The sequence below is a fragment of the Triturus cristatus genome, chromosome 10 (genome assembly GCF_964204655.1).
Source record: "Triturus cristatus chromosome 10, aTriCri1.1, whole genome shotgun sequence".
In the NCBI taxonomy this organism is placed as follows: Eukaryota; Metazoa; Chordata; class Amphibia; order Caudata; family Salamandridae; genus Triturus; species Triturus cristatus.
In genome coordinates this window covers 802,333,796-802,622,153 of record NC_140593.1, presented here as the reverse complement: position 1 = coordinate 802,622,153, position 288,358 = coordinate 802,333,796, and the positions used below count along the sequence as shown (strand labels likewise).

At 44.5% G+C, this 288,358-nt stretch overlaps 1 protein-coding gene across 3 annotated transcripts; it reads right to left on the bottom strand.

Moving 5' to 3' along the window:
- Window positions 1–70,365: 70,365 nt before the first annotated feature.
- LOC146790029 (uncharacterized) lies at window positions 70,366–275,893 on the bottom strand. Of its 3 annotated transcripts, XM_085630161.1 has the most exons (9): window positions 275,583–275,893; window positions 267,623–267,742; window positions 167,179–167,305; window positions 156,992–157,109; window positions 128,408–128,464; window positions 120,916–121,008; window positions 119,383–119,466; window positions 100,480–100,599; window positions 70,372–72,019 (listed from the first exon to the last, which is right to left on the bottom strand). In XM_085630161.1, exons 3-9 carry the CDS (start codon window positions 167,200–167,202, stop codon window positions 71,949–71,951), a joined length of 567 nt encoding a protein of 188 aa, XP_085486287.1. In that variant the 5' UTR covers window positions 167,203–167,305; window positions 267,623–267,742; window positions 275,583–275,893; the 3' UTR covers window positions 70,372–71,948. The 3 variants fall into 3 exon arrangements, with proteins under 3 accessions (XP_085486286.1, XP_085486287.1, XP_085486285.1); XM_085630159.1 differs by lacking the exons at window positions 267,623–267,742; window positions 275,583–275,893 and adding an exon at window positions 215,653–215,758; XM_085630160.1 differs by lacking the exons at window positions 128,408–128,464; window positions 267,623–267,742; window positions 275,583–275,893 and adding an exon at window positions 215,653–215,758 and having other exon boundaries at window positions 70,366–72,019.
- Window positions 275,894–288,358: the final 12,465 nt, after the last annotated feature.

The window sequence follows — 288,358 nt, the reverse complement described above, 5'->3', positions numbered from 1 at the left end:
TTAATTAGGTTAGTCCCCCCACTTCTTTTTTTAGGACTTGTGCCCTGATATCTAGTGCGTTAAAAACTCTTCCCTCGAAAATGTCGGGACCGTGTTCAAATGATGGCGGAGGTTTCAATCCTCCTGAAGGTCTGTAAATTGAGTTTCATGAAATTGGGAAATGGTAACAGTGGTTATTTACAAGGCTTAAAGCCCCCATTCTGCGTGGGTGTTAAACTGTAAGTAAGTCAAGCCAAACTGCAACATAAAAAACTTGCATGGAAATTAATGTTTCTCTGGGGCCCTCTTTAAAGGTAGTTTAGTCCTTTGCAGCGCCCCTTTTCCCACGGTTTAATTTGTTTAATAAGAAAAAACTAAGTGCAGGAGCCCAACATTTTTCCGCCACCGAGGACGCAGAATGCTGCAGTGAATTGTGCTCCTTGCAGAGTCACGCCAACGTCCAGGATACCTTGACTGTGCCATGTCACTGGGGCTACCTTTAGTGACATGGCTTGTACTGTAACAGTCTAGGGGGCATATCAGCAACAACCGGCGATAATTATCGTTAAGCGTTCTTAGCGCTAGGATAATTATCGCCAGCTATTGCCGAATTGTATCGCTGAGATAGCGTGCTATTAGCAACGCTTATCTCAAAAGCGATAAAATTCCAGGCGCAAGCTGCCAATTGTGCGATTATCGCTGGAAATACAGCGATAATCGCACAACGTTTGGCAATAGCTTGCTGATAGGGCAGGGCAGACTCAGCCATGATATCCACCTTCCATTGGATATCATGGCTAAGTCAAACTAAAAGCAGATGTAAGGAAAGTAGCGATAACCAAGGTTAGCACTACTTTTCTTATCGCTATGCTTGTTAGCTTGCCCATTGATAATTGGAGAAATGTCGGTTAGCGACATTTCTCCAGTTATTTTCAGCTGGAACGCCCACTTTGCATCTCATCAGAGATGCAAAGTTAGGCGTTAAGGGAAAGGGCGCTAAGGCAAGGATTCGCGCGATAGCGTGACCTTGCTGATGTAGCGATAAAATTATCGCTGCTTTTCGCCGCAAAAGCGGCGATAATGTTTTATCGCGCCTTGTTTAAATGCCCCTACGTTTGGCTGCACATGGGCCGTTATAAGGACTAGCCCACTAATTTCAAATGCCTGAAAACATGAATTATGAGTTTAGCAGGGACACCGCTGACAGCTGGGAGTCCACCTGGGCATCTCACCCTTCATGCAAGGAGTGTCTCCGGGTGGAATAGGACCCCCGATAATGATGAATTTGTGGCGGGAAATAAAAGTCATGATTACGGTACAGTTGTAGTGAGGGGCAAACATTAGGGACATAACACAGGCTCCTACAGCACCCGCGGTGGTGGGGGAGGAGGGGGAGGAGCTTCAGGGGGCCCGTTAGCACAGTACATTACAGCTCCTAACTCAGTCCCGAGGGGAAGGGGGCTCCATGTAGTTTGCAGAGGGGCCCTCACATTTGCTGCGAAGTGTCAGCATCATTGTGCTGATTGCTACAGGAGCGGTGCCTATTTTTAGTCCGGCTCCAGAACAATAATTATTAAAGAGAACCAGCTAGAGTTGCTGCATCGCTGGTGTCTTACACGTTATCAATCATAGAACGTTTGTTATCCAACAGGTGCGACCTGAAGTTTGAATATCTGCGATCATATTCTATCTTATGTTGGTGGCAGGCAAGATTTAATACCAAATCAGTCACGAGGGTCTTCTGTATAGCCTGAAACGTGCATTTCTTGATGAATAAACCAGTGGTCTGCTGTAGATCAGTGGACTTTACGAACAATAAAAAACAGAAGGTGATGCGTGGAATGTTTGACAAAGTCTCAGCCACTGACAGTCGCTCAGGCACCATTCAGACTTGTTACTATGGGCCTAATGTACATATAGGCAGATTGCAAATATGGGGTGCAAACTGTGCACCGACATTTTGTAGACTGCCTGTCATTTTGTGATGTGACCTATGTATTACTACGTCACGTCGTAAAATACCGATTAACCCGATTTACAAATCGATGTGCCTCATACATTTTTTTAAATACGTTTATTTGCTTAGAATTACACACAACAAAATAGGGTGCAACCCCTCACCAACATTTGAGAAAAGCAGGACATCACAGCACAAGTGCCTACGAAATATTAATTAGGTATGTTGCTATTTATAACCCCTACTATTGGCTACAAACACCGTGCTATGAGCCAGCAAGAAGTGGCAGCAGACTCTGACTTCTGTGTTTACCTAGGTATATTTTTTCCTACGTGCACACTCACTTGACTTCAGTTCACTGCCCTCTTGGTGTCCTAGGTTGAGGAGGTTCTTCACTTTTCCCAGAAAAAAAATCAATATTAACCATTATCTACACTTCTGTTGAGGCCAGCCAAAGGCCAGGCCTGTTACATCAGGATAACTGAACGCGTTCCTCCCTCAGAAATCCACAGCTGCTTTCCTAAAGTCGGATCTGGTGGTTCAGTGGCCTATTGCTCCACAACAGGGGCCTGTGTTCGTCCTCATGGTCACAGGTTGAAATCTTACCGTCTCCACTCAGACTTTCATCCATCTGAGGTTGATGACATGAGTACTGTTGGGTAACAATAAACATCTGTTATTCAGCATCAAGATGCCTACAAGGGGAACAAGCTTTACAAAGTCTCCGGTAGCTCATTGGCTCTCACAAGAGGCAAACTAGACTGCAGAAGAATTTAACAATTTTCCAAGTTTGCTATTAAAAATCCAGTAGAGAAAAGTCAACTGTGAGACATTTCTCTTCAAATTTAATGGTACTCAGGTTATTAACTTCTTAAGAATGAAAGACAAGACATTTTCTCCCAATACTTAATGGAGGCAACTATCACAGTGCTACTAAAACCAAATAAATTGCCCACCAACTCTGCCATCTACAGGCCACTATCCTTAATATATCTGTTTACTAAAATACTATCGGAAGTAAAAGTTTACAGGTTGCACTACATGAAGGGTAGGGTCCCACTGGACCAATCTGGATTCATTCCAGGCCGCTCAATGTCTGATAATCTCTGAGCATTTTTCGTTTCACCGAACAGATAGTCCCTGACCTTCCGGTGGTGTTTAAGTTACTGGATGCCCAGAAAGCATTTGACACTCATAATTGGACATATATGTTCTCTGTTTTAGAAAGGATGGAATTGGGGCAAGCATAATTGGCTGGATTCCTTTAATTTACATGGATCCGGTAGCCCTCGTCCAAATAAACAGACAATTATCGACTATGATAAACATTGAGTGAGGAACTAAGCAGGGATGGCCACTATCTCCACTAATTTTTGCAATAGCAACTGAACCCTTGATTAGTATCATCAAAAGAAACATGCTTAAAGGTGCATGTGGATAACTAGGCAAAATATATAGTGTCGCTATATGCAGATGATAATATTTTCATCATTAAATAGACATATCAAAATGTGTCCCCTATAATAAAAGAATGGCTAAGATTGTGACAATTCTCAGGACTGACCTCTATGGGGATGAATTGCAGGTTAGGGCCATCACAGTAAACATTCCAAAACTATATTAGGCTTCCTCCTATATGGTATGAAGGTAGTGAGGGAGAACTATAATCCCGGGATGCAGAAGATTTAAAATAAAGTGACGGTATGGCAGTCTCTCCCTCTTTTAATGGTTGGACAAGTTGCTGTCATAAACGTGGAACCTGATTCACTTTTGAGTAAGTTTGCACTTTTGGGTATTCACAACTGCACTTTTGTAGTAACTGAGGGCCCCATTAAACTGAGATGGAAGTCTAACTTTACAAATTTCTGTATTCACAAAGAGCATTTATGAGTCGTAAAGTTCGACTTTTGTCTCAGTTAAACAAGTTTTGGTCTTAAGTTGAACTGAGGTAGATTATCGTGATTTTGTTCTGCGATTGGGGTCATACTTCAGCCATTTGTGGGTACACCGGTGGTGTGGGCTGGGGATTCTAACTGTGTTTTGGATCATTCCCTAGATAGACAGACAAGCTCCGGTTGGACCGATTAGAATACACAGATGAATGCCGCAAGAAGCACCCAGGAGGTGGGGGATACACTTGTTATACTCCTACACATACTGTTTTTAGCAGACTGGATCGATTCTTAGTTTCAGGTGAAGCCACAGCGATGGCACTGCACACACAATGGTGGTGGGACGATACCTTTCGGACCATGCTCCTGTACTCCTGGAGTGGGTGCCGCCTTCCCAAAGTTCCGCTGTGGAGACTACAGGCAAACACACTAAAAGATGATGTATTTAAAGGGGAAATAGGAGGAGTAACGAGCTCCTATTTTGATAATAATTGGGGCTCCACTAGAAGAAAGGGGACAGAATGGAAAATCCTAAAGGTTGTGACACGTGGGGAATACTGCAAAAGGGTGGGTAACTTGAGGCAATAGTTGGAGAAAGAACTAACACTCTCCTACATACCCACCAATCCTTTATGTACAAAGATGAGTCAGGGGTGACCCCAGACATCCAGGATCACTTTTTGAGTGATCTTATACTCCCTAGCCTCACCGATGACCAGTGCAAGGGACTCAACACGGAGGTCAGACTGGAAGACTTGTAGGATGCGCTGGTGGACATGGCCGGCTCTAAATCCCCAGGCCCTGATGGTCTACCCTTAGAATATTTCCAAACATATGTGGACATCCTACTCCCTCGACTCCTAGCTGCAGGAGACCAGAAGAGAAGGACTCTTACCACCATCAATGAGAGATGCCCAGATAGTTATGCTCCCTGAACTGGGTGGGGATTCAATGATGCCAGGATCATATCGACCACTATTAATTCTGGGAGTGGACATGAGTAAACTGGCGAAGGCACTTGCAATGCGATTGAGTAGGGTTATCACACATCTAGTCCACACAGACAAGAGCGGTTTCATGCCAGGCTGCGGCACACACATACATTTACGTAGATTGTTCTGTAGTGAGGATACGATATTGCCTGCAGACATTGCTATGTTAGCAAGAGTGAACTATATGCTTAAACACCATCTTGCCGCTTTTGCACACAACACTTCATGCTTCTGTTCTCATAAATAAAACTGCTTGCTTTTCTTCACATGGGAACGGTCTGTTTTTCACAAGTATAGGCTTACACTGCGACCTCGGTCTGCACAGAGTGTTCAAGGTCGAATAACAATGTATGCTGCTAATTTATGTTGATCAGTCCCACTCACTTAGACATAACACGAACACAGCTGCAAATAACTGGAACTCTGGTGCTTTTAATATTGCATTGCATGCATGTAGGGAGCACTTGGAGAACACCTTTCCATCTACAGAGAGCTGTGTTTGTCCTGGGATGTGATTCCCTTCATCTGATCTTGGAGGTATGGGGTTCCCCGTTTAAACCTAGAGATCTTTTATTATTATATAAACTAGCTCCTAGCCTGGGGAGGTTGGTACACGGCGCTATAGTCCTGGTTCCACTATCATTATAATATGATTTCTCCTTTTGTGTTTTATGGAATTGTAATAATGCTGATTGTATTATTTTTATGCATCTTTTTACTAGTATTGGCGAAAATACTGCATCTTAGAGCACGTAGTTAAAATAAACATTTTAAACTATATTTTGTCTCTGATTACTCATGTTGTGGAATGGTATAAATGTTAAACCGAAAGAGTGTTCTTGATTCCCTCTATTCCTGAGAGTTCACTAAGTCGCTTGTTCTGGGTTGTCTAATCATTGGTAGCTTCGCTGTAGCACGGAGAACGAATGAGACACTGATGCTAGTCGGATTGGGGTTCTGGGCACTGATGTGGGTTTTTGGTACACCACAATACACCGAGGTCCTGGTTTCCTGCGCATAGTTCTGTCCACGAGCAGAATCCCTGCAACATGGCGCCCAACGTCCACAATACCTCACTCCTGTTTCCGGATAACAGTTGTGACGGCATAACCTACCTATATACTTCTATTATAGGTTCATTCAAGCTTGAGAATGTAGAAAGGTTTATATGTTGAATTACTAACCCTTTTTGTACTACAATTTATATAAATTGTTTTTCCTCTTCTGTGTCCTTATGGCTGCGATCGACATTGCTCCGCATAGTCGTGCAGCGCTTCGGCGTCATTTAACGCAATACGGAGTGCCTAACGCAGGTATGGTGCTTATCTTTGTGGTTGGAGCTAACGCGGAGTTTCCCTTTGAGATGTTCTACTCTTGGGTTACTTTTGGGGCAGTAGATGGGGATGACGACTTGTTCCACTCATATACTCCCACTGCAACACCTGCGAATTATAGGCCATATACGACACAAGAAGTTCCAATTTGAGAATGGCAACACCGTATTTGGTTTAATGGCGCCCTCCCCCAAACCGTGACTACAGTCCGGTTAGGCCCTTTGTTTATACCTGGGGCCACTTGGCCAGTTTTGGCCGGGATTACACCACATCCATGTTATCTACAGGCCCGGTATACGATCTACGTTTACTACATACCTCCTTAATTGGGGTACATCGGGCTCTAGTACAATACGTTTCTCGCAATCTCCAGTGGGGGCAGCCGGGGATGCGCCGCAACCAGTTGGACCGGCCGGGATGTTGATTAGCCCTGTCATGGTTAATTCGGTTATGGGCAAGCGCCCCCAAAGTAAGGATGATTTGCCTTATTGGCTTGCTGAGAAATTTTACCAACTTGAGGCAGTATTTCCTAATACGACGCCCGTGGAAAAACACAGGATCTTGACAATTAGTTTGCAGAAAGACTTAGTATCGGAGGTGACCGATTGTGAAAATTGGGGTAAAGTATTCCCAGCAGTATACGCGAAGTGCTCCAGCACACCATCTATGACCGTCCTGCCCTCCGTGATCAAGGGTGTTCAGGATGAGCACGGTCCGGAGGCGGCAGTTGAGTTAGGAATGAGGCTTGTCGGACTGGTTGACGTAGTTGCTGATCTCATCCTTGCGAATGTAAAGGGAGAGCAGTTAACTTTCAGGTGTCTAATGCTTTGCGCCTTGTCCCAAATGCCGAGAAACCCCGCGAGTTACCGAAAATTATTGCGGAGGCTTATAAGACCATTGGCCGCAATAGCTTGGGTGTGAAACCTTTTGCTAAATCAGCAGCGCGACCACAAACACAGACGGCGCAGTCTAATAAGGACGACCATCCAGTTTTTTCTAAAAAGAATTGGAAAAATAAAAAACAGGGGAAGCAACAACAGAAACAGGGGTCACGTCCTGCGTCACCGACATCCGAGACACCTGAGCGCACTAATGATTTGCGCGACCTTGCCAGAATTAGGCCTCCCGATAGATTTCACGTTCTCCTCGTTCTTCACAGGAAACATCGGGCTCACCAGCCTGTGGCGGAGAACGCGGCAGAGGTCGAGGTGTCCCGCAAGGACGTGAGCAGCCTAGTCCAACTGACGGTAAAGGCAAACAGGACGATTTTCCACGTCAACACCCTCTGTTTCAGAAAAAGAAAGTTGCTGCATTAACAGCAAGGTATGCCACAGACGGTGAGAACCCAAGTTCGGAACCTAACATGGGCAGTAATGCTGCTAGACAGTGCAGCGGAGGTTACAATAGTGCGGCAAGCACTGCGTCCATTTCTTAAGGCGACAGCAACTGACACTTTAATCACAGTTGAAACTGCTGACACCTGTGTGGCTCCCCCAACAGACTATATGACATAGTATTTTTAATTAAAGGTGACATAAAACACGTAATTAAAGGGATTTTTGGGGAAAATCTGACTTCTTCTTATGACATTTTGTTAGCTGAGGCAGATTGGCCCCCACCCTTTGTTTTGGCCGCTCCAAGGGGGGAGGATGTAATCCTCCCTAGTTTTTCACACACCGTGCCCAAGGAGCAGGCGCAGAATTTTGCAGAAGAGTGGGCTCTGGTGCTTGCACCGGCTTTGTACAGAACTCAGGTTGGGTGGGATAAACTTTCGCCCCCACATGAGATACCATTGCGGTCTGTGCCACAGCCACAACCCCAATATCCCCTCCGGCGGGAGGCGAAAGCTCCCGTTGCTGAAATCCTTGACCAATTGGAATATCAAGGAGTGATTGAGACATGTGTGTCACCCATGAATAACCCTCTTGTTACTGTCACTAAACCAGATGGGTCGTACCGCCTAGTTTTGGATTATTGGCATTTGAACTCTCATTGTCCGACATATGCGGTACAGAATACCCATAGTTCTGCCCTTGTAGACAGTCTAGTGAGAAAAAGATTTTAAACCACACTTGACATATCTAATGGCTTTTTTAGTCATAATCTGTCCTCTATTAGTAGTCAGTGGACAACCTTTACTTCTGGTGGCAAACAAAAACAGTTCAAAAGATTGGCCATGGGCTACAAAAACAGCCCGGGCGTTTTTGCCGCATGTGTTGTCTGTTTGTTGGACAGCATAGACCCTGATGCATACTCGTACATTGATGATATTCATCTCACGAATGACGAATTATGGCTGCATCTCTGTCGCGTGGACCGCATCATTGTTTTGTTTGCGGACTACGGTTACAAATGTAACTTTGCAAAGTCACACATGGTAGAGTACACAGTGTTGTTTCTGGGCTATGTGCTCAACAATGAAGGTCGAGGTCTAGCACCTCACTTCCTGGAGAAATGCGCAACTCTGAGTTCTCCTACGACTCTGAAAAAATTACAATCTTTGATGGGTTTTTAAAACTTTGGTCGAACTTACATTCCCGATTATGCACAGCGTATCAAGCCACTTTATGCCTTGATACAACCTACTTTTACCAAAGCCTTCTGGTTTCCGGAACATTCTGCTATACTGCAATCTTTGCAGACTGATCTTCTTGAATCTAAATACCTATTGACACGTGACAACCACACATACCTGGTAATAAGAATTGTGCCAGGTGTGGTGGGTCTCTCTTACTTGACGTTTAATGAAGCGGACACAGTACCCATTGCTTACAAGTCACACTTGTACACATCGGCTGACATGCGATTTTTGACTGTTGAAAAAGTTTTGACGGCATTGCAGATGGCGATTCTAAAAGAACGGGCGCTATCACAGGGAAAACGCATGCTGGTTGTTACACCGTATCCTGCCCTTGAGGTAGCGACGAAAGCCAATGTACCAAATTCTAAAGCTTTACATCCTCGTTGGATACAATGGGCTACTTCGCTGACATCTCCTGATGTCACATTTATCTTTGACTCCTCATTACAAACACAGGAGTTTTTACAGTATGAATTTGTTCATCCTGCTCCTCTGTCCATGTGACCGCTTGAGGATTACCATAGTATCATTTACACAGACGGTTGGGCACAACCGGCAACGGAATCTAAACATTCTTGTTCCGTGGCTGCGCAATAGTGGCTGGTACCATGGTGAATGGAGAATTAAAGTCCAATGTCGTGCACACGCAGGCATTAGGGGACTGTACCGCCCCGTTGGTAGAGCTACGTGCTCTGGTGCTTGCATTGGAGTTTTCTGATCCACATGTGACAACTTTGATCGTAAGTGACTCTTACTACTGTGTTCAGTCTTTCAACTACAATTTATTCTTTTGGAGTCAGAATGACTACCGTGATTCCAAAGGTAGCACAAGTAAGCATAAAATGCTTTGGGTTTGGGTCGCAGAACTTAAAGAATGTCTGCCTCTCGTAAATGTACTTCACACTCTTGGTCATCAGCATGTAGGAGTACACGGGGTTGGCAACAGTTTCGCTAACGAAGCAGCACATACTTTGTAGCAGCAGTTACAAGGTCCAAGAGTAAGATTGATGATGACATCTTGGCAGCTATCGCTGCTACAGAGAAGGGTGGTATTTACCCTAAAGGTTTTCCTTCTAAATACTCTTATCAGTTAAGTCCCGATAAAGTTCCCTATGTGAGAATTAATGACGTTGGTGACAGGTTGATTCCCAACGCGGATCGCAGACTTTCTTTGATAACAGCCGCACACGAAGGCATGGCCTCGGCACATGCAGGCGTTTCTGCGACTGTTTCTATCTTCCAGCAACGTTACTGATGGCGTGGGTTGTTTAAACAAACTTGTGATTGTGTCCTTTCTTGTGACATTTGTCAGCAAATTAAACCTTCTACTGCTGCACGACCGCCCCAAACACAGCTGTGCATATCTAATAAACCATTAGGTTGTGTTTATTTTGATCACTGCGGTACTTTTTGTCATCTGATACTGCGTATAAATTTATCTTAGTTGCAGTGGATTTGTGCACATGCTTTCTATGGGTTTGGCCACAAAGCAGTGCTGATGCACAAACTGTCCTTAGAGATTTACATGTCTTTGTGGGAATTTTTGCATGTGGCACCTTCCGTTCTGACCAGGGTCCAGCGTTCGCCTCTAAGGCGTACAAGGAAGCCATGAGATCTTTGGGGGTGCAAGTCAAATTTTTGTTTCCATACCGGCCCAAGGGCAATTCAGTTGTGGAGCGAATGAACCGTGACTTAAAGCAATCCTTGACAGCTGGAGTTTTAGGTACTGGCAGGAACTGGTTCGCCCATTTATATAGCGTACAACGTGCACTTAATAATCTCCTGAGAAGATCTCTGGGTGGGCGGACCCCATACAAAATGCTCTTTCGCATCAAAATGTTTGTCCCGGACCTTGATGGTCTAGACATGGCGGCGACAGCCGTAGCCTTTGACGTAGATAATCATTCTGCTGTATTACAGAACCTACAAGAGACTCGTGATAGTCTTGCAAAGGAACATTTGCCCTCCACAACTGATGCTGCACTACAGAGTCCGGTAGTGGGCTGGCTACCTCGAGTCGGTGACCTGGTCCGTGAGATGGTGGAGAACCAAAAGGAGTTTGGCCCCTCTTATTGTGCACCAGTTCCAGTGCTTGGCGTGCAGGGTACTCGAACAGTCATTTTACCACCACTTCCTGGTCACAAAGATAACAGGTACATCTCAATTGACAATGTCAAACTACAACGAATGGCCGATTCTTCACAGTATGACTCCAGCAGTTTCCTGCCCAACAATAATAAGGAATTCTGTCATGGCCTCGTTAAACACCATCAGGCCTGATGGGGCCATGGAGATGCACACTGTTACTAATCCATTACTGAACCCTCCGGCTTGCAGTCCTAATGAAGATACTGAGTATGCGTACCCCTCAGACATGTCATTACCTGGTGTCCAAACAAATTCAAACAACCAGTCTCATTTTTCATTTGACACTAACTCCACAACATCAAGTATCCCATCGAAATTGTCTATTTTTGTTACTTGGTTTAAAAAACATTTTTTGATTCCACCTTGGACTTACATGTGGTTGGTCCTCATCGCCATATTTCTATTCATGTCAATTGGATTTGTCACAGTTTTTTTTGACTAATTAATGGACATTACCTTACCGAACGCTCTGCTGTGAAGGTAATTGATGGAACTTTGGCACCACACTCTTCTTCACACATCATGAAGCGAGACCAGACTTTTGTCAACATCACTGCCTGGCCAGTGTTGGATGGAATTGTGTGGGATGCTGTTAAGTTTCAAATTCATGGTCCCACCAAGGTGGTTAATGTCCCAAATGTACTTCGTGTTTCAGTGGGGGATGTTGTGAAACAAAACATACACTCTGACGATTGGGACGTCCAAGCCGTCGAATCTCTATTTTCTGATTTGAAATATTATGCTGCATTTGATGCTAAAGACTTGTAATTAAATTCTGCCAATTATGCAGATTTGTTTTGTTATCAGCATTATGGCCATCATTTCCAGCATAAAGCTAATACATTTAGAAATGCGGTTAATTATACACAATGGGACCATTGCTCAACTCCCATTGAAGGCAGCTCAAAAACCATTTTGAAGAAATTTACATACTTCACTGATTTTAATCGATCCAATCCTGACTCCTTTTATTTTAAATTGACTTCTAAGTCTAATTCTAAAGTAAGACTCACCCACACTAAGTTGCTCTATTCAAAATCCTTTATTGACCAGTTAGCTATAGGTAGCTATGAGCTATGGAAGGATACTGTCGTTCTTAAATCTGTTTGGGGTTCTAAACCCTGGCAGGTACAAGGCACGGAAGCTTTACATCATGCGTGCCTTACCCCAAGCCACATGTTGTTTCTGAATAACTCTATTTATCAAACAACCTGTTTTGGATTGGCTACTTTGAAACAGTTGAATGCCCCGAAAAGTCCAAATCTGTACGCTTATCATACATGGAATAATCACACAGATATGTCCATTGATGAATTGCAGTCATTGCTAATTTGTCATTTAATGTCTCTAGTCTGGACCCCATGGGTTGGTTAGTTTGGCAAACCAGTACTGATTCATGCCAACATCGTTTTCTTGGTAAGGCCACTGGCTACACACAAAATAGACCAGACCCCCGTTTTGAAAACTCCCATTCAGTTACTACTTATTCAGTAGGAAAATTATGTAAAAATTGGCTGAAACACTCCACCTTACCGTCAGTTAAACATCATTTGTCCTTATTAACTGACGATGTTGATTTGACTGATTTTGTTGAAGGCCCTGTAGGGGGCAGGTCTAAAAGATATGTCTATACTATTTACAATGACATTTGGAAACTGTCACAGATCGAAGCAGCTTCACATTTAAGGGCAATAGACCAAGCAAATTTAGAGAAAGTACTTGCTGTCGTTGATAATAGTATTAACACTCTATCCTCTCGAATTTACACATTAGTTAATATTGTTTCATCCGTTGTGGACATTGTACATGATGAGGTATCTGTTTTGTACCATGGTCAAAATCAATTGCGTTCTATCATGCAGTTTGCTTGGACTTTACAAAGATTGAAGGATGGTAAAGTCCCATGGGACTACATGAACACTTCGTCTTTGTTTATACCTTTTCATTTAAAAGAAAGACAACAGTTCATGTCCATGAAGGATGCAACATACTCTTTTTTACATATTGAGAAATTAGAACCATTACCATTTTCGGTAGCCAAATCTAATTCTGCTGTATGGCTCATCATGGGGTTATAACTCTACCCTTTTCCTTGTTTAAATTTAGTGTATGAAACATTATGCACTAGGAAGATATGAACACCCTAGGGAGTGCTTTTCTTCATGAAGTGTGGTCTTTGCCATTCACATACAGATGTCTGAGGGATGACAAAGAGGTTTACTTGACTGGGGAAGATTGTAATTCCACGCCTGATCACTCGCTTGTGTGTAAGAATATACAATTGCACCGCGCCTGTAATCTACAGGCACCGAATTTGGCTTGCATTTTAAAGGGTAATCCAGTGCCAGCTATCACACCAACTTTCAAATTGCTTGCTAACGGTAGTTATTTACTTTTAAATAATGAAGCTTGCTGTGGTATGCTGGCTAGGATCCCTTACATTGTGACTGTCTCACAACGGGTAGTTTGCTGCAAAAATGTGCTTTTTCTGCCCCCCCATGGGAGGCGCGACATCTCGATTTGGCCTTCCATTCCGACCTTGATGGCAGAGTTCAATACGTTGAGCAGAATAAGAGCACTATTGTCCCAAAAAGAAGTAGCTCTTACTTCTTCCCGAGAAACATTTGTCCTTCACGTGGCCAACACCCGTACTGAGGTGCAGGCGCTTTCAAATACTGATCTCCCACTTCATTTCGGTGCCTTGATTCACACTATTTTCAATGCCTCTACTACAACAGGCTTGGCCCATTTTTTTAAACTTGTGGGCTCTGGCCTTATTACCTCATTCCAAACTATATTTGGTGTGATACCAGCATTTTTTCATTCTATTTTTTCCAGCATCTTCAGCGGTTTCCCACTGTGTCACAAGACAGCCGACCGCGGCTGATACAGCTTTATAGACATATGCTTGAATACTATGGAACTCTACCGCTGGCCACTCTAAGCGTGGCTTATGGATTGTCTTTCCGATTCGCATATTCCACTTGCGTGCAACCTGTGTTCCATTGCCTTGATTGCTCCTTTGAATGGGCACTAGATCTCTGCCTCTCCAATACGGTGTCTCCTGCCCCGGATTATGATTGGATAATGAGTCCCTTTGTGGCACATGAGCTGGACTGTTCTGGTGTTGGGATTATGGCCTGCGCGGCTGCGCACAGAATTTTGGCTCAGTGGGATGTCTGTGCGGCTGCACATGACTTCTTGGAACAAAGTTATCTTGAAGAACACGTAAATTGTCCTCTGATGGTGCTAGAGGCTCCGGTTATTGAAGAACATGTATGTTCATTTACTTTACTCGATTGGATGGCGAATCTCTTTTCTGACAATAACAATGACTTCCTCTTGGAGGCTGTTGCAACATATTGTGCATATACACTGATGGATTAAATTGGCAGCCTTCCATCCTCAGTTGCGTATTTTTAATGTTTTTTTTATCTTTGGCTGGTTGAACCCCCCGGTTTTATATTTTTGCCTTCTGTTTTTTCTTTTTTTTCCCCACTTTCAAATTGACCCTTTTGATATGGATGAACTTATTTCTTGCTCATTCGAACTTGAACTCTGCGTTCCTATTGAGTCCTTTGTTCATTGACCCGATCAGGGGAGTGTAGTGAGGATACGATATTGCCTGCAGACATTGCTATGTATATTATATTCAAAGTTACAAGAGCAACCCTTATGTCCCTGCGAACCGGGTAAGTACACTGTACTACAAAACAATGTTCACAAGGAACTGATTTGAAAATAATCATCTATCACATACAACATCAATAGTTGTGTTTGAATTAATCTCTCACAGAACAAACATGAAGTCAATAATAAACACAGTAAGCCTACACACGACCTTTCATAATTTACCAAGCCTCAGCCGAGGTCTTTTATTTAACACAAATTTTTCATTAAATCACATATAAAAACATATTGTATATACACAACTCCTCTCTTTCTTACATTCGCAGTGCAAAGTGAACCCCAGTGAAGAAAACCATAACCTCACAAAAATAAATAAACAAAAAATAATGAAGGTGTAAAAGGTTATTGGAAAAATTAACAAGGACAGTTTGTAAACAATATATAATAATTCAGTCAAAGCTGTCTCTTATTTCGTTTGTCGACGGCGTTTCGACCCACTTCTAAATACCGGGTCTCATCAGGACTGTAAATATGGGGACAGTTTTAAGCATACAGTAGTCCTTGTCGGATCCAGTATGCAAAGAATGAGCAAAATAGAGGTTTACGTCCAAACTTGGACTTTTTTTTACAAAATTTTTATTTCTCATCCACGGATAAGGGTCAAATGGTAGACCGAATATATGGCGATACACGCTTCCTTGGGCTTTATATTATTATTCCTCCATGAATATGATTCAGAGGTGCCCCAAATATTCAGGGAGATACGACCTGTTCTTATCTCGGCTTTTATATCGAATTATCTGGAGAGAAAGAAACGTTGTCCGTAGTCAGGAAGGGCACTGACTATTTGGCCCTAAACCCAGTGCGTGGTTACTCCGTATCGTGTCCGTAGCGGAATGAGCCAGATTCTCCCTGAATATTTGGGGCACCTCTGAATCATATTCATGGAGGAATAATAATATAAAGCCCAAGGAAGCGTGTATCGCCATATATTCGGTCTACCATTTGACCCTTATCCGTGGATGAGAAATAAAAATTTTGTAAAAAAAAGTCCAAGTTTGGACGTAAACCTCTATTTTGCTCATTCTTTGCATGCTGGATCCGACAAGGACTACTGTATGCTTAAAACTGTCCCCATATTTACAGTCCTGATGAGACCCGGTATTTAGAAGTGGGTCGAAACGCCGTCGACAAACGAAATAAGAGACAGCTTTGACTGAATTATTATATATTGTTTACAAACTGTCCTTGTTAATTTTTCCAATAACCTTTTACACCTTCATTATTTTTTGTTTATTTATTTTTGTGAGGTTATGGTTTTCTTCACTGGGGTTCACTTTGCACTGCGAATGTAAGAAAGAGAGGAGTTGTGTATATACAATATGTTTTTATATGTGATTTAATGAAAAATTTGTGTTAAATAAAAGACCTCGGCTGAGGCTTGGTAAATTATGAAAGGTCGTGTGTAGGCTTACTGTTTTTAATATAGACATTGCTATGTAAGCATGAGTGTACTATATGCTTAAACACCATCTTGCCGCTTTTGCACACAACACTTCATGCTTCTGTTCTCATAAATAAAACTGCTTGCTTTTCTTCATATGGGAGCGGTCTGTTTTTCACAAGTACAGGTTTACACTGTGACCTCGGTCTGCACAGAGTGTTCAAGGTCGAATAACAATATATGCTGTTAATTCATGTTGATCAGTCCCACTCACTTAGACATAACACGATCACAGCTGCAAATAACTGGAACTTGGGTGCTTTTAATATTGCATTGCATGCATGTAGGGAGCACTTGGAGAAAACCTTTCCATCTACAGAGAGCTGTGTTTGTCCTGGGATGTGATTCCCTTCATCTGATCTTGGAGGTATGGGGTTCCCCGTTTAAACCTAGAGATCTTTTATTATTATATAAACTAGCTCCTAGCCTGGGGAGGGTGGTACACAGCACTATAGTCCTGGTTCCACTATCATTATATTATGATTTCTCCTTTTGTGTTTTATGGAATTGTAATAATGCTGATTGTATTATTTTTATGCATCATTTTACTAGTATTGGTGAAAATACTGCATCTTAGAGCACGTAGTTAAAATAATCATTTTAACTATATTGTGTCTCTGATTCCTCATGTTGTGTTAAACCGAAAGAGTGTTCTTGATTCCCACTATTCCTGAGAGTTCACTAAGTTGCTTGTTCTGGGTTGTCTAATCATTAGTAGCTTCGCTGTAGCACGGAGAGCGAATGAGACACTGATGCTAGTCGGATTGTGGTTCTGGGCACTGAGGTGGGTTTTTGGTACACCACAATACACCGAGGTCCTGGTTTCCTGCGCATAGTTATGTGCATGAGCAGATTCCCTGCAACAATTCCATGTCCTGCATGCTATGTCTAATATGGTTATTAGTGCCGCAGTGCTAGCTTTTGACATTGAAAAGGCCTTCGTCATCTTACAAAGGGGCTACCTCGGGGAAGTGCTGAGGAGAATGGGTCTCAGCCAGGAATACATCTCCTGGGTAGACCTTCTTTACAATTTACCGACTGCAGAGGTACGCAATGGTGGGGTGATTTCTGAAAATTCTCACAATCTAATGGGGCACAAGACAAGCATGCCCATTGTTCCCGCTCTTGTTTGCCCTGGCAATAGAACCTTTCGCGATTAGACTATGAAGGGACATGAATTGTTAGGGCATTCAGGTGGGAACACCGGGTACACGTTGTATCCTTATATGCGGATGATGCCTTGTTATATTTAAACTGTTCAGAAGAGGCAATGCCCATTCTTCTAGCTAGCCTATTTCATTTTGGTGCAGTGTCTGGATTGAAAGTCAATAAACAGAAATCAGCCCTATTCCCACTTGCCACGTTAACAGATACAGAGGCGGCTGACCACACCCCGACGGAGTTCAAATGGAAGTGTGACAATTTCAGCTGTCTGGGGATCCAGGTAGCACACACCGCAGCAGAGGTGCAATATGCATTAAACATGAAGCCAGTGATTACGGGTTTACGGTCCTCCATTAACTTCTGGAATTGTCTCCCTCTTTCCATCATGGGTTGAGTGGCCCTGGCCTGGATGGTGCTCCTACCACACTGCCTGAATACCCTGCATAATTATTTCTGCTTTATCCCTAGATCTCCCTTTGAGACCCTTAATAGCCTCCAGCTATCTCTGGTTTAGGCTGGAAAGCGAAGCAGGGTAAAATTGGAGATCCTGAAATTAGACACTGACCGGGGGAGGGGCTGGGCCTCCCGGGCCTTCTGCTTTACTACATTGCCGCCCTTCTCCAATACTTAACGCTCTGGTGTGCTGAAGGCCCTAATGTGGAGGAGGACCTCCTGGCGGATTGGGGACAGGACAATAACTTACCAAAATACCTCATGATGGGATCTCGGATGCCCTCGGAATGTCCATTTGTGGTATATCAGGTTGCGGGGGCATGGGAATGGGCGGTCACACTAGTGCTGCATAGGGCACCATATGCACAAATGCCACCGTTACAATGGCTGCTAAATTTTTGCCATATGCAAACTGTAATGAATTTGACAAGGTGGTTCGATGGGGGGGGGGGGCCTTAAAGCAGGTGACCTATATTGTAATGGGTCCTTACTCACATTCGCTGAAGCGCAGGAGTGCTTCAGGACCCCAGGAGGGCATTTTTTACAATATGATAAACTCTCACACACTAAACGAGAGATATGGACTTCCTTCCCCGAGGAACCAACGGAGTCCCACACATTGATGGCTTTTTTAGAACCAGGTACCCACAGTGGATTGTGTTTCCTTCTATACTGAGCACTCAAGGACGACTGAAGTCTCGTTGTCTCTCACATTCTAGATAGATGGTTGACAGATCTACCGATAACCCTCACAGACTGTGAATAGAGGTGAGCATTTGCGCAGGTACGAGAAGTGGCCAGCAACGCTCGCTTCAAGCTTATACAATTTCCTTATTTGCATCACACATATATGGCCCCTCTCAGATTAGCATATATCAATGCGGCGTGCTCCTCAGATTGTCCCCACTGTGGAGCCAAGCCAGCCACGTTTGCTCATATGACGTGGATTGCCCTTGGCTCCGGCCTTATTGGTCAGGGGTATTGGAGACGCTCCGAGAGGCCACTGGCCTTTGGATTGAGGAAACTATTAAGCATTGCCTTTTAGGGGTTTTGCCGACCCCAAAGACACGGAACTTGGGACTGGTACTCGCTAGGCACCGCTTAGCAATACACTGGGCACAACCCTTACCCCCTAAATTGTCCAGATGTATAGCAGATATATGTGAATGGGGGGTGGCTGAAGAGCGACGTCTGCACATAGTCCGTACAGATGCGAAGGCCAAACAGGATTTAGAGACATGGGGATTATTGCTGAGCAAACTACGGTCCATGGGACAGGTGGCTGTGGGACTGGATATTCATTTACAGACTGGAATCCCAGGCACACAGACGGGGAGTGGTGGAGGTACCACTAACAGTCCAGATAATACCAATTAACACAGAAATCTCTGGGCTTCCCGGACAATGAGGGATACAGGTCGATTACTTCTGAGGGCAGAAACCCGAAATCTTAATTTAGGAGGGTGCAGATGTCCCCCTACAGCCCAAAATGCCACTGCACTATATTTTATGGGGGGGCACACAGGGGAGAGGGGCTGGCACTTCGTTAGCTAGTACATCATAGGCATATTTAAGGAGGAGGAGAGATGGTTTGAACTGTAAATATTACATTGGTCCTTGGCACCTGGAGATATGTAGAAATGCTGCTCTGCCAACTGCTGCCAGGTTTTTGATTCTTCTTTTTAACAGTTCCGTGTTTATTGATATCTGTATTACTGTTATATAGAAGAAAGAAAATAGGGAGGTGCAGCCTTTTTTATATTGTGCCTGTGATACATGTTTTTGGCATTACACTGTCACATGTACAGATAAAACTGAGAAAAACAATTATATACTGTATTTACAAGATATATATGCTTATATTGTATATTGCTGTTATGAGATTCCAAATTAAAAATGAATTAAAAAAAAGTGAGACCAGGACTTTTCGTCTCAGTTAAACGTAAGACCAAGACTTAAGTTTAACTGAGACAAAAGTCTAACTTTATGACTCGTAAATGCTCTTTGAGAATACCAAAAGTCGTAAAGTTAGGCTTTCATCTCAGTTTACCTTTGTGAATCGGGCCCTTAGACTTGTGTAGTAAGTCCAGCATTAAACATGGCCTACCACTGGTACGGCAATACCCACTCATAGAAAATTATGGAGGTTGGAACTTAGTACAATGTTTTAAGTTACTACAAAAGTGCAGTTATTAAAAAACTCCGAAAGTGAGAGTGGAAGTAGGCATGGGGTCCTAGGGCATCGCAGATGCTCAAAAGGGCATATAGATTGGATTACTATGACCTAAAAGCGTCGGATTGGGAGTGTCCATCACAAAATAGTGTTTAGAGTAATAGAATGCACTTCTACTGCTTTGATACCAAAAGGCACCAAATCAGTGACAATGCAACAGAATCTGGTCTTTTTGTGTTTTTTCAATGAAAGACAAACATTCCTTTTGGTGGTGTTTTATCAGTCAAAATTGGTTCCAACTAAAAGCCAGACACTTTAAATGTGAGATTATTCCCTTACCATTACCATAGGCTTGATGGAATTTGTTAAGAATATACCAAATGAGTGAGAAACATTACAGCCTTATCTTGTTTGTTAGCCAAGGGAAGAATTGTTCTCTGATATAGGAAGGGTTCAGTAGCCAGACTCAAAGATGGGCCACAGGATCTGATCTACTGTAATGAGAAAGCAGAAATATATGCTTAGATAATGCCCTAAAAATTGTGACCAAGGGACATTTAGGATTCCCTCACGGCTACCTGAAGTGTGAAGCCAGGATGGATAGAAATGAGTAAATATCTAGGGATGAAATGTAGATAGAGGAGTGAAATGTGGGCTACAAATTACAAGATGGATACCTCACCAATGGAAATAATCCAAGAGACAGAGTAAAGCCTGAGAAAGTATTGTGCTAAATTGTGTAGATTATGGACAAGTGGTATTCAGCTTCACTATTTATGAAAGTGCCCTTAAATAAGAATTCATGCACTCTTTTTGGGGAATATTAGTATTTCTTTTCCATGTCACTGCGTTTTCTTCTTGTTTAATTCACATAATGTTCTTTGCATCATCTTTGGGCCCTCGAACACAAGGGTAACAGACTTGTTTGAATTTTCACGTGACCATCTTTCTATGCAACGGAATCTCTCACACATATGCTTTTAGGTTCACAGGGGTGTTTTCTGTATTCTTTCTGGTGACGGTATGTTGCAGTCATCAATGAGATCCCTTTGTCATTGTTATCATTACATAAGTGTAAGATCATGTATGTATCCTTTTGCAGCTTTGAGAAAGTCTCTGTGATAAAACACGTGTTGGCTGCCTGTCTGTATTTGTATATCAAAAATTGATACATAGGATGTGCAACATTGTGGAAGAAATAAATCACACACAGTTCAATCACAACCTCGTCTCATAACTTTATTGAACAGATTCACATTACTGTTGACTTTAATGAGTGCTTCGGTATTGTCCTTGAAGAAGTCCAGGCACATATCTCAGCCATGCCACTGAGTGAGTGAAGTCGCTGTCAGCATCATCATTAGTTAGAGACTGAGCCAAAGCGGTCTAAGCTTTCCCTCTCAAGCATTTGTCCTTACAGATGATGAAGAGCTGTCTTAATCGATTCTAAGTATCAGTCTCAATGTGGTGCATATTCCCTTCCTCTTGAACACAAGCACCACCATTAATGTAATGATGGACACTAACCATATTTGACATACCTTTATTAATGCATATAGCTCGAAGAAGCCCCTCAAATGTGTAGGACTATTTCACTAAAGACTCACTTTTAAGCCTAATTTCATTGACTACGTTGTGAAACTACAGCTAACATGGGATGCCTCCTACGTTTCAAGTCTGTAGTAAAAATGTTCCTTCCCCAGGTTCTTTGCTAACTAATTGCCAGACTGACAGAAGAAAGAACATGTACATGTTGTAAAGATGCTCCCTGAACTTTTCTAGGGTATTGGCAAACTCAAAGACACCTCACGGACGCGAGAAGACGTACGCAGGATTCCGCCTCTCTACATCAAATTTTAAGCCGGTGAATACAAGAGAACAAGGAGGCAATTATCGTTCGGCCCCTTGTAATAAGGTGGAAAGTCCTCCAGGGAGAGGAACATTATCACCACAGCCAAATTATCAAGGCATACCAGAGTGAACCAAATACGCAATTGGAAGGACATTTTAACATACTTACAGCTAAGTGACTCCCGTATAAACGATTTGAGATCCAGGATTATGTCGAAAGGTTAGCCGTAGTGATCTATCAAGGGTGAATAACAGAGAGACTTGAAATGCTAGTCTTGAAAAAGATGGAACAATAAGAAATAACCATCGAAACGCGTCAACGTCTTTTTCTGTGGCAGAATCTGTGGAAACACTTTGTCCTGTAGATGATATAATAGAATCCATCCAGGCCTAGTGTAGAATTTGTTCCGTGTGATCTGTCGAATTGATGACAAATTGTAGTGTCTTACGATATAGGTTTTTTTCTCTCTTTGTTAAAATTGTGTTACATTATAATGTTGTTTTTATATATTGTCTATGTATTGTTTTTATGAAATAATTTTAAAAAAAAGAAGACTGTCACACATTGGATGTGACTTGTCTATATATAAGAAAGTGCAATAAAATAAATATGATCTAATTGTTGGCTGTGAGAAAAAGATTTTCTTTTAATAATCAAGTAGAGTGTGTATAGGATATAATATGTGTTGATAAGATTGATTGTAACATGGTTTTTGTATAATTATACAGGGGATAATTAGTTTTAAATTAAAAAACTCAAAGACTGACAAATAAATTAACCTCCTGCTCAACATTTTTGGAATACCTTTCAACATTCAAAGACAAGTTGAAGATGGAATCAACAATCTACTCAAGCAAGACATCATTGTACCAGTTGATGATGCCAAATCATTGGTGTTCCCCACTGTCCCTCTTCCCAAATATCACACTAGGTGCAAGAGTTGCATATGAGTGGATATGTGCTATCAAAATTTAGCCATTCAGATAGAAGGGTACACTGTGCCTCAAAACCAATTTATTACACACAAACTAACTGGGGTAAAACCAACATATGCACAAATGCTATCTCCAACTTCAACTCAAAGAGCATTTCACTATATCACTCCATTTGGTACTCATTGTGGTTTTTTCAGATGTAATGACTTCAGTTTTGGTGTTTCCTCTGCAAGCAATGTTTTTCAGGAAGAAATTTGCAATATTATGCAGAACAATCCAGAACTATCTAAATCACTGCTACCATATTATAGTTTTGGGGAAATTGGAGGAAGAGCCTCATAAAATGCTCATTTAGGTCTATCGAGCAGTAAGTGAAGCAAATTTGATCCTGAACAGGGAGAAGTGTGGCTTTGGAAATACTTCTCTGGAGTTCTATGGCCACATTTTCATGTGTGTTGGCATGCATTTGTATCTGAACAAGGTCTCAGAGTTTACATCTGCTCTGGTGTCCAACAATAGATCTGCCATCCATACCTTCCCTGGCCTTTGCAACTAATGTGCCCAATATATCTCTGACTTCACTAAAGTCAGTTCTCTGTAGAGAAGTCTGTCAAGGAAAGGTGCTCTTTTCAAGTGGCCAAAAGTCTGTCAACTAACATTTTAAATGACTTGTACCTAAATCACAACAGCGGAAAACCTACCTACTTTGCTCTTCTCTGCACAAGGAGCACAATGTGGACTCAAGCTGGACTGGTATGGGTGCCCTGAGAGACGCAGAGCCAAATCCCACTTTGTGGCATAGCAAATGCCAGACTTAGCCTTATGAGTCTTGAACATGCCTACCTTTCTGAAAAAAGGCCTAGAAGGTTGTTTGGCATATAAAGATTGACACGTTTTTGCCTATGGCGAGCCATTAACTGTTATTATGGACCTTCAGACTCTACTTACCATTTTTGGAAAGTCAAAGGCTAAGATGCCCTGGGAATTGAGTGATGTGGCCTCCATTTGCAAGATTGTAAATTTAAAATAATTCATTGACCTGGGAAAGGCAAAAGCCCTGCTGACTTTGTCTCCAGGATTGCAGTTACTTTGAGTAAAACATAACCATCCATTGCAGTAGAATATATTTAATTAATCATTAAACAGACACCCTTGTGCACTGAGCAAAATGTTTATTATGCAAGCATCAAGATATGACCATACTCTACAGGTAGTGTGAGCCCACTGTCAACCGGAGATGGAGAAATATGTAACACAGGCATAAAGTACTCAAACAAAGGCAGTCACAAGACCTCAAGACATTTAGACATGTACAAAGTAAATGGACAAAGCATCATTATGGGCTTGTTCCCTGAGTGACCCATTTAGTCATACCTCATTCTCTACGGACCCAGCTCACAAAGGCCACAGAAGTCTAGTGGCCACCAAATGCTTGTTGTATCAAAAAGTTTAGCTCTTTTTCTTGTTATCCTTGTGAAAAAGACAGTGGCGGAATGTAACATCTGTCAGACTTCGAGAAGAGGTAAAGCTCTCAACCACTGCAGATGTCCATTATACCATCAAATTTCTGGGATGAAGTTGCAATCAACTTATTTAGACCAACTGCCACAGGACAACATCAGGTTAGTCATGATGGATGTTTCCCTGAGGTGACGGCTGTCCCCAGTATTGCAACCATTGCAGTCATACTGGCCCTAAACAAAATCTTCTCTACTTTTGGCAAACCTCTCTATTTGAAACTTGACAATGGCCCACCAGTCAATTGAAAAGAGTTCTGAGATTTTGCAATGACCTTTGGTTATGAAACCGTTATGGCCTCAAGCCAATTGTATTGTGGTGAGGTTCATGGCTACCCTCAAGAAAGCGCTCCCTGCTGCTACGATGACTTTATTTTCCATATCAAAAGTTCTCAGTCAAATCCTGCATGATTACAGAATCAAACTTCACATCACAACTGGAGCCTCACCTGCTACACTGACATTCAGGAGAAATATAAGAACAAAAATCCCACATGTTCACAATTAATCTCATCCTTGCATATAGCTTAAATTGGGGGCATGTCATGCTGCAAGGAAAGAAGAAATAGACTTGTATAAAAAAGATGACACACTCAAAAAGAAAGTTTGTATCAAGGAGACCTGGTGTGAATTAAACACAAAGAACTTGCAAATATGATCACCAATATCAAGGGTACAATGATTACTGCCTGACTAGATGACCAAGTCATCACTAACCCTGGGCATAGTACTACGCTACGCTTGCGGAGCATGCGTAGTTTGCGCTACTACGCACTACGCGAATTGCACGTAGCACAGTGCAAAAATGCGTAGCGGGCATTTTTTTGCTTGCTCGCGGTCCTCAACGTCAAGTTGGCGACCGCGAGCGAGCAAAATCAACATCCTGGCGAGACTTTTTCCTCGTTTGCAATCAGCAACATCAAGTTGCCGATCGCGAGCGTGGAAAATAAACCTCCCGGAGAGATTCTCAACGCTGGGAGGTCAGGTTTCCCATTGTGAGTGGTCACGTATGCTCGCGATGAGAAACTACCAGTCTGCGTTGAGAAAGCTGCCGCTCGAGTACAAATCTACTCGAGCTGCAGAAAATGACCACTTGCACTGTGCAAGATGCCGTTTGCAATGATAGCACAGTGCGGACAAGCATTCGGCACTGTGCAATCAATGCGAACAGCATTTCCCTACCGCACTACACAGATCGTGTGGCTACGCGTAGCGAGAAGTGCTCTTCGCGTAGCGCTACTACGCAAACTACGCCTAGGGTTATCATCACCCTGAATTCGGTATACTTCCAAACATCAAGACTCCAGAGCAATTATCCCTTATTGTCATGGACTGAAGTGAATTCATATTTATGTTGAGGGGAGGTGAGGTGTCCCAACTCCTATCTGACTCGGGTGTTGTTTACCAGTGGTGTCTCCTCCGCTAAGGCAGTGGGGCGTCACCCCACTGAGCAGGTCACAGAGGAAAAATAATATTATAATAACTCATTGTTATTATCATTGTATTTTTCCTATTACTCAGCTGTGTTGGGGCGGGGCTGCTCTGCTCACGGAGCAGAGCAGGGGAGGAGTGGTATGCCCACTCCAAGTGCGCTGGATGCTTTGGTTGGCCGTCTCAGGCCAGTCAAACCGTCATGCGCATTTTGCATGTTCTCCATGCAGGCTGCATTACAGCCTGCATGGAGAACATGACCAGCCCCTCATTCTGTGGCTGACCAATTTACAAAAGTAGTGTAGATTTTTATCTAATTTTTAAGACCAAAAATTTTGATTCACAGTAAATACTTTAGAAGTTATCATTTTTAACATTTTGGAAAATATATCACTTTTGTGTGCAATTAGGCATCATTGATCATTGAAAAAGTGTTAACATGCATTGAAAATCAGGCAATGCTTCCACGAAGTTCACCTTCTCATTGCAGGTCGATTATGGGGCCAGGTCCAATATTCTGGCAGCAGAAGTTTGGGAGCGTCCCCGATCGCTGGGAGCAGAGTGCTGAAGGTGATGGTTGCTGGGGGCTACGACAAAGGGGGCCACTTGGAAACCCACTGCACAGGGGACTTAAAGGCATATCCAAGGAGTCTCCTTCAAGGGGAGAGGCTGCAAGGGCCTGGGGACCATGGGGGCACAGCTGGTTCATCGCAACCTGGGCCAGTGGGCCATGTGCAGAGCAAATAGCTCAGCTGGACGTCGTGCGTCGTAAGGTCCTCGCGGTCAGAAGACGGCAACTTGGAGAGGCGATCTCGGGACAGCTGGGCCACTGAGGAAGTGGGTTTTGGGTGTCTTTATGTCTATCAACGGTGCTTGCTTCTGGTATTGTTGGAGTCCAGAGTAGACTCTTTATCTTGAGTTTTGCAGGTGGGGGTCTGTACCCTGGGTATTGGTACAGGGCAGCTCCTGTAGGTCCTGGTGTCTCCAAACTTGGTGGAGAGGCAGATCTGACTCTCAGAGCTGGAGTACTGGCAATGGTGAAGATGCTGCTTTGGGGTCGCCAGAGAGCAGCAAGACGACAAACCTGACGTTTTGGGCTCGGTGCCTGCTGTGTGCAGGGGACTGATACCTTCAGTCTGAGGGAGATTCCTGGTGCTTTTTCGAATTCTGGAGGAGGTCTGGGGTTCATGGAGTCCTCACAGGTTCAGGCAGACACAGCAAACGATGATAGTCGAAATCCAAGGAGCAGCAGGCAAGGTTTGGCGTTAATTGTCTTCTGCAGCAGGGCTCCAGCGGGTCTTGTTTATCCATCTCTTCTTGTTGACCATCAAATCTATGTCTTAGGTCTAGAGATGCCACCTAAATACTGAATTTAGGGGTGTTACAGGTAGTAGCCAATGGGCTACCTACCATTAGGGTGCCTACACCCACTATGTTGTGGTAAATAATTTAATTACCGGGACTTAATTTGATACAGAAACATAATAAAAATAGCTCAGTAAATAAGAGGCAAAATCCGTGGTATTAGAGGTTCGGAATGGGCTTTATTCCAATGGACGATTCGAATCGGTGACTCCAAGTTCCATCACCACGGAGGTTCAGGAAGTGAAGTACATACTTTATTGATAAGTAATCACTTCTATACAATAGGCTTTACAGTGAAGCAAATGCAAGAGGCGTAACAATTGATAGTGTAGATAAAACATACATGCGTAGCAAAAGTGGGCGTAACTGGGTGTAACTAAAGAACGTCATCAGGTGTGATGTCATAATAGGGTGGTTCCATGAAAGAATTTCGCAATGTCAGCAGAAATACTTGGCAGAAATGCGCGCGCAGCAGCATGACGTGTGATTGACGTGCAACTAGGGGGTGAAGGGGACTTGACATTTAGCTCTACATGTGGCGACAGAAGTCTGGAGGGTCAGGTCAACCTAATCCCAAATCATATCTAACATCCTATGTTTAAAGAACTATGTTATCCAAAAGAGAGGTCTCTTAGAGTAGAATCTTATTCTATACTGACTATACTGACTGTTAGTGCGTGTACAAGCGTCTAAGTGTCTACACTAGATGCGAGGGCAGAAGTCTTCCATAATAATAGGGCTATGAATTACTTGCATAAAGACAGAGAAACCGGGCCTTTGCTCGGTAGCTGGAAGAATGTTTACTTAAACTACTAGACAGGAATGCATTGGGCAGGGAGCGGAGCAGATAATTTCGAAGGTGAAATACAGTTTTTGGCAGGCAACAGGCTGATGTCAGGCATCGTGAGCCGCGCAGGGAATGAGACAAAGTTCATGGTCACAGATGCAGGCTCAGACTGGAGCTTTCAGAGACAGAAGGCAAGAAAAAGCTTGATGACAGAATCAGGGCCTACTTGCCTGGACTGTAAAATGGCATAAGTGAACCATATAAAGCCGGTGGCCTTTCATACTTAGGAATGGAATATCCGGCCTATTCATGGCGGATCTGAATGAGGACATGTTGACGGTGGACGCACATGTGTTTGCGTCTTCATAACTGGAACTGGAGGGAACATACATGTACTTGTGATTCATACATGAAACCGTTGGGGTCCAAGATAGGGGACATAACTGATCGGAAAAATCCATATTTCCACATTCCCTCCTTGTCCCCTACTTGCCCGTTAAGAGATATCAATCTTCATCAATCCGTTGATCTGTTCATATAGCATCATTTGTTCTTTTTTCTTCTGGGATGAATGAAATCTTGGTGGTGGAATACACGATGTGGCACACAGACCACAGATCGCTGGTCCACATTGTAGACATAGACAGCAACTGAATAGCATGAGAAGGCCAATACCTAGGAAGGATAGGACCTTCCATCCAAAGGTAGATAATACACTCCAAAACCAACCGGACCAAGTCCAGGTGCCTGGATTCTGGTGTATCTGACTTACAATCTTATGAAGGTGAGTTATGGCTTTATATACAGATGGCGAATTTTCTGGTATGAAAATGCAACAACTTGATCCGATGACCCTACAAGCTCCGCCCCTATCGGCCAGGATGACGTCAAGGACAAGACGATTTTGAAGCACAACAATCCGCATAGCAGACTGCTCTTCTGTTAAATTGCCTAAGGCGGAAATAGTTTCGTTCACTACTGCTTCAAGGGTTCTAGTTAATCTACGTATCAGCTTACTATTAGTAACGGTACCTATATAGGGAAAGAGACCTTTATTGAAATCTGTGTATTTTTCCCATGCTGTTTCAGTGTAATCGACTATTGGGAGATCTCTCCTTTCTCTATTGTGTACTAAATGAGTATTTCTGTGATAGTCAGGAGGAGCTAGGAAAACAGGTGGCAAAAGGAATCCAATGTAGCAGGTACCATCCCAATCTAGAGGCAAACGTACATATGCCGTCTGACCACATATGAAATAGGAATGGCGGGAAGCTCTAAATGTAGACTTGCCCTGATCACTAAATTCTATTACAGTGGTGCATCTACTATGGCCCATATGTATGGAACCATTCTTTCTTACACATAATTCACCTTTTACTGGAAATATTGACATAGCGGGCAAAATTGGAGTAGCTTCAGATTCGACATTTAGGATCATAAGATTAAGCGTAAAATTACCTAATCCATACACTTCATTTTCTAGATCAGTTCCTGTTCTTTTGGGAAGTCCCTCCTTGTTAGGGTAGCAGACTTTAAGTAAAACTAAGTTCAAATTTCCCCATACCCAGTTGTCTTGATAAACTGCAGAATTCGAATCTAGGGAATTGATTAAACTAAACCATGCTCCACAGGAGCCGTTGTGTGTGAACGGGTATGGAAAGAGAGGTAGAATTCCTTTATAATTCTGATAGGGAGGGAGTCGGCCACATATCCAACAATTAGTAGCATTGCTAACCTGATGGGAATGATGTAACATACTAATAAACGTGTTATTGCGCAGCGCAAATCTATAAGACAACTCATGCGGAGGTAATTCACTAAAAGAATGTTCAGCAGTAACATTATAAACATGTCTAGAAATAGGATAATATATGTGCAATAATATACTTGCAGTAATTATTAAAAGACTTAAGAAAAACAAAATTAATAACGTCACTATACAATGACTACGCAGTGATTTACAGTACGCATGTCGTTTCAACATTTTTCGGGTTTTTTCTCTATTCAGGTCTAAGGGATACATGTCAGAGACAAATTCAACCGCTTCACCTTGGAGAGGACTTAAACAATCAAATTGCCTGACTGGTTAGACCTGAGTTTTAGTTTGTATAGTTCGTGATTACTCAGTTCAACCAAAGGAAGTTTTGAGTCAATGGGTGAAGACACACGAGGTGTGGTATTTACATCCGATGGTAGTCCATGAAATTTCTTGATATGACTTGAATGTACCCAGCCTTTTCTGCCTTCGATCTTCACGGCTGTCCTTGTGGTAAGCAAGACCAATCGCGGCGACTTCCACCTAGGATCCAGCTGAGTCTTCCGATCAAAGTTCCTCACTAAGACCAGGTCCCCCGGAACTACGTCATGGGGTTTCACCTCAGTGTTGTCAGGAAAGGCTGCAGCTACCTGTGAACGACAAGATTGTAGTGCAGACATCAAGGAAGCCAAGTAATCTGTCAGCATATTACAGTCAATATCAGTTATTTTGCGTGGTATAGGCGTCCCCCACATATTCGGTGGTCTGCCAAAGATCACCTCATACGGGGATAGCCCTGTTCGAGAGTGTGCTACCATTCTCATGTAAAAGAGTGCAACTGGTAACGCTACTACCCAGTCGACACCTTTCTCTCTGCATATTTTGGACAATCTAATTTTCAGGGTCTGATTATGTCTTTCCACGAGACCTGCTGCCTCGGGGTGTCGGACACAGTGGAATTTCCACTGATAGCCTAACAAAAGTGAAACGTGTTTCATTAATTCGGATGAAAACGGCTGGCCGTTATCTGAGTAGACAACACGTGGTAAACCGTATCGTGGGAAGAATTCTCGAACCAACTGTTTGGCAGTAGTCGGGGCAGTGTAATCTGAAACCGGGTATGCCTCTGTCCAACGGGAAAGAGCACAGACAACTACGAGAACATATTTGAATCCTCGACATCGTTCCATCTGGATATAATCCATCTGGAGGACTTCAAAAGGGTGATCAGGAGGCTGAAACCCACCCTGTTCTACGGGAATGCTTTTTCCTGGGTTGAACTGACAACAGATCATACAGGTACGAACTTTTTGTTTGGCTGCTGCTCGTAAATGTTTGTTGAACCAAATGTGTTGAATGCTGTCTAGCATAGCTTTTTCTCCTAGATGCGCTGGACTATGTATAGTGTTAATAATGACTTGGACCATTGAATCAGGAAGGAACCACACAGATTTTTCCTTCGTCATCCATCCTTGATCCGTTTGAATCCCTCCTAACTCAGTCCATTTCCTTATTTCGTCTGGTGTAGCATGTGTCTGTATGTCAATTACGTCAAGAGTGGGATCTTTAACAGTCATACAATGTGTTGGCGTCGGGACTATTGTCTTTGTCATGTCGGATGTTTGAGTTTGAGCAGTCTGTTTAGCTGTTCTGTCAGCTAGATCATTGCCTTGAGAAATGATATCAGTAACTTTCGTATGAGCTTTACATTTCATAATTGATATTGCAGTGGGTAGATGTATTGCATCTAATAAGGCATGAATGAGGGGTCCGTGCTGAATGTGGGCACCGTGAGAAGTTAAATAACCTCTCTCTCGCCACAGCACACCGAAGTCATGTACAACTCCGAATGCATAACGTGAATCAGTATATATGTTGACTTTTTTATTTGTGGCTTGAATACAGGCTTGTGTCAGAGCGATGAGCTCTGCGGCTTGAGCTGACAAGGTATTTATGCAATTTGTTTCGATGACTTCAGTGTCTGTTGTGACTGCGTAAGCGGCCACTAACTCTCCTGTACTTGTTCTCATACATGAACCATCTACATACAACGTCAGGTCTGGGTCTGACAATGGGACATCTGTCAAGTCTTGTCTGGGTTTCGTCGTGATTGTAATAACTTCAATACAATCATGAGCTAGTGGGTCTATTCCGATTACAGGTAAAAGTGTGGCAGGATTCAATGTGTTACAACGTCTGATTTCTATATGTGGTTGAAACAATGTTAATTCATACCCTGTAAGTCGCGCTATAGTCAAGTGTTGTGTTTGCGTTCGATTCACAAGAACCTCTACTGCATGTGGTACTTGAACTGTCAATGGATGTCCTAACACTATGGCATCGCTTTGTCTGATTGCTAAAGCTGTTGCTGCCACTGATTTTAGGCATGCAGGCAAAGCCTGAGCTACGGGATCTAATGTACTAGAAAAATAAGCACATGGTTTGTGTGATCCTGCTTGTTCCTGTGTGAGTACTGACAAGGCAGTACCTTCGCGTTCTGTAACGAAGAGTGTAAACTGTTTATTGTAACATGGTGTTGCTAAAACAGGTGCTTGGCATAAGGCTTTCTTTAGGCTTTCAAAAGCTTGTGCATGTTCCTGAGTCCAAGGGAGAACAGTCGATGTGGCTGCCTCCTGTGTTGTCAATTGAATGAGTGGTTTTGCTAGAAATGCATACTGAGGGATCCACTGCCTACAATATGAAGTGAGGCCTATGAAAGCCCGCACCTCCTTTTGTGTCTTGGGTATTGGCATGTTAGCTATTAACTGAATCCGGTCGGGTGTAAGCTGCCTTCCCTCCTTGGACAGCGAGTGTCCAAGATAAACAACTCGCTGGACACAGAATTGCAGCTTAGAAGGGGACACCTTGTGCCCCTTTTCGGCTAGAAATTGTAAAACTGTCAGTGATGCTTTCTCACATTCAGGTTCGCTTCTAGCGGTGATCAGCAGATCATCGACATATTGAAGCAGGGCAGTGTTGACTGGCATGTGGATACTGTCGAGTTCTCTTTTCAGTGCTTGACTATAGATGCTGGGGCTTTCTGTAAATCCTTGAGGTGCGCGTGTGAATTTAAAGCTACGTCCATTTAAACTAAATCCGAACAAGTATTGGCTTTCCGGATCTATTGGGACGCTGAAAAAGGCATTCTTGAGATCAATTACAGTAAAGAATGTTGCTTCGGAATCAATAGCTGTCAGTAATGACGAGATATCTGGGACCACAGGGAATTGTGGCACAATGCACTTGTTCAATTCGCGCAGATCAATAACCAATCGATATACTGGCGGGGCCTTTGGATCTGTTCGTTTAAGAATCGGAATTATCGGTGAATTACATACATTGGAGTCTGTTTCCACAACCACTCCTTGGGCAATGAGCTCGTCAATGATTTGCAGTAAAGCCACTACAGCATCTGGTGGTAACTTGTATTGTCGCATTCGTGGTAGTACCACTCCTGCCTTTAGTGTAACTCGATATAGTGTAATATTCATGCAACCAACATCAGTAGGGCCTTGTGCCCATAAATGTGTAGGTAAAGTCTGCAATCGGGGATCCATGTCTCGAGACACATAGTGACCTTTGAAATCACGTAAAAACAATCTTACTCCTTCCGGAGAACAACATATTATAGCTCCTAGAGCTTTCAGTGTTTTTATACCTAACAAGTTTTCTGGACATGATTTAGTAAGCAATAAATCTGTAGTTCGGGTCAAAGGTCCTATCGTAAGTGGAAGAGGCTGTGATACTTCATTAACAATAGGTTTTCCTGAAAAACCAAGGGAAATATTCTGTAAGCCTGAGAGGGGTGCCCCTGGAACTTCACTACGTTTTATAGTTGTTCGACTTGCCCCTGTATCAAGTAAAAATTTTCTATCTTGGCCTAATAATTCACTATGTACATAAGGTCCTTCTTGGTCTACAGGGACCTCGATAAGGGGTAAGTCAACTTCCCTCTCTAGGCTGGTTCATGCGTATCGTTGATAATCAGGATAGTCGTACTGTGCGGTCTGGTACAGCTGTCGTGTCGTGGTTTGTGTGGCAGCAACAGGCAGCGCTGGTGCAGCTGGCACAAACTGTATAGACTGTTGTGGAGCTGGCATGGACTGTGCATGCTGCGGGGCTCCTTGTTCATTCTGATCCTGTCTAGGTGGCCGTGGTCTTTCCTGTGTTTTACCTGTGGCGATATTACGCTTCAGGACCGGGCAATCGTGTATGTAATGTCCTGGCTGTTTACAATAGTTGCATGTCCCTTTTACAGGTCCTGCTGAATCACCGGAATGTGTCGTACCCTTTTTATGTCCTTCAGCTGGAACTGTCTGAGAGACTAGCATTTTCATTTTTGTGTCTTTCATGCGTCTTTGTTCATGTTCTTGTTCCTCTCTAATTCTATTGTGATGATACTGTAACATTTGTAACATTTGTGATGGGGTGTTACCTTGCCAGGTACTCTCGAATTTTAATACTCTATTCTTCACTTGGGGTAAGGAGTTTTCAACTAATTTTGTCACAAACAGATGTGGGTATGATTCGCTACTTGCTTTTATGCCACTATTTATACCAAAACATTTTTCAAATCGGGCATAGAAATCACTAGTGTCTTCATCTTGCTTTTGTTTACAGGCTGAGATTGCACCCCAGTCTTCTTTTTTCGTAGTTAATAAACGTGGCAGTACCTGTACTAGTAAACCTGGTAGTGCTTTAGTTTTATCCCCAAGCCCTGCTCCTGCAATTCGGGCCTTTTCTTCTGCTTCTAATGCTGTCCAGTCTATCTTTTGGTCTCCCACCTCCCACTCTTTTTCCTTGAGTTTTTCATAAATGCCAGCAGGCATTAATACCTTTAATATAGTCATAATGTCGGGATAGGTATACTCTCCCATGAGTAACATGTCTTTAATTTCTCGGTGGAAACCCGCTGGGTCTTTGTCATGACTGGGTACCACTTTCTTCATTTGTAACAATTCTATTTTCGATATGGGCGTATATACAAATACACGTTTAAACTCATTGTCCTCGCCTTTTATTGGGTGTACTTCTCGTAAGGGATTCTGTCTGTCCATGTAATACGTCGTTCTTTCCTTGATGGGCAGTGAGACACGTTCTGGGCATACAAAAAGAATGTACTGCTTTCTTGATTCTAGTATTTCTCCAATTAACTTAGTACCTGAACCTCTCCATCTATTCGTGAGTAGTTCAGTCAATATATCAGGTAAGGGACCAGGATCTGAATGTTGACTTTTATATAGTATAAGGAGTTGTTGAATCATATAAATCCCAGCTAAACGCTGTTCATCTGGGGTGAGGTTCAAAAATGTGTGTGCTACTGTATCATCACCATATTTTCCGGGACTGTCAACCCAATGAACGGCTGACCTGGCTAATTCTTGTTCATCCATAGAATCGAGTAGATGATAACCCCTTCGTTCTCGAAGTAATTTGTCAGCGGCTTGGAACGAATGCTCGGGGGACCTTATATTTATTATAGGTGTTTGGAAATTCCTGTTATTATCTGGACATATCGGACGTATCGGGTCAGAAAAACATCTAGTACTATTACAAGATCTTCCTCTACCTACATAGGCTATGGTTTCTGACTGTCCTGTGGGCAGTCCTGATCCTTCCTCCTCGCTTTGTTCGAACTGGTCTACCGCTAATCTCTCTTCGTGTAGGCGTTCTATTTCTCTACGGATCTTTCGGCACATGGCTATTATACATTTTTGCTTATCATGTCTCCCTTCTGATATATTCTGGCTCCATCTGGTAAGAGTTTGCATTGCTTCCGGATCTACCCCCGGTCGGTCTTGATTTCTGATCACACAATTTATGAGGAAACGTAACAGCTCCCCCTGTATCTCCACTTTCTGGTATTCCATAGCTCTGTTAATACATTCAGAATCTCGCCCTGTTTGGACAAAATGGTATATATTATCTAGATGCATATTCATTCCTGGTAAGTTCCCTAAATACACCGCGGCTCGTCTGATACGTAATGATGCCATGATCATTTCGTCCTCTTTGCCGGGCACAGGGTCATATCTACAATCTACTAGAAGTTCCTTAAGCGTGCGGGCATTTATGAGTTTGGGGGTACGTGGATGTGCTGATTCTTGAAAGGTAAGTTTATTTATTCTGGGTGGCGTAGAAAAAATGTTGGTAGCACCTCCGGTAGCCCCATCTGGGGTATCGGGCGTGAAAGGATTCGTTGAACGCGATACAGCAACTATGGGTGTGGACACAACTGTAGAAGTAGTTGTAGGAACAGATGTGGAAACAGATGTGCTTGCCGGAACTTGTGTCAGGATTTGTTGCTGTAGAGATACAGATACAGGATCTTGGCGTTGAACCTCCCCGGCAGGCGGTCTATGTGGGGCGGGGTTAGCATACTCGGGAGCTGCGTCATCTAAGTATGAGGAAAGAAAAACATCTTCTGCTGTTCTAAGATGCCCCTTAGGATGCATTTTTATTGGGAACAATGGGGGTGGCAAGTCTTTTGGTATCTCCGGAGTAGCCTTAGGTAATCCCTCGGCCAGGAGGGGATACATACCATTCATAAGGGCATTTCTTTGTCTGTCTACTTGTTCTGATTTCACTCGTGTACCTTCTTCAATTAATAGACTTTCTCGGACTTTATTTGAACTCTCCTTATTTTTCTCCTCCTGTCGGAGTGCTTTTTCTATACATCTATGAGATTCTTTACGCCATAACTCAACGGCGTCTTTCTGTGACTGTCTGGCTTTCCTTTTCCATAACTCTTCCTCTACTTTCATGATGCACTCTGCATCCCAGGTCCCAGCTGCGGGCCACCTCTGACTTTCTGGTAATTCCTTGGTGTAGTCTACCCACAAATCAAGAAATAATATAGCGTCTAAGCCGTGTTTATGATACATGAAGTACCCTGGAGTGTCCCTAGGAGGAATAGGAACAGCTTCTTCGAGTACTCCTTTTCTAGTTGTGATCTGTCTTAATTTCGAAAAGAGCGGCATATTGAGAACTGATCTGATACTTGATCTTGAACAAACTTAATACAATAAACACGATAATGAACAGTCATTCACACCACAATATGCAGGACGTATTAACACATTTAACATTTAACATTTAAATGAGCAACAATGATGATGACGATCTAAGGAAACTTAATCACTTAAACATAATACTCGGCATTAACTGAATTATTCTGAATTTATATACTTGATATACTAGATATACTGCTAAACAGTACAGATACACTGCTAAAACAGTGCAGACCGGATTTGTGTACCCAAACCCGTCTTGACCGGCACAACCTATGTGCACGTCAGAACGCCTCCCCAGTAATGGTACTCACCGGGTAGCTCGGAACGGAAGGCCTCGGAACGGAACTGAACTGGACCGGACTGGACTCGACTCGAAAACTTCGGACACTTCGGAACATCGGAAACCTCGGAACTTCGGAACTTGGTGGGCCTCTGTATACCTCGGATCTTGCTCTCTCAGCTAGGCTCTGGTCGGGATACTTCGCACTTCCCACCGCCTCGTCTGGGTGTTGATCGCAGCCTCAGTCGCCCCCGCTTGACCGGAGGGAGATACAGGAAATCCTGCTGGTACGCGTTGTTGTCCGTCCAGCTGTGGCAGGAGACCGGGCCTGCAACGCACCGCCGGCGCGTGAGATGAGAAAGTGTCCCTGTTCGGGCGCCATTCATGTGGTAAATAATTTAATTACCGGGACTTAATTTGATACAGAAACATAATAAAAATAGCTCAGTAAATAAGAGGCAAAATCCGTGGTATTAGAGGTTCGGAATGGGCTTTATTCCAATGGACGATTCGAATCGGTGACTCCAAGTTCCATCACCACGGAGGTTCAGGAAGTGAAGTACATACTTTATTGATAAGTAATCACTTTTATACAATAGGCTTTACAGTGAAGCAAATGCAAGAGGCGTAACAATTGATAGTGTAGATAAAACATACATGCGTAGCAAAAGTGGGCGTAACTGGGTGTAACTAAAGAACGTCATCAGGTGTGATGTCATAATAGGGTGGTTCCATGAAAGAATTTCGCAATGTCAGCAGAAATACTTGGCAGAAATGCGCGCGCAGCAGCATGACGTGTGATTGACGTGCAACTAGGGGGTGAAGGGGACTTGACATTTAGCTCTACATGTGGCGACAGAAGTCTGGAGGGTCAGGTCAACCTAATCCCAAATCATATCTAACATCCTATGTTTAAAGAACTATGTTATCCAAAAGAGAGGTCTCTTAGAGTAGAATCTTATTCTATACTGACTATACTGACTGTTAGTGCGTGTACAAGCGTCTAAGTGTCTACACTAGATGCGAGGGCAGAAGTCTTCCATAATAATAGGGCTATGAATTACTTGCATAAAGACAGAGAAACCGGGCCTTTGCTCGGTAGCTGGAAGAATGTTTACTTAAACTACTAGACAGGAATGCATTGGGCAGGGAGCGGAGCAGATAATTTCGAAGGTGAAATACAGTTTTTGGCAGGCAACAGGCTGATGTCAGGCATCGTGAGCCGCGCAGGGAATGAGACAAAGTTCATGGTCACAGATGCAGGCTCAGACTGGAGCTTTCAGAGACAGAAGGCAAGAAAAAGCTTGATGACAGAATCAGGGCCTACTTGCCTGGACTGTAAAATGGCATAAGTGAACCATATAAAGCCGGTGGCCTTTCATACTTAGGAATGGAATATCCGGCCTATTCATGGCGGATCTGAAAGAGGACATGTTGACGGTGGACGCACATGTGTTTGCGTCTTCATAACTGGAACTGGAGGGAACATACATGTACTTGTGATTCATACATGAAACCGTTGGGGTCCAAGATAGGGGACATAACTGATCGGAAAAATCCATATTTCCACAATGTGTCCACTTCCTGTGGGAAGGGTCACTACCCTAGCCCTAATGGGTTGTTTCTCTACTATCCCAAGATGGTGGATTTTCAGTAGAGGGGTTCACATTGCCTGCCTCACCCTAGGGATGATGCTGGATGAGTGGGGCCCTTCCTTCTCATCTAACTAATTTTCCCACCTGCCCTCCCTCCAATTGTGAAGCAGGACAAGGGGGTTGGTATCCCCCACTATCTGGGGAAGCCTGGGCTGCACTTCAAAGGCGGCAACACCTTTAAAGCTTCCCACTCTGGAAGGCCAATTCGGCCTGGAGGAGGTGTGAAGCACCTCCACCCAGAGCAGGCTTTGTTTCTGTCCTCTGAAAGTGCAGGCTCTCACTCAATGAAGTCAGAAACGTGTCCGGTAGTGGCAGGCTGGCTAGGACTAGTCAGAGACCACACCAGTGCTTTGAAGGTGTTCAGGGGACCCTCAAAAGGCTATCCTGTGTGTATTTATTAATACATCTCTCACTGGCATCAGTGATTTATTAAGACAAGATGTTTGGTACCAAACATCTCAGGGTACAGTGAAGCCTTCATAGAACTAGGAAACTTGTGATGACAAGTATCCAGCCCATATACTCTTTATGGCTTCCCTGTGCGCTTACAATATCCAAAAATGGCACAGATATTGTAGGGTCATATCTGCTCATGCAGATATATCCACACATGGGATATAGTGCACCCTGCCTTAGGGCTGTAAGGCCTGCTGTAGGGGTGACTTACCTAAATCTCACGCAGTGTGGGAGAGCATGGCACACAGGGCTCTGTGCCATGTTGACTCTTCGGTTTTCTCTGCCCCAAGACACGCAGCCTGCAGCGGCAGTTTGCATGGTCTTGGTGAAAGGTTTCTGGGGTGGCACAATTTGCCCCGCAGCCCCAATGGACCCTCTTCAGTATCAATGCCCTACGTACCAGGGGTACCTTTTACTAGGGACTGACAAGGGTGGTTGAAGGTGAGTCAATCGTGGTACAGTTTTTGGGAAAGAGATCTGTCACTGGGAACCTGGTTAGCAGGGACCCAGTGGACTTACATTTCAAAGTCACACCAGGCATCAGGGAAAAAGGGGGGTCTAACCATGTTAAAAGAGGCACTTTCCTGCACGCTACCTTTAAACTAATTGTATTTTACTAATTGTCTGTAGATGGTCCAATCCAAATCTTGTTCATGAGTGCACATGCAGGAATTTACCTTTGCCTGCATCTTTTGTTTTTAAAAAGCCACTTTACGAAGGGGATGTCGAAGTAATAGTCAGGGGCGTAGCTTAGTCAGTTCGATTGTGGGGGGTTGGATCACAAATTTCCCTACTAAAAACAGTATGCCAAAGGGTGGAGGGATGACCAAGATTTGGGATGCACTGCACTGTTCCCATGAGAAACAGGTTCAATACTTTTTTGCTATGGGTGAATCTGTCTAACTTCCAATAACAAAAAATAAATAACAGGTTTAAACCTTTTAGCCAAACGAGGACAACAAGAAAAACCAACAAAGCATAGTAGACCCGACTCAGGGCCCCCAGACACACTCTCAATCCAAGAATGCATTTATTGGCGGGGGGGGTCATACTCCAAACACTCCCCCCCCCGACACTGCGCCCCTGGTTATGTTTCAAAGCTGTAATATCACCACCAAAGAAGTCCCAGAGTCCTGCGAGAGGCAGTTATAATCCTCTTACCCAAGGCTGGGAAAGATCCCCTCATGTGTAAAAAAAAAAAAAAAAAAAAAAAAAAGGAGTCCCAGAGTCCAGCCTGCTTGAGAATCAAAAAACAATTGTTAATGTATGAAGTCCAGATGAGGGTTGCTCAGACATTTGGCTGTCCCAGCTCAGTTGTTTTATTCCTGGCTGCACTGTACTACAAGGGACTAGTGATCGCCAAAGGACAGACTTGGAGAGAGAAAGAAGGTACTATCAGGGTAGCGTACAGTACAAATGGTAGCTCAGCCTCCATCTTTGAAAGAGAAACATGATCGGAGAAGACGGGAGAACAGATGATGAAAGAAAATGAAGAGAGAGAAAAGATGAGAGCAGGGAGTGGATGGTGTCAGTCTAGAGTTGAGGAAAAAAGGATCTAACAGAACTGAGGCTAGGAAATGAAGAGATGAACAGAGGTGAGAAAACCAGGAAGAGAAGAAAAGAAGGAATTGTAATGAGGATAACTGGCAGTGTTCAAGTAAGATAAGTATCTGCACACATCAACCTCCATCTTTACCTGATAGAGATTCCTCAAGCACAACTCCAACTGCCGCTCTTGAAACCTTCATACCCCAACAGTTTAGACACAAAAAGCAGAAGCAAGAGGAAGTAGGGAAAGGCAGGGAGGAGTGGTACAGTTGAAGGTGGTAAAATGATAAAGAAGGAGCCTATAAACCTGTACAACAACCAAATACACAATTCTACATCCTAAAGATATAACACGTCCATCGCCTTAACAATTGACAATGAAATAAAGAAAATAATATAAAGATAAACATAACATCTACAACAAAGTATCATGCTTAAAGAGAATAATGAATATGATAGCCTGCAGCTGAATATGCTAGAGCTGAAAATGTTAATCCTGTAAAGGTCTCCATGAAGTTTCCTCACTCTGCTGAATGTCTTCACCCTATTTGTGATGGTTTTGCCTTGGTGTGTTTGGTAAGAAATATTGTTAGGATCTGTCCTATCCACTTCAGAGTTGCCACGTGAGGCAACATTAGGCTCCCCATCTGTATATGAATCTTCATTTGGCTTAGTACACATCATCAGAAGTATATAGTCATTCTGATCCCTGTTTTTGTCAGCATCAACAGAGGAGTCTGAATTGTGGTCAGGGTTACACTTGCTGAATTTGGCAACCTACTCATGCTCCAGCATTTGCTATCCTGGGTTACCACACTCCCTTTGTTCGTTTTACTACTACAAAATGATACACGTACAGTTACTTGGGTTTAATGTTGTGGTGAAGGGATTTGATCTTAATCACATCACCAAGTCTGATACTACTCTTCAAGACTTTGAGACACTTATCATACTTCCCATTTGCATCTAGATATTTGAGTTTAATTCAGCTATAGCTCTGAAAAAACCTCTTGGAGGGAATCTTAATTTCTGGAAATTGCTTCTTCAACCACCAAGGGCAGCAATAATCCACTAAGGATTTTCAACACACGATGTCTACCTCTTAGAAGAAACAAATCACTCATCTCAGTAGTGGAATGAGGGCTGACTTTGTGTGCCCATCATGGCCTTTCTCTTAATGTCTTCATGTATGGAGTATTGGTTTGCATAGAAAACTTACCATTGTTTTCAGATTTCGGTTAAAACATTCAACTTGACCATACACTAAGCAGGTCGTAGAGGGCAGATGTAATGTTTTTAATGTTATTGGCATTGAGAAATTCTTTCATGTCCTCTGACACCACCTGCACCGTTTTGCCTGAACCCCACCATTTTCCTTACCGAACACTTACATGAAGCTCAAAGCAGATTTGGTAGTTACATTTCCCATAAATGTGTTCTCTGTCATTTATACCACATTAATACCACTGCAAATTTCATGTGACCAGGCACCATTTAGGCCACTGCACAGGGTGCATGGGTACAGAATTGGTGGATGCATTCTTGTTATTTATTGCACATACAACACCTTGTCTGATCCATTTTTTTTGTTTAAATATCTTTATTGGTATTTTCTGATTTTATCATAATTGGCATCACATTTTTGTACAGTATTTGCATATGTCCACCACAAGAAACACAAAACACATGCGATCAACAGCAGGATATGTGACAACAGCATGAAAGTGATATTAACACAGTGTACCTGCTGATACATTTACATTACATGGAGCACATGTGGAGATGTCCCAGTGTGCCATTGCTCGCATATGTTGCTACATCATGGTATATAAATCTTTAACCAGGTTATATACATCATGGTCAGGACATTTCCTTTCTGGGCCAGTCTTACAACACCAAATATATATGCAATCCAAACACATAAAAAAAATAAAAAAGAATTTGCTTGCCGTTTGGAGTTGAACGGAGTGGAACAACATTGAAAATAAAGTAACATGTTTGAGCAACGTGTAATAGGATGTCACTGTAAATACCAATAAGACCTATTTGTTAAACATATAATCAAAACTTAAAACATACAATACTACAAACTGCCATCCAAGAGATATAAATCGGGTCGTTGTTTCATATCTGAGCATGGTGATTTATCATCAGTACATCATTATCTTATGGTTTGCCTGGACGGGAGTTGGATGAGGGCGTGCCCCCATGTATAGCTATATGAACAACAGCAGTCACCTTCATATCCGGAAGTGTTTAGGGTTGTAGTAATCTCTAGAAACGTACCGGGGATCCCATGGATCAGGTCAGCGGGCTACTCACCCCCATCATCCTCTGCTGCACCGTCTTGAAAGTCAGTTAACAATGCATCCCAACCCTGCGCTATAGGATATTTAGGAAGCCCTGCCGTCTCTTCCCTATGCAGCGCCGTGCTCGCCGCCTGGGCCCATATTACCAGTGAGCGTTTCCAGCCAGCCGCCTCTGGTGGATCCGCATGCTTTCATTTTTTGATAATTAGCCTTTTCGCAGTAATTAAACCCAGATCCCGTAATCTCGAGGTGACCTTATAGTGTTTTGATCTGGCATAGAGGCCCAGAAGACAGATCTCCCATGACAGCAGTAAGAGCGTGTCCGTGCATGAGGCTAGTGTTGTGATTACCTCCTGCCAATAACGTTGCACAGATGCGCAAGTCCAAAGCATGTGAAGCAGATCCGCATTTAGCTGCTGGCAGTGCGAGCATGTAGAGGTGGTGATATGGAAATATCTATTCATCTTGTCAGGTGAAAGATATGCCCTCTGTATGACAAACGTCTGTATAAGTTTGAATCTGGAGTTCCTCGGTATGTGTCTGGAGCTCACCAGCACAGTGCCCCACTCCTTATCCGTCCAGGGTCGGCCCCTGTCCGTTTCCCAGCTAACTCGGAGTTTTAGCATCGGCTTGAGAGAACACCTTGTCTGATCCATGATTTGGCTTTCACTACCATGCCTGGCCACCAAAAGTAAGTTCTTAACACATTTTAAGGGCAGATCTACCCATGTGACCCTGATGCCCAATCTTTAGGATGGTAGGCCAGATTCCTCCTTGTGATATGCACTTACCATCTCTCACGATGAGATTTATAAGCATGCTTAGTTCATGTGTTGTAAGATACCTGTCCCTCTAAGGAACAGATTGAGGGCCAACTATTAGCTATATACTTCTCAACCTTTTTGAAGTTATTTTTTTTTACTGCTGCAACTCATTCCTGCTCTGAAATGACCCACATATATGTTATTACTATACCACTAAGACTGGAGAATACATCAATCTTGTCTTCTCTTCCATGCATCTTCTTCTTGTTGGGTATCACAGACAAGTGAAATAAGCAATCAGCCATTGAACTATTTTTCCCCGTAACATATTTTGCTTCAAATTGATGCTCTTGAAGCATATCCATACATGGGCTAATCATTGCTTTTTAATTTTGGTGTAGGTGTGTTTGGTAGATGACTATGTTCTGGAAACAAATACAACATTCCATTCATGGCTGCACATTGTGATAAAACATCTCCTAACCCATATGAGCTGGCATCCACTGTAAGTATACACATTTTATGACCAGGATAAGTTTCAGTATAGGGGCTGTAGCAATAGAATAATTGATGGATTCAAAAGCTGCTTGCTGGCAATCGCCTCACTTGAACTCATAACTCTCATGCATACATTTTTCAAGGGGTGCCATCTTGCTAGCAAATCCCTCTACACACTTACTATAGTATTCACATAACCCAGCAAATGACAATAGTTTGTCTCTTGTATCTAGCATAGGAGCCATTTTAATGGCATCCTCCAAAGTTTTATTCAGAACTATGCCATCGGAAAAAATGGAATGGCCTAATCGACTTTTGCAAGGAAAGAGGAGCATTTGTCCATAGATAAAACCAAACCATATTTTGACAATTGTGAGCACTCTTTTTGTAGCACACGTTCAGGAGAGTCAACATTTAATGTATAGGCCAAAACGTCATCTTGGAAGCATCCAATCCAAAGCTATACCAAATTGCCTCCTCTTAAAGGGAAACAACGCAAATGGCATTATAAAAGCTGTTAATGATCTGATGTTATGCATCAGAACATTAACAGCTTTACGTGATGTTATGCATTTTTTAGATCAAGCTTGGAAAATAAAGCAGCCCTTTCCAACCCTGAAATCATCTCATTGATGTTGGGAATGGGCAATTATCTATTAAGATGCAACTTTTCAAAGAACTCAAATCCACACATAAGTAGTGTTCAGTGTACTGAATCATTGTATTGTTGAGGTGTGCATCCCCCTTTGGAATGAAAGCATGGTATGGTGCGTTCCATGAGAATATACGTCAACATGGAAAATCTATGGTATCTGTGGACTGATAGTTTAGGATTAGGATAATAGAACTCCTTTTCCAAAAAGTATAGAACTCTTTGTCCAGAAAGACTCCAGGAGTTATTTTTAGGGATACGACTGCTGGAGTTTGGTCTCTGCTATTCTCCCTGAAATTATTGTTCTTCAGATAGGCTCTTACTGTTGACCGGAAGGGTAACAGGATCAGCGGCGGCTCTCTGTTGAGGCAGAGGATAGTCGACCCACTGCTCTCTGAGCAGTGCAAAAAGGAAAAATAAAATGATAATAACACAATGTTATTATCATTTTATTTTTCAGTACTGAGCCAGGGCAGGGCAGGCTGTGCTATACTGAAGGACAGCAGCAGCCAGCAGGGAGGAAGAATGGTGGGCATTATAAGTGCGCATGGCGGTTTGGCCGGCCGTCCTTGGACGACCAAACCATCATGTGCACTTAGCCGGTTGGAGATCAGTCCCAGGCACTGTCTGAGGGGCAAAACAGGCCATTCAGACAAATCACAATGCTTAATAGTATTACCAGCATGACAGCAGCGTTGTGATTGGCTCAGGGGAGTCTGGGAGCCTGTGTGCCGCTGGGAGTCAGGAACAGAAGAGGACGGGGTAGAGGCGGAGGCCATACACAGGTAAGTGATCTTTTCTTTTGTTTTCACCTCCCCCCGAACTGCTGCATCACCACATCTGGTCCCTAGCAGCCACCACTGAACAGGATCACTCCGACTCAGTAAAGAAGCCTCATATTGTTCAGTGTTTGTTGATGTTATTGCAGCTGTCATGAAGAGCGAAGGGCCTATTAACAGGGGAAGACTTTTAGGAAGTAGAATATGGCTATTCTTCACCTTTCTTCAAGCAAGGGGAGATTGCTTTTGAAGAATGTGTCAGTAATCCGACAAACGTTTGGAAAAAATGATGCAGAAGAACCAGATACCTTTTTAAGCTACTTTGGATAACCTAACCATGGCCTACTGGGGTGAACTTTGGTGGATTGGGCAGCATGCCTTTTAACCATTACATGAATCAGAACCATGAAGACAACAGTCCCCATGATGTGATGGGGCCTAATCCAGGTATCCTCAAAATTTGGCAGGCAGCTGGTTAACAGCGGAATATACAATACCCCACCACAGAACTGAAAAACCTTACAGGGTCACTAGCGGGAATAAATCATTTGGTACCAGAGGAATTATGTAAAGTTAGTGCATTTTCCTCTCAAGAACTGCTATTCTAAAAGGACACAGGAGGAACCATTCTCTGCTTGGTAGAGGTTAGACGCAATTTGTGGGGCACCTCCTTATTCCATTTTGGGTCCTTAATACTGCTCTAGTATTGGGTCCCTCACACATTGGGACTGTCTATGATGCATGTGTGTGACTACAATGTGCACTAGGGAACTGGAATTTTATTGTGATTTCTGTTTAAACTGCAAGGGAGTAAACAGTCAGCTATCCCTACTCACAGAGCGCAAGCTGACCATCGGTATAGCATAGAGACTAAGGGCCTCATTTACAAAAAAATTACCCAGTGCGACGCGCCACAACCATTTTGCTGCGCTGAGCTGCATCATTTTAAAAGCACAGGAATGCGCCGCATTAACAACAATATGACGCATGATTTCCCCCGTGCTGGCGCACAATTTGCTGCCATGTGGCAACGCAGGCACCCTTGCATCATGTTGCAAGGGTGCCTGTGTAGAGGGAATGATTTTGCTCTTTCTATGTGTGAAGAAAAATGCAGCACACATAGGAGGAAAAAATGAGGAGAAATAAAAGTATTTCTCCTCGTTGCGCCACTCCTATGCCACCTGTGGGGAGATGTAGTAGTCTGCCGCATTCCCAGCTTTACAAAAATGTGCAAAGCTGGGAATGTGTCAAGTTTCATGGATGTTGTGTGGGAACACCTACAGCAACACTCATGGAACGCCCCTTTCATGCACAAAAAAAGGGTGTAAGGGGCCTGTACGAACAAGGCCATGAAAAGTCACGCAGGGTGAATTATTGCCTGGTCTTGTAAAAATGTGCAGGCACACTGCACTGCCGGTGCATCAAAAAAAGTGACGCACCGGCGGCGCAATGGTCTTGTAAATGAGGCCCTGTGTAAGCAGTAAATGAGGCCCTGTGTAAGCAGAGCTGTGCATTTGGGCCGCAACAACTTGGAGAAATGAGCAGATATGAAGAGCACTACTGCTGAAATAATGGTGCGGCAACAAGGGCTCTAACGCAGACACAGCTGAAATGCGGGACAAGGACATGTTACAATGCTCCTCAGAGCAAAAAGAACAAGCATTGGCATAGCCAATAGGTCTCGCCTTTGGGACCTTATAAGTGTTTAGCCATGCAACAATACTTATAAGGTCCCAAAAGCGAGACCTATTGGCTATGCCAAGCGGCCGCAAAAGTGAAAGTGATCGCTTTCGCGATCACGATCAAACATCAAAGCGGCCGTGCTGCCGTGAAAGTGAAAGTTATCGCGGTAAACCACGGCGCTCGCGCCCGCGCACATGCACTGCAGCTCTAGGCTGGCCTGGTAGCACTTTTTGGAGCCCTCTCAATAAGTCTCGCCAGACCAGCGCATGCGCTGGGTCAGGCGAGACCTAAAAAACAACGTTGCAGCAAAGGCAGTGTTGCTATGGCTGTGGGTCTGTGTGATGCTTGCAGGGCCACATCTCAGTGGGTCTCAAACATCTACACAGTAATCTCAATGCTTTCTTTGATAACTTGAAGAACACAAAGCTAGGACATGAGCAATGCAGCACGCCATGCAGAAAATATCATTATACATTTGCTCAAGAGGGGTGGTTAGTAACACAGTACACACAGCTCCTACAATACCTACCCACACGCCTGTTTACCTTGCTTTAACATCATTCAGTGTTCATAACCTCTGCTGATTAAGGACACAACTAACTTCTAATTTGCAAACATACATTTCTCTTCCATCTGATTCTGACTCCGAGCAAGAGAGAGAAAGGGAGAAAAGGGAGAAAGGAAGAGGAAGCCAAAGAAAGATAAAAGGTGACATGGGGGAATTCAGGAATGACAAAGAATGTGAACGAGTGAGATGAAGAGATGGTTAAGTGTGGGATGGTGGAAGAAAGTGGCAGGATGAGGAATCAAGAAAGACACTGGTATTCGTCAAGGCCGGCGCGGCCTTCAAATAGAATCTTTGGGCATCTATTTATTTATTAGAAGTTAAACACTGCTCTGCATCTACCCTTATATGATTTGATTTATCAAACAGCAAGCAACTAGTACCACGTTCTTGCTCAAACTAGAACACTTTGCACTACAGAGCCCTAAATAGTTTAACTCTTAGTTAGACACAGTGCCATGAATCTTGAAACAACCATATTGACCATGGATATGGCCAGTATATGTTTGGAAATGCAGATCTGTGACACTACACGTTTGAGTACATTTTTACATAAAACGCCTCTGTTGAATCAGGGTTGAAATGCATATCTTAGAATCAGTAGTTTATGATTTAAAAATTCCCTCCATTCTTCTTACTTATTGTATCCTTCTGGTCGTACCCGAAGCTCAAACGCTGACCACCTTCAAATGAAAAAATGGTTGAACTTTAAAAAAAATTAAACAAAAAAGCACACTGGGGCTGAGTCTATATTTACTCAGGCCGCTGTCAGCTGGAAGACGAAAAGAGCAGAGTCAGCAGTGGATGAGCAGCAGCCAAGCTACACACAAGCCCTGTAACCCAAGCGAATGGAAATAAACAAACATGGCGCCTCCGTCTCGGCTACAAAGGGCGTAAACGCGTGAAAATAAACTGTCCACAAAGAACAAGCTGTTTCAAAATTAGCACGTAGGTGAATGCCCCCTTGTATGCAAGAGGGCGGTGTTTGGGCTTTTTACCGTTAATCCTTGCTGCCAAGAGGATACTCCTGGAAATTATGGGAAAGATACATAAAAAGTAGGGTAGGTATTTTCTATTATATGTTTCATTTGTTCAATTAAAAAAGTTTGAAAATAAAAACAAAAATAAATTGACTGTTTTTGGTCCAAAATAAATTCGTTCCAACCCACAAGAAAACTTGCGTCCTGATATAGTGTCACCAGTGTGAGGGATGTCCTGTTGCAGTGGTCCAAGTGGGCAGGATTGAAGGGTGCACGACATGCCCTTACTTTTTTAATTTTAGAAAAACAGTTCCCCTACTTTCTGGGAAAAGATACCTGTCCCTGGAGGTGAAATGCTTAAGTGTAAGGCAGGGAGTCTTTTGCGCTGTGATACTGAGAGAGTGGCAGACAGCTAAACAAGCCTTCTTGCCAGGGTGCCTGCTTACCTGAAAAAAATGTAAATGTGCACAACGGGTCAATCTAAAAATGTAAAGTGAACTCAGAAGCTAGTATTGGCTTTGATTAATGGGAATAACTTGACACTTCCGGATGACACAGATTTATTCTTTTCGAGTGGTATTGGAAAGTAGTTACCAGCTGACTGGTGAAGTGTGTGCTTTCTAATGGGGCGTAACACAGGCCTCTGAACCGCAGGGGTCTGTGTTACGCCCCTAACTATTCTCCACTCCTTCAACCAAGATTCATTTCCGTGGCTGTCTGGTTACAGACACAGACCTCTGCCGTGCATTAAATAATCAAATTTCATGAAGTATGATTGTGCATTTCCCACTGCTTAACTTAACTTGCATTTATTTTATATTTAAGGTGTGTGTTATTTTATATGTAGTTACCTGAAGGTGAAAGACAGAAAAAAGTTACAGCATATTTTGTTTTTTTAGCCCCGCCTCTGCCCCATGTTTACTCGGCCCACCCCCACTGTGCACAGCATCACAGCTCCCTTCCTTTTTTTATGCACTAGGACCGCTGTACAAGTGCCTTAAGATGTTATGGACTTGTAATACGGTAAGCGAAACATCAGATACAGTTTGTGAATGAGTAATCCATCCGCCAAATTCTAAAGTAAGGCCCAAAAGGAGAATTGTCAATACTTAAAATGACTAAAAATCATTGAGTCTTAGGCAGATTTATGCCAGTGCTGGGGTGATGATATAACATGACAAAACAGGCACAGTAGTGGGGACGGGAGAAAAGTGAAGGAGGCGAAGTAATAGGGAAGAAGACCTCCTCACATACCATGATTTCTTTGACCATTTGTTCCCCAAAAGCTCTTTAGGCAGTGCCTAAATTGTCAAAAGAAATTAATAAATGCAGGGTCCTAATGTTTTTCTTAGGAACCCACCAAAAGCACTGATGAATGCCAGCTCCATTCCTCTTATTTACACCACACTACACTTCCTGTATTGTTATCTCTCTTTTCCAGGAACTTTTCATTCCGCTTCTTCTTTTTGTTACTGTGCTCCTCTCTCTCTTCTCTCTCTTCTCAGTCTTTTCCCTTTTCTGCTTTTCTCTCTCTTGCTCTGGATCAAAGTATGATGATGAAACACAAGTCCACTAACAAAAATTACTTGCACGAATAAACTACTGTCCTGTAGGCAGATTGCTTCTCTTCCTCCATATCCAACCTGTGCTTCTCTAGGTCAAGTCTCCTCATCTGATTCTCCATTCTTATGCTTCTTCAACAAAATGCCACACTACTAATGTTGAATTAGGAAGGTGTCAGAGGATGTATGATCACTTCACTGTCTCATCTTTTCCGTTGTTATTCTGGGATTCATCGTATAGGGTGCTTTTTGCATATCTGCGTGATCATTCACATCCCTCCCAATCTACCATTTGAGCTTGAAGCTATAAGCGCATAGACACCCTAGGGTAGTAGTGTGCTTTACAGATTTAATTTCATCCAATCCTGAATGGTTCTAAGATAGCTTGGAATTCAGGATAAATCACCATTTTCAAAAAAATAATGGGGGCCTTGGTCTGGGCCTTTGCTGCTACAGCAAAAGTAAAATTGAATTTCTATAAAAAAGACACTGTCAGAATGCAACTGTCAGAGGTCGGGGTGGGAGGAAACATGCAACCTTCAGCTGGGCTCCCAAGATTTTCCTATTGAGCCATTACCTGGACCAACTGCATCTTTGAAGTACATTTGGCTCTCCAGGGGAGGGGAGCAAAACACAAACATTAACATGCTAGAGGTGCTTTGAAGTGCAGAAATCAATGATCCCAACTCTGACACAGTTATTAGATAACACATTTAAGCTTTAAACAAAGATACTTATAAAAATATTTTAATTTATAGCCACTGAAAGATATGTGGTGGAAATTGGAGGCAGCCTGTACAATAGATCCAAATTAAACCCAACATGGACTTTTTTGTTCAGTTTACGTAGCCAATTAAATTCAGCATGTTGAAAAGCAGCCCTGTGGACTTTTCTAATCGTACGCTGGCAAAAGGGCACCTTGCCATAAACTGATCAGTCTAGCCTGAAGGTGATGGAGAGACCAGTAATAAAAGCCACATTTACACCCTGACATAGCATGGGAATCCATGGGCCAGATGTACGTAAGTAATGGTTTGCGATTGGCAAATTAAATTTTTTTGCAATTTGCTATTTGGTAATCGCAAACACCCATGTACAAATGTATGTATTGCATATTTTGAGATTCCCAGCAGGTCGCAAATAGATCTACCTCATGAATATTAAAGAGGTACGTCTCGGTTTGTGACCCACTGGAAATCACAAAAATCATAGGGATGGTGGCATGCAGGGGTCAGCAGACCACCATGTTTGTGACTGCTTTTCAATAAAGCATTTTTTTTTAATGCAGCCCGTTTTCCTTTAAGGAAAAAGGAAACATTCAATGATTTTTTTCCTTCTTATAAGAGTAGACAGTGGTCTTTGGGACTACTGCCTACTCTCCAAAAATGTTTTTACAAACCTTCACAAAGGATAAGTAGTCCCTTAGGGGCCCCCTCACCATTTGCAGATGGGTTACTGCCAACTTGAAGTTGTTGGTAAATAGCAAATGTTTTGCGATTGCATTTCAGTCGCAAAACATTCATACATGCCACAGCAATTCGTTATTAAGAAGGGATGCCCTAAACACGCCCCTTCCAAATGCCGAATTGCAAACTCAAACTGCCATTCAGTAACAGATTATCGAACCGCAATTGGGCCTTTGTACATTTAAAATGCCTTTTTGCATTATTCTGTCACCACATTGCAATTTGAGTTTTGCGAATCAGGCTCATTGTGACCATAACAAAGCTTTATACAACTGGCCCCATGAATCTACCATACTATCAAGGAGGATTTGAGATCCCCAATATGGAGCTGCGCAACTTATGCGCCAAGGCACACTTTGCATATCAGTGTTTTCATCCACAAAAATACTTGGCCCACTTGGTGGTGAAAAGAGATGTCAGGGCCACTGTTTTGCAAGAATCTGCCTTAAGGATTAAAAACCCCTCTTAACGATATGAAATTAACATGGACAGGAACATATATATATAGCATGGAATAAGCTTAGACAGAAGGCACAACTAAAACTACTTTACCCTCCTTGCATCTCCTTGACATCACACCCAGACTTCCTGGTGACTGCTGAGCAAAATGCACAATCTCAGTTTCTAAAACTCAAATCACAAAGTGGATAGATCTATATGTAAATGGCACTTTCATCACTACTGAGGATCTTGAGCAAAATCCATCTGCACTTCTCAAGAATTCTTTCTGCACCATAGGCTAAAAGTAATATGCAAAAATAACCCACTGGAGCATGGATCATCTTACACTACTTCAGGAGCTGTTCGCAGCTAACACACCTAAAGAACTGACCACAACCCTTTACAGTGAAATGCAGAGAGTGATCCCTCCATGTCCATGCATGATAAGAGCGGGATGGGATGCCGATCTGGATTCCCCTCTCTCTGATGAGGTGTGGGAATACTGCTACTCAAAAACAGGGGAAGTTTTACCAAATGGTAGATTACACTTAATACATTTCAGATATATTTGCAAAATATATTACGCACCCCTGACACTACACAAATGGGGTGTATGAGATACCTCACAATGCAATTGATGCAAAATGGAGCAACCTGGGAAACCTAAATGGGAATTGTAATTTATAATGGCTAAATCAATGGTCTCAGAACTGGGCGTTAGTTTTGCTACATTGTGATAGGTCAATCCTCCTCTTTGGACCCGTACGATTCTTTGGGCCTTTAAATATCTTTTAGAGAGCTGCCTTGTTACTTGGTCTCTGAGGTCTTGATCTATCAATCAAACAAACAAATCTTTATTCTGCAAAAGCCATAAAAGTCAATATACCACATGCAATATATAAATGCAACAGTCCAGTTAAAATTTTAAAATGCACGGTTCATAACACAGCAATGCGACATAGTAATAAAAACTGTAACAGAATCATACAAGAAATAACTCATGTGATCAATAAGTAATACTATCCAGATGAAATTGAAAATGCACAGTTCATAACACCGCGTAGCAGCATGATAATGACAATAACAGAATCATAAAAAGAGAAGCTCATACTTTTTCTAAAAATGAATGCCCTTCTAATAAAATTCAACACTACGAGGAAAATATCTAGAGTGGCTAGGTCCTGTAACAACAACAGGCCTTCCTGGTGTGCTTTCAATTTTGATTTACATAAAACAGGTATCAAAAATGCGCACCTAGGTTCTGCATATAGAGGGTAAAACAATATAAAGTGACAAGTGCTTTGCTTACCAGCAGAATGACAGCGACATAAAATGTAATCATGCGATCATACACGTTGTAGGGGAAAGACGACTTTAAAATGTATTTGACTAAATCTAAAAAATGGTAGATAGCAACGGTGGGTGGGGTCCGAACTCCAGGATATTAAAGGTTCTAAGTTATTAGTGGTTGATACCGTCATTTATCCAGTATCGGGGTATCTTTCATAGATTCACAAGCTTAAATTATTCCCCGTCTTCGAAGTGGGAGTCCTACGGTAATATAAATAATCATGGTGGCAACCACGTATTTAATAGCCTATCTACCTCCTTTTCTGAAAAAGGACCAAACTTTAAGAGAATCAATCAGTAGCCAGCACCCTCTGGAACCTTCCCAAGAGAGGCTGAATCCGTCAGATTTTCTAACAGAGTTGGACAGCAATTCATGAAAGGCCTGTTTCGTACTTATTCACCTATACAAGCTCCACCCCCTGAGTTGCACTTAAATGTAGTCCTGTCACAATTGATGAAGCAACCCTTTGAGCCCATCCATAGGGCGGATTTCAAGTACCTGAAGTGGAAAGTAGCTCTCCTGCTCGCCCTAACATCAACTAGAAGGGTTAGCAAAATACAGGTTCTCACTATAAAACATCCCTTTCTTCGTTTTACAAATGAAATGGTTATCCTCAGGACAAATCCCAAATTCATCCCCAAGGTTCCTTTGCAGTTGCATTTAAACAAACCTACCATTCTCAGGACTTTCTTCCCTGATCCTTCTACACCTGCTGAAAGAAGCCTACACACTCAAGACATCAAGAGGTGTCTTAAATTTTACCTGCTGAAGACTAAGTCTATCCGCAAAACAGATCATCTTTTCGTAGCATATGGACAAGGTCGTCAGGGCACTGCGGTTTCTAAAGCTACCATTTCAAGTTGGATAGCAGCCACAATTCAGTGTTGTCATGACAAGGTGGCAGGCATTTTACAAAGACAGTGAAAGTGCACTCCACAAGAGCAGTCTCTACATTGGCTGCCATGTTCGCAGGGGTGCCACTAGAAAAAATCTGCGACGTGGAAGACGACGCACACATTTACGTAGCACTACTGCCTAGAGTCGACGCAACGTGCTGATGCAGCCGTGGGACAGGCAGTGCTACGTCATTTGTTTCAGTAAGGTGAGCCTCTTTGATTAGAGGATTTCCTATTTTCTTTCGATATTAATCTGCATTTTGAAATGTATCTTTATTAGTTTTAGAAGGCTATATACTTGTTTAAGTTGATGTTCGAAATATTTATTCTGCATGTCTATGCCTTTATATATATGAAGTTTACCAAAATGTGATCACCGTGAGTGGTATACAGCAATATTTACTCTTAGAACCATCACCGTTTACCCGCATGCTCCTGACCCGCTTTCGTACCAATACCTTTTTTAGACTTCTAACTTTTCCCAATCCAAACTGTTGGTCCAGTGACTTACCGAAATGTCCATGTGACGGCCTTTCGACTCAATCTAACATTCATTGCATCCTATTTTGTAGATTTTATCAACTGCCAAGGTCTATTTTTTTGAAACCGTTGCTTAAATCATGGGGATTACGTTCATGTAAAACGGCCTATCAAAAATTAAAAACCCTGGAAATGCCTTTAGCCTTGGCAGCCATTTCATCCTATCTGAAAATGGCCATGAGGCTGAGGACATCAATGCAGACCTAAGCCGACCAATATCTTGATGCTTTGAACGTGTATCTGTACTTTTTATTTGATCTTAACTATGTTACAAAATAACTTACATTTTAATTGTTTTTAATGATTTTTTATATGTATGCACTTTTATGATATTGTTTTTATACATATCGAATAAAGTTCATTATCTATCTATCTATCTATATGAAGTTTTTACACCAGTACTTTCACAAGACACTTCTTTTGTGAATACAATTTAAAACGTTATTGGCACTACCCACCATCCACTAAGGGTGCTTATCTGTTTTACATTACTGCTTGCTACTCTGATTCAAGCATGTGAATCTATGAAAGATACCCCAATACTGGATAAGAAATAAGTTACTTCCCTGTAACTGCAGTAATCCAGTATTAGTATCTTTCACAGATTCATATGGAACCCACCCTGCTCCCCGGAGCGGCTCCCCTTGAATTCTGGTATTATCATCCACACTTGTGCTGGAAAATCTGAGGGATTCAGACACTCTTGGGAAGGTTCTAGAGGGTGCTGGCTACTGATTGTTTCTCTTAAAGTTTGGTCCTTTTTTAGAAAAGGAAGTAGATAGGCTATTAGATGCATGGTTGCCACCATGCTAGCCTATGGAAATGTTTTAATTATTGCTTTATTTATATTACTGTGGGACTCCCACTTCGACGACGGGGAATGATTTGAGCATGTGAATCGATGAAAGATACCAATACTGGATAACTGTAGTTACAGGTAAGTAACTTACTTCATATCCAACAACTGACACCAGTGTTTGTGCCCTCCCCAGCCTCTGATCCAGACAATACTTGAGGAAAATCTGTTAAACTTCCTCTTTACTTTGTACAGATATCACCTGAGAATTTTCAAACAGTTCCTTTAATCCTTTTACCTCAAATGATTTCTTTAGGTATACAATCTGTGGAATCTGAGCAACCCCTCTAATGATAAACAATCCAAGACACAGGATCTGACCAAGGCTGCCTCCAGAATTCCCCAGATCTTGACCCACAGCTGAAGTGGTGCAAGACCCATCTGATCCTTCCGGTACGAGAGACACTCATGACAAATCAGAATGGCGGTCCCCGGGGGTACTGCAATTAACCTCTGTATAAAACAGTTTTCTACATGCTGCAGAAATGATGCATTTGTATACCTCACAAGCCCGTCCCTTAAGCCCCACAGAAATATATTTACTTTTATACAAATTGATCATCTCTCTAATAGGTTTCTATCTGAAGTTAAAAGCGAATTCCATTTAAAAGAGGAACTAAAAAGGATCCCTAAATAATTTTTAAAATTTACCTTTTCCAGAGGAGTATTCCCCATCATAAATGATTTTGATCTTGTGCTAATGGGTACACATGTCATTATAAATGATTTAAGAGTGGTTAACTTTTAGGTCCAGTTCTTCCATATATAAGGAGAAAGAGTCCAATAAAATCTCAGTCCATTTGCTGTGCGGGCGATCAACTCGGTGTCATCTGCATATAGAAGAATTGGGGTGGGTTGCCTACCAATTTGTGGGGTGTCCTTTCCTACCTCAGATAAATGTTGAGAGATTCCAATATATAGGAGAAAAAGTAACGGGTGCAAGATACACCGTTGTCGCACTCCCTGTGCAGATCTGTTTTGGGGGGTAGTTTCACCCTGCAAGTCATACCGAACTCTGACAATAAGATTCTGATTGATATGTTTAATCAAGGTAAGGAGTTATGACTCCATCCCCATACTTTCCATCCCTCACCAAAGTTTAGAGCGATTCACCAGATCGAAAGTACTTGACAAGTCAATGAATGCAAAATGCAGGGTTCCTTTTTTGGCCATTACGTAGTTCCCTTGTATCATATAGAGAATTACACACTGGTCTTTATTCCCAATACCTGGTCTAAAGCCAAATTGTACGTTGGACAAGATATTATTTTCCACTGCCTATGATTCCAGGCACGACAAAGGCACCCTACCTAACATCATCTTGCTAGAATCTGAGTGAAATTTGTCTGTAGCATGAACGTTGGTGCCTATCCCCTTAATTATAAACCAGAATAATTGTAGCCGTCCTCCATCCAGAAGTTGGGTATTGGGTCCCTCACCGCGCCCCTAAATACATTAGTTAGCAGTGGTTCCGAGAGATCAATATTAGTTTTAAAGATATCCACCAGGATACCGCATTGGCCCATTTAAATGTACAGCCCTTTTTCTTTGAGTACTATGTTACGACATTCATTCTTTGAGGGTTTTATTGTCAAATGATTCAACACTAAAATAAGGGGGCTATGATCACTCTTACACTTTGCTATAATGTTTAAATCAGAGGGGAAAAAGACCAACTCACATGACATGAAGATAAAATCTTTAGTACCCCTCTAGCACTACCCATAAAAATTGGGAGTTTACTTTTCTCTTTAGCAACCATATCAGGCGCTAAAATAAGATTGTGCTTCAAAATCAGGAAGTTTAGTGTCTCTCCATAAGGTGTATGCTTAAAATGAGTGAGGTTCTCCTTGTTTTGGTTGATGAGACCACATACCCTTTTCCCACTGTGACAACATAATAAAAAAATGTAAATCGCCCACCCAAATTACAACTGTCTTATGTTTGGCTACCAAATAAAAGAAATCCAGGAACTAATCAAATTCCTCTATGGCAAATGTGGACTGCTGATTACATTTATCATACAAAAAATTCATTAACAAGATGTGATACTCAGTTAGGAAGGTTAACAAGGTTACCAGTTAAAAACAGAAGAGGACCAAACCTTTGTTACCTTAGATGCTGGAATTTGAACTGATATGACGGTTGCAAGCCCACCCTTTGCCCTTCCTGCTGATCATGTAAGGGCTGGTTCAAAAAAGGCATAATATCGATCTAGGGGAAAATCCACAGTCACCAATGTTTCCTGACAACAGAAAATATCTGATCTAATAAAACATCGGGCTGTACACAAAATACTTGATGGCCTATAGAAGAAACCCAACTGGACTTCTTCAACTGATTTTGGCGGAAGCTCCGAAATGTTAAGTCTGGACATAATGTCTTTAGTCGCCTCCTTGTCTTTGAAATTGACCTCAATACAATCATTATTGTCCATTTCTGGAGAGTTACCCAGCAGATTTACTCTACGAAGATGGATGACATGGCTATGCAGCAGGCCTGGTACCCCCAGCCTGCCGTTCACCCAATGCGCCACTTTAATCTTCAGTTTATGGTAGTTCTCCCTCATATCCTGCTCCTGGGGTGGGACACCTTTCAGCACCATCACAATGGAGTTGTTTGGGGAGGTAACAGCAGTATGAGAGGCTTTAAATGTTCTTGGGGCCAATCGAAAACGGTCCACTAGCATCTTTAGCTTGGTTCAAGGCCCGCCTCTTCCATTAAAAGTCCTTTGTGATCTGAGGACTTTCTCCCTCGATTCCCTCCTACCCATCTTAAAAGGCGGTCAGCCGCTCCAGAAAAAGAATTGTTGACTCCCCTGGGCTTGTGGCCCGCATAATGGCATAGGGTTCGAGGCTGGGCCAATCAATCCAGAGAGCGAGGGACCAGCTGGCCGTCCCTCAGCAGGGGTGAGGTTCAGTTTAGACAGTTTTCCCTCAATTGCCACTAGACATTCCAAAATAGGGCTCAGATCAACCACAAAGGATGTATGGATGCGCTTAGCAATCTCACCCACTAGTGAGGCTACTTTGTCCCCTCCTATCAGTAGGTTATCGATAACCTGTCCTGGGCTATGGGGGGACTTTGAGGAACCGGGGCACTGTCTTTTAGATTTTGTCACAGCCTCTTCCTCCTCCCACCTTGATTCTTCATTTTTCACCCCTTGCCTGGAGATTGGTTGGGGGTTGCAGTCCTCCCGAAAGGTGAGCGATGTGCTCTATACCCAAAGTAGAGTCATGGTGAAATGAGCAATTTGCCGCATCTTGGTTCATATTCGACATAGACTGGCTTGGGCCATGATTAATCAAAGAGCATCTTCAGCTCCTGCAAGCGGCATGGGACAGATGAGGATGACAGGGATAAACGCCTCTCAGCCAAATCGATCTCTTTACTTATCATCCCCACTGCCTGCTGCAGGAAACTGTCCAATGTGGTGCAGGGGTAGGGCCCACAGGGGGGTTATGTTACGTTTCCCCAAGGCAAGTCTATGAGGCACTACCATGGTTCAGAATATAATAGAGAGAAAGCCACAAATCAAATACCTTAAAATAAGGATGAAATAGAGGGTTCCGAGCCTCTTCCAGTTGATGTCGGGTGAAGTCCGGTAGCACGCCCAGGCACCTTTCAGTGCTTACAGGTGCTTCTGGCCCCTCCTCTTCTGCAGGGAAGGATGGGGTATGTAGTCCCACCCGAATCAGGGCCTCTGATTAAGTGCGGGCAGGCGAATCCGCAAAGAAAAGTGTCCCAATCAATCAATCATAGCATTTATAAAGCGCACTACATACCCGTGAGAGTCTCAGGGCGCTGGGGGGGGGGAAGCTGCTACTGTTCGAAGAGCCAGGTCTTGAAGGTTAGGAGGTCCTCGGTCTGCCGCAGGCGGATGGGGAGGGTGTTCCATGTCTTGGCGGCGAGGTGGGAGAATGATCTGCCGCAGGCGGTCACTCTTCGGATGCGGGGGACGGTGGTGAGGGTGCGGTCTGCGGAGCGGAGCTGGCGGGTGGGGGTGTAGAGGCTGAGTCGGCTGTTGAGGTACGCTGGTCCTGTGTTGTGGAGTGCCTTGTGTGCGTGGGTGAGGCGTTTGAAGGTTATCCTCTTGTTAATAGGGAGGCAGTGCGGGTCTCTCAAGTGGGGTGTGATGTGGCTGCGGCGGGGGATGTCGAGGATCAGGCATGCGGAGGCGTTCTGGATGCGTTGGAGCCGTTTCAGCAGTTTGGCCGGTGCTCCTGCGTAGAGTGCGTTTCCGTAGTCCAGTCTACTGCCGATGAGGGCCTGGGTGACCGTCCTTCTAGTCTCAGTGGGGATCCACTTGAAGATCCTGCAAAGCATACGGAGGGTGTTGAAGCAGGAGGAGGAGACGGCGTTGACCTGCTTCGTCATGGACAGGGTGGAGTCGAGGATGACCCCTAGGTTGCGTGTGTGGTCGGTGGGTGTAGGGGGTGCTCTTAGTGCAGTCGGCCACAAGGAGTCGTCCAGGCCGAGGGGGTGGATCCGAGGATGAGGACCTCCGTCTTGTCTGAGTTCAGCTTCAGTCGGCTGTTTCTCATCCAGTCGGCGACGCCCTTCATTCCTTCGTGGAGGTTGGTTTTGGCGGTGTGGGGGTCTTTGGTGAGGGAGAGGATCAGCTGTGTGTCGTCGGCGTAGGAGATGATGTTGAGGTCGTGCCGACGTGCGACGTGGGCGAGCGGTGCCATGTAGACATTGAACAACGTTGGGCTGAGGGATGAGCCTTGGGGTACGCCGCAGATGATCTTGGTGGCTTTGGAGCGGAAGGGGGGGAGGCGGACTCTCTGTGTTCTGCTGGAGAGGAAGGAGGTGGTCTAGTCCACACCGCGGGAAATGTCCAGCACTTTTCAGCGCTTACAAGTGCTTTTGGCCCCTCCTACAATGCAGGAAAGGCTGGGGGACGAAAACACACTCCAGCCAGGGACTCTGATTAAATGCGGGCCGGCGAAACCCCAAAGGAAAGCATCTGTATCATGAAATGTATCTGTTGTGGTTTTGTTGGTGTCTGGAGATGTCATATTAAAAATATGCCTCACTTCATTCAGCCTCCTGGCTGGGAACTGTTTATGCGGAAAAGAAATACAAAACCAGAACTGTGAAGCCCCACTTGTCAGGGATCTTTTCCTTGTCTAAGTATGAAGTTATTTCATCAAATTCCTTGTGTTTGTCCCGTAAGATGGGTGAGACAATTTGAAATAAAACAATGTTGTCGCCTTTGAACTCTATTGAGTCTCTCTTTGTAGCTGCAACAGCATTTTCTCTTTCTTCTGGAAAAAGTGAATTCTTGTTAGTACATCCTCTCCCAGCTTTTTACGTTGACAGAAACTGAAGAGACTTGGTGGGTATGATTCAAGCGTATCTCACAGTCATCAGGGATACTCAACATGTGGCGAAACATGACCTGAATGTGCCTCTAATTATGATGTTATTATGACCTGAGCGATTTTCGCAGTCATATAATCAGACAATTCAAATTGATGGGCTTTGAGAGGATCAATTCTGCATGTCAGCTTCTTATATTGAGCGATCAGGGTCAGACAAAGCTTTTGAGAAATCTATTCTCAATGCCAAAAGGTGTTTTTTTTAAATTCTTGCAATAATAACATCACCTTTTGTGGACGCTGATTGTAGGTCTATGAATTCAACTGTGGGGTCACTAGCAGGATATGCCTTTTCAGAGTTTCACAAGTATTCATGCATATTTTGTGATAGCATGTCCTTAATTGAAGGTGTCTTAGGAGTCGTCATGTAATTTGCATCCATTACCTAGTTGACACTGCCTTAGACCCTTTAGGCAGCGAGAGCTGATTAAAGGTATATAATGTCAAGAGAGAACGAATAAGGGTTCTTATCTCCATACACGATCATGGACTCGCTAGTCCCACTGGGGTTCTCAATCATCAGGAAAGACAGGCAGGATGGTCGCGGTGGAGGAATCGCCAATATTCACAAGAACAACATCAACGTGGGTGAAGCAGACTCCTTCACCTACAACACATTTGAATATCTCAGCACCATCATAAGGATAAAAGACAACATAACAATGAACTGTCAACTCCTCTACCACCCACCAGGAAATGTTCTCTCCTTTGGTGAACATCTAGCAGATCTGATAACACACTGCTCACTCTCACAACCTACACTGGAATGATAATAGTTATACTCTAATCCAATCCTTAAATGACCTCTAACTCAGTAATAACCTCTCCCAGACTGCAAAGTCAAACCCACACCAAAGGCTCAACTCTGGACGCTATCATAGCTCACGAAGAAACACTAATTATTGACAACATCCTCCCTGTTGACTGGTCGGATCACCACTGCATTGTGTTTCGCATCAACAAAGTGCTTCTCCGCCCAAAGCGTATGCAAAAAACACTTCAATAGGTGAGAAACATAAGGCATATTCCACTTGCAGACCTTGAAGAAAAAATGCTTTCACCACTACCCCACCTCTTCAGAGAACCTTTCAACAACTGAACTTACCGCACACTACAACTCATCGATGTCCTCCATCCTGGATCAAGCTGCCCCTCTAAAACTGAAAAGGATGAAAAACACATCCTCGAGTTCTTGTTTCAATAAAGACCTCTACATAAAAAGAAGACAGCTTAGAGCAGCAGAAAGACCCTGACAAACAAACCCACCCGCAGCCCATTTGTACAAGCTCAGGAGGGAATGCAGAAAATACAAAAAATGTAATTGAAGAAAAAGCCACCCTCTTCCACAACTCTCTAGAAAAGGTAAACAACCACCCAAAGAGCTTTTCAACATCATCAAACAGTAAACCTCCACGCCAGCATTAAATAACCCTCAGATCTCTAAAGAATGGTGCTACAAATTTGCCAATTTCTTTAATGAAAAAAATCATTAACATCGAGCTCTCTGTTGATGATCGCAACCAGTCTTCCAACTGGAACCCTCCTCCCAGAATGGAAGATAACAACCTCCCCTCTCACTTCACAGCCAGCCTAGCAATGATCACTCTACAGGACAACGGGTGCAATCAAATACAAGGACCACACAACCCCTGGAAGCTGGAAGGTATTCAACCCAATCTCAGAGGTGAACATATCTGCTTTGTTAGCTGCGTCCAAACCATCCTCCCACCTTGCGGACCCCTCCCTGGCAAAAAAACTCAACAACGCCCTACCCCTCTCTGGACCAAGATCATAAATAGCTCAATGATGGCTGGAGTGATGCCAGACTGTCTCAAACTAGGTCATGTCACACTACTGCTCAAAAAAACGGGAACAGACCTGAACGTCCTCAATAACTTCAGACCCATTTCCACTCTCCCCTTCCGATCCAAAACTCTGGAGAGACGTGTTCTCTCACAACTAAACCAACACATTGACAACAACAACTTCCTGGAATAATCAGGTTTAAGAAAAGGGTGCAGCATGGAAACAGCTATTCTGAACATAGTTGATGACCTACACAAGTACCTGGATACAGACCGATGCTGCCTTCTAATTCTCCTAGACCTATCGGCGGCCTACGACACAGTTGACAACAAGCTTCTCTTGGACTCGCTCCAAAAAAGGATTGGTGCAAACGGGATGGTTCTTCGCTGGTTCACATCCTTTCTACAAAACTGCTCTCAACAACAGCAAAAAACAATCTGACCTCTGACACAATTGCAATTAACCGGTATGTCCCCTAAGGTCTTGTACTCTCACTAACTCTGTTCAATATCTACATAGAGCCATTGACCATCATTCTCAACCAAGAAAATATCTCCTTTTATCTATACACAGATGACACCCAGCTCTACATTGAAATCTTGTCACTAGACTACACTATGGCTTGCAACCACCTAAAACTCAACCAAGATAAGACAGAAGTTCTTCTCATATCAAAAGCAGAGCAGTCACACCAGAACTCCATAGTCACTCTTAACAGTAATCTAACCCTATCTGACGCCATCAAGTCACTTGGAATCACACTGGACTCTAAACTGACCATGGAAATCATATAAAAATAATGTGGAGTGCCTTCTACAACCTGAAACTTCTCAACAAAATCAAACCCTACCTACCACTGAATGATCTTAAATCTGCCACGCAAGTGCTGGTGCTGTCCAGATTAGACTACGGGAATGCCACCCTCACAAGCAATGAGAAATTCCATCAAAAAACCACTCTCAATGCAGCAGCCAAAATGGTCACAGGAATCAAACAATATGACCACATCTCCCCTGCCTTGAAAGAACTCAACTGGCTTCCTATTGAAGCTCATTGCAGCTTCAGAACTGTTTGTCTTACTCACAAAGCTGGGAAACCAGCCTACCTCGCCTCAAAACTCAAAAAGGCAGGTCAGTCGAGAAACCTAAGAAGCTCAAACACCTCACTCCTCATCTCACCCAAAGTGCACAAACAAAAAACTATGGCACATTCCTTCACAAGCAACAATCTCAAAATGTGGAACTCCATACCGACAAAGATCAGGACAAACCCTTCCTTCTTGAGCTTCAAGAAACAGCTAAAGGATCTCCTCCTCAACCAGCATCTAAACTAGTGGACGTCAACGGACCAATGAGACAGCACCTTTACCCCCCAGTTACCCCTGCACCCTCTCTCCCTTGTGCTCAACATTGGTTTAATCTGATTCATCTCAACTGTATTGATTTCTCTTGTTATCTTGGTATGAGCATGTACTGAGGTAAAGCGCTCTTATACCCTCTGGTCTAGCCAGTCCTATATAAAACTCTTAAATAAAGAACTAAGGATTGCTCCTCTGAGCTAACTGATGTTTATGTTTAATGTTCTCTATCACATAGCGATGTCAGTGCACCATGTGCGACAAACGTGTTGCTACTTGACGTTGGGTATTACCCTATGTACACTGATCGTTCATAAACTGTATTTTTTGTGAAGTTTGTACTATTTCTCCCCGTGGCTCTGATCTCGAAGTAAACAGTTTCTCGATAATTTGTTTTGGTATTGACATAAATAAACACTCAATAAAGCATGCTTTAATAAAAAAAAAAGAATAGGTATTTTCAACAGTTCACCATCTCATTCAATAGTAATATGGTGATTGTGAGGCGCCCCTTCCCCCCAAAAGACCTTATTTCATTGAATAATTCAGTACTCCCCAGGTGTAGCAGCCCAAGCCTAATGGTATCTATGGCTGCAACCTTAAAAATAAAATGCATCAAATGGTTTAGCTTATTCAATGACTTGCTCAAAGCATCAGGATTAGCACTGGAGGGCCATAACCCACGAGGGATGATTTCAACAATAACAACAGGGTGCCAGGGAGCAAGTGGTGCAGTTTGGCAAACATAGATGTGAACCCTTCATGGAGTTCCCACATCTCCAGTGGGATCATGTTATTTTCCCTGACATGAACAAATGCAATGTACCACTTAGGAAACAATCAGCCTCAAGACCTTACCTAAACGTACTGGTAGGTGATGTTACTCGATGCCCCTCAAACACAACCAATGATGCTCAGTTACTGGCCTCGCTTTTTAGTGGCTGCCATGGAGAGGACTGAATACCTTTGCAAAGACACTTCATGGCTTTCCCTATAAATAAATTAACAAAAGGAGGCTATTGCTCACTGTCCTCCAATGAACTGGCTTATCCACCTCAACCCTATTCCAAACAAGATCGCACATAGCGCTCAAAGCAACTGGATTTCCATCTCCTAATGGCCTTTATCCCCTCCAGTGCCACTCCCATGCCTTCCACAGTTGTAGTTATGCCGTTCCTATATGAGTGTGAAGTAAATTCTTCAGTGAGCACCCCCAATAACTATAGGGCCTTCTTGCAGACCCGTGGGAATTGTGCCTGAGCCACCAGGGCCCCACTTCATTCACCAGGTAATTGGAGGGTCCCTATGACAATCTGACTTGCAGATAATCTCGGGTGAGAGAAACCTCACAACCATGTGTGAGTGGTGCCTCCGCATGAAACACCTATATGCCCTTACCCCCTGCATTAATTTGGGATTGGTGGATTACAAACACAATTACCACCCCCTTTATGGACCACGGATGAATAGAAACACAAAAGTAGCATTATGAGGCAGAAAATCATGACCGCTGAAATGCCTTCTTAGCGTGCTACGATCAGCCGATCAAACCACTATGTTGCTACACCTCAGGGGATAAGTGGAAGGCAACCAGTTGCCTACCTCCTTTCAAACTATCTGGCGCATTCATCCTCCTTGCATCACCTATGAACACTTCTTGTCATTACCTACTTCCATTGGCCTCAAACCCTCCCAAGTGAATTAACTAATGATGCCCACCAGCAAATGGCGATGGACTCTGCCACAGTAGCTTATTTTTTGCTTCTTAAAGCCAATTCAATGCTTGTGCACCCCTCTCCAGGTGTAGAATTTAATTTCCCATAATACAACAAAGCGTAAGCAAATCACTGGTATTGATACTTCCATTCAAAATGTCCCCCCCCATAGTGTATTTTCAATGGTCTTTCTCACCTTCCAATCATGCTGGTTGTGTGGCTTGGAATCAACAGTGTTGTGTGGGGGCTTTTGTTTCAGGACCATGGTGTAGCCAGTAAGCTCTAATCACTGGTGGACTCCAGCCAGAGATAAGGTGGTCTGGATACACTGGAACAGACAGCCAAAAGCCCCAGTCGCCTCCCAGCTCCGACTCCCACAGGGAGCGTTTAGGACTCTGCCACCAGTCCAGGCCATGCAGATCATGATGTACATTGTCACAAACCTTCTCAGATTCTTGTGATGGTAGTTCGCCTAGCAATGCAGTCAGTTGGCGGCCAGCTTGAATCAGCTCATACAGGAGGGAGGGGGTGCTCCCCTCCTGAGAACTCAAAACTTGCACCAGACTTCAAAACCTTCCCCTATCAGTTCCCTTGGAACCTGGGCTTCAGGCTGTCATACTGTTTATCTAGTCTGCATTCATAACAGCGGTGGGCAAGAGAGGCCCAGGAACCTGGATCTTAAAAGGGGCCCATCATGTCAGGTTTCTCCTGAGGCCTGCCCCTTCTCAGCAGCTTTCAACATTGACCACATATGGGGCCTCATGTAGGTAGCCAAATACCGGTCGGTAACGGCCGATTTTCGGTAATTATACCGTTACCGACCGGTATTTAGGCTTTTGGTATGTAGGGGGACAATTTCTGTATTCGGAATTTACCGAATCGGTAAAATTACCGAATCGGTAATTTTACCGAATCGGTAATTTTACCGATTCGGTAAATTCCGAATACAGAAATGAGATGTAGGGGGAGTGTGTGGGTGATGTTTTGAGTCGGTATTTACCACCAACTAATAGTTGGTGGTAAATGAAGAATGGATGTGGAAATGCATTTCAAAGCGCCTACAAGTGTGCAATGTGGCAGACATACATGCCCTTAGGGCATGTATGTGTGCCACATGTGCACACATGGCCGTTTCAGGGGTGCAACAGGGTGTCATTGTGATACCCTGCCACCCTTGCATGTGTTCCCCCCATTACCGAATCGGTATTTACCGATTCGGTAATGAGGCATACCTTCCCATCAATGGGAAGGTATGCCTCATTACCGAATCGGTAAATACCGATTCGGTAATTACCGAATTTTAACGAATCGGTAATAATTACCGACTCATTACCTACATAGCATTTACTACTTCATAAATACCGATTCGGTATGATTCGGTATTTATGAAGTGGTAAATGCAAGCCCACCTACATAAGGCCCATGATGCTTGATCATCTGATTACACTGTTGGGCATTGGAGCAACAGTATTACTCTCTGTCACGTTTAATTGAATAATTTTAGAGGTATTTTCATAGTGTAAACCTAGCCCTGACAGTAGCAGGTTTGGGGAGGAGGGAAAGTGGTGCAGCAGGGAGAGGACACCGCAGGGGGGCAGGGTGGTGTTCTTTACGTGCACTGTTGGTTATCTTTATGCTGGACCTTCCCTGTAATCTATTAGTGAGGATAGGTGTGAAGTAGCTTTGATAAGAGCAATTGCGCTGGTCGATCCCAAGCCTTGTTATTTTATGTACTGATTTTGTTTTCTTCATTATTGGGGGATATCCGGGCAGAATCCTTTACCTGTGATGGTCCGCCCTGTGCTGTTGATTATATGTGATTGTAAACACCATTGTGGTTCTATTGTAGGACAATACAAATCTGGTTTTCTGGCGCATAACACTTTGTAGACAATGTATTAGGATTTGAATTTGATGCAGGCTCATGGACGGAACCAGAGGAGGTCTTAGGGGTATGGCTTAATATCACACTGGCATTGCTGTGTTGTCTGGCATGAAACACTGTGGAATGCACCCTTGAGGGGTATGAAGGTGGCATCAAGGACACCTCTGAGCAAAGCGCTGTGTACACCTGATGTGAGCAAGGGCTTGTGCAGTGTACAAGATGAAGATTACACCTCACCTGGGTGGGTGCTCTGACAGGACACCATAATTTACTGTGTACATGTTCTTGAAGGAGAATCAGGAATGAACACTGAAAACTTAAGTTGTCATACAAACTGAAAGAATTTAGTGAAGTCAGCAGATATATGAAAGAATAGGACATGCATTAAAAGGTACTTTTTGCCAGACATACGTACATTACAATTTTTAATCTCAACAGAATAGGTACTGGTACAGGTTACACAGATGTATTGTGGTGGCTCGGTTACACAAACATGGCTGTTTTTTTTATGAAACTTCCTTTGAAATAAAGGACTAAAGGAAATATATAAAAGACTGAATAAGTTCTTTTTGTTCAAGTGCACTGCTCTATATGTAAAATATATTAGAAACTGTTCAATACAAGTTAGTTTAAAAAAAAAGGTACAATAGCTTGGGATTTGTACAAACATGCAGAAAGATTCTAGCTTTTCTCTACCCAAGGAGTGCAAAAAACTAAACATATTTTCTCTGTTTGTCATTGTAAGCTATTAAAATAAAACACAAGAAAGAAAAGAAAGGGTCCGTTTTCGTTGCTTTAAACAGCTGCTTCAATTATGCTCCATGACCTGACCTGCCTTTCACCTCGGCTGTTGACTCAGGCTGCAGGCACTGTGATGTCAGAACTCGATTGTAATAGCTTATAATAGTCGAGTTATAAGTATTTTCGTCATCATCAGCAACTGTGTCACAAGTCACGGATTAGAAGAAATCAGACTGCCATTTAAAATCCCATACGCATTGTCATTGTTTGCACCCAGCACACCTTTCAAAAGGTGGGCAGGGCGCAAACAATGACAATGCATCCCATTATTGGGAATTTGGTGCCCCCAGGGCAGCCGGAAGCTCGCGCTTCCCTGGGGGCAGAGCATTTATGAGAAAACACAGAGCAGCTGCCTGCAGCTGCTCTGTGTTTTCACAATGCAGGCGGCAACCCGCCTCCACTTTTAAAGGGGATTAGAGATTCCCTTGCAGACGGGTGCAGTCAGTGACTGCACCCGCCTGCAAGGGAAAGTCTGGGGGGTCCCTCCCTTCCAGAGGGCTGCTCTCAGGGGGCGCACTCACAGTGTGCCACCAAGAAGGTGGTGCACAGTGAGTGCACCCCCTGAGAGCTTCTTTGCCTCTGCGCACTCGTCTGCAATATGGCGCGGGCGCAGAGGCAAAGGAAATCCCTCATTTGAATAGGGCACGCCCCTTTGCAAATGAGGGAATGCCCCCTGATGGTAGCGCTGGTGCTTTCAGTGCACCAGGTCTATCGGTATTACTGAAGGGGACGAACAAGTGTCTGCGCCCCCTTCTGTAATACCAAAGTATCCCGGGGGCAAGCAAAGCGGGCGCAAACGCCTGCAGCACTTATTGTAATACGGCCCCAGGTATTATATGCCCTTTCCTTCCACATGAGCCTATCTTATTCTTCCCCCAATAAGCATACCTGACAATTTCCTTACCTGGTTCACTGCTTCCATTGTGAACTAACCAAAATAAATCCATAGGGGGTGACTTTTCTCTGTCATTTCAGCGTAAGGCAGTAAGGCATGATTCGAAGGCAGGCGCTCAGGCTGATGTTGCTTGAATCCTCCTCTTTTGGCCTTCAGTCCTTCTAGTTAGCAGTGACATGCAAGGAGGTTAATTTAAGAGTGTGCTGTGTGCTTTGGACAAGTTGTCCCTAACATTGTTTATTTGTTTAATTGTTCGATTAATTAAAATCATTACAAGCAGACCATGACCAATGCATTGGATAACACATTCACATAGAAAAAGTCAAAATGTATGACCTTGATCAAAGAAACGATAAAATGCACATACAATGTAATTACAATTAAAATAGGACTTTGGGTCTAAACAAAAATGGATATCCAACGGATTAGACATCAAAAGGGTCACTAAGTGTGTTTAACTATCCACAGCCTTAACCTAAGGCCTTCACCACCTCTAGGAGTTAATCTTGTCTGAACTCTTCCAAGATTACTGCTTACATCGAATAGTAACCACATTTCTCAAACTCGGTTCTTATTTATTGAAAGGTCATAATTCCTAGCATGGGTACAATAGCAAAACCATACTGTGTTCAAGTGATGGCTTGCCTTAGCTCGTGGGATGGAGTATGGATTTGTGTAGTGCGATATTTAATATGTACAGTGTTCACCTCTTTACACCACCTGTGTTTAGGATGTCAGCATTCCTAGCTCTCCATAAAGAAGCACAGACTTGACAGTTGTGAACAAACACTTCTTTATTGGGAATGTACAAAGCTGTAAATTTGGACAGCACTCCCATAAAAGAAATGCGCATAGGAGATCCCTCCCATTTCGACAGCCATGGTTCTCACAACAGACCAAGACAAGCCAACACATTTGTAGGGACAATTACCCAAATACATCTTAAGCATGTCACCTGGAACTGTCACATAGGCAGGATACAGGAATTCTGGGCCATGAAGTGGGAACGCTCCCTCATGTCCTTTCTCTAGTAGACTGACTCAGGAATGGTCTTCCTACAAAGCATATCACTAGAGTTTCCAGGATGGTGGCTTTCCTGACAGCTGAACTGGGACATCACCCATGCCAGACAAAGGGTAGCGCGCTGATAAGCCAATAGTGCTGGTTTCCCTACTAATGCCCTACATGCCTCTCCCACTTATATTTCCACTGTCAGAGTCTGCAGGTGCAAGATCATTTTGATCTCCAGAACGGTGAATAAGACTAGGCTACCTCAGGGGATCACGGTGGGCCTGGTGTCCATCTATTGGGATTATTCTAATGTCCTGTTTCACCCTAGCACGACTTTTCCTAGAGCGGGGCTTCCCAAGGGATATATCCTGTAAGGAAGAGCTCCCGCATTGCTAAAGGCATCCACCCCATCCTACTCAAATTCTCAGAACTCATACTCACCTTTCTGACTCAATCACATTAAAGAAACTCCTAGCAATCTGCCATAACCAATCATTCACTTCCATCAGTCACAGTTGCTGCCTGGGCTGCCCATGTAGATAATCCAACCACCTGCCCGCTACCTGGGTATTTCTGTCAGTAAACTAATCACCATTAGATGGTGGCAAGCCCTGCCCCCTAAAATGGTCAACAGGAAGAGCATGCAACCAGTTCCCACTGACCCTTGTGATATTGACATGCAAACCAGTGACCTAGTCACTGCACTAATCCACCCACTCTCTCTCTAGAGATTGACCCCTACATTGAGGAAATGTCACTGCTGAACTGCAATGTTCTTTGAGAAGTTTAGCTTCTAACAGAATACATCTTTTTGTAATCGGACTTCGCTGTTTGGCTCGTTTGCAGCCTCTCCATGCACATCTTGGACAGCACACACTTACAGCAGAAAGATGAAAAGGTGACGCAGAATCAGGGTGGAAGGCATTTATTCCAGACTAATTCTCTATAAGCACTGAAAGTCTTTTACTCCTCATTTTTTCACCCAAATGCCTCGCCCTTTGTATGATAGTTTCTGACCCAAATTCTGGTCAGAGAGGAGTACAGCTAACAGAAAGTTCCTTTGAAGCCTATGTTGTGAACATTGGTTGCAAGCCCAGACATTGCACACTTCCAAGGACACACACCCCTGATAAGAAACCAGCCTATCCTGAAAGTTAGGAGAATCACAGATTTTACTAGAGTGGCAGAGGGCAGTGTACAAGAGAACAGCAGCTCCTGAAAGGTAGACTTGCGTAGCACCCGGAGATCCTGGCATTCGATGTCAGAGGGCCAGTACCAGAGGGCAGAAGTTACGCTGAGGTCACACGCAGAGCCTCTTGCTCTAAATGCCACTCACTCCTTTAGCTTTCGTCACTTCTGTGGGCGAGACTGGTCCCTGCCTTCTCTGGCCACTCCACAGGCAGGGCAGCCATCTCTAATCTCTGTGAGGCACAAGAACAAAAAACAATGTATCACAAGCAGAAGCTGGTTGGTATGCACCGACTAACTTTCATCTTCAGCTACAGCTACAGCTTCCACCATATCTTAAACGAAGGACTAGCAAGTAAGTGGCCATGGCCTTATTCCTTGCTATGGGTCGATGATATAGACTGAGCACACAATCACCTTGCACTCATCAAATGTGGAGTTGTAGAACAGTCAAAGGAAAGTCTCTAGTGTTCATAATTTACATTGAAACCCTTCATGGCACACTCCTTTACAGCTCAGAACTGGATTCCAAACAAGCCGAGAACACACTGCCAATTCTGACAATCTCAGAATTCAGCCAAAGTGAAAAAGTGTTTAATACACCTTCCATGTAATAAAAAAAATGGATGCCTAGCCTTAGAGTGATGCAAAAAAAATCTGCTCTTGGTTTTCATTTCATGTGATTGTAGGCATTTCATTCCACCATATCCTTCTCAGTCATTATCATGCCTAGTGTTAGACCTAGAGGTCTCTAGTTGGCAGAGGTAAGTACCTTAGACCAAATAGGGACCCTTGCTTCTAGTCAGGGTACAGGGACACACACTGTAGATAACCCCTGCTCACCCTCTAGGTAGCTTGGCTCGAGCAGACAGGCTTATCCCCAAGGCAATGTGTTAAGTATTTGCAAGTAACGACCACAATGACCCCCCAGTACACCACAAATGCAGACCACACAGGTGAGTATATTCAAAATATATCTTTATCTAGTTTCAGTAATGAAAATCAACTACCATAGCATTGCACATTAGTTTCCGGTTCTCTTCAGCTTTCTCCGGTTGCTAGGAAGATAAAAAGGATAGTCTCTAGTCTCTCGTGTGAATTATGATTCAAAAAGAATACTTTTGTAGGCTCTCAGTACTTAAACAAACCTGTTTCTCCAGCGGTGCCCCTGCGCGTATAACCGAAGCGCTCCTCTCAGGTTTCTGCAGCTCTCGAGCGATGGACCAATCAGGTCGCGGCTCCCTCGACGAGCCCCCAGTGACGATGTCAGATGTCACCGGAGTCAGCCACTCGCAGCGCGGCTCCTCCGGCCAAGCCTCCACCAGCAACCACTCAGGTCGCGGCCTCCTCGCTTCTTTCTCCGCGGCTTTGCGGAGCGGGGAAACACAGTTACTGATCAATTTCGGGCCCCGGGCCACGGCGGTGTATTGCGGGCAGGGTATTTTAAGGCGCCCAGTGTCAGCGGGTCGATCGAGACGCCACCAAGCCTCACAGCAGCTCAGTTAGCACTGGGGACGCCCACGATCTTTTGGCCACAGCAATACACGTGCCGATGAGCACATCGGTCTTCTCAACGCGGCAGCCGGTTTCAGGCAAAGATCAGCGCGGCGCTCTCAAGCAAAGCAGAGAGCAGCCAGTGCACTTCACGGGGCAGATGTTTCAGGCACTTGACACACAGCCCACGATCTCTGCAGTACACAGCAGCCCAGGGGGGGCACAGCAGAGTCTTGAAGTCTTGGCAACCTTTCTGTCCCTGGGTTGCAAAACAGGAGGCCAGCTCTTCTCAGGCCCTTGGAGATTCAGAGTTGAAGACACAGCACACAGCAAAGTCTTGTTTAGGTCAAGTAGGTAGGGTCACAGCACACAGCAAGACCCCTTCTCCTCCTCAGCTTCAGTTGCACAGCAGAACAGGTCAGCCCTTAGAGCACACAGCAAGGCAATCTTCCTTCAGTCCTTCAGTGGTCCGTCTTTCAGCAGAGGTTCCTCTTGATTGTAGAATCTAAAAATCTGTTGTCAGGGGTCCTGTACTTATACCCCTAAAAGTCTTTGAAGTCTTTGTGCAAGTGGGTCCTGAGCCCGGTCTGATCCAGTTCTGGGTGTTGCTGGAGCACTTTGATTTCCTGGCTTCTGCTTTCTTTTCAGAGTGAGGGGCAGAGTTGTCAGCCGCCCAGCAGGAGGTGGAGCCAGCAGTGTGGCAGGCAGGCACAGCCCTATTCACTCCCAGGTGCTATCTCCTCCCTCCACTCTACTTGCAAATGCAGTCATTCAGCAAAGGGCTGACTCATCCAACCTCCTGGGGGCTCCCCAGACCCTGTCACTCTCAAACCAGACAGTCAATCCACAAGCATGCCCAGGCACACAGAAGGGTCAGACAAGAGAACAGCTACTCTCTACAAAGTACTGTTCTCCAACTCAGGATTTAAAAACAACCTCTCCTAAAAGATGTGTTAGTAAATGCTGAGCTCAGGGATATCAAAGACTCATGTCTTATCTTGTTCCTATGAGAAGATAGGCTGATGGCCATTGGCACCAGCCTCCCCATGTTAGCCTATGGAGCAAGATAACCTTGCAGCAGTGAACACACAAAATGGCCGCTATTCACTACCAGAGCATGATACCTGCACTAGTACATGCTCTACCTTTTACATACACTGCACCCTGCCCAGGGGGGTACCTTGGGCCTTCCATAGGGATGACTGATGTGCATAAAAAGGGAAGGGTTAGGCCCGGCCAGTGTGGACACTAGCCAGGAGGACATGGCAGTCTAGGGACTGCAGGCAGGCCTGCGGTGGCAGGCCTGAGACACCATTTTAGGGCTACTCGTGTGGGTGGCGCAATCAGCGCTGCAGGCCCACTAGTAGCATCTGTCATCACCAGCCCTGGCACACACAGTGCACTTTACTAGGGACTTCATGGTGATACAAATATGCCAATCGGGTATATCCAATCAATATGATATTTTACACAGGGAGCACTTACACTCTGGCACTGATTAGCAGTGGCAGAGTGTCCAAAGCATCTAAACCAGCAAAAACGAAATTCAGCACAGCATCAAAAATCCAGGTAGCAGAGGAAAAAGATAGGGGAAAAACCCATGCCAAGGATGTCAGGTCTAACACCTATTTGGGAAAAAGGGGGTGGTGATGGACAGAGTTTCTGAATGATGCAGAATACTCTTACCAAGTCAAGAGATCATGGTTTTAATCCATCACCGTTTTTTAGCTCACCTCACCATCCCAGCTCAGAACCTGGCTACATGCAAATTAGTCTGTACCTGTCCCAGTGCATGATGGGAACAGGGCAAACCAAACTACCAAGCCAATTCTTATACTGGGAAGGAAACAAGCTTCCGGGGACCGGTTTCTGGCATCACAGCCTTCGTCGGCCCGGCTTGCCTGAATCCTGATGGTGCAATGAGCAAGGGACTCACGTCTGAGCATACCCTCCCACACTGAGTGTGGATAAAATCGATTTGGGAAAAAGGGGGTGGTGATGGACAGAGTTTCTGAATGATGCAGAATACTCTTACCAAGTCAAGAGATCATGGTTTTAATCCATCACCGTTTTTTAGCTCACCTCACCATCCCAGCTCAGAACCTGGCTACATGCAAATTAGTCTGTACCTGTCCCAGTGCATGATGGGAACAGGGCAAACCAAACTACCAAGCCAATTCTTATACTGGGAAGGAAACAAGCTTCCGGGGACCGGTTTCTGGCATCACAGCCTTCGTCGGCCCGGCTTGCCTGAATCCTGATGGTGCAATGAGCAAGGGACACTAGCCAGGAGGACATGGCAGTCTAGGGACTGCAGGCAGGCCTGCGGTGGCAGGCCTGAGACACCATTTTAGGGCTACTCGTGTGGGTGGCGCAATCAGCGCTGCAGGCCCACTAGTAGCATCTGTCATCACCAGCCCTGGCACACACAGTGCACTTTACTAGGGACTTCATGGTGATACAAATATGCCAATCGGGTATATCCAATCAATATGATATTTTACACAGGGAGCACTTACACTCTGGCACTGATTAGCAGTGGCAGAGTGTCCAAAGCATCTAAACCAGCAAAAACGAAATTCAGCACAGCATCAAAAATCCAGGTAGCAGAGGAAAAAGATAGGGGAAAAACCCATGCCAAGGATGTCAGGTCTAACACCTAGTCAGTGCAAAGAATACATTCTATTATACTACTTCGACCCATATAGAATGGAAGGCCAGTCCCAAGAGGTAGTGCAATTCAGCAACTATAATTTGATAACTGTGAGAATTCAAAGCTTTCCAGCAAGAAACTCACCTAGCATAGTAAGTAAGATTTTTTTTTTTACAAATTGCACTAATAACCCCAAATGATCTATTTGCACAAATAAACACCTAACACCATACAACTCGGTGGCATGATTAACAGTGAGAGAAGTGCCCATTTAAACAAGTTTCCTAAACCTGTTACGATACAACACCAGACTTATCTGTAAAGGCAGTTTTCTTTCAAGAAAACATTGCCACCACTGAATCACATAGAGAAATCTACAGGGGTGATGGTATCTACAGAAAATCAATATAGCCAAACCACTCTTACTTCAAAATAGACAAACGCTAATTAGTATTTTTTGCTATTCAAGTATTACAGAAATATATAAATACAGCACTCAAAACTGCCATTAAACTATTGCGCAAAAAATCTTTAGAGACAGACCCAATCAATTTATGCTGATCAGGTAATATCACTTATGTTGGTAGGACCATCATTCTCAAAGCGCAGCTCGGAGACATGATAGAAGTCTCAGTTGGTTCATGAGTACAAAACAGATCAATAACAGCCTAACATAGACCAAAACATTTGGAAACCTCAGAGTTTTATTGCTTTATAAATACAACACTAAAAATTGGTCTGCCTTTAAGATATTCAAAGATTATCTGTGGCAAGCTTCATCCGCAATGTTTTTAGCGGCAAATTTTCAAAACTGTCACAGAGATTGAGAAAGAAAATTGTTATATGGTCTTGACATGAATGAAGGGTTTTAAACTTGTGATGGTTGAAGTAAACTCACATCTCTAAGAAGCAAGGCCTGTCAGCAATCATATCATATGATGGAATATCCTAGACCATCCTGTTATTCTGAACTATCCATGGATGAAGTTTATATTTCCAGTAGAGTACATGAGTCAAGAATCCATCTCTGAAACAAAGAGTTACACTTACATAAAAGAGGGAACATCTGAAATCTGCCAGCTTGCTGTTTCATAACATCTTAAATCTTTCCATTTGAATAAAAGGCGGCGTTAGTAACTACAAGGTTTGTATCTGTACCAAAAATTAAAATATTCGAGATGGCAGGCTTGGCCCACACACGTAGCTGCTAGCGCCAGCAGGCTCACCCAATGCTCCACCCCCAGTTCCAGGCGCCGGCTTCTGGTCTGTCTTTGAGTCTCTGATGTCGTCGGACGCTCAGAGCTTAGCTGTTTGTTACCGGCATTGATGGCGCTTTTGGAGGAGTTGCGTTTGCCTGCGGCATCCCGCAGTGCCCCGCTGTGTAGCCGTGCATCTGTGCCGCAGCGCCATGGTTTCAGAAAACGGCTGAGTACTGGCTCCATTTTCCTTGCGGCTGCGGTTTCTACTCTACCACTACCTCTGCGGGGCACACAGCTTTACGCAGCCTTGCCATGTGATGGACGTATCCAGCCGATTTCTCCAGCTCGCGGCAGAGGACCTTTGACCTACCGTCTCTGTTCTGCAAGGTGCGTCCAGTCTCTGCCACCGCCCCTACATCGCTTTTTGGTTTGGTGACAAACTCCGTTGAAGACATTCCCCTCCCCTTACAGGTCAGTGAGCTCAGGAGGTACGAAGGGGGGAGGAGTGGAGTGAAGTGGAGACGGCACACTTAATTGCAGTCGGCCAGTAGGAAACAAACAGTATGAGAGAAGCTTTGGAGGAGTAGTATTATTGCAAGGGAGCTGTAATTGCCGGTCCAATGGAAATATCTAATGGCAAACTGTAGAGACAGTGGGTCCAGTACCAAGAACGTTCTATAGCATTCTATTGTGACTTTGTCATCTTATCCTATTGGTCCACTATACTCTTGGACTACGGAGTTACTTTACATTATTACTATTACTGTCACGTGCTAATTCACTTTATTCTTTCCCATAATCCTTCTACCACTGCGAGATTTATAAATATATGAACAATTACAAGCTGGATGGTCTTCAAGGTGTATTGCAAGCACCCAATATCGTCTAGCCCCCTATAGTCGGCTTAAGGTGTATACCCCCAACAGGGCTCAATAGCAGCTGTGCCCTTTCCTTGTATAGAAAGTAAAATGCGCACAAAACAACCTAAACCAGGAGAGAAAAAGGAGATAATAGAGATGCCAGGTCAGGCAACTACACCTTCTCCGGCCCCAAGGGGAGTAAGAAGAGGCCAGAGAACTACGCAACAGAAGATGGAACTGATGGCCAAGGCGCGAGCTGAGAGAGCCGAAAGAGGGAAACAACATGGGCAGAACAACCCCACCGATCCATTGGAGGATGAGGAGTGCATGTCGGATCTGGAGGCACAAAACAGTTCGCATAAATATGGAAAACTGCCAGTTAGTCAGATGGGGGCGTGCAGAAGTTTAGATCTAAGCATAAGTGAATAGACTCAGAATGCAAATATGGAAGCAAATATGAAAGCTCTACTTAGCCCAAAGGAATACTTTCTCTTTTTTTTTTACTTCCAAAGCCTCAGGTTGTGAGTAAGCCTAAAGATATATTGCAACTCCACAACAGAGATGAAGGCGAAGCCGGCCTGGTACCGCAAGGTGCATTAAACTCTCTACAAAATGCCTGTACAGTCACTCCTCCCCTTCAAAGTACCTTAGGTATAGAGATCCTTTCACTGACCACACTGATCGCACCAAGTGGGGAGCAAGTGAGTATTGAAAGCATTGAAAGTACAGTGGAATCAAGGTCTGAGATGGTAAAAGAAGAGCAGGAAGGGGAAGAAGCATATATATATATATACGATCATATCCCAAACGCATTCTCAGACCATGCTTTAATTAAGATGGGAATGGGGGGGGCAGGTTCACAGGCGAAAACGCCCATGAGATGGTATCTTAATAAATTGAACTTGGAAAATGAGAGGTGGTGTAGGGAAATAGCAAATGAGATTAATATTTTTTTTTCCAATAATACAGACTCAACACCAATAAACATAGTGTGGGATGCATTTAAGGCTACTTTACGTGGGATAATTACTTCAAAAGAAATCCCGCAACAAAAGGCTAAAAAGGAAGAAAGATTAAAAACTGAGGCGCGCTATGCACATGCAAATAATGATCAAGTGAAACATAGAAATTTTAAAACAAAATAGGAGTTGCTACAAGCAAAATCGCGGATGCAGGATTACTACTATCAACTAGGGGATCTAGTTAGTAGGACATATCTTCAGAAGACATATGAGGATAGTGAGTACACTGGGAAGCTACTTACATGGCAGGCAAAGGAGAAGCAGGTAAAAAATAGAATTGAAAGTATTCAAGATGAGATATTTAAAACACAATTATTAGACACTAAAGATACCGGAGATACTTTTCTGACACATTACAGGGGAATTTATCAGTCAGATCGACAAACGTCACCAGAACTTATTACAGGTTTTCTTAATAAACTTAATAAACTCCCGATCCCTTCACTGCATGATGATATTAGAAAATCATTCTTAAGGAATACTCTATTGAGGAAGTACAATTAGTGACTGGTTTGTTAAGCAACTGTAAAGCGACCGGGGAGGGCGGTCTACCAGCAGAATTATATAACAGACTAGCCCCGACTCTTCATATACAAATCCTAAAACTAGCCAACCATCTATTGAACGGGGGAGAACCTCCAACCTCTTTTCACATAGTGGTAGTAGTCCGCGTTTTGAAAAAAGCTAAAGATAGAGAAAACGTCAACTCTTATATACCTATTAGCCTTCTTAACGTTGACTACAAGATTTTTACAAAACTTCTCACAAATATACTTAATAAGATTGTAGGTTCTCTTATTCATGCAGATCAATGTGGATTTGTGGCAGGGAGACAGCTTTTGACAAATACAAACATTTTAATAGAAGCCCTGGATTACTTTCAAAAGAACAATATTAAAGCTCAGGTGTGCTTTTTAGATGCTGAGAAAGCCTTCGATTTAGTGTCCTGGGACTGTCTTTTTATAATTCTTGAAAAGTTGGTTCCCAGAAGGTTTTATACAATTGATAATAAAACTCTATGAAGGCTCTCAGGCGCAAATTTTGATTAATTCAAAAAATATAGGTTCTCGTCGAATAAATCAGGGTACGAGACAAGGTTGCCCCCTCTCCCCTCTTTTATTCGCCCTTTTTATTGAACCCCTTGCAATAGCTATTAGACAAAAAATGCCTCATACCACACCTCTGCAAGGCATGACGATATTGTTCGTTTTTTAAACTCTAGGGATCATACCCAAGAGGAGATCCTAGGGATCTTTACGGAATTTCAGGCAATAGGTGGATACAAAATAAATAAGGCCAAGACAGAAATTATTCTATGTAATTGTTCCGGTATTTAGGGATACATGTGACAGAGAAAATAGAGGAGTTGTTCCAGCTGAATTATATTCCCCTGATACAAAAGGTTAAGTATCTTTTAGCAGGGTGGAATCAATTACCATTATCAATTTTAGGTCGAGTGGCACTTATTCGAATGTTTATTTTACCACTGTTTAACTTTTTATTCGCAGCAGCTCCGTGTGCACTACAAATGTCTTTTTTTAAGGAGATAGTCTGTTTTCATCCTTTTTTTGGGCTAATAAGACGCCAAGATTAGCACTAGGCACTTTAAATGTTCCGAAGGAAGAGGGAGGATTGTCCCTCCCAAACATAAGAGAACACTATTTTGCAAATTTTGCGCACAACAAACACAAGATAATTTACCCAATCGGACACTTTCGAAATAGATAATTTTTTCATGAATAAAATTTTAATAGAATATAAAATTAAGGACCCAGCAAGAATAGTTAAAGATCCCAAAAAAGTATGGTACAAAGTCCTCCAATGGATTCTCAAACAAAGAGCTTAACTGTTAGCTTTCTATAGGATTCCAAGAATAAATGGTAAAGTCTGTCTGTTCTCTATTCGGGGGAGGTTAAATTACTGCAGCCTGGTGAATTGAAAAAGTGGGAGGAAAATGGATACAGGCAAGTATTTCCTTAACCTAGACTCCTGGAAAAAATGGCCTGAAATAGAGACCGGGCTCCTACATTCCAAAGATATGCTCAATAGTCATACATTAAAATAAAACACATTCTAGTAAATATAGATATAGGAACTTTAACAGCAACCTCTGAAATAATTGAAGCTGTAGAAAACCCTGAAAAGTGGCCAGTAAGTGCTAGGATAAAAATCTTTGTGGAGAGTACATCGATTGCTATCTATGAGAAAATGCAAGATAAATGGCGTAAAAAAGAAAATATACAGATCCCAAGAACAACCTGGAGGAGAATTAACAGACTCAATGCCATAGCAATTAGAGGAGCTAATTTTAAACGCATGCAATTTTATTTAAAATGGCTACTCTATAGAACCCCTTCATTCCTACATAGCATATTTCCCAGGTAGAAGACAGATGTTTCCGATGTGCAAAAATAGGAGGAGACACATGGTCACATATCATTTGGGATTGTCCCAAAATCGAGAATCTATGGGGTGAAATTGAAAAATACCTTAGAAGACCATAGGCCGATCTATAGCTATTGACAATTATATTGCAATTTTGGGATGTTCCCCAAGTTTAACGCTGAATGATATGCAAGAAGAGTACTTATATATATCTGCCCAAGTGGAAAGATCTCTAATTTTACAAAATTGGTGAGGTAAAAATGTACCTTCATTCTATGCATGGAAAGCAAAATTGGGTAAAGCTAAAGAATTAGAAAGACGCTATGCATTAGGAACAGGATCTCTTAGGAAATTTGAGAAACTTTGGGGACCTATAGGAAATAATTAATAAAAAAGATTTGGGTATTCGTATTGTTTGTCTTAGTAACTGTATTACATTTGGTCCGAAAAAGCGGTCTGATACAGATCTATGGGTCTAGGTGTTCGAATATCACTCTATATTTAATGTATGCACATGTCACTTTATATTTGTTTATTGTATAACGGTGAACTGTGCAATAACCGTCAACGTATATATAAAAATCTGTCATTTTTTAAAGTATAATAAGTCTATTGCCAATAGAAGGACATACTTAAGTATTCTCAGTGTGTTGTTCAATGTAAGTTATATTGAGCATGTATACACATTGTACTTTATCTTGTTTATATGCACAAGTGTCTATATTGTATCATGATTTGAACTTTCTCCCAAAAAATTTAAAAAATACAAATCGATGTCCTAAAATTCAACAATGGTTATATAAGAACCAATTTAGCCTACAAACACCCGCAGGCAGTAACAACGAAAAGCAAAGAAAAGGGTAGACTTAAGGTTGTGTCTATAAAATATGCATTGTGTCACCAAAGGCAACGGGAGGTGATCGGGATGAACGAACTCTGGACCATTTTGTTACCTGAAAAAGACACACATTCCAACACTTCTAGTGCTGAAGCAAAAACTGAAGGGATTCGCTGCAAAATCTTGTGAGGGGTCCGAACGATAGTGATTCAATTCAATTATCTAGAATGCTGCCGCTCAAATACTGTTGGGTATTCCTAAAAAGCAATCAGCAGGTACTGTGTTTAAAACTCTTCACTGACTGGCTATAAACTGCAGAATACAATTCAAGATACTATGCATTACACATCGGACAAAACAAAGCAGGCCCACATGTCCTCCATCAGTTGGTTACCCCCCACCAGACCAAGAGGGATCTCAGGTCAAACAATCTGGGCCGTCTTGTTGTCTCCAGAGTTAAGAGAGCTAGAAGTGGAGGCCGTTCTTTTATATATTTTGCACCTAAACTCTGGAATTCACTGCCTACCAGTTTGAGATTGGTTGACAACCTAATGAGCTTTAGAAAACAATTGAAAACGTACCTTATTCCCTAAGTCCCCTTATCTATTCTCACTCCAGCTAGGATTAACAACGCTGGGAAGCCCATTTTGGGTAGCAATGTGCTATACAAGACAGAGGAATAGACTACAGTAAAATAAGGGTACTTGAGATATATGCCATTTATAGGGCATCTGTTAATGGAAAACCCTCAATGCAAAAACCCTCCTCAAGTATGTGTAGGATGGTCTGACAAAGTATGTATGTAGAGGGCTCCCTGGTTTACCAGGGTAAGAGAGCCAAAGTTACTTACATGGGTATTTCTATTTACAAAATGTAGCTCAGAGTACTCCAAGGTGTTGGCTTTGATTGGCTTCACTTACCCTAAGAGAGAAGACTCTTGGGGTGCAGCAAGGCTAGATGAAGTAGCAAACATCACTGTTTCCCACGGACCATACTAGCTACTGTTGTTTGCCCATCTTAAGCATTTTTCCTGCCCCCTCACCTTTCCAGTATTTATCTTGATTCCACCACACTCTCCCTGTCTCACATAGGCATTCCAAAATCCAAAAGGGGAGAGCAGAGTGAGTCACTTTTCAACAGAGGAACTGAGATTAGTTTGAGGCAGACAACTGAACTGAGCACAAAAATTGTAGTGCTGAAAACACAATACCACTAAAGTATTCTATGTCCCACAATGCATAATATTGGAATTCCTTTCTTGTGAAACAGCTGAGATGAGTGTCTTACGTAAACAACAGAAGTGCAATTTCTTCCTCCAGTTAGCAGGGTATGCTAAGAAATGGGCCCCTTGCTCACTTTGCCACTGGATTCATGCTAACCTGGCTGATAAGGTGTGTTACCCCAAAACTGGTCCCAGGATGCTTGTTTCCATTCCAGGGAAGATCTGGCTTGGCAGTTCGGTCTGGACTGTTCCCATGAGGCACAGGGTCAAGACTGATTTGCATAAGGCTAGGTCTGAACTGGGGTGGTAAAGGGAGCTAAAGAACGATGATGGATTCAACCTAGATTTGTGATGGGGGTGAGTGTCTGAAAAGCTTCAGCGATCAGTCCATTGTCTCCTTGTGTTTGTCCTAAGTTGCCATGGTATGCCCAAACGTGGGTCCCTTGCTCACTTTGCCACTGGAGTCAAGCTAACCTAGCTGATGAGGGGTGTTACCCCAAAACCGGTCCCAGGAAAGACCTGGCTTGGCAGTTTGGGCTGCAATGTTCCCATGAGGAACTTGGTCAAGACTGATTTGCATATGGCTGGGTCTGAACTGGGGTGGCAAAGTGAGCTAAAGAATGATGATGGTTTCAACCCAGATCTGTGACTGGGGTGAATGTCTGAAAAGTTTCAGCACTTTGTCCATCATCTCCTTGTGTTTGCTTTGTTCGCTCTAAGTTGGCAGGGTTTGCCCAGACGAGGGTCCCTTGCTCACTTTGCCACTGGATTCAAGCCAGCCTGGCTGATGAGGGGTGTTACCCCGAAACCGGTCCTAGGATGCTTGTTTACGGTTCAGGGAAGTCCTGGCTTGGCAGTTCGGGCTGGACTGTTTCCATATAGCTAGGTCTGAATTGAGGTGGCGAAGTGAGCTAAAAAATGATGATGGATTCAACCCAGGGGGTGAGTGTCTGAAAAGTTTCAGCGCTCTGTCCATCATCTCCTTGTGTTTGCTTTGTTCGCTCTAAGTTGGCAGGGTATGCCCGTATGTAGGTCCCTTTCTCACTTTGCCACTGGATTCACGTTAGCCTGACTGATGGTGGGTGGTACCCAGAAACCAGTCCCAGGATGCTTGTTTCCAGTCCAGGGAAGACCTGGTATGCCCGGACGTAGGTCCCTTGCTCACTTTGCCACTGGATTCACGCTAGCCTGGATGATGGGGGGGTGTCACCCAGAAACCGGTCCCGGGATGCTTGTTTCCAGTCCAGGGAAGACCTGGCTTGGCAATTCAGGCTGTACTAGACTCTTCCTACAAGGATCAGGGTCAAGGCTGATTTGCAAATGGCTAGGTCAGACCTGGGGGGACGAAGTGAGCTAAAGAACGATGATGGATTCAATACAAATCTGTGACTGGGGTGAGTGTCTGAAAAGTTTTAGCGCTCCATCCATCATCTCCTTGTGGTTAATTTCTTCCTCCTTGCCATTCTAAAGTACTGCTGGTTAACACCATACTGAATCTATACTACAGCAGTACCACCAAGGACGATGGTTGCTGATGGTGTGAGGAAAACTCTAGTAACACCTCCACCACGCTCCAGGACAATTACATAAAGGGAGTCCATACCAGCAGCCTCTCCCTTCACAAGACAATGCGGATTTTGGTACAATTGAAAAGATGGAGAGGATGAGCTGCTGATTGAACCGTTTGACCAATGTTGAATAAATAGTATATACAAGGACAGAAATATAACTTTAGAGCTTGGCAAAGGTAGTTCCAGATATGTCAGACTACAGTGACTGTACGGAGATACTGTAGAGAATATCTGTGGCCTGGATTAACTTCCACTATGACATCGATATAAATGTTGGAAAATGGCCACTCTGAAGGGTCACCTAAAACTTTTTGCCTTCCTCCACCTCTTTTTCTGTACTTGTTTTTGCTGGTTGTAGGGCTCTGTGCACTTTAGCACTGCTAACCAGTACTAAAGTGTTTGTGCTCTCACACCTAAACATGGTAACATTGGCTCAAACCCAACCGGCATATTATTTTTACTTATAAGCTCCTAGTAGAGTACACTACATGTGCCCAGGGCCTGTAAATTAAATGCTACCTGTGAGCTGCATCACTAATTGTGCCACCCACATACGTAGCCCCTTAACCATGTATCAGGTCTGCCATTACAGGGCCTGTATGTGCAGTTTACTGCCACTTCGACCTGGCATTTAAAACTACTTGCCAAACCTTAAACATTCCTTTTATTACATATAAGTCAACCCTAAAGAAGACCCTTGGTAATCCAGGGTGCTATATAAGTAAAAGGTAGGACATGTACTATTATGTTATACATGTTCTGGTAGTGAAAAACAGCTACATATATTTTTCACTGCTGTGAGGCCTACTCCTCTCATAGGCTAGCATTCGGAATTCCTTAAAATACCTTTAATCTGTAATTCCTGATCAGAAAGGAGTAGCTTTTTCATGGTACATATCTTTGGAATGGTAATGATAAATCATCTTTACTGGTAAAGTCGAATTTAACATTACTATTTTAGAAATGGCACTTTTAGAAAGTGGACGTTTCTCAGCTCTTACTGCTCTGTATGCCTTACAACCTGTCTCTAATGAACGTCTGGGCTAGGTGACAGTTCCCCTTTGTGCACTCCTTCTAGACAGCCACAAACAGAGGAAGGGCTGGGTGCGATTGAGCACCATCTGCATCCATCCACATCTTGTCGGGTCTACCTCGGCAAGTGGGAGGAAGGGGCTCACAGACACAGCCTGTTTAGCCCTAGTCTAAACCCAATCCTCAGAGACACCAGATACTGTCTTACCGGTGCCTCACTAGCTCCCTGGCCAAACACCTCCTAGACATGAGTGGTCAGCGCCAAGATGCTCCGTGGAGTGTAAGTCGCGCTTTACAAAAATAAAATTACATTACATTACATTACTTACATTTCAAAGGGTGGTGGCTGACCCCACACACAGGTCTGATTACCCCCCACTGGCAGTCTGGAGCCAGGGCTGGGTTGAAAGGGATACTGGTGCACTTCAAAACCACACTTTGACGATTCCATTACCTCAAAGGCACATTTGGGTATACGTTCAGGGTTTCTGAACCCATCAAATCACTTCTGGACCTGCACCAAATATCTGTCAGAAGAATTGCTGTGCTGCCCAAAGGACTCAACTAGAATGCTTTTCTGGAAGGACTTTTTTTCTGCTTGTTGTCTGCTGAAGGAGAGCTGGACTCTGCCTTCCCTCCAAGTGATCTCCAAGGGCTTGTTAGTAACCGTGGGCGTACTGCTCCGCTCCGCCCGTGGAGTGTGCGTAGTGTTGCCTACTTTGCGGTCTGTGAAGTAGGTGTAGCAGGCAGGCTACGCACACGCCAAGGCGGAGCGGAGTTGCCTGCCACCCGCCTCCCTCCAGCCCTCTTTTAATTGCCCTTACAATGTTTAGCTGCATGGAAAAGTAATTAAAATGACTTACCTGAGCTGCGGCGTCTCGAGGCTCCCTCTTCCTGCTCTTTCGCCGACTTCTTCCTCACAAATGCGCATGCGCGGGCTGAGTTCTGAGCCTCAGAATTGGCTTCTGTAGCTGATTGCTACAAAAACCGACAGGAAACCTTGACAGTTCCTTGAAACCGATGCTGGACAACTCAAAGGCTCACCGCACAGCCTCTCGAAAACAACGTCGGACGATGCAAAGCCTCGACACACAGCCTCTCGGAACCGACGCCAGATGACGTGAAGCCTCGCAAAGCCTTGCCACACTGACTGCACCCCAGGATCAAAGGTACTGTGTTCAGCTGGCCCAAGTGGGTCCCCGTAGCTGGCCCGCACTCCATTGCTGTCTGCCTCAACTTTGGATTTGCACCGGTCCTTTGCAACCTCAAGTAAACGTTTTAGCACTACCTGCTTCTAAGAGCTTTATTGCATTTATTTCTTCTAAATTCAATATCTCGACTTCTACTTGATGGATTGTGATTGCTTTGGTCTTGTTTTACTCAGATAAGTATTCTCTGTTTTTCTAAACTGTTCTGGAGTCTTTTTGTGGTGGATTTACTGTGATGTTGTTTGTGTTATTGCACAAATTCTTTAAGTTAAGCCTTCCTGGTCCGTGCAAAGCTACCAGAGGATGAGCACAGGATAATTTAGGACTGTGTTGTGACTTACCCTGATTAGGATCTTCGTACCTTGATGATATTCTGGAGTTACAGTCACACAAGAGATATATATTGCTTTCCGGCAATAGAAGGAGTTAAGGCAAGGATCATTGAGATATATATATATATATATATATATATATATATATATATATATATATATATATATATATATATATATATATATATATATATATATATATATATATATATATATATATATATATATATATATATATATATATATATATATATATATATATATATATATATATATATATATATATATATATATATATATATATATATATATATATATATATATATATATATATATATATATATATATATATATATATATATATTCTACTGGCGGTCGCCAGTAGATAGTTATAGTTAGGACCGTGTTTCCATAGGAAATCCGCAACATTCTATTTGGAATAACTTTGGCGCCGGTTGACGAATCCTCGCAACATTTTCAAAATAGGTGGGGCGCTCCGCTCCGCTCCTACCCTGAAAGTCTCGGGGTGATTCGTCAAGCGGGGGCCGAGAAAAAAGGGGGGTTCCAAAACGCGTTTTCCCCATGCATTTTTCCATAGGGACCTTTAGTCCAAGGTACAGCCCGAACGGCTGAACAGAATTACTTGAAATTTGGCAGAGAGGTAGTCCTCAGGTCAGGGAAGTGCCTTTTGCAGGTCTGGTGTCAATCTGTTCAGTAGTTCCTGAGAAAATCAAAAGTAAAATCATATATATATGTGGGCGGAGCCTAACCACACATCTCATCCTGAGATCTGATTGGCTGTCAGCACTTCATCCAAGAAGTGTTGGCAGCCATCTTGGGACCAATATACATGATAGCACCTCATTAAAAAGCATTGCAGTTAATAGAAGGTTTTAAGACTTTAGTTACATTATGAATCATTTGTTGATGGTACCATACTCATTTTAGGAATTGTGGTATGTTCTAAGGTGATTTCACCATGTGAAAAAGCCTTCTGCTGGGATATCATGATTGAGAGAAAAATATTTTCTCATGCTTTTCCCACAGAGGTTTGGAAGGTGATCTATAAGCTAAACTGAGAGCATATTTTCTGTAAATTCACATTATCTTTCTCAGTCATGTGAGAATGAAGTCTGACATTCTCAGTAAAACATATACATCCAACAAGGGCAGAGACTGTCAGTTGATTCCTTTGTGTTCTACTACAGCTTCCCAGAGTGTTCCAAAGAACAACTAGAGCGCTAACAGTCCTACTTATGATAAACGTATGGCACACCTAAAGCCATCTTGCTTGGATTAAAGTGGTAACTCTTAAAACATTTAATTAAAAAAGGAACAAAATGAGGGGGTTCATTTTTCCATAAAAATTATGATTAGTGCTGCAGAAAGAAAAATTAGGGCACATTTTGAGTGACTTCTCAAATCCTCTTCTATTTCATTAAAAAATTCTGACATGCAGACTGAAACATGCACTTTCAATACGAGCAGCAGTTTCCCCTGGTGAGCAGTAGCTTTACTACAGTGGTCTAATGAGCAAAAAGAGTGCTAACATTCTGAATTTGTGGCAAATGTGTGACACATCTGAATCCCTTCTTGATGGAATCAAAGTAAAAAACTGAAAGCATTTCCTAAAGTCTCCCAAGATGGTCACCAGAGACAAAAGAGCCGAAATGTAGCCCAAATATCACCCAGATGTAGCCCAAGTATAGCCCAATGACAGAATGTCCCAGAGTGTTCTTAAAAACAACTAGAGCGCTTACTGTCTTCATTATGACAAAAGTATGGCACACCTGAAGCCATCTTGATTGGAATAAACTGGTAACACTTAAAACATTTAATTTAAAAAGGAACACGATGAGGGGGTTCATCTTGCCATAGAAATTATGATTAATGCTGAAGAAAGAAAATGAGGACACATTTTGAGTGACTTCTCAAATCCTCTTCTATTTCATTAATTCTGACATGCAGACTGAAACATGCACTTTTAATACCAGGAACAGACTTCCATGGTGAACAGTAGTTTTACTACAGTGATCTAATGAGCAACTAGAGTGCTAACATTCAGAATTTATGGCAAATGTGTGACATATCTGAATACCTTCATGATGGAATCAAAGTAAAAAACTGAAAGCATTTCCTACTGAGGAGACTGCAGTACATGAGGAAATTAGGAAACTTCATAACAAATAAATCTCCCAAAATGGCCACCGGAGACAAAAGAGCCCAAATGTAGCCCAAAATCACCCAGATGTAGCCCAAATATAGCCCAATGACAGAAGTGTGCAAAACACTTATTATTTTGTGTTTTTGCAGTGTTATTTAGTGCAGACTTGTCAGGTATTGGAGTGCTTTACATGAGCATTGGTTACATCACACAAGAACAAATTCATTTTGGTTGTAGACATGGGGAGACTAAGTGATTTGACCAGAATCACAGAATGTCGAGCTGAAGCAGAAACTCCAACCTGGTCCCCAGTTGCAAAGTCTGCAGTTCTGGAAGTAACACCACATCCTCTCCCCAAAGTGCAACATTTAATCAAGTGGTCAACTGGATAAAAAAACATAAAGATAACAAATAATTTAAAAGTGCTTTGTCGCTATTTGAAAATTCTGAAAATATGTCCTTATTTTAGTCTTTTAGAGCACTAACCATAATTTTGATGCCAATAAGACCCTCTCATATATGTAGTTTCTAAAGGAAATGCTCTAGGTATTACAGTTTTGATAACATCAAGATGACGTCAGGCGATCCACACTTTTGTAATAAATATAGAATGTTAGCAATCTAGTTGTTCATTAGGATACTGTTGAGAGGCAGAGGCCAGGGGCACGGACTCTGAAAATTGAAGGCAGGTAGGAGGGTGCAAAGGCAACAATTTAACCACACTGAGTAGGCAGGAAGGGCCATGGCAGCACAACAGACTATGGAGGGCAGTGGAAAGGGGGGCAGGGGCAACAAACCAACAATACAGGACTTGCAAGAGAGGCTGTGGCAATGTAATAGACCATTGTGGGCAGAAGGAAGAGGCAATGGTAGTACAACCATACATGCCAACAGACCCGATTCAGCCAGGAAACGTCCAATGTTTTTAAGCTCAAATGGGCTTTATTTGATCTGTCTCCTGTCTACAATCTCCTCTTTTTCAATGTAACTCAAAGGGGAAAATCAATACCCCAGTTTTTTTTCAAAATCTCCCTCTTACCAAGTTCAAAATGTTCGCAAGTATGGTACATTGGATCATGGAAGGAAATGGGGTAGGGACATGGACTTGGATAACAGAGGACAGGAGGGACATGGAGAGGTGCACCAAACTGACCCTGCAGGGCAGGCATCAGGGTTTGCAGCAGCACAATACACCACACAGGGCATGCGGGACGGGAGTGCAGCACAACAATCCATAGAAAGCAAGAGGGAGGGGACAGGACCATGCACATGGACAACAGAGAACAGAGGGGCAAGAGGCAATGGTAGCTAGCTGACCATAATGGACAGACAGGAGAGAAAGCTGCAGCATAACAGACCATAAAGGGCAGGAGGGACGGATCAGGGGCATTACAATGGAACAGACAAGCCAGGAGGGAGTAGGGGTCTGCACATGTAAACAGAGGGCTGGGGGCAAGGGGGCAGGGCAGGAGCAGCAAGATAGCCATGGAGGTCAGGCAGGATGGGCACTAGAAGCAAGACACACCATGAAGAGCAACAGTGAGACTGTGATGGCATACACACAGACCATGGAGGGAAGGTGGGAGGGGGTCAGGGGCAGCTAACTGACCACACAGGGAAGGTGAGAGGGGCCATGGCAGGACAGAAGACCATGCATGGCAAGTGGGAGGGTTAGTGGCAGCACAATGGCTATGATGGGCAAGAAGGAGGGTGCAGGGGCATGCACAAAGGACGATGGAGGATAGAAGGGAGGGTCAGGACCTGTGCACAGACAAGAAAGTTCAGGGGAAGGGGCCTCACAACAGACCGCACGGGGCAGGCAGGAGGAGCAGTTGCAGCACAACAGACCAGGGAGGGCAGAAGGGTGTGGCAGTACAATGGACCATGTGGACAGGAGGAAGAGGATAGGGGCATGGCATGTGGACAGGCAGGGTGGAGGTGGCAGGGACAGGTTACAGTCATCTGACAATGCTAGGCAGGTGGGAGAGGAGTGGCAGCTCAACAGAACACTCAGAGTAGATAGGAGTGGCAGGTCCATGGAACATGATGGGCAAAAAGGATGGAGCAGGGGCATGCACAAAGACATCGGAGGGCAGGGGGAAGGAGAATAGGGGCAGCAAGCTAAGCACAGAGTTTAAGCAGGAGGTCAATGATGGGGCATAGAATTGGGCAATGGAGGGCAGGAGGAGTGGACTGGTACATCATACTAAATTGAGGGCAGTGGCAGCACATCAGACCATGCATGACAGGAGGGAGGAGGCTAGTCCATTGATTCACACAACAGAACATAGGGAGGAGGGGGATGGGGCAGCAAGCTAACTGTTCAGAGAAGGCGGGTATTAGGAACTTTATTGTTTTTAAAACGTGTGTCTGTGCGAACTACTTAAAATATGAACAAGTATGCAGCATAATCTCACTTTTATTCAGGAAGAAGAGGACGTTTGTGACTGTGACTCCGGGCTCACTTGGCAGAAACACCCCCTGACCCTCCAGCCCCTATCGCAAAATGTAATGCCCGTGAAAAGGGTAGGTGAACACAGTGTTATATAGAACATAGTCCTGAGAGCACGATTGAAAATGAAAACTAGATATAGTGTATGGTATAAACTATGCACCAAAAAGTGTGATATAAGATGAACCGGGCGTGAAATATAATATGCAATACATTGTGCGCAATGACAGATTCATTGGAGAGCGCGAGATAGCACAGGCACTAGCGCGTGCTATGCGATATGCACCTTGGGGTGTAATATGCACAGGGCAGTGTTGTGTAACCTAACTAGTCTCTAAAGTTGTAATATAAAATATGTGCTGGGGAGTGTAACGTTGCATATGCACTGTGACAAAGATATGGATCCCAGATTGTAATATGTATGGCATAGCACTGTGCGTTATAACATAGGCATCGAGGAAGGCACGTTAGATGGGGCAATATAACCCGTGCGAAGACAAGTGTGGCATGACATATTCACGGGGTGGTGTTACAGTGCACATGGGCTAGAGAGTGTCATAGCATATGCACTAGCTAGTGGAATACAACACAGAGGTGTGTGGCACTCAGCAGGCAATGGTGGGTGTAACACAGCATTGGGCTCTGCCAGGAGCGCGCTGTGACTCTCAAGTGATGTTCGTCCCCTTTCCAGAGAGTAAAATAAAAAGTATTACACATCCGGCAGTGGATGTGTGTTTTATTAATCGTGAGGGGGGTTTCTTGCATAGTTTTGATCGAATTTTTGTCGAATCCCCTTTGAATGGCTTGGTGTGCATGTGTATTAAATGTGCCCGTCAATAGCTACCCATGTTTGTATAAATAAACGACAAGGGTGTCTACCGGGATTAGGCACAGTAGGGCATCAGACATGTCAGAGCTTCACTAGTGGTGTAAATACATTCCACGTGGATTCATTGTATGCATGGTCGCCTTTTAATGAATATCACGCAAATCGTCATGGTGATAGGTACGTACGGTTTGTCCAGCATGTCCTAGGTGTGTCTATAAATATATATTTTTTTAAAATAATAAAAAACAGTGGCCGGCCCTGGGGATTGGGGTCAAAAAAATATAATTAGGAGACAGGCCCTGGGGGATGGGGTCATCAGGGCCAATAAATTAGAATAAGAAGGGGAACCACACAGCCCCCCTTCTTAAAAAATTAAAATAAATAAAAGACTGGCATCGTGCCGGAGGCGACCCCCCTCCTTGCAGCACTCTGCAAACGCGCCCCCTGGCGAGTTGTAAGTTGAGGAATTAATTCTTCTTCAATACTGAGGGTCCTTGAGGGCCAACTAGCCCAACAGGCATCTCCAGTATGCGCCAGGGAGCTGCGCTGCAGACAGGTGTTCTGAGGCCAAGCACCTTTTTACACCTCTCTGCAACGCAGCTCTGTGGCGCTTACTGGAGGTACCTAGTGGTCTAGTGACCCTAGGGACCCTTAGGATTCAAGGGGACTTAATCTCTCAACTTAGAACAGCCACAGGGCGCGTTTACACAGTGGTGAAGGGAGGGGACGGGGCCTGAGGTGACGTGTGCAAACACGCACTATGGCACGTTTTAAATTGGGGATATAATTTCCCTTCAATACTGAGGGCCCCTGGGGGCTAACTAGCCCACCAAGTGCTTCCAGTAAGCGCCACTGAGCTGCATTGCAGAGAGGTGGTCCAGGCCGTGCCACTTTTTACACCTCTCTGCAACGCAGCTCTGTGGCACTTACTGGAGGTACCTAGTGGGCTAGTTGGACCCTAGGGACCCTCAGGATTCAAATGAACTTAATCTCCCAACTAAAAACGGACACAGGGCGTGTTTACACAGTGGTGAAGGGAGGGGACGGGTCCTGAGTTAACGTGTGCAAAAACGCCCTGTGGCCTGTTTTAAGAGGTAGTTTTAATCCCCCTGCCCTATTATAGACTAGGGGCTTACAGAGGAGGTCATGCTAATCACAGGGGGACCCCAACGCATAATGTTCCCTAGTGTATGTAGGTGTTTTCACTGTATTCTAAGTGTCTTTTAACATAGCACTGGCTCTCGGACTGGTTAGTCAGACTCAGTTACCACCAGTATCCGTCTGAAAAAGTTGAGGGTACAGGATGATTTTGCAACAAGGCTTCTTTCTGCTCTTCTTTTTGTTCTTTCTGCACGTTATCCTTCTTCCTGCACTTTTCTTCGTCTTTGAGAACTTCTGTTGCTTCTTTCTGCACTTCTTTTTTTTCTTTCTGTGCATCTTTTCTTCTTTCTTCACATGTCCTATCTCTGTAGGCATAGTTAAAAATTAGCATTTAAAAAACCTTTGAAATTCACAGAAAAAACCATAGGTTTCAGGCACGTTATAGTTAGGAATTAGCATTTAAAAAATCTCAGAAATTCACTGAAAAAACCATAGGTTTCAGGGGTGTTATAGTTAGCTGGACTTTTCACTTGTACAAAACCATTGAAATTCCCCCGTTATAGTTAGTTCAGCTAACTATAACTCGCGCGCCCGCAATGCACTGCTGATGACGTCACATATTACATCACTCATGACATGGTCAGTGACATCACTCATGAGATCTCTAAATGACATCACTGATGACATCATCCTTGTGATAGAGTGGCAGACCTCCTCTCACCCTAATATAACCTTTGATACACACATTCAAAAATAGAGACTACAATTTTCAAAACAATGGACATACCAATACCAGTTACAACAACCTCTTCAGTAATTCTAAGATCCACATACACATCCACTCATTCACCAACAGTCCTATACAGTCACTCATACATGTACTCACTCATCATATGTACTCATACACCTATACATCCTGTTACACAATGCCACTCATCCATAGAGTTACTCACACACATAGTCACTCATGCTAATAAAGAATCAAACAAACATTTACTTGCATATACAGTTATACACACACCACCACACTTACTTCTACGGAAACTTACACATACTTAATCTTTTAAACAATCACTTATAGAAACACATACTTATTCATACAGGAACTCTTTCACTTATATACACCAATAGTCACATATACTAGTTTAAAACATATGTAGTTACTCATAAAGACACTATTGAGACAGTCATTCACTCACTAACACACCCATACACAGACTCATCCACCCATACAGTCCTGCACACATGCTGTCTTCAACACATACAAACAGTGAGTCACTCATTCATGCAACTATGCACTACGTAATACCCCCCACCGAACCATGCAGACACTCAGACTGATACTCAAAAAACCAACTAATAACCTATATAGACACCCATGTAGCTACTCACCAACCCATGCAGCCACTTATACACAAAGTGAGAGACTGATACAGATATTTACATATTTAAACATTACTCACTAAGCCATTTATTCACTATGATACACTTAATCCGTCAGTTACACAATCAATTTTTCAAAAACAAATCATCCATTTAGACACTTATATACCCATTTATTCTTCCATCGACCTTGAGATATACATATATAAAACATATTTAATTTTCAGAAAAACACACATTCACTGGATGATGTCATCAGTGATGTCATTTGAGATGTCATCAGTGATGTCATGAGTGATGTCACTGACCATGTCATGAGTGATGTAATATGTGACGTCATCAGCAGTGCATTGCGGGCGCGCGAGTTATAGTTAGCTGAACTAACTATAACGGGGGAATTTCAATGGTTTTGTACAAGTGAAAAGTCCAGCTAACTATAACACCCCTGAAACCTATGGTTTTTTCAGTGAATTTCTGGGGTTTTTTAAATGCTAATTCCTAACTATAACGTGCCTGAAACCCATGGTTTTTTCTGTGAATATATATATATATATATCCACTCGCTGAAAATCTCCTAAGGCATCCGAAGGAAAACAGCAACCACGGACTCTCAAATGCTTTAAAAGCGGTATTTTTTTTTTAGCAAATTATCGGCAACTCAACGGGTTTCAGGACCTAATCCCTTGGTGACTCATGACATATACATATATATAATCTGCATTTCTATATAAATGCTCTCTACTACTCACTCTACTACTCTACCACTCTACTACTCTCTACTATTCACTTTCTACTACTCTCCCTACTACTACTCACTCTCTACTACTCTCTACTACTTGCTTTCTACTACTCGCTCTCTATTACTCTCTACTTCTCACTCTACTACTCTCTACTACTCAGTCTCCACTACCCTCTACTACTCCCTACTACTCTCTCTCTACTACTCACTCTCTACTACTCTCTCTCTACTACTCACTCTCTACTACTCCCTACTACTCACTCTACTACTCACTCGCTACTACTCTCTACTACTCACTCTCCACTACTCACTCTCCACTACTCCCTCCTACTCTCTCTCTACTACTCACTCTCTACTCTCTATTACTCACTCTCCACTCTCTACCTCACTCTACCTCTCTCTCTACTACTCTCTACCTCTACACCTCTACCTCTCTCTACACGCACACATATGCACATATATATATTCATATATATGCATTTATATATATGTAAGTGTATATATTTATACATATATATAATCTGCATATCTATATAAACACAAATATAAATGCATGCATACATATACATATATGCATACATATGCATGTTATGTACATGAAAGTTTGAAAAACACTAATACAGCAAAGCTAAAAAGCCACCTAATTACAAACAGAATTGCTTTAACTTAAACGAGGGCGAGACCTATTGCATTTTCAATGCTTGTTTACTTGGTTCCATCAAGAAGGCATTCAGATGTATCACACATTTGCCATACATTCTGAATGGTAGCACTCTAGTTGCTCATTAGATCACTGTAGTAAATGTACTGCTCACCAGGGAAGTCTGCTGCTGGTATTCAAAGTGCATGTTTCAGTCTGCATGTCAGAATTTTTTTATGAAACAGAAGAGGATTTGAGAAGTCAAAATGTGCCCTAATTTTTCTTTCTGCAGCACTAATCATAATTTGTATGGCAAAATAAACCCCCTCATTTTTCTCCTTTGCAAATTAAATGTTTTAAGTGTTACCACTTTATTCCAATCAAGATGGCTTCAGGTGTGCCATACTTTAGTAATAAGTAAGACTGTTAGCGCTCTAGATGTTCTTTAGAGCACTCTGGGACATTCTGTCATTGGGCTACATCTGGGTGATATTTGTGCGACATTTTGGCTCTTTTGTCTCTGGTGGCCACCTTGGGAGACTTATTTGTTATGAAGTTTCCTAATTTCCTCATTTACTACAGTCTCCTCAGTAGGAATACATTCAGTTTTTTACTTTGATTCCATCAAGAAGGCATTCAGATGTGTCACACATTTGCCATACATTCAGAATGTTAGCACTCTAGTTGCTCATTAGATCACTGTAGTAAAGCTACTGCTCACCAGGGACGTCTGCTGCTGGTATTCAAAGTGCATGTTTCAATCTGCATGTCAGAATTCTTTAATGAAATAAATGAGGATTTGAGAAGTCACTCAAAATGTGCCCTGATTTTTCTTTCTGCAGCACTAATCATACTTTCTATGGCAAAATGAACCCCCTCATTTTGTTCCTTTTTAAATTAAATGTTTTAAGAGTTACCACTATATTCCAATCAAGACTTTAGGAAATGCTTTCAGTTTTTTACTTTGATTCCATCAAGAAGGGATTCAGATGTGTCACACATTTGCCACAAATTCAGAATGTTAGCACTCTTTTTGCTCATTAGATCACTGTAGTAAAGCTACTGCTCACCAGGGGAAACTGCTGCTGGTATTGAAAGTGCATGTTTCAGTCTGCATGTCAGAATTTTTTAATGAAATAGAAGAGGATTTGAGAAGTCACTCAAAATGTGCCCTAATTTTTCTTTCTGCAGCACTAATCATAATTTTTATGGAAAAATGAACCCCCTCATTTTGTTCCTTTTTTAATTAAATGTTTTAAGAGTTACCACTTTAATCCAAGCAAGATGGCTTCAGGTGTGCCATACGTTTGTCATAAGTAGGACTGTTAGCACTCTAGTTGTTCTTTAGAACACTCTGGGAAGCTGCAGTAGAACACAAAGGAATCAACTGACAGTCTCTGCCCTTGTTGGATGTACATGTTTTACTGAGAATGTCAGACTTCATTCTCACATGACTGAGAAAGATAATGTGAATTTACAGAAAATATGCTCTCAGGTTAGTTTATAGATCACCTTCCAAACCTCTGTGGGAAAAGCATGAGAACATATTTTTCTCTCAAACATAATTCATGATATCCCAGCAGAAGGCTTTTTCACATGGTAAAGTCACCTTAGAACACACCAGAATTCCTAAAATGAGTATGATACCATCAACAAATGATTTTTAATGTAACTAAAGTCTTAAATCCTTCTATTAACTGCAATGCTTTTTAATGAGGTGCTATCATGTATATTGGTCCCAAGATGGCTGCCAACACTTCTTGGATGAAGGGCTGACAGCCAATCAGATCTCACGATGAGATGTGTGGTTAGGCTCCGCCCAGATATATATGTGATTTTGATTTTCTCAGGAACAACTGAACAGATTGACACCATTTAAGCAAAAGGCACGAGTCTGAACTGAGGACTACCTCTTTGCCAAATTTGGTGTCTTTCCGTTCAGCTGTTTGGGCTGTAGCTGCGGCTAAAGGTCCTATGGGAAATTGCATGGGGAAAACACGTTTTGGGACCCCCCTTTTTTCTCGGCCCCCGCTACATGAATCATCCCGAGACTTTCAGGATAAGAGCGGACCGGAGCTGGCCAAAAGTTTTGAAAATTTCGCGAAGATTCGTCAATCGGCGCCAAAGTTATTGGGAATAGAATGGTGCGGATTTCCTATGGAAAATAGGTCCTAACTATAACTACCTACGGGCGACCGCCAGTAGGTAATATATATATATATATCTATATGTCCTGGGGTGGATCCACATCCTTAGATAGCTATATTTCTTTTTCCTCTAATAACTCCAAAACTACTGAACGGATTTATACCAAATCACAAAACGGGCTCTTTCTGGACCAAGAGCTAGCATTCTGCCGAATTTGGTGTAATTCCATCCAGAAGTTTGTGTTTAAAATCTCTATGTGAAATTGCATGGGGAAAATGCATGTTGGGACCCCCACATTTTACTCGACCGCCGCTTGACACATCACCCCGAAACTTTCAAGCCAGCAGCTGAAGTGAGTGGCAAACTAGTTTTGAAAATTTTGTGACGATTTGTCAAATGGCACCCAAGTTATTGGTAAAACAAAAATCGCTTTTCCTATGGAAAGTAGGTCCTAACTATAGCTACTGGTGATGGAAGGAATGAAATATATATACATATGTATATTCCTCCCATTCCTGCGCCAAATGTAAAACATCAGGACTGACACACCAGAGAATCCTGTGGCACCTATTTATTCAAACCATACAGTTAGCCAAGTAACGCGTTTCGGCCACAAAGCTGGCATTTTTCAAACTAGGCTGGTGCCATTTAAAACACGCCATTTATACATTGTAGCAATAAAAGAAATAGTCACTGGCCTCCACTTAAAATATAAAAAAATGACTCAATAACTCCTTCATTGATATTTGCCAAGCACAACATCTCGCAGGTATGATAAAATGACATAACTTGCATGTAGACATTTTCAGCAGAAAGGATCTCCGGTAAAATACCTATAGACCAGTGTTGGATCCTTACTGCTAAGTCTGCACTGTTGCAGCTAACCGGATACCATTCCTGCTGGATGTGCAAATTGCAAACACACATGTCAGGGGTATAACATATTTTAAAGCATTTTTCATAGAAAAAAAATGGAAGGCATCACATTTCCCAACAGTGTTTAAAGCTACAACTATAAAATAACAGTTTCATATCTACCAGGGTGCGCTGAATCAATACACAACACTCATATGGGAAGAGAGGGTGTATACAAAAATACTGATGTTTACCCTTGATAGGTCTGTAGCTCTCTTTTTATTCATGTGTTTACCCAGTCTTAAACCGGGGACCTTTGAAATGCCAGTCCCCACACACACTAAATATATATATATGATAGTTGAATGGTTCAGACAGACTTTTGTGGAGCACCCCAAGTTTGGTAAACCATGTTTTAGGAGGGCTACAAGAAACCTCTCTATAAGTGAGGAAAACACTTAATCCCAGCTCCACAATGGAGCCCCGAGACTCAATACAGATGCAGGTTCTGGTTTCACACTGTGCACACGTACCTCAGATTCTCATACACATACATAGATACTGACCTGTCACCTCTGCCGCAGTTGAGTCCACCTCACTATATGGCGGAGGTGGTTCAGGTGGGCCCGGGTAAGGGGGCAGGGGTGGGATGTCTCTGTAGTTTAGTGGTGATTGTGGATAGAAGCCTTAAAAAAAAAAGAAAAACATGCTATTAAACTGGCCTTTTCCCTGCTGTAGAGATCTCAGCATATCTTTACAAACATTACTTTTTTCCCGCAATCACTAAGGTTTCTCTATTAAGTAAGAGGATGGGTTCCTCACACAGTTTGGAATACTACAGAGACCTAGTAAGAAGGTCTTAATTTCACTAAAAGTGCAAGGTTGAGTTGCAATGGACGATCATGTAGTGGGATGCAAATCAATGAGATTAATCATCTTAGAACACTTTTGGATTCCAAGAGGCAATTATAGAGTTCTTAAAGGGAGTCTCCATTTAAAATACTCAATCTAGGACATGGCAAACTTCTTGAACACAAAGATGAAAGTCACATTGACCAACCCATCGACTTAGGCAGTAGGATACGTTCTTCATGGCAACTCTAAATGCTCAGATTCATCCAATTCCTCCAATTTATTTAGGGGAAACAGTTGCCTGAATCTCTTGGAGTTCAAGGGCAGCTCCTTGACAAGGATGATTATAAGCTACAGTGGCTCCGAGGTCTCTTATTTCATTTACTATTCATGATGGATTAAGAGTCACAAGCACCACAACAGCTATTGTACGTGACCTAGGCAAATATAATTTACCGTGAAGTCATCAGTTAACAAAGCTTGTGTGATATCATAGCAGTTTTGAAATCTGATGTATCATACCACTTTTTAGTTACACAGTGTTAGCAAGTTTGGATTGTTATCCTAATTGGATGGTCTCCTTTTTAAGCAATCTTTTTGTCATGCTTTGAAATTTTCTGTAGCATTTAAAGAAATTGTAGATTTAGCTGATACATGGGCGCCATGAAATGGTTCCAAGCTATACCGAATTGCATTTACATGCAAAGGAAACAAGCAAATGTAGGCCAACAAGAAGAAAAGCAAGCAGAACAATCAGGCCGAAGGGCTCCATGGAGGGAAAGTAAAGAACATTTGTTTCAAATATGAAGAGGAAGTGTATTTCATAATCTAGGTCTGGCAACCCAAAATCTTAGGCCCCAGTCGATTGCCAACTTGTTAGGGGGACAGGCAAAAGCATAATACGATCAACTGTTCTCAGTGGCCTACAGACACATACCTATTGCTTTTCCGTCCAAGGTACCAAGAGGCTAACTCTGAAAGACATTATCATCCACAATCCTGTCCTCCAGTGGAAGCCAATATATTGATTTCCATGGGTGGTGAACTGGGTCTTATTTTCACGGTCCAGTTGTTAGACAAACTTTACAGTTTGGGTAAGTAAATATACTCCACCTCAGGAGAGCCTTTTTCTGCTAATTTTTCTGAAACTACTGTTGAATATATACTAATTTCTCTAGGCAGCCTTTCACTACTTTCAACTGTATGGTCTGAAGAGCTATCCCTAAAATGGGAATACAAACAATCCCCATAGAGCTTCTGGTATTTCTTCTACTACTTAAAATGTCCATTTAGTCTACACTTCAGTGTCTCTGTAAGACATACTTTCTAAGTGTGCCTTGTGCCGCTTTGTAAACCTCATCTAATGAGCCACGCTGTTAAATTAGTTTCACCTTCAGCATGTGATATAGCGTTGGTTGTCTTTTTGATGGAGTCTGCGTTGGGTGCAACAACTACATATGTTGATGTATACTATATGCCTTTGCATTAACGCCTCAAATGGTTTGGGGAGACCATAAAGTTCTATTGTTAAATACTTGGCAGTTGTGTCAGAATGATTTAGCTCAACCCTAAGACTCGTCATTACTTGATTACCTCCTGGTTTGAGAGCATTCACCAAAAGCAATTCTCTAATTTCTGAATCATAATTCCTCGCCCAGTTGAGCAAATGGTTTTAAACTGTTGTCAGAGAAGGCCTAACCAGAGAGTGTGGATCAGACCCTCAGCTTTCTAATTGCTGATGTTGTATAATCATATCAGGTAAAACAAATGTTATTTGTAGGACTATGGGCCTTGCTTAGACTTTTGGAGGGAATCCAAGGGCTGACTTTCCTCCACCTTAGGAATAGTATCACAGAGGAAATGCACTCTGGGGATTCTTATTTAAAGTTCCCTCTTGAAATTGGAGAATTTACAGTTCACTCAATACTCCAAATGATGACCCATGTTCTGTACTTCGTTTACTGTAGGGCTATACTGTAGTTATGTCAGCATGGTGCTTTCTGCTTTGCTCATTTTTAGCCTCTAGTTAATACGGGCAATGTAGGGATTTTCAAGTACATCTTCTGTGGTATTTGGTATATCAAGTAACACAAATGTTTGCCTCCAAACCTAATATTTTTAAAGTAGGACTCTATGAGTGGACCTCTTTGAGCTCTATTTTCCTTAATTAAGTTTGAATACCTCGAAACCCTATGTGCAAAATTACAGATGGGCTTTCTTTCAAATATATAAAGCAGGGCTCAAGCCTCCTCAGCAGTGAAATATACACATGGTCTTGCATGTAGTCCTAGATCTGTAGGATGAGCATTTCACATTTTAATTTTATAGAGATAAAGCTTTTTTATGGGGCAGCTCCCTCCACAATAGATCAAGATTTTTTTTTAATTAAAATGTGCAAACATTAAATGATAATCAATATGGAAAAATAATTACTGTGTAAGAAAGCTGTGCTGACTGGAAAGTTTGGAGGTGAAGGAATTTCAGACCTCAGACATACCATAAGTGCTAGTGTTTACTTATCGGAATCCTTTTTTTTTATTCAAAAAAAGTTTTGTATGGTGCGAACAAGACCCAATCGGGTATCAGAGCGCTTTACATTGGCAGGTTGACAGAAAAAACAGGGCGGCAATAGGGGCAAAGCAAGAATAAAATACCTAACAGTAATGTACAACAGTAATAACAGGAACGTAGAGAAGGATGTCGGAGTCATGCCATTCCAGAATATCATAGGTAGTCGGTGGTCCTAACAGGTTGGCCGTGTCTGCACTTCAGCTCAGAAAGGAAGTCATAAGTAGAGTTTTCATGTGCCTTTTGAAGGACTCTGTTGATGGAGTCAGTCTAATTTCCCTATGTAAGGAGTTCCAGATTCTCGGGGCGACACCTGAGGAGGCACGATTGTAGGTTTTTGTTTTTTTTAATTTGTTAAGTTTCAACAGCAAGGTGCTGGAGCTCCTAGAGGAGCGGGTACCTCCCGAAAGGACTAGCTTTTTTGCAAGGTATAGACAAGTGTTGAAATGAAGTGCTTTGTGGGTCATGCATGCCAGTTTTAGTTGTATCCTTGCCTCGAATGATAGCCAATTTAGAGCTTTCAAAATCGGGGAAATGTGGTTGGATTTCTTGGAGCCCGTGATGATCCTTGTCGCAGCATTCAGTGAGGCCCTGAGAGGGGCCAGCCTGTATCTTGGTAGTCCACAAAGGGTTGCACTGCCATAATCGAGTCGGGAGAGCACTAGTGCTTGCACAGCAGATTTGAAGTCCTTGGGGGGCAGATGGGGTTTAAGTTTCCTACAAATGCTCAGATGAAAGTTAGCTCCTTTGGTAGCAGCACTGATGTGCGCTTGCATGTTCAAGTTTTTATCCAGCACTATTCCCAGGGATCTTGTAGAGTTGATGATATGTGGTGTACGGTTGAGAGTGGAGAGATTATTTATAAATTTCTTCACAATGAGGTCTTGCTTGGGCGGGGAGATAAGAAGGAATTCCGTCTTGAGGGCGCCAGTTTGAGATGGTTGAGGGTTAACCAGTTTTGGGTTTTGTGCAGGGTTCCGTTGAGAGTTGTGATATCATCCGGTGAAGAGATTTTCAGGTATAGCTGCGTATCATCGGCATACATGTGGTAATGTATGTTAGATGCTTTGACGATTTCAGTAAGAGGTTCAATGAAAAGGTTGAACAGGGTGGGGGAGAGAGATGACCCTAGGGGTACCCCCAGAGTGCAAGGACTGAGATTGGAGAGGGTTTGATTGGTTTTGACTCTTTGAGATCTGTTATGGAGAAACAAGGCAAACCATTTTAGAACTGTGCCAGAGAACCCCATCCTACGTTCCAAAAGGTTCAGGAGGTTATCAGGTTTGACGGTGTCAAAAGCTGATGAGAGGTCAAGTATTATTAAAAGGCAGGATTCATTCCGCTCAAGCATAGTAAGAGTGTCGTCAACTATATGTGTGATAGGTGTTTCGGTGCTGTGACCCTGTCGGAAGCCAGATTGGAATTGATACAGTAGTTGGAATTCTTTAATGTGGTTACATAGTTGTACCTGAACGCATTTCTCAAGAAGTTTTGCCAAGAGTGGGGATGTTTGTGATAGGTCAGAAGTTGTTCAGATCCTCCGGGTCAGCCGATGGTTTTTAAGAATAGGGAGCACTAGACCGGACTTTAAGCAGTCCAGGATTTCACCTTGAAGAAGGGAAGCATTAATAATCTTGGACCGGAGAGGGACTAGTGACCTTATCAGATCTTTGAAGAGAGAAGAGGGGAGGGGATCATTGAAGTCATTAGAGGGTTTAAGGGTAGAAAGAATGTTGTAAATGGATGTGTCGTTGAGGTAGGCGAATTGACTCCAACAGGCATTGTTTTTAGGGATGGGACTTGCAGCCATCTGGGGGTGCGAGGGGAGGGGGTGGTTTGGTACACGTGATAGGTCAACCAGGGGCGAGCTTAGCTCCTATTTTTTTTTGAAAAACGTTTTTATTGGCATTTATATGGAAAGACATACACAGGCACAGGTGGTAACGCCATCAGCACAGAGATTTACATAGCAAGCGCGCTCAGTCGTAGCCGTCTGGACCTCACAGTCTTGTGGGCACCCAGGCCACCCAGCCCTATCCTGAGTAGGGCCACCGGTGTGTGTTCCCGGGAGCAGCCATTGTGCGTGTCCTGCCGGAGCGCGGCCTGATCTCTGCGCCGCAGGGGCGCTGCGCAGTGTGTTTGGACCCTTGTGCGTAGTGTCGCGAAGGCGAGAGAAATGCAGCCAGTGGATAACTATGAACGAACTGGGGGCAAGGAACCAGGGGGTTGGGAAGGGTGCACTATGTCGGCTATCAGGAATGCTTGTAGATATGCGCTCGAGAGCTGGACCAGCGTGAGAGAGCAAGGACAGAAAAGGGGGGGGGGGGGAAAGCCAGGGGGGCGCGGACAACGGGAGGGGGGAGCGCGCCGGGGGGGCCGGGGCATCAGCCGCAGCCTATGAGGGGTCCGGTGGCAGAGCATGCGGCACCTGCCACTGCGAGGCACCGGGCGTTTGGACTGCCCGCGCCGCTCCCCGGGAGGGCTCTGCGGTCGCTGGCGCCCCCAGGGGATCTATCGGTTGAGTACTCGCTGCAGCCGCTGTTTCCTGCGTGAAGGAGTGCAATAACATGGCCCAGGGCATGGAGATCGGGTGTTTGCGCATCCCTCGGGCCTCCTCCGTTCTAAGTGCGGTTTCCTCCGCCTTGCCTCATTTCTTGACCGCCCCCACCCATGCCGCCGCCGGGGGCTCCCCCGGCGACTTCCAGTGCATACCGATGCATCGCTTAGCAAGGAGCAACATTAAGAAAGCGAACCTCCGTTCCACTTTCTGCGACTTGTGACGGTCATGAATCCCCAGCGCACACGCCTCCCATGTGTCCAGGTCTCGGAACCCCGTGACCGCTTGTTGGGCAGTGTGAATTGTGTGCCAGTAACTGTGTAGTGTCGGACAGTCCCAGAACATGTGCTTGAACGAGGCCGCGGGCTCCAGACATCTAGGGCAGCAGAACGCCCCGTCAGGGTAATATTTCTGCAGCTTTTCAGGTGTTAGGTACGCCCGGTGCAGAACATGCAGCTGTATGTTTTTAAACCGGTAATTGCGGGACACTTTTTTGGTGTATTCGAGGGCCCTAGCCCACTCCCTGTCGTGTAGGGGCCGCTGGAAATCATCCTCCCAGTGGTCCCGGAGGGTCGCTAACGTAGGACTCCGCAGGGCTCTCACCGCTTTGTATATTCACGTGACGAGATGGCGGCCGGGACCCATCTGCAGTATCGCGTGAATGACCGGGTGTGTGGGGGGCTCCGCCTCCATCCTTCCCCACTGCCTGTGGCAGTCCGTGAGAAGCTGCCGGTGCCGGAGGAACTGTCCCCTGGGCAGCTCGAAGTCTCCCGCCAGCGCCTCGAAGGATTGCAAACTGTCACCGGAGAACAGCATTCCCACCTCCGTTATCCCATGTGCCGTCCACGCCCGCAACATTTGTTCCGTGTAGTATGCCCGGCCCCTAGGGAGCCCCACCAACGGCAGCAGCGGGGAGTACAGGGGGGTGTCCCGGTGAAGGCGATGAACTCGTGCCAAGCAGGCGCGCGCCGTCATGACCTGAAGGGGCCGGGATACTGGCGGTGCTGCACCCGGCAGCAGCATGCGGTGGACGGCCGGGGTCGGGATCCGCCCCGCTTCCGTGATCAACTCCTCCTGAGCTCGGCCCGCCGTCCAACGCGACACCCACTGCAATTGGGCGGCAAGGAAATACGCCTCGAATGAGGGAGCCGCTAACCCGCCCTGATCCAGGGGCAGTTGCAGTTTCGCCAGGGCTATCCGCCGGCGACCGCTGCCCCAAATAAGGGTCCCGAGCAGAGTATCCAGCTCCCGGAACAGGGATCGCGGAGGAACCACCGGAAGATTGGAGAAGAGGTACAGCAGGCGCGGGACCAGGATCATTTTTGCCACGGCTATCCTTCCCGGCACTGCCAGGTGGAGACCCTTCCAGAAATGGACCTGGGAGCGGATGGTGCCCATCAGCGCGCGGTAATTCCCCTCATATATATCCTGCGGTGTGTGGTACAGCTTAACTCCGAGGTAGCGGACCGCCTGGGGACTCCACGAGACTTCAACGTCTCCCATTCGTATCGGTCCCTGGGGCACAGCCTGTGTCAAGGGGTAGACAGTGGACTTGGCCCAGTTCACCCTGAGGCCCGTCACCTCTGCAAAGTCATGCAGGATACGCGATATCGGGGTCAAATCAATCGTGATGTCCCGGACGTATATGAGTACGTCATCGGCGTACATCGATACTGCATGGGTAGAATTGCCGATCGGGATGCCCCATTCCCCGCTCTCCTCGCGCAGCATGATCGCCAGCGGCTCCATCGCCAAGGCGAAGAGGAGGGGAGAGAGGGGCCGAGCTTAGCTCCTAATCAATCTTGTTAGCTTTTTCGAGGAAGAAGGCAGCAAAGTCCTCGCAATTTGGTTTTGTACTGGAGTGTTGACTGGGTGGTAGTGTTGTTGGATTGACGTTTAATCAGATCAAACGTCATTTTGGGGCGGTTTTTGGCACTGTCCAGTTGTTATCTGAAGAAGGACGCTTTCGCCATTCTGATGTGTTTGCTGTACACACTCCTTTTCAGCCTCGGGAGCTTAAGGAGTTCCAGCGATGGAGAGGATCTCCATATGTGTTCTGCAGATCTCAGGTTGCGTCTGTCTGAGTTTAAACTTTCATTGTACAATGGATTGGAATCTTTGTTGGACTTTCTTTTCAGTTTTAGGTGAGCAATTACATCGAGGACTTTCAGTATAGAGTTGTTGTAGTGGTCAGTGAGTTCATGAACGTCTGACATAGATGTTGGAGGAGGCAGGGCCACATTGCATCGAAAGATGAGCTCATTCACTTTTGTGTTTTTCAATGTTCTTTTCCAGCGTCTGTTTCTTGGGTTGGCCTTTCTTAATGTTCCAACATTCTAAAATGAGGAAGGTGATATAGAAGTGGTCCGACCAGTCACAGGGGGTAATTGATTCCAGCTGAGAATTGGAGCTGGAGTTAGGGTTCGAAATGATTAGGTCTAGGGTCGTGCCTAGGTTGTGTGTTGGGCTGTCACAGAATTGAGTCAAATTGAGGTCCATCAGGACGTTTTTAAGACTGTTCACCGCCTGAATATTCGGGTCATTCCAATGAAGATTGAAGTCTCCCAGGAAAATCTGAGGACAATGTCGCTCCACGTTGGATGAGATGGTTTCATAATTTGTTAGACTACAGGGAGGTTGTCTCCCGGGGGATGGTAAAAGATGTGAAGATTGCATAAAGTTGTATGTTTGCTGATAATGCCTTTAGAGAGATATTAACATGAAGAGAGAGCTGCAGTGGGAGATTGCTTAGCTGAGAGACTGTTATGGAATATACAAGCAATGCCTCCACCCGTTCTCTTAGCTCTATCAAGTCTGATTATGTTGTGGCTCAGGGGTACTAGGATGTCAAGGACAGGTCCAGATGAGTCATTTAGCCAGGTTTCAGTGAGGATTAGGAGGTCTAGTTCCCTATCTAGGATGAGGTCAGCGATGTCGGTAGCATGTTTCACCGCAGACCTACAGTTGAATAGTATGCATTTTAGATGCGATTTGGAGTCAGTGTGACACGGGTGGGTAATGTGAATTTGCCTAAGGTTATCAGTGTTAAGGACATTAGAATTATATCTGGGAGCTCTATGGGGGTTCAGTGTATTCGTTTGGATGGACACCGGGGGGGCGGGGGGGGGGGTGGGGGGGTGCTTGAATGAGTCCAGCTGCACTAGTAGGCTTTAGTGTCGTAGGTTTTACGGGTTCATGTATGTTTGAGTTGTCCGTTAGGGTGGAGTTGTAAGCTGGTAGGAGGGAGCGAATGTCCTGGTCAGACAGGAGTTTCTTGCATCTAATGGGTCTGGAGGGGTCGTTAGGGGAGGGAGTGGTGTTTCAATACCGTCCCAATGAGGGCAGCCTATATCCATTCTTCCGCTCCAAGGGTTCGAGATGGGATTGGGTGGTCACAGGCAGGATCATTTGCAACACATTGTCGGATGCTAATTCAAGGGCCAGCTCAGAGGAGGTGTTTATAAGCTTTTGTATGTCAGATTTAAGTAACTGCAACTCCCAATTGATTTCCTTAAGTCTAGAGGCATGACAGGGTTGAGGACCACGGGACTTGGAGAAGGAAGGTGAAGAGTCGTTCACGAGGGTGGGGAAAGGCATGGTAAACAATCGAGGGGGCGTTGGGAGGGACCATCCCTGGCGAAGGCATTCACACAGTGATTTCCCGATGGGCGCCAAGGTTGGGAGGGTGTTTTGGAATGGGGGTGGAACTCGGGCGTCAGGGGAGTATGGGTCAAAGAGTGAAGGGGGGTCCAGATTGAGCCGTCAGCGGCATAGTTATGTCCAAGGAAGCCGGGGAAGGCCGTAGGAGATTGTGGCTAGGTAGGGAGAAAGCTTGTGGGGCCTGAGGAATGGGTAGATTCCCTAGAGGATCTGGGAGGATCGATGTGAGGAATGGGTGAGGGGTTAGATTTCCTAAGGGATCTGGGAGGATCACTGTGAGTCAGGGAATTTCTACAGAGGGAGAAACTCTCATCAAATAATCCTAGATTACGATCAGAGGCTTGAATGAGGATAGTCCCATTATTGTAGATGGATATGGTAACAGTAGCTTTGAAAGTGGGAGACGGGCTGCTGAGAGTCTTAGGCAATGAGGGAATTTCTTAGTAGCTGCGATCTTAAGAAGAGAGGAGAACGCCTTCCTCCACTGGGCTCTTCTTTTGGTATAAAAGATCAGATCGCTGGTAATGGCTCCTTTTTTTGGCAAAAATAAGGATCAGATATAAGGATTTCTGGATTAGATTCAAGCAATCTATGTTTGAGGGGTTTAGCTGTGTTTTTTTAATAGATAGGTTGGGTGGATAGTTAATAGTACAGCTACTTCAACCTAGTCGTTCAAGCCTGTCGTCCGTCTTGCTCAGTGCGTAAGGGGACATGATTTAGAATGACACTCTGTAGGATGGTCCCCCTGGGATAATAGACTAGTGTGCTGCTTCCAGGACTACGAGTAAGCAACTAGGTGGAGCAACAGCCTCCGGGATGCTAGCGAGGTTAGCAAGGAGTCTCTTATCTACCCATGAAAGCCTACTCCTTCTGAATATGCTAGAGCGGTTAGCAGGTGTCTCTTATCTACCCATGAAGGCCAACTCCTTCAGAGTATGTGGGGTTGTGTAAGCGATCTGAGCTACTATAGGCTTAGAGTTTGAATATACCCAGTAGAAGAACAGAGAATCCCTAGCAGTGTAGATTATGTAAATTGCAAAAGACGGCTAGAGTTTTAGGAGGTGATTAACAACTTTAGGTGTGTGTTTGTACAAGAATAAAAGTAAAATATTTGCAGAAAAAATTCAACTTTGCTTCCTCCACACACCCCATCTAAGAACTTATTATTCCTTCTCGTAGTCCTAGATTGTTGTCATAATATGATTAACTAATTTAGGCAGGGCAATAATATGACATAAGAATTAGGAAGCGCTTGAAATCTTCCTAACTCTAATGGGGTGAACCTTGAAATCATTCAACATAATTGGCCAGTAGGACAATATTGGGGTACAATTTATGGAAACTCTCTGTGAGATGGAAGCACATGAGTTTGATGCGTTCATCCTGGGACACCGGTGGGGGGAGGGAAATCAGAGGCAGAGATGAGATGTTCTGTTGTAGGGCAGCCTCAGAGAATGGCGCAGAAACCTAAGTGTCATTGTCTCTTACTCTACGGTACTTTTCAAAAAAGTGTATTTGTAAGGCACACGCTCACTCATCGGGGCATCTTGGGACGGACTACAGATGTGTATTGTAATCCAAATCAATAGAAGTTATTTTATTAGCCTCGAAAGGCAGAAAAGAAGAGGGGAGCCACTGGGATTTAAATCTTTGACCATGAGGTCGAACAGAGGCTCATGAAGTGGATACATTACCTCATCGCCCCTCCCTCACTTCAATTAATTACACCATGAGGCAGTCCTGCCTCCACCGACACCAGCAATCACAACAGGATATAAACGCCGCCAAGCTGCTTGGTAGGGTTGCACTGCACTGCTCTGGGAGCACATGGTATCGTTAAGCTGACAAAGATGGTGACCGACCAGCTCTGGGGGTTTGTCGCCTCGGTGCAAAAAGAATTGCAAGTATCTCCCGAAGTAAGTGCCTCTCCTGCTGAATTGTGAGGGACCTTTTGGGGTGGTATAATTTTTTTAATAATATGTTTGCGATTTTGAGAGTTTTTATTATCTGTGGCAGACTATTTAGAATAATGTGAGCCCAGTGGCCTTGCAGTTCTGGGTGCATGGTTGGCTCATTATCGTCCTGGGATGCAGTGATTGATTGGTTTCAAGTAGCTCATGTGGAATTTAGTGCCCCAGCACATCATTTATGTACTTCTAGTTGTAGTGCCATAATGGAGGGAAAATGCTTGCTAAGAAGAGGCATGTTGCTGCTTCATCCCTCATATGTGGAGTATAGGTTTCGTAGGAGGAACAGACCTAGGGGTCCTCCTCTTCCCCTGGGAGTTCTTTATTGATGATTGCTTCTGAGGTGCAGAATTTGACTGAAACAGTAGTTTAAAGGCTTTAGCAGCAAAGTCCCTGAACAAGGTAAAGCCTCCGAACTTTCAAAAATCAGCAGTCATATTCTAGAGTATCCTTCCTTGGCTTCAGACTGTGACGTACCCAGTATTTCATCATTAGGCAAGTACATAAGGAGAGAGGCGATTCCAGAATTGTTGGACCACATCAAAGACAATTTGAGGTCTTCTCTCTGTTCCTCACCTGAGGATTCAGGAGGCCATTTTCCACAATATGAAACCTCATTATCTTGCTCTGCCACTACATAATAAAGTAATGATTTAATCTTCAAGGAATGGAAGGATGCAGATCACTCCATCATGTCCAGATTCTTACAGAGAACAAACACGCTTGAAAACTCATTGGATTTTAAACCGCACAAACTGAAGATTGATGCGACTCTGGATACCGTAATTGGGAGCACTTATTTCAAACCAACACACTGTAATTTGTAGATAAGAAGGTGGGCAGTGCCCTGAAAAAGGTTATTTTCAGCAAATAATTTTCTCTTCCGGTTGGTACCTACTGAGAATATGTTGGTCAGTCCCTGGTCGGAGACTTTGAGAAGTTAGCAGAGGCAACACAGTAAGGCACTGATTGTTCAGATCTCCTTGTCCTTATGGAACCAGAAGTTACGTTGTTTTTTGTATTCCTTTTCTGACATATTAAGGTCTGCTACTCTGTCTTCATGGGCTTCAAAGAGAAGCTACAATGAATATCTTGAAGAGTAAGTGAAAAACTGCTACTTCAGAGAAGTCCACCCAGTTGATTCCTTTTGAAAAAAGTAGGTTTGGAGAACAGATTGATATAATTATCACAAAAGCATTCAAGGACAGAAAGCCTGTCGTACCATACAGGGGGAGGGGGGTTTCTTCAAATCATGATGTCGGTATTCTTCTGCCCCACCCAAGAAAGATTCAAGGCCTTCATCTTCCCAAAGTAAACAATTTCAACCAAAGAAGGTATTACTATACTGAGTCAGCAACCCAGCCAGGTAGTTCCAGGTGGGTCTTGACTAATATTGACTGCAGCTTGACCTACATGTGGTAGGCAGAAGGATCAAGAATTTTCTTCCAGTTTGGCACAAGAATGTTTGAATCAGTGGGTTGTGAGCAGAATCAGGAACGTTATTTTATAATCTGATTTGCTTGTCCTTTAGATTTGAAAATCCTCTTTATTCCCATTCCCAGGTTTCCAGTCAAGTGCTTACGGAAGGAGATTCTAGCACTATGGAACAAGAGGGCAATAATTTCAGGGCTACAAAAGAAGGCCGGGAAAAACAAGTAAATTTGAGAGTGGTAACAATTCACTTCAAAATGGTGATGCTGCAGAGCATCGTTTTTATGATTTTCGATCAGGGCTTTCTCTCTCCACCATCGATCTGCAGGATGCCCATTTGCACATCCTGATTCAAGAAAATCACAGGTATTTGCAATTCACAGTGGTTCAGATTTCTACCTTCTGTATTGAATTCAGCCTGGTGGTCTTCATCAGTGTTGGCACCATTGGTGGCACTGCTTCATCAGGAGGGAGTCTTACTTCTCACCCACCTAGACAATTGGCTTAGCTACCCCTCATCAAGAGCTCAGGTAGGGGAGCATATTGAGAGAGTTATTTCAATGTTAAAAAAACAATGGGTTTTGGTGAACCTAGGAAAGTCTGCAATAACAAAATTGGTGGAGAGGCACACACTGGGTTTACCAAATAAAAATTCTTCAGTTGAATTCACTATGTTCTATACACTTTTAACATAAGCGTGCTGCAGGGGAGGCATACACAGTCAAAAGAATGCCAACAAAACACAACAATATCCAGAGTCAATGAGACCCATCCTCTGTGCATTGTTGCTGAAGGTAAAACATACCTATACATTTAAACATTGTTAACACCACAATATTAGGCTGTTGTTGAATTCTATAAGTGAAACATCAAATCCACAGCAGACTCAGAAGTTAATGCAATGTATTTGCATAAATACATTCAGACATAATTCAAAAAGATTTCCATGAATCCATCATAACATAACATCTTTGTTGTTGAACAATAAATTCTCATTTGTCCATGAGTTTTCTTGCTGCCCAATGCATTTCGAGCCAATGCTGGCCCTTCTTCAGGGGCTTGAGTTCTACAAAAATAAGCGAAAATATAATGCGAAACAGATATGACACAAACATCCTCAAGGTCAAAGCAGCAGCATAACAAAGAATACAAAAATTATGAGAGATGAATATATTAGTGAAATGAACACGCAAGAGCAAACAAAAGGCCCTTCACCATAGTGTGACGAATACACAAAAGAATACTCACTAAAAACTCAAGGACCTTTAACACATCTGAAATAATAAAAGATGCGTATCTCAATCCAAAACCTCCACTTCTAAACAACCCAAGAGAAATAAACAAAACTGATATGTGAAAGAAACGAAAAAATGAGTACCTTTTAAATCACAGTAAGGGATATACTGGTTACCAAGCGGCTGGTCAAACACCTAAAAACATCAAATCAAACAAAAATCAGCCCGTAACTCTAATGCCAAAAAGGGAAAGAATCGTAGTCGTGACCGCGTCAAGAAATATTTAAACAATATTTAAACATAATACCGTGTAAAAAATGCAACCCGCGTATAGAAACAGAAGACGGAAACGTCCGTTCGCACCAATGAATACTGAAAAGAATAAAACCGCCATGTTGAAACAAATACTCGCATACTGAACGCAAATGACCACGCTCTCAATAAGGAAAAGACTACAAGACTTTTTCAACCAACATAGGGAAAAACACATACAAAGAATGACATGTAAATATGAACAAAGAGAGAATGAGAGAGTGAAAATAAATAATAAATAAAGGAAAAACATAAAAACAAAACCAATTGTATGGTGCATTGTAGAAATGATACATCAAAATTCAGCACATAAACATTAAAGTACCAGGAGTCGTCATACAGAACATGCCAGTCACTGTATAGTGTGTGATTTATAAATAACATGAACAATCAATTCTGTCGTTAATTCCTTTGTCTATCAGAGTATCAAGACGTCTGATCCAAAATGTTTCTCTTTGCTCTAACCAGAGCTCTCCAACAAAGAGAAACATTTATTTTCACTCTCTCATTTTCTCTTCCTTCACATTTACACGTCATTCTTTGTATGTGTTTTTTCCTATGTTGGTTGAAAAAGTCTTGTAGTCTTTTCCTTATTGAGAGCGTGGTCATTTGCGTTCAGTATGCGAGTATTTGTTTCAACATGGCGGTTTTATTCTTTTCAGTATTCGTTGGTGCGAACGGACGTTTCCGTCTTCTGTTTCTATACGCGGGTTGCATTTTTTGGTTCATTAGTCTGTTGATTGTTTTTGAGCCGACCGCGTACTCCCGCGATTCGGCGAGCTTGTATTTAACTCGGGCGGTGTTTGGGGCAGAGTATTCCCGAGTCTGCTTCGCCGCCACTGGGGGTTCTGGCATTCTAGGATTCCCGGCTATTCTACACGGTATTATGTTTAAATATTGTTTAAATATTTCTTGACGCGGTCATGACTACGATTCTTTCCCTTTTCGGCATTAGAGTTACGGGCTGATTTTTGTTTGATTTGATGTTTTTAGGTGTTTGACCAGCCGCTTGGTAACCAGTATATCCCTTACTGTGATATAAAAGGTACTCATTTTTTCGTTTCTTTCACATATCAGTTTGGTTTATTTCTCTTGGGTTGTTTAGAAGTGGAGGTTTTGGATTGAGATACGCATCTTTTATTATTTCAGATGTGTTAAAGGTCCTTGAGTTTTTAGTGAGTATTCTTTTGTGTATTCGTCACACTATGGTGAAGGGCCTTTTGTTTGCTCTTGCGTGTTCATTTCACTAATATATTCATCTCTCATAATTTTTGTATTCTTTGTTATGCTGCTGCTTTGACCTTGATGATGTTTGTGTCATATCTGTTTTGCATTATATTTTCGCTTATTTTCGTAGAACTCAATCCCCTGAAGAAGGGCCAGCATTGGCTCGAAATGCATTGAGCAGCAAGAAAACTCATGGACAAATGAGAATTTATTGTTTAACAACAAAGATGTTATGTTATGATGGATTCATGGACATTTTTTTGAATTATGTCTGAATGTATTTATGCAAATACATTGCATTAACTTCTGAGTCTGCTGTGGATTTGATGTTTCACTTATAGAATTCAACAACAGCCTAATATTGTGGTGTTAACAATGTTTAAATGTATAGGTATGTTTTACCTTCAGAAACAGTGCGCAGAGGATGGGTCTCATTGACTCTGGATATTGTTGAACCTAGGAAAGTTCCAGCAGGAGCCTTCACAAGACCGAATTTTTATAGGAGCAGGATTTTGATCAGACATAGGATTGGTGACTCATCCACAGGGAAGAGTTTTAAAGATCTGGTCTCACATTTTGAATATTTAAGCTCCTACTGCAGCAAAATGGTTGCAGACTCAGGGAGATCTGGCACCAATAATATTTGTTATGCCTTCGCCCAGATTCCATTGCCACAAGATCATGAGACATATCTTGAGTTATTGGAAGCCTGCATCTCAGAATCTCAGTCTTCAAAATCCCTCCGTCTCAAGCAATGTTCCAGGACCTACATTGGAGGATGGATTGTCAGAATCTGTTGAAAGGTGTTCTCTTTCCCCCTTCTTCACCGATAATCGGTATGACGGATGCCAGTTCAGTAGGATGGGAAGCCTGGATGTAAAACCAGCTGGTTCAGGGACTCTGGACCCTATTTTAAGAACTCAGATCCTCAAACTGGAGAGACCTGGAAGCTGTACTTCTTGCTCTGACGTCCTTTTCCTCTTTCTAGGGTGCAATACAGTGTTGATCAGGACTGAAGTATTACTGCAAAGTTGATTATCAAAAGGCAGGGGAGGGGGACAAGATCGGTTCCATCGTCCAAGGTAGCAGACCACATTTTCACTTGGGCAGAGCTGAATGTGACATTGATTTCAGCAGTTCACATTCAGAAGTCTGAAACATGAAAGCAGACAATCTGAACAAGATGATCATGGCCTCACAGAAATTTTGTTTGGATCCACAGGTGTTTGCTTGATTGTGCCACATGTGGCAGAAACCAATAGTCAATTTTTTTGCCTCACCTCTCAACTCACTCCTGGAGATATTTTGTACAAGGGGAAAGGAGCCCTGGCAGGGGGAGAAATAGGTGATGCTCTCTCCTGCTTATAGATCTTAGTCTCCTTTAAGTGTTCTCTCCTTTGCCCCTAATTGTCAAGTTTTTGATCAGGGAGAGAGTAGGCCTCTGTGATATTGATTGCTCCTGCTTGGTCCCGCTCATGTTGGTATCCTCTACTGATATCAATGAGAACCTATCAGGAAGTGGTTTTCTTCATGTGCCTTTCTCCTCTGGCCTTTCCGATACTCCATCAGGCTACCCTGTCGAGGTTTAGGCTAGTGGCCTGGAAGTTGAGAATATAGGGTTAAGAAGGAGACGACTTTCATATATTTTGGCTACAACACCGTAGGCTTCTAGAAGTGAATCTAAATTAAGACATTATTTGAGACATTAGGATTCTTTCCTCAAGTGGTGTGGTTCAAGACATGCCAACCCAAAGTAGTGGATGTAGTCCAAATCTTTTCTTTCCTTTAAGATGGGTTTCACTTGGGTCTTAATTTCACAACATTGAAGATCCAGTGGGCAGCTATCAGGGCTTTCAGAAGCACAGGGGAGAAAGTTATGGGTGAGGTTAGTTTGGTGCATTGTTTATTCACAGGGTTTGATAATATTCGTCCTCCTGCCAAGCCTGTTCTTACTGGGGGCCCTATATTTGTGCTAGAGGCACTAGAATCTATGTATGAAAAGGTGCAAACAGAAACACTTTTTTTCTGGTGGAAATAACGTCCGCTTGAAGGCTTGGTGACTTGGGGTCCCTATCCTGTAAGCACCCATTTTTTCAGAGTGTTTAAGGATGAAATCATCCTACATGGGGTCCCTCCTTTGTTCCAAATAAATTCTTCATTCCAAGGAGAGGAAGAGGTTGTCTTACCCGACCTCTTCCCTTCTATTACTAGTGAGGAAGATGTAAGGCTTCACAGCCTTTATCTTAGAAGAGGTGTTCTGAAGTACCTGGTAAGGGTGTCTTCCTTTAGCGACTCAAGTTCTGTTTGTTCATTTTGGCCACTGTGAATGTAGGGGCTGTCGTAGGTCCCAACTCTTAGTAGATGGATCAGATCCTTGATCTTCTTAGCATAAAAGGTGGCAGGGTTTCCTTCCCCTTTAAAAGTTCAGGGCAGGTCGACTAATGGGATGTCAGCCTCTGTGACAGAAATTCAGGGGGCTTCCATTGAAGACATCTGCTGGGCTGCCACCTCCATGGTCAACTCCATGTAGTTTTTATTACCATTTTAGAGTGATGCAGGATTTGGACTTCAAAGACGTTTTTGTATACTGAGTTCTTATCTCTATGAAGTGACAATAGGGAAAATGCTTGTTTCATATATTATTCTACATTCAACCAAAGTTGTCCAGGTTTTGCTTTCGTACATTTCATGGTGATGAGTTTAAGCTAGGGAGGAAAGATGAAGTAATGCTTCAATTATTTACTTGTACTTGCATTACTCTGAGTCCTACTCCCTCAATTCAATTAATAACTTCCCTCCATCTCCAGGCCAACTTAAGATGTTGGGTCTGTTGCTGTCTTCAAAAACAGGGCGGAAAAATAGAGTGGATGGTGTTTTATTCAGGAATAAATGTTGTGATTGGTGGTGTCTGTGGAGGCAGAACTGTTTCATGATGTAATGAACTGAAGTGAGAGAACGAGACTCAGAGTAACACAATTACCCGTAAGTAATTGAAGCAGAGGTCCACTGAGCCACCTGACCCAAAAATATAGATCATTATTCGCTTTGCAGCTAAAATCTGTTGTTTCATACCCAAGTTATTAAATGGTTGCAATCTTTACACCAAGACCTGCTAATGCCCTCAGGAAAATAAGTGGATTGCCCAAGACAGATTTCCAAATGTGTACATTAACTTAAACCACCATTTCAAATGGGATCTTTGTTGGTTAATCTGAATTAAAGCCACGTACAATAAATAAGAAAGATTAAAGCCTCCCGAAGACTGAGGAAACTCTTCAATCAATGAAAGAAGCAAAGTGAACTTGTATTGCAACAACTTCTCTCTCTCCAATGAGATTATCCCAAGGAGAGGTTGAAGTGACATGGAGACAGAACCATTCTCACTCACCGCCCTCTTAACGATTCTAGCAGGCAAAGCAAAGTATATTTTTGGTTTGGCAAATCACTCTTTAACCCTACCAGAGGTCGTCTTCTGGACCTCGGCATACAGTACTTTGGTAGGGTGGTACATGGATGGGTGCATTTATGACTCCTACATGCTTTGCCTTTTCGGGCGATGCAGAGAGCACTTGAATGTCTCTTTTCTCCTTCTCTGGCCCTATTCATTACCAATAATTAGTCACTTTGAATGAAACAAGCACTGAAGGTTCACGTCCTTACGGGTTTGAGGTGCCATCCGTACTGAGTAGCTGTAAATCGAGGCAGTCGGAAATGACTGGAGATGAGGTGAAGACGTCAAAGTATCTAGAAGCAAAAGATTGTACATCTGCTTACATACATTAACATAAGACGAAGTTATAATAAGGCAGAAAAGCAATACTCTTTTTAACCATACTTCTTATTTGAAGCAAAAATGCTTTTTAACACTTTTTAACAATCCCAGGGCAAAGTAAAAATAAGCATTGGCAAAGCAAATAGGAAACCTGTTGGTTTTGCCAATGCCTTGTTTTGTGTTTGATAGCAGCTATGGATACATGCTCATCCGCAAATAGATTTGTTAAAACAAAATAAATCCATTCAACGATAACAGCTACGGATGCGTGCACACCCACAGCAGCCATCATTGAAAGAATGTTTGATATTTTAACAAACCTATTCAAATATGGCTGCAGTGGATGCAATCTTCGAGTTTGTTTCAATGAGTTTTGTCAAATGAGCTCTACAAATTTCCAGACCCAAAACTTGCAGACTTCGAGACTTAGAGTTTGAATACGATATTGGCAGACAAGGTTACTCCGTCCCAAACGTGACGGATATCCCGTCCTCTAAATTACTATTCCATTGTATACTATGGGATTTGCAATACAGCGGATGGGATGTCCGTCACAGTTGTGACGGATTATACCATCCATCAGGCACATATGCTAAACTAGTATTCAGATGACCTACTTCCACAACACACCTCTGGGACACGCACCATAGGAGATGTTCCAGGCTCAGATTTCACCTGTACACCGCACCAGACACCTTGTAAATGTGGTTTCTGAGTGCTGGGGCTCCTCTCCAGAGAACATCTCTGTCTCTACAGTCTCCATTTATGTTGTGAAGGGCTGGGTCAGAGGTGCTGCAGGATACCAGACCTCATGGTAATCATGAGCTTTAATTGTTGGTTCATATTTTGGTATATACAATTATGATTTTAGCACATCAACTTTGAAAACTTTAAAATAACTAATACAGGTATGTGGCATTCTACTAGCCATTTAGTAACATATGCCCTTTTGGTACCAGCCAATACAGACCATGTGACAGTGACTGATCTAAATGTACTCAAGGCTATGGACACAAGTGGATTTTGGTAACGATTTTCAGTTGTCAGTGAGTGACCTCTTTGTGAGGGTGGATTGTTGGGCCTATCGCCAGGACATTCAATACGCTGTCAGTGCTGCCATCATATGTAAGTGGGCTCTTGGTGGGGACAGAGAGTGAGCAAACACCTGCTAAAACTAGACTGTCGATTCCTGGTTGATGCATGAAGGAGACAACTGGGCACTGGGTAAATGGACTGAGGGACTCTTGGAGATGCATCTAGTGGGCCTGTGAAAAGGCATTAAGTGGACTATTAATGGTGGCACTGTGGGTGCATGGGTTTACCCCCTGTTAAAGCCATTAGTTGGTGAGGACAATGAGTATGATCTCTGGTAGGGTGTCGGTGCTTTGCAAGAGCATTGAGTGGCACATATGTTCACTCACCTGCAGAAGCCAGGCTCTTGATCATTCGGTAGCAATCGGCTGCTCCTTCGGAGTTAAATACCACAGTGAACTTGATGGTGCCCTGGCAAGAACCTGAGGGGATGAAACTACAATGAAAGAACGAATCAGTTCTGCAGGAAACCCCTCCACCAGGGACAGGGACAGACATGCCCAAAACTTGTTCCCAACACATTTCCTTTCAGTCTCTACTTGCTTTGCCAGAGGTGAGGAAAGTAATTTTCAAAATATATCAGCATGCTCCTTAACTACTTCGTAGCATTGGGACAGACCTAACACTTGTGTTTGGTTTATTTTACCTTATGTATTATATATCCACCCATGACTTAGATAAGCAATATTTCCACTAAAACTATGTCACCTTGGTCACCTTCACAGCCAGTGGCAGGAAAAGATTATCCTTATACTTCATCATTTTAACTTTACCCTCCCAACAGGTGGCACTTCTATTACTTCTTCAATTCCATTTCACCTAGAAGGATACCTTCCCCATCCAGGACTAAGACAGAGCTCCTAAAACCAACATTTGTACTAGCTGGTCATAACTATTGTTATCTCAAGATGAACCCAAGGACGGAAATGTGTGGCTTTCTTTGGTACCAAATTGGCTGAGGGTACGTAATTGTTTGATGTTCTTATTTGCCCAGAAAGGCAAATAAGAGGGGACATTACTAAACAGAATATATTCAATATATAAAAGTAATTTAAATACACTATTGCATCAAAGGAAAAGTTACTTACCTTCAGTAATCATTTTCTGGTAGATACTCTATTTAGCCACAGATTCCTTACCTTAGAATTATCCCAAGCGTCAGACTGGTTCTAGAAATTTTCCCTGGCTTTACATGACATCGTCGATGTCATCCGTGCCGGAAGTGACCTGCTCGGGACTATATAGGTCGAATGACAGCAGTTGCTTTTTGCAACTTCCCAGGAGCGCTGAGCCACAAAGAACACTGACCATTGGTGTGGAAAACTAGGGCCCTGAAAGGGAAGAGCCCTGTCCCTAGAAATCTGTTTGTAGAATGGGGAGGATGTGTGGGTCGGTAAAAAATCTGCAGCTAGATAGCATCTCTACCAGATAAGGAGTTACTGAAGGTAAGTAACTTGTTTAGCCGATAAAGACTTCTCGCCACAGATTTCTTACCTTAGAATACATACCCAAGCAATACCATTCCCGGAGGTGGGTTTGAGGATCTATTTCATTCGAAGAAGTCCTACAGGACCAAAGGGACAAAATGTCCTTCTCGATGGACCTGACTGTCCAGGCAGTAGTCCTTTGTAAATGTGGGCAAGGAGACCCACGTAGCTGCCTGGAAGATGAACAGGACTGGAAGTCCATGTGCTAACGCAGTGGTTGCAGCTTTCGCTCTGGTCGAGTGAGCACACAAACTCCGCAGGGGTTTTCTTCTTAGCCAGAGCATAGCAGATCTTGATATGGAGCACGATCCATCTGGAGATGACCCGCTTCTGCACTGCCCAACCGTTCTTCGCTCCAACATACCTCACGAAGAGTTGGTCGTCCACGCGGATTTCTTGTATGCGCTCAAGGTAGAACAACAACGCTCTTTTAGGAGTCCAGCCAGTGAAGTCACTCCTCTTTATTGGAGGGATGCAGCAGAGCATAACAAGTAGGCAGAGTAATGGGCTAGCCTACATGAAAGGGAATGATCACATTTGGTAGAAACAAAGCTCTCGTACAAAGCACCAGTTTGTCTGGGTAGACATTGAAGTAGAGAGGCTTGGATGTTAAAGCCTGAAGCTGACTGACCCTCCAGGCAGATGTCAGCCACGAGAAAGGCTGTTTTGATGGTAAGGAGCTTGAGTAGACAATTGTGCAAAGGCTCAAAGGGAGCACACATAAGAAAAGTGAGGATGAGATTGAGTTCCCACTGGGGCATAATGAAAGGGGAAGGTGGAAACAAATGTTGCAAACCTTTCAAGGAACTCTTTACAATTGGGAAGTTAAAGAGGGATGGCTGGTGAGACAACTGCAAAAAAGCAGAAATAAAAGAGAGATAGCCCTTTGGAGTGCCTAAAGCAGATCCCTGCTGGGCAAGAGAAAGGATGAAAAGGAGAACCTGAGAATGGGAGGCAGAAAGGGGACAGATCTGTCTTTCTGAACACTATGTCACAAATTTTCCCCAACGGCAGGCGTATACCATCTTGGATGTGGGACGCATGGCTATCAAGATAATGTTACAGACTTCGGGAGGAAGGCTGATAGCTGTCAACTGTCGCCGCTCCATCTCCACACAAGAAGGCAAAGAGTTGACAGGTTTGGGTGAACGACCCTCCCCTGCTGCTGTCACAGAAGATCCTCCTGACAGGGTAGCCTGATCAGAGGATTGATGGCAATGCTCAACAGCTCGGGATACTAACTCTTTGGTGCAGAGTCCGAAGTCACATGGAGGACTTGGTCCCGGTCGTTCCTGATCTTCTTGAGAACTCTAGGCAGGAGTGGTATGGGTGGAAAAGCATACAGGAGGCCTGAGCTCCAGTTGAGATGAAAAGCATCTCAGAGCGAGAGCCGCCTTGGAAACTCCAGCGGGCAGAACTGCTGACATTGCGCATTCTCTGCAGTGGTGAATAGATCTAACGAAGGCTCCTCCCACTGCTAAAAGAGACTTTGCACCACCACCGGGTGGAGACGCCATTTGTGATCCGCTAGGCATCTTTGGCTCAGTTTGCATGCTCTGGCGTTCAGAGAACTCGCCAGGTGATCAACCACCAAGGATATGCCTTGACATTCCAGCCATGTCCAAAGGTGCAGACCCTCTTGACAAAGGGTATAGAACTCCACCCTGCAAGGTTTGTTGCAGTACCACATTGTGCTGGTGTTGTCCGTGAGCACCTGCACCTGCCCTCCCTTGATAGAGAATAGAAAGGCTTTCAATGCCAGCCGGATCGCACAAAGCCCTAAAAGGTTGATGAGGAGTCCCAAATCCGCAGGAGACTAGAGTCCTCTGATTTGCACCTCTAACAGATGGCCGCCCCATCCCAGGAGTTACGCATCTGCCACTACAGCCAGATCTGGTTGGGGAAGGGAGAGGGATCAGCCAATGACTCAATCAAGGTTCATTAACCACCACTGCAGATCTTTTGCAGTGCCCTCTGAGATCTGAACCATGTCGGAGCGATTCCTGTGATGCTGCGCCCACTGGAGCTTCAGTCCCCACTGCAGAGCTTGCATATGCCATTGGGTATGTGAAACAAGCAGGATGCTGGAGGCCTAGACACCCAGCAGCCTTAGAGTCAGTCTTGCCGAAATCCAGGATAGAGGCTGAAACAGCGGTATCATAGCCTGAATATCTTGGACTGGCCTTTCGGAAGGATTAGCCCCGAACTGCACTGTGTCCAGAACAGCTCAGATGAATGGGCGCATCTGAGAAGAGGTCAGGTGTGACTTCGGCACGTTTATAGTGAACTCCAGCGAGTGCAGGAGGTCTGACGTAGTCTGGCGGTGGGAGACCACTGCCTCCTTCAACAGCCAGCTATTAAGATAGAGGAAGACTGGCACCCCTGATCTTCACGGATGAGCTACAACCATCATCTTGGTGAACAACCTAGGGGTTCTAGTAAGGCATATTGAACTTAAAGTGCTCTTGGCCTACCGTGAACTGCAGGTAACATCTGTGGGCAGGCAGGATGGAGATGTGAAAGTATGCGTCCTGCAAGTCCAACACTACCACCCAGACTCCTGGGTCCAGGGCAGACAGCAAGAATGAGCATTTTAATTTCTCCTTTTTCAGGAAGAAATTGAGAGGGCCCAGGTTTAGGATGGGACAAAGGCCTCCATCATTTTTGGGCACCTGAAAGTAGCGGGAATAGCAACCACGATCTGCTTCTGATGTTGGCACCATCTCTATGGCTACCTTGGCCAAGAGAGCTGCTACTTCCTGGCAGAGTTAGGGGACATGGACCTCAGCCAGCATGTCGTAAGAGGATGGCATGGGTGGAAGGGTAGTCACATAGGGGACGTTAGTAGCCTCTCCAGACAATCTGGAGAACCCACCGGTCTGATGCCGTTGACCTCCAGTGGTGCAGGTGATGCCGTTGCCTGACTCCCACTGGTTGACCGTGATGGTCGGAGGGCAAACTAAAGGGGGTTGCTGGCTGTGCCTGATGGAGGGAGGAAGGGCGGGGGTGGACTGGACCAACGTCTAGCTGCCTGACCCATGGGGTCTGTGAGTGACATGTCCTCAGTCTTGCCCAGGCTGGGAGGCTTATGGGCTGTGGTGGCTGGGCGGGCAGACACAGCAGAAAGCCTCTTTTGTGACAATGAAAGGAGCGAAAGGCTGACTGGGGGCGATGTAGCTCTGCTGTCCTTCAAGTGCTCAAGCACTGAATCTGCTTGTCTCCACAGAGACAGGAGCCATCAGAGGGCATGTCCATAATAAAAGCTTGGACATCCCCTGAAGAGCCTGTTGACTTCAGCCAGGCATGGCTACGTAAGGCCATCAATGAAGAAACAGCTCTGCCTAGTGAGTCAGTCGTGTCCATCCCACATCTGATTATGAAGTTAGCTGGATCTCTCCCATCAGCCATAGCTTAGGAGAGTATGGCCCGGGCCTCCTCGGGAACCATAGGCAGCACCTGCACAACCAAATTATAAAGGCAATGGGAGTAACAGCCTAAAAGACATGCAGGGTTCACAGACCGCAATGTCAGGCTGGAGGAAGAATACATCTTCTTACCAAAGGTGAGAGGAAGGGAATGTGCCAGGGTTTACTCAGGAAATGGAGGCTTGGCTGACCAAGCTTCCAAGGTGGGGTGTTTGTGGAAAGAATTGTCCAAAGGGACGGTCGATGGCAGCGGGCAATTGTCCTGTTCACAGGAGCCCCATGTGCAGGGCTTGGACCAGGCCCCGAGCAGGACTTCCGTGAAAGCTTCATTAATTGGAAGAAGCTGTTCTGAAAGGGGTGACTCCCGGCTGAAACACTTTCATCAAGTTAGTCTTGACAGCCAAAAAGAGCAGATGAAGGCCCTCCTCACCACTCTAGCAAATGTGGCACCCTCCATAGCATCCATACCAAGCCAGTATCTGGGGAGGTGTCCAGTCCAGTGGTATCTGCCAATTTCTCATACCAGTCTATATCAGTGTCTAGGGGCTGCTATTCTCAAGGACCAGTGACTCCTCTCAATCTTTCCAAAGGCCATTGCCCATAGGACTAGGGCTCAGTCTCCGTCTTGGAGGGAATGGCATCAGTCAGTGTTGGACGATGTCCCTCCGGCTCTGTGTTGGAGTCGAGATGAGAATGGGGATGGCACGGGTAGCACTGGGAGCGTAGACAGTGGAACCCGCGCCAGTGAAGGTCGAGGTGGCATGACCGTCCCCACTCCGGATCGATCTGTATATCCAAGGGGCTCAATAGGCACTAAGGGTGGGCCCGCCGGCGTGGAACCAGTAAGAGCCCAAGGCATTCCAGCGGGGACAGCCCACCCAAATATGAGGTTCATGGCCACAAAGAATTCTCATAGTTGGGCAGCAGTCGTTCAGGCTCCCTGAAAACTCAGGGCGGTGCGGAGACAGCCCAGGTGCAGGCTCAACCGTGGGCCCAGGGTTCGAGCGACAAAAATCCCTTGTCGGATGACTTCAGCGGCTGGGGTGAAGTCGAAGACCTCTTGCTTTTCTTCAATTTGTGGGAATTACTAGGGTGGGATGACTTCAACTGCGACTAAGATCGATGGCTCCCTGACAGATCCCAGGCCCTTCCGCTCGACGGGATAGTACCATCATTGCATTGCAAGTCGAGTGGCAAGGAGCTTGAGGGATCGCTCCCTCAGGGTCTTGAGGTGCATGGCGCAACAATTGAGGCAGGTCTTGACATCGTGGTCTTGACATCGTGGTCATGCTCATGGCACCAGAGACAGATGAGATGTGGGTCAGTCACCGACATTTTCCTGTGACATGTGCCGCAAAGCTTGAATCCAGCCTTTCTCATGGACATCCCTACCACATCAGGACAAAAAACATCTTACATAACTTCGACATAAAGTCAAAAAGGTCAGCCATAAAATGACTGGCGTTAGCTCTCCTCAGATCTGCACTGACTGGCGTGGAAAGAAAAGAACTGACGTCAGAGTGCTGGGTTGGCGGCTATATAGGCATCGCACACATCACTTCTGGCATGGACGTCGCAACGCAGAGCCAGATGATGCCACCTTCCGGCACGTAGGGGTACAGTTCATGAAAAATGACCAGATCCAGTCTGACACCTCAGAGTAATTCCAATGTAAGGAATCTGCAGTGAGAAGTCTCTATCAGATTTTTTTAGCATCATATTTATACAGTAAGATTGTATTACATTGCTACATATCTTTTTGTGGCAGTGTTGCACTTCCTGATAAAGTGTAACATGGTGCTGGATACCATAATGGTGCAAATTAACACCAGTAGGACAATTTTACTAAATTCGGCAAAGAGAATGCTCAATACAGCTTAACTTCAAAATTAATTAAGGATATGGCTTCACTTGCTACCTACTTGGTGAGAACCATATTCTATAGCCGTGTACAAAGTAAGGGATGTAGGGAACGGGAGGGTCACAGTAACAATTGCCATAATTCTGAGTTACTCTTTTCATTTCAGTCCTGTCTTACACCAAAGGCTAAGATAAATATTCCTAGTATTTTGTTTTCTATTCTGTACACCTGAACCCAAATGTTACTCAAGTTAAACTGATACACAGCCATAATATAGAACTGTCATGTATTATTCAAGTATCTTAGAGATTTCACATTGTGTTTGTGCTTTTGTAACTACAAAACTACATACCATTTCTACACTCACAAATGCACCACATGTATTGCCCTATACAACAACTAAAAGGCATAAGCAATCAAACTGCATTAAAACATCAGGTTTATATCCAGTTTAACATGAATCGTAGATCACACTTAATTTTACCATCAACACTCTAGCAGGACCCTATACGCTTGTTGGCATAACACAATCTTTATATGTAGACCATGACAGCTTGACTTAACACATTAAGTAATCTTAGTGGTCATCTCAACAATCTCTTTGCCTTCGGCCTCTGGCCAACTGTGCCTCAGAATAGTTTGTCCCCTTGGCAAGAAAGAACCATGATGTCACTAGATGATGATGATGGTGAGGCAACGCCCCAAAGAGCAAACATTTGCCATTCAATTGCAAAGGGCAGTATGCCATTGGCACCTTTTATTCTTTTTGCTGATGACTGCAAAATCTTTATCTAATGTAGTGTTCGTTAGCATTTTGTAGGATGGAACATATTTAACTTTAGCATTAAAGAACAATATGCATATTTATCATAATTATAGATTGTGGTACATAAAGATTTCATTCATAGCTATCAAAATTTGTTGCATAAATACAGGATGTCAATTTTCAATAAACATTGCTTGAGGTTGTTCTAGCTATGTGTTAATTTTATGAAGAACTTTCCAAAAGTAAAAATTCTTAAATTGCATAAAAAGAACACATTTGTACCTTGAACACTCTTTCGGATCCTGTAACAATGATACCTTAAGGAACCCTCAGCATCATCTAAAGTATGAGAATATAGGCAGTTACTTAAATATCTTTTATTCATCAATAAGCCAAGAAGCCCCCAAAGGGGCTAGCAGATCAGCATCCTTATGTACTGTCAGTTCTAGCAAAAGTGGAGACATGACGGAAATTTGTACCTTGGTGAAATTCATCGGTTTTCCTCTGTACACTATGGGTAAAATTATCCATTTTAAATAAACGCCTTAATTTGAACAGTGAGGATTTTAATTTATCTTTCGAATAGAAGGACAAGACTGATCTCATGATAACACAGACTCTTATATGCTGCCTGCCCTCTGATCTCATAAATTAAATGGTTTCAGCTTGCATGGGTCTATGGTCTTTACCATACGTACTGATCCAACCAACATATGCCATTCAATAAGATTACATGAACTTGCAGATGATGACCACAATTAAAAAAGAAGGTACCTTTCCCAAATTCTTTTCCAGCATTCACAGGTGTCAGTGACATCAAAATACATTTGCTAAAATCTAACAGAGGATTATTTTAGAACCAACAGGAGATGACACTTGGGGACATGCAGAGAGAGAAACTAACGGAAAATGGGCACAGATAGTGACGGGGTCCCAGGTATTTGGGTACTGGCCTCAAAGGAAAGAAGAATGATTCACATTCAGGTATGCCGATGATTCTGGCTGTGCACAGAAAGTTTTGGGGTGATCTGTCAAGAGGTGGCCGGGAAAAAGGAGGTGTTAAATATAAAGTGTGTTTCCTATCTTAATTCCCATAGGGATTTTGAACACGACTACAGACCGAATCGCTGAACAGAATAACACCAAATTTTACCGAAAGCTAGCTCTTGGTCCAGAAAGAGTGCTTTTTGCTATTTGGTATAAATCCATTCAGTAGTTTTAAAGATATTTATAGAAATCCAAATTTGTAATGTAAAGCTAGGGACATGAAGGCTCCACAAACTGTCCTGATCTGGTGCTGAAATTTGATGGGCAGCCAATACTATACCCAGGAAGTGTTGGCACCCATCTTGGTACTCGGCTACAACCGAGCCCCTGAAAAAACGTAAAAAAATAAAGAAAAGGGGGCAGCGCTGGAATATCCTGAACCATTAGTTCTGGTACTGGTGTCCCAGAGGGACCCTGCCAGAGTAAAAAAGCATATTGAAAAAAAACAAATTGCGCTAAAAATTGCGGCCGGTCTGCGAATTGAGTAAAAATTAAAAAAAAAAAAAAAAGCGTGGGCTCCTGCAATTGTTTTTATCAAAGGCCCCAGGTAGACCATCCCAGGGGCATGTTTTCTTGCTTTTTTTTGGGGGGGGGGGGGGAATTTCATATAGCGTGAACTAGAACCAAAAGTATCAGAGCACTTCACATGAGCACCAGTTGCGTTACGGACAGACACATACATTTTTGTTAGGCTCGGGGAGATTAAGTGGTTTGCCCAGAATCACAGGATGTTGAGTGTCCCTGTCGATACTCAAACTCGGCTTCCCAGCTCAAAGGTCCACCGCTCTAGCCCTCTGGCCACATCCTATTCATAATATGTTTTAGTGTAGGGCGCACACGGCCTCCCTCCCCGTGGCCAATCTTGGCCCCGGGCACCGCCACGTCTACGTGGCTGGCCGAGATTTACATAGACAAGGAGGAGGGCCGCACAGCTCTCAGCCTGAGGCTGCAAGAGGCCTGGGGACCAGCACCTCCCTGTGGCTTTATAAAAACAAAGAGGAGGGGGGGTCACCCAGACCCCCCTCCAATGGTTGAATGGGCCCTGGAGACCACCACCACTCCAGGGTCAATGGCAGTATTGAAAGGAGAGGGGGGGTGCCTTGCCCACCACCCAGGCCATGTATGGACCAGGGACCACCACGTCCCCGTGGCTTTCTTTATTTTTTACAAGGAGAGGGCTATCTCTCCTGGACAGGCCCTTAAAATTGAAAGAAGGGGAGACCCCCTCCTGTAGCCATATGTGGGCTGAGAGAGATAGCTTCCTACACTACATGCTATGTGCCCGGGGAGCCCACCTCTAGGACATAGCAGTTTGCTTATGCTTGGAGGGAGCTGACAGCTCCTGCCAAGCAAAAGGAAACACTCCATGTTCTGTGGAGGATGTCATCAGTGATGTCATTTGAGATGTCATCAGTGATGTTACTTACCATGTCATGAGTGATGTAATATGCAAGGTAATAAGCAGTGCATTGTTGGGGCATAATATAAGTCGCTCAGGTAACTATAACTGCTGAATTTCTATGGTTACGTACGAGTAAAATCTGACTCTAACTATACAGCCCCTTTGTTTTTTTCAGTGAATTTTTCAAGTTTTTTAAAGATTCTATTTCCTAACTATAAGGTCCCTGCAACCTTTGTTTTTTATAGTGGTATATATATATACGTGTATATATATATATATATATAAATATATATGCATATATGTGTGTGTGTGTGTGTGTGTGTATATAGGTGGCAATGCTAGTTGAAGCGTTACATTTAAACTTAAAGAAACACTGATATCTACCAGTTATAGTGTTAACTGAAGTAACTATAGCTCAAGCCGTGAAAACGATTATAACCTGTGCTCTAGGAATGCACAGTGTTGTCATTAATGATGTCATAACAGAGGTCAGCAGTAATGCTATCGATGATGTCATAGAACATGTCATGAGTGATGTAATATGTGAGGTATCAGTGATGCATGGTGAAGGTGAGACTTATAGCTACTTCAGGGCTCCAGTTATAGTCACTCTGTATGTATTTTCTTTATCACATATTTATCTTTTGAAAGATTTTGAGAATTTTAGTGCCATCCTTTTAGCATCAACTGTTTGCCCGAAACTGCAGATATGTCTGCCAATGTTTTTGTTGGGGATAATGTGCTCATCTTTAAAATGTGCTTTATACAAAAATTTATATTATTATATCACCTTTTAAATGAAAAGTATGTTCTAAGAAAATTAAAAACATGCATCAAAAATTGCTTTTTTTAGTAGTACATTGACATTACAGAGTAAGTTTAACAAACATAAATAAAGCGGGAAAAGTACAATATGGGACAGAGCCACTTTTTGCTAATGGAGTTCTCCTTTACAGAGTTGATTTTGATGAACTGGGGAGGATTCATTGGTAGATGCTTATGTCAAGGATGGGCATGCAAGGGTGAGCTTGCCAGTTCCGCTGAATAATGCTCTGAGAGCAGCACTGTTATTATGGAAGCATTTTTTTATGCCAGCAATGAAAAAGGACGAATTGCTGTGTTAATGATGCATGAACTTCTTTTTTGTTGTTTAGGGAAGCTAAATATCCTGCTAATACATTTAGCACTGTGAAGTACAGAAAAAATATCACAGTTAAGACCTCTTTTCTATGAAATATGACATTTGAAATCACAGGCAACATTCAATAATAAAAGTTAAGTAACTTTAACTTGCGGCACACCATGCACAGTGTTGTCATTAATGATGTCATTCCAGAGGAACCTGACATGGTGATGTAGTGTAGGAAGCTAGCTCTTTAAGTGATATACCAAAAATTGTTATATTGTGTAAAGAGTCCAGGGATTTCCCCAGAAATACACAAGTAGGGACCAATGAGTTCCTTACCTGGAAAGTCTACACCCTCTATTGGGAGTGGGGCATAGTACTGATTGGATAAGTTGGACCATCTTCAAGATGGTGGCCGCTGAAAAATGTGCTTCACTTTAACTGCAGCAGCACCTGAGGGGAGGAGTTGGCGAAGTGGGGCACACCTCCTAGTCCCACTTAAATTTCCAGCCAGTTATCCTGCCAAAAGTGGGGGTTTGAACAAGGGGCTGAAATCTGCTGCTAGCAGCAGAGGGTGGGGTCACATTACAAAGGCGGTAAGGCATTTAAAGCTTCCACCTTGAGCACTGTGCCTGCCTGGGGGAGGAGGTGTGACACCTCAGCCAAGGATGGGCTTTGTTTCTGACCTCAGAGAGCAAGGGCATCAATCCAGGGGTCCAGAAACATGTCTGGTGGTGGCAGGCTGCCTGACGCCAGTCACAGACCACACCAGGGTTGGTGGGATTTTCAGGGGGCATCTCTGAGGTGCCCTCTGGGTACATGTTTTAATAAATCCAACACTGGCATCAGTGTGGGTTTATAAAGAGGTGATGTTTGGTACCAAACACTCCTGGGTTCAGTGAAGCCATCATGGTGCTGGGGAACTCAAGTTGACGAGTTTTTAGCCCATGTACTCTTTATGGCTTCACTGGCACTTACAATATTAACAATAGACTGAAGTTCGATGTCCATCACTGTGCGCAATGTGGGGTCTGGCGCAGGTAATATTACAATGATTTCAAAATATATCATGAACTACAAAATAATAATTTTTTCAAATTAAGAAGTGTGATGCAAATAGTTAAATAGGAGAAAAACAAACCAGAACACTTTACTTGGTGTTGTGCAAATAACACATATTTGCAGAAACATAATTGTTTGTACAATATATAGTTTCATCAGTAAAGCTGCATGTCAGTGGCAGCCGCGGCCCGTGGAGGGAGTTCCGTGGGGCGGAAAGGCGGGGCGGGGGAGGGGCAGCGTGGGGGCTACTAAAAACCAGAATATGGATAATTGGAGGTAAGTAAACAATTAAATAAATAAAACGAATTTCGTAGCACGCCCTGAATCTCCAATTATCCATATTCCGGTTTTTAGTAATCCCCAACCCTGCCCCTCCCCTCCCCCGCCCCGCCTTTCCGCCCCACGGAAAACCTTCCACGGCCCGCGGCTGGTCAGTGGGAAAGTATGTGACCATTTCAATGTAAAATCTTCTGATTACAAATGACAGTGTGCTTCCACTTAATGCTTTAGTTATGTATTTATTAAAATTGATAATTTTTAAACAAGATTTTAGAAACATTCCTGCCCTGCCCTGATGATAATGCTGTTAATGAGCTAAGAGGCAAGGCAAGGGTCATGTGTATCCTATATGTGGCTATATTTGTATTATATATGGAAAAAAAGTGTTAACATATTAAACCAAACAAAAGAGTTTTTGTACAGCAGATATGCTGAACTTGCGCATTTGAAGGTGCTCTCATATGTGATAGTACAGAAAAGGGCGGCTCAATGAATTAAAATATTTGGCCACAATCATATTTGAAACCAGTTTATGGGTCAAGAGCATTACAGATAGGTTGATAGATTATTTAAGTCAATTTTCGAGGCCTGGTAGGCCTAACCTCCTGCAGGCACGCACAGCTCACTATGTGATATGACAAAATAAGGATCATTTTAAGAAAGTCAAACCAATTAGTTTGTGACTGTCATAAATATTTTTTTTAAAAGCCTTTCCAAACCACCCCCCCCCCCCCCCCAAAATCCCAAAATAACCTGTCTTTGAGTCTTTTTAAAAACATTTTTCGGTCTCAAAAAGGAGCCAAAGGACAAACCACAATGGGTCCCTGAACTCCAACTGAAAAGCATACTGTTCCAGCTCGGAGTGCTTAAAAAAACATATGGTAAGCTCTCATTGGCTTATGGACTAAGGAAGCATACTGTGATTGATTTTTAATGCTGGTGGGGACCTGCTCCGCTCCCTTCAGCCCTCCATCACATATACAAAATGTATGGTGGTGCCCCTACCACCCCTTCTTAGGGCATCACCAGGATCCAAAAATATTATTCAGAAGCCCTAGTAGTGCATAAAGGGGTGTACCTTGCAAGGAGCAGTGAATAATAAATAGGTGGTTCCTGTTGCACATTTATTATTCTTTTTTTTTACTTGGATTTTTTACGGCTGTCACAGTGCCCACCCGAGGCACCTGTAGCTGCCAAAATTGTTAGGGGTTGAAGGGGGAGCGACAAAACCCTGCCGGCTCCCCTGTGTGGTGCTAGCGGGATCTGGCAATTACTTTGCTATTACTCTGCTTACAGTAGCATTTTTCTCTGCTCCCGCCCGGGTGGGGGCAAAGTTGTTTACCCTGCCCGGGAGAGGGTGGGCGGCGATTGCCTGCAATTTCACTGTCAGAAAAACAGCTAGTCCCAGGGGATCGGTCACTGGGTCACTGGTTCCATCAGGCCCTGGAGTATGGGATCCCTGGGCCTGACGTCTGGCCTGGGGAGGGGGCATATGTTCCACACTCCACACATTGTCAAAGTAGGCTTTGAGGAGGGTGGGGTTCTGGGGCCTCTAAGAGACTGGGGAGGGGGACCAAACGCCCCTCCCCGAATTAGGTATATCTGCCCTGCGGTTGAGACCCTGTGTCCTCTACGATGCTCTGGTGGGGGCCAAATGCTCATCTCTTCTAAATTTGATTGTCGCCCCAGGGGATGGGGTTCTTCCTCAGCGTAATATATACATACATTTTGAACCTTAATTTCCCTAAAACTACTGACCAGATTTATTCCAAATTACAAAACGCACACTTTCTAGACCAGGGTCTAGCTTTCAGTCACATTTGTTGTTCTGTTCAGCCGTTTTGGCTGTATCCGTGTCTAATTTTCCTAGGGAAAATTACATGGGGGAAATCCGTTTTGGGACCCACCCCTTTTTGTTGTCACCCGCTTGATGGATCACCCTGAAACTTTCCAGGAAGGAGGTGAACAAATTCAAAAACTGACAGGCACTCACTGCACCTCCAAGGGAATGCATCATCTTGGAAGCATGGGGAGGGAGGGTCGACTACTTGTGGAGTTTGTCCACAGGGCCTGGCCATGCCCTATTACTGACAAAACACACACAAAGAACATGAAAGCAGATATATGATTCGACAGACAGTGAACACTAGTCCAAAAATAAGCTAACAGGCTTTAGAAATAACTAGAAAGCAACTTTCTCAAAACAAGTTAGTAATTTATATTTTAGAGAAGGAGGTTTTTCTTGTTGCAACTGCTCCCCATCATGATTCAAGAGAAGGTTGAGTGAATCAACAATTGACCAGTGTAGCCACAGAACCTACTCCTTTTCCAAAATTGTAAAATGCTAAGGTGTTTTTTGGTGCTACGAACATCTACAGAACCACCAAGGTAATCTAGTGTGAAACATTTTCACACTTCCAGCAGGGCAGAAGAAAGTAAATGCACAAAATGTGACTTGCATCTTATGCGGACATGTGATTCACAGAAGCCAAACTGGTCAATATTCAAAGGTGACTAATGGAATGTGGAAACACCTGTATACAATATACCCAAACTGGGCAGAGATGTAGAGACAACAATAAGGAGATGAGGAACAGCAAGAAATGGCACCACTGGAAGTACTACAGCAGACGCAGCATGAAAAAGATCTGATTCTTTAATACTTTCACATACACTTCCAAGAATGTCTGCAAGTTGTTTGATCTGAGGAGAGGAAAAGGAGTGTTTTACAAGAGCCACGGACATTCATCTCAAAGAAGAACATAGGGATTTGTACAAATCCCTTCAGAAATAAACAATAGATAAAAAAAGAAATACTGTTATAAAACAAAATTTGAAAATATAAACACATTTAAAAACATTTACGCGCAGCTTTATGATGAAAAGATCCTAAAAAAAGTCAGAAACGTTTGAAAAAAGGTTAAAAAAAAGAAGGTTAAAATGGAAGATGTAAACAAAATCTATATTTGACTAGCTAGCTACCAAGTTTGACCCTCGGCCAGTAACTGTAGAGTACATGCATTGTGTGAAACTAAAGCACATGTGCAGTTTTCACATTCATAAAAGTGCAGTGTACAATTTTGTTGTAGATACAATTTTATAGGCAGTTGCAGTGTACTAAGTGAAAGAGAGTACACTTGAGTCTAGGCAATGTGCTTAGGTACCATTGTTTAAATGTAGAAGGTCGGTCGCATGGTTGAGCAAGACATATGATTTACCCTGAGAAGCAGTGCCAAAAATCATTTGAAAAAAAATTAAAATTCACTTTAAAACCAAAGATTAAAGAGACAACATAGTTAGGCTAATTAATAAGGTCTTAACATATGTTAAAAAAAAAGACTGCAATTCACGTAGAGTTAAAGTGACGTTATAGTTAGGTGTGGAAATAAGACAAACTTACCATCAAAAAACAAAAAAAGAGATTCGCCGATTATAGTTTAGTGAACTAACTATAATTTGTGCCCCGCCATGCACAGTTTATGACCTCAAATGTTATATCATTGATGACATCAATAATGACATAATTGATAACAACACAGATAATTGTGTCAGTTTGCTAAGTGCTTTGTAGACTGTGAGTAATTCAACAAGTTAAACACGTGACTAATACTTTAAATGTTATTGATGGGTAATGGACACTACTCTTGCTAATGCGCAATAGATTGCATATATGTCAACTCGCCTGCATTTAGTGAATGCCACCCTCTTTTTGCTCGCATTCAGTCACCTAAAACAAACAAAATCTCTATAGATTTTAATGGGTTCACATCCTTTATAAAGTTTGACCACCAATGAAAAAGGGTTTCTCATTATTTTAACTAAATAGGATCACACACCAAAACAAGTCACATGGCGCACCATTTACACTCAAAAAGTTGATGTGTGCATTAGAGAATAATAAGCACTGATATATAGTAAATATTTTGTAAAATACACTGTACACCTTGCTGAGTTGAACAGAATGGCATTTAACTTCTGAGCAATGCATAAAATCACACTTTGAGTAAATACATGTGTAAGTGGTCACCTCTATCTCACGAAAGAAGGGGGGAGAGGTAATCAATGCCAAACCCATCTCCTCCCATCACTAGCAGCTGTTTAAGCGGTCACCTCTCCAGTGTACACTCATGAACAATGTGCAATTATCTTATGGAAGCTCCCCATCTAAAAATTAACACATTATAAACCTTCACTCTACCTACAATTTGTCTATAGCTCTGTATGAAAACCTTTTCAGAGGAGCTTGTGTCCACACATGCACAGATGATAAGCTCCTGTGAACAGAATATTTGCCTTTTCTCATAGATAGCTGGCCATACACATGCAAAAGAGGCACCTTTTGACTTCTCTAATGCTCATAGTAAGTATCAAATACTTAGAATTACTTTTGAATTATGCCTTAGGAGAGTCCCTTACAGTTCAATCTAAGTATGGGAATCCCTCCAGGAAAAGAATAATATTGAAACAAAAGCTGTCACAGAATAGCATGGTGACTGAATTTTGGGATGTCGGAGACTTCTATCATAAAAATAAAGGAGACAAAGACAGGGAATAGCTACTCCGTGAAACCTTTTAAAATAGGCTGCCATCTTTAGAATGTAAGACTACACTTTCAAACCATATGAACTGCTCAGAGAAGTGGGAATGGCTGTGAAAAAGTTATTAAAGCTCTATGAGATGAGATCGAGAACCTATACTGTCAATTTAGTGACCACGGAGAATGCAGGTGCTGACAGCCTGCAGGGAGTGAATCCGGACTTTCAGAGGTTTACAGAATGTTCCAACATTTAAGAAAGCCACCACAACAGGCGCAAAATTCATTGTTCTGGTTCTTTATTTATTTGGGGTAGGATGTTATGTTGTGTCAGCATGCAGGGTTAAGGTCCCTTTAAGAAGAGCTCTAAGAGGTTATCAAGAAAGCATTCCAAATGGGACTCCACAGTGTGCCTGAGATTAATGTATGTGTCTGTGTGTCACGAGCCACTCATTACAAAAGGCTGCACTGTAATTGTAACTGGATTTATATAGTGATTACTATTCCTGACAAGCCTTCAAAGTGTTTTTCAGCAAGTAGCAGCTACTCCGGAACCCAAAAAGGATTAGTGGTGGATCATTATAGGGAAGAGGCGCAAAATCACATACATTTAGGGGCTGTAGCTATATGAGAGATTAGGAGGTGAAAGAGGCTTGACCATAGTTGGTGATAACAAATGAAATTGGTATTTTCAAAGCCAAAACGTATGGTTTATGTTTTGGGTCTTGACAAAAAAATTATAAATCCTGATAGAAAATGTAATGTGTAATGACTCGGTGCACTCTAAAGATATAAAATAGTCCATCATGTGTTCAAATTCAAGCATTCCATTGGAGGACGAATGGCACACTAAAGAGCCAACCAGTGCTTAATTTGAGCCGTTGGTTTCCAGTGCTCGGCACCAGCACTAAATTGTCAATAATGACGCTTACAACAGTCTGCCACATGGTGGCAACATCGGTCTAATATACAAATGAGCAGAACAACAGTTACTAATTCAGTATAGGTTAAAAATGAAAATATCTGCTACCGTCAGCAAATCTTATACCTTTAGGGCATGGAATAGTCTGAATTGTCACACTTGTAGGAGTGTGATGGTTAATAGTTATGTGGGTACTGTCATTTGTAGTGGTGGCAAGGGCAATGGGTGGAACAAGCTGCAGTGGCCCCCTGACTGAGTCACCATGCAGCAGGTCTGACAGGCCAGTGTGTTGAGTATGGCACCCATTAAGCTCATTTGGCTTGCCATTCAGTAGTACTCTGGACCGGATTTCGATCTTGGTGGAGGAGAGTGCTTAGTCACAAACGTGACGGATATTCCGTACGCCATATTATGATCCCATTATATCCCCTGGAGATTGTAATACAGCGGACAGGATTTCCAAATAAGACCCTCTGTAAGCCTGTTTTTACAGTCCATAGTTAAAAATTGAAAATGAACATTCATAGGACAACATTAAAAGTCATGTTGTCATGGATGGTTTGGTTGCTGTCTGCTGGCTTAGCAGGATCACTGCAGAGCTTTTAAATTGCCCTTTAATGAAAGCCACAATGCTTTGAACACATTTTTGATAAACAAAATATATTCCTATTGTGACCTTCAAAATGGCACATCTGGTGCCATTTGTCAGAGCTGGCCAGTGCTGGGAAAGGAAAAATGTTCGGAGTTCATTCAGTTCCGATCAGTTTATTACTGACCGTTCCAACTGTGCAAAAGAGCCCCTCGCACACAAGTCTTTACCTACATAAACCAGCACATCTGTACGGCTTTCTAGTGCATCACATCGTAAGTAGGTCAAAAGTGCATCCAGATTAAGCCCCATTAAAGAGCTGGCAAAATAATCCAAGGGCCCAATTCTAGAAGAACCAAGTACTGCAACAATACATGTAGTTTTACTTATGAATACTATACTGCGTAGGCTAAGTTGGAGAGAAGGACATTAAGTGTCACCTTCATTATTATAACTGAATAGTCATATAGGAGTATACTTGTTTATCTTTGTGATTCGTAATTCTTTAAAATCATAGTTGGTAGTTCTGAATTTTTATACGACTATTTGTACATCATAGTGTGGCCATGTAGATGTGAGGGGTCCTGGTGCATGGATTACCCTTTGTCAATAAAATTGTATTTTCATATGTAATTATCTTAAGTGGCTGTTAGTTTGTACTAAAGCCTTGTTACGATGTGTGTACAACACTCAATTGCACTTTTGTAGTCGGAGAAAGGGCCATTATCAAGCAATGATTTAATATATTTAGTCAGGTGTGTGTTGACTTTGGAACAAGGACTGTTATGAATGAGGGGCTCCTCAGGGTCCGGGCGAAGTAATAGGGGTCCACCTCCCGATATCCCCGAGCTCCAACCTGAAGGTTACAGAGCCCAGAGGCGATCAGGCGAGGGAAAACAGGAAGGGGGGAAGGGACAGAAGGGAATAGAACCTGAAAGACAAATGGCACAACAGTTACATAGGAGTCATCTCAAATAGCTACTCTCACATAAGTCTCGCTAAGAAAGGTAGTTACCAGGTGTGGTGGGAATCCTTCCCCGCGATCACTGAGATGCCTCTCTCAGGACCGCCAAAATCTCTCTCCAGTACCCAGGCCTGTTCTGGGTCTGTCAGCCACCACACTCCGTCACAGTCATGCACGCAAAGGCTTGAGCCTCAGTCTTCCTTCAGACCAAAGTAAAGTACTGCACCCTCTGTTGCCCATACAGTTCCTATGCACTGACTGTAGGCTTCCACGGTGTATATACCGCCGCCTGTGATTTACAAAAGTTAGCGCTCCTTCACTCCTGTGAGGATCAACACGCTATGAGTCTAGCCTCCCAAATGTACAACCGCTCCTCGTTGGTTGAACATCACCACGAGTACAGCCTGGGGGAGCGAAGCCTTTCCCACCCCTGCCTGTAATGAGCGCTAGGTCTACCTGCTCAGCCGAGCAAGTCTTGGTCTTGTTCTTTCCTCCTCCGGACCCGGAGGGGGTCGGTGTGGGGTGTGAAGTACCCCCGACCTATTTTCGGTCTTTTGCACCTCCTATGGTGCCCCCAAGAGAATCCGCTCCTCGGCGGACTACTAGTTCTGCTCTCTCGTCAACCCCTGGGTTGCGAGCGCTTTAGTTCTGGAAAGGGAGCAAGGGAATGTTTCCTACCTGCTCCGGAACGAATCTCGGCAGTCGCGGGACGTTGGCCTTCCGCTTCCCGCGGGTGTCCCTCTGCCTGGTGCCTTCCAACAAAGGTGCTCTCTCTGGAATGGATACGCCGCTCCTCTCCTCGGCGGCGAACACGGAAGTTCCTCCTGATAGAAGAATAACGCACACCTTCGGCTGTGGGGGACGTCGTTATAAGGACGTCTACTTCCGGGTTCCCGAGGCTGCTGGGAATTGTAGTCTAAACGCTAGGTAGGCGCGTCGGCCTACGAATCCTGACAAGGACTGTGCTGCTCTTAAGTGGGTATTTAGGTCTAAAGAGTGGTCAGCAGAGGAAAGTGCTTCTTTTAGGAGCAAGGGTCCTCACACACCCCCAAGAGGTGTCATGCTTCATCATCAGGCAGCTTCTCGTTGGGCTGGCGCTGCAATGCCCAACGGGTCCCTCAAGGGGGCTCTTTGCTGGAGGTCTTTCATTTTTTGCAGATGTGAGTTGCATTGGCGAGTGGCAAAATGTGAGTAGAATGGGTTAGGATGATGTGAGTTAAAATGACAAAAGGGATCCGGACAGGAACTTAGTTTTAATGGTAGGGTCCCTGTGTCAAGGATAAAAACGTAATTTGAGCATAGAATTGATATAATGGCCTATTTTGCTGACGTAAGTGTGAATCGAAAAGGTCAACATGTTTCATGCCTATTACAGTCCCTAAAGGATCATGGCATTTCTTCTGGACCAAGAAGACCTTATTCTACACTCACAGGGATGGATAAATAAAAAGTGTGTGCACCATGCCCTGTATACTTTACATAGACATTCAGAATATCTCCTGGGGGTAGACCTAGATTGGGGATAAACAGGAAAGTACAGAAAAGCATTAAAAGGTTAAAAACAAGTATTCATGACCATATACAAATACAGTTGTGAGGGAGAACCACCATTGCTGTGGTGACCATATTTGTTATACGTATCGTTGCATGCTCATCACAGGCAGGTAGATACGCAGGATGCTGTGTGCAAAAAAACAATGAATCAAACCCAGATCTGTGACTTGGATGAATGGTTGATTTTTTCAGTATTCCATCCATCATTTGTTCTTTTTGACTAGTGGGCCTGAAGAACTCATTGTGCCACCTACTAAAGTACCTTTTAAAACATGTCTTAATCCTGCAACTGCATGATGAAGTGCATTTCAACCTGGCAAAATAAATCTTTTACCTTCCTTTTTAATACTTATAAGTCATCATTCAGGTAGGCCCTAAAGGCTCACATGGCAGGGTGCATTGTATTTAAAACGTAAGACATGGGTGCTTAAGTTTTATGTGTCCTGGTAGTGAATAACTCCTAAAGTCGTTTTTCACAGGTGTAAGGTCTATCTTTGTTATTGACTAACACTGGTTTACCTGATTACATTTAATAATTGATAATTTTGGATTAGGAGTAGGTAGAGATATGTGAGGTCAACATCAGGACAGGGCAGTGAGCATCCGATATCTTGTCTATTGCAACTGGGAGGGATATCTTAGTCAAACCTCATAGGCATAATTATTAACAGCTGGTCCAAAAACCTCCAACGGGGCGATATACGGTACCATGTTGCAGAAAGTCCTCGAAGGAGAGTGCTACCTTACCATAGACAAGATATCAGAAACTCACTGCTGTGTGCTGATTTCTTCATGTGTGTGAGTGCTTGACCGTCTAAAGTATATCTTTTTTTACTGTAGAAATAAATTGTTAAGCAGTAAACGTGGTTTCTCTCGTATGAGTAATTAAATTATCATTACCCATATAGGGTTAATATATAGGTTATGAGCATAGTCAAGTTTATTCTGAAATATTTTTTGTAGACATAACATAAGAATAATTGTGTCTGGTTTACTCTCTATATACATTATAGAGTTTATTGTTCTGTGACTAATACTATAGTGAACCATTGTTTCTCATACATACTGTATCACCCCAGGTTATCAAAAATGTTGAGGTTGCCCTTGTTCTCTATATACTTTTAGAAAGTTAGTATTTTCTTGTGCCAACCATTTGTGTCTTCTTCCAGTGTCCTGGGTCACCTGACTGTCAATGGCTCTGCTGTTAGGGTTTGTGAATTGCTTCCAGACAGTAACACAAAGGGGGCTTAGGTGTGGACAGGATAACTCAGAGGAGCTGTACCCAGCCACACTCATATGTCAAAGGGTATTGCCTCTCACGTAAAGGAATCTGACACTAGGCCTGCCCAATAATTTCCACCACAGACAGTTTGGAGCCCTGGCAGGGGAAGAACTTTCCAGAACCATAGTTGAGGGTAGGGCAAGTATAAATATTGGACCTCCATGCCCACTCTTCAGATCACTCCTGTTGAAGTTACAGAAGGAGGACTGCCCTACTGCCAGAGGACTGCCCTGCTGCTTGAAGGATGTATTGCTGTCTAAGAAGGAAGACTGGTCTTGCTTGCCTTCATCTAAGGTTAAGGAAGAGTGACTCCAAGGGTCAGTTGGCCTCATCCAATACAAACGGAACTCTTAGCGTCGGATTTTGAAAGTAACTTTTCAGCAGGATTAACCTGGTTCCCGTATTCAACCTGCGCCCTATCGCAGTTGACCTGACTTTCTCCTTATCTAGAACTGACTGTGAGTTTCGCCTTCTGCTTCTAGGTGCCATTTTCTCTAAAATCTTTAAAATCGCATATCTCTGGTTCTACTGATTGGATTTTTTGTCAATCAGGTGTAGTTTTATTTATGATCTTTACTCTATTTTTCTTGTGTTTTTACTTTTTTACTGTTTGTGTGCTGCATAAATATTTCACACTTTACCTCTAAGTTAAGCATGACCACTTTGTGTCAATCTTCCAGAGTGTTAAGCACAGGTTAATTTAGTGACTTTTGGGGTTCACTCCGACAAGGATTGTGCTTGTTATCTGATAGGGACTTCCACTCTTCCCGACCAATAATCCACTTTCTTGAATTGGTGTTCTGAGAGAAGGGAATCAGTATTTTTCTTGTGTTATGTTTTCACTTAGTTACTGTTTGTGTGCTACATAAATACTTTACACATTGCCTCCAAGTTACACTTAACTGCTTTTTGCCAATTTTTCAGATGGTTAAGCACAGGTCAATTTAGTGACTTTTATAGTTCACCCTGACAAGGATTTAGTTATTGCTTGAGTGGGGCTTCCATCCCTCTCAGACAATAACCATATATATTTTACAAGGATGTTCTTAGTTTTCAACACACACTGCAAGTATTGGGTGCAGGCCATACTCTGTCTCCATCCCCTGCTGTGCATTGCAAATCTGAGTTGTCAATTGTGAAGGATGTGAGTCCACACAAGTAACAGGTCTGTAGGCTCACTTCTATTGGGAATCGAACACCCCTTTGTAGCACTTGACTCTCCCAGGGAAGCAAAGCAGATATGTCCAAGACCTACTAAGGGGAAGTGGTGTGAGCTTGTGCTAGAGGTCCCCGACATACATAAAACAACACTCAATAAATCATTGCCAAGCTAGAGCTTTTAGTTATAAAATGAAAAGTACTTTATTACAAACACTAATTAAATACTATGGATTTAACACATACATATATACAAGTTGACAGATGAACACACCTATGGTGAGACCTCTAGTAGTTGACACCTCAGTAAGATATGAACCCTGAAGCCACAATACCTCCCCCACCTATGCCATACACACGATAATACTTGAATATACACATTAAATATCAGACAAAGGGCCTTCTCAGGGTACCACTACAACAATAAAACCCAATGCAAACACCAAAACCTTTTATGATGGTGCCATCTTGAAATTACAGTAATTATTAAATGCAATGGCTCATTGTTACCTTTGTCAATGAAGCATTAGCATTGAAATAATACTTAGCACCTGAACCTTTTCTCTATTTTTACACATGCTGGCAAGGCAACCTTAAGAGTCTCAACAAAGGTCCCTGCACTCTAAACCGACAAGGCTACAATCTGAAATACGAACAGCACTTAAATATAGCATATAATTCTTCAAGGATAATCAAGTAGGACCTCCAGGAGTCGTCGAGTGTAAATTCATGCAAACTCATGAATCGGCTTAGTAGCGACTCTGGGACAAAATGGTAGTCACATTCAAAATGGTCGCTGGGGAACACAAGAGTTGCCTCCAAAAATTAGCTTTTTTATTATTGTTGTAAGGATTTTACACAGTAAACAGACATAATATCGAATGAAAAATATCAACAGGACAGAATATCGAGTTTTTAATATAGAATGGACAGAATATCGAATTGCCAAAATATAGTGGTGAAGAATATCGAAAATCAGGTAAGAAATAAAATATCGATTTAAATAATATAGAAGTAATATCAACAGTCATAATATAGTTGTTAAAAATATCGAATTTTTTTAGAGGGTTTCAAGTGTTAGTATATGTGTTAAAAGTATGTATACATTTTGGAATGTATGTTTGAATATTTTTAAAGTAATGAATTTTATGTTATTTAATTTTTGTGTAATTTAATTCCGTAGTGGGTTGTGGGTTTATAGGGGATTAGGGTGGGAAGTAATTTAATTATAGTACATTAAATAATAATTTTTAGGAATTATTAATTATTTTTAATTTAATTTTGCGTTTTACTTCTGTAGCGGGTTGTGGGTTTATAGGGGAATAGGGTGGGAAGTAATTTAATTGTTATTAGGTAATTATTAGTTGGTATTGAAAATTAATTGGTTGTTGATTAATTATTAATTGGTAAATAATTTGTATTAATTGGTAATTAATTTGTATTAATTGTTTAATTGATAATTATGTTAATTGTATTAATTTATTATTTGTAGCAGGTTGTGGGTTAATAGGGGAATATGGTGGGAATTAAGTTAATTGTAAATAATTAATTATTGAAATAATTTTTGTATATTGCTAATTAATTTATTCTTAACTAATTATTAATAGGTATTAATGTTATTTATTAATTTTTGGTATTGAAAATTAATTGGTTGTTAATTAATTAATAATAGGTTATTAATAAAAAAAATTGGTATTTATAATAAATTAATTATTAAATATTGTGTGATTGGTAATTAATTTTAATATTTTTGGGGGTATTAATAATTTATTTAATTTTAATAAAATATTAAATTATTATTTTCCCTACTATTGCACTCACTGGAGTGGGAATAGTAATTTTCACCCCTACGCTATCCAACGCTTTCCTCACTATTGCACTCACTGGAGTGGGAATAATAATTTTTACCCCTACGGTATCCAACGCTTACCCTACAGTTGCACTCACTGGAGTGGGAATAGTAAATTTTACCCTCCCGCTATCCAACGCTTTCCCTACTGTTGCACTCTCTGGAGTGGGAATAGTAATTTTTACCCCTACGCTATCCAACGCTTTCCCTACTGTTGCACTCTTTGGAGTGCGAATAGTAATTTTTACCCCTACGCTATCCAACGCTTTCCCTACTGTTGCACTCTCTGGAGTGGGAATAGTAATTTTTACCCTCCCGCTATCCAACGCTTTCCCTACTGTTGCACTCTCTGGAGTGGGAATAGTAATTTTTACCCCTACACTATCCAACGCTTACCCTACAGTTGCACTCACTGGAGTGGGAATAGTAATTTTTACCCCTACGCTATCCAACGCTTTCCCTACTGTTGCACTCTTTGGAGTGGGAATAGTAATTTTTACCCCTACGCTATCCAACGCTTTCCCTACTGTTGCACTCTCTGGAGTGGGAATAGTAATTTTTACCCCTACGCTATCCAACGTTTTCCCTACTGTTGCACTCTTTGGAGTGGGAATAGTAATTTTTACCCCTGCGCCATCTTACGTTTTCCCTACTGTTGCACTCACTGGAGTGGGAATAGTAAATTTTGCCCTCCCGCTATCCAACGCTTTCCCTACTGTTGCACTCTCTGGAGTGGGAATAGTAATTTTTAGCCCTACTCTATCCAACGCTTTCCCTACTGTTGCACTCTTTGGAGTGGGAATAGTAATTTTTACCCCTACGCTATCCAATGCTTTCCCTACTGTTGAACTCACTGGAGTGGGAATAGTAAATTTTACCCTCCCGCTATCCAAAGCTTTCCCTACTGTTGCACTCTCTGGAGTGTGAATATTAATTTTTACCCCTACGCTATCCAATGCTTTCCCTATTATTGCACTGTCTGGAGTGGGAACACTAATTTTTACCCTCCCGCTATCCAACGCTTTCCCTACTGTTGCACTCTCTGGAGTGGGAATATTAATTTTTACCCTCCCGCTATCCAACGCTTTCCCTACTATTGCACTTACTGGAGTGGTAATAGTAAATTTTACCCGCCCGCTATCCTACGCAAAAAATATTGCATTTTTTAAATTAATATTACGTTAATATATGTATTATTATTTTTTTTACTTACATTAATTATTTATTAATTTTAAAGTTATTTAAGTATTTTTAAGTATGTTTCAGTTAATTATATGTTTTATTTCATTAATTTTACATTAATTTTAAGACATTTAAAATAATTCGATAGTGTGACTATATTTTTTACAACGATATTTTGGATTCTATATTTTTGTACTTACCTGTTTGGAGATAGGGCTTCGATATTTTGGCATTCTATATTTTTCCTTCGATATTTTGGCAATTCGATATTCTCCTTCTCGATATTTCGTCAGTGATCCATTTTACACGCCTTTAGGTATCCCTCACCACTGTCCTTGAGTGGGTCACCTTTAGGGTTGGCCTGCCACGGCTAGGGAATTTTTTTTCCAGAGTGGAAAATTCTCAAGTCAGACTAACTTGCAAGTTTGAAGATGGGGAAAAGTAATATCAGCCCTAATACAGTCAATAACATTGTGTGAAAAAAAAAATCAAGATGTGAATGACTGGATAGACTCATGAGTTCAAACAGCTCAGATATATGAAAATGTTAACCCTTTAAACCTCACTAGACACCTTATTTGAATACTAATATCTCAGAAATTAATTAACATAAAAAATAAAGCACACCTTCTGAGTAAAGTTCTGTTTTCATGCCACGTTTGGTGTAAATCCATTCGCATTTTGATGTTCTATATTTCAGCAACGTTTCATATGGTAAGTAAGAAATTATACACTTTTTATGCCCTGTACCTATTGTTCCTGTGGACGTATCAACCCAAAACTTTGCATGCCCAAATATAGTTGACTGAGTTAGTGGACTTCCAAGTTTAGTGCAAATCGGCTCATGGCATCAAAAGTTATAGGCAAATCAGAAAATGCCTTTTCAATAGAAAGTGTAGATAGACGGCAACTACAAAGTGACAACAAAGTTAATCATAACTTTATTTTAACTTTTCGTTTGCATCAGCGAATTTCAGTTTTTTTTATCACATACCACATCTCCTTGCTCCTTGCACCAGTGCTACTATTTGCAATCAAACCCTGCAGCACACGGCCAACAGCGAACAGCTAACTCAGGGTGTAAATTGATGACATTGATTTATTTATTGATATTTTGTAGGTTATTAAGCCGAACATCTGTTAACTGTATTTTTTGTCTCTGAAACAGAACCTTTTTTTTTTTTTCAATATATCTTTACACCCTTTTTTTGGTTTTAAGGTTCGTTTTTACAACAGATGATTTGAACTGTTACTGTGTAAATAAAAAAAAATCATTCATAAAGAAATTACTCTGTAAAGCTCACAAAGAACCTCCTGAGAAATTTTTTGAGCTGTCGGTCTCAAAGTCAAGAGATTATGCCTCAATTTTCTTCACCGAGTATATATATTTTGCACTTTGAGCAGGGAGTGGCAAATAGCTTCAGCCTACTACCAGTCTCTTCTTTGTATGCTTAAATGTCATCAGCAGGCACACCTCCTTCTCTTCTGGTCTCCTCTGTGCTTTCAGCCTTGGAAAACTCATGGTGATGAAGTGCACACAGATGCCCTATCATACCTGTAAAGCCAAATGAGTTTACGACCACTGTGGCTCCATTGTAAAAGATGGTTGCACACGGTGACTTTTCTGATGTTCACCTTCTTCTCACCTTGGGGGTAAGCAAAACATTGTCATTTGTTATTTCAGCCACAACCTCATCTTGAACTTCTATTGAAGGAGGATGTGGACTGGAGCATGCTGTTTCTTGGTTCTACTGGCTGCGTTGTTGAGATATTGCCCGTTTATAGGTATTGAGCTGCCCCTCTCTGACTATCCTTCTCTCTTCAGAGTTGAATACAAAATGGTGTCCTCCAAAGAGAGGGCTTCATTTTTCTAGAGGCCACAGACTTATTTTTGAAAGTGTGCAGTCTGAACCAATAATACGCCTCCTTTCTTTTTTGTGTGTTTAAGGATTCAGCCCACCACCAGATATAATACATCTGGAGCGTGAGACTTTTTACCAGGTTTATGGCTCTTACATTTCCGTAGAGGCAGGTCTTCTGTTATGAGTACTGTGAGTCTAAAAAATAGGTTCAGCGAACCCTGTACACTTTTATAGAAGTTGAGTTTTGTATGAAAACAAATTTTAATATGGTGTTTGATGGTAAGTGCTATTTAAGCACAACTGAAAAGTCACAGATGTAGTCTCACGTTTCAATTTGTCCATGTTTTAAGCCTTGTAAGATGTGCCGTAACGGAAAACAGTTTTGTGAAAAGGGTGTGCGCTGGTCCTAAAAAAAAGCCTATTTTCTAGGATTTAAGGAGGCTTGAATACTTATGGACCATTGCATTATTGTTACCTAAGAATACATTATTTCACATTCAAATAGTTCTTGTCCTTCTTGCACAGGTCATTAAGCTCCTTGCCAAACAAACGCTCCACAGCAAAGGGGACTATATCGTTCTTTTTGTTATAGTTTTCTTTTTTGAGGAAGCAAAACTTTTTCTACCTTTCTGATGGCTGTTGGACAAGAAGAGCAGGACAGGGGGATTCCAGAAGTGGGAAATTAAAATCTGAAGGATATTCAGATTGAGGATTTCAGGTCACCACCAGAATCCATTATCTTTGACATTTTTTCACTATTACACCAGGTGAAAAAAATTGTCATCTAAAAAATGTGACATGCACTTTTGATGTAGCTCAGATTTCATCTGGATTCAGGCATTGCTTTATTTGTGTGTTTCAGACAGACTGCATTTAAAATGGCACACAGATTTTGGTGCAAGTGAAAACACATGGCACATGAAACATGAAAGGAGGCCTAGTCAAATGCTTTTTAAAAGTGGCACTTTTGGTGCATGCAAAGTGAAAGACATTAAATGAGGCCCGGTCAAAATGCTTTCAGTCTGAAATGCTTTCATTTAAAACCATGCTTAATTAATTTTAAAGTAGCACATAATTGTGCTGTATTAACATGTGTTTTTGCAGTGTAGAAAACTTGTGATTTCAGTTTCCGCTTTAGCTTTGAAGATAAGATCTACACTCTCTGTTCCCTTCTCAAGAGACCCAGGCTTTGTTGCATATTTAGGCATTGCATATTCAGTTCATAACAAATCTTTTTATAATGTGTATTAATTAATCAACCTTGCACCAACACTACACGTGGGGCAATTGCATTTTGCATGAAAAGCTATCTAAAGCATTAGAGCATGTTTCTATGAGTATGTATTAACTGTTTGCGCTTTGAAAATTAGCACTGGTGCATGTTTATGGTATGTTGTACAGTGCACATTTTTGCATGTCGTGCACAAATGATAGAAAAGCTGCTTTAAACTAATAGCTTTTGCTAAGTAATAACTAATACAGGGTACTAGTATGGGGGGAGGTAAACATAATGGGTTTCATTTCATAAATTAATATTCTTTTGTGTTTGTTTTGTTTTTGGGCCCAATATAAAATGGCTGCCTAGGAATCCAGAATGACTGAGAATTGTTAGCAGTGTGCGGAATGAGAGACGCATGCGCAGAAGATTCTTCCAGCTGCATGACCTGCCTCAAGTGAAGTCACATGGGTCAAGGCCACAATTAACTGTACACTCCTGTCATCGTGCCAATGTACCAGTATTTGTGATAAAGTGTCATCCCTATGTGCTATATGTTATGTTATGTTAAAATTGGTGTTATATAGCGCTCGGCTACTCTAAAAGAGTGTCCCGGCGCTTTTAATAATAACCACCTGAAAACAAAAAGACACAGCACATATGAAAGACAGACAGGAAATTGAGTGATACATTTTGTTGCAAGAAATGCTCTTACTGATACATGTTATGTATATTGTTCTTAGCATTAAGCCCCTATTGTCAGAACTGGTATGGGTTGCATTTGCAATGAGAACAAGATGGTGAGACCCTCATGTCATCTATGCTAACCAATCACAGTGCGAGTTTCTACTGAAATAGCAACATTATTAGTTTAGTCAGCCAAGAATTAGAGTATAAAAAATTACCCCGTAGGGGGCGTGTCAGCCTTAGAAGTCTTTGAGGGAGGAGAGGAGAAGAAGCAGATCTGACCCAGACATCATATGGGTTAGGTACGTGAACGTCTCGGGTGCAGCCTGGGAGGAGATTGAGTCCGAGGAGAGACAGAGGGAGGTGGGGTCTTGCTCATATTCTTTTCAGAGAGTCCTTGCACGTCATATTTTTGGCAAGGCAGATCACATTCCTCGGAGGTCTTGTGAAGGAGGGGCACTTTCAAGGAGCAGCCTCTCTGTCAGACAATGGAGAGGGAGAGAGACAGATAAATAGACCAGCGAAGAGAGTGCAGCTGAGAGATCAGGTCAGGTTTTTGTCTTATGCATTTATTTCTCTTTATGGGAGATTTTTGCTAATTATTAATTATTGATTAGTCTTGCAAAACTCACTTTTGAATTATATTTTTCCTGAAACTCTTTAAAGAGTTCTGACTGACATATAATTATGGGGTTTTCCTCCTTTATGGAGTGCTTTGTATGCAACATATAATATGTTTTGTATTAATTCTATTTTTCCTATTTTCAATTCTGTAACCTGATTGATATTTGACTTATGAATAAAGGGTCTTAACTTTTAAGGGGCCTTAACTTTTAACTAGAAAATAAAACCCTTTAAAATATTCACAACTTTCTTAATTGGCTTAAATATTAATTGCATTTTGATTTTTCATGTTTATGTAAAGTCTCCTGAAGGTGAAACACTTTGGCAAAGGTCCATCACCTTTACAGCGGTAAACTAGAGGTAAATGAGGTTTTGAATTAAGAAATTACCATGAAATCACCGCTGGATCAGTTTGTGCATCAAGACGCTATGCAGACATAGCCAAGGAAAATACAGATTTGTAGCCATATCGATGCCAAGCATCTTAATGTGTTGAAATTGTTTATTGAATTTTGCAGTAAAAATACATCAAGAGAATAAGGGTAAGGATGCATTAATAAATTGTTAATAAATAAATGAGGGATTCTATAATGATAAAAACTGACAATAAATACATGACATTTGTTGATGAATAAAAGCATATAAATATGGAATATATAATTAGACATATTATGAATAAATAATTAAATAAATAAGTAGATAAATATTGAAAGAGAAGAAGAAGAGAGAAGTAAGGGGAAGCGAAGAATGGAAGGAGGTTAAGAATTAATAGATATGCAAATGGTATAAAGAAGAAACTGATACAGAAGATATTATTAATTGAGTACATATAAATAGATCAAATATAAATATGAGTCACTAGCTTAACATGAGACTATCATAATAATTAAAGAGAAATGTGTTATCATAGGAGAATATTCACGTTCCAAAAAGTTTAAGACAAAGTAGATTTGGGTGAAAATAGTAAAATACTGTAAATAAAAAGAAAAGGAGAAAAAAATAAAATATGTAGGATAATGTGGAGGGGTACAGCCAGGGTACAGAGAGGTGGGGGAGAAAAATAGGAGGAGAGGGAAGGTAATTATGAAAAGAATATGGGAAAAGTGAAAGAGACAGAACAAGTAATAATAGGAAAGACATAATTAACAAAGATGTAGAACAATGAGTTGTCTCCTCATGTGGGTACAGTGATAGGAACGGAAGAATTAGTAGTATCATCAGCTTTCGTTTTTCGAAAAGGTGACCAGGTCTGGAGAAATATGTCAGTTTGATCCTGAAGTTTATAGATCGACCAAGCATCTTAATGCACAGCAGGAACTGCAGTTCATTGCTGAGAAAATGAAGTTTGACACTTATGAGGCTACCACATCCTCTGCAGCCATGCCACATATCATTCACACTGCAGAGAAGATGCCTGAACATATTTTGCAATGGGAGAAAGAAAAAATGTAACCCTGCTTCAAAATGATTGGAATGCTTGGGGTTTGGCACAGGCCATCTCCAGCAGGGGAAGGAGAAAAATAGAAGAGCGTGCAACATTCAAATGCTTCTCCATCAAAATGTTTACAAAATAGTTATCTTTTAATTAACCCATTTTTTTCAAATTTTTTATGTTGTATTTTCGTTTTTTTCACCAAAAAAGTAAAAACACAAAAAGGTACATTTTTCAAAACAAAAATATGGTTCTATCCAGAACCAAACTTTAATGAGTGGGTAAAACTGATATAAAGGTGGAGACATGGGTGAGTAAAAGTGAGAGTGAGAAAGTGAATGAGTGTGAATGTGAGGTGGTAATTATGAAAGTTAAATAGTGAGCGAAAGTGAAGAAGAGTGTGATGGAGAGAGAGTGAATGAGACACTGGCTGAGAAAGTTAGTGGGAGACTGAGTGATGGGAGTGTGTGCAGCGGTATAAGCCAGCTGAAAGTGTTGTGCATATGGCCAGGCCTCCATTCAGGCCTAGTGTCTTACTCCCTATAAGAGGCAGGCCACAGGGCGTGGTCTCCAGTCTCACTCTGCACCAAACCCTCCGCAGGCAGCCAACCACAGATTTGCACGGCCTTCACACACACAGAGTGGAGGCTGTCTGCAAGGAATGTGTGACAGAATTATGCATGCTTCTTTCACGCATGCCTTAGGAGCTCCGTCATTTGAACGAATGTGTCTTTAGCACGCATTTGTTCTGTCCGTAGGTTGTTTTAACGACTTGCCTTAGGGGGTCGATGGATATTGGAATAGTTTAATTTACTATTCCAACTCTAGTCTGCACAACAGTAGGAAATGTGTTGGCCTTTAATTCCAACACCACTCCACCATTGCACCTCCTAAAGCAAATCGTTGTAACGACTTGCGTGCAGAACGATTGCGTGCTAAAGATGCATTTGTTCTGTTCGCAGAGCTGTGAAGACCCAGCATGAATCCGTCTTCATTCTAAAGGATGGTTCCCATCCGCAAGGCATGAACTCCAGCCAGCCCATAAGCATTGCATATGATGTGTGAGTTATAGGCATTGCATATGGTGTGTGAGTTATAGGCCTTGCATATGGTGTATAAGTTATGGCTTACATGGCAGGTGTGCTGCTGAGCTAACTATAACTAAGGAATTTCAGGGGTTTTCTTTTTTTATCATAATCATAACTGCACTTTAAATGACCAACACAAACCACAACTTCAAACTAACTGTGTAATTTTAGATAGGAGTGTTAATGGAGGTAGTGTGTATAGATGTAATGGGTGTGTAGTAGGGGATGATGTGGGGATGAATGATATGCCTGCATATCATGTTGGAGGCTACTCCCCATATTGCAGGGCCTTCAGATTTGTGCAGCGGACATTGGCTGCAGGGCTTTGCCACAGGTCAGGTCCTGCGCAAACCCACCTTGCGGCTAACCACAGCTGCACATAGAGTTCGGTCAAGCGCGATGGGGGTTCGCCATTGGCAGCCCAACCCCCCTAAGTGTCAATTGCACATGCAGTTTACACATGCAGTAGGCACGTACAATGTGATTTTGGTATCTCAACATTCATGCAAATCTGACAAATAGTGCAAACGTTGTTAGCAAACCAAACATTGCGGACAGCAAGGATTCATGTTGGAGTTAAAATGGGAAACACTGCTTTTTTTGGCACCCACCCACTTCCCTCCCAAACAATCTTTGCCACCGAGACAGATCCGCATGAGCCTTGACTTCTCAAACATAAAGCATTGCATATGGTGTGTGAGTTATAGGCCTTGCATATGCTGTATAAGTTCTGGCTTACATGGCAGGTGTGCTGCGGAGCTAACTATAACTAAGGAATTTCAGGGGTTTTCTTTTTTTATCATAATCATAACTGCACTTTAAATGACCAACACAAACCACAACTTCAAACTAACTGTGTAATTTTTTGATAGGAGTGTTAATGGAGGAAGTGTGGATAGATGTAATGGGTGTGTAGTAGGGGATGATGTGGGGATGAATGATATGCCTGCATATCATGTTGGAGGCTACTCCCCATATTGCAGGGCCTTCAGATTTGTGCAGCGGACATTGGCTGCAGGGCTTGGCCACAGGTCAGGTCCTGCGCAAACCCACCGTGTGGCTAACCACAGCTGCACATAGAGTTCGGTCAAGCGCGATGGGGATTCGCCATTGGCAGCCCAACCCCCCCAAGTGTCAATTGCACATGCGGTTTACACATGCAGTAGGCACGTACAATGTGATTTTGGTATCTCAACATTCATGCAAATCTGACAAATGGTGCAAACGTTGTTAGCAAACCAAACATTGCGGACAGCAAGGATTCATGTTGGAGTTAAAATGGGAAACACCGCTTTTTTTGGCACCCACCCCACCCACTTCCCTCCCATCCAATCTTTGTAACCGAGACAGATCCGCATGAGCCTTGACTTCTCAAACGTAAAGCAGATAAACTTGTTTTTTATAGTTAAGTGCAGATGCCACCATACTTAAAGTTATTAGCCAATCTTTCTACAAAAAGTATAATGTTACTAAAAAGGACAGCAAGACACTTATTGCAGGCTTTCCCTAACTTGATAAATATACATTGAATTTAGGTGTGATTCAACACCTGAAACAGGACAATGGATTGGAAAATAGAGTGGCTTTGGAGCTCTCACGAGGGGTGCGCTTGGTTACACATCTTCATGAAACAGGTAAAGTGCAGCAGACAGTAAAGAGACATTACATTTACATGTTCTAGCAGATTTTATATATCTGCTGAGCTGTCCTACAATTAACAGTTTTTGTGTTTTAAACACAGCATTACGAAAAGCCTGAGGCAGAGACTCCAGTACTTGTCCTCTGTCTATTTTGCAGGCAGTCCCCACAAGAGCTCGAGCAAGGCATTTGGTGCTAGGTCTAGTCTACCAGTGGGGCATATGCCTGAAAATCTATGAAATGGCTAATTGTATTGTATTGTAATTGCATTTATATAGCGCTTGCTACCCCTGACGAGGTGTCGAAGCGCTATTTTGGTGAGTAGCACTCTACTACGGAACCCATAAAGGATTAGTGATGAATTAATGTAGCGAAATATGAAAGTAATTTGAATCAAGATTACATCAAACAAGTGTGTCTGGTGTAGTGAAACGCTGTCTTCACTAACTGAAAGGGAACAAAAGACATACAAAGACCAATCCATTTGCATGACCCACTCATCTAAGCCTACAGTGCACCCAAGGGGAAAAAAGCATTGGCAAAGCCAATTGATCTGGCGTTTATATGTAATTGGAAAATTAAACACATACAAAAAGCTGTTAGATATTTGTTGCAAAAAGATATTAGAATCAGTTTAATACAAGTCAATTATTATTATTTTTTTAAAGTACAGTAGCTGAGAATTTTTAGAAACATGCACAAAGATTCAAACTTTTCTGTAATCGCCTAAGGAGTGCAAAAAAATTAAACATGCTGCCATAAACATTGCCTTTCTGCTCGTCACTGCACAGCTAGAAAAATGGAGCAGAAGAGAGAAAAGCAATGTTTCGTTCTTGTTCTTTAAACAGCTGCTTTAAATACGCTCAGTGGCCTGACCTGCCTTTCCTAATGGCTGCTGGCTCCAGCAGCAGATAATATCACAGAAAAACCCAACTGTAAAAAGGTATTAGAATATAGTGGCTACATCATTACTTTATAATAAGTGAATGGATGAGCCAGAAATTGCCAATTATAAATAAATTAGAGACATGTTTTTTACACAGGGATTAAAGAATCCCATGTTCTTCAACACTATAGTTTTAATTACAAAGGATTATGGTTCAATTTCAAACAGATGATGCTTCCCAGGAGACATTTGGAACATTTATATAATTTTGTACCTTTGTCTTCTTTCTCTTAAATGAACACAGAGAATTTAGATTAGCAGCTCAGACTCTAAGCCTCAGCAACTATAATGATTATCAAGTTGTTTACTTGCGACACAATGTTATTTCAATTGCTAAACATCCATGCTACCTATCAGCCTTGACACTGTATGCACACAGTAACATCAGCAACTTGATAGGAGAGGGATTAACCAACCACTTACTTATTGTGCCATGGATAGAGGCGGTGGGGGAGTCCGGCCGCTCCAGGATGCAGTCCTTCAGTAGATGTAGTGGAATGCGCAGAGTTGTGGAACTTTTGTCTTTATGCTGAAATATCATCTGAAGGAGACAAAAAGCACGCGAGAGGTGAGCTTACTGCGCCTGAAGACTTGAATGCGGATCCATCGGTAGGGTTGATTCAGAGTTGGACAGGTGTGGCTGGCAGAAGAAGCTAATATTTTGTAAATCCCCTCTATCTTCGAGGGAGGCTGGATGCCAATGTCTAAGATATACCACCCAACATTCTTCTGGAGTTGTGGGAGAGGAGAGCGCATCGCCTTAAAACAGGTAAAATGGCCATCACTTATTTTACTTTGTTCGGCTCTATCAAGATGGATGATTTGCCACGCCTCCTTATCCAGTCTTCCTAGTGCCCCCTTCGCCATATGCCCATGGTAATTTGTCAGGTATACAATTTACACTAATCTATATAAAGCAGATGGAAAATTCACCGACCACCATCCAATGAGCCACAGATATGTAAAGTGTAGGGAACCCAGGCTTACTCTAATCGGTACAGCTGCAGTTCTTGAGTTTTTCTACAACCGGGGAGTGTGTACACTCTTGTCACAAATATTTTCTTTTTCACTTCTGTCCCGCCATATGGAATGACAGACTTGAGTGTGCCTTTCACTGCGGGGGGCATGGTAGATAATAGTTGAGGAAGTTAGTATATGTGGCATTGGCTTTAGTTTTCCAAACTGCTTTGCATCTGACACAATCATCTCCTTATCAGTGATAGCCGTAAGCTTCCAAACCCTTGATAAAGATTCTTAAGTTCAAAATGTTTTATTGAATTTTCATAATAATAAACATATACAGACAATACAAAAAACATTGGCCATAAGGGAAAATACCTATATAAAATAAGAGAATTTCAAATTCTGCACTAGAAGGGAGAGCTGGATGTGTCCCTTCTGTGTCTAATAAGGAAGAAATTAAACTCCTATTGTTTTGATCTTTCACAATGCCAGAACTGACGCTTATCCTCAGGCACATGGACAGTCTGTATTAACATTTTGCCACTCTGATCATTTTCAGAAACTCTCAAGGTGTAATACTTTGTGGCATAATTCACATATGGCTCATTTTCAACAGGCCACCCATCGCCTCATTGTTTTGCCAAACGGGGCCCATCATGCAGTAGTATCAGCATGCAGGGTCCATCTTCTTTTAAAGACACACCAAACTCTTGCAAAATTCATCTTTAGAGAGTCTATTATCTGTGCAACTGGATGATTTGTGCTCTCACCTCTTCAACAGGATTTATCACTGTAGAGGTGCTGACCAGGCCACTGAAAAGAGCAAGGTGTGCCTCATTCAAGTCAACAAGGACACACTAGGGCTAAAGCAGAATGAAACACTCAAAGTCGTCTTGACCTGAGGAGGGTGGTCTTGCTGTGACACAATGCATCATAGTGAGTTGCACCAGTGGTGATTAGTAGATTCAGGAAGATTCTGGGCACCTTTTGAATGGCAAAATGTAGGGGCAAGAAGTGAATTGCTGTTTATCACCCTTGCTATCTACGGTCTCCACCATGGCGTGGCACATGAGGGGATAGGTGCGACAGGAAGGGCGGGATCCATGGGGAGGCGATGCCTGTGGGGTCCCAGAGATGGCAGCCACAGCATCACTTCCCAACACAGGGTAGCAAAAAGACATCAGAAAGAAACAGGAAACGATCAGCCTTTTAACTCAGTTGCGAGTAGTGACATTGGAGCCTGGAGCTTGAAAAAAAGGGAGGTAGCACTGCAACTAAACAGAATCTCGCGCACACACGGGCCTCAGTTATGGAATTATTGCTCTGGTACACTACATTATTCATTTTACAAAGTCTTTGACATCCAACCAGTCACTGTGGGTACTTACTTGTAGGTGCTGTCCCTCTTAACAGGGATGCACTTTTCTGACAATGACAAAAGGGTAAGTTACTTACCTGTAATCCTAGTTCTCTTCCAGGGGTATCCTCATCAAAGTCATAAGCACTGAATATTCCCGCCCATGTGCGGGGACCCCGGAAATAATAAAATTATATATGTAAAAACATACATATATACAGCTCTGTATATATATAAACATATATCATTTTTTCCAAGCAAATGCAGCTCCCATAAAAGGCTAGGCAATGTAAATATACACATCCAATAACACACATATATATATATATATATATATATATATATATATATATATATATATATATATATATAAAGGTATAACAATGCACCTAAATCTCTTTTTTTTTTTTTTTTTTAATGAGGTAAACACTCATGAGAAAGCAAAAAATAAAGAGAACAAACTGTGGAAAAACACAGATGTACAACACATTGCCAGCCTGCAGGCTGCATTGCAATATAATACCATAGAGACTAAAAAGCCCTGTACAGGTAAAAACTGGCACCGTGCCTTTAAGGCAGCCCTGACTTCCATATCCCATCATGCCTCAGGGGTGACAGTTAGGTCAGTTGTTCTTTGCGGGACCGTAGTCCTAAACACAAAGATATATCCTTTCCATAATGAATAATACACTTCTTCTCATTTGCCTGGGGAGGTGGGTGGGTTGCTTATGACTTTGATGAGGATACCCCTGGAAGAGAACTAGGATTACAGGTAAGTAACTTAACCTTCTCTTCCAGGGGATCCTCATCAATAGTCATAAGCACCGAATAGAGTAGCAAGCTCCCCTTCCACCTGCAGGCAAATGAAACTAAGGTTGTATCACCCATGGAGAAAGAGAATCATGAAAATGATTATGCATGGAACAGATTCCTCAAGGAGGCTTGTCCTACTTGAGTGTCTGCTCTGGTGTCCGAATCCAGACAATAATGCCTGGTAAAAGTGTGGACAGATCTCCAAGTGGCTGCCTTGCAGATCTCGGAGAGTGGGACATTATTGAGAAAAGCCGCGGTAGCCGCTTTTCCTCTTGTCGAATGCGCTTTAGGGCGCGCCCCCAATGGTTTCTGAGCCAGTTGGTAGGCCAATGTAATACTTGAAACAATCCACCTAGCAATGGAACGTTTGGATGCAGCAAAGCCCATACGGACAACCCCATAGTTCACAAACAATTGATCAGATTTCCTGACATTCTTAGTCCTATCTAGGTAGAATTTTAGGACCCTTTTGACATCTAGAGAATGCAACGCCCTCTCTGCCGGAGAGGAGGGGTTGGGAAAAAAGGTTGGTAAGGAGATGGCTTGGTTTACATGAAACTCCGATACCACCTTGGGTAGGAACGAAGGATGAGTTCTCATCACCACCCTATTTTGATGAAAAATAGTGTAGGGCTCTTTAGAACAGAGGGCCTGTATCTCACTGACCCTCCGTGCTGAAGTGATGGCTATTAAAAATGCTGTCTTCCATGTGAGGTGCTGTAGGGTAGCCTTATGAATAGGCTCAAAAGGAGAACCCATGAGCTTCGACAGAACCAAGTTTAGCTCCCAGGAAGGAGAGGGAGGTCTAACAGGGGGATAGACTTTCTTGAGTCCTTGCAAGAAATCCTTCACTACCTGCACTTTAAAAAATGACTGCTGTGAAGGCGAACGCCTGTATGCTGTTATGGCTGCTAGGTGAACCTTTATGGATGAAAATTTCAACCCTGCCCTCGCTAAATGTAGAAGATAGGGCAAAATTACATCCTCCTGGCATTTAGTGGGATCATAATGATGCTGAGCACACCATATATAAAATCTTTTCCACTTACAGAAGTAGGAGTGTCTTGTCGAAGGCCTCCTGGCTTCCTTCAGTATGGACATACACTCTTGAGGGAGGTTCAGATGGCCATACTGGAGGACTTCAGGAGCCATGCTGTTAAGCTCAGCGAGGGAAGGCTGGGATGGTAAATCTTCCCCTGCATCTTGGATAACAAGTCCGGCCTGCACGGCAGCCGCTTGTGGGGTCGGATCGACATGTGTAGGAGATCCGTGTACCACCACTGCCTCGGCCAGTCCGGTGCTATGAGGATCATCTTGGCAGATGAATTCTGCAACTTGGTCACCACCTTGGGGATTAGTGGGAGAGGCGGAAAAGCGTACACAAATGTCATTGACCAATTGATCAAAAGGGCATTCCCTAGGGATCCTGGTCGATGGTATCTTGAGGCGAAGCCTCGGCATTTTGTGTTTTGCTCGTCCGCGAAGAGGTCCACTTGCGGACGCCCCCATTCCCCGAAGATGTCTTCTAACACCTCGTCGTTGATTACCCAGTCCTCTGGCTCTTGAAAATGCCGACTGAGTAAGTCTGCTTGCACGTTGAGTTCTCCTGGTAGGTGCACCGCTTTCAATGAGATGTTCCTTGCTAGGATCCAGTGCCACAGGGACTGAGCTTCCAGCGAGAGCGTTCTGGATCGAGTACCCCCCTGCTTGTTCAGGTAGTACATTGTGGTGGTATTGTCCGTCTGCACTAGAATGGTACTCGTCGTGATCGCAGGCAGGAACGCTTTGAGGGCTAGGTGGACTGCCCTGAGCTCCAGCATGTTGATGTGGTACAACTGCTCGCTGCTGGACCACTGTCCCTGAGTTTGCAGAGTCCCAAAATGCGCACCCCATCCCTGAAGGGAAGCGTCGGTGATTAAGGTCTGAGTTGGGGGCTCTTGATGGAAGGGGATCCCCACTTGTAGATTCCTTGGCTTCAGCCACCACTTGACTGACTGTTTGGCTGCAGAGGAGAGGCAAACCTTTTCTTCCCACAGGGAGTTCCTTTGATCCCATTTGTCCTCGAGATCTTGCTGAAGAGGACGCATCCTTAGCCTGGCGTTGGGCACTAGGAAGATGCAGGATGCCATGGCCCCTAGCAGAGAAGAGATTTGCCTTGCCGACGACAGATTGTTGGTTATAATCTGCCTGCCTTTTAGCATAATGGATGACTGTCTTTCCTCCGAAGGAAACACTTTTCCTACTACGGAGTCTATAGTTGCGCCCAGGTAGTGGATCCTCTGCGTTGGTGTAAAATTGGACTTTTTGGCATTCACTCTGAGACCCAACTTGCAACATAAGTTCAGGCATAGCGACAGCTGTGACCGCACATTCTGTGGTGATGAGCCCTTTATTAGCCAGTCGTCTAGGTAGGGATAGACGAAGACTCCTGCGCGCCTTTAGAGCAGCCGCTACTACTGCCACGCATTTTGTGAATACTCGAGGAGCTGACTTCAGGCCAAATGGGAGGACTTTGAACTGATAGTGAGAGTTGCCTACCACAAACCTGAGAAATTTTCGATGATTCCTTAGTATGGGAATATGGAAATATGCATCCTGAAGGTCCAATGAACACATCCAATCGCCCATCCGGAGAAGAGGATATATTTGGTGGAGCGCCAGCATGCGAAATTTTTCCTTTCTTATGTGTTTGTTTAGTATCCGTAGGTCTAAAATGGGTCTGAACTCTACCTTCACACTCCTCTTTTGGATGAGAAAGTATCTGGAGTAAACTCCCTTTCCTCTTTGGTTTATGGGCACTTTCTCTATTGCAGATTTGAGTAGAAGCGTCGCTACCTCTTCTCTGAGCTGCTTTAGATGCTGGGATGAATTGACAGGAGGAATCGATGGGGGGTGACTTCTGAAACGAAGCGAGTACCCATGACGCAGTATATTCAGTACCCACTTGTCCTTTGTGATGGACTGCCACTCTGGAAGATGATGTGCAACACTTCCTCCCACCGGAGCGGTGGACAGCATCGGAGGAAGCGGCTTCTCATTGCTTCCCCGGAGCTTTGTTTCCAGCATTAGACTGCCTGTTGTTACCCCGTCCCCTGGATGGCTTGCGGGACTGGTATTGCTGTTTCTTTTGACCTTGCTGGTCCTGGTTCTTTTGCCAATGAGGGGTTTGAACCCTCTGTTGGTAACTGCGCCTGTCATTTCCCTTGCGGCGTCGAAACTCTTTTCTCTTTTCAAGCCCGACAGCTTTCATGGTCTCCAGCTCTGCCTTCATACGGGCCATTTCTTCGTCTGCATGGGACCCAAAAAGAGAACTACCGGAGAAAGGCAGATTTAAAATTCTTGCCTGCGCTTCCGGTTTCAAGGCCGTCAATCTAAGCCAGGATGATCTTCTGGCTGTGACTCCATGTGCATATTCATGCGCTGCCAGTGTTGCCCCGTCCGCCGCTGCACTTATGATCTGGTTAGAAACCAGACTCCCCTCATGCAAAATCTCTTCAAAGTCCCGTCTGTCCTCTGATGGAACTTTGTCAATGAACCTCTGCAGAGAGTCCCATAATGACCTATCATAGCGCCCCAGAAGCGCCGAGGCACTCGCCACCTTTAAGCTTGAGGATGCTGAGCCGCAAACTTTCCTCCCCCAGGAGTCTTGTGTCTTACTGTCCTTATCTGGTGGTACCGTTGAAGACCCAGCTACTGCATGTGTCTTCCTGGCAGCGGCGGTGATGACAGAGTCCGGTGGAGGATCTGATTTAAGGAATAGAGGATCCTCCGGAGCTGGACGGTACTTTTTTAGAATTCTCGCCGGCGCCGTTTTGGTGGTTGCTGGTGTGAGAAAGATATCCATTACCGGTTGTAACAAACCGGGGACTAATGGCAATAACGGGCGTGACACTGTGCGTTCATGAAGAGTTTCAAAGATTATGGATGAAGTGGTCTCCTGAACCGGCATAGGGATATTTAATTTTGTAGCTCCTCTACACAACACTTCCTGAAACGTAGAAATATCATCTACCGGAGATACCCGAGAGGGTGGCGTCTCCGAGAGTGTCGGTGAATAATCCCTTTTGGATGATCTGGAAGAAGGGGAGGTAGAAGGGGTTCTACGGCGCCTTTTCTCTGATCTGGTCGACCCTCTTCTGCGGGAGGGAGACCTGGATCGCCTTCTTGGTGCTCGAGAGTGACTTCGGGATTCTCTTTCTCGAGATCTTGGTCTGATCGGTGTCGCTGGGAATACCACGCCCCTTATTCTTGTTAGCGATGCCTTTATTGCGTCTGGCATAGCAGGGTCCTGAGGCATCTCCCTTACGGGACTTTGAGGTACCGCATTGTCCTCCTCCTGCGAACTTTCTCTTGCAGGTACTGGAGATTGATGCACAAGCTCTGGTGATTCGGATCTTGAACCTGAGCCCTCTGATCCTGAAGGCGAGATAGATATGAGACGCGGTGACTCAGGAGTTGTATATATCAGTCTATGAGGAGATTTTCGCCTTGAGACTGGTCGAATCGTGAGGCGAACATGTGACACCTCCTGCGTACCCTCAACAGAGGGCTGCCTCGACGGTGATAGGCCTATCACCGGAGATCTTTGACTCGAATCTTCGAGGCTCCGAGCTTCTTGTCTCGACGTCGAGATTATCTTCGACGGAGGCTTCATGTACCTCACCAAAGCTTTGGAGACCTGTGAGGACGGAGGCATCTGCCTCGACGTCGACTCCGACGGAGGCACCTGCCTCGACGTCGACTCCGACGGAGGCCTCTGCCTCGACGTCGACTCCGACGGAGGCCTCTGCCTCGACGTCGACTCCGACGGAGGCTCCTGCCTCGACGTCGGCCCTGACGGAGGCGTCTGCCTCGACGTCACTCCTGACGGAGACTTCTGTCTCGACGTCGAATGCTCCGACGACGTCGAAAGCCTCTTCGCCGTCGAACGATGTTTCCTCGACGGCGATCTTGATCTTGACGGCGATCTTGGTCTCGACGTCGACTGTGGTGGAGATCGCCTACGTACTCCTTGCGACGTCGACTGATGTCTCGCCGACCTCGACGTCGAACGATGTCTTTCCTTCGACGACGAACGATATCTTTGTGCAGACGTCGATCGATCTTCTCTTGACGTCGACAGATGCTTTTTCGACGTTGAACTGTGGCGCCGAGTCCTCGACGCCGAGCCTTTAGACGCCGTCGACGTCGAACGCATCCGCTTCGACGCTGAATCTAAAGTCGACGATGATTTTCTCTTTGCAGCATGACTTCCCCTTGACTCCTCACCTCTCAGCGACGATCCCGCCGCTGGAGTCTTCGACGCCGAGCCCGACGTCGATGGGGAGCAAACAGGGACCAACTGCTTCGACGTCGACCGTTCTGCTAGGCCGTACAGCCTAATCCTCTCTCTCTCCTTTAAAGTCCTTTTGGAAAGGTCTTCACAATGATGGCATGTTGCTGGAGAGTGAGAGTCCGGCAGACAGATAATACACACCTCATGTGTGTCTGAAGCAGCCTTCTTTTTTCCACAAGATGGACATGGAACAAATAAAGAAGGCATTTTTCTGACAAAATAGCAAAAAAATCAGTCAGAAAAACACAGGATACTAACTTCCTCTCAGATGTTATAAGAAGAAGTCCAAAAAATCTTAAAGTTGTAATAATTCTTGACTAAAGAGTCAAAAATGAAGAGAGCTGAATTCCAGGGTCCTGACTGAAGGAGCCGGAAAGAACAACTGACCTAAGGCATGATGGGATATGGAAGTCAGGGCTGCCTTAAAGGCACGGTGCCAGTTTTTACCTGTACAGGGCTTTTTAGTCTCTATGGTATTATATTGCAATGCAGCCTGCAGGCTGGCAATGTGTTGTACATCTGTGTTTTTCCACAGTTTGTTCTCTTTATTTTTTGCTTTCTCATGAGTGTTTACCTCATTAAAAAAAAAAAAAAAAAAAAAGAGATTTAGGTGTATTGTTATACATATATATATATATATATATATATATATATATATATATATATATATATATATATATATATATATATATATATATATATATATATATATATATATATATATATATATATATATATGTGTGTTATTGGATGTGTATATTTACATTGCCTAGCCTTTTATGGGAGCTGCATTTGCTTGGAAAAAATGATATATGTTTATATATATACAGAGCTGTATATATGTATGTTTTTACATATATAATTTTATTATTTCCGGGGTCCCCGCACATGGGCGGGAATATTCAGTGCTTATGACTATTGATGAGGATCCCCTGGAAGAGAACCATTGTCTCTATGAGCCAGTGCAACTTTCTGCACCAAGGCCCTTGGTATGCAAACACCAATCTTACCTGCCTGTGAGGGAGGTTTGATGCCCTCTAACCTGTGGCTGGGTACATCAAAGTATCTGTAATTTTTATTGCCTGAAACAGAGCACTGTTTATTTTCTCTGGTGGTGCAGAGTTCTCATTCCTGTCCCATATGACATGATCCGATATTTGCACATATGACCTACAGATGCAGAGCACCCTCCCTGTCCATAGGCAAAACAGCAGTTTAACATATTCCTGAAAGACACAGCGCCCTAGACGAACCACAACTCTCTTATAAATAACCTACAGGATGTTGAATCACTCCCATGATATTCCATTCCGAGAGGATACATTTTGTAAGTCATCGTGTTCTTACCTGTCTCTTTGTGGTTCATGTCATGCTGGTCTGTCTCTGTTTGATGGACTACATACTTACCTCCTTTAGAATGAAACACAAAGGTCTTCTGTGCCACTAGATGAGATTCCTGTCTTGTGGTAAATCGATGTTGCTTGTTAATGGTTCACTTGCATTCTCTTTGCTACCACAATGGGCGATGCAGCTCTCTGGAAGGTGTTTATTCTACTGGGCGAAGCAAATCATTCCACAGCATCATCTACGTATTACGCATACACATTTTGTACTGGGTGAGATATATCACCGTAGAGCAGAGGGGATGGGTAACTTGTACTGGGTGAGGTATATCAACGCGGGGCAGAAGACAGACACCACCTCTGAGGGCTTATGTCAAGGTTAACATATGCCACTGAAAACAGTAAGTTTAGAAAGACTTTTTGGACTGGGTAGGGTGAATTCCTCATGGGCAGTCGACATGCACTGCATGAAGTACAAAATCCTGCCTATAATAGGCATGTGTCCTTGTTCGCCATAGCTACATTTCTTATTTAGTGGCGATCCTACCTTCTGTTGGATGAGATATATTATCCACTGGACAGTCGGAGCTCCTACCGGGTGCTGAGTGAGGCAGTCCACCATCCAAGTTGCAGACATCCATTTATTGTACTGGGTGAGTGGGGTTTACTTACCTGAGAGTAGATATACATCTACTCACAAGTTAACAAACACCCATTGCAGAGTCATCCAGCTGGCAGTGGTATGTGCCTACCCTTCATCCGGTGAGCTCTATCAGACCACAGGCACCTGAAATCTTACCTTGTACTGGGTGAGGTATAGCATCCCCTTTTTCGGTCCCTTGAGTTCTTCTGGGAGAGTTGCTTCCTGTGTGGTGGCAGTCTGTTCTTCAAGAGTAAGCTGCACATTGCAGAAATGTCCTAGGACTCTGAAAGCAAAGATTTTAACATAAGTGTAAGCAATACGAATATGATGAGCAAGCACAATAATAGTCAGCAGTACAACATCTGTTGTATCAACATATCAAGGAAACACTAGCCAGCAGTTCCACCAGCAACAGAGTTTTCCCCTTGTTTCCCAGATCACAGACACCGTCGGCAGTATCTCTATGGAGTGCTATGAGCCCAACCAGTCCAACAGCACTCTCTAATTCCACATTGTAGTACCTTAGCCATTTAGCCACAATCTGTCAAATTCTCCCTTCATAAATCCCCTGACAGCCAACGACTATCAGTCACCTAGGGTATCTACTTTATCCTGGAGGGGCGCCAGTCTCAGGCATGGAGAATGGCAGAAATTTGCCTAGAGGGAAGGAAGCATGTGAGTGCCTTCAGGCCCAGGTTTGTCAAACTGATGGGGCTGCATCTTTTGGGATAGTAGGTGTTAAAGCGTTCTTTACAGCACAGAGATTTCCACACCCTAAAAGTACTTGTATAGTCTGCAGTGAGTTCGCCTTATCCTACTTCCAATGTGAGAGGCCATAAGTACAGAATGGGGGAAGAGTAGGAGATATTCCCTTGAGTGAGTGAAGTGGGCCTGAACAGAATTAAGTCACCAGAATAAACAAAACCCCGAAAACCCACACAACATTAAATTCTGCCATCATTGCACACCACCTCCTCCTCAAAACCACAAAGATAATGGCCTTCCGTGACAGAATCAAAGCCAACACATAGAACAGCAAAGAACTCTTCCCCATCGTCAAGGAGTACGCCAGGCCCAACATCGAGACCACAGACATCCCACCCTCTCATGACCTCTGCAACAAACTCAGCACCTTCTTCCACCACAAGATCAGGCAGATCTATGACAGCTTTGACGCCCTATGTCCTGCCATTATGCCCGCCACAAACACATGCATCACGACACACACCAACAGACCATGCTAGGCTGGACCCTGCTCACAACAGAGGACACACTCAAGACCATGATAAGCATCCACTCAGGAGCACCGTTGGATCCTTGTATCACATCTTCCACAGAGCACCTGCAGCCATTGCCCCCCAACTTTGCCACACCATCAACTACTCCATCGAAACCGCCACCTTCCCCAACAACTGGAAACACGCCTAGAAAAGCCCCTGCTGAAGAAGCCGGCCTCAGACCCGACAGACCTCAAGAACTTCAGACCCAACTCCCTCCTCCCCTTGCCGGCCAAGGTCATCGAGAAGGCCATTAATGCCCAACTCTTCAAGTTCATCAAAGTAAACCACGTCCTGGAAACCTCCCAATCCAGCTTCCGAAGCAACCACAGCACGGAGACAGCACTCCTCGCTGCCACCAATGACATTCGCTCCCTCCACGACCAGGGCGAGACCACAGTCCTCATCCTACTGGACCTCTTGTTCGCCTTCGACACCGTCTCCCACTGCACCCTAATCACAAGACTCCAAAACGCCGGCATCTGTGAAGGCAATGGACTGGATCCAATCCTTCCTCACCTGCGGGACAGAGCGAGTTAGACTACCCCCGTTCCTCTCAGAATCTACAGAGATCAGCAGCAGAGTGCCCCAGGGTTCCTCCCTGAGCCCCACCGTCTTCAATGTCTACATGGTCCCCGTCGCAGACATCGTCAGAAGCCACGGGCTCAACATTGTCTCCTATGCCAACGACACCCAGCTGATCCTCTCCCTCACCATTGAACCCACAACTGCCAGAACCAACATCCACAGCAGAATGAAGGCTGTCACCACCTGGATGAAAGAAAGCTGCCTCAAGCTCTACTTGGACAAGACCGAAGTACTCATCCTGGGTCCCAACCCTTCAGCCTGAGATGACTCCTGGTGGCCAGCCACTCTGTGGTCCCCTCCCAACCCTATGGACCACGCATGCAACCTTTGCATCATACTGGACTTATCGCTCTCAATGAACTGCCAAATCAACGCAGTTTCCTCAGCCTGCTCCTACATACTCCACCGGCTTTGAAAGACATTCAGATTGATCCCCAGACTCCAGAAAGGCTGTCATCCACGCAACCATCACCAGCACACTCGACTACGGCAATGCACTATATGCCGGTGTCACCCAGAAATAGCTCAAGAAACGACAGAACATTCAAAGCGCTATCATCAGACCGGTCCTCACCATCCCCTGCCACAGCTACATCACACAACACCTCCGACAACTCCACTGTTTCTCGATATACAAGAGAATTACCTTGAAACTCCTCACACATGCCTACAAAGCTCTCCACAACATAGGACCAGCATACCTGAACCACTGCCTCACTTTCCACATACCCGTCAGACAACTCTGTTCCGCCCATCGCGCGCTGACGTCCATCCCCAGGATCCACAAGACCAGAACCGGCGGATGTTCCTTCTACCTCGCCGCCAAGACCTAGAACACCCGGCCCCTCCACCTCAGGCAATACGTATTGTTGACCCAATTCAAGATGGATCTCAAGACCTGGCTCTTCGATTGATCCTCCACACCCAGAAGGACCAGCAGCCCCCACCCCCAGCGCTTTGAGACCCTCATGAGTGAGTAGTTGCGCTTTATAAACCACTGATTGATTGATTGACTATATATTGGACATGCTTTCTATACTGAGTTCTGTGGCAAACTAATATAGTACTCTAAAAGTGTAGTATTTTGTAAATAGTGTCACCTTCTCTGTTATCTAAAGTAATTTTGGAGACACTGATGGGTTTTGTTTCTGTCAGACAAGAATGAGGGGATAAACACAACATCGATTACTATGCAGGCCACACACTCCATACCTTACGTGCATTGGAAAAAAGGAATTTAGTACATCCTAAAGGTCAGACTTTTCACTAAGGTGACTAGCTATGGTCTACATATGAAATGTGTGTACGAAAAGGGAAAATATAGAAATTAAACATTTGTTTATCAAAACATTAATAGCAAGGAAGAACACACTTGACACGCCACTTACTCAACTTTTAAAGCGAGTAGCCAGACTCAATCATCCTGGTAAGTCTGGTTAGAAAGCCAAGGGCGTATACAGATGGGAGGGGGCAAGATGACTTCACAGCTGCTGAAGTCACGATAGAAGGACCCTGGGAACTAGCCTTTCACCAGTAGGATGCACATTACATTATCACATTTTGGGCAGAGAAAAGGAAGAAAGAGACAGAAAGCTTTAAAATTGGATTCTGGCAGTCTGTTTGCAAATGTCATCGACCAATTATCGGAATTTCCATATATATTTTCTCATGAGTTTTAATAAATTGCGGTGTTATATTTCACCCCACATACACCACCTCTCAATATGAAAATAAAAAAGCTGTTTGTCATAAGGGAATATTATTCACAGGACTAGAAGTTGAGACTAATTCAGCATCACCTAATGAGCCTATCCTAACAGGTTTACATTGCTCATCATCTCTTTCTCCGTCACCCTTTTAAAGCAACCTTATATTTCAAAATATAGGTGGTCCCATTTCTATGAGGCCTTGTAGACTCAAGGGCAAATAGGCAATCTCTGTGACAAGAACTGGCTTTGTCCTTGTAACAAAGCCGGGCACTGCAGCAAGCCCACTGAAATGCAAGATATCTCCTATTTATGTTTCACCTTCTAGGCTAGGAAGGAGCAAAGTTAGGCAATCAGGGTTTACACCTGGAAGGTGGTGTTTGTGTCACATAGAGCTTGTTTCAGCCAACACAATAATCCATCAATATAATGCACAAGCAGTGTTATTCATCTAGAAAGAGAAATAATGCCTTATAAAGAAATATGCATGGGAACCTCAGTGAGTTTTATCGCATACATTGTATGTCTGGTAAGTATTACAGTTACTTATGTTCCTCTGTTACTAATTCTGTGTATATGAGACCCAAGACCTATGTGCAGTGGAACTAAGGATACAGGCTCAGAAAAGAAGAGTGTTAAGCTACAAGTACAGAGATGTGTTGGCCCAGTATAGCACAGTCAGCTATCCTACTCTGGTCTTGATGAACTCCACATGCATGACTCTTAGGATGTAGTCAGGGTGGCTGCACTGCCTTAGTACTGTTTGTGCTGGCAGCATCTCAATTCCTTTTTTCACATGCAGCATGAGAATCAGTCATTGCACTTAGGAGCATGGAGTTTAAACACATTAGCAGTGGCAGATGTATAAAGGATGTCATTATGGTAGAGCTACTGCTGATGGGGAAACCAAAACGTGCTGCAGTGTTGTCGGTGGCAATAAGGCTTTATGCATGGGCTTGGGGCTGCAGTTGATCGTTGAAGTTTATAGATAGATCGCAAATGGTGAAATAAGTGCAGAGGTGCACAGGCCTTTACGCTACAGTAGTTTGTAGGCTTCTCAGTGGTGATCATGAGTGCAATAGGTATGGAAGGCCATGAGTCCTCAAACTAGGGGCAATAGTAAATTGCAGAGGTGATCACTGTTGTAGCGATGAGGGGAGGCACAAAGGGCATCACTCTGGCCTCAGTGTGCCTCGCAGATTTCTACAGGCAGGCCACCTCCTTATCTTGGGTGGCAGTAGAACAGTATCTTTCTCAATCCTCTGATAGAGATATTTCTAATTACTAAACCATGTGTGCCCAACATCTTAAACATTTTGCATTAAAAACGAAAATACAGCAATTCCCAAAAGTGTATTTTGGTGTGGCTGAACTAGGCCTCAATTAGATCTGACTCCATCTTGAATCTCAATGGAGCCATGATGTGTGCGTTTCATTTCTCCTCTCTCATCACACATAACAAAATGTGCACTAAAACATGCTCTTCATTGATATTGTGTTCTTGGTGTGCCTCAGAGGAAACAGCTGTATAAAATGATCTGTTCAAGGTCCTTTCTGCTCTTGTTTCAGAGGGCTCATTCATAATATGAGTTATGTTGTAACTTGCCCTTTAATGGTTAGTTCCTTTTGGGAATGTTGGGCATGTCAGCTGCGGAACGCGTATACCTCAGGTGATGTGTCAGCTGTAGCGTCCGCTGCTGGTGTAGACTGGTAGGTGTCCAATAAACTCATCCTGAAGTTACAAGAAGGTTTCCTCGCTTCATTACTGGCAATGACTAGCGAGCGAATACACACCCACTGAAGAACCCAGCGTGTGTTTCCCTGACAAGCGGTGTTTTGATTTCCACAAAAAAGGTTGGTCTTCCCCTTTTATCCTTTTGTGTGTCGGGTACTTGCTTATGCCACTTAGAATGACTTGCGTACTCTTCGTGGCACGGCTTCACACTAAGCGATATTTAAAATTGGCAATTATATTTACGGAGTGCGCTGATGTCCCGCCTGCTGTTAAGCGCTCGAATGGCAACATTTAAAAAATAACTCACTGCAAGGCTGCCGGTATTGCTACGACGCGAAGACAAGAGCGCGAGTGCTTCCGAGCCAGCACTGTAATGTACCACATTGCTACGACGCAAAGACAAGAGCGCGAGTGCTTCCGAGCCGGTACTGTGATGTACCTAGTCTGCGTGTTCTCAACATCACGCGCATACGTTTGAAGTGCCAACGTGAGCTGAATACTAGTGCAGCTTCTATAGTGACATCAACAGCAGTAATACCTTTTCTTCCGCATTTCTGTGGGTTGAAGAGTTAGCGCGTTCACCGTGTGGCATTTCTACCTGCGGAACCAAGATAAGAATGGTCTTATACTGATGACCACAAGCACTCTTAACAAAGATAAGTTATTTATTTTAATTTGTTGTGTTAATTATTATTATTTTGCCAACCAGTACCAGCAGCTATTTTTGAAAACTCGTTTTACCTCTTGGATGCATATTTAAACAAGCATTGGCATAGTCAATAGGTCTCGCCTTTGGGACCTTGTAAGTAAAAAATAAAAAATGAAGTGTAAGACTTCACGTTTACATTTATTGCATCCTAAATACGAAGTAAATGTAAACGTAAAGTCTTCTACTGCAGGTTGTTTTTTTACTTACAAGGTCCCAAAGGCGAGACCTATTGACTATGCCAATGCTTGTTAATACCAGCCTTAGTTTGGACATTGTTTGGGCCTCTCTCTTATCATGATAGTGGATTTCTGGTCTGGCACTATCCTTTTGGCTCACAGTTGTACTGACCATGGGATTTCTTGCCTTGCAACTAGATTCAGAGGCCTCTGTTTCAATTACACTGGAGGCCTGTCCCATAAGTCATGTCTGAACCTAGGAGGAGGAACTGAAATGTCCTAGACCCAAAATGAGGGGAAGCTCCCCTGTGCTCCAGGGACTTCAGAGGAGGTGTTACACCTTTGCTTCTGTGTACTGGCAGGTGAAATGGCAGAAAAACTGCAATTCTCCACCAATGAGTGCAGTACGTTGTTTGAGCGCAGAATGTACAAAAAAGTAATCTGTTAACAGAATATTAAGATGCCTGTTGTCATTAAAGACTGCGATTTTGGGCCTGAAAGTTACCACTTTATGTAATAATTGGAATAGTTTTATTGAAGTTGTAAAGTCCGCGCAAGTTAGTTTACATCGTATAAGAATGACTGTGCTTCTCAGCAGAAATGAGGGGTGAAAATGTTGGTGGACTTGGAGCATCAGGGAACAAGGGAACCTCACAATAAAAAAATCTTAATTGTCCATGTGATGCTACTGCTTGCTCTTGGTTAGGAGTATCTACAGAAAGTTTAAGGGCGGGTCATTTCCCCAAAAGCTTCTGCGTGCACTAAAAAACTTTTATCTGGACATCACATGCACTTCAAAGTCCGATCGAATGGGTCACTGGTGCCACCAGTACAACAGCTAGACTAGGGACAGACTCAGCCACTCTAAACAAAAAATACACCATCCCGGAGACAGGCTGCAATTTCCCGGCCTCCGTGACAGGCAAGAGCCAGCGGAGCGCTGTCATTTAACCCCAGTGGTTTTGTTGGTAGGCTTGAGAAGAAAGGTTTTTTTACACTGTCCTGTCAGAGAAAGGCTTCAGCAGCTGTCAACGCTGTCGTACAATTTCACATGCTAAAGTAACACAATGCATATGGTTTCGGCATGTTGCTGTTAACAGCCACAAGGTGGCAGCACATCCCTAGTTCTGAATGGGGAAAGCTAAAGGTGCAGCTAATACAGTGTCTAATGGCCGTATTCATGGTTCCAGCTGCCTTTTATGCTTCTGCACAGCGTTTACCTTGCGGGAGCGAGCAGCAGCGCCATCTGTTTCCAAAGCACGGGCACGATAATTACAAAGAGATGGCGCCGCTGCTCACTCCCGCAAGGTAAACACCACACATGCACAAGGGCTCATTGGGAACAGTGCAGTACATACACGAGTTTACCAAAAAGTCCTGAGCGATTCCAAGAGGCCCCTCCTAAGCAACGCTTGCGTGCTGCGTAGGCGAGACCTAAAAAGAAAGGGAGTGAAACATTTCAGTTAGTTATTTCACCTTATCATATTAGATTATTACTTTAAATTATTATATTAGTTTATTTTATTAGTTTGCTAAGTTACCTTCTTTCAGAATGTCAACGTCCAGTGGCAAGAGCCAACCACCTCAGTTCTTATCTGAACGTGGCGAGCCAATTCTACACTGGAAGAAATGGAAACCACTTTTCGACTCTTACCTCATAGCCATTGGTGGGGAAAGATTCTCTGCAGCTAGAAAACAGGCAGTTTTGCTCCACAATCTCGACATTGAAGGTAGAAACATCCATGATAGCTTAGACCCCATGCCGACTGGCAGAGAAGCAGGTGAACCCAACGATGTTTATGAAATGAGTGTATTATTATTACAAACTCACTTTGGGCCTCGGCTAAATGTTGTTATGGAGCGGCACTAATTTTTTATGCGTACCCAGGCTAAGGGAGAGAGAGTCGGTAACTATGTGGCGGCTTTGAAATCCTTGGCTCAAACCTGCGATTTTGAAAAATTGACAGATTCCCTTATCCGTGACCAGTTAGTTTAATGACCAAGATCCAGGAGAAACTACTATCCAAGAACCCTAATCTCAAAGAGTATTGAACACACTTCTCGCTGGGTAAAGGAAATGTGCAACATTAATGCTGCCACTGATGCTAGTACCAACTTAATAAGAAGTGATCTTGATAATTCATCTTTTGAGACTACATTTGCCACCGTATCTAGGTCCAATGTAAAATTGGAGAAAGGACTTACCAAGGTTGACAAACCAAAAGTTTGAACCATGGACCCAATTTTCCCAATTGTTTTGCTAACGGTTCCAGTTGCAAGAATTGTGGGAAAAAGGGAAATTATGCCCGTGTGTGCAGGAATGCGAAAGTGAACATGGTTGATGAAGAAGAAATAATTTCACAGCAAGCTATTCACTGTATCACAGATAGTATTGACAAGTCTGTACATGATGTTAAGGAAATTGATACTGGTAATGTTTCTATGCCAAAATGTGACATATTTGTAGGTAATGTAATGGTCCCTGTTCTTGATGATTCTGGCTTGCCGTATACCTTGCTGAGTGACAAGTTTTGGGATTCCGCTCTTGCACTCAAGGAAGTAAAACTCTTGCCACCTGACATCAACCCAGTGGGTTATGATGGGCAGAAGATTGACCTTGTTGGGTATTCCATCCAAACCATTGTGTTTAATGGCAGAGACACTGTTGGCAAGGTCTACGTTGCCAGGAGTGGAGACAACCTCTTAGGCTGGTGGCACCAAAAAGACCTTGGCATCATCTTGAATCCGAATGCTTCCGATCAAGTAATGCTGGGAACACCCCATGTTGACCATCAGGATATTATAGGGAAATATCCTGGACTTTTTTGTGAGAAACTAGGACTTCTTAATGGGTTCAAGCATAGAATAATCTTGAAGGATAGGGCAACACCAGTTGTACACAAAGCGAGGAAAGTTCCAAATCTCATGTTAAAACCCCTTCAAGAGGAACTCAATAGGCTGCTTGAATTGGGCGTCATAGAATAAATTGAATCTTCAGAATGGTTGGCCCCCCATTGTTTCAGCCCCAAAGGACAAGGGCACTACAATTAGGATGTGTGTGGACTTGAGAAGCCTAAATAATTGTATCTGGGTTGACAGGCAGCCATTACCAATATTAACGAAGCCCTGACAAAATTGGGTGGTGCCTGCCTTTTCAGTGTCATGGACTTATCGTCGGCCTACCATCAGGTCATGTGGATGAAGAAGAAATAATTTCACAGCAAGCTATTCACTGTATCACAGATAGTATTGACAAGTCTGTACATGATGTTAAGGAAATTGATACTGGTAATGTTTCTATGCCAAAATGTGACATATTTGTAGGTAATGTAATGGTCCCTGTCATTGATGATTCTGGCTTGCCGTATACCTTGCTGAGTGACAAGTTTTGGGATTCCGCTCTTGCACTCAAGGAAGTAAAACTCTTGCCACCTGACATCAACCCAGTTGGTTATGGTGGGCAGAAGATTGACCTTGTTGGGTATTCCATCCAAACCATTGTGTTTAATGGCAGAGAGACTGTTGGCAAGGTCTACGTTGCCAGGGTTGGAGACAACCTCTTAGGCTGGAGGCACCAAAAAGACCTTGGCATCATCTTGAATCCGAATGCTCCCGATCAAGTAATGCTGGGAACACCCCATGTTGACCATCAGGATATTATAGGGAAATATCCTGGAGTTTTTTGTGAGAAACCAGGACTTCTTAATGGGTTCAAGCATAGAATAATCTTGAAGGACAGGGCAACACCAGTTGTACACAAAGCAAGGAAAGTTCCAAATCTCATGTTAAAACCCCTTCAAGAGGAACTCAATAGGCTGCTTGAATTGGGCGTCATAGAATAAATTGAATCTTCAGAATGGTTGGCCCCCCATTGTTTCAGCCCCAAAGGACAAGGGCACTGCAATTAGGATGTGTGTGGACTTGAGAAGCCTAAATAATTGTATCTGGGTTGACAGGCAGCCATTACCAATATTAACGAAGCCCTGACAAAATTGGGTGGTGCCTGCCTATTCAGTGTCATGGACTTATCGTCGGCCTACCATCAGGTCATGTTGCATGAAGATTCTAAGTCACTAACTTTGTTTGTAACACCTTTGGGTGCCTAGAGGTTTATTAGAATGCCTTTTGGATTAGCGAGTGCTGTTGCATGTTTCCAAAGAGTCATGAAGGACGTGTTAACAGGGATTGACTCGGTCCTATTCTTCCAAGATGATATAGTAGTGTATGGACAGAATAGAGTCAATCATAATGAGGTATTATTTAAGGTACTATCCAAATTAAAAGAACGTGGGTTCACCCTGATAAGTGGGAAGTGTAAATTCAGAGTTAGTTTTGTATCATATCTTGGACACTCTATCTCAAGCAAAGGTATTAGCCCAAAAATTGACCTTGTGGAAGCAATTTTATAAGCTCCAGCTCCTTTAAACAAAGACCAAGTAAAGTCCTTCCTAGGTTTATCCGAGTATTACTCGAAGTTTATCTATAATTTTGCCTGTGTTGTGCAACCTTTACGGGTGGTACTTAAAAAGGGGGTTGATTTCGAATGGTCAGAAGACTGTGAAAATGCTTTGAAAAAGGTCAAAAGAGAAATTGCTAGCATGCCTACCCTTGGCCATTTTGATGTACTTAAGAAGACTATCCTCACCACCGATGCAAGTGAACGTGGTTTGGGTGCTGTTCTCTCCCAAATGGTTGATGGGAGCGAAAAGGTAATTGGTTTTGCCTTGCGCTCATTGAAGGGAGCAGAGGAGCGCTACTCAGTAATTGAGAGAGAGGCGTTGGCCTGTTCGTGGACCATCAACCATTTCAGGTTCTACTTGTGGGGTTTACCATTTTTGGTCCAAACTGATCACAAGCCCCTTGTACACATGTTTGCCTGTAGGAATAGTGAGAGCACTACTCCCAGAATCAAAATATGGGTTGAGGGAGTTTGGGAATATAACTTTACAGTTGAGTATCTGCCCGGCCTTAAAAACATCCATGCTGATTTCCTTTCTAGGATGCCATTAGAAAAGAATGTATTGAACTCCCCTGACTGTGCTGTATCTTGGGTCAGAGACTGTGCACTTAATAAGGAAGAGTGGAGAGCTTGTGCTGAATGTAATGAATCAAGGCGACCATTGATGTAGTTTATTGTGAATGGGTGGCCTGCTCATACTGATGTCCCTAGTACTGCTAAGGTGATCTTGAATGTTCTTGACGAACTGAACATTGTGCAGAGAGAGCTTTTTCGGGGTAACAGATTGGTTCGTCCTCATTCTTTGAGGGATAAAATTATCAATTTAGCACATGAAGGTCATCTGGGACGTAGCTTGACCAAAGCAAGGATCAGGGAATCCTACTGGTGGCCAGAGGTTGACAGACATGTTGAGCAAGCTGTCAGGGATTGCACCATTTGTGCTGCTAATGACAAGTCCAGAAAAATCAACACAACACCGCTCTCTCCTGTAGCTCTAACTGAACACCCTTGGTCCAAGCTTGCCATCGACATTGTTGGGTCATTTGATGTTGTAGCTCCCACAGAGAGGTTTGTAGTCGCCCTGGTTGACTATACTTCCAAATGGATCTCTGCATGCTGCATGAGCTCCATTGTTACAAAAAACATCATTGAATTTCTAAAAAATGCGTTCACTTGAGAGGGAGTACCTGACATTTTAGTTTCTGACAACGGGGTGCTATTCACCTCTCAGGAGATGACAGATTTCCTGAAAGATCTTTCCATCACCCATCATCGCACAGCTCTTTACTCTCTGCAAGCCAATGGCCTAGTGGAGAGCATGAACAGGCTCATAAGAGCCTGACCCCAAACTGCTGTTGAAACAAGGTCCCCTCTTAGGTGTGTCCTTAGAGAAATATTATGGGCACACAGGAACACTCCCAAATAGCGTTACAGGTTGCTCTCCATTAAAAAAGTTAGGGGCAGAGCAGCTGGTTCTAAACTCAACCCTGCGTAGTTGAGTGTTAAGGACAGTAAATATTCCGTGAACGATTGGAGAGTCAGAAGGTATAAATAGGGTTACAAACAAAGGTTTGATACCAAAATGAGAGCACGTAGGTGTGATTGGAAGGTGGGTGATTTAGTTTAGTTTTCATGAAGAAGGTGGTGTGGTCTCCCAAAGGTGAGACCAAATTCTTTGGTCCCAAGCGCATCATTAACCCGTTGTATGCTCATGACGAGCCCAGCTCGTCATGAGGCATAGTGGAGCTATGCTCATGACGAGCAGGGCTCGTCATAACCGTCGAGCCACTCCCACGCGTAATTGATTCCCCGCCTGTGCAGGAGAATCAATTAGTGGGCGGAGTCGTGACGAGCCCAGCTTGTCATGAGCACAGCTCCACTGTGCAGCATGACGAGCTGGGCTCGTCATGAGCACAGCGCCGCCGCCGCCACCTCCCCCGCGCTGTGGGGGAGTTACCCCCGCAGCGAAGGGGTTAAAGTCATGAAAAATGTTGTCATGCCCTCTGGGGGTGATGTTTGGAGAATGCCCCGCCTTTCTAAATGTGGGAATGTGGATGGTAGTGTGGGTTTTCAGTCTCAGACTGGACACTCTCAGAGTTGTGCTGGATATTTTCGGAGTCGTGATGGTAAAGCTCAAGTTGACTCTCTTAGTCGCACCATCAGAGCTAGGAGGCCACCTTCGCATCTCCAAGATTATGTTCTTGAGTAATGATGTTACCTATCGCTGTGTTCCTTCCTATGTTTTCCATTTTACTTCTTTTGTTCTCAAACACACTGTCCTCCCTTACTATTGATCTGCCTTCACCTTTTCCTTTTCATCCTTCTCTATTCTTTTACATTGTAAAGGGAAGATGTGTTGTAACTTGCCCTTGCCCTTGAGGAAATATGAATTTTATGATCAATTGTGTCCCCTATCTTAGACCCCAACGGCTCCATGTACATGCTACAAGTACATGTATGTTCCCTCCACTTCCAGCTATGAAGACGCAAATACAATTGTGTCCAACGTTAACATGTCCTCTTTCAGATCCACCATGAACGGGTCGGATATTCCGTTCCTAAGTATGCCTTGCCACCGTCTTTATATGGTGTACCTTTCACGTTTTTCAGCTCTGGCGAGTTAGGCCCTGAATTCTGCCATCGAGCTTTTCCTGCTTTCTGCCTCTGAATGCTCCAGCCTGGACCTGCATCTGTATCCATGACCTTTGTCTTACTTCCTGCGCGGCTAACGGTGCCTGGCCCGGCCTGTTGCCTGCCAAGACTGTATTCAGCCTTCAAGTTATCTGCTCCGCTCCTCGAGAAATGCATTCCTGTCTAGTAGTTTAGGTAAACATCCTTCCAGCTACAGAGCAAAGGGCCCGGCCTTACTGTTTCCGTGCAAGTAATTCATGGCTCCTGTTACCATGGTAGGCCCATGCCCCCTCGCATCTCATGTAGACACGTAGACGCTTATACACGCACTAGCAGTCAGTATAGGATAGCCTCTGCCTGAGAGACCTTTCCTTCCAGATAATACAGTTCCTTAAACACAAGATATTAGATACGATTTGGGATTAGGTTGTTCTGACATCCCAGACTTCTGTCTCCTCATGTAGGGCTAAATGTCAAGTCCCCTTCACCCTCCAGTTATACGTCAATCACACGTCATGCTGCCGTGTGCGCATCTCTGCCATGTATTTCTGCTGACTTTGCAGGATTCTCTTATGGATCCACCCACCTATGTCATCCTCAGAATGACGTTTCTAGTACACGCCCTTATGCACGCCTATTGTAACGCCTTTTTCATTACGTATGTGTATTCTTATCTCTCTTCTCAACTGTTACGCCTTCTGCATATGTCTTTACTGTAATGCATTGACTATATATATGACAACCTGTCAATAAAGTATTGCTCGATCCCTTCCCGAACCTTCGTGGTGACGGAATCCGATTGCCTGGTTCGAACCAATTCCTTTGTAAGGAATAAATCCCCTTTTTAAAACCTCAAATACCACGGATTCTGCCTCTTATTTTTACTGAGTTATTCTTATTGAATTTTACCGCATAAATTAAGTCTAGGTAATTAAAATTTACCACATAATTGGCGCCCGAACAGGGACACCTCCCCCACCCCACGCGCCGGAGGTGCATTGCAGACCCGGTCTCCTGCCACAGCCGGACGGACAACTACGCGTACCTGCAGGATTTCCTGTACCTCCCTCAGGCCAACGGAGGTGACTGAGGCTGCGATCAACACCCAGACGAGGCGGTGAGGAGTGCGGAGGATCCCGACCAGAGCCTAGCTGAGAGAGCAGATCCGAGGTATACAGAGGCCCACCAGATTCCGAAGTTCCGAAGTAACTAAGTCACGAGTCGAGTCCAGTCCAGTTTGGTCTAGTCCAGTCCAGACTTTCCGAGGCCTTCTGTTCCGTTCCGTGCTTCCCGGTGAGTACCGTTGCTGGGGACGCATCTAGACGTGCGCATTGGTTTGTGCCGGTCAAGACGGGTTTGGGTACACAGACCTGGTCTGCACTGTTTTAGCAGTGTATCTGTACTGTTTAGCAGTACATCTAGTATTATGCAGTTGGCTAGTTTTATTCTAATTATTATTGTTCGTTTTTAAAGTGTTTTAATATGTTTTAAATGTCGTGGTATGAGTGATTGTTCGATCTTCATTACTGTGTTTATTGTATTAATTGTGTTCAAGTCCGAGAAAGAATCAAGTAGCAAGGTTTAAGATGCCGTTATTCTCAAAATTAAGACAGATAAAAACTAGAAAAGGGATACTCGAGGAAGCCGTTCCCATTCCACCTAGGGACACTCCAGGGTACTTTATGTACCATAAACATGGTCTAGATGCCGTATTATATCTCGAATTGTGGGTAGACTACACCAAGGATTTAGCGGAGAATCAGAGATGGCCCACTACTGGGACATGGGATGCAGATTGCATCATGAGAGTAGAAGAAGCATTATGGAAAAAGAAAGCCAGACAATCACAGAAAGATGCCATTGAAATATGGCGTAAAGAATCGCATAGACGCACAGAGAAAGCACTCAGAAAAGAAGAGAAAAGTAGGGAGGATTCAGACAAAGTCCGAGAAAACGTATTAATTGAGGAAGGTATCCGAGCAAAAGCAGAACAAGTAGACAGACAACGAAACACTCTTATGAATGGTATGTATCCTCTTCTGGCCGAGGGTTTACCTAAGGCCACCCTGGAAGTACCGAAAGATCTGCCACCTCCATTGCTTCCGACTAAATTGCACCCCAAGACCGCAAAGGACATTTTCCTTTCTTCCTATTTAGACGATGTAGCCCCCGAATATGTTAATGCTCCGCCGCCACGCACACCACCTGCTAATGACGCTCGACCCCGAGATAATCTGCCCCCACTTCCGCAGCAACATACTCCTCCGTCCGTTCCAAACCTTCCGCCCGTTCCTTCACTCCTTCCTGCATCTATTCTTCCTACCTTACACCCAACAAATCCTTTTGGACCTAGCACCTCAGGAGGTGCGACAGGAAGTTTTCATACACCGCCATCAGTGCGTCGATTGACTTATAGGGATTTAGCACACCAACGTACACCTCAAACAGCGAATTATGACATATTTAAAGAGCCTCTTACAGATTGTAGATATGATCCAGTACCCGGTAAAGACGACAGAATGATGCTATCATCAGTACGTCTACGACGAGTTGCGAACTATTTAATGATATTACCAGGAATGATTGATCATCTAGACAAAATATATCACTTTGTCCAAACAGGGCAAGGTCCTGAAAGTATTGGCGAGGCCATGGCATACCAGAAAGTGGACACGCAAAAACTGTTGTTACGCTTCTTTATAAATTGCCTGATAAGACACAGAGATAGGCCAGGTGTAGACCCGGAAGAAATGAAAGCACTTAACAAATGGGGTCAGAATATAGCAGACGGAAAACATGATAAACAGAATAGTATAGAAAGTATGTACCGAAGGATCCGAAAAACAGTAGAACAAATATGTGAAAGAGAACAGCCTGAAAGAGAAACAGATGCAGATAAGACTGAGTCCTCGGGGGAGGAGGAACAACTAGAAATGACAACAGGACAATTACAATTACCAGCTAGAGAAATGATAGCTTATGTAGGTAAGGGAAGATCCTTTAATAATTCATTACGTCCGATACGTCCAGAAAATAAGAGAATTTTTCAAGCAGCCATGTCAAATCCAAAGACCCCTGAACACTTATTTCAGGCTACTGATAGAATACTTCAAGAACGAATGGGGTACCATGTACTCGATTCTATGGATGAACAAGAATTATCCAGGTCAGCAGTACAATGGGCTGACAGTTCTGATAAATATAGTGATGACGCGCTAGTACATACGTTTTTGAATCTTTCACCAGATGAACAGCGTTTAGCTGGTACGTACATGATACAACACCTCCTTATATTGTATAAAGGCCAACACTCCGATCCTGGTCCCCTACCTGATATACTGATAGAACTACTCACGAATAAATGGAGAGGTCTAGGTACCGATCTAATTAAAGTAATTCTAGAATATCGACACAGATATAGTGCCTTTCTGTGTCCAGAGCTTGATCCAGCTCCCTCCATGGAAAGAAAAATGTATTACATAGACAGACAGAATCCCTTACGCGAAGTGCACCCAGTTAGAAATGATGATAATACTTTTAGACGCGTGTTTGTGTACACGCCTATAACTAAAATAGAACTATTGGAAATGAAAAAATTAGTGCCCAGTCATGACAGAGATCCAGCAGGTTTTCACCGTGAAATAAAAGACATGTTACTCATGGGTGATTATACCTATCCTGACATTATGAAAATATTGAAAGTATTATTGCCTGCCGGTATTTACGAGAAACTCAAAGAAAAAGAATGGGAGGTGGGAGAACAAAAGATTGATTGGACAGCATTGGAAAAGGAAGAAAATGCCCGAACTGCAGGCCTAGGGCTTGGGGACAAAACTAAAGCGTTACCAGGATTATTAGTACAAGTATTGCCACGTTTATTAACTACGAAAAAGGAAGACTGGGGAGCAATTTCAGCTTGCAAACAGAAACCCGATGAAGACATTAGTGATTTTTATTCCCGATTTGAAAAATGTTTTGGTATTAATAGCGGTCTGAAAGCAAGTAGCGATTCGTATCCACATCTTTTTGTAACGAAACTAGTCGAAAATTCCTTGCCCCAGGTTAAGAACAGAGTATTGAAAGTAGAGAGCTCTTGGCAAGCTAACACCCCGTCACAAATGTTACAAATGTTACAGTACCACCAGAATAGAATTAGAGAAGAACAAGAACACGAACAAAGACGTATGAAAGACACGAAAATGAAAATGCTCATCGCCCAGTCAGTTCCAGCTGACAGTCATAAAAAGAGTGCGACACAGTCCAGTAATTCAGCGGTTCCTGTTAAAGGGACATGTAACTATTGTAAACAGCCAGGTCATTATATAAACGATTGCGCAGTTCTGAAACATAATATCTCTACGGGTAAAACCAAGGAGAGACCACGTCCACCTAGGCAGGATCAGATCCAACAACAAGTACCTCAGAATGTACAGCCTATGCAAGCTGCACAACAGACCGTAGCGGTACCACAGCCTATTGCCGCAACACAAAACACGACACAACAGATGTACCAGTATGCACAAAATGACTATCCCGATTATCAGCGATACACATGAAACAGCCTAGAGAGGGAGGTTGGCTTGCCTCTTATTGAGGTTCCTGTAGATCAAGAGGGTCCTTATGTACATAGTCAAGTATTAGGGAAAGACAGAAAGTTTTTAATTGATACAGGGGCAAGCAGAACAACTATAAGTCACGACGAGGTTCCAGGGGCACCCCTCTCAGGCTCACAGAATGTTTCCCTTGGATTTTCAGGAAAACCTATTGTTAATGAAGTATCGCAACCTCTTCCTCTTGCAGTTGGTCCATTGACACGGACTACAGATTTATTGCTTACTAAATCATGCCCAGAAAACTTGTTAGGTATAAAGACATTGAAAGCTCTAGGAGCTGTAATATGTTGTTCCCCAGAAGGGGTACGACTATTTTTGCGTGACTTTAAAGGTCACTATGTATTTAGAGACATGGATCACCGGTTACAGAATGTCCCTGCACATTTATGGGCACAAGGCCCCACAGATGTAGGTTGTATGCATATTACACCATATCGAGTCACACTCAAAGCAGGAGTGGTATTACCACGAATTCGACAATACAAGTTACCTCCAGATGCTGTAGTGGCTTTGCTGCAAATCATTGACGAGCTCATTGCACAAGGAGTGGTTGTGGAAACCGACTCCAATGTATGTAATTCTCCTATTATTCCAATTCTTAAACGAACTGATCCAAATGCACCCCCAGTTTATCGATTAATTATTGATCTGCGCGAATTAAATAAATGCATTGTACCACAGTACCCCGTGGTTCCAGATATCTCTTCACTATTGACAGCTATTGATTCAGAAGCAACGTTCTTTACTGTAATTGACCTCAAGAACGCCTTCTTTAGCGTCCCAATTGATCCGGAAAGTCAATATTTGTTCGGATTTTGTTTAAATGGACGAAGCTTCAAATTTGCACGCGCACCTCAAGGATTCACAGAAAGCCCCAGCATCTATAGCCAAGCATTGAAAAGACAACTTGACAGTATCCACATGCCTGTTAACACTACCCTGCTTCAGTATGTCGATGATCTGCTGATCACCGCCCGAAGCGAACCCGAATGTGAAAAAGCATCACTGACGGTTTTACATTTTCTGGCCGACAAGGGGCACAAGGTGTCCCCTTCGAAGCTGCAATTCTGTGTTCAGCAAGTTGTGTACCTTGGGCACTTGCTGTCCAAGGGGGGGAGACAGCTCACACCTGACCGCATCCAGTTAATTGTAAACATGCCACCACCCAAGACACAAAAGGAGGTGCGGGCCTTCATAGGTCTCACTTCATACTGTAGACAATGGATTCCCCAATATGCATTTCTAGTAAAGCCACTCATTCAGTTGACAACCCAGGAGGCAGCGACTTCGACTGTCCTCCCTTGGACTCAGGCACATACACAAGCTTTTGAAGACTTAAAGAAAGCCTTATGTCAAGCACCTGTTTTAGCGACACCATGTTACAGTAAGCCTTTTACACTTTTTGTTACAGAACGCGAAGGTACTGCCTTGTCAGTACTCACTCAGGAACAAGCAGGTTCACACAAGCCGTGTGCTTATTTTTCTAGCACATTAGATCCAGTAGCCCAGGCTCTGCCTACATGCCTGAAATCAGTCGCAGCGACAGCTTTAGCGATCAGACAAAGCGATTCCATAGTATTAGGACATCAATTGACAGTGCAAGTTCCACATTCCGTGGAAGTTCTTTTAAACCGAACACAGACTCAGCACTTGACTATAGCACGACTGACAGGTTACGAATTAACATTGTTCCAGCCACACATAGAAATCAGACGCTGTAGTACATTAAATCCTGCCACACTTTTGCCATTAAGTGGAACAGACCCATTGGCACATGATTGTATTGAAGTCATTACTATTACGACGAAACCCAGACAAGACTTGACAGACATTCCATTACCAGATCCAGACCTGACACTTTATGTGGATGGTTCATGCATGAGAACAAGTACAGGAGAATTAGTGGCCGCTTACGCAGTCACGACAGACACCGAAGTTATTGAAACGAACTGTATTGACACATTGTCAGCTCAAGCAGCAGAGCTCATCGCTCTGACACAAGCCAAAAATAAAAGAGTCAACATATACACAGATTCACGTTATGCATTCGGAGTTGTACACGACTTCGGGGTCCTTTGGCGAGAGAGAGGTTATTTAACTTCTCACGGTGCCAACATTCAACACGGTCCCCTCATTCAAGCTCTGTTAGATGCAATACATCTGCCTACTTCGATATCTATCATGAAGTGCAAGGCTCATACAAAAGTCACCGATATCATTTCCCAGGGTAACGACCTAGCAGACCGAACAGCTAAGCAAACAGCACAGAATCGGACTCATGCAACTGACTTGACAAAGACAATAGTTCCAACATCGACACACTGCATGACAGTTAGGGATCCCGCCCTTGATGTAATCGATATACAGACACATGCTACACCAGAGGAAATCAAGAAATGGACTGAACTAGGAGGGATCCGAACAGATCAGGGATGGATGACGAAGGGAAAATCTACATGGTTTCTCCCCGACTCCATGGTTCAAGTTATCGTTAACACAATACATAGTCCAGCGCATCTAGGAGAGAAAGCTATGTTAGACAGTATTCAAAACATTTGGTTTAATAAACACTTACGAGCTGCAGCCAAACAGAAAGTGCGTACTTGCATGATTTGTTGTCAGTTCAACCCAGGTAAAGGCGTTCCTGTAGAGCAAGGTGGATTTCAACCTCCTGATCACCCTTTTGAAGTCCTCCAGATGGATTATATCCAGATGGAACGTTGTCGAGGATTCAAATATGTCCTCGTAGTTGTATGTGCACTTTCCCGTTGGACAGAAGCATATCCAGTCCCAGATTACACTGCTCCGACCACTGCCAAACAGCTGGTTCGTGAATTCTTCCCACGGTATGGTTTGCCCCGTATCGTGTACCCAGATAATGGTCAACCATTCTCATCAGAGCTAATGAAACACATTTCACTCCTGATAGGCTATCAATGGAAATTCCACTGTGTCCGGCATCCCGAGGCAGCAGGTCTCGTGGAACGTCATAATCAGACTCTGAAAATTCGACTTTCTAAAATCTGTAGAGAGAAAGGCGTCGACTGGATAGTAGCTTTACCAGTTGCACTCTTTTACATGAGAATGATAGCACATTCTCGAACAGGGCTATCCCCGTACGAGGTGGTCTTCGGTAGGCCACCAAATATGTGGGGGACGCCTATACCTCGTAAAATCACTGATGTTGATTGTAATATGCTGACAGATTACCTTGCTTCCTTGATGTCTGCACTACAATCTTGCCGTTCACAGGTAGCTGCAGCCTTTCACGACAACACCGAGGTGAAGCCCCATGAAGTGGTTCCCGGAGATTTTGTTTTTATAAGAAATTTCGACAGGAGGAGCCCGCTGGAGCCTCGCTGGCAAACGCCGAAATTAGTACTCCTGACCACGAGGACAGCAGTGAAGATTGAGGGTCGCAAGGGTTGGCTACATTCGAGCCATATCAAGAAATTTCATGGACTGCCTTCTGATTTGAACTCTCAGCCCTGCCCTCCTCCACAGACTGACTCAAAACTCCCCCTGGTCGAGAAAACTGTTCCCCAAGAATATAAACTGAAACTAAGGTCTAGCAAGTCAGACAATTTGATTGTTTAAGTCCTCTCCTAGGTGAATCGGTTAAATTAGTCTCTGACATGTATCCTCTAGACCGAAATCGAGAGAGAGATAGACAGAAACAGCTCAAGAAACGTGCATATTGTAAATCACTTCATAGTCACTGTATAGTGACATTATTGATTATGTTTTTCCTAAATCTTCTGATTATTGCTGCAAGTATACTGTTGCACATATACTATCCTATTTTCAAGCGTGCTCATTCTGCTTACAATGTTACTGCCGAACACTCTTTTAGTGAATTACCTCCACATGAGTTGCCCTACAGACTTGCGCTGCGCAACAACACATTCATTAGTATGTTACATCACTCCCATCAGGCCAACAACGCTACAAATTGTTGGATATGTGGCCGACTCCCTCCCTATCAGAAATACAAGGGAGTTCTGCCCCTCTTTCCGTATCCATTCACACACAATGGTTCCTGTGGCGCATGGTTTAGTTTGATTAATTCTTTAGATTCAAATACCGTAGTTTACCAGAGCAACTGGGTACGGGGAAACCTGAACTTAGTTTTGCTTAAAGCCTGCTACCCTAACAAGGAGGGACTTCCCAAAAGGACAGGAACTGATCTAGAAAATGAAGTATATGGATTAGGTAACTTTACACTTAACCTCATGATTCTGAATGTTGAATCCGAAGCCGCACCAGTCTTGCCTGCTATGTCAGAATTACCAGTCAAAGGTGAATTATGTGTAAGAAAGAATGGTTCAGTACATCTGGGTCATAGTAAATGTACTACTGTGATCGAATTCAGTGATAAAGGCAAGTCTACATTTAGAGCTTCCCGTCATTCCTACTTCATTTGTGGTCATACCGCATATATACGTTTACCTCTAGATTGGGATGGTACCTGTTACATTGCATTCCTTCTGCCACCTGTTTTCCTAGCCCCTCCTGATTATCATAGAAATACCCATCTAGTACACAATAGACCCCAGAGAGATCTCCCGATTGTCGACTACACTGAAACGGCATGGGAACAATATACAGACTTCAATAAAGGTCTCTTTCCCTACATAGGTGTTGTCTCTAATAGTAAACTGATACGCAGATTAACCAGAACCCTTGAAGCAGTAGTGAATGAAACTACCTCTGCCCAAGGCAACTTAACAGAGGAGCAGTCTGCGATGCGGATTGTTGTTCTCCAAAATCGTCTTGTCCTTGACGTCATCCTGGCCGATAGGGGCGGAGCCTGTAGAGTCATCGGATCGAGTTGCTGTGTTTTCATTCCAGAAAACGCGCCATCCGTATATAAAGCCATAACTCGTCTTCATAAGATTGCAAGCCAGATACACCAGAATCCAGGCACCTGGACGTGGTCCGGTTGGTTCTGGAGCATGTTGTCAGCCTGGGGATGGAAAGTCCTATCCTTCCTAGGTATTGCTCTTCTCATAGTATTCAGTTGCTGCCTGTGTCTACAATGTGGACCAGCGATTTGTGGCCTGTGTGCCACATCATGTATTCCACACTCAAGTTCTCATTCAAAATCCCGTAAGAAGAAAGAAGAGCAAATGATGTTACATGAACAGATTGATGGATTCCTGAGGATCGATATCTCATGAAGGGTCCGTAGGGGACAAGGAGGGAATGAGGAAATATGAATTTTATGATCAATTGTGTCCCCTATCTTAGACCCCAACGGCTCCATGTACATGCTACAAGTACATGTATGTTCCCTCCACTTCCAGCTATGAAGACGCAAATACAATTGTGTCCAACGTTAACATGTCCTCTTTCAGATCCACCATGAACGGGTCGGATATTCCGTTCCTAAGTATGCCTTGCCACCGTCTTTATATGGTGTACCTTTCACGTTTTTCAGCTCTGGCGAGTTAGGCCCTGAATTCTGCCATCGAGCTTTTCCTGCTTTCTGCCTCTGAATGCTCCAGCCTGGACCTGCATCTGTATCCATGACCTTTGTCTTACTTCCTGCGCGGCTAACGGTGCCTGGCCCGGCCTGTTGCCTGCCAAGACTGTATTCAGCCTTCAAGTTATCTGCTCCGCTCCTCGAGAAATGCATTCCTGTCTAGTAGTTTAGGTAAACATCCTTCCAGCTACAGAGCAAAGGGCCCGGCCTTACTGTTTCCGTGCAAGTAATTCATGGCTCCTGTTACCATGGTAGGCCCATGCCCCCTCGCATCTCATGTAGACACGTAGACGCTTATACACGCACTAGCAGTCAGTATAGGATAGCCTCTGCCTGAGAGACCTTTCCTTCCAGATAATACAGTTCCTTAAACACAAGATATTAGATACGATTTGGGATTAGGTTGTTCTGACATCCCAGACTTCTGTCTCCTCATGTAGGGCTAAATGTCAAGTCCCCTTCACCCTCCAGTTATACGTCAATCACACGTCATGCTGCCGTGTGCGCATCTCTGCCATGTATTTCTGCTGACTTTGCAGGATTCTCTTATGGTTCCACCCACCTGTGTCATCCTCAGAATGACGTTTCTAGTACACGCCCTTATGCACGCCTATTGTAACGCCTTTTTCATTACGTATGTGTATTCTTATCTCTCTTCTCAACTGTTACGCCTTCTGCATATGTCTTTACTGTAATGCATTGACTATATATATGACAACCTGTCAATAAAGTATTGCTCGATCCCTTCCCGAACCTTCGTGGTGACGGAATCCGATTGCCTGGTTCGAACCAATTCCTTTGTAAGGAATAAATCCCCTTTTTAAAACCTCAAATACCACGGATTCTGCCTCTTATTTTTACTGAGTTATTCTTATTGAATTTTACCGCATAAATTAAGTCTAGGTAATTAAAATTTACCACAAATGGTTAGTTCCTTTTGGGAATGTTGGGCATGTCAGCTGCGGAACGGGTAGACCTCAGATGATAAGTGTCAGCTGTAGCGTCCGCTGCTGGTGTGGACTGTTTGGTGGGTGTGCAATAAACTCATCCTGAAGTAACAAGAAGGTTTCCTCGCTTCATTAAGTTAATCATTTTTTAAGTGGAACTAGATTTGTATTGCCACATAAGTCAACACTAGGTCAAATTGTCATTGATTATTAATTTATTTGGCTCAATATGGTTGAACATTACTGTATTGTGATTGGTTGAACCATACAACATTTAGTTCATTTTATGCAGACCAAGTGACTTTGACTGTGTAGTTTCTTATAAAAAGCCACAAATTCGGGAAGTGTGGCAGAGTCTGTTTTGCCCCGACTTTGGGAGCAGACTCATGTCTGTCTGTCTCTTGCTTAGCACTTAGATTATTTCACTCTGACACTTCTCTTTGCTTCATGTGATCGTGCCTTATGCTAATTCCCTATATTGTTTTACCATGCATTTTGAATAACTGTTATTTCTACCTTCTTTAATGAACCTGAATGAATTTAATAAAGCTTCATGGTTTCTAACCTTTACTGGATTTGGGCCGTCTTGAGGCACTGCCTCAAGACCACCGCACCACTGATCGTGGATACCCGACGGCAGCGGCAGTCCACTCAGGGTCTGACTGCTATACTTGTAATACGGCAGTCGGGCCACTGGTGCGGGGTACCCGACTGTCACCGCACCTCCACCCCGTGTTTGGTGAAACTCATAATCAGGCCCTATGTTTCTAATGTATAGCATAGATAGCCATTAATTGTTTATAGAAAATCAGGTTCTATTACTATAATTTTGTATTGCTGCAGCCAAGCTCCTAGTTTGTGTCATTTTGGCTTGTTTACATTTCTTAAGGAGACTTGGGCATCCTGTCTCCATTCTGTATATTTAAAGTATGATTTTGAGACTAATCTACTTGAACCTGATTACCAATTTATAGGTTGGTTACTAATTCTTGGTCTTTGTTAGGTAACCAACATTGACACCTTACGATCCTTCACATCTCAATGAGATGAGCAAGGTTCATCGGAGGACCAAGTGAAGAGAATCAAATAAATAGATACAGAAAGTTGTTATTTTTGGGCCCAGAGGAGAATAGGAGATAAAACGCTGGATCACAAGCAACGTCACAAGTGCATCCGTCACCAGGTATCGAGTCGCACTCACCGACATGTCGGCATTCCTCATTGTCATATAAGTTGTCCTTGTGAGAAGGTATGTTTCCATGCATCTAGAGCTCCATACAGAAGAACACTACTGCTTACATCCTTCTGGCTTTGTCTTACAATATCCTTTTTATTTTCTCTGATTACAACAAGGTTGTGTATTGCCTACCGTCTGCCATGTTCCAGTTGAACAGAATTGTGAACAATTCTTCTCATTCATTCTATTCAACATGACCCAAAAACCAGCCCTATATTGTGTTCCGTAGCAATGAACTTTCCATCTTGATAAGCTTTTATTTTAGCCTGCTGCTTCAGAGCTGTACTTTTCAAATTTTAGAAGTCAAATGTTTCTAGAGAAGCACTTGCTGTCGATCATCCACTATGGCATTAATACCATCCTTGAAACATATTCTCTCAATAACACAAAAGTATGTTGTCTGGTTGTCAAATGGGGAAGTACTGACAAATGAGTAATGCACCCACCTAGAAAAGTAATCAACAAGCACAAATATTAGCACTTAACACGCTGAATTGCTGGTATTGGTCCAGTAAAATCAACTGTGACCTGGCTCTAGTTCTTATAGTAAGTGTACGCGTTGAAATGGGTACTTTTCATCTTCCAATGTATATTAAGTAGTGTACATTCTTTAGTTACTCACAAAATCCTTGACCTGCCTCTCCATGCCTGCCAATCAAATATTTTCAGAAAAATCTTCCAAGTGGACGTACAGCCCAAGTGGACACTATGCACTTAGATGATTTTATGTTCCTCAATCTCATAGGAGGTACAAATTTACTAGTGCTCAGCAATATACCAGATTCAAAATAGAGTTCAGATGTGACTAACACTATGTAATTGTTACTACAGTTGTTTCAAATTAGGCAAACCATCAAATATATATTTTCACACTCAACAAACCATCATCACTCGCATACACACAATCTATTCTTTTTCACTAAGAGAACCCTGCTACATCTACTGCAGCAATGACATTCATCTTTGTTACTTTGGTCTGCACAATTTTCTCTATTTATGGGAAATCTGGACAAAATATCTGCATGCACATTCACTCTATGAGATATTCAAATTTTTTTGGGTTGCAGTTTTATATAATGCAGACTCTTCCCGAAGGTATCAGAGTGCTTGACATGAGCACCAGTTGCATTACGGACAGACATATTCATTTTTTTAGGCACGGGGATATTAAGTGAATTGTCCAGAATCTCAGGATGTTTGAGCCTCGCACCAGACTCGAATCTGGTTCCCCAGCTTTAAAGTTCACCGCTCTAGCCGTTAAGCCAGATCCTCTTCACATTACATCAAAACTGTATTCCTGAAATTTGGACAGCAGATGTTATCAACTTGGCAGAGGCATTACCAGTCCTGTTCACACCAAGCACACAAGTGAGAGACTTGATGTCAGTGGCCAATGTAAAATGAGTGCTCCACAGGTTTTGAATGTTTGTGCCCCACAACCACGAGAATATAAAAGCCTCTCTCTCTCAATAGTGCCATACTGCCTCTCTACCTCTTTAAGTGTGCATGATGCACATACTGTATTATTCTAAGCGAATGTATGACGTTACAATGCATACATTTACAACGCATGCTTTTACAATGCAGTTTTTACATCGCAACATCCTTTACAACGCATACCATTACAATGCATACCATTACATCGAATTTAAGGTAAGAGTTGGATAGTGTAGGGGTAAAAACTACTATTCTAACTCCAGTGAGTGCAACAGTAGGGTAAGTGTTGGATAGTGTAGGGGTAAAAATTACTATTCTAACTCCAGTGAGTGCAACAGTAGGGTAAGTGTTCGATAGTGTAAGGGTACTATGCATGGTATTGGTATGCATTGTAATGACTTGCAATGTAATGCCTCCGTTGTAGTGACATGCTTGTAATGACATGCGTTGTAGTGACATGCGATGTAATGGCTGCGTTGTAATGAAATGCGATGTAAAGGATGTTGCAATATAATGACTGCTTTGTAAAGGTAGTGCGATGTAATGACTGCGTTGTAAAGGTTGTTTCCCATTCTAAGCATCTCAAATCTTCTGACAAAAGACTGCTCTAATGCCCACCACACTTGCATTAACAGTTATGGGACATTCAAAACTAGCCACAAGTTTTTAAATCAGAAGCTATGTTAAAAACGGTTTGATCTGATCAAAAACATATTGCTCCTTTTCTGTTCAAGTTAATTTTTCCCTCTTTATAGGTCTGCTGTTAGCCAAGACCATTTAATGTTATTAAAATGAAATGTAAAGTATGCCTATAGTGGCTTTCAGTCAGCCCTCTTTATCCATTGGTCTGTTTTTGTGCCATTCATATTTTTCTTCCACCTATCAGAGCATATAGCATGGGGCAGTGGGTCGGCCCACTTCAGCCATTCGCTATTGTCACTATGAGTGACAGGCACTGCACCCTTTTACAAGGAGTACATCCACACACAAAGTAATTCCTGCAAGAGCCAGGGCCTACTTGTGTACTTTTTGAGACCAAAAATACTTTTGATTTTGGCCTGAAGAGGGTCCAGAAGCCCCTAAACAATAAGGTTTTGCAAAAACTATGATGAAACAAAACAAGCAGCAACAAAACTAAAGCAACCGTCAGACCTTTTGGCAATGCCAATGCATGTTAAAAATATTTTACATGGTTCCATTAATATGGCATATCCTCCCCCAAACCTCGAGTAATTATTGTTTAATCTCATTAATGAATTCAATTTTGGTTGCCCTCTAGTGCTGGTGTCTTTGCAATTGCTTGTATTACATTTGTTTCAGTTTGCTCGCTTCAGACATTATGTGATGCCTCAGATAATCAACAAATATGTTATATATTTCCACCTACTTTTACTCGCAGGCATTCCTTCAAAACACTTACTACCCTATCTAACATTAAATTATGTTCTTCACATCTTTTTAAATATCAAGATATGGTCCTGAAAGTTTTGTCCTCCAGAAGTCTTCAAACAAGCAAAATAGAATTTTTTGGAAAACACTAGCAGCTGAGGCTAGTCAAAAAGATAGTTTCTGATATTTACATGCTATGTATAGTGTTATATAGGTTGTCAAAATTTGCAACTTCTTTTCTAAGCTCACTTGGTCATGCGCACCCTTTAAATCTATTGATGTGAAATATTTAGCATTGCCTATTAATGCCAGCATTTCCAGAATTTTTGGCAAGCTGTACCAGTCTGCAAGTATGTTTTTATCCAGGGAATGAAGATCAATACACTAGCGGATTTCACAACTGCTGATACTCATTTAGAAGCATTAACAGACTTGACAATATCATGCTCACACATATTGTCCAGAAGAAATTACAGTTCACTTCTAACACTCAATGGTACATCTCCCACTTTATGTCTGAAAGGCATAGCATAAAGAAAATAAAAAACTATGTTCAAAGCTTTTCACATATCCAGTGTTTTCAGGAAGAACGTCACTCTGCTTGAGTAGTTTGATGCAAATCACTTTCTATCTGCTTCACCAACATACTGGGATTGATAGTTCCCTGCTAGGTCGCTCCTCAGCCGCTGCGCTGCCCCCCTGAGTGCCGCTCTGGTTCGCCCGCTACCTGATCCTGACTCCCACTCCCTGCTCGCCCGATCGCCGATTCCCGCTGATTCCCGCCGTTTTTTCCCCGCCCCCCTCCCCTCGCTGCCTGGTTCCCGCCGCTGCTCCCCTGAGGCCCCGCCACCGAGCATCCCATTCGCCACCCCGCTCCCGCCTCCCAGCTGCCCCTCCCTCCCTCAGCCCCTCTTATGGAGGCCGCGCAGCGGTGAGGAGAGCGTACCTTGCCCTGCTAGGTCGCTCCCCAGCCGCTGCGCTGCCCCCTGAGTGGCGCTCTGGTTCGCCCGCTACCTGATCCTGACTCCCACTCCCTGCTCGCCCGATCGCCGATTCCCGCCGTTTTTTTCCATGCCCCCCTCCCCTCGCTGCCTCGTTCCCGCCGCTGCTCCCCTGTGGCCCCGCCTCCGAGCATCCCATTCGCCACCCCGCTCCCGCCTCCCAGCTGCCCCTCCCTCCCTCAGCCCCTCTTATGGAGGCCGCGCAGCGGTGAGGAGAGTGTAGCTTGCCCTGCTAGGTCGCTCCCCAGCCGCTGCGCTGCCCCCCTGAGTGCCGCTCTGGTTCGCCCGCTACCTGATCCTGACTCCCACTCCCTGCTCGCCCGATCGCCGATTCCTGCTGTTTTTTGTCCCCGCCCCCCTCCCCTCGCTGCCTGGTTCCCGCCGCTGCTCCCCTGCGGCCCGCCCCCGAGCATCCCATTCGCCACTCCGCACCCGCCTCCCAGCTGCCCCTCCCTCCCTCAGCCCCTCTTATGGAGGCCGCGCAGCGGTGAGGAGAGCGTACCTTGCCCTGCTAGGTCGCTCCCCAGCCGCTGCGCTGCCCCCCTGAGTGCCGCTCTGGTTCGCCCGCTACCTGATCCTGACTCCCACTCCCTGCTCGCCCGATCCCCGCCGATTCCCGCAGTTTTTTTCCCCGCCCCCATCCCCTCGCTGCCTGGTTCTCGCCGCTGCTCCCCTGCGGCCCGCCTCCCGAGCATCCCATTCGCCACCCCGCTCCCACCTCCCAGCTGCCCCTCCCACCCTCAGCCCCTCTTATGGAGGCCGCGCAGCGGGCGTGTCAAAGGCAAGCCCGTCTGTGCCCGTCCGCGCCTGGACCACGCCCAGCGCCAGAACCCCTGGACCCCACGCTCGCCACGACGCAAGATTCAGATACGACACCAACTGCCTCCACGCACTCAACGCCGGCCGAACCAACACCTGCTTCCAGGCCGCCCCGAAACGGACCCACGGACTCTTCTCCTGCCGCACCTGCAGCTTCACCTGCGACAGACCCACCAAACCTCCAAGAACTGGACCCAAACACCTCCGCTGCATTCTACTCAACACCCGCTCCGCACGCAAACACGCCGTCGAGCTCTGGGACCTGCTCGACACCTTCGCCCCAGACGTGGCCTTCCTCACCGAGACCTGGTGGAACTACTCCTCGGCATCCAACATCGCCATAGCCATCCCGGATGGCTACAAGATCACCGGCAGGGACCGCACCAATGGAATCGGAGGAGGTATAGCCATCGTCTACAAGTCGACCCTCAAGGTCACCACCCACGCAGACGACACCCTCAACACCGCCGAACACCTGCACTTCCGGATCCACACCGACCCCAACACCACCCTCAGAGGAACCCTCATCTAAAGACCCCCCGGACCACAAGCACAGCTCAGCGACTCCATCGCTGACCTCACCAGCACCCACGCACTCGCCTCCACGGACTACATCCTCCTCGGGGACCTGAATTTCCACCTCGAGAACAACAACGACGCCAACTCCGCCACTCTGAACGAAAACCTTGCCAACCTCGGCCTCAGGCAACTCGTCACCGCACCCACCCACGCCGCAGGCCACACACTGGACGCCGTCTTCTCCACAAGCACCCACGTCGCCTTCGACCACACCTCCGAACCCCACTGGACCGACCACCGCTGCATCCACTTCACCTTCAAAAAACCAACCACGCACCATCGCACCCAACAGCTGCCGCGCCGCTGCCGGAACAAAGTCACCGAAGACCAACTGACCACCACCCTCGCCCAGAACCCACCTATCAACGCCACCTGCCTCGACGCCGCAGCCCGCAACCTCAGACAGTGGATCGACGATTGCGCCAACACCCTCGCCCCACTCAAGAGACCATCCAACAGCCACGCCAGCAGGAGAGCCACCTGGTTCACCGACGAGCTCCTGACCTCCAAACGCGCCTGCCGTAAGCTGGAGAAGAAATGGCTCCACAAACGAACGCCAGAAAACCACGCAGCCCACAAGGACGCCACCCGCAGACATCACCACCTCATCAGACTTGCCAAGAGATCCTCCTTCAAAGACCGCCTGGATAACAACGCACACGACAGCAAAGAGCTCTTCCGCATCGTGAAAGAACTCTCCAATCCCGACGCCAGCGCCAACGACATCCCGCCCTCACAAGAACTGTGCGACTCACTGGCCATCTTCTTCCACCGCAAGATCGCTGACATCCACGACAGCTTCAACTCCACGACCGCACCAATGATGCACGACTCCTCCCACCCCGTGATCACCAACAGCGCCAACCGCCTGACCTCCTGGGCCAACACCAACGACGACGAGACACGCAAGATCATGAACTCCATCCACTCAGGATCTCCGTCAGACCCATGCCCACACCACATATTCAACAAAGCAAACGCGGCCATCGCACCCCAACTACGGAAGGTCATCAACATCTCCTTCGAAAAAGCGACATTTCCGGAAAGCTGGAAGCACGCTGAAATCAACGCCCTCCTCAAAAAGCCCAGGGCGGACCCCACGGACCTCAAGAACTTCCGACCCATCTCCCTGCTCCCGTTCGGGAAAGTTCATCGAGAAAATCGTCAACATTCAACTGACCTGCCACCTCGAAGATAACAACATGCTGGACCCGTCCCAATCCGGATTCAGACGTAACCACAGCACCGAGACAGCCCTCATCGCTGTCACAGACGACATCAGATGCCAACTGGACAATGGCGAAACATCAGCCCTCATCCTCCTGGACCTGTCAGCCGCATTCGACACGGTCTGCCACCGCACCCTACAGACATGCCTCCAAGAAGCCGGAATCCAAGAGAGGGCCCTTGACTGGACCACATCCTTCCTCTCCGGCAGAACACAGAGCGTCCGCATCCCACCTTTCCGGTCAGAAGCCACCGACATCATCTGCGGCGTCCCCCAGGGCTCATCCCTCAGCCCGACGCTGTTCAACATCTACCTGGCCCCCCTCGCACAAGTGGCCCGCCACCACAACCTCAACATCATCTCCTACGCCGACGACACCCAGCTCATCCTCTTCCTCACCAAGGACCCTCACACCGCCAAAACCAACATTCACGAGGGCATGAAGGCCATCGCCGACTGGATGAGGAGCAGCCGCCTGAAACTGAACTCGGATAAGACGGAGGTCCTCATCCTCGGACCCACCCCCTCAGCCTGGGACGACTCCTGGTGGCCGACCGCCCTGGAGACAGCACCGATACCAACCGACCACGCACGCAACCTAGGATTCATCCTCGACTCCTCCCTCTCCATGTCCAAGCAAGTCAACGCCGTCTCCTCTTCCTGCTACAACACTCTACGCATGCTCCGCCGGATCTACAAATGGATCCCGACCGAAACAAGAAGAACAGTGACACAGGCCCTCGTCAGCAGCAGACTGGACTACGGCAACGCACTCTACGCAGGAATCCCAGCCAAACACCACCGGCGGCTACAAAGCATCCAAAACGCCTCCGCCCGACTGATCGTCAACGCCCCCCGCCACAGCCACATCACACCCGTCCTGAGAGACCTGCACTGGCTTCCCATCGACAAGAGGATCACCTTCAAGCTCCTCACCCACGCACACAAAGCACTCCACAACGCCGGACCAGCCTACCTGAACAGCACGGTACAAAAGGGGGTGGTGATGGACGGAGTATTAGAACCAATCAAACACTCACACCCAGTCAACAGATCTGGGTTTGATCCACCACCGTTCTTTAGCCCACTCTGCCACCCCAGTTCAGACATGCCCATATGCATGTGTGAGTGTTTGATTGGTTCTGATTGGTTCTGATGCTCCATCCATCACCACCCCCTTTTGTACCGCTTTGTTCGCCATAAGTTGGCAGGGTATGCTCAGACGTGAGTCCCTTGCTCACTTTGCCACTGGATTCAAGCAAGCCTGGCTGAAGACGGCTGAAATGCCAGAAACCGGTCCTAGGAAGCTTGTTTCCGGTCCAGGGAAGGCATGGCTTGGCAGTTCGGGCTGGACTGTTCCCATGAGGCACAGGGTCAGACTGATTTGCATATGGCCATGTCTGAACTGGGGTGGCAGAGTGGGCTAAAGAACGGTGATGGTTCAAACCCAGATCTGTTGACTGGGTGTGAGTGTTTGATTGGTTCTGATGCTCCATCCATCACCACCCCCTTTTGTACCGCTTTGTTCGCCATAAGTTGGCAGGGTATGCTCAGACGTGAGTCCCTTGCTCACTTTGCCACTGGATTCAAGCAAGCCTGGCTGAAGACGGCTGAAATGCCAGAAACCGGTCCTAGGAAGCTTGTTTCCGGTCCAGGGAAAGCATGGCTTGGCAGTTCGGGCTGGACTGTTCCCATGAGGCACAGGGTCAGACTGATTTGCATATGGCCATGTCTGAACTGGGGTGGCAGAGTGGGCTAAAAAACGGTGATGGATCAAACCCAGATCTGTTGACTGGGTGTGAGTGTTTGATTGGTTCTGATGCTCCATCCATCACCACCCCCTTTTGTACCGCTTTGTTCGCCATAAGTTGGCAGGGTATGCTCAGACGTGAGTCCCTTGCTCACTTTGCCACTGGATTCAAGCAAGCCTGGCTGAAGATGGCTGAAATGCCAGAAACCGGTCCTAGGAAGCTTGTTTCCGGTCCAGGGAAGGCATGGCTTGGCAGTTCGGGCTGGACTGTTCCCATGAGGCACAGGGTCAGACTGATTTGCATATGGCCATGTCTGAACTGGGGTGGCAGAGTGGGCTAAAGAACGGTGATGGATCAAACCCAGATCTGTTGACTGGGTGTGAGTGTTTGATTGGTTCTGATGCTCCATCCATCACCACCCCCTTTTGTACTGCTTTGTTCGCCATAAGTTGGCAGGGTATGCTCAGACGTGAGTCCCTTGCTCACTTTGCCACTGGATTCAAGCAAGCCTGGCTGAAGACGGCTGAAATGCCAGAAACCGGTCCTAGGAAGCTTGTTTCCGGTCCAGGGAAGGCATGGCTTGGCAGTTCGGGCTGGACTGTTCCCATGAGGCACAGGGTCAGACTGATTTGCATATGGCCATGTCTGAACTGGGGTGGCAGAGTGGGCTAAAGAACGGTGATGGATCAAACCCAGATCTGTTGACTGGGTGTGAGTGTTTGATTGGTTCTGATGCTCCATCCATCACCACCCCCTTTTGTACCGCTTTGTTCGCCATAAGTTGGCAGGGTATGCTCAGACGTGAGTCCCTTGCTCACTTTGCCACTGGATTCAAGCAAGCCTGGCTGAAGACGGCTGAAATGCCAGAAACCGGTCCTAGGAAGCTTGTTTCCGGTCCAGGGAAGGCATGGCTTGGCAGTTCGGGCTGGACTGTTCCCATGAGGCACAGGGTCAGACTGATTTGCATATGGCCATGTCTGAACTGGGGTGGCAGAGTGGGCTAAAGAACGGTGATGGATCAAACCCAGATCTGTTGACTGGGTGTGAGTGTTTGATTGGTTCTGATGCTCCATCCATCACCACTCCCTTTTGTACCGCTTTGTTCGCCATAAGTTGGCAGGGTATGCTCAGACGTGAGTCCCTTGCTCACTTTGCCACTGGATTCAAGCAAGCCTGGCTGAAGACGGCTGAAATGCCAGAAACCGGTCCTAGGAAGCTTGTTTCCGGTCCAGGGAAGGCATGGCTTGGCAGTTCGGGCTGGACTGTTCCCATGAGGCACAGGGTCAGACTGATTTGCATATGGCCATGTCTGAACTGGGGTGGCAGAGTGGGCTAAAGAACGGTGATGGATCAAACCCAGATCTGTTGACTGGGTGTGAGTGTTTGATTGGTTCTGATGCTCCATCCATCACCACTCCCTTTTGTACCGCTTTGTTCGCCATAAGTTGGCAGGGTATGCTCAGACGTGAGTCCCTTGCTCACTTTGCCACTGGATTCAAGCAAGCCTGGCTGAAGACGGCTGAAATGCCAGAAACCGGTCCTAGGAAGCTTGTTTCCGGTCCAGGGAAGGCATGGCTTGGCAGTTCGGGCTGGACTGTTCCCATGAGGCACAGGGTCAGACTGATTTGCATATGGCCATGTCTGAACTGGGGTGGCAGAGTGGGCTAAAGAACGGTGATGGATCAAACCCAGATCTGTTGACTGGGTGTGAGTGTTTGATTGGTTCTGATGCGCCATCCATCACCACCCCCTTTTGTACCGTACCTGAACAGCAGACTCAGCTTCTACACCCCCACCCGCCAGCTCCGCTCCGCCAACCTCGCCCTCGCAGATGTCCCCCGCATTCAACGTACGACCGCCGGCGGCAGATCCTTCTCTTACCTCGCCGCCAAACCTGGAACACCCTCCCAACCCACCTACGACAGACCCAAGACCTACTCGCCTTCAGAAGACTCCTCAAGACCTGGCTCTTCGAGCAGTAGCGGCACCCACCCCCCCCACCCCTCAGCGCCTTGGGACCCTCACGGGTAAGGAGCGCGCTTTACAAGTACCCTGATTGATTGATTGATTGATTTCCAGGCTTCAAAACCATACCTAAACTTTCTTGGCCTAACCACCCATCATATCCCTCCTGTTCTCTCCAACGCATACCTTCTTGTAAATCTTATGCTTTCTAAAAATGTAAGCACTCCTTAAAGAATCCCAATGTTTCTATACTATACTACTACCTTACTTTCTAAAGGTTTCGGATTTATTCTATCCAAAACGTATTTAATGTGGTATTAGAAATCCTTGTGACAGGTGATCCAGAGTCTCCCATTACTTTTAAATTAATATTCCAAATGTTTATCACCTTTCTGGTAGCAACAACAGCTGCCTCTTCCAATAAGTCTCCTGTAAGGGAATAAATATGATATCCCCTCTTCTATTGCTTTTTCCTTCTGACACTACTAACTCTCACCGAACTGGAATTCGCAAGCACGCCCTTATGAAATGCCTCTGTGCTTCCTTGTTTTCTTGAGTAAAAAATGTGTCTTTCAATGACTATGTTTTGCTCATCTGTAAAATGTTGCTTAAGTCTCTTGACTGCTTTGGTGTGCTCTTCTCACCTCCCAAAATCATCTCTGGTGGGAACTACTTCTAGCAAGAGTTCAAAAATGTTTTGGTGCATTTTGTTGAATAATAAAGTTCTCTTATGCTCTGGTTCATACTTCTTGTCATCTTTTGCCTCAAAGCCATGTTCAAAAAGCCTATGCCATTGTATCCACTTCTTTTCTGGATTTGTTAAAGAAAACATATGGTAGTTGTTGCACACTCTTTACTAATGTCACGTTACACAAATGCCAAGTATCCGCAATAAAACTACGAAGAATAGCCAGTTCAATCCTTCTGAGATGCTGTTCTGATCACAAATCTTTTAAATACCTGTTTTGTTTTGTTGTGTTGTGTTGCTGTTGCTTTTTTTCTTTAGTTCTTGTTTGTACTGGGCACAGTGATGGCAGTAATGACGTCTCCACAGCAACAATCTATTTCTCACTGTGCTCATTTAGTCACAACGCATACACTTGTTGCAGAATTATAGGTGGTGTAATGTATGCAACATTTTATGTTACGATTTTTCTCCACAGCAACTACCTGTCTTCTTGCCGACTGTGTACGTTCATATTTTTTTATTGCTCAATTAAAGATTAAGTTTTATGTTAATGTTTTATGACTGGATGAGTCTAAATCATCTTAAACTCAATCCGGATAAAACGGAGCTGATCCTGACTGGTGGGACCTCTAACCCTTGGTCCTCCGCCTTCTGGCCCCCCAGCCTTGGCTCCCCCCCCCGCCCCCTCTGCCTCAGTGAGAACCCTTGGTATCAAAATCAGTAAGGATCTCTCCATGCGCCCTCAGATCAGCTCCGTTGTCTCTTCATGTTTTCTCTCTTTACGGATTATCCGTAAGATTTCCCGTTTCTTTTCTCTGGATGCCCTCAAAATAATCGTCTTAGCCATGGTCCTCTCCTGCTTAGACTATGGCAACTGCCTTTATGCGGGTGTCCCCGCCTACGAGCTGCGACGCCTTCAAACCATCCAGAATCAGGCGGCTCGCCTTATCCACCAGCTCCCCAAATTTCACCACGCTTTTCCCCTTCTTAAATCCCTTCACTGGCTCCCCATTATGCACCGCACCCTTTTCAAAATGGGATGCATAGTTTTCATGGCCCGGGCCCACACTGCCCCTCTCTTCATCAACTCGCTGGTCACACCTTACATCCCCAGCCGTACTCTCCGCTCTTCCAACCAGGCTCTCCTCATTATCCCCCGTTTTCGCAAGTCGAGAGCAGGTGGTACCAGGTTCTCTGTCCTTGCCCCCCGCTTCTGGAATGACCTTCCATTTTCCATCAGGTCCATAACCTCCTACCCACACTTTAGGAAGGCACTCAAGACTCACTTGTCCACCCTAGCGTTGCTCTCTCATTGATCCCTCCTGCCACTCCGTCCGACTCATGTAATCTACCAGCGCCAGGAAACCGCTTGGTCACAGCGCGCTTTACAAGCACTTTCAACTTCAACTTCATGTTAGTTTGCGTGCTAAGCATACTTGTGCTGGATGTCGCGCTGTGCATCGGGCAAGAGGCAGTATGGTTTGTTCAACTGACATTTCATAGAGGATGTCTGCAGTGTACATTTTCAACCCTGCTATCTCTTGATGTTTCTGAGGTCTCCTTGTTCTCACTGATGCACTACGACAGCAGGAAATCGAGGGTGGTGATTGACAGACTGCGGTCGAGGCAGGTACCTTCTTCATGTCTGCGACAGTCAGTTGTCTGAGAGATGGGTTCAACTGGTTGCCAAATATGTAGTGTCTTCTGGTAGTGCGAGAACCCACGACAGCAGACAAAAAATAGGAATGAATGTAGTTTAATGTGAGAGGGAAACACCAACTAAACTGTGACCAGCCACAAGGCTCTAACTGGCTAACAACAAACAGGAGTATAGAATTAGAATGCCAAGTCAAGGACCAACTTGAGACAAGGAAGAATGAGGCTATTGGTGCAGCACGAGACAAAATCAACTAGTGACTTAAACATAGCAGTAAACACATAATTCAGTTCAGTTAAAAATTCTTTATTTCGGCACAGAGGCCATAAAAGCACATAAAACAGTTTAAACAATTTATAATATAAATATCTAAAAGAATTCATAAATACATATAAAAAACAATCCTTCTCATCTTGTTAAAAACTGCAGCCAAATTTGTAAGGTGCAAAATGAAGGGAATAAGGGAGAGCAGCCAAATAGTAGTATTTGTGGACTAGACATACATTGCACAACATATCACATCAATTCATCTACAGTTGATTGCTTATCAGATGAGGCGCAAAACTTTGCCCTGATTATCCACATAACCGCCAGATAATGAGAGAGCACAAAAACAAAACAAAACTAAGGTCAGTTCTAAAAATCTTTAAGGCAACTTTATATTCCCTAGTGTCCAGATTTCAACACAATGGTAGCAGCCAGTATCGCCTGACACTCTGGTAAGCTGAGCAGAAGAACAGGGCATGGTCTATAGTCTCCTTAGGAGCCCCACTAGCTGGGCACCACTCGTCATCAGCCCTGTGAACTTTAGACTATCTGCTTGTGTAATACTGAAGAGAAAGTGTTCCATAGCGTAGTTACAAATACAAGTGCCTAGCCAAAGGAGGTTCGATCTCATCAAAGAAATTTTCTCTGCGATAAAAACCTTTGGCTATAAGAAATGCGTCACTCATACGGCCTCAACTATCCTGAGAGCATATTGCAAGATCTTTAGACTTCCAAAAGGCTGTTTTGATAGTGTTCTTAGATATTCCCTCAACCTCATTGGGAGAAGTCCACATAGATGTAAAACACTTTCTCTCCGAGTATTATTTACATACTTATCTCATGGTATTTTAAGGGAGCCCATATAACTAAGTATCTCTGCTAAACCTGCCCAATATTGTTGTAGCTCCAGGGTAACCCAGACCCTCCTCCGTTACAGGATACGGGGCATATCAATTTTATCTGAAAGTGCTCTCAACCAGGGATCAAGTCTGAGGGAAAGTAAAGGAGTATTTATCGGAACGCCTACCAGTTGTCGAATGAACTGGTTTTCCATTACTCAAGCAGGGGTGTGTCTAAGTGACCCCAGAGCGCTGCACCATACCATGCTGCCCCCAGGGCTTGTGATAAATATACTTGTAGGGCTGGGTAGACAGGTCAAAATTGCGAGCTGTGTGCCATCTTGAATATACCACCTGCAGTATGCTCTAACTTATGCCTATGCTGGGTAACATGCCTGCCACCCCAAGTGTTAATTTAACACCCATATATGTGAAGGTGTGTACCCTTTCTAGGAAAGTTCCAGCTAAGATTTAGGATCATGTACTTCATTTTACCTACATTGATTTCAAGGGCCTGAACCTTACAAAAATCGGCAAACATGAGGGCAGGGATCCTAATGTTTGCCAACCTAGGAGCATTGTTATTATTCTGCCCCAGAAAATCCATAAGACCGTTTATATAGGGAGCGAAGAGTGTTGGGGAGGGTACACAGCCCTGCCTTACCCCCCTTTTTACAGAGAATAGCTCAGTGAGCTCTCCGGCTTGGCCGCACCTCATCTGCACATAATTATTCCCAAATAGGGAGTGCTAATTTATGGCGCATTTCTCTAAGATAAGATCAAATTGCTCAGGAAAGTCATTTTTAGGACGGATTATTTTGACTGTCTTAAATCATCTGACTCAGATTGACCGTTTCAATTTGATGCGCTATTCAGTTTGATGCGCTGCTCTGTTACTTTATATAAAACTCCACTGTATATACCGGGTTTTGACTATGTTTTACGTTCACACCCTATTATTATCTTGTACACCACCATGGTACAGCAGAAAGTGAGTTTCAATATCTATTGTTTTATTTTTTTCTTACAGACTAATTTTGAATATATTGCCACTTATGATAAGCCACACACTCTAAAGCTACGAATATATAGTGTTGATATCTGAATATTCCGTACCTGTCATAAGATACATATATTTTTTGCTGGTAAGAAATATTGTGTGTATCATATGCCCAACTCTTTCTTTCTTTTAATTTTTTTTTTTTTTTTTTTTTGGGAAAAAGTTTTTATTGAACTATAATTCGGTTACAAGTATGGGCCTACAACCACCCGGGCCGGCCGCTAGGTACATAAGGAAATATACACATATCAAGGCTGCAATCCGTTCCCAGGGCACTGCCCCGCAGTGGCTCAAGATAGTCCTCAAAGAACAGCAAGCGTCAGTCCAACAATAACAGAAACAAAAAAGAAAAACAATAAAAACAAAAGGCGAGTTACGAGGGATATCAGTGCGGTTCAGGCTCCCCCCGGGAAACTCCAGTCAGAACATTTGAGCAATCCGCTAAAGAGAGGAGTACCGGGAGGCCGGGAACGGAGGGGGGGGGGGAAGGGGGTCAAGGGAGATGAACGTCCATATGTGGTTGTTACAAAAAGAGCTAGGGGCCGTCAAGGGTCAGGCTTTCTTTTAATTTAAATTTGAATTTACAATTGCATTTCCAAACATCTTAGTGCTGTACATTGTAGATGAACATTTTTCCCCCCTCTTCCCTCCCTCTATGTAGAAAAACGGGTTTATATGTATGTATTTTTAAATATGATGTTTTGTTCTTTGAAGTGTTTTTGATGTGGGTGTTTTGGATGTTTTTGTTTACATAGAGCTTTTTTCTTTGTGGATATATAGGGCCTCATGTAGGAAGCCAAATACCGGTCGGTAACGGTCGATTTTCGGTAATTATACCGTTACCGACCGGTATTTTGGCTTTTGAGATGTAGGGGGAGAATTTCATGATTCGGTATTTACCGAATCGGTAAAATTACCGAATCGGTAATATTACCGATTCGGTAAATACCGAATCATGAAATGAGATGTAGGGGGGAGTGTGTGGTGGGTGTGGGGATTCGTTATTTACCACCAACTAAAGGTTGGTGGTAAATGACGAATAGGTGACAAAAAGCATTTTTGTGCACGTTTAAGTGTGCAATGTGGCGGGCATGTATGTGCGCCACATGTGCACACATGGCCGAATCAGGGGTGCAACAGGGTGTCAATGTGACACCCTGCCACCCTTGCATGTGCTCCCCCATTACCGAATCGGTATTTACCGATTCGGTATGAGGCATACCTTCCCATCAATGGGAAGGTATGCCTCATTACCGAATCGGTAAATACCGATTCGGTAATTACCGAATTTTTCCGAATCGGTAATATTTACCGACTCATTACCTACATTGCATTTACCACTTCATAAATACCGAATCGGTATGATTCAGTATTTATGAAGTGGTAAATGCAAGCCCACCTACATAAGGCCCATAGTGTCTTGTTTATAGTCCTGTGTCATATTTGTTGATTGTAATGTTTATATGTTTGTGTCATATTTTTACAGCCCTGATGAAGTTCCCTATAAGGGAATGAAACGCGTTGGCTGAACTTTTTCTCTATCTGATGATCTTAAAAAGAAATTTCGAATAAAGAAGCTATTTTTCTATCAAATCTGACCTATTGGACTCTTTGAGCTGTGCACCCCTATTTGGTATCATATACAGCCTCACAATAGTATCGAGTAGATAACTCAGTACCCCAAGTTGGCCTTCTGACTAAATCAAATGTGGAACGGAGGTCAACGAACACGACATACAGGCGACCACCCCTCAAGGTGACCACATTCCAGTACAGCATCAGGAGGTGGAACACCTGATCAATCATCCTCTGGATGTGTTAGGCAATGACACTGACCTTGCCTTTTGCTTGGCAAGCAGGCTGCAGTTTCGCCTCGCTAGCTATTGAAGGGCGTGTCCTTTCCTTCCTGAGCCTACCGCTGTACATTTGAAATGCTTCCTCTTCACCTATTGGCTGGATTTTTTGCTTCCTGGGGCAGTCTCGTATTTCAACAGCAGGCTTGCTCTGTTTGCCTTGAGTTACTCCTGGGCTGTTTATTTCACTGTGTGCATCAGTCACCAAGGCTTACAGGACCATTCCTAGGTACTTTATTTACTCACTGAAAATTTTAAACTATATATATTTTTTTTCTGTTTTGTTCTCTCCTTCTATTTTGTTATTGCTTTATGATTGCCACTCCGCAGCAGGCTTCTGTTATCCAGCCCCCTCCATTTTTAAGTAATCTTGGCAAACCTATAATCAAATGGGTTCATTGGTTTAGACTATTTGAAACCCATATAGTTGCTATTGATGCCTCTTGTTACAGTCCGGCTCGTAAGTTTGCACTGTTTTATGGTAGTCTGGGCTATGCTGCCCAATGCATTTTTGACAGCTTACCTCCTTTTCCTGCACCGTCTGGAGATGGTCCTTGGAACATTTATTTGGAGTCTTTGGCTAGGTTGCGCAAACAATTCTCAGATTAACCAAATATTATGCTGGAACGTCATGCCTTCTCTAAGCACAAACAACAACCTGAATAAAATGTTCAGGAATATGTATCGTTTCTAAGAGTTTTAGCCGACGCGTGTGAATTTGGTCCAAACCTAGATATTTACATTTGAGACCAGTTTGTATTTAATTGCGCTTTTAGAAAGGTTCGGGAAATGTTACTGAGCTGCAGAAATCCCACATTGCTTGAGGTTCTTGAGTTGGCTAAAAGGATCGAAAGATCTCTTATGTCTTAAAAAATTCTTCATCTCAAGCCTACTAATGTCAATGCTGTCATGCCTAATGGATAGGTTTCTGAAGAGGTCTGCTCTGTAAGAGCAAGTTGGAGATCATTCAATGGTTCCAACAAAAAAGTGTTTGGTTCTTGTTACAGATGTGGTTCCAAAAGTCACTTGAGCAATTTTTCAAGCTGCCCTGCAGTAGGCAAGAAATGTAATGTGTGTTAAAAAAACAAAATGGGGTATTTTGAAAACATGTGCAGGGGTGCTAATAATGCTAGACAGTTTGCAAAAATTAGTAGTGTGGATGTAGCAGTTTCTGCCTGTGCTGATGCTGTCAGCAATGTGATTCTTATTCTGGATGATGGTGATAAAGTGTGCTCTATTAAAGGTCCAATATGTGCTATTATCCTTGATAAAGTCACACTCATTGTTATGGCGGATTCAAGGTCACCCATAACCATCCTTAGATACTCTACATTTGATGAACAGTGAGGTAAGGATGATTGTTTGATGCCTACTGACATCAATGCTAAAGCTTTTGGTGAAAAGGACATTGATATGTTGGGTTACTTTAATGCCAAGGTGACATGTCTTGGGACGAAAACTGAAACCAAAGTTTATGGTGCTGTAAAAGGGAGGGATATTGTTCGTGGCGAGATTTGGCCAAGATGGGCATACTGTTAGTTCCAGGCTCACCCAATCACATGGTTTTAGGAGAAATGCCTGTTCCTTTGGTTGATTTTGCTCAAAAATCTGCTGCAGACATTTTAGCTGATTTTGAGCCTTTGTTTTCCAATCAGGTTGGAAGAGCTAAAGGTTTTGAGCATAAGATTAAGTTAATCCCTTGAGCTCAACCTGTAACTCATAAAGTTTGTCCTGTCCCTCTGAGTGCCAGAGTTGATCTTAAGAATTCTCTTGACTCTTTGCTTCCTCAAGGCATCATCCAGCCCACAGATTCATCACAGTGGGTGGCGCACATTGTCGATGTGCAAAAAAGGTATAACAAAATTAGGTTGTGGGCTGAATTGCGAGCTCTGAACAAGAATATAGTAGCGGATTGCCATCAGCTGCCCAAGATTCAAGAATGATTGACTAGTCTTGGGGAGCGCAGTGGCTTTCCACAGCTGACCTTAGGGCAGCATATCATCAAATTGCCTTGTCTCCTGAATCACAAGAGCTCACTACATTTGCGACACCCTATTGAGCGTACAAATACTTGAGGTTACCCTTTGGTCTGGTGTCTGCCGCCAACGTGTTCCAAAAGCTTATGGATAGCTTATTTGGGGACATTGCTGGCGTGCAGGCGTATCAGGAAGACATTCTGGTTTACTCCAAGGATTTGAGTGAGCCTAACAAGATATTAATGAAGGTTTTTACTATTTTGCTGGGAAGTGGCATGACTGTCAGGTGTAAAAATGCAAGTTTGTAACAGTTGAATTGGAGTACCTTGGCCACATGATCACTAGTAAGGGCATTAGTCCTAAGATGTCACTTGGTAAAACTATTAGTGAAGCTGAAGCTAAAGCTCCAGCAGATAAGGATACTTTGCAGTCTTTTCTGGGGCTAGCAGAATATTATGCCTGTTTTGTTTCTGGGTATGCCCAGTTTGTTGAACCTTTGAGACTGTTGCTCAGAAAGGGACACAGATTTGTATGGTCAGATGATCAGAATAAGGCTTTTGAGAAAGTTAAAGAATTAATTGTTACTGCTCCAGCACTAAGTGCTTTTTGTGAGAACCACACCTCTGTCATAAATGTTGATGCCAGTTCCCAAGGTTTGGGCGCGATCATCAGTCAATAAGGCATTGATGGAGATACGACTATTGGCTTTGCGCCTAGGGCCTTGAGACCTCATGAGCAAGAGTACAGCACCATTGCGAGGGAAGCACTGGCTTGCGTTTGGGCTGCTCACAAATTTAGAACATATATATGGGGAACAAAATTTGCGTTAGTCACTGATCACCAGCCCTTGGAGCATGTCTTTTCTAATTGTTTGCACTCCAATATGTCCTCTAGGCTTACCAGACTTGTTTCAAAACTTTAGGAGTACAACTTCATTGTGAGTCATATTTCTAGTGCTAAGAACTTTAGCGCTGATTGTTTATCCTGCATGGCTCTTGATTGTTATGATGATGACCCTACTGATGATGTTGAATGTGTGGCTCTCATTGATGCCCTTTCCAATTATCAGTCGGTTTTAAGTGAAGGTGTTTGGTTCAAAGCCTCAGATGATCCCATTTTAGGTAAGTCTGTTGAGTACATTGTGCAAGGCTGGCCTGATGTTAGAAATTTGTCGAGGGATTTAAGAACCATTGCACAAATTTCTAATTAGTTATCATTTAAAAATGCCATTGTGGTAAGGGGGAAAACATTTGTGTTGCTTGCAAATGTATGTAGCTCATTATTTCTCAAGCTCATGGAGGACACCTGGGCTGCACTAAAACCATTGTGAAGATCAAGCAGCACTACTGGTGGCCTTTCCTTGATAACTCAAGTTAGAACCATGATTGATATATACCCTGAATGCCTATTATCTGGTAAGCACTGGAGATGTTTAGATGTCCCTCTTCATCCCACTCCTTTTCCTGAGAATGCTTGGGAGAAATTATAATCTGATTTTTCTGGCCCTTACTCTAATTTGCCATGCAACATGAAGTATACCAGTTTAGTCATTGATTACTACTTGAAATGGGTTTACCATGTGTTTGTAGGTTCAAGTGATACTGCATCAGTTATCAAATGTTTTAAGCACATTTTTGAATTGGAAGGAGTTCCCAAATTCGTAGTTACCAACAGTGGTACTCATTTCATATCAGAACGTATGTGTATGTTTTTGGTCAGCACTGGATGTTAGGCAACTCAAAGTTGCTTTATACTCCCCATCCTCAAATGGCCTTGTTGATCGTGCGAACATGATCATAAAAGAAAGGGTGCAAACAGCTTTAGCATCAGGTTTAGACTTTAAATCTTTTGTTAACCAGAAGGTTTGAACTACAACACACCCCCACAATATGCCACTGGGGTTGCCCCTTTTTCTTTGCTAATGGGTTGTATGAGAAAAGGCATATTGAAGATACATGTGTGCCTTCCAGCGGCTAAGTGGCCTCCAGAGTGTTGTTGCAGCAATCAAGCCTGAAGTTGAGGTGTGACAGTACCCATGTTGGGGATGTTTTGGATGTGTTACCTGGTGACTCGTTGATGATCAAAAGCCCAACCAAAACCAAGAAAGGGAAGTCGAAGTTCTCAGTCCCTGAGCAAGTGGATAGTGTCAGCAAAGGGGCCACTCTAATTTTGGGTAGAGGTTTGTGGAATGAAAGACAATTGGTCAAGTTGACTTCTAAACAGGTTAACATAATGTCTTAAAGGAGAGACGCTGTCACAAGTGCTGATTGGGCACAATGGCTCCAACCCTCTGCTCAAACTCCGGGTGGGAAAAATATTTCTGTGGAGGGAAACTCTTGTGTGAATGGGAGTTTGTTGTGTATACGTATTGCACAACAGAGTTCCTCCTGTGCTCGCTCAGGTATGAGCTCGGTGGGTTCACGGACGAGGAGGGTGCCGGGGAGGCTAGAGGATTTAGTGCTTTCCTGAGCCTGCTATTTTGAGCACACACACAAATGCTGTTTACGTTTTTGTTGTTTCAAGTCAAAAGGGAGAAGATGGTGTAATATATGGCGATGTTTCTTTGTGTAGGTTGTACATGTCAACAGCACGCGCTATGCATGCAGCGCGTGCTGTTCCTGTATGTGCTCTAGTGATCTTGGCCGAGTGCTATGTTTATGTTTGAATCTGTGCTCGTGTCTTGCCAGCACAGTGCATTTTGTACTTTGAACTTTGAAATGTTATCCATGAAAGCTTTATGTGCAGTTGGCTCATTTCCCCTTACTGTGACCAGTAACGCATTGGGACCAGAGCTGGATGCACATGAAGTGTCGTGGGTCTGAAGTTAATGAATAAAGAACCCAAATACCCTACCCTTTTGCCTCAAGGTCATCATTTCTGAAGCATGTTCACTCATGTAAAATTCGTCCTGTTTAAACAAATGTATTTTTGGGTTAAAAATATGGCACCATATCTACAGCCCACTGGCAGCAAGATGCTTGGGGGCTTATTTATGGGCCCCTTGTGACACTTTTGCGCTGCCATTGCGTCACTTTTCGGGATGCAGCAGTGGCGTAAACAATGCGCCATGTTGTGCCATATTTACAAAGTGATGCATCTACGCAGATGCGTCACTTTGTAAACCCCTGTGCTACATTATACCTGCATCAGGTATAATATATGCAGGGTGTGCCTTCCCCCGCAAGGATGCCTCGTAGTAGTGGCACAGTGAAATTTATCAGATTTCACTGCACCACTTCTAGGAAACCACTGCGTCAATACCTTACGCCTGCCTCATAGCAGGCGTAAGGGTGACGCAGTGCAATGTGTAGAGGACTCCACATGCATTGCTGGAGTTGCATCATACTTACGACACATCTCCAGCAATGCGTGAGTTTTGCGCAGACAGATACGTCAGGATTCCTGGTGCATCTGTCATTCCCTGCGACATGGAGTGCCGTACAGTCAATATGGCTCATCCATGGTGTTGCAAGGTGGGCGCAGTGAAAAGTGTTGCATCGCTGTTTTACCACAGCGATGCAACACTTTTCATAAATGAGGCCCTTGGTGTTTGCAAATGGTGTTTGTAAATGTGACACTTGGATTTTGGAGAAAATGTAAATGATGTGTTTTATGGAATCCACATAAACAAAGTTAACTCCAGTCTAATTTTCTCGATACAGTGCCATATTTATACATGAAAATACAGCCATAAGAATAAGTTGGAGAAATTTAAAGTGCAGAAAAATATTCCATACTCTGAAAACTTTTGCAGAAAAAAGATTTGCACTTTAAATTTCCCCCATTTGTGTTATACATGTAACGGTGCCACATATGGTGAAAGGTATGTACTGTGCCACAAGTACATACAACAGTATCCTAGTCACCTGTACACATACATCCCATTAATATACACACAAGTTCATACATACCCAAATACTACACTCACTGACACACATGGCAGCCCTGTATTAGTGCCCCTTGTCAAAGGATTTTGTTCAAACCATGGCATCCGGCTTTATAGACATTATGCTTAAAGCCAATTAAGCTGGGTGTGGGGGCATCTGCGTGAGTTGCTTTGCCTTCCGTAGCTCACTGCGATTTTCACGGATCCGAAGTAGTTCTCAGTACAGAAAAGGTTAGAGACTCCTGATGTAAATACTGTGAATACCGTTGATTCAAATACTTGTATCTATCCTTTATGTTTACTACTATTTAGAACCACTGTGACTATTGAAAACTGCCTTCAATAGCACACTGCACCCCGCAAACTGTTCATATATAAATTTTACTGTAACTTAGAACAGCATATTTATTGGAATGGCTACTTTAACTAAAAATGACAAATTACCACTATGCATACTAATACCTCAAGTGAAAACAAGAAGGCTACAGTTAACATCAAAGTAAATGTTTTAAACACAAGATTACAACCCACCCAAATTGTTGCCAGCCAGTCAATCCATTTACCTTCCATTCTACATCTCATCTGAGTCTCTATGAATGCATGTCAACAATCAAGGTTTTCAGCATTGGCATTACATATATAAGTAAATGCTTGTTCCTCTTCCCTGTTTACCTTTCTTCTGCACTTGTGTTGGTTCTGGAGAACTGGTACCGGTGCACCTCCATTGCCCCCTTTTCCTGATCTCCTGTTTCTGCTGGATCGGATATTGGTGATCCAGTCGGTGCCCAGATGAGATAGGCTGGGCTCAGAACGCAGAAGCCAGGCAGATACTACAAATGGCTCATTATGATGTCAGCAATGATGTAACACAGACACAACCCATCTACAGCCTGAGAGTGACAATGGACAGAAATAGTTCAGTTTGAGAACTCACAACTAGAGGAGCTTTCATTGAGAAATTGGGAGAATTCCAAGTGGGTCTGAAATAGTGGCAATCACAACTCAGAGACAGCATGTTTGTGTCCCCACCACTTCTGCTGGAATAGACACAAATATGCATTCACAATTCTTGCCATTATTAATAAAAATGTGTCTTTTTAACCTCTAAATTACATCCAATGCTATATGGAGCTCGCCGTCATATAGAAAAATGCCAGACGCTTGTAGAGTATACTTTTTATTTACACATCAGACTATGCCTCTCTAGCCTGTATTATTTCAAATGATTGAATGACTGGATAAGTGCTCCCTAACTGACCTCTGGATAAGTGAAATATTCACAGTTGATGTCCTTCAGACAATCTTCTAAATGACATCTTCTGATCAACAGTATTCTTTCTTCTTGACTCGTGTGAGGTACAGCTCTCCCATGACCTCACATTTGGCACATGTATGCACTGAGTGTTCTGTTTGCCTAACTCTTCATGATCGACAAAGAAGAGTACCCCTTTGTTCTAAAAGCTCCCCCCAAAAACACCTCCACGGCATGCATTCTGAAGGGGACCAGTGTTGTGTGTAGATTTATTTAGATTCCATATATAGGTTTCCTGATTTCTGCCCTTATATAGGTACAATTCATATTGCCCTTATTTAGGCATAGAAAATTCAGCCCTTATTTAGGCATTGTCCACGGTAACCAAATACAGGCATGTTCTCCTACATTCGTCAATCCACGTCACAACGAGTTCTTGGAAAGCCAGACTCTTAAGCCTTTAGGAATTTCCCTTGCTTGGATATTGATTTCTCCAAGAACTCATTTAGTATGCATGAACATCTATTCCTTAGGGGTTCATTCATGACGTTCCGATGCCCGACTTTTACGTCAATACAGGCATTCCTAAACACCTTCAAGGTATAAATATATCTGCACTTGCCCTGGCAAACCACGGTTCCGGTACGGTCTAGTTCGACTGCCTACTTGCGGTTCGCCACAGCAAGTTCGGAAGGAGATCGAGTTCCCCCCTGATGCACTGACCAGACGCTGTCATCCTCCTAGCAGAGAATCCAGCTCCAGTGTTTCTGACTCCCTTTGCGGGGTGTTAGATATCGAGTCCCGGAATGAGATTTCAACCTCACACATTCTAAGGTATGGAGCAGACTAGAACTTAGAGAAACTTTTGGCATCTCTTGGCAAAACTAAAACTATAGCTAGCTATACTTTAGAAAGCAGCACCTACTTCTTACCTCGTACTACACTTAGGTTAGATACACTGGGGTAGAACTATCTAGAAGCATCAGATGAGTATCCACATTTTAGCCTGTGTTATTTATGTATGTATTTTATGAATATATGTCATAGCTACAAACCATGCTATTGCAGTATTATTTTATCTTACTGCTAACTCTGTACGTATTGTACTTCGCATTCTGTCTTACGATTGTAGCAGTTCATATCTCTTGCATGAGAAATAAGACTGTTCAATAAACCCTTTTTTATTGAAACACCCGTCTCTCTATTTCTGTGCAACTCTGTAAAAACGAAGCATGCACGATTGACTGAGTGAAACTGTTATCTATTGTTTCCACGGTTCTGATATTGGTCCGACTCTAAGCGAAACAAAGTTGTCATGTTTATGCGGTTGTCAGAAACTAATCCCTTCTTGTATATTCGAGAAGTTTCTAGTGACCTCTGAGTTAGCTGGCACACAAAAGTAATTAAGTTTAATGTTCTCGATTGAGACATACTGACCTCAGTCCTATGTCAAAACTATAGTGTATATTATTCCAATGCGCAGAGCCTATCAGGGATATAGGAACTACACAGTAACTCAGTCGTGCTTTTCTCAGAGACCCCTACTCATAATACTCCATAAGACGTCTGGAGTGGGCAGGGATAATATCTGCCATAGCGGAGTAGGACAAAAATCCTATGTATTAGCTATTTGGTTTGTTCAACGTTGAAGGATACAGTGTTCCAAAATATTGTGCACTTTATCTTTGTTTCCTTGAAACTTGTTCTACATTTTTCATTAAACAAAAATGTCTGATACAGACGTTTCGGTTGACCAAGTTGTAGCAGCTTTTAATACTAAAGGTTTAATTGAAACCAATAAGGGTGCTATAAACATCCATCCAAATTTAAGGAGAGCCATCACTCTTAAACTTATAAAACATGGCCTAACACCAAGAGGTGGTAGGGCAGTTTTTGTGATAGAGGCACATGAATCTCACCAGACAGAGGTATTCTATTCATGGATAGTATTCCCAGAATCAAATCCAGTAACTAAAATGTTTCACTTCTACAAAGAAGATGAACCACCTGAGGAATATATTCCTTTCGAGGATATTGAAATTCCACTCACATACCAGGAGCATGATCTCTGGTTTAAAGGCGCCCTAAAACATTACAATCACATTACCAGGCTCGGTCCACTAGGTAGACCAGGAGCAACATGGCCGATTTTAGCCGGCTACACAGCTCATCCTGACATTGAAGAAATGTCAGATGTAGAATTACTAGCTCAACTCAAGGAGCTAATCAAAATTTACAGACAATTAGTTCAATATGTCATGCAGACTTTCACAGTCCAACCACCATTCACCATTCAAAATCCAGCCCCTCATCAGGGAATACACTCAAAATCACTCCACAGACTTTACACGCAGTCATGGGTAAAATGCCCACAAAACGTGAACAAATTCCATTCTGGATAGCTCAAAAAATTACTCAAATCGAAGCAGTATTTCCAAATACTAGCCCTTATGAAAAACACAGAATTCTAACAATCTTTTTACCAATGGGGATCACACCACATCTGGAAGACTGCACCACTTGGGGCGCAGTCTTTGCTGCAAGCTACACAAAAACGGATGTATGACATTACAACGCGGGTTTTTACAACGCGTGCAGTTACATCGCATGCGTTACAACGCATGCGATGTTACAACGCTATGCCATTACAACGCAAGTGTTTACATCGACTTGCGCTAGATGGCGTGCTAACATTAAAAAAGTGTAATTTACTATTCCAACTCCAGTCCACTTAACAGTAGGGAAGGTGTTGGAATAGTAAACTACACTATTTGTAATGTTAGCACGCCATCTAGCGCAAGTCGATGTAAAGACTTGCGTTGTAATGGCATAGCGTTGTAACATCGCATGCGTTGTAACGCATGCGATGTAACTGCACTGCGTAGTAAAAACCGCGTTGTAATGGCTGTTCCCCCACAAAAACACATGGTGTTCCATCTATGGCGGTAATACCTGATGTCCTGAAACAGATTCAAAACGAATACGGGGCAGAGCCTGCTCTGAATTTGGGTATGAAGTTACTTAAAGATTTTGACCAGGTCACAACAATAATATTATTTAATATTTAAGGAGAAGCAGCATTAGTGGCAATCCGCCCGAAATTAAGGGAATTTGATGTAAAGGAACAACCACAAGAACTAGCCAGAATAATTGAAAAATCCTATGAAGATTTAGGCAGAGACAGTTTGGGAGGGAAACCAGTTAAACCACCACTGTCTGAAAGTCATGAAAAGGCCTTTACTAAAAACAATCCTACCTCTTCTAAAAAGAAGTGAGAAAATAACAAACAACATTCAAAAGAGAAAGATTATCAATCCCGAGGTAGGTCTCCTCAAAAGGAGCCCTCTGAAAGGAGGTATAACCTCAGGAATAGGGATAATTTGAGAAAACCTGACAGGTATCAAGATACTGATACACGTTCCTCTCGTACCTTTCAGATATCCAGATATCATCACAGACAACCGAAAGAAGAGGACGGTCAGAGAAAAAAGAAGAACGCGGGAAGTCCAAAGACGATCAACACGTTCAGAAAAACAAACCAAAACCTCAATTTTTCAAAAAGAAGGTAGCAGGTCTGAAGATCAGATATGCCGAGGATTCTGAGAACACAACTAAAGAATGGAGAATGGGCTCAGACAATGTTGGACAGCGCAGCAGAAGTTACAGTAGCTCGCCAGAACCTGAAGGGGCTTCTGGAGACAGTGGACTTGAATGAGGACATTCAAGTTGAAACTGCAGATACCAGGGTTAGTTCTCCGCATAGGTTATATGAAATAACACTCCGGATGGAGGGAGACATCCCAAGAAAAGTGAAAGCACTCTTTTGGGAGCGACTTTCAAAGGGTTATGATACACTTCTAGCAGAACAAGACTGGCCACCAGAATTTGTCAGAGAGCGACCACATGGCGAAGACATAATTATGCCAGCCTTCTCTAACCATTTTCCAGTACATTTAAAATATACTTATGCCAGGAAATGGGCAGTGGCCCAGGCCCCAGGCCCCAGCATTATATAAGAATCATGTAGGGTTAGTAGGTGGGTTCCAGTCTTTTGGCCTGTAATCCCTCAAACCTTTTACCGTTTGGTTCTTCCTGCGGCTAAAGCGTTATTTGCACATAGATCTGTACGGCGGTAGCAGGGCACAGAACCGCTTTTAATTGTATTTTTAACTTAATTTTAACCGTTTTAATAGGACTGAATGCATTTTACCTGTATTTTCTTGGCCTGATCCCGCGCACTTCTTTGCTGCTTGCAGCGCTCGACCCTGGCGGTACCCGGAAGTTAGGCGGGTCCGCATTGCACCTTGGGTTGACGTGCTAGCTTTTCGGCTTGTGATGCACATAAAAGGTGCGCTGGGGCGTCTGCGCACCGGTTAGTAGGTGGGTTCCAGTCTTTTGGCCTGTAATCCCTCAAACCTTTTATCGTTTGGTTCTTCCTGCTGCTAAAGCGTTTTTTGCACATAGATCTGTACGGCGGTAGCTGCTTGCAGCGCTCGACCCTGGCGGTAGCTGGAAGTTAGGCAGGTCCGCATTGCACCTTGGGTTGACGCGCTAGCTTTTCGGCTTGTGATGCACATAAAAGGTGTACTGGGGCGTGCGCGCAGCGGGTGCGCCTAAGGCGCGCCAAAGGCAAGCCCGTCTGCGCCCGGAGCGCGACCAGCGCCAGGACCCCTGCCCCCTTTAAGGTAAACACCTACAGTAGACAATAGTTGGTGGATCTAGGCAGAATTTCATGTAAAGCTCATGAGTTGGTCCTTTCTGGTAGATACTCAGAAGGGCTGGGCTGCACTAAGTGCGCTTATCAGATTAGACAGGACGGAAAGGGGGGCTCCGACCTAGTTAGCAAACAGAGCATCACGGGGATAGATATTTCTCAAGATAGGGTGGGTGTAACATTCTTAGATGACTCCCCTAATCATAATTCCTGCGTAGACAGTCAGACGGGCCAGGTTTATGTTTTACGCTGTATCCTCCTTAATGTTCGATCCGTAAATAAAAACAAATATCAGATCGCTGACCTGATCGACAATACTCTACCTGATTTAATCTTTTTGACTGAGACTTGGACCGACAGTACTTCCGGTCCAGACTGGAACATAGCTCTGCCTAACGGCTATGTGGTTACTGCACAAGATAGAGTGGGAAAGAGGGGCGGAGGGATAGCGATTATTCATCAAGACCATCTAAAACTACGGGTAGAAACTAATTTAGATTTACCGGCAGAAGCACTCTATTTTACCATCTATTTAGGTAATCTTTCCAAGTTTCAGGGCCTTCTGATTTATCGCCCACCCGGGCCCAAGACCTCTTTTCCACAAGCCCTTATGAACCACGTAGAATCACGCATGGATCCCCACCCCTTTATTCTTCTCGGCGATTTTAACTATCACCTGGAGCTTATCAACTATCCAGACTCTACTAAACTGCTTGACAACCTGGCAGCCTTGGGCTTTAGTCAAGTAGTTAATGGGCCCACCCATCAAGCTGGCCATACTTTAGATGGCATTTTTGCAAACAACATAGAGCTGGAGTTGGCCAGTATCACTGCTCTTCCCTGGTCTGATCATAAAGCAATTCATTACTTTATTAAGTCAGGCTTACCAACACCTCTACTCCGTCCAAAACTAGCAAAGGTAAAGATCAGACAATGGTCTAAGGTTCATGCTGATAGTTTAATCACCGCACTTGGCTAGTCCCATCTTCCACTCAGTAAGGACAACTCGGAGGCGGTTCATGTCTTCAACAAGTGGCTGGCGGCAGCAGCTGATGTGGTAGCCCCTGAAAAGCTGCTAGCCGTCAGGAGAGCTAAGCCGTCTGCCCCCTGGTATAGTTTGGAACTTAAAACACTAAAGATAGCTTGTAGAAAGGCTGAGCGCCTCTGGAGGGTGGACTATAGCTCTGAGAATAAAACCAGGTACAATCATGCCCTTTCACATTACTGGAATGCAATAATTGCCGCAAAAAGTTTATTTTATGCAACCAGGATTAGGGAAGCAGGGAACTCGACTAAAGAGCTTTTTAAAACAATAACTGTACTTTCTAAACCATCTCAGGTTAACATGTTTCAGCCCGATCAAGCAATGTGTGAAAAATTAGCTTCCTTCTTTCAGGAAAAGGTCCAACAAATCTATAAAGAACTTTTGAATACTCACCTTAGCCCAGAGAATCAAGGACAACTATTGATTAACAGAGTTTCGACTCATTCTAGTTTGAGGAAGTTTCCATCAAAAACGAGGGAAGAAACCTCTAAACGTATTACTTTAATTAAATCAGGTTCCCCAAAAGACCCCTGCCCTCCATCGATTATGCACCTTGCTGCTGACAGAATTGTAGGCAAATTAACTCCTCTAATCAATCAAGTGCTAGAGTCTGGTGACTATCCTTCCAGTTGGAAGACAGCTACGATCAGGCCATTACTGAAGAAGCCCACGCTAGATCCCTATGTACCTAAGAACTACCGCCCTATTGCTGCGCTACCCATGGCAGCTAAAATCCTAGAGAAAGCAATTAATAGCTCACTGACAGACTACTTAAATTCCCATAATCTGCTAGACTCCTCCCAGCATGGTTTTCGGGCATAACACTCGACGGAATCAGCCCTGCTCATGGCAGCAGAGGAGATCCGATCCGTAGTATAGTCAACAAAGGGGGCAGGGCGATTCTTGGTAGGACCAAGAAAACTGTGTCAAAACGTTTCATATGCCGGTATCTACGCTGCTTATAATTAAGCATGGAAGGTTACCCAAGCAGTGACTGCAGAACCAATACGAGAAATTGATCGTATTAATTTAGAGAAAACTATCTCTGTGGTAGACAATGGGTTAACGACTCTGTCGTCCAGAATATATTCATTGGACAGCATTGTGTCTTCTGTCATAGACATCATGGAACAGGACTTGGTCATGTTGAAACATGGTCAGTCTCAGCTACGTTCTATCATGCTATTGGGCTGAACGCTACAAAACTTGCGTGCAGGCTAGGTGCCTTGGCGTTTCATCAACACTACGTCACTGTTTTCTGAATTCAATCTCACTGATAAACAGATCAGACTGGCACAAAGGGGAGCAGACTACACTATGCTGAGCATTGAAAAACTGGAAAAATTACCATTTACAGTGGCAGAAAAAACAGCGACTGAGTGGATCATACATGGTAAAATTACTCTGCCTGTTACAACTTTCCATTTTCAGTATTGCCTAAAACATATACCAGTAGGCAAATATGAAAGGTTGGGTAATCAATTCATCAAGACATCCTGGGATTTACCTTACACACATAGATGTTGGAGTGGGGAACGTGAAGTGTTTCTTAGCGGTGAAAACTGTGAACACGCACTAAGCAGTTCTCTCCTTTGTCAGGGTATTAACTTACACAGGGCCTGTGATGGTTCCACTACAAACTTATCCTGTCACCTGCAAGGTTCACCGGCTGCAGTGATTAATCCAATTTTTGGCCAACTTTCTAATGGGAGTTACATTATGTTGAATGATCAAAGCTGCTGTGGCATGTTGCCAGGTATCCCATATCTAGTTACGGTTACATCCAGGGTCACTTTCTGTATGCAAGTCTTGTTTCCACAAATAGACACAGTCAGGGAGTCACTTTTATGGCCTTCACTGAACATCTCTTCTATACGAATTGATACTCTAAGCAGATTGAAAGCCATTCTTTTACAGAAAACAGTGCCACTGACCTCGGCCGGAGAAACCTATGATCTCCAAGTCGCAAGGACTTCTGCCGAGATACATACCCTTTTGTATACAAACTGCCCTGTACATTTCTCAGAAATGGTAGGTCGTATCTTAAACATGTCTGATACGAGCGGTATTATACACGTATTTAAGAACGTATGTGCAGGACTGTTAGCACCTTTTCAAGCAGTCCTCTGCATATTTCCAAACTTCGTGCACTCTGTGTTTGGCGGACTGCCGCTCCTTTTAGCACTCGTTGTAGGGATCCTATTTTTGCTCCTGCTGCTACGATATGTCAAGCCAAATCACCAGCGTCACTCCAGGCACCATAGAGAGAGCTCTGTTGGAGATGAAGTGTCGTGAGCGCATCGTCCAAATTTTGGGTTTATCTCGTCTACGAGAATTAAACACCACATGGTTTCTGTCATTCAGACCAATCTGGCAAGATTGCATCTTACCTGTTCTACGCTGCCTGCTCTGCGGTGAAGAATGCGTGCTAGACATCTGTCTAACATTCCCATCAGTCATGCCTACAGATATCGATACTCTGCTGGACCCGGTAACGGCCCATGCTCTGTGTTGTCCCCAGCGGCTACCAATCCTGATGACGGCATTCATTGAGATCTCACAGACGCAAATTGCTACTGCTGAGGTACGAGAAGAAACATCAGGCAAGCAGGTAACATCCGATTCGAACATTGCTGACGCAACCAATGCTGAAGGCGATAGTTCACATCGATGTGCAGTTAATCTTCTAAACAAGGTATTCCAGCTTTCACCTACAACAGTAGACGACTTTTTGTCTACAGGATTAGAAGATTTCATGTTTTCTCCAGGCCCACATACTGACTTTTGATTCAGGCACAGTGTTCCGATGAGACTCTGAATTTGGCCTTCATTCTTTTTCAGACAAGTGACTAACTTTGGAACTTTTTTCCTATGATTAATTTTTTTTTTCGAAATTTGTATTTTTTCATTTTTTGGCACAATAATCTGCTTATACTAGAACTATTCATAGAGAACGGAATTCTTTGAAAATCTTCCAGGGACATTTTGCCACCTTGTCACATCAACAATTGATCTGTGTTAACCTGATATGAAATGGTTTTGGGCCCCCTTTTTTTTCTGTATTAACGAGCCGTTTAATCATGTGTATATATTTCTGGTTCATTCTTTTTAGCATTTCAAATGCACACATATGTTTAGAATGAAATATTGCTTTTAATATGTACAGCACCTTATGCATAGCAATGGTTTTGTAATGCATTTTTAGGACATATGTTTTTAGATATGTTTTAGCATATTTTAGCAAATCAAGTGATACTCTTTTTAGATACGTTTAGTATGTTTGGGATTTAGTAATGTCGTTCATACGAAACTGGAGTGGGTGTTGTGTGTAGATTTAGATTCCGTATATGGGTTTCACGATTTATGCCCTTATATAGGTACAATTCATATTTCCCTTATTTAGGCATAGAAAATCCAGCCCTTATTTAGGCATTGTCCATGCTAACCAAATACAGGCATGGTCTCCTACATCCGTCAATCCACGTCACAACGAGTTCTTGGAAACCCAGACTCTTAAGCCTTTAGAAATTTCCCTTGCTTGGATATTGATTTCTCCAAGAACTCATTTAGTATGCATGAACATCTATTCATTAGGGGTTCATTCATGACGTACCGATGCCCGACTTTTACCTCAATACAGGCATTCCTAAACTTCTTCAAGGTATAAATATACCTGCACTTGCCCTGGCAAACCACGGTTCCGGTACGGTCCAGTTCGACTGCCTAGTTGCAGCTCGCCACAGCAAGTTCGGAAGGAGATCGAGTTCCCACCTGATGCACTGACCAGAAGCTGTCATCCTCCTCGCAGATAATCCAGCTCCAGTGTTTCTGAATCCCCTTGCGGGGTGTTAGATATCGAGTCCCGGAAAGAGATTCCAACCTCACACATTCTAAGGTATGGAGCAGACTAGAACTTAGAGAAACTTTTGGCAACTCTTGGCAAAACTAAAACTATACCTAGCTATACTTTAGAAAACAGCGCCTACTTCTTACCTCGTACTACGCTTAGGTAAGAGACACTGGGGTAGAACTATTTAGAAGAATCAGATGAGTATCCACATTTTAGCCTGTGTTATTTATGTATGTATTTTATGAATACGTCATAGCTACAAACCATGCTATTGCAGTATTATTTTATCTTACTGCTAACTACGTATTGTACTTCGCATCCTGTCTTACGATTGTAGCAGTTCATATCGCTTGCATGAGAAATAAGACTGTTCAATAAACCCCTTTTTATTGAAACGCTCGTCTCTCTATTTCTGTGCAACTGTAGAAATGAAGCATGCACGATTGACTGAGTGAAACTGTTATCTATTGTTTCCACGGTTCTGAGATTGGTCCGACTCTAAGGGAAACAAAGTTGCCATGTTTATGCGGTTGTCAGAAACAAATCCCTTCTTGTATATTCGAGAAGTTTCTAGTGACCTCTGAGTTAGCTGGCACACACAAGTAATTAAGTTTAATGTACTCGATAGAGACATACTGACCTCAGTCCTATGTCAAAACTATAGTGTATATTATTCCAATGCGCAGAGCCTATCAGGGATATAGGAACTACACTACACCAGCTGGGGCATCAGGTGCAGGCTGGACGGTCAGAACGAGGGCAGGCAAGTAACTACTACCAACATACGTAGTGCATTCACTTGCCTGCCCCCCTCTCCCGATGCAGCCTACTGGAACTGGTCCTCCTCTAACTTGGCCTAGCACAGGGTTCTTCCACTCCAAGAGCACGGAAGTAAGCAAACAACCCCTCAGTATTGTGACATGGAATGATCCTTCACAGCTCAGCGGCAAACACATTTCTCGAGGGTGCAGATATCATCTGTGTGCAAGAAACAGGGGCACTAACACCAACCCCATTGCCAGGATACACTCAATTTCACAAACCTGCTAAAATAATTAACCTATTCGGGCGACACTCAGGAGGGATTTCCACATACATCAAACACTCAAAGCTGAGGTTTGTGGTATTAAACACCTCTGACATGCTGTTAGCTGGCATTTTAAAAGGCCAAAAAACGCAGTAGGACCCCTATCAATATTATCAATCAATGTATATCACAACCCCCAGGGCCGACTAATCGAACGAATTGAAATACTAATAGCACACCATGCAACCCTCAACCCTGGAAGTCATAATCCTGGGAGACTTTAACATGCATCAGTTGGGGGAATGGACCAACCAAAGTAGGGTTGCCGGAGGCATGGCAAGATTCAACATTCTGTTTCAGACCTACAACTTAGAATCAGTTGAAATTGTCTCAACCAGATCTGGCTGAGCTTATCCGCCCACATGCAACAAACAAACAATCATCCATCTTTCTGAGCCTGCGCATAGGCAACATCATGCTAAGCTTCGACGTGCTCCCACCGGGCGAAAGCGATCATGCAGCCCTGCTAGTCCATCTGGAGACAAGATCTGGAAAACGCCACACCCTTGCCCCCATCAAGAGGTCAAACGGAGAGGAACAGCACAGACTTCTGCAGAGAATAAAATGGACAAAAATGACCACCAACAAATATGATAGACGGAAATCAATATGGGCCACCAGCAACAAATAATCTAGTCATCATTGAGGCCTGGGAAAAGGTGGCTCCAGAACTGGGTACAGTATTTAGAGGAAAGCGGCCGAGACCAACAACATAAATGTCTCCCCAGATATTTGGCGCAGTCCCAAAGATTAAACAAAGTGTGCAGCTGCTAAAAATCAAACAAAGGGCACATAGGGAAAAAAAAAGTGAAACACCAAAAAGGCAGCTAAACTCGACAGCAAAACAACACAAACAACTTATCTGGAAATTCAAACAAAATGCAAATGACAAGAAAAGGATACAAATCTTCGAGGTCCTGGCCCACACTAAATCCCAACAATTCTGGCAAAAACCAGAAAACGCCGTCCCAGCTGAGACATGGGTCCCACAGTGAAGTCATTCTACGTCAGAAATGAGGAAAATACAGGCCTAAAAGAACATCGACCACGGAGAACATCTAAAGAAATGGGAACTGAGTCATATGCTGGACTAAGCAAAACAACAGTGCATACCGTTCAACAAAAGATCAGAGCAGATGGTGCCCCGGGCCCAAACGGCTTGCTAGGCTCCTTATTCAGAGCGGACACACATTTCTGGGCAGCAACCCTTACACCGTTGTATGTAGTATGCAGGCTACTGGAAGAAGTACCAGACTCATGGAGGGGCTCTTTGTTACAGCCTATTTTTAAGAAAGGGGCAACCATCGACCCAAAAAACTATTGCATGATCACTCTATTGGACATCAAGGGGAAGACCTATGCCAGTACACTCCTGGTGGAACTATCGGCTTGGGAAAACAACGAGGGCCTCCTACCATTCTATCGAACAGGTTTTCGCACAGGAGGCTCGACAATCGATAACATCACAGTCCTCTCATACCGTGTCCAACAAGCTGTCACACGTTCATCCCCCCCGGTCTTCGCCTGTTTTATCAACTACTCAGTGGCTTCGACGGGGTAGTCCGTAACATCCTTTGGCAGAAACTGGAGGGGTAGAACATCTGTCCAAAACTACTGCGAGCCATCAGATCACTATACTCCGGAACCTTAGTCAGGCTCGAACTTACGAGGGAGTCAGCCACCGAAACAATTGCCACTGAACCAGGATTAAGACAGGGGTGTGTGCTGGCTTGATTATAATTCAATCTAGATACTGCAGATCTGGGCTCTGCGCTAATGGGATCCTCCCTTGCCATTCCAAGAATTGGAACGAAAAAAATCCATCTGATGCAATATGCCGATGACTTAGTCCTCTTAGATCACACCAAAGTAGACCTTCAAAAAGCATGCAAAGCACTTCCCAAATACACCCTCCGGAATGAGCTGGCTGCCAACGCAAGCAATTAAAAAATAGTGATTTTTGGGAGCCACACGAAAAAACGGCTCTTGAAATCGCAGCTGGGTACAAAGCTACAACTATCTGGGTGCTTGGCTATGCAAGTCAGGCCGACCTTCATTCCATCTACAAAAAATGAGGCTGAAAGGGAAGATGGTCACGCACGCCCTCTGCAAGTTACACGCAGCCCTCGACTGTCCCACACCACAGCCACAGCAATATGAAGGGTAATATGGGCCAAACTTCTACCATCAGTCAACTATGCGCACCAGGCATGCAAGCCGCAGATGTGGAAAAAATCCAATGCAAAACCTATACGAAATTATTCTATCTTCCTTCCTACACGAGAAACATTCTGGTCTGCCTAGAATTCAACAAACAAACATTGAAAGGGCTGGCCACCTTGGAAAAATATTTCTACATGGCAACCGCGGACCCAGAAAATTCCATGAAGGTCCTTCTAAAAATAATGTTTAGCAGACCGAATAACCCCTGGTAAACACAACTTACGGCAGCAAAGGAATCCCTGCATCTGGCCATGGAGAACTGGGAGCCAAACATCATTTACCATACAACGGTCAAAACATCAATAAAAAAAAACTGTGCCTTCTGTCTCTTTCTTTAGATTTCGAATTCCTCCAGGCAAGGGACCTTCATGAGACAGCCGCAATTTTTGCCCACATCAAAGTCCCACCTTAACCAGGCCGTGGGGGAGGAGCCCTTAATCAGGTTTTAGCAGCAAGGCTGCACCCGCTTCCCCTAAGAGAGCTATATTCACCTGTAAGCTGCAGGTTGCGTAACTATAAAACTGAATCACCGGCACACATCCTTTTATGCTGCCCGGCACCGCGACAGGCCCGCTAAGTCTATCTAAGGCCTATTCTCCTCAAACTGGGCACTTGTACAACAAAGAAAGCTGTCTGCCAGCTTTACACTTTGGACACTGTCAAAGACATGGCCAGTTTTGGCAAATTTGCTCAACACACACGCTCCCTTCTGAAAGGCACTACTGAAGCAGTGAGCACTCAACAGCCAGACGAGGCTTAGGCCGTCAAGGGCTCTTTTCCACATGATCAGCTTACCCAGCCAGGGCCCAAAGTCCTCCTTGGTCGTTTCTGCCCCTACACTTCCCATGTATGGCAGAACTGACACAAGGGATGCGGGATAGAAAATACCCCAAAAAAGGTACTTTATTTGAAGAGCTCCTAACGACAACAACCAACTGCTTTGTTTCAACTCCAGCAAAACACTTGATGAAGTACCAATGCAACACGCACAAACTGTGGATAAGACTTTTAAAGAACTTTTATATTCAAAACTGTTTTTAAATTTGACTGTTTCCGGGGATTCAACACTTGTAATGATTTTAAGAAATCTCAAAAATAAACTAATTCATTAATTCGTTCATTCTATCTCTTCATGCAAATAAGTTAGATCAAGTCTTCTTTGATACTGATTGGCCAGCTATATTGTATCATCTCTATTGACCCACAGTGTGGTACATATCCACTGCTTTGCTCAGTCACATCAGATCTAGATTAATTAGATGTTCTCAGATCACTCCAGTCAGAGCTATCAAAATGTATTAGATTGTGACTTGTAACCACAGGTGTGTCATCTCCCCTCTATGTTTAAGGGATCTGTGTAGCAACAGAGAACAGAATCAGGCCGTTTCGGGCCACTTTCTCAGCAGAGAAGGCAGGTAAGGGGCAGTTAGCCATGGGAACAGTGAAATTCATGGGCGTCTTTTAAAACACAATGCTTTATGAGGGACCGTGAGCATTGGATCCTTTTCAGATTTTACAAGATGAGAAGTAAGAAATGAAAAAGAAGTGCATCCAGCTGAGCTGGGCCAAAGGCCTAGGGAAAAGAGTTAAAATACCTGTCATACTAAAGGAGAGTTGCAATTGCCACAATCAACTTGCATCTTCGAATTGTGATGTTAACCCATGTTGACAATAATTTATCCAAGCTAACCTAGTAAGGTCTGTGATTGGAAGACAATTTTAAACTCGACCCAACTTTGCACAGGCAATCTGTGAGTTGCATGATCTAATTCTAAGAAAAGCATTGGTAGTACAAAGAAAGTGCATTAATTCAGCATTTACAGAGACCGGTACTCCAAACTCGCTGCATAGAGCTGGGGAAGATAAATGGCGAGAACCAATAGTGGTCCCAACAACAATCAAACATTTAACAAAATTAACTATGGAAAATAGCGGAGATTATTCCAATTTTTAAAAAGGGTAATAGAGCTAGCTCCGTCAGTTACAGGCCTATAAGTCTAATCGATTCACTGCAAAAAAAATTGTAAGCAGGTGTTGCAACGAGTACAGAGATGGAACACTGAGCATGACATCTTGAGCGATCTGAATATGTGATGTTACATCGCGGTCTTCACACAGCAATACCTTTACAACGCAGGCATTACAACGCAAGTCGTTACAACGACTTGAGCTGGAGGGCGCTGGACTTAGGAATAGTATGATTTACTATTCCAACTCAAGCATACGTTACAGTAGGGAAGGTGTTGGAATAGTAAATCATACTATTCCTTAGCTTAGAGCGCCATCCAGCGCAAGTCGTTGTACCAAGTTGTTGTAACGACTTGCGTTGTAATGCCTGCATTGTAAAGGTATTGCGGTGTGAAGACTGCGATGTAACGGATGTCTCCTGAGCGATCTACAAGCTGGTGTTTCGCTTCCTGTGCATCTATTGACGGGAAGTTATCATTAGAGGGGGCAAACTAAATGTAACTTTCGTGGATTTAAAAACTGCATTTGACCTGGTACTACATACAAAGCTGTGGAGAGTGTTTGCCGAAATGAGGTTGCCATACAATCTATTAGAAATTTTAATTTGGCTTCACTCTTCCAACACCGCACAAGTTAGGTGGGGGGAAAATAACCAGCTCACTGAGCAATTCCCTGGCAAACAATGGAGTGAGACACGGGTGCGTTCTAGCGCCCACCCTTTTTCCCTTTTTATTAACAATGTGATTGATGACCTAGACAAAGATGGATGCAATGCCCCAAAGGTAGGGACGCAAAGAGTACCAGCCCTACTCTTTGCGGATGATACTCTTTTAATCTCCAAATCCCCTTTGGTTTGCAAAAATGTTGGACTTGGCCCTTTTTGCAGGGTCATCCCTGAAATTTTTACCTTCCTCCTGTATTTTTCCTGACCTGTTGTTGGCTGTTCTATGACTCTGGGCACTTTACCACTACTGATCAGTGCTTAAGTGCATATGCTCTCCCTACTGTAAAATGTATATGTTGGTTGGATTCCATGATTGGCTTATTTGGTTTACTGTCAGACCCCAGTAAAGTGCACCAGGGGTGCCCAGGGCTTGTAAATACAAATGCTGCTGGTGGGCTTGCAGCATTGGTTGTGCCACCCACAGAAGCGGCCTAGTAAAATGTGTCTAAGGTCTGCCATTGCAGAACCTGCGTGCAGTCTGGTACTGTCATGCTGACTGGGCGAGTGCACCCACTTGCCAGTCCCTAAACCTTCCCTTAACTTCATATTAGTCACCCCCTATGGTAGGCCCAAGGGCAGGGTGCATTGTAAGCATAATGTAGGACAAGCCCTGATGTGTGTGGCATGTCCTAATAGGGAATTACAGCCAATTTCGTTTTTCACTATTGTAAGGCTACCTGTTCTCCATAGGCCAGAATGGGCTGTTAGAATTGTTACATTCTATGATCCTAACGGACCCAGGGAACATGGTAGAAATTCGAGTTTAGTATGCCTGAACTCAGAATGATAAAATACATCTTTTAGTAAAGTTTATTTTAATATTCTGTGTTTGCAAATGCCACTTTTAGAAAGCTGGTATTTGCTTGCCTAACCATTTCAGCCCGCCTCTGCTAGGATGTGTATCTGCCGTCTGGTTTCTGTGAGTGACAGGGCTGGGGAATTCCAGGAGACAGGCTGGGGCAGCCCGGTGGTGAATAGAGAGATCTACATCCAGATGGGTGGGACGAGTACACCTGGACTCTGAATAGGGCTGTGCTCTGCCATCACAATGCTGGCTCCACCTCCTGAAGAGCGGCTGATGTCTCTGCCCTGCACCCTGAATAGAAAGTCAGAGTCATGTCAACAAAGTGCTCAGGAACGGGTTCTGGCTGGGCAAAGGCCCCTCTACCCCAGAGGAACAAAGGAATTAGGGGTATAAGTATTGGGACCCTGCACCCAAGAAATTATATCCTGCTTGACAAGAAGAACCTCTGCCTGAGGAGAAGGAACTGGGAAAGCTTTAAGGAGGAGTACTGTCCCTGACCTGGGGGATTGGCCTGCAGTGGTTGCCTTGCTGCTGAAGGAGAGAAGAAAGACTACAAAAGACTTTATTTCAACTTGTGTCCTTAAAAAGATCTCCAAGGGCCTGAGTAGAGCTGGCCTCCTGTTAAGAAGTCCCAGGAACAAAAGGACTTCACCCCCAGCTTCCCCCTGAACTCTGCTGTGCGAGTTCTGCCCCTCCTAGAGTGCTGGAACCAGTTTTGGGGCCTCTGGGAGCTGTGCCTGCTGTTGGGAAGCTGGCTAAGAGGAAAGAAACCAAAGTTCTCCACTTTTTCACGCACAGCCGGCTTAGCGAGAAAATTTCCGTTGCACCACTCGTTAGCGTGCAAAATTTTATCGCTGACGACATCGTCGCAGAGCCTGCTGCCTCTGAGCCAGATCAGCACTGGACAAATCATCACCCCGCTCGTTAGCGGACCGAATTTGATCGCTACCAGCCAAGATCCACGCTTCGCCTGTTAGCGGGAAGAATTCTATTGCTGCGAACTTCGTCGCAGAGCCTGCCGCTGCTATGTGGAATCATCGCAGAACAAGCCAAGATCATCGCACCGCTCGTTAGCGTGAGTAATTTTATCGCTGCGAAAATCGTCGCAGACTCAAACAAGATAACCGCTGGTGAAATTGTCTCCCCGCTCGTTAGCGGGCCGAATTTTGTCCCATTGTGCCTTAGCGAGTAGATTTCTACCGGATAAGCTACACCTTGATTTTCAACGCTGAAGTGCCGCTAGGAACTTTTTATTGCATCATAAGGTACTGTTGGTTAAAACGGACGCTAAGGTGAATGATTTTGTCGCTAACCTAAGAACTCTTTCTAAAATCATATTCTTGAACTGTGTATGTCATTTTTGTCATTATTGGGTCTTGTGCTAAGCCTTTATATAAAAGATCACTATTTTTTATATAAATCTAGTGTGGTGTCCATTTGTGGTGTTGTCACTGGGTTACTGTATGTGGTCGCAAATGCTTAACCTATAACGCTCTGAGATAAGCCTTGTCTGCTCGCGCCAAACTACCTAGAGGGTGAGCAGGGGTTATTTTAGGAGTGTAACCCCTTACCCTGACTAGAGGAGAGGGTCCCTGCTTGTCACAAGTACCTACCTGTGCCAACCAGAGATCCCCAATTCGAACAAAAAACTACTGAATAATTTTACTAAATTCTGGAAGGAGTATGGCCTGGTACTAAACGAGGCAAAAACCAAATATATGATTTTTTCGATGGGGAACTCTAAGGAACCCAAGAGGCAGATGTATGTAGGCGCTACCCCCCTCGAACAAGTTTTTGCATTTGATTATTTGGGTATCCACCTAACTTCAAATTTAAGTTGGGCACCACAACTCGAAAAAGCCTGATTATCATTAATCCAACAACTGCTCCCTTAGGCAAGTTACACAAAAAAACAGTGTCCAGGAGAGTGGCCCCAGCGTTTGGAATTTATAACACCAAAATATTGGGAGGCACACTCTATGGGGCTGAATTGTGGGGCACTGGAAATACTAACTCCCTTACTTGGGTAGAAAATAGGATAATTTGATCCATGTTAGATCTCCCCATTAGCACTCCCCTGACCCCTTTGTTTTAAGACTTAGGCCAGAAAATGTTAGAGCATAAGATGGGTTATAAGCAGTTAATGTTTTGGCACCGCCTGTGGTCGGTAGATGAACTTACTCCAAACAGAGCAGACACGATTGATCTACTAAAGCGAACCCAGGCCAACTCTATCTCATGGTTTACCAGTCTGAAGAATTTATTGAAGAGCCTTGGGATGGAGTAATACTGGTCTACCCCAGATAACCTGAGCAATATCCCAAAATGTAGACTTAAATAGATATACTGGGATACTATTATGGAGAAGGAGGCGACCAAATGGGTGGGTTCCCTGATCCAAGATTTTACTAATTTTAAACTGGTTCCTTTTTATGAGGAAACTATTGATGAAATCGTACCACCGCTGGCTCGGAAACCATTTATTCAATACCATTTTAAAACTTTGCCAACAAAAGCATTTTGAAAAAAGTGGTGTAGTAATCCTAGCGCGGGGGCTGGGAGCCCTGATCAACAAGGGAAGGCGGTGACGCGGCGGTGGGAGCCCTGAGCCGCTGAGGTCCCAGGGACGACAAACGACGACTGGAGGTGAGGGCCCACATGCAGGGGTGCGAGATCCGGCCGGTGCAACAGGCCGGAAGACCTGAAAGAGTCCTTGGGAGGTCCCGGGAGGAGCCAGCAGAGGGTGCCCAGCTCCTGCACCTGGAACTGGGAGGTTGCAGCTACACTTATTGACCCCAGCGCACAGCCGTGCAGACAGAGGAAGAACGTGGGGGAGTGGCTCCTGCAGCAGCGGGGAGAGTTTGAGGTGGGTGGACTGGAGCAGTGGACATCTGGCCGCTTCCTTCCCACTCTCTGAGCTGCCGGAGCAGCGGAGGAGACCGAGACATGCTGGCTGTGAGCGGGTGGACCATTTGGCGGCGCTGAGGAACGAGCTCACACCCGCATATCTACAGGCTGGAAGAGGGGGATGCGCCGGTGAGAGACTGAGCCTGGAGCTGGGAACCGACCCATATTGTCCTGGTGACCCGGCCGTGCTGACTGCATACTGCTGGCTAGGAGAGTGGGATGTCCAGGCGGGGCACACTGCCGAGGAGGATTTCCTTGCCACCATTCGGGGTGGTCTAGCTGCTGGGCTGACACTGCACCTGTCGATTGAGGTCCACGCCGCAGGTTCCGGACCCCGGGGGCCCTTGCTGCGGGAGAGTCCTACACACACCTGGAGTTGCACATCGCTGGTGCCACTGCTGGCCGGACTGCACCCATACAGCTCTTAGGATGGGGAGAGTTAACAAGCAATGGGACAAAGAACAACAGGAGTCAGCGGGCGAATATAGCAGGGAGACGCGACTGCGCCCCGGGACTTGCAGTGAAAAAAAGCCCCCCAAGACGACGTATCACTCCATGATATCCTGAAAGCCATAGAAACGTCCCAGACGGCTGTGGAGACAAAGATAGACACGCTCCCTGAAGATCTGGGCCTCCTGAGGGCAGACCATCGGAAATTGGTGGACCGCGTCACGCTGGTGGAGGGAGAGGTCAGCGACCTGCAGCCTCAAGTGTCCACATCCGCACCCAAAATCACGGATATTGAAAAAAGGGTCCTGGTGCTGGAGCAGAGAGCAGAAGACGCGGAAAACAGAGCACAAAGGAATAACATACGGGTCATTGGACTGCCCGAGAAAGTTGAGGGGGCAGATATGGTGGCCTACCTTGAGAACCGGCTACGCACCTAAGTAGTAGTGAAGGGCCTGTGGCAATTTTTCGTGCTGGAACGGGCTCACAGGGTTCCGGCCCGGGTGCCCCTCCCGGGGTGACCGACAATGCCCGTGGTGGCCCGCCTGCTGTTCTACAAGGACAGACCACGTGCTAAGCCAAGCGCACCTCAAGGGCCAACTCAAAGTGGACAACAGTATTGTTTGAATCTTCCCGGACTTCTCCAGGGAGGTTCAAAGACTGCAAGCCTCCTTCATGGCAGCGAAAAGGAAACTGCGACAACTGGGGGTGTCGTACTCCATGGTATTACCGGCTAGACTGCGAATAGTGCATGCTGGAGAGACCAAATTCTTTACTGCCCCTCAGGATGTGTGGGACTGGATAGAGGAGCGGTGACTGCGGGAACGGCGACGTAGTGGTCGAGACCAGCCCGAGAATGGCCACGCACGTTCCCCTGGGAAGGGGGGGACACTTCAGAGCCAACCGACGATGGAAGAGGCCCGCCGGGACAGGGAGAGCGCCGTGGCGGCCATAGCCTCCTTCAGTGCCAAGAGCCCACAGGGCGACCCTTCCCTTTCGGGTGAAGATCAGAGGGACTCAGACTCTGACACCAGCTCGAACACAGTGGGGGATGCCAGTCAGGTTCTGCCGGGCGTGACCCCTAGCATGGCGCATGACCTGATGTGAATTACCCACGGCACACAAGAATATGCCGAATTCTGCAGCTGGGGGGTGGGGGGATCATAGCCCGAGACTGCTTGGGGAATGTGGGACACAGGAGGGGCAACAGGAAAATTACTTTGGGGATGGAGGGACCCGGGGGGGCGGAGGGGAGGGTTACCCTCCAGTCAAGCATTTGTTTAGCTACCACCTGAATGTTGAGTATTTGACTGATACTATGCCGGAGGGCAGTTTGGATGGGGGAGATGTTCTCATTTGTCCTGGGGAAGGGGAGTTGGGGAAGTTTAGTTATTTTCAGTTGGGGGCACTGCTGTGTATGGGTTCGAAGGGACACGAGCTACGATGGGTAGGCGACTTCCCTCCTTACCTTGCATTACACGCAAAGACAGGGCGCGGGGGCCAGACAGACATAGAGAAGCTACTCCGCGATGATGACACAACCGATATATAATTTCCTCTCCTGGAACGTCAGAGGGATGCATTCTATGCACAAACGCTACAAAATCTTCACCCACTTGAACAGGCGAGGGATACATATAGTGATGCTACAGGAAACGCATACACTGGCTTCGGAGGGGGCGGCCTTACAGCGCAGGTGGAGAGAGCAAGCGTCTTACACTGCATACTCGGCGTTTGCCAGAGGAGTCCCCATTTGGATTAGAGCGGGGGTCCCCTTTCAACATACTCGCCACAAGGTAGATCTGGAGGGGAGGTATGTGGTGGTTACGGGAAGGCTAGATGGAAAGGATATTGCACTCATAAATATCTACGGCCCAAATGTCGACCCGGGTCTTTTTTTGGAGCACCTGTCTGGGGCACTGGCACCGTATCTGACAGGGTCAATTATTGTGGGGGGGGGATTTTAATTGTATAGCAGACCCGACCCTTGACCGCTCTCACCCACTACTCCGGGAGTCCCCAGCGCACAGAGTAGCCAGGGCGTTTAGGGATTGGCAATCTCACTGGGGGTTGGTCGACACGTGGAGACGTACGCACCCACTGGACAGGGAATATTCCCACCTCTCCCATGTGCATGACTTACATGTCAGGTTAGACACCTTCCTGTGCTCCCGGATATCCATGCCCAGTTACAAGGGACGGAATACCTCACTCGCACAGTATCGGACCACAACCCGCTACTTACCAGGTTACATTGGGGGGCCCAGTGGCAACCCATCCCCACATGGCGCCTCAAGCCTGAGGCACTAGAGGAACAGGTGTTCCTACATGAGATTTGGACTGAGATAGTGGCATATTTTGCTGCCAATGCGCAGACCACGGACTCCACGGTGACAGAATGGGAGGCCTTCAAGGCGGTCATCAAGGGGCGATGCATGGCGCTCTCCATTGGGGTGAGGCGCCCATTACTGACAGACGTGGAACGGGCTGACCGAGCGCTGCGAGAGGTGGATCTTCGCCGCCCGGGCCACCCAGAACTCCGCCAGGAGATGCTTGACTAGAAAGAGGAGGTAGCAGTGCAGGAGGAAAGACTGAGGTGTTTCGACTATAAGACCTACATGGACAGGACACACGCGGAGAGGGACAGGGCCGGTAGACTTCTAGCATGGCTGGCTAGTCCAGCCTGCAGGGGTAATACAATTCTGGAGCTCGCAGACCCTGATGGACACTCCCTATACCAACAGAATGCCATTAATGGGAGGTTCCGTGACTATTACGAGCAGCTCTACAAGAGCTCGGGCCACGGGGAGACGGGGACATAGAGGGCTACTTAGCGGACCTTCCTCTGACTACACTAGAGGAAGAAGATTCGGACCAGCTGGGGGCTGCGATCACGGAACGCGAAGTGAAGGTGGAAGTTAAGGCACTGGCCAGAGGGAAGACCCCGGGCACAGAAGGGCTCCCCAAAGAATTTTATGCAGCATACTTGTGGAGATGTATGCAGAGGCGGCAGAGAGGGGACACCTGCCAGACACTACTAGAGAGGCAGTGGTGATCCCACTGCTGAAGCCTGACAGACCCCCCCGGGAGTGTGCAGCATATCGGCCTTTGTCGATGCTGAATCTCGACTTTAAGATTCTTAGCAAGATACTGGCAATGCGGTTGCTACCGCATATGACATCTCTGATGCATCCTGATCAGGCAGGATTTATTCCCCGCAGGAATAAGACCTTGAACATTCCCTCGGCTGCTTCACTTTTTTACCACGCTACCGGTGTGGATCTCGGCGGCCTGGTTCCAGGAACTGGATTTCTGCCTTTCAGCATTCATATGGGGAGCGGTCCGGAGGCGGCTAGCGCTGAGCATGCTGAAACGACCCCGAGTAGAGGGGGCCTGGCATTGCCAGATATGGAGACTTACTATTTGGCAGGACAACTGCAGAGTCTAACGCAATGGGTGACGGGAAGCGTTGACCAGGACAGAGGAGTACCACCCTTCACTCCAGACAGGATGGAGGTGTTTCGCACACTGTTAGGAACTGCTCGGCCCGGACAGGCTAGTAGCAATGAGCATAGTGTGATCAGGCAGTGTTGGAGTCTGTGCCAACAGAAAACCAGGACGAAAAGGCCATACTCGCCCGAAATGGCGATGACGATGCTGGACGTCTTACCCCATGGAGGAAATTGGCACGATATAAATGACTGGGTGCAGGCGGGGGCTACAACGGTGGGACATCTTTTCCGTGAGGGGGAGCTGCTATCCTTTGAGGACTGGGGCATTCCCTAGGGGCATTTCCTACTCTATGGGGCAGTTACGGGGGCCTTGAGATGACATTGGGGGACAGGGACGATGGAACCGATGCGACAGGCCACCTGCGAATATATAAGTCTGGCGGGGGAAACCATCAATGCAGTCGCATTCCTTTGCAGGGCCATTTGGAGGGATACCATATTGCCTCTAGACCGACTGAAGGACGAATGGGAAGGGGATATCACCGGTCCGATAGTGGATAACGACTGGGAGAAAGCGCTGGAACGGGCGGCTTAGGTCTCAAGAAATGCCCGCTTTAACCTAATCAGTTTTTATGCGTTCCAATGGGCTTATCTGACCCCGGAGCGTATTAATCGATATTTTGCCAGGGAGGACGCCCGATGCCCGAGGTGTACTACGGTGGGAGCGACATACTTCCACATGATATGGAGCTGCACTTCCTTAGCACATTACTGGACAGAAGTAACACAGGAGACGGCTAGGATCAAGGAGAGGGTAATTCCATGCACACCGACACATGTACTGCTGGGTGTGTTTCCACATACGGCCAAAACTAGAACCACGGACAGGTTCCAAGACCTCGCCTTTGCCCTGGCAAAGCGAGAACTTACCCGCAACTGGAAAGACCCAAGGGGTTCCAGTGTACAGGGGTGGAAGCGGGAGCTAGTAAAATGGGCGGGCTGTAAGAGCAGGATCCTTATGAGGAATGTGCAGCGGGGGATAGGCAGGGAGGAGAGAGCCAGGGCGTGGGAGGCGTTGCTGAACGACATACAGCGGGATGGGCAGGCATCTGACGCTTTTACCCTTGAGAGGCATCACAGCAGGAGCCTCAATAGCGGCAGAGACAGGGAGAGATTACACAGGGGATCCCGAATAGGGATGGACATTTACCATTCTTCCAGGGACGGATAGCTACTGCCCAGGGGATACCTGCAGCAGAATTTCCCACACGGTTTGACACAAGGAGGGATCCTTCCGAGTTCTGGAAATATACTGAAGACAGCAGTGCGGGTTAGGGAGGGGGGATCCAGTTAATCATTTGGGTGGGTGGGGGGGAGAAGGAGGGGTTAAAAGGGCATATCCAGTGGTCTACAAATAGGCACCAAGAAGAGACGTCAGGAAAACGGACTCTGAAGGAAGGGACCACGAGCTGGGCCATATGGTATTTTGCCTTTGGATCAGTCCAGAATGTATGGGTTTCATGATGTAAAATGATTCAGCTTGATATTAAATGCCAATAAAATCTGTTTTAAAAAAAAGTGGTGCAGTAATCCTTCCGCTGACGATGAGTGCCCTGCATGTAACACTTGCCCAGAGTCAATAGTCCACTTGCTAGTTTTTTGCCCTTATTATACAAACCTGCATATTAAGTGGATTGTGCTACTATGCAGATTGGTAGGACCTGTACATTATTTAGAGGTCATGAGAATCCTAGCCACTGATACGTGCAGGGTGGTGGTCTGTGGACTGCCCAGATTCTGGCACGCATTATGGATCAAGCGTTCCAAATGTATTACACAGTTCTCCTAAATCTTTGTATTGGGCTACTTTTAATGACTTTTAACTTTGTACTATTTTCAACTATTGTTGTATATTTCTCCGTGTATATTACTTTTATTGCGTGTACTATCATTATTCTGCATGGCACTTTGCACTTTATAAGATCTCTGCGATCGAAAATAAAGTATTTGATGATGATGATGACTTCTCAGTCACAGATGATTTATTCGACACAGGGGACGCCTCCATAATTCCTGCGGTCGCAGACACGATAGCCCCTCTGGAGAAGAGAATCATGGAGATAGCACAAGGGTGCCTACAACCCCTCGCTCCAAGGGAAGAACTTTGTTGTAAATAGTTATCACCTGTAATGTACTTAGTGAGTAGGATATATGTTCTAGTCTTTTCTCTATGTTCTGCTGGGATTCTCTATGTGGAACATCTGTGGGGTTCTAATTACGTGACATCTGCATTTACATCAAACTTCCAGCGCCTTCAGCTCCAGAGCAGGCTTTTGCGTCCCACTCTGAGAATCCACGCAAGCATCAGCATGATGCAGGGGTGGGCCTGGGCGCATAGTCCAGGCTAAATAAGGCGTTTCTAGGTGCTAATACTGCCCCGCACCTTCCATTGTCCAATGTGCCTTGATTTTGCCCCACCCCCAGTGACATGGTGACTAATTATCCCCCCTCCTTCCTCAGATGGTTGGCTTTGAGGTTTATGACTCATTTTGTATTCTACTTGCTGGCTTTATTTGTTTTAGGCTGTCCATCATGTCTTTGTCCCTCCTTTGAAGTATAGCTTGTTCACTTCGGCTCCTTGAACAAGGGCTCACTCTCTGGAAACAGGCCTTTAAATATTGTTCTTATACAGTCAAATTTGCTGTGCATTCAAAGACAGAGGTCAAATGTCAGGCTCTGTCTTCCAAAGAGCTTAGTTTATTCTTTTTTCTCAAAGTGAGAGGATTTATGTGACAATCCTGCTGGGCACCCTTGTGAGAGGAAAGGCTGAACTATGTTATTTTTTCCCAGCGCACAACATAATTTAAATGTCTGTTAATGAACTGTGCAATATTTCAGAATTAGGAAAGCACAAAGAAGCACATTTATTGTCATTTTAAAGTGTGGGAGAAACAAATATTTTATTATGATTGAAACAAATCAATACACTTGGTGATGCCATTTCCATCCTAATTGTTTGTGTGCTCTATAGTTTGATCAGTAAAACTGTATGTCTGTGTAAATGTAGCGAACATTTCAAGTGAAAATGTGTTCTTTGTAATGGCAGTGTGCTACCACAACATGCATACTCCACTCTATGACACCCTACTGTGCAACACACTACGAGACTCTTCTCCCCTTAACTCTATGCCACTCTACAATACACCACTTTACGCATTATGACACTCTACGCCCCTGCATGCCACTTCACTCTATGCCACCCTAGTACACTCCACTATACGATGCTCCAGTACATGGTATTCAACTTCATTCTACGCCACTCCACTCTACGCCACTCAATAACAATCTACCACTCCACTCCATTCTACTCCACTGTGACACTTTACTCCACTCTATGCTATGCCATTCCATTCTACAACACTTTACTCAACTCTATGCTAAGCCACTCTACAGCATTCCATGATACTCTACGCACTCCACTGTGCGACACAACACACTACTCCAATCTTGCCACTCCGCTCCCCGCCACTCTATTCCAGCCTATGCCACTCTACCCCACTTCACTCTATGCTAATGCTTATTGTCAACTGCAAGGGCTGACTATTCCATAGTTTTGGTGCCAGAAAGGGAATATTCCTTCCCTACAGCTCTTGATTTCAGCATCACGCAACAAAGGCAGGAAGGGAAGAAATCTTCTCAACGTGTAAAGCAGATTACAGCAGGCGTTTGCCACTGACAGAACTTGGTTGAAGCAAAACCTGTGAGTCGAATGCTACCACTAGTGAATTAACTTGATGTACAGGTGAGGGACAAAAACTTTAGTCAGGATAAAAAACATTGTGCCAATAGACATTATTGTTTCCATAACCAGCAGTACCGTTTTCTCCCAACGTGCTGTTTTATGTAAACGAGGCTCATCTATACATGATAGGCCTCCAAACTATAACTTACAATTCATGCAGAAAGGCCTGCTTCTCCAGTCTAGTCAGTTTTTTTTTTAACTGTATTTACCAGTTTGTCACATATCAAAACAATACATGCATGGCAGTTCACTGTCAGTTTCAGCACCATTGAAGCAGTAATAAAAACAACATACTTGAGCATTGCAATATTGACATGTCTATAGTTGTTGGTGTAAAAGACTCAGCAGCTCAATACATCACAGTCCCGTAGGCCTCTCTCAGTCCCCAGTTGTAGCCGCCCCCCGGCAACCGCAGGACCCCCAGAACACCAGAAGTAACTAGAAGGCCAGACATTTGAGAGGTTTCCTGTATGGTGGGGAGCATTGGGTGCGTGAATCACAATATAAAAAGAATGAAATCCGTTACCCCACACCCTCTGGGACTATGCCCCGTTCTAGTTGAGAGTTGGAGGCTTGCCGTAAAGCTTCCACATAGGATCAGTAGGGGCCCCATATATCTTTAGGGTGGGAAGTGCTAGGCACTATGCCGGCGTAAACCTCGCTGTTAGCATTACAGTAGGCCAGGAGTAAAGTAGATTCGGCGTAGGAACTTGAAATGGAGAAGTTTATGCCTGCTGTTGAGAGAGACTTCCTTTGTTACTGCGCAACACTTAGCCCACTGCTCAACTAAGTCGATTTCCCAGTCCTTGCGGACCTTGTCGTCATCTACCGGCCTCATACTAGCACATGCTTTATACAGTTTAGATATTAGATGAGCACCATTCGCGCTCTCTATTATCAACGTAAGAGGAGTGAACGAACCAGGTACGATTGGGAAATTAAGCAGTGTGGCACGAAGAGCCGAACGGATGCGGCTCAGCACAAAGCTGTCCATAAAGATGAAATCTTGGAAACGGGAGTTAGCCAACACTGAGAAGATATGCCCCTCTGGAAATAAATCTCCCAGTTTGGAAATATCGAATTTGGCTAAGGTGCGTTGTACCAGCTTTTCACCGGTTATTGGTAGCCAGCGAGCGTTGGGGATAGGTAAGGCAGAGGAATACAATGTGGTGGCGCCGGTAAACCACCTCAGCTTATCCCAGGCTCAACTGGTAGTGGACAGTGTTTGTATGTCATTAGGGTCTCTGGGGATGCCCTTGGGCAGCACAGTGGATACTGCTCAGGCAGAACAAAATCCTCCTCTGGGCGAAGAAATGGGATCCTGGAGTCTGGATGAAAACCATGCATATGCGTAGCAGCATTGGGCCACCAAATGATACAATTGTAGATCCGGAATACCATACCCCACTCTATCATATGGAAGGGTGAGCACCTGCCACCTAACGCGTGCCTGCTTGCCACCCCAGACCAATCGTATAAGGTGTGTGCGCAATGTGAAAAAGAAACTGTTCAGGAGGGGTATGTGAATATTGTTAAAAAGATATAAAATTTGTGGAGCACTACCATCTTAAGAATCGCCACTCTGCCGGCAATTGACAATGGTAAACGCAGCCATCTCTTCACTTGAGCCTCGAGGGTGTTAATGGCTTGCCCATAGTTCAAGCGGAGGATCTGGGCCTTGTCCAGGTGAATATGGATGCCCAGATACTTGACTGAGTCAGTGCACCATTCAAGGGGGAATTTGCATTCCCATGGAACCGTACTGGATGTTAAAGGAAACATCACCGACTTGTGCCAATTAATGCCCAGGCCAGAGAAGCGGCCAAATCTAAGTATTTCCCTAATGAGCGGCTCTAAATTTACCTGGGGATCTCTGACATAGAGGATAGTGTTATCAGCATAGATCGAGACTAGGAGTGGGCCAGTGTTGAATTGTAAGCCTCTCTGTAAATGCCGTTCCTGGAAATGGCGGATTAAAGGATCCATGGCCAGGATGAACAATAGGGGGGGATAGGGGACAGCACTGACGTGTGCCGCTGGAAAGTGTAAAGGGTCGGGATAGAGTGCCATTAAGGCGCAGTTTTGCCGTGGGCCGGCTGTATAGTAATGTGGTGGTGGCTATAAATCCCATGGGCGTGCCCATATGGGGCATTTCAGAAATGAAAAAAGGCCACTCCAAGGAATCAAAGGCCTTATCCGTGTCTAACAGGATTGCAGCAGCGGGGACCTCAGGGTTAATCCTGTGGAGGACTGCAAAGAGTGTCTTAAGATTCAGTGAGGTGGATCGGTGGGGGATGAAGCCTGATTGGGCCGGAGATATGATAAACTCCATCAACTGGGACAGGCGATTGGCGATGATCTTTGCTAAAATGTTATAATCTAAGTTTAGTAGGGACAGAGGTCTGTAGGATCCGCATACGGTCGGGTCCTTACCAGGTTTGGGGAGGAGTATAATAACTGCCTCCCTAAGCATGGGGGGCAGTATTTGTTTCTCAAGGGCCTCTGCATAAACCTCAATCAACTATGGTGTCAGTAGGTCCTTGTATTCCTTGTAAAAGTCCCCTGTAAAGCCATCCAACCCAGGGGCCGAGTAACAACGGAGGGTATCAATGGCTCCAAGGACATCGGCCTCGAAAATGGGTTCTGCTAAGAAGTCCTGCATATGTTTTTCAAGGTAAACCAGTGCGATCTTGGACAGATAGGCTTCCTGTGGCGAGGGGTCGCTCCCTCCTTTAGTGGTGTATAGAGCCGAGAAATAATCCAAGAATTTGTTACGAATCTCTGAGGTGGAGGTGAGTGTCTGATTTGTAGAGGAGCATAGCTCGTGATGTAGGCTTTGCTATATGGGGGCCTCAGCATCTGCGCACGCAGCCTGCCAGGTCGCTCTCCCTCTCTATACCGCCAGGCTGACTGGTACTTGACTAAGTATAACATCTCTCGGTCCGCGGTCTCCCTGAATGCAACAAGGAGGGCCAAGCGTTCTCCCATGGCACCCGGGTCGGAAGAATGAAGGGTTGTATTATCTAAGGCGGCGAGGTCTCACTCAATGCATGAGAGTGTGTTGCGGAGATCCTTAAATACTCCGGAATGTTTAGCAATGCAAACACCCCTGATGAATGCTTTGAAACTCTCCCATAGGACTGCCCATGTATCAACTTTTTCCAGTGTTAATGGTGAAGTAATCTTCAATGGCTTCGCGCACTTCTGTATTAAAAAGATCATCGTTGAGGGTGCCGTCAGGAAACGCCATTGCTGCTCAAACTCCTCCGGTCTAGGGACCCTCAGGTTAAGCTGTGCCGGAGAGTGGTCAGAATATGTCCTCGGGAGTGTCACAAGTGACCGGAACCAGCTGGAAATGCCAGGGAAAACCAGCCAGAAGTCGATTCTAGTCCAGGTGTTGTACTGGCCGGAATAATGTGTGTAGTCTGTGAGGGTGGGATTGCGCATGCACCATATATCTAGAAGCAATAGCTGCTCACAGAGATCTAAGAGAGCACGGCGTGCCCGTGGTTTGGTGTCTGGAGATTTATTTTATTTTTATTTATTTTATTTTTACAGTTTTATATAGCGCGAACCAGACCCAAAGTAAGGTAACAGAGCGCTTTACATAGTGATCAGGGTATGAGTAGCACAAGTAGTACAAACATAGCATACAGAAAAATAAAACCAATGCATACAAAGTAACAACATAGCAAAACAGAGTTCGGAGGGTAAAGCAAGGTATAGAGCTGTTTTGAGCAAAGAAAGTCAGTTCGAGATTGGCTTCGAAATATCAGCGTACGGCGATTATAGTCAAGTTAGAGGTTATAAGCTGGCGTGGTGTTGTGCAGACTTTAAGGGAGGAGTTTGCTCATCAAGAATGATGTGCCGGTGCTATCCAATCTGGGGATCAGGAGCAAATTGAAATCCCCCCCCTACCAAGAGCAAACTAGGCTCTAACCTTACTAGCTGGGCATGTAATGAGTGAAAAAAGTAGGGGGAATCAGTGTTCGGGGCATACACACATACAAGTGCAGTGCTGTGTCCCATGAGGGACCCCGTGACTATTGTGTATCTACCCTCACTGTCCCCACAACAGAACAGAGGCTGAAAGGGACCCGTTGATGGATAAGGATGACCATGCCCCTGGCGTAATTGCTGTAATTGGCAAAATACCTGTGCACTCCCCAACTAGCAGCAAGGCGGCCGAGTCTGATTTGGGTAAGTGCATTTCCTGCAAATAGGCAATGTCCACATTGTGTCTAAGTAGATAATGAACCACCTGCCTTCTCTTTTGGTTGTCATTAAGACCCCTGACATTCCAGGACATCAAGGACAAGCCAGAGGGACCATCAACATTACCCGGCTGAGCCATCAGGAGAACGTGTCAAACATGTCATATATAAGCAGTGACAAAAAGGGAAAAACTGTGACAGTGAACATTTCTGCAAACAACCATACACGTATAGGCAGTAATGATTGTCCCCCCCCCCCCACCCAACCTCACTACAATTCAAGCGAGGCAGATCCATACCAAAAAGCAGAACGTGAAGTAACAATTGACTTTACACTTAAGTGATGAACCCCTAGAACGGTACAGCCGTAAGATCAAGAACAAACTCAAGGTATACACCATGAAGGATGGCAAAGCCACGTCAGTCGGCCAGCTATTTGAAACATTGCAGAAGGATGAATTACATTATCCCCGTGTAGTCTTACAATAATGAAGTAGGAACGACACAGCAAAGTCAACCAGTGCAGGAACCGGAAAAGAGTTTAATACTTTTGTCCGAGCCCTGCTGCAGTCCGATTGTTATTTTGTTTGTAGGCGTGGCAAAATTCTTGCACCTCGGTAGGGTACAACATTCAATATTTTAAACCCAGGTACCTGAGGGTGGCCTTGACCCCATTATATTTACGGCGGGCATCTTGCACCATGACAGTGAAGTTCAGGTAAAAGGATAGTTTGGAGCCCTGCCACGTAGTGTCACCACGTTCCCTAGCGAGGCGCAGTGCAGAGTCGCGGTCTTGAAAGTTCATACAACTTGCAATAATGGGTCTAGTCAGGAGTCTAGGATTAGGCCGGGCCCCAGGGACCTGTGTGCCCTTTCTATTACGAAGCCGGGGTGAAAGACTCCCTCACATATAGGTCAGACAGCGGAGTCTCGACAAAAAGGTACATTCGGCCGGTGGTGGTGGTCTCTGGTACTCCTAGGATGTGGATGTTATTACGCCTGCTTCGCGCTTCAAAATCATTCTTGATTATATCAAACAAAGGAAGGGACTAAGGGGCAAGTTTACCGAGGTCCAGCGTACATGCCCCAACATGGCTGGTGTACAAAAAAGGTACGAAGTTCCTCTGTGATAAGGCTGGAGAAGATGGGAGCTGAGGTATAGTGAGTCACTGGAGACCACTATGTTGTATGCAAAGAAGGGGGGAGTTCCTCTTGTCGGAACTAGGGCTCTCACACACCCAGCAAGCTAGGTGTCATGCTTCATATGAGCCTGCCCCTCATCAGGTCGACGCTGCAATACCTGACAGGCACCCAAACCGGGGCTCTTTGTCGGGATCTTTTGTTCCTGCCGGTGGGTGCAGTGGGGGTGAGGGGCCTAGTGTGTGTGTAGATGTGAAGTGAAGTGAGTCTAAAATAGGTCAGTTAGTCCTAGCCAACATTTTATTAAGAAAGTAAACTGCCTAGTATAAAAGAGCGAGAGGGGCAAAGGACTAGTGGCAATGTGTCCTGCTCTCGAATGATCTAAAATAGCGAGAGGGGCAAAGGACTAGTGGCAATGTGTCTAGTTGTGTATGCCCTGCTCTCGAGTGATCGACATGTTTCGTGCCAATAATGTCAAATAGATCTGGGCATCTATCTAAAGGGCAAACGTAATGGTGAACAAACCATGAACACACGATGTAGTGCGCTCCGTGCTGCACACTAGGTGGGGTCCTCCACGTGGGTCAGGTCACCGGCGTTCGACTGGGACTACTGAAAAACCACCCCTTCAGTGCTCTAGCTGCCTACCGGGCTTCTGGCTGAGTATTGCCCAATTAGTGGCCTGTTATCTTCCCGATATGCATGAACCTCCTATTATACATTTCTTTCTCTCACAGGACCCAATCGGTGTCCTTTTTACCGCCGGCTCAATGTTGCAAGCAATCACTTGTTTACAGTATAGGTGAGTCATTGTACTGTCTGCTATTGTTTCCAATGAGCTATTGTCCTTACCAGTGACATAAAATTGTATAGTTGTTATAATATTCTGAGCACATTGAGCACACGATACTGGTAACTATTACCCAGTTCACTGTCCTGCACCGCGTGATTCAGTGACTACATTGTGTGTTCATGGTTTGTTCACCATCACGTTTGCCCTTTAGATAATAAGACATGGATTGCTGGGACACAGTATGCCTGCACTCGTCATGTATTTTCAACATGTTATAACCCCCCTCATTTTTCTACCTATAGGTCCACAACCTGAGATTTTGGTATGTAGAATTTACTTACCTCTTTAGTGTAGATAGCGTTTTCTTTTGATCCTGAGGAAGTGCCCTGATCTATTTGACATTATTGGCACGAAACATGTCGATCACTCGAGAGCAGGGCATACACAACTAGACACATTGCCACTAGTCCTTTGCCCCTCTCGCTCTTTTATACTAGGCAGTTTACCTTCTTAATAAAATGTTGGCTAGGGCTAACTGACCTATTTTAGACTCACTTCACATCTACACACACTAGGCCCCTCACCCCGACTGCACCCACCAGCAGGAACAAAAGATCCCCGACAAAGAGCCCCGGTTTGGGTGCCCGTCAGGTATTGCAGCGCCGACCTGACGAGGGGCAGGCTCATATGATGAAGCATGACACCTAGCTTGCTGGGTGTGTGAGAGCCCTAGTTTCGACAAGGGGGTCTCCCCCCTTCTTTGCATACAACATAGTGGTCTCCTTCATTCTTGATTGCCACGTCCTTGAGGATGCGCTCGACGCGCTCCAATCTTTTTAGAGACTGTGCAGTACCATCCTCAATGTCTGAAATGCGCGCCTCAGCCACATCCAGTCGTCTGTCATGTATTTGAAATTTTTTGGCCCCCAAGCTTGCAAGATTTTTGTCAAGTGTGTCAAACTGTCCGTCTAGTGCCCTGAAGCCAGCTCTCATCTCCTGTAGCATTGATGTGAACAAGGCGGGAGGGTGGTCCGCATGATCCGTACCTTGTGCGCTCACTGCCATGCTGGGGCTTTCCACAGGAGCCTTATCTGTGAGCTTTTCAAAAGGGAGGGTCTTCTGTTTGGGATCTTTGCGGCCCATGCCGCAGAGCCATAGCAAAAATGAAAAAATGGCATCGCAGATCTCGAATGATCACTGTGGGAGCACTGGACCAGGCGCGATGCGGCGATCGAGCAATGTGGGGAGCAGTGCAAGAGTTCAGGGCGCCAGTGTTGTGGGCGGCGTCAGCACCTGGGCCGCTTGGAATGTACGGTTGTGGGCTCCCAGGGTGCGGATGCAGAAATCCAAGTGCCCACATAAGGTGTGGTAGGCAGGTCCAAGTTTCACCTTCCAGGCCACTGCGGCCTTGCTGCAGGTCTGGGGAGAGCCGGTTGTAGACGGGGCCTGGGGCGAAGGTCCTCGCTCCCTACTAGACCAATGTGCTGGCACAGTATCTTCATGTCGGGTTTTGACCCGTCCTGGGCCTAACGCTCCAGGAAGAGGGTGCTCCCCGAGGCGACGTGCAGGAGGTCAGTTGCAGACGGTGGTCCCGGTTCAGATGGATAAGCGGGAGACCAGCCGCAGAGTGGGATGTATCCCCACGCTGTATGGGAGTGATGAACAGCAGCAGGCTCGCGTGGGCCTACTGGGCCGGTTAAAACCAGGTAATGGGCCGATGTCCCGCAGGCCGCGCAGTAGAGGGGCCGGTCAGATAAGGTGGCGCGTCACAGGGCAGCCAGGTGCAGCAGACGGCGGGCCGACACCAGCCTACACTCCCCCACTCCATGCCCGCCAGCGCCCGTAAGGGTGCCTTCCAGGCCCACAAGCTGGCCCTGTCCCCGCTTGGCCTCATGGATCTGGTGGGTGCGAGCACCAAGGACTGGTCGCGGCCGCACACTAGCCGAATCGATAGTGAATTGGGGGGGAATGCACCGCCGCCGAACCAGACCAAGCTCACTCACCGCAACAGCGTCCCAGGGCTCACATCCATCTCCCTCTCCTTGCGTCTTCGCCCTCCGGCAGGTCCGTATGTGTATGGCGCAGTTCCTTGCCGCTACAAGCTCCGCCCCTCCAATCTCCAAGTGCCGTAGATCGATGTCAGAGGCACCCTTCCGCCACCGAGTCAGCCTGTCATGTTCAGCTCGTGTTCAGCCCTCCAGCGCTGTCCGTCACGGGAAAGTACTGTGGCGGGAACCGGGGATAATGTTGGGAAGCTGGGACGGCCATCGGAGCTTCAACACCAAGCGGCCCTCTTGGTCGTTGGCTGGGCCACGCCCCCCCAGTCTAGTCAGTTGTGCATATCCTCATATGGTATACCTCTAGAGCCAAAAGATTTGGTAAACTAGACTGGGGAGAAAATAAATGGCAAACAAAACGAGTGAAAGCAAAGAGACCTGCGTCTGTCCCCTAAACTTCTGCTGCTTACAAGGCTGGCTCACAGGGTTTGCCATGGCCACAAGGTAAAATAACTACATTTCCAAGTTAACACCATAGCAATGGGAATACCTTACCAGCACCAATAATATATTTCTGTCACAAAGCCAGACAGTGATGCTATAAGACCACAAACCTGATAGTCAGATCAACCTCAAGCACTGTGAACCTACATATTTCTGACAATTCCAAACTCCATTGGATCTGCTTCAAGGTTGTGATGATTGCCTTCCCCCGTACAGAGATGAATGTAGGCAGGGAGATTTAGAAAAGGGATGCAGGTAAAGGGGGGAGATGGCTGAAGAACTGGAAAGTAAAGGATGGTGGCACTGTGGAGTAAAGCCAGAGGGGCACACAGAGGAATGGTGTACTGCGAAAAGGAAATGTGTGTGAAAGAAACCAGTAGTGAAAGAATTGGGAGAAAAATGAAGGGTGTGTGCGCAGACCGTCAGGTGGAGAGTGGGAGGATAGAAAAGTGCAACTGGAATAATGTGGTGTAGAAGATTGATGGGTCGAAGAACACAGAGGACTGAGGAGAGCAACTCAGAAGATGAGAAAGTTTTTGTGGAAAGGGTAAGAAAGCTAATGTGGAGAAAGAACAAGATAAGACAGCAGTATAAGGAGGTCTGAGGACTGTAGATGGGGTGCAGTCGAAGTCTGTTGAGAGAGTCATACAGGGAGTGGGTAAGGGCACAGGGACGTGAGCACGAAGGAAAGAGGAAGGGACAAGGTATCTGAAGAAGGAGGGAAGGCACAGCTGGAAGATAAAGGAGGGGATTGCAGTACCATGGTATGGTGGGCGTTGAACTTGACAGGATTCCTGTAACATTGGCAGAAGGAGGGGGAAGGTCTAGAAGCAGTGGAAAGAAGGAAAATTGATGCATAGGTGGGTGGAAGTAGGCAATCATACCAGAGCTGGACCAATGGGGAAAGGCGCAGGTTGAGAATTCAATATGCCACCAGCAGCAAGGTGATAACATCATTGGTGGAATTAAGAGGGGAAGGTGGATATAGCAGCCCACATTTCTAAAGAGGTAAAGGACAAGGTGCTAAAGGTTCAATATTATCACATTTCTAATTCTCCCAGAGCAAGGGGCGGAGAAGGTACTGGTACAATATGGGGATGTATTGGTGGATGAGGTAAGGAAGCCACACGAACAGTTGGTGCATATAAAATTTTTGGAGTGGAGATCAGGGTTGGCCATTATAATGCACATATTGTGGGAAGAGTGACTGTATCTGGCATAAGGACTTACAAACTATTGAGAGGATGTGCACAAATTGTAGGAGGCACATAGTAACAGTAGTGATTGGTCTTATTATGATGTACATTTAAGAATGTACATGGAGATGCACCTGGATATTAGTTGGGCAAGACTACATGCAGATTAGTGAGTGGAAGTGAGAGAGAAGGAAATGAGGCCCTTTTCACAGAACTCACAGCAAAGATTGGGCAGCAACAGACAAGAGTGAAGAGCTAACGGACATGAGTGAGGAGCAATTTACGAAGAAAGGATATTTATTGCTGGCAGGCATTAGGCTCAGTTGCTGCTATGCAGAGACAGCCTGTATATTTGTGTACAAGTGCAGAAGGTGTGAATGTGCTCACCCAAGTACGGAATGTCTCTATTGAACAGCAGTGCACTTCTCGGATGGGTGTGGGCTAGGAAGGACAGTCAAGAGGATGTAGGAGAAGTCAAGGAGGAGGAGGAACAGAAAAAGAGCAAGTATGGCGCCAGTGAATAGCCAGAACTAACTCAATGCCATCAAGGATTATTGAGTTAAACAAAACACTGGTTGTTAGATTACGAAAGAGGAGCGAGACATAAGTCAGGGATGTACACAGGTTCACAATTTCCATGCCAAGTCTCAGTGGCATGTTTCACAGCACCTAACCTAAAATCAGTGAGGGAATGGCCTGCCATTGTAAAGCAAAAGAATTAACACGGAGATAGCCTTGGGCCTTGTGCAGACCCTTCGAGGACCACCATTTCACAATTTCCTAACTGGGGCTGGTACAAAAAAAATAACAAGACAAGTTTAAATTGATCCATCATATCTCACACATAGAAGACATTTGCGTGAATTTCCTCATTGCCAAGGAAGAATGCTCAATGGCTTACATACCACTTAAGGTAGCAGAAATACTGGTCTAATGTAATTGTGTTGGGGCGCAGCTGGCAAAGGAGCATATTAAGTCGGGTTCCATTTTCTGCTGGTCTATCCAAAAATCTACTCGCTACTGGGTTTGTATTTGACAGAGATCCTATTATGATAGGTGCTTGTCTATCGGTTGTCCAGTGTGTTGCGATATCTTTGAGAAGTTAAGCACTTTCCTGGAATGGAGGTGTAGGCAGGAGAGTGGGCTGGATGGAGTGGCACATTATATTGATTATTATATTAATGACTTCTTGTTTTTTCTCATGGCGGAGTTGGGCGTAATGCCAACGATTGCTTGAATGTTTCAGGCACATGACAGAGAGGTGATGGGTAGCCTAAGCCCCTGTGAAGGACCAGCGTCATAGCTGTCTTTCTTGGAATTGAGCTGGAGACATTTAAACAGAAATGAAGGATTTCCACTTAAGACAATACAGTCCATCAGGGCATCAGTACACTTTTATTTGTTAGCATAAAATGCAACATTGCTACAGCTTTAGACATTGATTGGACATTTAAACTTTGCAACATGGGTGAGCTACCAAGGGGAGGGCTGTCTCAAGGAACTTGGCAATGACCAAGGCAGGACTGCGGTATAGGTCATTCTTCACAAGGTGCGCAAAAGGGGTGAGAGAAGAAGTATGTGATAACTTTTTGGCTGAATTTAATGCGGTATCACTGTGGAGAGGAGAGTTTCCAGCGATGTACACAATCTGTACATGGAGGTTGCGGGCTGCATTGGATCTGTGGCCACATTGAGCAGAGGTGGTGTACGGGAATGCAGAAGAAGAATGGCAGCAAACGAGTCTGACAGACAACATTACCTTCTGAAGCTGTTTTCTTTTCTTTTGGCAGTGACAGTTTGGGGTGAGCAACTGAGAGACAAGAACATACCTTTTTGGTCAGATAGCTGGTCCCTCTTGCATCTTTTAAATAAGCATTCAGCAAACTGCCCACAGTCATGCTTTTACTGAGGTGCTGATACTGCAGGGCCTGAGGTTGAACATTTATTTTAAGGTGCAGTTTGCTGAAGGTTGCATGAATGTAACTTCAGATGCCTTGTCTTGTGGCAAGTTTGATTTTGTCAGGAGGCTGCTAGCAGATGTGAATGAAATGATGCCTCTCTGCCAGACCTTCAGGATTTTGGGCCTTCCGATTTAATTAGTTGGTGCTGCATTACACAATTGAATCTTCAGCAGTACCAGCTTTACAACTGGTGGCGCCACTTTCTCCTGGAGTGTATGTTCACCCAGCAAAAACCTGGGGAGTTTGATGAGGGGGTGTAATTATGTAAGGGGGGGCATCTGCCCTACATTTCCATTCCAGCCAAGAAGTTATGCTCTACAAGGTCAGTTCCGAGCTCAACCAGGTCATACCGCAATAAGATGAAGTCCACCCCAGGTATGGATGAGTAATGGACAATTCAAGGATGTGCAGATTGTGGTTGGGTAGATACCTCCATCAACTTAGTATCTGCTTTTATTGAGATGGTGTTTGCTTATTCCACAGGAGAGGTTGGGAGGATGTACGAGAGCTGGAGAAGGGTGGCAGGAGACTAGCTTCACGAAATGTGCAAGCCTGACACCCATCCCAAACAATGAGAATTAGATTTTCCATGCTTTTTATATGTGAAATGGAGCAACATCATACAACAGGGAGATAGCAGTGTAGGCTAGGGTCTCTGGAATTTCCATTTTTCTGACCACAGTAAACTCACAACTGATTAATCAGTCAATACAAGTGAAAGAGATTATATAAACTGATCATGACTTGGTGGATAGTTGTTTATGGGGAGGCGGGGGGTTTGAAAGAAAAGACTGTCTCTCTATCCTAGAAGTAACATTTATTGTTTTACGTCACATTGGGACTTGTTTTAACAAGAATTTACTGAGAGTGCTTTATGCGCAAAATACCCAGTTCACAACGACATATGGGTACGCTCTTGTGTTTTCAAATATTGAGAGTGCTTTATGGCATCATTAGTGGAAAACTTTAGAAGACACCTGGAAATTATATGTCAGAATCCCATCTGCTCAAGCTGTCTCTCAGACAAACATGGTGTTGGCCAGTGGACGAAAAGGAGACAGCATTTTGGGGCACCCACACTTGCGGTCACGTCATCTAGACAAAATGGAACTGGATATTAACTAACGATACTTTGGATATATGTATGGGGTGCCCTTAGTTGTCCAAAAAATGACCCACCTAAGTGTCATTTTCAGAATGTATGATTGCAACTGCACCCTCTATATACTGGTAGGCTTTATGATTAACCTTGAGCTGCATTTCATGTTTAATTCATTTTTATTCAGCTTGATAAATGACAGGAGGACATAGTCAACAATCTGAATAACCCCAATAAAACAACACTCAAAGAACTTACAGAACCACGCCAAAAATAATTTTACATTTTGTCATCACATCACAATACATAAGTAATCGAACTCTTCTCTACCAAAGACCCCTCATGTAGATTGAGGCAAAGAGAAAATATGAAGTACCAATATTAGAACTTCAGAATGTAAATATTTATTTTACTAAGTAACTTTGCTAACTAATCCAGTAATACTAGCATCATAATGTATTCAGGGCCAAAATAAAGAATCATAATTGAGACCAAACCTCGCAAGGAGCATTATCTAAAGCTATCAACAGCACTGCAACTGCTACAAGGCGTAACACTACTTTGGCCACCAAGACGCTCTATTAAGGAGACAAATATGTTCTAGCAGCATCTGGATCCGAGAGTGTGTAAATCTTACCCCCTTGCAGGCTTCAGCTCCACCAGAAACCACTACAAGGCCTAAAGCCCAACACTAAAGCATTTTCTTAACAGCCTGTGGAATCTTTTGGTGGCAAGCTCAAGAGTGTAACACATTAAATTTAGACTAACCCATTGTCATCGCTGTCTCTTGGCTGCAGCTTTAGTTATTAGTTCTCTCTGTTTACGGTCTTCAAGCTCCACCAGAGCTATTCTCATGTCTGCTGTCATACCCTCAAAGTGTCTAGTAGTTCAGCACAACCAAATGCTTTCCTCCCATGACAATCGTCTACAGCAAATGCTGCGCCTCTAATCGTAGGTCGTCCACTCAGAGGCAGCCGAGACAGAAAACATGTATTTTAACAGCTTTAGGCTTGTTTTCAAATATTTCCACCTTGGATCTAAAGTTAACCATAGATACAAAGGCAGCCTTGAAACCTCTAGGTTATCTGTGAAGCATCCCCTTGAACCTTACACTACTAGTGACACTAGTAACTCTTTGCTGGACAGCTCCCACGTCCTCTCGATCATGGCCATATGACCTTATTTATTTATTTTTTACTTTATTTTCCAATTTGTTACATATCAAAGTACACAGGTATGGTGGTTAACTGTCAGTTACAGCAACATTGAAGTAGTAATAAAAACAGCATACTTTAGCATTGCAAGACCAACATGTCAATAGATTTTGGAGTATGAGACTCAGCAAATCACTAAAATCACAGTCCCGGCGGCTTCTCCCATTCCCCTCTTTAGCCGTCTTCAGGTAATCGCTAGATCCCCAGACCTCTGTGTGCAACATACATAAAAAGCCAAACAGTTGAGAGGTTGTTTGTGTTAGTGGGGAGCCCTAGAAACATGTATCACAATATAAAAAGGATGAGATCTGTCACCCCACACCCTCTGGGACGATGCCCGGCTCCAGTTGAGAGTTGGAGGTCCGCCGTAAAGCCTCCACATAGGATCGATAGTGGCCCCATATGTCTTTAGGGTGGTATGAGCTAGGCATAATGCTGGCGTAAACCTCGCAATTAATGTTACAGTAGGCAAGGCTGCGCAGCCAACTCTGCAGTAGGAGCTGACTTATGGCCCCACAGTATAGCTATTTCTCTTTTGGCCAGCAGCAGACCGAGGGATGCAAATCGTCTAACCTTTCTGGGGAAGCTGACCGTACAGCCCAGTAAAGCCACTTCCGGTGTAGGGATAAGGGACAATTTAGTCATGGCTCCCAGTGTGTTGTGTACCTGTTTCCAGTAGGCCTGAAGTTTGGGACAGGTCCATGTCAGGTGTGCAAAATCTGTGTGTGAGGCAGCGCACTTCTGGCAATTATGTGGTCTGGACGGATCTAGTCTGTGTGCTTTGGCAGGAGTAGAGTAAACTTGACGTAAGAATTTGAAATGGAGAAGTTTATGCCTTCTGTTGAGAGAAACTTCCTTCGTTACTTTGCAACACTGCTTGTCTGTAATGTGGCCTAAGTCGTTTGTCATCGTTCACCCACCTCATACTAGCACGTTTTATGTAGTTTAGATATTAGATGAGAACCATTCGCGCTCTAGATGATCAACGTAAGGGGAGTGAACGAGTCAGGTTCAACGGGGTAATTAGGCAGTGTGGTGCGAAGAGCCGGACGGATTCAGCCTAGACAAAGCTGTCCATAAAGGAGACGTCTTGGAAACAAACGTTATCTGACACTGAGAAGATATGCCCTTCTGGGTATAAATCTCCCAGTTTGGTGATATCGAATTTGGCTAAGGTGCATTGTACTAGTTTTTCACCAGTTATTGGTAGCCAGCGGGCGTTGGGAATAGGTAAGGCAGAGTAATATAATGTGTTGGCGCCAGTAAGCCGCTGCAGCTTATCCCAGGCCCAACTGATGGTGGAAACTGTCTGTATGTCATTAGGGTCTCTTGGAACGCCCTTGGGCAGAACAGAGGACAACCGTTCCGGCAGGACTAAATCCGCCTCCGGGCAAGGAAATGGGATCCTTGCGTCCGGATGAAACCATACATAGGCGTAGCAACAATGGGCCACCAAATAATACAATTGTAGATCCGGGACACCATATCCCCCCTATCATATGGGAGGGTGAGCACCTGCCAGCGAACACCCGCCCGTCCCCCCAGACCAATCTGATGAGGTTTGTGCGCAATGTAAAAACAAACGTTCGTAAGGGGTACGGGAATATAGTTAAAAAGATATAAAAATTTGGGGAGCACTACCATCTTAATTATCGCGATTCTGCCAGCGATTGACAGCGGTAAACACAGCCATCTCTCCACTTGAGCCTCAAGGGTGCTAACTGACTTGTCCATAATTCAAGCGGAGGATCTGGGCAGTGTCCAGGTGAATATGAATGCCCAGATACTTTACAGAGTCCTTGCACCATTCAAGGGGAAATTCGCATTCCCATGGAACTGTACTGGTTGTTAAAGGAAAGATCACCAACTTATGCCAATTAATGCCCAGGCAAGAGAATCGGCCAAATCTGAGTAGTTCTCTAATGAGCGGCTCTAATTCTGTGGATAACAGAGAAGAGTGTCCTAAGATTCAATGAGGTGGAACGGTGGGGGACGAAGCCCGATTGGGCAGGAGATATGATAAATTCCATCAACTGGGATAGGCGGTTGGCGATCATCTTAGCTAAGATTTTAGAATCTAAGTTAATTAAAGATTGAGGTCTGTGGGATCCGCATAGGGACAGGTCTTTGCCAGGTTTGGGAAGGAGAATAATGACCGCTTCCTGCAACGTGGGGGGCAGTATCTGTTTCTCGACGGCTTCTGCATAAACCTCTATCAGCTGCGGTGCCAGTAGGTCCTTATATGGCTTGTAAAAGTCCCCCCTAAAGCCGTCCAACCCAGGGGCTGATGAGCAGCGGAGGGTATCAATAGCTCCGAGGACATCGGCCTCGGATATAGGCTCTGCTAAGAAGTCCCGCATATTTTTTTCGAGATAGACCAGTGCAATCTCAGACAGATAGGCTTCCTGGGCCGAGGGCTCGCTCCCTACTTTAGTAGTGTATAGGGCCGTGAAATAATCCAAGAATTCGTTATGAATCTCTGAGCTGGAGATGTCTGATTCGCGGAAGAGCGCAGTTTGGTGATGTAGGCTTTGCTGTATGGGGGCCGGAGCATCTGCGCAAGCACCCTGCCAGGCCACTAACCCTCTCCATACCGCCTGGCGGTCTGATACTTGCCCAAATACTATAGTTTACGGTCCGCAGTCTCCCGGAATTCAACAAGGAGGGCCAAGCGTCGTCCTGCCGTACCCGGGTCTGACGAGTGAGGCATTGTGGTACCTAAGTCCGCGAGGTCGCGTTCAATGCGTGATAGTGTGTTTCGGAGCTCTTTAAGTACTCCAGCATGTTTGGTGATGCAGACGCCCCTGATGTATGCTTTGAAACCCTCCCATAAGACTGCCCATGTATCAACGGAGCCAGTATTAATGAAGAAGTAGACTTCAATGGCTTCGCGCACTTCTGCAATAAAAAGATCAACGTTGAGGGCACGACTCGGGAACTGCCATTGCCGCTCAAATCCCTCAGGACGAGGGACCCTCAGGTGAAGCTGTACCGGAGAGTGGTCAGAATACGTCCTCGGAAGTGTCACGAGTGACCTGAACCAGCCGGAAATGCCAGGGGAAACCAGTCGATTCCAGTCCAGGTGATGTGTTGGCCGGAATAATGTGTGTGAAGCCTTGAGCACTGGTTCAAGCCCGGCACTCTCCCCAGCAGCCTCGCCAAGCCGCCGATCTCCTGCCTGTGTCCCAGCTCAGGGTTCGAGCCAGCAGTCCGCCCGGCGGTAACTGCTCTTCCCTTCATTTCTATTCCCCGCAATTGTCTTTGCCTCCTTCATTTCTGTACCCGTAATTGTGTTTGCCTCCTTCATTTCTGTACCCGTAATTGTGTTTGCCTCCTCTTTCTTCTGTACCCCGTAACTGTTGGGCAACTATTCTGTGTTTTTTTGGCCGAGTTTTTTACCGCCGCTGCTGCCCCTGCGGCCCTGTCCACCGATCTAGCCCGCTCCGGCCCCCTACCTGCTCCTGCCCCACTTCCCGCTCTTATAGCGACCTCTGTGCGGTCGTGCAGCGGGCGCGCCACTGGCGTGCCAAAGGCAAGCCCGTCCGCGCCTCGATCGTGCCCAGCGCAAGACCCCCTGGCCCCCGCCACAACACCCGATACCGCTACGATGCCCACACCCTCCACAAGCTCAACGCCGGCCGACTCTCCACCTGCTTCCAGGCTAGCCCGAAGCTCACCCACGGACCTTTCACCTGTCGAAACTGCAATTACACCATCCAGCGCACACCACGTCCTGCCCATCACACAGCTGCCGACCACAACAAACTTAGCTGCATACTACTCAACACTCAGTCCACAAACATGCCGTCGAACTCTGGGACCTGCTCGACTCCTCCGGCCCAGACGTCGCCTTCCTGATGGAGACCTGGATGAACAACTCCTCGGCGCCTGACATAGCCATAGCCATCCCGGACGGCTACAAGATCACCCGCAGGGATCGTAACAACAAACCAGGAGGAGGAATCGCCATCATTGACAGGAATACCATCAGAGTCTCAACCAACACCGAAGACACCCTCGGCATGGCCAAACACCTACACTTCCAGATCCACGTCAATCACAACACCACCCTCAGAGGAACCCTCGTCTACCGACCATCGGGCCCCCGTCCACAATTCAGCAATTCAATCGCCAACCTCATCAGCACGCATGCCCTCGCCTCCACAGACTACATCGTCCTCGGAGACCTGAACCTCGAGAATACCAACGACAGTAACACCACAACCAGATCGTCACGACACCCACCCACTCTGCCGGTCACACGCTCAACCCCATCTTCTTCGCCAGCGACCACGTCACCTTCAGCCACACCACCAAACTCCACTGGACCAACCACCACTGCGTCCATTTTTCCTTTGAGAAACACATCGCGCACAACCAACCGCAACGGATCCCACATCGCAGCTGGAATAAAGTCACCGAAGACCAGCTCATCACCACACTCACCCGAAACCTCCCACCGGAGCCCTCCGAGACCAATGCAGCAGCCCACGACTTCAGACAATGGCTCGGCGACTGCGCCAACACCCTCGCTCCGGTCAGGAATCCTTACAACAGGCGCACCAACACAAGAGCCATCTGATTCAACGCCGACCTCCAGAACTCCAAGCACACCTGCCGAAGACACGAGAAGCAGAGGCGCATCGACCAGACACCAGACAACCACACCGCCCTCACAAACGCTAGACGCAACCACCACCAACTCATCCCATCCGCCAAAAGAGCCTCCTTGCAGGAACGCATCGACACCAACGAACACAACAGCAAAGAGCTCTTCAACATCGTGAAAGAACTCGCCTCCCCCAGCTCCAGCTCCAACGACATCCCAACGTCACAAGAACTCTGCGACTCCCTGGCCTCCTTCTTCCTCCGCAAGATCGCAGACATCCACAGCAGCTTCGACACCCATACACCTACAACAGACGCCGACACCCCCGACTCAACACCCACCAAACATTCCAACCTCCTGCTCTCCTGGAACCACATCAAGGACAAAGACACTATGAAGATCATGAACACCATCCACTCCGGCTCACCCTCCGACCCCTGCCCCCATCACATCTTCAACAAGGCTAGCTCCATCATCGCACCCCAACTCCAAAAAATCATCAACAGCTCCTTCGAGACTGCCACCTTCCCGGAAAGCTGGAAACACGCCGAGATGAGGTCAATGCCCTACTCAAAAAACCCAAGGCAGACCCAAAGGACCTCAAGAATTTCTGGCCCATCTCCCTGCTCGCGGTGAAAGTCATTGAGAAGACCGCCAACAGACAACTGACCCGCTTCCTGGAGGAGAACAACAACCTGGACTCCTCCCAATCCGGATTCCGCAGCAACCACAGCACCGAAACCACCCTCATTGCCGCCACTGAAGACATCAGAGCCATACTCGACAACGATGAATCAGCGGCCTTCATCCTCCTGGACCTCTCGCCCGCCTTCAACACCGTCTGCCACCACACCCTGCGCACACGCCTCCGCTACGCAAGGATCCGTGACAAAACCCTGGACTGGATCACCTCCTTCCTCACCGGCAGAACCCAGAGAGTCCGCCTCCCCCCTTTCCGATCCGAAGCGTCCACGATCATCTGCGGCGTACCCCAAGGCTCATCCCTCAGCTCGACCCTTTTCAATAACTACATGGCACCGCTCGCCAACATCGTCTGAGAACACCACCTCAATATCGTCTCCTATGCCAATGACACCCAGCTGATCCTCTCCCTCACCAAGGACCCGGCCACCGCCAAATCCAACCTCCACGGGGGAATGAAGGCCGTTGCAGACTAGCCGGCTGAAGCTGAACTCGGACAAGACAGAGGTCCTCATCCTCGGATCGACCCCCTCCGCATGGGACGACTCCTGGTGGCCGGCCTCGCTGGGAGCCGCCCCGACACCCACGAACCACGCACGCAACCTGGGGTTCATCCTGGACTCCACGCTCTCTATGACCCGGCAAGTTAACGCTGTTTCCTCCTCCTGCTTCAACACCCTCCGCATGCTCCGAAAGATCTACAGATGAATCCCCACTGAAACCAGAAGGACGGTCACCCAAGCACTCGTCAGCAGCAAGCTGGATTACGGCAACGCACTCTACGCCGGAACCACGGCCACACTCCAGAAGAGACTCCAATGCATACAAAACGCCTCCGCACGCCTCATCCTCGGACTCCCCCGCCACAGCCACATCACCACCCACCTGAGAGACCTGCACTGGCTCCCGGTCAACAAGAGGATCACCCTCAAGCTCCTCACCCACGTACTCAAAGCACTCCACAACGCCGGACCAGCATACCTCAACGAACGGCTGTCCTTCTACACCCCGAACCGCCATCTTTGCTCCACAGACCTCGCCCTTGTCCCACGCATCTGCCGAACGACCACCGGCGGCAGATCGTTCTCCCACCTCGCCGCCAAGACGTGGAACACCCTCCACGCGCACCTGCGGCAGACCCAGGACCTGCTGACCTTCAGGAGACTCCTCAGGACCTGGCTGTTCGACTAGTAGCTGCTTCCCCCCCACCCCCCTTGCGCCTTGAGACCCGTACGTGTGAGTATCGCGCTCTACAAATGTCGTGATTGATTGATTGATTGAATGTGTGTAGTCTGTGAGGACGGGACTGAGCAGGCGCCAAATGTCTAGAAGCGATAGCTGCTCACAAAGATCTAAAAGAGCGTGGTGTGCTCGTGGTTTTGTGTCTGGAGATGTGGCGGTGCTGTCCAATCTGGGGTTAAGGAGCAAGTTGAAATCTCCCCCTACCAAGAGCAAACTGGGCTCTAACCTTACCAACTGGGCATGTAATGAATTAAAAAAGTCGGGGGAATCAGTGTTCGGGCCATAGACACATACAAATGTAGAGCTGTGCCCCATGAGTGACCTCATGACCATGGTCTATCTGCCCTCACTGTTCCCCATCACGGAGCTAAGGCTGAACGGGACGCTTTTATGGGTAAGGATGGCCGTGCCCCTGGCGTAATTGCTGTAATTGGCAAAATACCTGTGTGCTCCCCAGCTAGCAGCGAAGCGGGCCGAGTCTGATTTGGGTGGATGCGTGTCCTGCAAATAAGCAATGTCCACGTTGTGTCTAAGTATCTAATGAACAACCTGCCTTCTCTTGCGATTGTCATAATGGACCCCTGACATTCCAGGACATCAAGAACAAACCAGTGGGACCATCAACATTACCCTGCTGTGCCATCAGGTGTACGTGTCAAGCATGTCGTAATCAAGCAGCCGAAAATAGAGAAAAACTGCGACAGTGAACATTTCTGCAAACAACTATAAGCAATAAGTGTCCCCCCAACTCCCACCCAACCTCACTACAACCAAAGCGAGGCAGTTACATACCAAAAAGCAGAACGTGAAGTACCAATTGACTTTACACTGAAGTGAGAAACCCCTAGAACGGTACATCCGTAAGATAAAGAAGAAACCCAAGGTATACACCGTGAGGGGTGGCAACGCCACGTCAGTCGGCCAACTATTTGAAACATTGCAAAAGTATGAAGGACATTATCCCCGTGCAGTCTTGCAATAATGAAGAAGGACCAATGCAGCAGAGTTAACCAGTGCCACAAAAGAGTTCAACACTTGCATCCAAGCTGCTGTGGGGGGGTGGGGAGGAGGGTCCCCCCCACCTGCCTCCGTCCGATTTTTATTTTGTTTGTACGCATGACAAAATTCCTGTACCTCGTTAGGGGTGTCAAAAATGCAAGCCCGGCCACCCACATCAACCCTCAAGCTGGCGGGGTACATAATTCCATATTTTAAACCCAGGTTTCTGAGGGTGGCCTTGACCCCATTATATTTACAGCAGGCATCTTGCACCATAACAGTGAAGTCCGGGTAAAAGGATAGCTTAGAGGCCCGCCATGTGGTGTCCCCATGCTCCCTTGCGAGGCACAGTGCAGTGCTGCGGTCTCAAAAGTTCATAATACGTGCAATAATGGGTCTAGGGGGGCTACCAGGATTAGGCAGAGGCCCCAAGGACCGGTGTGAGCGCTCTATTACGAACCCGGGGGTGAAGGACTCCTTACCAAACAGGTCAGACAATAGAGTCTCGACAAATAGGTCCATTCGGCCAGTGGCGGTGGTCTCTGGTACTCCCAGGATGCGGATGTTATTGCGCCTACTGCGCGCTTCAAGGTCTTCATTCTTGATTGCCACCTCTTTGAGGATGCGCTCGACGCACTCCAATCGTTTTAGGAACTGAGCAGTACCATCCTCAATATCCGAAATGCGAGCCTCAGCCACATTCAGGCGTCTGTTATGTACTTGCATTTTGGCTCCCAGGTTAGCCAGACTCTTGTCCAGCGTGTCAAACCGCCCGTCTAGTGCTTTGAAGCCAGCTCTGCTCTCCTGCATCATTGACGTGGACAAGGCGGGGAGGTCGTCCGCATGATCCACACCCTGTGCGCACTCCGCCATGCTGGAGCTTTCCTCAACAGCCTTATCTGTTAGCTTTTCGAAGGGGAGGGTCTTCTGTTTGGGGTCTTTGCTGCCCATGCCGCGGAGCCGCAGCACATGTGTTGATGGGATCTGGGGTTCAGGTCCTCGCCCCCAGCAAGCTGATGCGTAGGCCTGGAATCCGTATGTGGGGCAGTGACCCGGCTCAGGCCGCTATGCTGAAGAAAAAGGAGGCCCCCTGGGTCGGCGCGCAGGAGGTCAGTGATATAAGGCGAGCCAGGCATAGATGTTTAAGCGGGGGCCTAGAAGCAGGATGGAATGTGGTCCTATGCTGTAAGGCGGTGAAGAACAGCGGCAGGAGCGAGTGGGCCTCATGGGACGTTAGGAGCCAGGTGGTGGGCGGAAGTCTCTCAGTCCGTGCAATAGCTGGGCAGAAGAGAGAAGGTACCGCGTCACTGGGCAGCCGGGCGCAGCACGTGGAGGGCCAACACCGGCTTGCCCCTGCCCCTGCTCTCCATGCCCACCCGCGTCCGGATGGGTGCTTCCCAGGCACACAGCAGGCCCTGTCCCCGCGTGGCCTCAGGAAAATGGCGGGCACGCGCACCGAGTATCGGGCGCAGCGTCACACAGCCGCACACTAGCTGAGCTGATGGCGAAGTAGGGGGGGCATTCACCGCTGCCACCTCACGCCCGGCTCACTCATCGCAGCAACGGGCCCTCGCGCATCTCCATCACCCTCCTCACGCTTCGTCGTCCTCCGGCCTGCCCGTGTGTGTAAGGCTCTGGTCCTTGCAATTATTCTCTCCGCACCTCCATCCGCCTAGTGTCGTATATTGATGTCGGAGGCACCTCTCTGTCACAGAGTCAGCCCGCCGTGTTCAGATCATGCTCAGCGCTCCAGCGCTGTCAATTACGGGGCGATTGCTACAGCGAGCACCGAGGATAACGCAGGGAAGCTGGGACAGCCGACGGAGCTTCAACACCAAGCGGCCATCTTAGCCGCTGGCGTGGCCACGCCCCATGGCCATATGATCTTTGGTGGTTTCAAATGCCTCTTCCTGGGACCACATATTCTTTTCAATCAGACTTGAGGTCCCATGCAGATCTTGTAAAGTTGGCATACTCAAGCGCTCGCCATGTCTGAGGTGAGTATATTCAGATTCTACTTAGTCCTGGGTTTTATCCCGAGAGATCAACAAGGAAGTAGCCTGGAGTGTGAAAATAGCTCCTTCAGCTCTTTGGGACAAATGTTTATTCCCCTTTCAGGGCATTATCGCTTTAACTTGTAACTTGGATATTGTGATTCTCTCAGAATGTAGGTACAGCACTGGGCCTCACTATACATGCACTTACTGACTGGTCTTCTTCCAATAGGGGCGGGGGAATTCTCACCCATTGTCCTTCCAGTTTTCTCCATGTGGAGACGCTTGCTCCCATGTGGCTTGGTACCACCCCATGCCTGCAGCTCAAGGCACTTTCCTGGAACCCAGTTACACTGGGGATTTCATCTAGACTCCTGGAATAGGAAAGACCTATCACCGGAGGTCCAATACTCCAGTAAAGGCATTGCCATGTTATCAGCACCTTAGACCTCACCACACTTTGATAGTCTTTGGGTGAGTAAATTAATCTAAAACTACTAGGTTTACAAAATGAGTCACTGTAGCCACACACATTCATGTTCTTTCGTTTGCCAACAGTTATAAAATCTTCAAAGTCCTTTTGGCAATGAGAAAAATAGCATAAGCATTGGAGACAATATATAGAAGATACAAAGATGGTCTTTAAAACAATGATCACGGAAACCTGGTATATCTAAAGCCATTCAAATGTGTAAATCATACCTGATGACTCTTCTGCTCCAGGTTTAATTCCATCCTGTCTTTGATCAGATTGTACAAATAATTGTAAAGGCTTGTTATTATTCCTTTAGATCAAATATTGATGCCCGTAGGAGTTGTAGACTAGGGTAAGAAAAAAGAAAACAAATTTGGAAAAAATCAAATACACCAGAATCATAGCAAGTGGAAGAGAAAGCAGGGTCTGAAAAACTAAAGTATGTTCAGAAATGAGGCCATAACTGAATCATTGCTCTCCATTCAGCAAGACGGAATACAAGTGCTTTAATAACATACAATCTTTGATGCCCTTTAATGAAGAAACAAATTGAAGAACATGAAAAAAACATCTGTGGTCTTGACTCAAGTAACCCCTCAACTTTATGGCATACACAACATGCCAGAGATATTCGTTTAAGTGATAGATAGTATGCTATTTCTTGAAATGGAAAACCTCCTCTAGCACTGATTCCCCTGGGCACCAGGGCCTTACTGGATTAATTGATCCCTTTGGTGCATGTTGGAGCACAACAGACTATATTTATTTCAGTGTCTCTTCTTTAATAATGTATCTGTGTTGACATATTTTTTTCCTAGCAGGCTTAATAAAATATTCTTCTGTTTCTATGAAATTCCTTATCAAAGCTAACTACACTCTTCCATTGTGATCTGATACCAGGCCCTTTTTTCTGCAGGACAAACTGCAAATTGCTGTCTATTATTTTTCGCCAGAAATGATCAGTAAGAGCTGTTGTTTTAGTGTCCTAATTGTGAATATTGATGACAAGTATTCTTTTGATTGATAACCGAAGCTACAGCCTACTAAGAGATGCTGGACACAGGGTAAATTCTAAAACCTTCTTGATGTAAGGGTGACACCTTCCAGAATCCAATTTTACGTACCTAGATTACATCAGGCATTCAAACTGGCACACCATCAATCTAATGGTCCTCTTTTGATTTTGTTGAGTGTTTTTGAAAGTGGATCTTGATTTGTCTACAGAATTCCATCAACATTCAGGTAGACAAAGGAGAACACCTAAGAACCATTTCAAATATGTTTGTTAAACAATATCAAGATAGCTGGACAGATACATTTATTTTGAATGAGTCTTCAAACACTTGCTAGTAAATAAGCCATTATATTGTATAGAGGCTAGGCCACCACACTGTGCACCCATGCTATAAGAGGGAAGCTGCGTATTGGGAGCTAAAAACTCTTGGATGGAACTTCAACAGATAGAACAAGGTATGTAAAAGCATATTGTTCACGTACACAAATAAATTATTATTATGCATTTGTAACCAGCTCCTGATTACAAGATTGGGAGCATGGTGACCACAATACTAAACATTTACATATTCCTTCTATTCATAATGTTGGCGTTTTTCATATCTGCTGTTGGATATATCCCGTGAGAGAAAATGCCCGTTTGTGAATGGCCAGGCCCCTTTTTGTATGGTCACCCCCATTTGTTCCTGAATTATATTGCTAGTTGTTAAACTCTACACGCTGGGACACTTCCACCTAGTGCCCAGTGTATATGTTCGGACCCCTAAAACATGTTAGAAATGGCTAACCCCTCACTGACATATTTTACTTGCCTATAAGTACACGTGTAGAAACTGAACCGAGGTCTGGAAGTTAAATGTGACCCGTGGACTGCCGCACCAATGGTGGAATCCACAGGTCTGGCCTGTAAATCATGGCTCCAACCCTACAGAGTGTAGCTTGGCTGGAGGAGCCTAAAGATCCATTGTCAGACCTGTCAAAATAACCTTTTAGACAGACAGGAAACCCTGTTTTTACATATTAATAGGTCACCCCAAGTACACCTTGATATCCACAAGGTATGGTAGCTGATATTTAAAAGTGGAACATGAGTAAAAGGAAAAAACGGGATGATCCTTTAGTGACAAGCCCCCTAAAGCTCTTTTAATTGGCAGGATTCTAGCTGGATCCTAGAAGATATCAAAGTACATATTATAAACTTAAATCTGTAACCTTTGACAAGAAACGGCTAGGAAAGTCATTGACTGCCTATTTTACAGATTTTTATACAAGTGAGATTATTAATAAATACTCAGGAAAAGCAAAACTTAGAAAGTAAAATTTTTCCATCTTGAAACTCCAGGAGCCTAATTTGCATTAGCCTAATAGCCGCATCTCGGCCACTGCTTGACCTTACTGATGTGTGAAAGCTGCTCCAAGAGCCAAGATGTTATATAAAACAATTGTTCCAATGGACAAATCTGAAATACCTTACTTCTCTTTAGAGTACCTTTCCATAGAGTAGGAGAGTGCAACAACCTCCACAACGACAATATTCTTATTAAAAATAGAAAGCAAACTAAAAAGTTCTATGCTTAGGAAAATTATCAGTTGTAACACATTCAAATAGTCACGTTGGAATTAACATTATATACAAAACAGATCACTTTTGACAAGGTGCTCATATAGGCAAGCGCCTAGTGGGGATTCAGTGCTCTTGAGCTAGTGAGAAGGTCAACTGTAAAACATCACAATTAGCTCAGATATGCCTGAGACCATGGATGGCTGCCTCTTAATTATATGCTGAATAAAGGAAGATATGTGGTGCAAAATTCCACCCAATAGATTTTTTTTCTCTTTTCATTTTATGAGAATTTACACATTAACTTTGTGAATACATTGGATGTTGTCTTCTATCCCCTACTCTCCATACATGTATAATGTGTGTCTTAATGATCTTTGAACCATTTAACTAGACAATACATTGTATCTCCACAGCACGGATGGTATTGTTTTGCCTGGCAGTCACTCTAGCATTCGCACTCCTTGTACATGCACACTGTTATTAGTGAGCTGTGTATTACTCAGATGCTTGTGGCTACTTTTCTAGGGTAAGCCTGCTATCCTCGAACACTCACCCCAGACAAGGAGCATGAGCAATAGTTAATTAGTGACACACAACCTCACTTCCTTAATACCTGCATTATCACAATTCCCTTTAGATACAAGGTCCTATGTCCCTGAACTAGGTGGACAGATAGTTCTTTCGTAATATTTTTTGGGGGTAAACTTAAGGAACAGAGGTGAAGGCTGCTCATTCATAGAGCATAGGGAGACCCAAGGAAAACACATCCTCTGTTCTTTAGGACCAGGGTAGCCAGTTGGTTAGTCTCCAACCCAGTTGAAGGGCTGCTGGTCCTGACCCATTTTTGGGAGTTAGGGCGGTAACTGCTCATTACCCAAAACACCCTCCCTGCTGACCTACAGGCTTCCTTTAGAGGCAGAATGCGAATATTTGATGTTTTTTCGCATGCGTTTACAACACATGCCATAACAACGTGGTTGTTAAAACGACCGCGTTATTTCGCATACCGTTACAACGCAAGTCATAACAACGACTTGCGTTAGGGGGCGCTGGATGTTGGAATAGTATAATTTACTATTCCAACTCCAGTCTGTGCGGACACTAGGGAAGGTGTTGGATTTTAAATCCAACACCTTCTGCCCCCCAACACAAGTCGTTATTCGGACTTGCGCTGTAACGGTATGCGAAATAATAACGCAGTCGTTGTAACAACCGCGTTGCTATGGCATGTGTTGTTACGCATGCGCGGTAAACGCTGTTTACGACCCATATTTGGTAGTAAGGGCGGTAACTGCTCATTACCCAAAACACACCCCCTGCTGACCTACAGGCTTCCTTTGGAGGCAGAATGCCTGTGCCATCTTGGATTTCGCTAGAATTGTGGAATGTGGAATTGTTTGCAGTAAGGCAAACAGGATATACTGAAAGAATTGGGAGGGTTGCTCTTGGGACTTTTTCCCCATTGGTTAGTGAGTGTCCAGGAGTCACTACACCCACTGGTGCAGGAAACTTACAAAGCTAGCACCACACACAAAGATCCCCAGAACACTCCCTGGGCCTGTGGAAGAACAAAAGGACAGCAACTGCTGTTTGAGACCTTTGAGAAGTCATGAAGTGCTGACTCTACTTGTAACCAGGACAACGAATTGGACTCCAAGGGTCAGCTGGTTGACCTCCTGAGAGTAGCTACAGGGACACAAGCTGCAAGTGTCTTTTTTCTGAAGGACCCACCTGACTAGTTGCAACTGGGCCTGGCCTGCAACCTGTTGGTGTGAGTCCTGACCCCAAATTGCTATCCCTAAGATCCTGGGACCACTGGATGTGTCTAACAAGACTTTTCACACAATATCTGAACAGCTGTGGGACATAGAAAAAGGCAGACTTCCAGCTGCCGGAGGACCATGACCAACCACTTGAGCCAAACCGGCCAAAGCACTACTTCACTGGACTTAAGAAACAGGTTTCTCCCACTTGGAGAGTCTCCGCAGCAGCCAATCCATTTCAGCAGGCCCTCGGTGAGAAGGAATCCAACCTTGAGGAGCTCATAGTTGGATACACCCTGCAGTCTTGTCCTGCTGGAGGATTCTGAGCTCTGAGAAAGAGACTATACCCAAATGTAGACATCGTCTCAGGCTAAAGGGTGAAAAGTATCTGGATAATGAGGCCTCCCCTGGGTGAGAAATTTAAACTTTTTCTGCCAAACCAAAGGCTTCAGTGGAAACTCATCAAACTGCTCTTGCTTCGAGAGGACTACACTTGGATACCTTCTGCAGCTTTGCCCTGCTGAATGCTTTTAATTTCCAATTCAGGGAATAAGCCCTAAGCTTAAATCTTTGACTGGGATGAACCTGCTTGGAGTACCTGGCACGCACTCTATTTCGGTTGACCTAAAATCGCAACTAGGTCTCGGCCAACAGAAAGCAGAGGCTACTGATTGGCACTTTACTTTTTTAAGGCCCTTTTTGCTTTAAATCTCTAAAACAAAAAGAACCATATCTCCGGTTCCCGTATTGGATTTTTGTCATTTTTATGTAATTTGTTAATTAAATTTTACTCTATTTTTCTAAATTGGATGGGGATTTTTATTGTGCTGTTTTTGACTTCTAAACTGTTTTGGAACTTCTAAATGCTTTAAACATTTTGTCTAAGTTAAGCCTGTTTGCTCTGTGCCACATCTACCAGGAGCTAAGTTCAAGTTTAAATTATTGAAACCTTTGCCTGGATCTAACAGGTTAGTGACTTTATTACTTGTGGTGGACTACACTCAATTTATATTATTAATTCACTTTCTTACACTGTCAATATCTGATTGTTTATTCCCAGTCTTTAGATAATTCAGTTTAACCCATATGTCATTGCTGAAATCCACAGGGCCAGGGAAGAAGCATAGTGAAAGGGTCCAAATACAATCACCTTGAAACATTGGGAGCCCATTCTGATAAGCTGGTCCTGCCATTGGAGCGCAGAAATGCTAGTGATGTATTACTGTAGATTTGCTTTACAGATTTCTTTAAAGAGTGGAGGACTTCTGTTGAAAAGTAAAGTTAATTTTACTTGTTTCTAGCTAGCTGATGGGATTTGATTGATTTATACCTGGTAGTCAAGTGGATCAGACCCAGGCAAAGAAATTAGGTTGAAGACAATTCCTTGAAACAATTAAGGAAATTGTTGTGGTCATATTAAAGACTTTGCACCTTTAGCATGGAGTTGTAATTCAAGTTTGGAGTTGGACGTTTTTGTCTTTGTCTTTAAAGGGAGATGCCAGTTCAGGCAAAGATTTAGTCCACAAATCGATTTGACAGTCCCTTTACCCAGTGGTCATTTTGGTAAAGGAACGTAGTTGGTCTGTAGAGGCTTCACCTTCTATGCGCCGTAGTGATCCCGAAGGAAAGGCAGGTAGAATAAGCATTACCAGGTAAGACGTCCACTTAAAACAAACTTTAAGAGAGATCAGCAGCTATCCCCACCCTGAAATCTCAAGGAGTAATCCTAGAAAATGAAAACAAAAGCCTGCTTTGCATCTCTTCTACTTTAACTTGCAGCAGCCCAGCATTCAAAAGAAAGGAACAATGATAACCGCCCCCCCCCACACACTTTATTATAATATGGGGGTGGTCCATAATTTTGGGCAAATCACTTAATATCCCCGTGCCTACCAAGAAATGAATGTGTCCTTGTGTAACATAACTGGTGCTCATGTAAGGTGCTCCAATACCTTCGGGTCAAGTTTGAGCTGTATAAATCTGCAACAACAAAAAACCTCTCCGTTTAAGTGTTTGCTAGAGCAGCACCCCTACCCTGCCATATTACCCAAATAAATGGCCCTAAATACCCATAGGGATAAAAGGGCTCCAGCCCCCGATCCTCTCCCCGTCGTGTGTCTCAGCTCTAGCTGCTGTGAGATCAGCTGGGCAGTGTCTGGAGTCTTATCTCTGGCACACCTGAGTTTTTCACATGTTTTTAAAGGACCATTTGCATATTTACATACCTCTGTAAACAGGTTATCAAGGCTTAGTTTTTTTTCTGGTTCCAGTACCCCCTTGGCCCCCACTTTGCCTATTCCTTACATTTGCATTTTACATTTACAGCTGAAGTGTGAGAATGCATTTCATGAAAAGGGAGATAAAGTAGGGTTGCTAAAAGGAAAATGATAGCCATTTGTCATTTAAAGAGCCTGCAGAGACCTCGTCTTGACACTAAATAGCATTATAAATAAAAACAAAGTATGTATTTATTTGTAATGTGACTTTTCTGTCTTTGTTCCCTTTAATTATCAGTCATGGAACGTTCAGGCAGCCCTAGAACGCAATTAAAAGTACTTTCTATTTCTATTTGCTGTTCGAAGTATGCACAAACAAGTGCTGAAAAAACAGCTTTAGGTGACAGCTTATTTTCGTACCGTCTGGGACATCAAAATAATGAGCTGGCAACCCTAATCATAAGACTGGAAGTTTGTTGCAGGATCAGCACACAATTATTTCCTCCACCCTCGATCTCTGATGAATGCCATAATAACAATACTTTAACTTATATCTGAAACCCTATGTCGCCGTCAAGAACATGCTGAGTATCTACAAGGGTCTGGCAATGCACCCTGCATTCAGACAACTCACTCCTCCTTCTCGCCTTTCACTTTCACGTTCACCCTGAGCTCACAGCGATCACAATGCACTCACACTGATCACAATGCACTCACACTGATCACCCTGCACTCACACCGATCACCCGCTCACCCTGAACTCACAGTGGTCACTCTGCACTCACTCTGTTCACCCTGTACCTCACCCTGCAGTCACACGAGCAAACTACTCACCCTGCACTCATGTGACACTTCATTCACTTGTCCCTCTCACTGCTAATCTGCAATCTCACTCAAACAAGCATATCACTAACCATGCATTCATTTGTCCCACTCTGCACTTACATCCGCACCCAAATTCATATGGTCACCTCACTAAACCTGCAGTCACTCCTCTTACCCTACTCTCACATTGTCGCATTGCTCACTGTGCACTTACATGGGCACTCCCTACACCCACACAGCGCAGAGGGTTAATGTGCCTACTACAAAGAATGCGTACCATGCAGATCACAGAATTGAGTGTGAGCAAACTATGAGGAGCACTATTTAAAAAATGTAATTTTTGTCAGAAATGTCCTTTAGAGAGATGAGGTGCAATGTCGGTGTAGTGAGGAAATGAATGGAGGAGGAAATAGGGGAGGGGAGCCAAAAATGACTGTTGCACTGTGTGTGACCAGTGCTAGGGCCAGCCCTGGCTGGGAGTGTTAGCAACCCCCCCCCCCCCTCCCGAAGTTCGAGTCTAGTTGGCCCCTGCCTAAATACCCCAAATAAGATCCTCCTGCTGTATCACACACGCCTCTCCTTGCCAAACGGGCTCTGCAACAGCCCCGACGAAAGGCGCAATCCCTCCCTCCGCCCTGTGGTAGGGTGACCTGATCGTGCAACCCAAAAACCGGGACAGTTCACAAAAATAGAGTAAGGTATATCGTTTTACATCAACAAAGTGTGACAACGCTCATCAACATAAAAACACAGAAGAAGCACTAAGAAAATAAATAAACTGTAATTTTTAAAACCAGCATCATACCTGTTTAACTAAATTGCTTACTCGTAACAGCTACCACCTAGCCCTGCTTTGGAACACCTAAAAAGTGCCTCTTACTGTGTTCAGTTTACCCTCTCAAAAAACAGGGACATGAGCCAAATATACCGAAATCTGACGGGACAACTGTTGAAACCCGGGACACTTGGTCACCCTACCTATGTTCCAGGTGCTGCCCTCATCAGAAAGTCTCTCTAAAGTTCCTAACTAGTTAATACTCCTTCTGCGCGCGACAGTCTCTCTAAAGTTCCGAATTAGTTTAATAATAATCCTTCTGCGCGCAGAGCCCAATATGTTACTCTACTAAGGAAACCCCCGATACCCTGAGTTTATTGGTTTAGGAGCTGCCCAAGTCACGTGATAAACGTATGCAACGTCGTTGTCAAGGAGTGGCTCGCGCCATGAAGCGGTGCAAGGAATTATGAAAAATAGAGCAGCCACCTTGGAAGGTTGTTTCTATAGGAAACGAGTGAAGGCTGATACAAATATTTTCAGATACCGCTACCTATAAGCAAAAATACGAGCAAGTTTTTCAAAAGCATGTTTAGTTTGTTATAGCCGCAGTGTGAACAAATATGCCTTTATATAATACATGAGGTAAAAATGCAGCACCTTTAATACTTGTCGTTTTGCATTATTACGCTTAATTAATTCAAATTTGACCGACTTGTAGTTTCTCTGTTAGATTCCTTTGGCTTAAGGCGTAAAAATACCGCTAGAAAATGGGCGACGTAATCCAAGAATCAAGATTAGGGCACATGAGTTCGCCTCTATTTATTTAACTTCGCTGTTGCCAAGGAGACGGCTGGACGCAGAGGCACAGGTAGGACTGCAGAGTTTTAACTTATTGCTACTTCGCTAGGCAACAGGTGTCTATATGATGCGCATGCGTGAACATTTAACTGTGTACTTGTAACAGTCATTTTACCCCATTGAAGTGTGCATCGAATCACCACCACTTGCGAGTAAATCTTGCTTCAGAATGAATTCCTCACGGGAGTGAGTGACGCTGCACTGGTCTAGTTCGCTCATTGTGAAGAATGCTAAATTTACCGATCTAGCTCAGACTGTCTCGCAGAGTCGTAGCTTCGTCCTTAATCACTTGTGTTAGTTTTCATCACATAACAGTTTTGACTTTCGGTGTGGGGAAACCAGTGGTCAAAGTGGGGCGGATCTGAGGGGCACGATGTGCCCATACTTTAATTAAAAAAATATAATTCACCTATTTTTTGTCAGAAGGCAACCGGCCTGGAAGGGCTATGTAATATTGGTAAGAATTGTAATGTTACTTGTACTGCTCATCATAAATTACCACCAGGAGTGCGAATACTGCAAGAAATATTCTTTATTTCTTATCGGCGGGAGAGCGCCGGGAAAGACGCAACCTCGCGGGTCCAGTTCGCTTCGCGCATGCGCCTCTTTTCACGCGTCCTCGCGCGCTACGTCACCACGTAGCACGTGAGGACTAGAGCGCAACACTACATATCTCCCTTCTTTTATTAAACAAAGATTAGTGGTCCATAAAGTCCCTTGGGTCGCTTAGCTACCCTCTAGTTCAAAGTCTCGGAAGTGGCTGGGTCTTACTACCACTCTGCCCGCTCTAGTGCGCCTTACCGGAGTGGAGGAATCTTCTTGGGTACCTTCCAACGCGGGGCTTCCCGCTTGGCCTCTCGGTGTGTTCAGTTCCTCTCTCCTCGGGGTTCTGCTCTCCTCTCCACTCTGTTCCTCGATCTCAGGTGTTACTTGCTCCCCATGCTCCTCACTGCTTTCTTCTCCTCTCCTGTCTTTCTCTACAGCTGCGTTACTTCCTTCGTTGTCCCTTGCGCTTATGTCTTGTGGTGTCCTTTCACTCTCCTCCTGGGGCCATCGTAGGATCTTGTTACATTTGGACATACGGTCTTGGGACCACACATTCCCATCACTGAGCAATGTAGCCCTATCGTACACTTCTGTCACTTGTAGAGGTAGGCTGTATTTGCTGTCTCCCTTCTTTTTCCTTATGGCTAATCTGACTCTCACCCATTCCCCTCTCTCCAGGGTTGTGGCCTTCACATTTCTCCTTTGATTGTAGTATTCAGTATATATCCTTTGGGCCTTCTCAAGGTTGTGCTGTACTACTGCCGGAGACCACTTACTGGTTATCGTCTTTTCTCTCCACGTTACATTGTCTTTGGTGAATGGATGCCTTCCTCTCAAGATTTGGAAAGGGCTATACCCGTGTCTGTGGGGGTGATACGGTATGCCCATATCATGTTCTGTATCTCCTTCTCCCAGTACTTGCCCATCATGATGGCTGCTTGGATGGATCCCATGATGACTCTATTGAAACGTTCCACCTGTCCATTACTCGACGGATGATACACGGAAGTGTGTTATATTTTGATTCCATTCCTCTCAGCATATTTGTACCACTTTTCGGAGGTGAATTGCGGTCCATTGTCGCTCAGGATGGTTCTCGGGATACCTTCCCTGAGGAAAACTGAAGTCAAGAACTTAATCACTGTTTCCGTATCCATCGCCTCTTGAATATGTATCTCCGGCCATTTGGAGTATTTGTCTACAAGAACGCACAGATATTTGGGCGTCCCTTGGTTGTCCAGCACCGGTCCTAGAATGTCCACCGCCACTTCTTCCCACGGATCCGGCCTTAAAGGATTCAGTGTCTTGTCTGCTCTCTGGCATTGGTCGCATTCTCTTACATGTCTCTCCACCTGGATGTCCATTCCGGGCCACCAGTACACGTGCTTCGCTCTCACCTTGGTTTTCACTATTCCTAGGTGTCCTTCGTGCAACAGCACGACCAGGCGAGATACTAACGCTGCCGGGGGGATAACTTTATCACCTCTGTACAGGAAAATTCCTTCGTCTCTCACTGACAGCTCCTCTCTGACTTCATAGAACTTCCTGAGCACCTCTCGCAACAGTCTTTTCTCGGGCCATCCATGTATTATGTGTTCCTTGACATCCCTAATCTCACTGTCGTCTTCGTACGCTTGGGTCCACTCTTGCTTACTTATCACCCTTTCGGGGTCTTCCATCACCGCTACCAACTCTTCCTCTTCTGTTGCTAGGTTGGGGGCTTCTTCATTCGCTGCCGCTCTACTGAGGTAATCAGCAACTTTGTTTCGTGTCCCTGGTATGTACTCCACATCATACCTGTATTCTAGTAACTTTAGTGTCATCTTGGCGATGCGCGGAGTGGCGCTGGCATGTCCACTTGAGGTGAGTACTTTGACTAATGGCTTGTGATCATTTTTGAGTTTGAACCTCGTGCCCCATAGGAATTGACGGAACCTTCCCATGGCCCACACCACCGCTAGCATCTCCTTCTCGATTACACTATATTTCTGTTCTGTGGGTGATAATGATCTGGATGCGAAACAGAGGGTCTCCGTCGTCCCTTCTCTCCTCTCCTGCATGAGGACTGCTCCCAATCCTTTCTCACTGGCGTCCGTTATCAATATTGATTGTCCCAGCGGGTCATATCCATGCAGTGGTACGGCTTGGCTGATGTCGTACTTCAATGCTTCAAATTCCTTTTGTGTTTCTTCTGTCCACGTGAACGCTGTTTTGTCCCTTATCAATTGTCTCAGGTGGTGTGTCTTGGTGGCAAAGTGTTGCACGAATTTGCTATAATATTCTGCCATCCCTAGGAAGGATCTCACTTCTTCTTTGTTGGATGGTGCCACAGCATTACAGATCGCTTTCACATTTGCGCGTTTGGGCGTGATGCCTTGTCCTCCTATTTCATGTCCCAAATATGTGACAGACGTCATCCCTAGTCGGCACTTTTCCCATTCTGCGGTCAGGCCGTTGGTTTCCAACACACGAAGTACCTTATCTAACTTCTTATCATGGTCTTTCCTGTCTGACCCCATCACCAGTATGTCATCCTGGATATATTGGATGCCCTCGATGTCCTTGAAGAGGCGATGCATTAATTTCTGGAACACCACCACTGCGGAAGCGAGACCAAACGGCATCCTGCGGAATTGATAGCATCCAAAAGGCGTTATAAAGGAAGTCAATTTCCGGCTTGTTGGATGTAGATCAATCTGGTGATAAGCAGAGGTGAGGTCGATGGTGGAAAACCACTTTATCCCCTTTGTTTTGGACAACATTTCATCAATGCGCGGCAATGGGAATTTTTCCACTACTAGGCACTTGTTCAGTTCTCGAAGGTCCACACACAGACGTACTTTCCCATTTGGTTTCATGGCTACTACCAAGGGGGCCAGCCATTCCGAGCTGTCTATGCTCTCTATTATTCCATTTTCTTCTAGTCTACGTAGTTCAAGCTGTACAGCTTTTTTTTTATGGCTAGAGGCACGTTGCAGACTTTGTGTGATACCAGTCTTGAATTTTCCTTGAGTACTATCTTGTGTGTGAATTTCTCTAATTTGCCCACTTTCCCGCCAAATACCTTTGGGAATTTGCTTTTCATTTCTTCTAGTTCCAGCCAGCTCCCTGGCGCTGTCAGTAGCACTTGTGTGTCCCCTCCTGGGTCTAACTTGATCCCTAGGTCCCCTTGATCCATCCATCCTAGGACGGATGGGCCTTTTTCTGCTACATATAATTTGCACTCCGCACATCTTCCCTTAAATTCAAAGTTCAACTTCCTGTATCCCACCATGGGAATGGGTTCGCCTGTGTACGACACTGGTCGTATGTCCGGTGGTTCTAGCCTTGATCCCAAGCTGGGCTCAAATTCTTCCCTCCACACTGCCCTTTGAACTATGGTGTCTGGAGATCCTGAGTCTGCTACAATCTTGATTTTCACATCTCCTATTAGCATGTCACATTGTGGTTTGCAGGAGCGCTTGCCCTCGATGCCTAGCACTTGCTCATCCACGCATAATACGCTGTCTTCCTCATCTTGTTCTTCTTCTTCCTCCTGTTGGTCTTGCATCACATACTTCACCATTGGTCTCTTCGTTTTCCGGCGACACACTTTTTCATAGTGCCCCATTATGCCGCAGAACATACATTTTGCTCGGAACGCTGGGCAACGTTTGTCCTGGGCAGCATGCGCTGGACTACCACATCTGTAGCACGTCGTACTGTTGTATCTATTCGGCTTCCATGTTTGTCCCGGTTTCCCTTTCTATTTATTTTGTCCTTTCCCTTCGGGCGGCATGGTTTTGCTCCTTTCCTGCGGTTCAGCGTCATCCACCTTGTTCACCATGGTCTTCTGGATGGTCTCCCTTTTTGCTGCGTCAGCGCACCTTTTAGACATTTCTGCCTTTTTCACCATGGCTATTACTTCCTTCAGTGATGCCTCACTGTTTGTCCACAACTTGTCTTGCACTGTTTTGTTGTTGGTGTGCATAACTATCTGATCTTGTATGAACTCGTCATACAGGACTCCGTACCTGCACGTTACCGCCAACTTCCTCAACGCCGCCACATAATCATCTATGGATTCGCCGGTTTCTTGTTTCCTTTGCTGGAAATTATACCGGTCAATGAAGACGCACACCGCGGGGCGGTAGTGGGTGTCGAGGTCTTCTATTGCGTGTCTGAATATGTCATCATCTGTGTCCGGCCTGGTTGCGGGTACCAGGTTCTGAAAGACTCTTATCCCTTCCGGGCCCTAAATTGTGCAGTAGGATCCTTTTCTTCCTCGCACTGGGGAAGGCCTCCCCATTTTCATCTTCTAGCGCTGCAATATAGTTCTTGAAGTACTCTCTCCAATCTTCCCATTTCATTTGAGGTTCTCCTGGTCTCGGCAGGAACGGGATTGGCGTCGTCAGTGAAGATGCTTGCATGCTCATCGTGGCGCATCCTTCTGGCACCGCCCCTGGGCCTCTCGGACTGCCTGGCACGTCCGTGCTCTCACCTTGCGCTTGATCTTGTCAGGGTTCTCCCGCTCCCCTGTCTCTGCGTGCTGCTGCTTCCGCCAGGGTCTCTTTGGGTTGGAGATGGTCTTCTTCGTTTTATTTATTTATTTATTTATTGGTTTTTTTACACCTGGCACTTCACCCTGTGGTTGTCTTCTGTCCCTTGTTGCTGCCTCTGCCACGCTCTCCCGCCGTATTATGCTCCTTGAAGGTGGTTCCCCTCCTGTGGTCCTCTCTGGTGCCTTCCCAGCCAGACAACACTTCTTGGTGAGGTGACAGTGATTAAGTTCCCCCTTTTTTTTTCATTACTCCTCTCAGATCCCAACTCTCGTTGCCACTGTAATGTTACTTGTACTGCTCATCATAAATTACCACCAGGAGTGCGAATACTGCAAGAAATATTCTTTATTTCTTATCAGCGGGAGAGCGCCGGGAAAGACGCGACCTCGCGGGTCCAGTTCGCTTCGCGCATGCGCATTCGCCCGTTTTCACGCGTCCTCGCACGCTACGTCACCACGTAGCGCATGAGGACTAGAGCGCAACACTACAAGAATGTTTAATGTCATGATTGATGCCAGGGCCGGACTGGCTACCGGGCGTTTTGGCATGCTGCCGAGCTGGGGGCCAATTTCGTTGATGGGGACCTGCGTGTGCTGAACGAAATTCGTTTTGCTTTGTTTATTTCGAAGCACACGCAGGTCTCCATCAACGAAATTAGCCCCTACTGCAGTGACATCAGCCCCCAGCCCGGCAGCATGCCAAAACGCCCGGTAGCCAGTCCAGCCCTGATTGATGCTTACGTATCGCGCGGCCAGCGCACAATGCTTGAGACGTACATTGTTGTATTCTTTTGAATGTGGCTCACGCATGGAGAGTTCACTGGAAGGGGGTTCGAATGGCATCGGGAAGTTGCCGTTCGATCATCTGACCAGGAGGACACTCCCTGTGTTGGGTGGAGTATTTACCAGAATAAACTCTTCAGCATCACGATATGCCTTCCTGCCTCATCATTTCATTTGGCGACGAGCGAGAATGACTCCACCCATATACCAACGCCTTAAAGTACCTGCTGGCCAGTTTTGGTGTATGCCAACTTCTGCTCCACATCTTAACGTGACGATTCCTCGGCTGCTACTTATTTATTTTTGCACCTTGAAGTCACTGCAACCCATCCTGAGCGTAAGAACACACGGTAAAGTACGTGTGTTTTTCATCACTAACTTTACGGAGCCTCCTGCACGCTCATGCTCTTCTTCCTCGTGAAGACCTACTGGTCACGAGACCCCCTTTGCACCGAACACTTCACGAGCCAGCGCTGTCGTCATTACGCTACGCGGCGCCATCTGTAATCATGGTCATTTTGGCAAGCGACTTGGAAAACTTTGAGTTAGCGTTTACTCTGCCAGCGTGTTGCTAGTTCTATTCCAACTAAATGCACGTCATTTTACAAGCATTATCAGCTGTTTGGCAAACTCAGTCAGCGTGTCTGCTACTTATATTTCGGCGACACGCACGCCTAATTAATTTACATGTCTACAATTTCGAATTTAGTCAGCGTGTTCACTCTTTAGTTCTCCCGCGACACGCACGCTTATTATTCTACATACCCAGTGACACACACACTTATTATTCTACATTTCTTCAATTTCAAAGCAGCGTGTTTGTATCTTTTTGTTTTATTTCGGTGACACGCACGCCATTATTCTACATTTTAAAGCTGGTTTAAAGTACACTTTTCACACAGACACAGGAATGACAACTTCAGCGTGTTAAACTTCAGTGACTCGCACACCTCAGTCCTCTTACTTTCTATTCTAAATACATTGTGGTTTTCAATAAAATATATACAATTCTTCATGGCTAATGTTCAACAAATAACACAACCTCCTCCATTTTTAAGCAAACCAGGGAGCCCACCAATTATTTGATCAGAGTGGTACAGACTCTTTGAAAACCAAATAGTGGCTATTGATGCTGTTGGCTATTCCCCTGCACGTAAATTCGCTTTATTATTTGGATGCCTTGGCCAAGCAGCTCAGAGGATTTTTGACAGTATTGTAAAAATTACACCCACAGCATCTCATTCTGGCGAAGGTCACTGGAGCGTTTACTCGGAGGCGGTTGCACGCCTTAAGAAACAATTTGTCGACGAGCCCAATATCATGCTAGAACGGCATAACTTCAACAATAGGAGGATGAGAAAGTAGAAGAATATATCTCGGCTCTCAGGCTGTTAGCAACCACATGTGGTATTGGTCCTTTAGTAGACAACTATATCAGAGATCAATTTGTATTCAACTGTGCATCTCGGAAGATCAAGGAAAGAATTCTGGGTTGCAAAAATCCTTTGTTGACCGAAGTAATTGAATTAGCCCTGAGTATTGAACGTCAGTAATATCTAGCAAAGCTATGCAAGAAGACACCAAACCTGGGGTCAATTTGGTAACTTCTCCTGATCTTGAACAAGAGAGTTCCTTATGTGCTGTTAATGTTAAAAGTAAAACTGTTAAATTCCCTCAAAGAAAACAACCTTTTTTCTGTTACAAGTGCAGATCTAAAAACCATATTGGGAATTTCCCTGGCTGTCCCGCTATTAACAAACGTTGTGTCATATGTAAGAAAATAGGGCATTTCCAGGGAATGTGCAGAAACGCCAGGCAACCTGTCAATGTATGCTGTATCGAGACTGATGTAGACTCATGTACTAATTCACTTAGTAATGTGATTATAACCCTAGACTGTGGAGGAGATTCTAGTTACATAAAAGGCCCTTTCTGTTCCGCTTTGATTGATAATGTTCCACTTCAAGTTATGGCTGACTCAGGTTCGCCGATTACCATTTTAAGAGACACCACATTTAACGATTTATGGAAAGATCGAGTAAAATTACTACAATCCAACGTTAACCCTAAAGCCTTCGGAGAGAAGGGCATCAATATGATTGGTTATTTCTCTGGAGTAGTACAATGTCTAGGTAAAGAAACCGAAAACAAAAATTATGTAGCAGAAAAAGGGGAAAACATCATCGGGTGGAAAGATTTAGCGCGCATGGGACTATATTTAGTTTAGTGGGTGTAAACATGTTGAAAGATATAATTTCAGAGTTCACACCTGTATTTAGTGAACAGATTGGTCTTGTCAAAGGTGTGGAACACCATATTAGATTTGTGCCTGGTGCACAACCAGTGGCACACAAAGTGCGTTCCATCCCAATGAGTGTCAGAGAGGAATGGAAACTTACCTTGCAAAGTTTATGTGAACAAGGCATTATTAAAGCTACGGATTCATCACAGTGGGTGCTCCCATTGTAGTTGCACGCAAGAAGACTGGCGAGATCAGACTTTGCGCGGACTTGTGCGCACTCAATAAAAATATAATTGTGGATTGCCATCCACTTCCTAGAATCCATGAGTTACTAGCGAACCTAGGAGGTGCAAAATGGTTCTGATTGATAGACTTGAAATCAGCTTACCACCAAGTGTCATTGTCAGTAGATTCCCAAGATTTGACTACATTCATAACCCCTTTCGGAGCATACAAATCCTACGTCTTCCTTTTGGTCTTGCATCGGCCGGTAGCGTGTTCCAGAAACTGATGGACACGCTATTTCATGATATCAAGGGAGTCCAAGCGTATTTGGACGACATTCTAATATATGCTAAGTCATTCAAAGAACACAACGACATCTTAAAACGTGACCTTTCTATTTTGAGATCTAAAGAGATGACAGTAAGATCAGACAAATGTAAGTTCGCTGTACAGGAGTTGGAATATTTAGGCCCCACTGTGTCTAGTCATGGAAGTAAATCAACATTTTCTGTAATTAGAGCAATTGAAGAAGCAAAGGCTCACATGGTTAAAGATGCATTACGGTCATTCCTCGGCTTAGCCGAATATTATGCAAGATTTGTACCCTGTTATGCCCAAGCAATAGAACCCTTACGAGTGTTACTTAGGAAGGGTCAGAGTTTTAAATGGACAGATGATTTGGATGTAGCGTTTGAGAATGTGAAAAAATTGATTGTCTCTGCTCAAGCACTACATGCATTTAGGGATGACTGGGTTTCCCTCATAACCGTGGATGCCAGTGTTTCCGGACTTAGAGCAGTTCTAAGTCAGAGGGTGGATGGGCATGAACACACTGTAGCGTTCGCATCTAGATCCCTTAAACAGTTTGAGCAGCAGTACAGCACGATTGAGCGGGAAGCTTTGGCGTGCGTGTGGGCTGTCCATAAGTTTAGAATGTACATCTGGGGACGCAAGTTTGAACTGGTGACTGATTACAAACCTTTGGTTTATATTTTAATTAAGGTGAATACCACCAACATGTCCACCAGGTTCATGAGGCTAGTGTTAACACTCCAAGAATACAATTTTGTGGTTAAGCACATATAGGGCGGTAAAAATTTCAGCACCGACTGTTTGTCCAGATTGCTTATGCACAAAGACGATGAGGATGATTCTCTAACGGAGGACATTGAATGTGTAGCTGTGGTGGACACAGTACAAAAGTATGATTCCGTGTTATCCGAGGATGATTGGAAGGCAGATTGCGAGAGTGATTTAGTCTTGCAGAAGGTGATTGAGTATACAACCCACAGCTGGCCTGAACCTAGATGTTTGAATGGTGATTTACGTATTTTTGCCCAGGTGTCGGACAAATTGTCTGTTGGAAACAGTATTGTGCGACGGGAAGACAGATTTGTCCCTCCCACCGGATTACGCCTTTCAATCATTAACAAAGCACACCTTGGGCATCTGTGATCTACTAAGACTTGGATGAAGATTAAACAACATTACTGGTGGCCTTTCCTGGATTCCCCAGTTAAAAATGCAATCAACAGTTGTCCTGAATGACTCCTGTCCGATAAACATTGGTGGACATTGAAGATCCCATTACATCCTACCGAGTTCCCTAGTGCCCCATGGGAAAAAATAGGCTTAGATTTTTCAGGGCCATATTCTATACTCAAACAAGATAGGAAATATGTCATACTAGCTGTCGATTACTTTTCTAAATGGATGTATCACAGTTTTGTCAAATCCCCTGATACTGAGTGAACCATATCATTTTTGAACAAGATATTTTCTTTGGAAGGGGCCCCAAAAGTTACCGTTACAGATAACGGCACTCATTTAGTTTCAGAGAAGATTTGTAAATTCATGAGCAAATTAGATATAAAACATCTGAAAGTGGTGTTATACTCCCCCACATCTAATGGCCTAGTCGAGAGAGGGAATAAAGTTGTGAAGGAACGGATCCAGACAGCATTAGCATCCGGGTTGGATGTGGGTGAGTTTATCGATCTAAAAATTTGGAATTATAACACATCGCCCCACTGTACCACTGGAATATCCCCTTTTACTTTGTTGAGAGGCAGAGAAGCGCATATTCTTCTGTTCCCAACGTGGTTGAGGGAGATATCTGGCGAAGATAAAATCAACTTTAAGGATGTGTCAAACAGACTCAGATGAAGGAAAATTTTGATAAGAAATGCCGTTTGAATGGTGAGGACGTCCTGGTTGGAGACTGGGTTCTAATTAAGAAGCCGGTAAAAGTTAGGAAGGGAGAGTCAAAAACTTTTTGCCCGAACAGGTATGCAAGGTCAGTAAAGGAGCTGCTTTCGTAGGAAAAAAGGGCTGGTGGAACAAAAACAAATTGTTAAAGTATCTCAAGATAATGCATCATAGGAGGAGCCTAGCGCGCAACCAAAATGGCCGCGTAGGTGCGAGGCTCCCGAGGACCTCCGCGACCTCCTACGAATATCCTGACATTATCCTGCCCTGGATGAGGGGACTAGGTTGGTGAACCTGAGCTGAGGTGGCACCCGTTTCCCGCTTCCGAATCGGACCTCGGACACCGGAGTGAGCACCGATTGAAGTGTGCGGCCTTCCCCTCGCCGGACCCCGGATTTGCGCAGTGGGGTGATCCAGGGACAAAGTGAACAACAGCGGCAGGCAGGGCCTGGCGACTCGCGTGCCCCGCACTTTCACTTTCGCTTTCGCACCACCTTGTTGTCTTTGCAGGGTTGGGTCGCGGAGCCCTTGGTGTTGGTGTGGTGTGGCCTTGCTGGGAGACCCTGCCTGCCTGCCGGCTGTGATCCACCCCGCTGCCCCGAGGGGGCCCCCCCGGAGCCTGTGTCTGCTTTCCTGCCCTACACGGCGTGGCTGGTGCGACTGGGAGACTGGCGGCCATGGCCACGAAACAAGATGGAGACCGGGTAAAGACCAAATCGACCCGGCGCGGTGCCGTCCATCAGGCCAACAGTATGGACCGCTATACCCTCCAGAAGGGATCGCCCGATGGACCGCGCAAGCCCCCTGAGAGTCCTCCTGATGCCCCAGACCTGCCCGCAGATTTGACTCTGCGAGATGTTATGGGCGCCATTGCCGAGATGAAGGCCTCGGTGGGCCAGCGGTTTGATACACTGGCGCAGAAGATTGACTCGGTCCTTGTGGATGTTGGCCTGGTGAGGGCCGATCTTTCCAAAACCAATGACCGAGTAGATTCTTTGGCCCACACCGCATCGGTCCTAACGACAGATGTGGCGGCCTTGCAAACGGAGGTGCGCCGGCTTAGTCGAGCGACGGCGCTCATGGATCGGCGCCTGGAGGACTCCGAGAGTCGGGCACAGAGGAACAACATCCGCATTATCGGGGTGCCCGAGGGCCGCGAGGAGGCGGCGGCGGATCTTTTTGTGGAGGACCTGATTGCTACCCATCTCCAGCCACGGGGGCTGAGCAAGTTCTTCGCTGTGGAGAGGGCTCACAGGGTTCCCGGGGGTCGGCCTAATGTCGGAGCCCCTCCGAGACCTCTCATCGCCCGGATTTTCAATTTTCGGTATAGAGACGCTATCCTGCAAACCTCCAGACTGCATGGACCGGTCAAGCTAGACAATATGGAGGTTAATTTCTATCCTG

Excerpts from the sequence above, each read along its gene's own strand:
- LOC146790029 (XM_085630159.1), bottom strand. The coding sequence starts at position 215,705 with ATGGAGGTGCACCGGTACCAGTTCTCCAGAACCAACACAAGTGCAGAA. Across the intron at positions 128,465-156,991 it reads CTCTATCCATGGCACAATAA|ATGATGCTGAGGGTTCCTTA; the intron begins GTAAGTGGTTGG and ends CTCATACTTTAG. Across the intron at positions 100,600-119,382 it reads ACGGATGGCACCTCAAACCC|GCTTCTATCCACAATCACCA; the intron begins GTAAGGACGTGA and ends TTTTTTTTTAAG.